This window comes from Pecten maximus, chromosome 5 (assembly GCF_902652985.1).
Source record: "Pecten maximus chromosome 5, xPecMax1.1, whole genome shotgun sequence".
Classification (NCBI taxonomy): domain Eukaryota; kingdom Metazoa; phylum Mollusca; class Bivalvia; order Pectinida; family Pectinidae; genus Pecten; species Pecten maximus.
Window position 1 is genome coordinate 51025487 of NC_047019.1, and position 288358 is coordinate 51313844.

The window sequence follows — 288358 nt, forward strand, 5'->3', positions numbered from 1 at the left end:
GTAATAACTCTCGGTAACACGACTGGTCGGTGACGTACACTGGTGGTAATAACTCTCGGTAACAGGACTGGTCGGTGACGTACACTGGTGGTGGTAATAACTCTCGGTAACACGACTGGTCGGTGACGTACACTGGTGGTGGTAATAACTCTCGGTAACACGACTGGTCGGTGACGTACACTGGTGGTGGTAATAACTCTCGGTAACACGACTGGTCGGTGACGTACACTGGTTGTAATAACTCTCGGTAACACGACTGGTCGGTGACGTACACTGGTGGTAATAACTCTCGGTAACACGACTGGTCGGTGACGTACACTGATAGTGGTAATAACTCTCGGTAACACGACTGGTCATTGACGTATACTGGTGGTGGTAATAACTCTCGGTAACACGACTGGTCGGTGATGTATACTGGTGGTGGTAATAACTCTCGGTAACACGACTGGTCGGTGACGTACACTGGTGGTAATAACTCTCGGTAACACGACTGGTCGTTGACGTATACTGGTGGTGGTAATAGCTCTCGGTAACACTTCTAGTCGGTGACGTATATTGTAGACCAACTAGAATCGTTACCTGACTAAGACTATTTGTCGACAGATTATAGGTTTTCATTAGGTAATAACTCTGGGGTTTTCACCCATAAACAACTCTGTCATAGCGTCGTAGGGTTTCTCTATAATCCGAATCAGAATTAACGACTGCAGAGTCCCACAGTAAATAGACACCTTTAGATTACCATCATCAACTCTAACGCAAACAAGTCAGTACCTTTACCGAAAAATGAAAAATATTACAAAAAAGATGAAATCCTCTGCGGTTTTCCTCCTTTTCGTCATCGTTTGGCACGTGAAGCAACGTCCAAACAAAGAGAAATACTCCACATTCAAATATCTTCACAAATGAATGTGTTTTGTATAAACAACATATATTGATCGAATGCTTTGGTTATTTATTTTAACGAATTAATAGTATTTCTAATAGCAAATTGCTCTTTGAGTACGTTTAAGTTACTGTAAACTTTATTTTACAACAAATGGGGACAGGTCAAGCTTGCTGACAAGGTATAAAGTGTGAAAATACCCCGAATAGGAAAACTGTAGAAACAAGTCAAGCTTGCAGACTGGGTATAAAGTGTGAAAATATCCCGAATAGAAACACTTTGTAGAAACAAGTCAAGCTTGCTGACTGGGTATAAAGTGTGAAAATATCCCGAATAGAAACACTTTGTAGAAACAAGTCAAGCTTGCTGACAGGGTACAAAGTGGAAAAATATCCCGAATAGAAACACTTTGTAGAAACAAGTCAAGCGTGCTGACAGGGTATCAAGTGGGAAAATACCCCGAATACAAACACTTTGTAGAAACAAGTCAAGCGTGCTGACAGGGTATCAAGTGGGAAAATACCCCGAATAGAAACACTTTGTAGAAACAAGTCAAGCTTGCTGACAGGGTATAATGCGGAAAAATATCCCGAATAGGAACACTTTGTAGAAACAAGTCAAGCTTGCTGACAGGGTACAAAGTGGAAAAATATCCCGAATAGAAACACTTTGTAGAAACAAGTCAAGCGTGCTGACAGGGTACAAAGTGTGAAAATACCCCGAATAGAAACACTTTGTAGAAACAAGTCAAGCTTGCTGACAGGGTACAAAGTGTGAAAATATCCCGAATAGAAACACTTTGTAGAAACAAGTCAAGCTTGCTGACAGGGTACAAAGTGGAAAAATATCCCGAATAGAAACACTTTGTAGAAACAAGTCAAGCGTGCTGACAGGGTATCAAGTGGGAAAATACCCCGAATACAAACACTTTGTAGAAACAAGTCAAGCGTGCTGACAGGGTATCAAGTGGGAAAATACCCCGAATAGAAACACTTTGTAGAAACAAGTCAAGCGTGCTGACAGGGTATCAAGTGGGAAAATTCCCCGAATAGAAACACTTTGTGGAAATGTAACCCGGGAAACTGTAGAAAATTGAGCCAGTGGCGGTCAAAAAATGACCGAGTTTCCAATTCATTTTTGTTTTAGTACATAGTCATACAATTTCTTAATTTGCAAAAGTGACATTAAATCGAGACGGTATACGCCGAGGCCTGACATCACTATTTAGGGGTGAGGAGTCACCTAATTGGCATCTTATTTTGTGTGGTTAGTGTAGGTTTTAATGTAGATATGACAGTGTACAAGTATGTACAGTATTCGTCTTGGTTAGCTAGTGATTTTATTCTGTGAGGTATTGGAATTATAATAATGCCCTTAAGATTTTTAATTATTCTATACAAATAGGGCTAGGAATATCGATGTACAATGTACCTTGGTAACAACACATCATACGCATTGTGTTCGCAAAAAAAAATCATTATCTGGCGATCTGTGTGGTTAATATGGTGGATACGGTGTATGTATATGTATTCTGCTATTTGTGTATAATACAATAAATGTATTTTCGTGTTATCGTGTTTTTGTTGTTATTGTGTTTTTGTGTTATCGTGTTTTTCGTGTAAACATGTTTTTCGTGTAAACGTGTTTTCTTGTACATTTGTATTGTTAGCCCTCTTTTATAATTATACACTTTAGTTTGCTACATTTGTGGTGGTAACATGGTCAATATTTCCATTTTATGGTTCGAAGTTTCCGTTTGACAAACTGTATCACTACACGAGGAGGCAATGACGTTACAAGTCCCTCAACAACTTCTGAAATGTGGATTAGTCGCAGATTTGATGGTCTCTAGTGTGTCCAGTCCTAGTCCTGTCCTCATTGATACAGTATTGATGGTCTCTAGTGTGTCCAGTCCTAGTCCTGTCCTCATTGATACAGTATTGATGGTCTATAGTGTGTCCAGTCCTAGTCCTGTCCTCATTGATACAGTATTGATGGTCTCTAGTGTGTCCAGTCCTCATTGATACAGTATTGATGGTCTCTAGTGTGTCCAGTCCTAGTCCTGTCCTCATTGATACAGTATTGATGGTATCTAGTGTGTCCAGTCCTAGTCCTGTCCTCATTGATACAGTATTGATGGTCTCTAGTGTGTCCAGTCCTAGTCCTGTCCTCATTGATACAGTATTGATGGTCTCTAGTGTGTCCAGTCCTAGTCCTGTCCTCATTGATACAGTATTGATGGTCTCTAGTGTGTCCAGTCCTAGTCCTGTCCTCATTGATACAGTATTGATGGTCTCTAGTGTGTCCAGTCCTAGTCCTGTCCTCATTGATACAGTATTGATGGTCTCTAGTGTGTCCAGTCCTAGTCCTGTCCTCATTGATACAGTATTGATGGTATCTAGTGTGTCCAGTCCTAGTCCTGTCCTCATTGATACAGTATTGATGGTCTCTAGTGTGTCCAGTCCTAGTCCTGTCCTCATTGATACAGTATTGATGGTCTCTAGTGTGTCCAGTCCTAGTCCTGTCCTCATTGATACAGTATTGATGGTCTCTAGTGTGTCCAGTCCTAGTCCTGTCCTCATTGATACAGTATTGATGGTCTCTAGTGTGTCCAGTCCTAGTCCTGTCCTCATTGATACAGTATTGATGGTCTCTAGTGTGTCCAGTCCTAGTCCTGTCCTCATTGATACACTATTGATGGTCTCTAGTGTGTCCAGTCCTAGTCCTGTCCTCATTGATACAGTATTGATGGTCTCTAGTGTGTCCAGTCCTAGTCCTGTCCTCATTGATACAGTATTGATGGTCTCTAGTGTGTCCAGTCCTAGTCCTGTCCTCATTGATACAGTATTGATGGTCTCTAGTGTGTCCAGTCCTAGTCCTGTCCTCATTGATACAGTATTGATGGTCTCTAGTGTGTCCAGTCCTAGTCCTGTCCTCATTGATACAGTATTGATGGTCTCTAGTGTGTCCAGTCCTAGTCCTGTCCTCATTGATACAGTATTGATGGTCTCTAGTGTGTCCAGTCCTAGTCCTGTCCTCATTGATACAGTATTGATGGTCTCTAGTGTGTCCAGTCCTAGTCCTGTCCTCATTGATACAGTATTGATGGTCTCTAGTGTGTCCAGTCCTAGTCCTGTCCTCATTGATACAGTATTGATGGTCTCTAGTGTGTCCAGTCCTAGTCCAGTCCTCATTGATACAGTATTGATGGTCTCTAGTGTGTCCAGTCCTCATTGATACAGTATTGATGGTCTCTAGTGTGTTCAGTCCTAGTCCTGTCCTCATTGATACATTATTGATGGTCTCTAGTGTGTCCAGTCCTAGTCCTGTCCTCATTGATACAGTATTGATGGTCTCTAGTGTGTCCAGTCCTCATTGATACAGTATTGATGGTCTCTAGTGTGTCCAGTCCTAGTCCTGTCCTCATTGATACAGTATTGATGGTATCTAGTGTGTCCAGTCCTAGTCCTGTCCTCATTGATACAGTATTGATGGTCTCTAGTGTGTCCAGTCCTAGTCCTGTCCTCATTGATACAGTATTGATGGTCTCTAGTGTGTCCAGTCCTAGTCCTGTCCTCATTGATACAGTATTGATGGTCTCTAGTGTGTCCAGTCCTAGTCCTGTCCTCATTGATACAGTATTGATGGTCTCCAGTGTGTCCAGTCCTAGTCCTGTCCTCATTGATACAGTATTGATGGTCTCCAGTGTGTCCAGTCCTAGTCATGTCCTCATTGATACAGTATTGATGGTCTCTAGTGTGTCCAGTCCTAGTCCTGTCCTCATTGATACAGTATTGATGGTCTCTAGTGTGTCGTGTCCTAGTCCTGTCCTCATTGATACAGTATTGATGGTCTCTAGTGTGTCCAGTCCTATACCTGTCCTCATTGATACAGTATTGACGGTATCTAGTGCGTCCAGTCCTAGTCCTGTCCTCATTGATACAGTAGTGATGGTCTCCAGTGTGTCCAGTCCTAGTCCTGTCCTCATTGATACAGTATTGATGGTCTCTAGTGTGTCCAGTCCTAGTCCTGTCCTCATTGATACAGTATTGATGGTCTCCAGTGTGTCCAGTCCTAGTCCTGTCCTCATTGATACAGTATTGATGGTCTCTAGTGTGTCCAGTCCTAGTCCTGTCCTCATTGATACAGTATTGATGATCTCTAGTGTGTCCAGTCCTAGTCCTGTCCTCATTGATACAGTATTGATGGTCTCTAGTGTGTCCAGTCCTAGTCCTGTCCTCATTGATACAGTATTGATGGTCTCTAGTGTGTCCAGTCCTAGTCCTGTCCTCATTGATACAGTATTGATGGTCTCTAGTGTGTCCAGTCCTAGTCCTGTCCTCATTGATACAGTATTGATGGTCTCTAGTGTGTCCAGTCCTAGTCCTGTCCTCATTGATACAGTATTGATGGTCTCTAGTGTGTCCAGTCCTAGTCCTGTCCTCATTGATACAGTATTGATGGTCTCTAGTGTGTCCTGTCCTCATTGATACAGTATTGATGGTCTCTAGTGTCCAGTCCTAGTCCTGTCCTCATTGATACAGTATTGATGGTCTCTAGTGTGTCCAGTCCTAGTCCTGTCCTCATTGATACAGTATTGATGGTCTATAGTGTGTCCAGTCCTAGTCCTGTCCTCATTGATACAGTATTGATGGTCTCTAGTGTGTCCAGTCCTAGTCCTGTCCTCATTGATACAGTATTGATGGTCTCTAGTGTGTCCAGTCCTAGTCCTGTCCTCATTGATACAGTATTGATGGTATCTAGTGTGTCCAGTCCTAGTCCTGTCCTCATTGGTACAGTATTGAGGGTCTCTAATGTCTCCAGTCCTAGTCCTGTCCTCATTGATACAGTATTGATGGTATCTAGTGTGTCCAGTCCTAGTCCTGTCCTCATTGATACAGTATTGATGGTCTCCAGTGTGTCCAGTCCTAGTCCTGTCCTCATTGATACAGTATTGATGGTCTCCAGTGTGTCCAGTCCTAGTCCTGTCCTCATTGATACAGTATTGATGGTCTCTAGTGTGTCCAGTCCTAGTCCTGTCCTCATTGATACAGTATTGATGGTCTCTAGTGTGTCCAGTCCTAGTCCTGTCCTCATTGATACAGTATTGATGGTCTCCAGTGTGTCCAGTCCTAGTCCTGTCCTCATTGGTACAGTATTGAGGGTCTCTAATGTCTCCAGTCCTAGTCCTGTCCTCATTGATACAGTATTGATGGTCTCCAGTGTGTCCAGTCCTAGTCCTGTCCTCATTGATACAGTATTGATGGTCTCTAGTGTGTCCAGTCCTAGTCCTGTCCTCATTGATACAGTATTGATGGTCTCTAGTGTGTCCAGTCCTAGTCATGTCCTCATTGATACAGTATTGATGGTATCTAGTGTGTCCAGTCCTAGTTCTGTCCTCATTGATACAGTATTGATGTCTCTAGTGTGTCCAGTCCTAGTCCTGTCCTCATTGATACGGTATTGATGGTCTCTAGTGTGTCCAGTCCTAGTCCTGTCCTCATTGATACAGTATTGATGTCTCTAGTGTGTCCAGTCCTAGTCATGTCCTCATTGATACAGTATTGATGGTCTCTAGTGTGTCCAGTCCTAGTCCTGTCCTCATTGATACAGTATTGATGGTCTCTAGTGTGTCCAGTCCTAGTCCTGTCCTCATTGATACGGTATTGATGATCTCTAGCGTGTCCAGTCCTAGTCCTGTCCTCATTGATACGGTATTGATGGTCTCTAGTGTGTCCAGTCCTAGTCCTGTCCTCATTGATACGGTATTGATGGTCTCTAGTGTGTCCAGTCCTAGTCCTGTCCTCATTGATACAGTATTGATGGTCTCTAGTGTGTCCAGTCCTAGTCCTGTCCTCATTGATGCAGTATTGATGGTCTCTAGTGTGTCCAGTCCTAGTCCTGTCCTCATTGATGCAGTATTGATGGTCTCTAGTGTTTCTGCTCTGTTAATCTTTTCGATAAATAGTATGACTCTGTTTAGTATTGCCTCGAGTTTATCAATATTTCACTTTAAGGTATGGGTTCCAGGTTGTGCCCTGTTTTCCAGGACGGATCTGATTAGGCGTGTATAATCGGTTTGTCTTCGTTGCTAAGGTTACGTCGTAAGTAGCTTAAGGCAATGGCTTTATTGCTAAAGTTGTCAATATGGATGCTCCATTTGAGATCATTGAGGTACATGTTGTTCAGCACCTCTCGGATTATATGGCTGTCTCGTTCATACATTTGGATGGGTTCAGGTTCATTGATATGATGCCGCATTTGTTAGCGCTGAATCTGATGCCCCTCCAATGTCCCCAGTTCTCTCACTACATTAATTGGTCGTCATTGTTGTTGATGTTTCTATACAACAGGCAGTCATTGGCATATGAGCCTACGGAAAAGTTTGCAGCATCCAGAAGGTCTTTTATAAGGCATAAGAATATTATTGGTCCAAGTGCGGTTCCTTGTGGAATCTCGGGATCGATTAATGATTATGTTGATTTCCAGGTTTTTTGCCATTGTATTCTATGCATTCCCATGTTTTACTGAGATTGGTTTGTAGCATTCTAATTTTTTTGAATCATCTTATTAGAGATAGCCATATCGGCGTCCCTCCAATCCTTTGGTACTTCCCTTGTGTCAACTGATCATTCAATAAAGGTTCTAGGTCTTCTGCAAATTCTTGGAGGAGTCTGTTTGGTATATCTCATCAAGACGTGATCACAACATATCTCACGTGAGGACAACATATCTCACGTGAGGACAACATATCTCACGTGATCACAACATATCTCACGTGATCACAACATATCTCACGTGAGGACAACATATCTCACCAAGACGTGATCACAACATATCTCACCAAGACGTGAGGACAACATATCTCACCAAGACGTGATCACAACATATCTCACGTGAGGACAACATATCTCACGTGAGGACAACATATCACACCAAGACGTGATCACAACATATCTCACGTGAGGACAACATATCTCACGTGAGGACAACATATCTCACCAAGACGTGAGGACAACATATCTCACCAGGACGTGAGGACAACATATCTCACCAGGACGTGAGGACAACATATCTCACTAGGACGTGACGACAACATATCTCACCAGGACTTGAGGACAACATATCTCACCAGGACGTGAGGACAACATATCTCACCTGGATGTGAGGACATCATATCTCACCAAGACGTAAGGACAACATATCTCACCAGGACGTGAGGAAAACATATCTCACCAGGACGTGAGGACATCATATCTCACAAGGACGTGAAGACAACATATCTCACCAGGACTTGAGGACAACATATCTCACCAGGTCATGAGGACAACATATCTCACCAGGACGTGACGATAACATATCTCACCAGGACGTGACGACAACATATCTCACCAGGACTTGACGACAACATAACTCACCAGGACTTGAGGACAACATATCTCACAAGGACGTGATCCCAATATATCTCACCAAGACGTGAGGACAACATATCTCACCAGGACGTGAGTACAACATATCTCACCAAGACGTGAGGACAACATATCTCACTAGGACGTGAGGACAACATATCTCACCAGGACTTGAGGACAACATATCTCACCAGGACGTGAGGACAACATATCTCACCTGGACGTGAGGACAACATATCTCACCAAGACGTGAGGACAACATATCTCACCAAGACGTAAGGACAACATATCTCACCAAGACGTGAGGACAACATATCTCACCTGGACGTGAGGACAACATATCTCACCAGGACTTGAGGACAACATATCTCACCAGGACGTGACGACAACATATCTCACCAGGACGTGACGACAACATATCTCACCAAGACGTAAGGACAACATATCTCACTAGAATGTGAGGACAACATATCTCACCAGGACGTGAGGACAACATATCTCACCAGGACGTGAGGACAACATATCTCACCAGGACGTGAGGACAACATATCTCACCAGAACGTGAGGACAACATATCTCACCAGGACGTAAGGACAACATATCTCACCAAGACGTGAGGACAACATATCTCACCAAGACGTAAGGACAACATATCTCACCAAGACGTAAGGACAACATATCTCACCAGGACTTGAGTACAACATATCTCACCAAGACGTAAGGACACCATATCTCACTAGAATGTGAGGACATCATATCTCACTAGAATGTGAGGACAACATATCTCACCAGGACATAAGGACAACATATCTCACCAGGTCATGAGGACAACATATCTCACTAGGACGTGAGGACAACATATCTCACCAGGACGTGAGGACAACATATCTCACCAGGACGTAAGGACAACATATCTCACCAGGACGTAAGGACAACATATCTCACCAGGACGTGAGGACAACATATCTCACCAGGACGTGAGGACAACATATCTCACCAGGACGTGAGGACATCATATCTCACCAGGACGTGACGACAACATATCTTACCAGGACGTGAGGACATCATATCTCACCAGGACGTAAGGACAACAAATGTCACCAGGACGTGAGGACAGACTGTACACACATAACGAGTATTAGTTCATCACATCAGTCATTGAAAGGTCATGCGGCGATTTCTACGCTTACATTAAGTTTTCTGTAATTTTATCGGAATTTCTGTAATCATCTTAATCTAAAGAAATACTTTTAAATGAAACAATTAATTTAATGATAAATTAATCATACTCTTTGCTAGCCATATTGTTAATAAGGCCTGGTATAATTCGAGCTGGTCATATTATACATTGGGGCACCATTTTAATTGCAGACAAAAGCAGGTGTTTGAATGTTTGAGTCTGATCTCAAGGGTGTATGGGCAAATCTCCATGGCTATTCATATCGCTAATGAGTTGATTTTAATACTCTCATTATAACAAGATCATTATTGCAATAGTGAGAACTACCAATCAGCCGCACTGGTACTCGTCACCCAGAGAGATAAAGTGATCGGGACAAATTCAGACCTGTGCGGCACGTGCGCGTCCTCTACTCTTTACGCAGTCAGGCGGGCTCCGAAGAGGGGACTGATTATATACCATTCTATGGAGGTGACGGATCAGAAGTCCCGATTCCTATGAAATTATTGTGATTTCCGTAGATTTTTATGTAACTGGTAACATAGTAAGGAGTTAATACAATAATCACAACATATTCGACAATACCGAGAGTCCCGCGACGAGAGTACAGTGACGAGAGTACCGTGACGAGAGTACCGGGACGAGAGTACCGCGACGAGAGTACCGTGACGACGAGAGTCCCGCGACGGGAGTACCGTGACGGGAGTACCGTGACGAGAGTCCCGCGACGAGAGTACCGTGACGACAAGAGTACCGCGACGGGAGTACCGTGACGAGAGAAACGTGACGAGAGTCCCTCAATGAGAGTACCGTGACGAGAGTACCGTGACGGGAGTACCGTGACGAGAGTACCGCGACGGGAGTACCGTGACGAGAGTACCGCGACGAGAGTACCGTGACGGGAGTACCGCGACGAGAGTACCGTGACGGGAGTACCGCGACGATAGTACCACGACTAGAGTACCGTGACGACGGAAGTCCCGCGACGAGAGAACCGCGACGGGAGTACCGTGACGGGAGTACCGCGACGAGAGTCCCGCGACGAGAGTACCGTGACGCGATTACCGTGACGACAAGAGTATCGCGACGGGAGTACCGTGACGAGAGTACCGCGACGGGAGTACCGTGCTAGAGTACCGCGACGTAAGTACCGTGACGAGAGTACCGTGACGGGAGTACCGCGACGACAGTAATGTGACGAGAGTACCGTGACGAGAGTACCGTGACGACGGGAGTCCCGCAATGAGAGTACCGTGCGAGAGTACCGCGACGAGAGTACCGTGACGAGAGTACCGCGACGGGAGTACCGCGACGAGAGTACCGTGACGAGAGAACCGTGACGGGTGTACCTTGACGGGAGTTACGCGACGAGAGTACCGTAACGAGAGTACCGTGACGGGAGTACCGCGACGGGAGTACCGTGACGAGAGTACCGCGACGAGAGTACCGTGACGGGAGTACCGCGACGAGAGTACCGTGACGGGAGTACCACGACGAGAGTACCGTGACGAGAGTCCCGCGACGAGAGTACCGTGACGAGATTACCGTGACGACAAGAGTACCGCGACGGGAGTACCGTGACGAGAGTACCGCGACGGGAGTACCGTGCGAGAGTACCGCGACGGGAGTACCGTGCGAGAGTACCGCGACGGGAGTACCGTGACAAGAGTACCGTGACGAGAGTACCGCGACGGGAGTACCGTGACGGGAGTACCGCGACGAGAGTCCCGCGACGAGAGTACCGTGACGAGATTACCGTGACGACAAGAGTATCGCGACGGGAGTACCGTGACGAGGGTACCGCGACGGGAGTACCGTGCTAGAGTACCGCGACGGGAGTACCGTGCTAGAGTACCGCGACGGAAGTACCGTGACGAGAGTACCGTGACGGGAGTACCGCGACGACAGTACCGTGACGAGAGTACCGTGACGACGGGAGTCCCGCAATGAGAGTACCGTGCGAGAGTACCGCGACGGGAGTACCGTGACGAGAGTACCGTAACGGGAGTACCGCGACGAGAGTACCGTGACGAGAGAACCGTGACGGGTGTACCGTGACGGGAGTACCACGACGAGAGTACTGTGACGAGAGTCCCGCGCCGAGAGTACCGTGACGAGATTACCGTGACGACAAGAGTACCGCGACGGGAGTACCGTGACGAGAGTACCGCGACGGGAGTACCGTGACGAGAGTACCGCGACAGGAGTACCGTGACGAGAGTACCGCGACGGGAGTACCGTGCGAGAGTACCGCTACGGGAGTACCGTGCGAGAGTACCGCGACAGGAGTACCGTGACGAGAGTACCGTGACGAGAGTACCGTGACGGGAGTACCGTGACGAGAGTACCGTGACGAGAGTAACGTGACGGGAGTACCGTGACAGGAGTACCGCGACGAGAGTACCGTGACGAGAGTACCGTGACGGGAGTACCGTGACGAGAGCACCGTGACGAGAGTACCGCGACGGGAGTACCGTGACGAGCGTACCGCGACGAGAGTACCGTGACGGGAGTACCGCGACGAGAGTACCGCGACGAGAGTACCGTGACGAGAGTACCGCGACGGGAGTACCGCAACGAGAGTACCGTGAAGGGAGTACCGTGACGAGCGTACCGCGACGGGAGTACCGTGACGAGAGTACCGCGACGGGAGTACCGTGCGAGAGTACCGCGACGGGAGTACCGTGCGAGAGTACCGCGACAGGAGTACCGTGACGAGAGTACCGTGACGAGAGTACCGTGACGGGAGTACCGTGACGAGAGTACCGTGACGAGAGTACCGTGACGAGAGTAACGTGACTACCGTGACGGGAGTACCGCGACGAGAGTACCGTGACGAGAGTACCGTGACGGGAGTACCGTGACGAGAGCACCGTGACGAGAGTACCGCGACGGGAGTACCGTGACGAGCGTACCGCGACGAGAGTACCGTGACGAGAGTACCGCGACGGGAGTACCGCAACGAGAGTACCGTGAAGGGAGTACCGCGACGAGAGTACCGTGACGGGAGTACCGCCACAAGTGTGCCTGTTGGGTCTCCAATGTGTGTTTGAGCTCGAGTAAGAATATTTAATACTGGGTCACCAGTATTAACCCTCGATCGATATTTTTTCTCATTATTTTCCATTCCTTTAAACAATAATCGCAATTTTGATTTCAGTGATGACCTTTAGCTTTTGTGCGAGGTTTAGTGTCATAGACGATACCTTTTAAAAAACATCTGGTAAAATCCAAGTGATCAAATCGGAAACAGAAGAGTTTGAATTTCAATTAAATTATCAGAAATAAATTATCAACGAGCAACTGACACACCGAGCCTCGTTTTGTAACAAGTCGTGTAGTTAGTGTAATACATCGTAACAGTCGTGTAGTTAGTGTAATACATCGTAACAGTCGTGTAGTTAGTGTAATACATCGTAACAGTCGTGTAGTTAGTGTAATACATCGTAACAGTCGTGTAGTTAGTGTAATACATCGTAACAGTCGTGTAGTTAGTGTAATACATCGTAACAGTCGTGTAGTTAGTGTAATACATCGTAACAGTCGTGTAGTTAGTGTCATACATCGTAACAGTCGTGTAGTTAGTGTAATACATCGTAACAGTCGTGTAGTTAGTGTAATACATCGTAACAGTCGTGTAGTTAGTGTAATACATCGTAACAGTCGTGTAGTTAGTGTAATACATCGTAACAGTCGTGTAGTTAGTGTAATACATCGTAACAGTCGTGTAGTTAGTGTAATACATCGTAACAGTCGTGTAGTTAGTGTAATACATCGTAACAGTCGTGTAGTTAGTGTAATACATCGTAACAGTCGTGTAGTTAGTGTTATACATCGTAACAGTCGTGTAGTTAGTGTAATACAATCGTAACAGTCGTGTAGTTAGTGTAATACATCGTAACAGTCGTGTAGTTAGTGTAATACATCGTAACAGTCGTGTAGTTAGTGTAATACATCGTAACAGTCGTGTAGTTAGTGTATACATCGTAACATTCGTGTAGTTAGTGTAATACATCGTAACAGTCGTGTAGTTAGTGTAATACATCGTAACAGTCGTGTAGTTAGTGTAATACATCTTAACAGTCGTGTAGTTAGTGTAATACATCGTAACAGTCGTGTAGTTAGTGTAATACATCGTAACAGTCGTGTAGTTAGTGTAATACATCGTAACAGTCGTGTAGTTAGTGTAATACATCGTACAGTCGTGTAGTTAGTGTAATACATCGTAACAGTCGTGTAGTTAGTGTAATACATCGTAACAGTCGTGTAGTTAGTGTAATACATCGTAACAGTCGTGTAGTTAGTGTAATACATCGTAACAGTCGTGTAGTTAGTGTCATACATCGTAACAGTCGTGTAGTTAGTGTAATACATCGTAACAGTCGTGTAGTTAGTGTAATACATCGTAACAAGTCGTGTAGTTAGTGTAATACATCGTAACAGTCGTGTAGTTAGTGTAATACATCGTAACAGTCGTGTAGTTAGTGTAATACATCGTAACAGTCGTGTAGTTAGTGTAATACATCGTAACAGTCGTGTAGTTAGTGTAATACATCGTAACAGTCGTGTAGTTAGTGTAATACATCGTAACAGTCGTGTAGTTAGTGTAATACATCGTAACAGTCGTGTAGTTAGTGTAATACATCGTAACAGTCGTGTAGTTAGTGTAATACATCGTAACAGTCGTGTAGTTAGTGTAATACATCGTAACAGTCGGTAGTTAACATCGTAACAGTCGTGTAGTTAGTGTAATACATCGTAACAGTCGTGTAGTTAGTGTAATACATCGTAACAGTCGTGTAGTTAGTGTAATACATCGTAACAGTCGTGTAGTTAGTGTAATACATCGTAACAGTCGTGTAGTTAGTGTAATACATCGTAACAGTCGTGTAGTTAGTGTAATACATCGTAACAGTCGTGTAGTTAGTGTAATACATCGTAACAGTCGTGTAGTTAGTGTAATACATCGTAACAGTCGTGTAGTTAGTGTAATACATCGTAACAGTCGTGTAGTTAGTGTAATACATCGTAACAGTCGTGTAGTTAGTGTAATACATCGTAACAGTCGTGTAGTTAGTGTATACATCGTAACAGTCGTGTAGTTAGTGTAATACATCGTAACAGTCGTGTAGTTAGTGTAATACATCGTAACAGTCGTGTAGTTAGTGTAATACATCGTAACAGTCGTGTAGTTAGTGTAATACATCGTAACAGTCGTGTAGTTAGTGTAATACATCGTAACAGTCGTGTAGTTAGTGTAATACATCGTAACAGTCGTGTAGTTAGTGTAATACATCGTAACAGTCGTGTAGTTAGTGTAATACATCGTAACAGTCGTGTAGTTAGTGTAATACATCGTAACAGTCGTGTAGTTAGTGTAATACATCGTAACAGTCGTGTAGTTAGTGTAATACATCGTAACAGTCGTGTAGTTAGTGTAATACATCGTAACAGTCGTGTAGTTAGTGTCATACATCGTAACAGTCGTGTAGTTAGTGTAATACATCGTAACAGTCGTGTAGTTAGTGTAATACATCGTAACAGTCGTGTAGTTAGTGTAATACATCGTAACAGTCGTGTAGTTAGTGTAATACATCGTAACAGTCGTGTAGTTAGTGTAATACATCGTAACAGTCGTGTAGTTAGTGTAATACATCGTAACAGTCGTGTAGTTAGTGTAATACATCGTAACAGTCGTGTAGTTAGTGTAATACATCGTAACAGTCGTGTAGTTAGTGTAATACATCGTAACAGTCGTGTAGTTAGTGTAATACATCGAAACAGTCGTGTAGTTAGTGTAATACATCGTAACAGTCGTGTAGTTAGTGTAATACATCGTAACAGTCGTGTAGTTAGTGTAATACATCGTAACAGTCGTGTAGTTAGTGTAATACATCGTAACAGTCGTGTAGTTAGTGTAATACATCGTAACAGTCGTGTAGTTAGTGTTATACATCCCACTCTCGTTTTGTTAATTATAATTTTAAAAAATCATAGAAAGACAAGTATAATACATTGTTTATTTTTAGATTTTTGACATTTTAAACAAAAACTTGCATGTGCCTCTAACAAAGGAAAATCCTTGGCCTACTACTTACATGCTATAGATATATGATATTTGGGACAGTTTTGCGTGCAAGTTATGAGTACACCTGCTCTGTTTCGTATGGATATTTATTTTTGTTATCTATCCCGCGGGACAGACCATTCCATGTTCCATACAAAATATATTGTTACCATGGGAAAGACGATTCCGTGTTCCCTATCGCAGGTATCTCACTCGCTTGTCTTTGTATCATATCGTGAAGATGCACTTTAAGATGGCAGCATTGTCATGATGATAACAACTCTCTTGGGCACAAATATCCGTCCCAGATTATGTACACACTTGTGGCAATTAGCTAACGAGGCTTGTTATTGTTGAAAAAAGGGACCCGTATAAGGTATTCAATTAGTAAATGATATGGATTGAGTAGAAACACAAACGTCCATTGCATTTTAAGATATGACATGTCAATACTGAAAACACTACAACAACAACGGGACAAGTTACACTGCAACAACAATGACAAGTTACACCACAACAACAATGACAAGTTACACTACAACAACAATGACAAGTTACACTACAACAACAATGACAAGTTACACTACAAAAACAATGACAAGTTACACTACAACAACAAAATCAAAAGTTACACTACAACAACAAAACGACAAATTACACTACAACAACAAAATCAAAAGTTACACTACAACAACAAAAATCAAAAGTTACACTACAACAACAAAAATCAAAAGTTACACTACAACAACAATCACAAGTTACACTACAACAAAAATCAAAAGTTACACTACAACAACAAAAATCAAAAGTTACACTACAACAACAAAAATCAAAAGTTACACTACAACAACAAGATGACAAGGAACACTACAACAACAACAGGACAAGGAACACTACAACAACAAAAGAACAAGGAACACTACAAAAACAAAAGGACAAAGAACACTACAACAACAATCACAAGTTACACTACAACAACAAGATGACAAGGAACACTACAACAACAAAAGGACAAGGAACACTACAAAAACAAAACGACAAGGATCACTACAACAACAAGATGACAAGAAACACTACAACAACAAGATGACAAGGAACACTACAACAACAACAGGACAAGGAACACTACAACAACAGGACAAGGAACACTACAACAACAAAAGGACAAGGAACACTACAACAACAAGTTGACAAGGAACACTACAACAACAAAAAGACAAGGAACACTACAACAACAAAAGGACAGAGAACAATACAACAACAAGATGACAAGGAACACTACAACAACAAAAAGGCCAAGGAACACTACAACAACAAGATAACAAGGAACACTACAACAACAAAAGGACCCGGAACACTACAACAACAAAACGACAAAGAACACTACAACAACAAGATGACAAGGAACACTACAACAACAAAAGGACAAGAAACACTACAACAACAAGATGTCAATGATCACTACAACAACAAGATGACAAGGAACACTACAACAACAACAGGACAAGGAACACTACAACAACAACAGGACAAGGAACACTACAACAGCAAAACGACAAGGAACACTACAACAACAAAACGACAAGGAACACTACAACAACAAGATGACAAGGAACACTACAACAACAACAGGACAAGGAACACTACAACAACAACAGGACAAGGAACACTACAACAACAACAGGACAAGGAACACTACAACAGCAAAACGACAAGGAACACTACAACAACAACAGGACAAGGAACACTACAACAACAACAACAACAGGACAAGGAACACTACAACAACAACAGGACAAGGAACACTACAACAACAAGATGACAAGGATCACTACAACAACAACAGGACAAGGAACACTACAACAACAGGACAAGGAACACTACAACAACAACAGGACAAGGAACACTACAACAACAAAAGGACAAGGAACACTACAACAACAAGTTGACAAGGAACACTACAACAACAAAACGACAAGGAACACTACAACAACAACAGGACAAAGAACACTACAACAACAAAACGACAAGGAACACTACAACAGCAAAACGGGAAGGAACACTACAACAACAACAGGACAAAGAACACTACAACAACAAGATCACAAGGAACACTACAACAACAAGATCACAAGGAACACTACAACAACAAGATCACAAGGAACACTACAAAAACAAAATGACAAGGAACAGTATAACAACAACAGGAACACTGTTCCTGCTTCCCTGCGCTATTACTGTTATAGAATTCGTCAACTATAACCAGTTATAAAACGAGAAATGAACTTTCGTGATGTCACACAGGGGAATAGAGATCAATAGGTTGACTATAAAACGTCCTATTGATCTTCATCTCGTAAATCCTTGTGTTATCAAGTTTCCGGAAATAGTTGGCATCTGTCACGGAAATCATGATATTGCAAACTCTTGGAAATCGAATCTACATGTAATGTCAATCTACATGTAATGTCAATCTACCTGTAATGTCAATCTACCTGTAATGTCAATCTACCTGTAATGTCAATCTACCTGTAATGTCAATATACCTGTAATGTCAATATACCTGTTGTCAATATACCTGTAATGTCAATCTACCTGTAATGTCAATCTACCTGTAATGTCAATCTACCTGTAATGTCAATATACCTGTTGTCAATCTACCTGTAATGTCAATCTACCTGTTATGTCAATCTACCTGTAATGTCAATCTACCTTTAATGTCAATCTACCTGTAATGTCAATATACCTGTAATGTCAATATACCTGTTGTCAATCTACCTGTAATGTCAATCTACCTGTTATGTCAATCTACCTGTAATGTCAATCTACCTTTAATGTCAATCTACCTGTAATGTCAATATACCTGTAATGTCAATATACCTGTTGTCAATCTACCTGTAATGTCAATCTACCTGTTATGTCAATCTACCTGTTATGTCAATATACCTGTTATGTCAATCCACCTGTTATGTCAACTGGTGTTTGGTTGGGAAGCACATTGCAGTATAAAAACATGTCAAAGATGGAAAAGGTAAACACTTTACGCTACAAAACGAGCTTCGGCCTATCGACTAAAAATATGTGATCAGGTGATCAATTTTACTACTTGTTTACTATGCGAAAATCACGTGTTGCATGCATAAATATGTTTTGTTTTTTGTTTTGTTGGGGGTTTTTTTCTGTGGATAATTCATTAATGTATTTTATTGTTCATTTTTTATCAGTAAATTTTACAAGAATGTAAAAAAAATTCGCCTTTGGAATAACAGGTGTTTATAAAAGACTGAGAAAATAAAGCACCGAAATCGTTACCATAATATATTGATATACAAGGTTTTTTTTTTTTTTTTAGTCCACATGTCAATCTCTATGCGTGTATCGTGCAAACATGAATTTTAATACCAGTTTGTGTATGTCTTTACATCTAAGTTACAAATAGGTAGAAATTTGAGTGTGTGTGTGTATTGTTTACATTTCGACAATTTATACCGGATGATCTTTTTTTTTCAACGTTATTGACAAACTATTATCTAATGAATGTGTAGTAAAACAGCCGGTGACAAAGATATTTGTTTATATCCTTATATAGCTATTGACTCGACCTGCTAAGTGTTCGTGCTATCTTGTTACTTCTATGAGTTAGCTCACTCCGCCACTAACAGAACATGTTTGTACCTATCTTGTTACTTCTATGTGTTAGCTCACCCCGCCACTAACAGAACATGTTTGTACCTATCTTGTTACCTCTATGAGTTAGCTCACCCCGCCACTAACAGAACATGATGTACCTATCTTGTTACTTCTATGTGTTAGCTCACCCCGCCACTAACAGAACATGTTTGTACCTATCTTGTTACCTCTATGAGTTAGCTCACCCCGCCACTAACAGAACATGTTTGTACCTATCTTGTTACTTCTATAAGTTAGCTCACCGCGCCACTAACAGAACATGTTTGTACCTATCTTGTTACTTCTATGAGTTAGCTCACCGCGCCACTAACAGAACATGTTTGTACCTATCTTGTTACCTCTATGAGTTAGCTCACCGCGCCACTAACAGAACATGTTTGTACCTATCTTGTTACTTCTATGAGTTAGCTCACCCCGTCACTAACAGAACATGTTTGTACCTATCTTGTTACCTCTATGAGTTAGCTCACCCCGCCACTAACAGAGCATGTTTGTACCTATCTTGTTACCTCTATGTGTTAGCTCACTCCGCCACTAACAGAACATGTTTGTACCTATCTTGTTACTTCTATGAGTTAGCTCACCCCGTCACTAACAGAACATGTTTGTACCTATCTTGTTACCTCTATGAGTTAGCTCACCCCGCCACTAACAGAGCATGTTTGTACCTATCTTGTTACCTCTATGTGTTAGCTCACTCCGCCACTAACAGAACATGTTTGTACCTATCTTGTTACTTCTATGAGTTAGCTCACCGCGCCACTAACAGAACATGTTTGTACCTATCTTGTTACTTCTATGAGTTAGCTCACCGCGCCACTAACAGAACATGTTTGTACCTATCTTGTTACCTCTATGAGTTAGCTCACCGCGCCACTAACAGAACATGTTTGTACCTATCTTGTTACTTCTATGTGTTAGCTCACTCCGCCACTAACAGAACATGTTTGTACCTATCTTGTTACTTCTATGAGTTAGCTCACCCCGTCACTAACAGAACATGTTTGTACCTATCTTGTTACCTCTATGAGTTAGCTCACCCCGCCACTAACAGAGCATGTTTGTACCTATCTTGTTACCTCTATGTGTTAGCTCACTCCGCCACTAACAGAACATGTTTGTACCTATCTTGTTACTTCTATGAGTTAGCTCACCCCGCCACTAACAGAACATGTTTGTACCTATCTTGTTACTTCTATGTGTTAGCTCACTCCGCCACTAACAGAACATGTTTGTACCTATCTTGTTACTTTGATAGAACATGAGTTAGCTCACTCCACCACTAACAGAGCATGTTTGTACCTATCTTGTTACTTCTATGTGTTAGCTCACTCCGCCACTAACAGAACATGTTTGTACCTATCTTGTTACTTTGATAGAACATGAGTTAGCTCACTCCGCCACTAACAGAGCATGTTTGTACCTATCTTGTTACTTCTATGTGTTAGCTCACTCTGCCACTAACAGAACATGTTTGTACCTATCTTGTTACTTCTATGAGTTAGCTCACCCCGTCACTAACAGAACATGTTTGTACCTATCTTGTTACCTCTATGAGTTAGCTCACCCCGCCACTAACAGAGCATGTTTGTACCTATCTTGTTACTTCTATGTGTTAGCTCACTCCGCCACTAACAGAACATGTTTGTACCTATCTTGTTACTTCTATGAGTTAGCTCACCCCGCCACTAACAGAACATGTTTGTACCTATCTTGTTACTTCTATGTGTTAGCTCACTCCGCCACTAACAGAACATGTTTGTACCTATCTTGTTACTTTGATAGAACATGAGTTAGCTCACTCCACCACTAACAGAACATGTTTGTACCTATCTTGTTACTTCTATGAGTTAGCTCACCCCGTCACTACCAGAACATGTTTGTACCTATCTTGTTACTTCTATGAGTTAGCTCACCCCGTCACTAACAGAACATGTTTGTACCTATCTTGTTACCTCTATGAGTTAGCTCACCCCGTCACTAACAGAACATGTTTGTACCTATCTTGTTACTTCTATGAGTTAGCTCACTCCACCACTAACAGAACATGTTTGTACCTATCTTGTTACTTCTATGAGTTAGCTCACCCCGCCACTAACAGAACATGTTTGTACCTATCTTGTTACTTCTATGAGTTAGCTCACTCCGCCACTAACAGAACATGTTTGTACCTATCTTGTTACTTCTATGAGTTAGCTCACTCCGCCACTAACAGAACATGTTTGTACCTATCTTGTTACTTCTATGAGTTAGCTCACCCCGTCACTAACATAACATGTTTGTACCTATCTTGTTCCTTCTATGAGTTAGCTAACTCCGTCACTAACAGAACATGTTTGTACCTATCTTGTTACTTCTATGAGTTAGCTCACTCCGCCACTAACAGAACATGTTTGTACCTATCTTGTTACTTCTATGAGTTAGCTCACTCCGCCACTAACATAACATGTTTGTACCTATCTTGTTACTTTGATAGAACATCAGTTAGCTCACCCCGCCACTAACAGAACATGTTTGTACCTATCTTGTTACTTCTATGAGTTAGCTCACCCCGCCACTAACAGAACATGTTTGTACCTATCTTGTTACTTCTATGAGTTAGCTCACCCCGTCACTGTCACTTAATATTAACATCCTCCAGTAACCTATGAGTTAGCTCACCCCGTCACTGTCACTTAATATTAACATCCTCCAGTAACCTATGAGTTAGCTCACCCCGTCACTGTCACTTAATATTAACATCCTCCAGTAACCTATGAGTTAGCTCACCCCGTCACTGTCACTTAATATTAACATCCTCCAGTAACCTATGAGTTAGCTCACCCCGTCACTGTCACTTTAATATTAACATCCTCCAGTAACCTATGAGTTAGCTCACCCCGTCACTGTCACGTAATATTAACATCCTCCAGTAACCTATGAGTTAGCTCACCCCGTCACTGTCACTTAATATTAACATCCTCCAGTAACCTATGAGTTAGCTCACCCCGCCACTAACAGACCATGTTTGTACCTATCGTGTTACTTCTATGAGTTAGATCACCCCGTCACTGTCACTTTAATATTAACATCCTCCAGTAACCTATGATGACCAAATATTCTCCTCGAAATTTGTGACACTTAAAGATGAGTTGCAAAATCGAAAAACAATTTTTCTGAATCAAAATAAAATAAAATTGATTTGTAGCATTGTGTAAACAAATTGATATTTACGACGTATTTCTGACCTTTATTCCTTTAGCGCGCGCACACGTGAGCATCCCAGTGCATGTCAAGTGGTACTTCTGAATGTCCTAGCTTGGCCCTGCCCGTAGTTAGTGATTGTTTCTATCTAACAGATCTCCCTCGCGACAGATACGGGCGCCTGGTATTGTCATGTGATCTCAAATTTTATTGGTAACCAGAATGCGTCAAAAATGCGTGCACCGACAATTGCGATTTCCTTTTTCATAAATCCAAGATTTTGATGACTTGGGTCATGCCTGAGGTATGTGACGATACGACTGACCTTAGTATGCGATGTTATCATGTAGACACAATCAAACTTCACTATTCTGTTCTAACAAGACTTTTCACTTGACTTCATACGTACTGAATATTACACCTAAGTAACGTACAACACATATTTAACGTGAGTCACGGGTACCGTACAGTACACGTCTGTCACAGGTAACGAAAATTACACCTGAGTAAAGGGACAACACATATTAAACGTGAGTCACATATACCGAATATAACACATGAGTTACGGGTACCGAAAGTAACACCTGAGTCATTGCTACCGAAAATACACATGAGTCACTCGTATGAAATCACACATAAGTAACGTATACCATATACAATGTATAAAAGAGAGTCACTGGTACCCAATATCACACATGTATAACGGACATCACCGGTTACACGTGAGTTACGGATACTAAATGTAACACGTGATTAACGGATACTAACTGTAACACGTAAGTCACGGATACTAAATGTATGACGTGAGTAACGGATACTAACTGTAACACGTGAGTAACGGATACTAAATGTAACACGTGAGTAACGGATACTAACTGTAACACGTGAGTAACGGATACTAAATGTAACACGGGAGTAACGGATACTAAATGTAACACGTGAGTCACGGGTACTAAATGTAACACGTGAGTCACGGATACTAAATGTAACACGTGAGTCACGGATACTAAATGTAACACGTGAGTAACAGGTACTAAATGTAACACGTGAGTCACGGGTTCTAAATGTAACACGTTAGTCACAGGTATTGGATGTTGCAAGTACCTGATTACCACACTATACCACTACCGTGTATGTGTCCATCTGATTACCACACTATACCACTACCGTGTATGTGTCCACGTGATTACCACACTATACCACTATCGTGTATGTGTCCACCTGATTACCACACTATACCACTACCGTGTATGTGTCCACGTGATTACCACAGTATACCACTACCGTGTATGTGTCCACCTGATTACCACACTATACCACTACCGTGTATGTGTCCACCTGATTACCACACTATACCACTACCGTGTATGTGTCCACGTGATTACCACACTATACCACTACCGTAATAACACCCCATCGTAACAGCGTCTATACTAGATAACAATATCGCGGGAGAACTAGATCATTAGTTTGATTCTATGTCGCACACGTAAATCTTGATTCAAGAACAATACTTCACATATTCGATGGTTTCTTTGTTAAAAGAACAAAGAAGAAATCGATTATCTACAGCAAGAAGACATGATTTTGCCATTTCCTCGCCCTTGTTGCTTTTCTCTACAATGGCGCCTTTTTGCAAGTGGGCATTAACCCTGAAATGGTAAACAAAGACTAGAAAGTCGGGCATGTTCTATAATCTGATACAACAGGCTTTGTGAAAAAAAAACGTAAGTGCGTCATAATTTCCCAATCATATTTGGTTGCATTGTGAATGTCTCTTTCCACGTGATTTCCGCCTGATCAACAGCTGTCCTGACCGAAATCTTTTTAGTCAATTTATCACTAATACCAGGCACAACAAGAATTCCACGGAAGTTGATGTGTCGCCTGCACAGCAAGCTAGGATTTGAATTTTAAAAATCAAACTGATCTGCTTTGCAAATCAAAACAAGTTTCATGCAAAATATAAGTGTTTTTCATACAGAAACCAGAAAGCACTATATGAAGTTTTAGGTTGATTGACCCAAAGGGAACTGGACAGATTTTCTATTTATTTACAGTGACCGTGACTTTCGAATCTGAAAAGCAATCCCAAGCAAGCACTTTTGATTAGGAAGTACTATACAAAGTTTGAGTTTAATTGGTCAAAGGAACTTGACTAATCAATGGAAACCAAGTTTCTATTAATAGCAACAGTGACCTTGACCTTTGACCTTTGAACATCGAAACTTAAAGCAATCCGAAGCAAGCACTTCCTATAAGAAAGTAATGCATCAAGTTTGAGTTTGATTGGCCCAAGAGATCTCAAGTTACCGCAAGCAAACCTATTTTCTATTTAAAGTAGTAAGGACCTTTGACCTTTCAACCTGAAAAGCAATCCTAAGCAAACACTTTTGGTAAGGAAGCACATGATGAAGTTTGAGTTTGATTGGCCAAAGGGAACTCAAGTTATTGGTCGGAAACCATTGTGCGGACGACGACGCCGCCGCCGACACCGTCATAGTAATAACTATATGTCACCTTTTCAAGGCGACACAAAAAAGATGTCGTCAACACTTCAATGACACAGCACTATTCCTGAAGTCGATCCGTCCCTATATGTATATATCTTCAGATATTTTACGTGTAAGTCACACACGATAGCTAGTCTGAAACGTCATACAACATAGCTAAACTGAAATGTCATACAGTTTGTACACTGAAATGTCACACAACATAGCTACACTTGAATGTCATACAGTTTGTACACTGAAATGTCATACAACATAGCTACACTGAAATGTCATACAACATAGCTACACTGAAAACTCTCACAACATAGCTACACTGAAATGTCACACAACATAGCTACACTGAAATGTCACACAACATAGCTACACTGAAATGTCACACAACATAGCTACACTGAAATGTCACACAACATAGCTACACTGAAATGTCACACAACATAGCTACACTGAAACGTCACATAAAATAGCTACACTGAAACGACATAGAAACACGGTATTTACATTGTCTAACATATAGAAACACGGTATTTACATTGTCTAACATATAGAAACACGGTATTTACATTGTCTAACATATAGAAACACGGTATTTACATTGTCTAACATATAGAAACACGGTATTTACATTGTCTTACATATAGAAACACGGTATTTACATTGTCTAACATATAGAAACACGGTATTTACATTGTCTAACATATAGAAACACGGTATTTACATTGTCTAACATATAATCACAGACAGCAAGGATATTAGTGACACTTTAATTTGCTAGAAAAAGACGTGCCAAGAAGGACAACTCGTATAACATTTAAATCTCAACTTGTTCGGGTACTTTTTAGGACAATAACAGATTATAGACAATAAGAGGTTATAGACAATAACATATTATAGACAGTAACAGGTTATGAACAATAACATATTATTGTTCACAGTAACACGTTACGGACAATAACATGTTATAGACAATAACAAGTTATAGACAATAAACGGTTATAGACAATAACAGGTTATAGACAATAACAACTTATAGACAAAAACAGGTTATAGATAATAACAAGTTATATACAATAACAAGTTATAGACAGTAACACGTTATAGACAATAACAGGTTATAGACAATAACAAGTTATATACAATAACAGGTTATAGACAATAACAAGTTATAGACAATAACAAGTTATAGACAATAACAGGTTATAGACAATAACAAGTTATAGACAATAACATGTTATATACAATAACAGGTTATATACAGAAACAGGTTATAAACAATAACAGGTTATAGACAATAACAAGTTATAGACAATAACAAGTTCTATACAGAAACAGGTTATAGACAATAACAGGTTATAGACAATAACAGGTTATAGACAATAACAAGTTATAGACAATAACAGGTTATAGACAATAACAAGTTATAGACAATAACAGGTTATATACAATAACAAGTTCTATACAGAAACAGGTTATAGACAATAACAGGTTATAGACAATAACAGGTTATAGACAATAACAAGTTATAGACAATAACAGGTTATAGACAATAACAAGTTATAGACAATAACAGGTTATAGACAATAACAGGTTATATACAGAAACAGGTTATAGACAATAACATGTTATAGACAATAACAAGTTATAGACAATAACAAGTTATAGACAGAAACAGGTTATAGACAATAACAGGTTATATACAATAACAAGTTATAGACAGTAACACGTTATAGACAATAACAAGTTATAGACAGCAACAAGTTATAGACAATTAAAAGGTTATATACAATAACAAATTATAGACAATAACAGGTTATAGACAATAACAAGTTATAGACAATAACTCGCTATATACAATAACACGTTATAGACAATAACAAATTATAGACAATAACAGGTTATAGACAAAAACAGGTTATAAACAATAACAAGTTATAGACAATAACAAGTTATAGACAATAACAGGTTATAGACAATAACACGTTATATACAATAACAAGTTATCGACAATAACTCGTTATATACAATAACAGGTTATAGACACCAACAAGTTATAGACAATAACAGGTTATAGACAATAACAAGTTATAGACAATAACAGGTTATAGACAATAACAAGTTATAGACAATAACAGGTTATAGACAATAACAAGTTATAGACAATAACAGGTTATATACAATAACAAGTTATAGACAATAACAGATTATAGACAATAACAGGTTATATACAATAACAAGTTATAGACAATAACAGGTTATAGACAATAACAGGTTATAGACAGTATCACGTTATAGACAATAACAAGTTATAGACAATAACAGGTTATAGACAGTAACAGGTTATAGACAATAACTGGTTATAGAAAATAACAGATTATAGACAATAACAAGTTATAGACAATAACAGGTTATAGACAGTAACAGGTTAAAAACAATAACAGGTTATAGACAATAGCAAGTTATAGACAGAAACAGGTTATAGACAATAGCAAGTTATAGACAGAAACAGGTTATAGACAATAACAGGTTATAGACAGTAACAGGTTATAGACAGTAACAGGTTATAGACAATAGCAAGTTATAGACAGAAACAGGTTATAGACAATAACAGGTTATAGACAGTAACACGTTATAGACAATAACAGGTTATAGACAATAACAAGTTATATACAATAACAGGTTATAGACAATAACAAGTTATAGACAATAACAAGTTATAGACAATAACAGGTTATAGACAATAACAAGTTATAGACAATAACATGTTATATACAATAACATGTTATAGACAATAACAAGTTATAGACAATAACAAGTTATAGACAGAAACAGGTTATAGACAATAACAGGTTATATACAATAACAAGTTATAGACAGTAACACGTTATAGACAATAACAAGTTATAGACAGCAACAAGTTATAGACAATTAAAAGGTTATATACAATAACAAATTATAGACAATAACAGGTTATAGACAATAACAAGTTATAGACAATAACTCGCTATATACAATAACACGTTATAGACAATAACAAATTATAGACAATAACAGGTTATAGACAAAAACAGGTTATAAACAATAACAAGTTATAGACAATAACAAGTTATAGACAATAACAGGTTATAGACAATAACACGTTATATACAATAACAAGTTATCGACAATAACTCGTTATATACAATAACAGGTTATAGACACCAACAAGTTATAGACAATAACAGGTTATAGACAATAACAAGTTATAGACAATAACAGGTTATAGACAATAACAAGTTATAGACAATAACAGGTTATATACAATAACAGATTATAGACAATAACAGGTTATATACAATAACAAGTTATAGACAATAACAGATTATAGACAATAACAGGTTATATACAATAACAAGTTATAGACAATAACAGGTTATAGACAATAACAGGTTATAGACAGTATCACGTTATAGACAATAACAAGTTATAGACAATAACAGGTTATAGACAGTAACAGGTTATAGACAATAACTGGTTATAGAAAATAACAGATTATAGACAATAACAAGTTATAGACAATAACAGGTTATAGACAGTAACAGGTTAAAAACAATAACAGGTTATAGACAATAGCAAGTTATAGACAGAAACAGGTTATAGACAATAGCAAGTTATAGACAGAAACAGGTTATAGACAATAACAGGTTATAGACAGTAACAGGTTATAGACAGTAACAGGTTATAGACAATAGCAAGTTATAGACAGAAACAGGTTATAGACAATAACAGGTTATAGACAGAAACAGGTTAAAAACAATAACAAGTTATAGACAGTAACAAGTTATAGACAATAACGGGTTATAGACAATAACGGGTTATAGACAATAACAGGTTATAGAAAATAACAGGTTATAAACAATAACAAGTTATAGACAATAACATGTTATATACAATAACAGATTATAGACAGTAACAGGTTATAGACAATAACTGGTTATAGAAAATAACATGTTATATACAATAACATGTTATTTACAATAACAGATTATAGACAATAACAAGTTATAGACAATAACAAGCTATAGACAATAACAGATTATAGACAATAACAAGTTATAGACAATAACAAGCTATAGACAATAACAAGTTATAGACAATAGCAAGTTATATACAATAACAGATTATAGACAATAACAAGTTATAGACAATAACAAGCTATAGACAATAACAAGTTATAGACAGTAACAAGTTATAGACAGTAACACGTTATAGACAATAACAAGTTATAGACAATAACAGACCTGGTGATTTTATATTGTTTTCAGACGAGCCTTGACAAAGACTTCCAATGCCTGTATTAACAGTTGCAGGTCCGTTATACATTTGAAACATTACATATAAAACTGACAAACCGGTTTGTCCGCATAAACGAACGGGGCGTGAGTAATAACACATATTCCGTATTTTGTCAGCACCGTGACCGGCTTCTTTTTTGTGCATCGGACATTGCTTCCGCTTCTTTGCCTTTTGTTGTCGGCATCGGCGTTTTCATATGCATTGTGATTTTTACTGAAAGGTTGCTATATTTTCAATTCTCTGTCTGATGACAAATTAGAAATGGAAGAGAAAGACAAAGAAAAGAAACGACAGGGAGGCGATGACGAGGGCGATGACAGTGAAGCAAGACGAACAAGCAGACGGAAACGGGCCAGGGTAAAAGCACGTTACAGCATTTTATTTACTTGACTGTTGTCGTGCATCGGTGTTGTCTTTGTTTATAAATAAATAATTAAATCAGCATATAAACAAATATCATAAATTCATCGCTTTGATGTTGCTTCTTATTACTAATTTCCATTGATTCTAAAAGAACTTATATTGACGCGTCTGCGTCAGTTAGCAGAAACCAAGGGAGATAATGTGTTGAATTCTGTCACTTTTTCGTATAACATACATGTACAGATGACATTAATTAAGAATAAAATAAATGTTTGGACGTTAAGAAAAATCTATATTGATCATTATTTCATGCAATGCAACAGAAAAGACTTTCAAAAAGTATTGTAATCTGAAATTATATAAATGTAAACAATAATGCAAGGTACTTATTCGAATTCAAGTAATAAGGGACATCCCATTGAGCAGGGTTGGAATTATCAGAGCTCCTTTTGAAAGTCGAGACATTCTCGATTTTGCAAGACTTCTTTGTGTTTTATGATTGAATGCATCCAGTATAAAACATCAACATTTCAGATTTTTGTATAATTCAATTGAAACTGCACTTTTGCTGACTGTATTATAAACAACTTTACATGTATTTATATATGTATATATATATTTATGGATACCATGCAATCTGGTACATTAGAAATTTCTTAACGTGACATGGAGGGAGAAATTTTTGAATTACATGAGATTTTTTGTCATGTGGGAGAAAGCTTTGTAAGTCTCCGAGCGAGGACGTCAGAGGTGGAATCCCTGACAGTCTGAAAAACTGTGAATTCAGATGCAAAAAAAAAAACGACTGAAAACTGTTCAAACAAAAGTTCTTTCAAATTCAAACCTAATCCCATCACATTCCTGTTACAATATTCTGCCCTCAAATCTTTAGAGTGTATTGGATACAAGATAAGAAATAAGTTGTTTTTTTCAAAATAGTTCCACAAAAATTATCAACATTAGGAATAATTTTATCAATTTACCTGTCATTTCATTTTTAGAAAAAATAAGTTCTTTCAGGGGACTAAGGTTGATGCTGAAAGCTAATACTTATTGTCCTGGAGGGCCATATGACTGCCATATATTTAACTTAAACACACACCGTCAGAGCTGAGTCTTACACTTTGTACAGAAGGTACCATAAAAACTATACAAAATTTTCTGCATTCTGGTTAATTCTAGAAATCTATTGAATACTTTATAACAAGTTTGTTTTGTACTATAACATACATGAGTGGAGGATCGCAAGCATTTTCAAGAGTGCTGCGAAAAAAATTCCATGCAATAGCTGCAACTACACATACATAGTTGAAACCAGTCAAAAATTTTGAACGTGTCAGAGAAACAGTGTAATAAATCAGCTATCACGGACCATGTCAACATGCACAACCATATCATAGACTGAAACAACTCAAAAGTGTTGGAAAGGGAGGAAAACTGGAAAATGAGAAAAATTAAGAATCCATATGGAAGAAAGGAGAATTAATGAACAGAGATGAGGGGGCCAATTGTTGAGTTATCTTTATGACCCTATTTTATCATCCAATAAGGGGCGGAATGGGTAAGCATCTTACCTGTCCCTTTTCCTACCAACAGTATTGGAATGCATGCGCATTTGGACGAAATGTCACACTACAAATTTGACAGCTGACTTCACTAACTCGGCCTATTTTGCGTACTGAGCTGATTTCAGCAATCAGAACACCAACATGCGGTTATTGTACTCTTTGCTTGATAAAGGAAACAGATGTGTATATATCATTCATACCAAACTGATGAATTTTATTCCTACTGTTGAATTTTTGTTGTGCCCGGTGGGCACAGCTGGATTATCCTCAAATAAGCCTCATCCCCTAGTGTAAATAAGCCTCCCCCTAGTGTAAATAAGCCTCCCCCTAGTGTAAATAAGCCTCCCCCCTAGTGTAAATAAGCCTCCCCCTAGTGTAAATAAGCCTCCCCCTAGTGTAAATAATTCTGCGAAAAAGAAGGAGGGGCTTATTTTGTGGACAGGGACTTATTTGCAGATAAACATGGTAATAGATTGAAGATCATCACTTTAATAAGAGTTAGATTAGCTTTGGAAAAATAAAACGAATAGAATAAAGACACAGACTTATAATGTTAGTTTGTTGAATTCAGGTTGAGTACAAGGAGATGGATGAACAGCTGGCCAACATTTCTGAGGATGAATACTACTCGGAGGAAGAAAAGAAAGACAAGCCAGACAAACCTGTGCCACCACCTTCAGCTCCAAAAGTTGAGGCTGACCCTGAACCCGCTGATGAAAGTGAAAATGATGACCCTACAGGTGAAATGAATCAATTGACTTTAAAAACATAGGACCTAAGATAAATTACATATACAAACTGACCTGAAACCTACATACCTGGTAAGGCAGGATATATGTCAACAAAAACCAGGAGGCCGTATTCATAGCAGGGTCAAACTATATTTGACAATTTTGTGGTTGACAAAACTCCTCTGTCAATTGCCTTTCTGATTTTCCTTTTTAATATAAACAACCTGTGAAGAGGATAATGTCTTTAAACCAACTGTATTTGTACAATAGGGATAAATCACAATTTCCGTAACATCTCGGTATCTTTCATTAAAAAAAATAACATACACTGCATCGTATGTATTTGTCAGTTTTAGATTTTAGCAGATAATTATTTGTTTCTAAACAGTCATAAGTCAAGTAAAAATGTCTTCCCATCATTTCACGACAAACATTAATACTGGTCATATTTGTATAAAGGACATGTTCGTGTAAATTACACTCGTGGTCTGCTCTCAATTTATGTTTGTTTAGCCATCAATTTTAGTTATTCAGCCTGAGAGTCTTATCCCCGAAAAGCTGGGCATCAGCTTGACCCATGAATAATAATATGAATATCAATATGAATATCAATATGAGTATCAATGACCCTATGATTTAAAGACAGACTATGCCTCTTATGAAATACCTCAAAAGTATTAAAAAAAGGCAATTTGTGTTTTTTGTCTTAAAATATTTTTGTACATAAGGATCTTTATAGAATTTTATTAAGAATAAAAATATCATGTAATCTCAGTACATACAAATACTGCCTAGCCAGCAATATAGACCTCAACAGGTGCTCAAGATGACCTTGTTTTTAAAGGAAGAAATTAAAAAATTGTTTTATTTTGTTTTCGTTTTGTCATCTGGAAAATTTATATTTAGAGTGTCTGTTACTAATTAAAGCAGCCTTATTCTGATGTTACAGTTGTTCATTTTGGTTTTTGGTTGTTTTTTTTTCATATAAAAACTTAGATTAAATGCTGTGGGCTAATCATACAATTAGCAATTTTGTTGTGCTAATGTGATCAAATTATCTAAAGAATAATAGAATGGGACATGGGCCTGTTCCGTGGACAGGGATATCTCAACCCGAGTGTAACAGTTTGGCCAGTCAGCATGAGGCTTGCCGAGTGCTGGCCAGACAAACTCTTACACGAGGGTTGAGATATCCTTGTTCGCAGAACAGACCCATGTTTGATTATTTTTCTCACATGTTTGCATACTTCCAAGCAAATGTAAGCTTTTATGAAAGTATTTCATCAAGCCATCTGTATACGTAATGCTCCTTGGAATGTGCATCAAAATTAATGACGTCATCATTTAAAATATGGTAACTCAACGTAAATGATGACGTTATGTTATTGTGTGCAACGTCATATAACGTGTGACTGCTGTCTTTACCCCCCACTGTGAGATTGCATTGATTTATCTTTTTCCTAGTAACCGCGGGATAACTCTGTGCAGTATGTGAGAACACAGGTCTTTGTCCTTGTCTATAAAGGAACTGATCACAAAGAATGATCATTCTAATTTCATGCAATATTTTGTGACATTTTGAAAATGAAGAGTCACTTCTACTGTTTGAATTTTTTTTTTTTTTTTTTTCAAATGACTGTATATAGGTCTTGAAGGAGCAGCCTTTCAGAGTCGCCTACCATTTGATAAAATGACCTCACAGGAAGCAGCATGTTTTCCAGACATAATTCAAGGTCCTCCTCAGTCACAGAAGGTGTTCCTATACCTGAGGAACAGACAGGTCAGTGTTGCAAGATATCATTTACAAAAAAAAATGTTCTTATACCTCGAACTATTAGGACAGCTGGTTAATGTGATGTGGGATAAACAATTAATGTAATTCTCTCCTGTATGTAACAAAGACAGGATAAACAATTAATGTAATTCTCTCCTGTATGTCACAAAGACAGGATAAACAATTAATGTAATTCTCTCCTGTATGTCACAAAGACAGGATAAACAATTAATGTAATTTTCTCCTGTATGTCACATGGACAGGATAAACAATTAATGTAATTCTCTCCTGTATGTCACAAAGACAGGATAAACAATTAATGTAATTCTCTCCTGTATGTCACAAAGACAGAATAAACAATTAATGCAATTCTCTCCTGTATGTCACAAAGACAGGACAAACAATTAATATAATTCTCTCCTGTATGTCACAAAGACAGGATAAACAATTAATGTAATTCTCTCCTGTATGTCACAAAGACAGGACAAACAATTAATGTAATTCTCTCCTGTATGTCACAAAGACAGGACAAACAATTAATGTAATTCTCTCCTGTATGTCACAAAGACCGGATAAACAATTAATGTAATTCTCTCCTGTATTAACTCAGACAGGATAAACAATTAATGTAATTCTCTCCTGTATGTCACAAAGACCGGATAAACAATTAATGTAATTCTCTCCTGTATTAACTCAGACAGGATAAACAATTAATGCAATTATCTCCTGTATGCCACAAGGACAGGATAAACAATTAATGTAATTCTCTCCTGTATGTCACAAGGACAGGATAAACAATTAATGTAATTCTCTCCTGTATTAACTCAGACAGGATAAACAATTAATGTAATTCTCTCCTGTATGTCACAAAGACAGTATAAACAATTAATGTATTTCTCTCCTGTATGTCACAAAGACAGTATAAATAATTAATGTAATTCTCTCCTGTATGTCACAAAGACAGGATAAACAGTTAATGTAATTCTCTCCTGTATGTCACAAAGACAGGATAAACAATTAATGTAATTCTCTCCTGTATTAACTCAGACAGGATAAACAATTAATGTAATTCTCTCCTGTATGTCACAAAGACAGGATAAACAATTAATATAATTCTCTCCTGTATTAACTCAGACAGGATAAACAATTAATGTAATTCTCTCCTGTATGTCACAAAGACAGGATAAACAATGTAATTCTCTCCTGTATGTAACAAAGACAGGATAAACAATTAATGTAATTCTCTCCTGTATGTCACAAAGACAGGATAAACAATTTATGTAATTCTCTCCTGTATGTCACAAGGACAGGATAAACAATTAATGTAATTCTCTCCTGTATGTCACAAAGATAGGATAAACAATGTAATTCTCTCCTGTATGTAACAAAGACAGGATAAACAATTAATGTAATTCTCTCCTGTATGTCACAAAGACAGGATAAACAATTAATATAATTCTCGCCTGTATGTTTGACAGATTCAACTTTGGTTGGAGAATCCTAAACAGCAGCTGACATTTGAGAATGCCTTACCCCAGATTGAGGCTCCATACAACAGTACGTATGTGACTGAAACACATTGATTGCTCTCTTTTGAATGAAGGGAAATTTGTACATGTTTTAGCACTATTTCCTCTTCTTGTTCCCTTAAGTTTATATATATTGTTGTTGTCATCCTAACAGAGTCTTGTCCCGGGTATAAATTTTGAACAGTTCATTTAACAGATATCTTGATGAAATATGAAACACATACAATATAATAAAGGTGCTGTGCAGTATACTATAATTAGGTCACTTCAATCTTTACTTAAGGTCAAAGGTCAATTGAGTACAAATATATTTCTATGCAGTATCATTCATGACATATACCTATCAACAGTTGAAGAAATTTTGATGAAACATGAAATATAAGCATCACTCAATGACATGTGGTGCAGTGTACAATAATAGATCACTGTGACATTCATTTCAAGGTATGCAGGGTTGACGTTACTAGTGGTGGTATACCAGGGCACTACTGTACAATCTTGTTCTGACCTTCACCTTTGAATAGTTATAGAGTTTACACAATGGATGGTGGTATACCAGGGCACTACTATTCAATCTTGTTCTGACCTTCACCTTTGAACAGTTATAGAGTTTACACAATGGATGGTGGTATACCAGGGCACTACTATTCAATCTTGTTCTGACCTTCACCTTTGAACAGTTATAGAGTTTACACAATGGATGGTGGTATACCAGGGCACTACTGTACAATCTTGTTCTGACCTTCACCTTTGAACAGTTATAGAGTTTACACAATGGATGGTGATATACCAGGGCACTACTGTACATTCTTGTTCTGACCTTCACCTTTGAACAGTTATAGAGTTTACACAATGGATGGTGGTATACTAGGGCACTACTGTACAATCTTGTTCTGACCTTAACCTTTGAACAGTTATAGAGTTTACACAATGGATGGTGGTATACCAAGGTACTACTGTACAATCTTGTTCTGACCTTCACCTTTGAACAGTTATAGAGGTTACACAACAGGTGGTGGTATACCTAGGGCACTACTGTACAATCTTGCTTCTGACCTTCACCTTTGAACAGTTAACGGAATGTTTAGTGATATTCAGACATTGGAAGAGGGGAAACATGTTCTCAAAACAATTATTTGATTATCTTGACAGGGCATGAGTCATTTCTTTATGATGTTTTTATATTTATTTTGATTTTAATATTGATGTGTAACAAGTAACCAACCAGTATTGTGTATTGTGCATATTAAATGGTATATGTTTCAACTTTGCTAATAAAGGATACCTGGCTGGATTTACGTTATGTTAAGGTTTTTACATGTTGATTTATCAACATTTCTGATCAGTAGTTTACTCATTCTGCTTTTAAATATAAGTCACCTTTTTAAAAAATAGGTATGCTTGTTCAATCAATATAGTATACATATCTATGTTGAAGTTCAATGTTTAACAAATTGATGCAAGTTTGCTTAGGATATTATGCTCAATATGCTGCGATTTGCTGAGAGTTTCCTTTACAATATCATCATACCAGTAGTTAAAACTATATTCTGATCACACTTTGTCAGTATTTTATAATTCATACTATAAAAACAAAGATCACACTTTGTCAGTATTTTATAATTCATACTATAAAAACAAAGATCACATTTTGTCAGTATTTTATAATTCATACTATAAAAACAAAGATCACACTTTGTCAGTATTTTATAATTCATACTATAAAAACAAAGATCACACTTTGTCAGTATTTTATAATTCATACTATAAAAACAAAGATCACACTTTGTCAGTATTTTATAATTCATACTATAAAAAACAAAGCTAGAGTTGTAAATTTAGTGAAAATCTGCAAATATAAAAAGTACACCAGACTTAGATTAGTCAAGAGTTTCCACCTTATGAATATAATATCTGATCAAGCAACCATGCTGAAACATACACAGTCCATATTATACTGTATAAAGGGCAGGAGCGTTTGGATTTTAGTGAAATTGGCATGTAAAATGAAAAAGGTCCTCGGAATTTCTTTGGTTGGTGTATAAGTAGAAAACAGCAGACAGTACATTTTCTATGCCTAAATGTTTCTTTTCTATGGTTTGTGATTTCTGGGTAAATCACGTCCTACACAAAATCTTTTCAATGTTTTTTGATGTTGTATCATACATATTCAAAGAGGTAAAAATGTTTCCTTTCATGGCAATGAAGCACAATTAAAGTTTCCTTAGAAACGTGATATTGTAGAATATTTTAAAGTACATGTACGTAGTTACATTGGGATTCCATCATTTCAAGCATGCAGGAAATGTTCTATTAGTAAGTCACTTTCCCATGAAACAGGTATATATATGTTGTTCCAAATCTGTGAGACAGTAAGAAATAATATTCCTAAGTCAATAAAAAATAAACAAATCATTTCTATTACATGGCTGACTTTTGTAGGTTGAGGAAGATAGTATGTGCCTCTAAAGGGTTTTACTTTTCCATTGCAGGTGATGGGCCTTTAGTGATGAGAGTACATGCCTATTTGGAACGATTTGGTTACATAAACTTCGGGGTATACAAACGTCTAAAGCCATTACCTGGTATGTATCTCTGCTGGTAAACTTACTTCTGAAAATGTTTTCAATATGTTCTTAGTAAAAAATTTAGAATAGTCTTGTAAACTTGTGATCTCAGACATGAGTACATTCTTGTAACTTGTGATCTCAGACATGAGTACAGTCTTGTAAACTTGTGATCTCAGACATGAGTACAGTCTTGTTAACTTGTGATCCCAGACACGAGTACAGTCTTGTTAACTTGTGATCCCAGACATGAGTACAGTCTTGTTAACTTGTGATCTCAGACATGAGTACAGTCTTGTAAACTTCTGATCTCAGACATGAGTACAGTCTTGTAAACTTGTGATCCCAGACATGAGTACAGTCTTGTTAACTTGTGATCCCAGACATGAGTACAGTCTTGTTAACTTGTGGTCCCAGACATGAGTACTGTCTTGTTAACTTGTGGTCCCAGACATGAGTACAGTCTTGTTAACTTGTGATCCCAGACATGAGTACAGTCTTGTTAACTTGTGATCCCAGACATGAGTACAGTCTTGTAAACTTGTGATCTCAGACATGAGTACAGTCTTGTTAACTTGTGGTCCCAGACATGAGTACTGTCTTGTTAACTTGTGATCTCAGACATGAGTACAGTCTTTTTAACTTGTGATCTCAGACATGAGTACTGTCTTGTTAACTTGTGATCCCAGACATGAGTACAGTATTGTTAACTTGTGATCCCAGACATGAGTACAGTCTTGTAAACTTGTGATCCCAGACATGAGTACAGTATTGTTAACTTGTGATCCCAGACATGAGTACAGTATTGTTAACTTGTGATCCCAGACATGAGTACTGTCTTGTAAACTTGTGATCTCAGACATGAGTACAGTCTTGTAAACTTGTGATCCCAGACATGAGTACAGTCTTGTTAACTTGTGGTCTCAGACATGAGTACAGTCTTGTTAACTTGTGATCCCAGACATGAGTACAGTCTTGTAAACTTGTGGTCCCAGACATGGGTACAGTCTTGTTAACTTGTGGTCCCAGACATGAGTACAGTCTTGTTAACTTGTAATCCCAGACATGAGTACAGTCTTGTTAACTTGTGGTCCCAGACATGAGTACAGTCTTGTTAACTTGTGGACCCAGACATGAGTACAGTCTTGTTAACTTGTGATCCCAGACATGAGTACAGTCTTGTAAACTTGTGATCCCAGACATGAGTACTGTCTTGTTAACTTGTGGTCCCAGACATGAGTACAGTCTTGTAAACTTGTGATCCCAGACATGAGTACAGTCTTGTAAACTTGTGGTCCCAGACATGAGTACAGTCTTGTTAACTTGTGATCCCAGACATGAGTACAGTCTTGTTAACTTGTGATCCCAGACATGAGTACAGTCTTGTAAACTTGTGGTCCCAGACATGAGTACAGTCTTGTTAACTTGTGATCCCAGACATGAGTACAGTCTTGTAAACTTGTGATCCCAGACATGAGTACTGTCTTGTAAACTTGTGGTCCCAGACATGAGTACTGTCTTGTTAACTTGTGATCCCAGACATGAGTACTGTCTTGTTAACTTGTGATCCCAGACATGAGTACAGTCTTGTAAACTTGTGATCTCAGACATGAGTACTGTCTTGTTAACTTGTGTTCTCAGACATGATTTCAGTCTTGTTAACTTGTGATCTCAGACATGAGTACAGTCTTGTAAATTTGTGATCTCAGACCTGAGTACAGTCTTGTTAACTTGTGATCTCAGACTTGAGTACAGTCTTGTAAACTTGTGATCCCAGACATGAGTACAGTCTTGTTAACTTGTGGTCCCAGACATGAGTACAGTCTTGTTAACTTGTGTTCTCAGACATGAGTACAGTCTTGTTAACTTGTGATCTCAGACATGAGTACAGTCTTGTTAACTTGTGATCTCAGACATGAGTACAGTCTTGTAAACTTGTGATCTCAGACATGAGTACAGTCTTGTTAACTTGTGATCTCAGACATGAGTACAGTCTTGTAAACTTGTGATCTCAGACATGAGTACAGTCTTGTAAACTTGTGATCCCAGACATGAGTACAGTCTTGTTAACTTGTGGTCCCAGACATGAGTACAGTCTTGTAAACTTGTGATCTCAGACATGAGTACAGTCTTGTAAACTTGTGATTACAGACACGAGTACAGTCTTGTTAACTTGTGATTACAGACATGAATACAGTCTTGTAAACTTGTACGTGATCTCAGACATGAGTACAGTCTTGTAAACTTGTGGTCCCAGACATGAGTACAGTCTTGTTAACTTGTGATCTCAGACATGAGTACAGTCTTGTTAACTTGTGGTCTCAGACATGAGTACTGTCTTGTTAACTTGTGATTACAGACACGAGTACAGTCTTGTTAACTTGTGATCTCAGAAATGAGTACAGTCTTGTTAACTTGTGGTCCCAGACATGAGTACAGACTTGTTTACTTGTGATCTCAGACACGAGTACTGTCTTGTTAACTTGTGATCCCAGACATGAGTACAGTCTTGTTAACTTGTGATCCCAGACATGAGTACTGTCTTGTAAACTTGTGATCCCAGACATGAGTACAGTCTTGTTAACTTGTGATCCCAGACATGAGTACAGTCTTGTTAACTTGCAATTGTGATCTCAGACATGAGTACTGTCTTGTAAACTTGTGATCCCAGACATGAGTACAGTCTTGTTAACTTGTGATCCCAGACATGAGTACTGTCTTGTAAACTTGTGATCCCAGACATGAGTACAGTCTTGTTAACTTGTAATCCCAGACATGAGTACAGTCTTGTAAACTTGTGGTCCCAGACATGAGTACAGTCTTGTTAACTTGTGTTCTCAGACATGAGTACAGTCTTGTTAACTTGTGATCTCAGACATGAGTACAGTCTTGTAAACTTGTGATCTCAGACATGAGTACAGTCTTGTTAACTTGTGATCTCAGACATGAGTACAGTCTTGTAAACTTGTGATCCCAGACATGAGTACAGTCTTGTTAACTTGTGGTCCCAGACATGAGTACAGTCTTGTTAACTTGTGTTCTCAGACATGAGTACAGTCTTGTTAACTTGTGATCTCAGACATGAGTACAGTCTTGTAAACTTGTGATCTCAGACATGAGTACAGTCTTGTTAACTTGTGATCTCAGACATGAGTACAGTCTTGTAAACTTGTGATCTCAGACATGAGTACAGTCTTGTAAACTTGTGATCCCAGACATGAGTACAGTCTTGTTAACTTGTGGACCCAGACATGAGTACAGTCTTGTAAACTTGTGATCTCAGACATGAGTACAGTCTTGTAAACTTGTGATTACAGACACGAGTACAGTCTTGTTAACTTGTGATTACAGACATGAATACAGTCTTGTAAACTTGTACGTGATCTCAGACATGAGTACAGTCTTGTAAACTTGTGGTCCCAGACATGAGTACAGTCTTGTTAACTTGTGATCTCAGACATGAGTACAGTCTTGTTAACTTGTGGTCTCAGACATGAGTACTGTCTTGTTAACTTGTGATTACAGACACGAGTACAGTCTTGTTAACTTGTGATCTCAGAAATGAGTACAGTCTTGTTAACTTGTGGTCCCAGACATGAGTACAGACTTGTTTACTTGTGATCTCAGACACGAGTACTGTCTTGTTAACTTGTGATCCCAGACACGAGTACAGTCTTGTTAACTTGTGATCTCAGACATGAGTACAGTCTTGTAAACTTGTGATCTCAGACATGAGTACAGTCTTGTAAACTTGTGATCCCAGACATGTGTACTGTCTTGTTAACTTGTACGTGATCTCAGACATGAGTACAGTCTTGTAAACTTGTAATCTCAGACATGAGTACAGTCTTGTAAACTTGTGATCTCAGACATGAGTACTGTCTTGTAAACTTGTGATCCCAGACATGAGTACAGTCTTGTTAACTTGTAATCCCAGACATGAGTACAGTCTTGTAAACTTGTGGTCCCAGACATGAGTACAGTCTTGTAAACTTGTAATCTCAGACATGAGTACAGTCTTGTTAACTTGTGGTCCCAGACATGAGTACAGTCTTATAAACTTGTGATCTCAGACATGAGTACAGTCTTGTAAACTTGTGATCCCAGACATGAGTACAGTCTTGTTAACTTGTGATCCCAGACATGAGTACAGTCTTGTTAACTTGTGATCCCAGACATGAGTACAGTCTTGTAAACTTGTGGTCCCAGACATGAGTACAGTCTTATAAACTTGTGATCTCAGACATGAGTACAGTCTTGTTAACTTGTGGTCCCAGACATGAGTACAGTCTTATAAACTTGTGATCTCAGACATGAGTACAGTCTTGTAAACTTGTGGTCCCAGACATGAGTACAGTCTTATAAACTTGTGATCTCAGACATGAGTACAGTCTTGTTAACTTGTGGTCCCAGACATGAGTACAGTCTTATAAACTTGTGATCTCAGACATGAGTACTGTCTTGTTAACTTGTGATCCCAGACATGGGTACAGTCTTGTTAACTTGTGATCCCAGACATGAGTACAGTCTTGTTAACTTGGTAGTATACTTCAGATTTATTGTGACTTATGCGAGTGTGTTGTGGTCTTTGATATTGTACATATTCAATTCAGTCATTCTTTAAGTATCTTAAGTTTGACTTCAAACATTAAGTTTTTTTTTACTCAATTTTTCTACAGTAAAGAAACACGGGAGAGTCATCATCATCGGGGCTGGTATAGCTGGACTCACTGCTGCTCGCCAGCTCATGTCTTTTGGCATGGAAGTCATTGTTCTTGAGGCTCGGGTATGTCTCGTTATCAATCACACTTTTGAATATTTTGTAGCCATAGTGGAAGTAGCTTACTATAGAATAGCAAAATTACATTTTCAGCTCACCTGCCTCCAAAGAGTCGCTGAGCTTATGGCATGGTGCAGCGTCCGTCCATTGTCCCAGTTAACATTTTCCTTAAAACCGTACTAGTCCTGAATGGATGAATGGATTTTGATGAAATTGGTCGGGAGCATCAATTGGCAAAGGAAATCTAATTATAACATTGTTTAAACAGAGGGTGCAATAGGGGAATATAGCAATAACAAAAAATTAGAATCCTTTTTTCTTTTCAAGAATGACATGATTTGGTCCTTCTGTATTTTGAACAATTGTTGGGAGAGGCAGTTCAAAAGAAGTATTAAGAGTATTTTGCCATAATTACTGAAATATCCAGGTAAGCAATGCAGGCCCTCTTGGCCTCCTGTTAGGTCACCTGAGATACTGTCTTAAGTGACCTATTCTAATTGCCTTTTGTCTGTCCTCATGCACTATGCACCATCTATCCATATGCAATTTGCATTTTGAACTTTTTCTCAATAACCAAGAGGCCCTGGATTATGACATTAAGCCAGTATCATGCTGGGATAAAGGCTGCTACACTGTAGGTATGTTCAAGTGAATGACTTTGACCTGCTTTTAAAGTAACAATCGTCAAATGTGTTAAAATCCTTCAATGACTGTTTCTCAATAACCAAGATATTCAGGGTCATGGTATTGGGTTAATAGCATGCTGGGATGAAGGGTTTGTTCAAATTGGTGAGCTTGACCTACTTTTAAGATAACATGGGTTTTACTGTGTGAAAAGCTTGAAATGACTTCTTTTCATTATGCAAGAGGCCCACTGTCATAATAATGGGTCAGTAGCATGTTGGAATGAAGTGCTACTAAGTTTGTTCAAAGGAATTACCTTGTCCTCGCTTCAAGGTCATGAATAAACAAGAGAGCTTGGGCCATGATATAGGGCCAGTAGTACAATTAATGAAAGTAACTTTAACTTCTCTTGTATTTGTAATTTATTATGTAGTACCACCAGTATTCTGATTTGTTTTCTACTTCCTGATCGGACGAAATGACTGCCATTGAGTAACTTCTGATTGGTTGAAATTTGATATTATGTTATTTAAACTGAATATATTATCTGTACAGGACCGGGTTGGAGGTAGGGTAGCCACCTTCCGTAAGGGTAACTATGTGGCAGATCTTGGGGCCATGGTGGTCACCGGTCTGGGTAAGTGTTAATTGACTTAAAGTTTATCTGTTATAGCTTAAACACAATACCTATAGTCATTTGATGGACTTAAACAAATCTGATTTTTACTGTTTTGAATACATTGTGTGTGAAGTTTAAAAAATTAGGGCAGAATCTTAATGACTGACTGAAAATATCCTTTGAATTTTGTATTAATTGCCAAAGCATCATTATAAATATTGCTTTTTAAAATTGTGTTATTCTGCAGCGAACCAATATATGTAGGTTGATTTCTTGTTTTTAGGTGGTAATCCTATCACTGTAATGAGCAGACAAATTAACATGGAACTGCACAAGATCAAACAGAAGTGTCCTCTGTACGAGACCAATGGTGGAACGGTCTGTAAACCTGATTCATTTCATTCTTATGTTTTCTACACTTTTCTTGTAATAATTAAAAGTTATCTTGAATCACACAGTGAATTACAATGTTTGCATCTGAGTTGGATACAACTGTTATTACTTTGAAAAATTAGTTTATTCCACCTTTTGCAATTCACTTTAACAAATTACAGTTGAATCCAGTTATATTGAAACCCTCGGGGAACGGCTTCCTGACTGTACTTACAGTTGAATCCAGTTATATTGAAACCCTTGGGGAATGGCAAATTAAATCCAGTTATATTGAAACCCTTGGGGAATGGCAAATTAAATCCAGTTATATTGAAACCCTTGGGGAACGGCTTCCTGACTGTACTTACAGTTGAATCCAGTTATATTGAAACCCTTGGGGAATGGCAAATTAAATCCAGTTATATTGAAACCCTTGGGGAATGGCAAATTAAATCCAGTTATATTGAAATCCTTGGGGAACGGCTTCCTGACTGTACTTACAGTTGAATCCAGTTATATTGAAACCCTTGGGGAATGGCAAATTAAATCCAGTTATATTGAAACCCTTGGGGAACGGCAAATTAACTGTATCTGTTATTTACAGGTACCAAAAGACAAGGATGAAATGGTTGAGCGAGAATTTAACAGATTGTTGGAGTCTACATCATATCTCTCTCACCAGCTGGATTTCAACTCTGTTAATGGCAAACCTGCATCCTTAGGTCAGGCTTTAGAGGCAGTCATCAAGTAAGTCTATATCTTAACCTACAGTCTTAGGTCAGACTTTAGAGACAGTCATCAAGGTAGTCCATATCTTAACCTACAGTCTTAGGCCAGACTTTAGAGACAGTCACCAAGGTAGTCCATATCTTAACCTACAGTCTTAGGTCAGACTTTAGAGACAGTCATCAAGGTAGTCCATATCTTAACCTACAGTCTTAGGCCAGACTTTAGAGACAGTCATCAAGGTAGTCCATATCTTAACCTACAGTCTTAGGCCAGACTTTAGAGACAGTCACCAAGGTAGTCCATATCTTAACCTACAGTCTTAGGTCAGACTTTAGAGACAGACACCAAGGTAGTCCATATCTTAACCTACAGTCTTAGGCCAGACTTTAGAGACAGTCACCAAGGTAGTCCATATCCTAACCTACAGTCTTAGGTCAGACTTTAGAGACAGTCATCTAGGTAGTCCATATCTTAACCTACAGTCTTAGGTCAGACTTTAGAGACAGTCATCAAGGTAGTCCATATCTTAACCTACAGTCTTAGGCCAGACTTTAGAGACAGTCATCAAGATAGTCCATATCTTAACCTACAGTCTTAGGTCAGACTTTAGACACAGTCATCAAGGTAGTCCATATCTTAACCTACAGTCTTAGGTCAGACTTTAGACACAGTCATCAAGTAAGTCCATATCTTAACCTACAGTCTTAGGTCAGACTTTAGACACAGTCACCAAGGTAGTCCATATCTTAACCTACAGTCTTAGGTCAGACTTTAGAGACAGTCATCAAGGTAGTCCATATCTTAACCTACAGTCTTAGGTCAGACTTTAGAGACAGTCATCAAGGTAGTCCATATCTTAACCTACAGTCTTAGGTCAGACTTTAGACACAGTCACCAAGGTAGTCCATATCTTAACCTACAGTCTTAGGTCAGACTTTAGAGACAGTCATAAAGGTAGTCCATATCTTAACCTACAGTCTTAGGTCAGACTTTAGACAGTCATCAAGTAAGTCCATATCTTAACCTACAGTCTTAGGCCAGACCTTAGAGACAGTCATCAAGGTAGTCCATATCTTAACCTACAGTCTTAGGTCAGACTTTAGAGACAGTCATCAAGTAAGTCCATATCTTAACCTACAGTCTTAGGTCAGACTTTAGAGACAGTCACCAAGGTAGTCCATATCTTAACCTACAGTCTTAGGTCAGACTTTAGAGACAGTCATCAAGGTAGTCCATATCTTAACCTACAGTCTTAGGTCAGACTTTAGAGACAGACATCAAGGTAGTCTATATCTTAACCTACAGTCTTAGGTCAGACTTTAGAGACAGTCACCAAGGTAGTCCATATCTTAACCTACAGTCTTAGGTCAGACTTTAGACACAGTCACCAAGGTAGTCCATATCTTAACCTACAGTCTTAGGTCAGACTTTAGAGACAGTCATCAAGGTAGTCTATATCTTAACCTACAGTCTTAGGTCAGACTTTAGACACAGACACCAAGGTAGTCCATATCTTAACCTACAGTCTTAGGTCAGACTTTAGACACAGACACCAAGGTAGTCCATATCTTAACCTACAGTCTTAGGTCAGACTTTAGAGACAGTCATTAAGGTAGTCCATATCTTAACCTACAGTCTTAGGTCAGACTTTAGAGACAGTCATCAAGGTAGTCCATATCTTAACCTACAGTCTTAGGTCAGACTTTAGAGACAGACACCAAGGTAGTCCATATCTTAACCTACAGTCTTAGGTCAGACTTTAGAGACAATCATCAAGGTAGTCCATATCTTAACCTACAGTCTTAGGTCAGACTTTAGAGACAGTCATCAAGTAAGTCCATATCCTAACCTACAGTCTTAGGTCAGACTTTAGAGACAGACATCAAGGTAGTCCATATCTTAACCTACAGTCTTAGGTCAGACTTTAGAGACAGTCATCAAGGTAGTCCATATCTTAACCTACAGTCTTAGGTCAGACTTTAGAGACAGACACCAAGGTAGTCCATATCTTAACCTACAGTCTTAGGTCAGACTTTAGAGACAGTCATCAAGTAAGTCCATATCTTAACCTACAGTCTTAGGTCAGACTTTAGAGACAGTCACCAAGGTAGTCCATATCTTAACCTACAGTCTTAGGTCAGACTTTAGAGACAGTCATCAAGTAAGTCCATATCTTAACCTACAGTCTTAGGTCAGACTTTAGAGACAGTCACCAAGGTAGTCCATATCTTAACCTACAGTCTTAGGTCAGACTAGAATCAGTCATCAAGGTAGTCCATATCTTAACCTACAGTCTTAGGTCAGACTTTAGAGACAGTCACCAAGGTAGTCCATATCTTAACCTACAGTCTTAGGTCAGACTTTAGAGACAGTCATCAAGGTAGTCCATATCTTAACCTACAGTCTTAGGTCAGACTTTAGAGACAGTCATCAAGTAAGTCCATATCTTAACCTACAGTCTTAGGTCAGACTTTAGAGACAGTCACCAAGGTAGTCCATATCTTAACCTACAGTCTTAGGTCAGACTTTAGAGACAGTCATCAAGGTAGTCCATATCTTAACCTACAGTCTTAGGTCAGACTTTAGAGACAGACACCAAGGTAGTCCATATCTTAACCTACAGTATTAGGTCAGACTTTAGAGACAGACACCAAGGTAGTCCATATCTTAACCTACAGTCTTAGGTCAGACTTTAGAGACAGTCATCAAGTAAGTCCATATCTTAACCTACAGTCTTAGGTCAGACTTTAGAGACAGTCATCAAGGTAGTCCATATCTTAACCTACAGTCTTAGGCCAGACTTTAGAGACAGTCATCAAGTAAGTCCATATCTTAACCTACAGTCTTAGGTCAGACTTTAGAGACAGACACCAAGGTAGTCCATATCTTAACCTACAGTCTTAGGTCAGACTTTAGAGACAGTCATCAAGTAAGTCCATATCTTAACCTACAGTCTTAGGTCAGACTTTAGAGACAGACACCAAGGTAGTCCATATCTTAACCTACAGTCTTAGGTCAGACTTTAGAGACAGACACCAAGGTAGTCCATATCTTAACCTACAGTCTTAGGTCAGACTTTAGAGACAGACACCAAGGTAGTCCATATCTTAACCTACAGTCTTAGGTCAGACTTTAGAGACAGTCATCAAGTAAGTCCATATCCTAACCTACAGTCTTAGGTCAGACTTTAGAGACAGTCATCAAGGTAGTCTATATCCTAACCTACAGTCTTAGGTCAGACTTTAGAGACAGTCATCAAGTAAGTCCATATCCTAACCTACAGTCTTAGGTCAGACTTTAGAGACAGACACCAAGGTAGTCCATATCCTAACCTACAGTCTTAGGTCAGACTTTAGAGACAGTCACCAAGTAAGTCCATATCTTAACCTACAGTCTTAGGTCAGACTTTAGAGACAGTCACCAAGTAAGTCCATATCTTAACCTACAGTCTTAGGTCAGACTTTAGAGACAGACACCAAGGTAGTCCATATCTTAACCTACAGTCTTAGGTCAGACTTTAGAGACAGTCATCAAGGTAGTCCATATCTTAACCTACAGTCTTAGGTCAGACTTTAGAGACAGACACCAAGGTAGTCCATATCTTAACCTACAGTCTTAGGTCAGACTTTAGAGACAGACACCAAGGTAGTCCATATCTTAACCTACAGTCTTAGGTCAGACTTTAGAGACAGTCATTAAGGTAGTCCATATCTTAACCTACAGTCTTAGGCCAGACTTTAGAGACAGTCATTAAGGTAGTCCATATCTTAACCTACAGTCTTAGGCCAGACTTTAGAGAGTCATCAAGGTAGTCCATATCTTAACCTACAGTCTTAGGTCAGACTTTAGAGACAGACACCAAGGTAGTCCATATCTTAACCTACAGTCTTAGGCCAGACTTTAGAGAGTCATCAAGGTAGTCCATATCTTAAATTACAGTCTTAGGTCAGACTTTAGAGACAGTCATCAAGTAAGTCCATATCTTAACCTACAGTCTTAGGTCAGACTTTAGAGACAGTCACCAAGGTAGTCCATATCTTAACCTACAGTCTTAGGCCAGACTTTAGAGACAGTCATCAAGGTAGTCCATATCCTAACCTACAGTCTTTGGTCAGACTTTAGAGACAGTCACCAAGGTAGTCGATATCTTAACCTACAGTCTTTGGTCAGACTTTAGAGACAGTCACCAAGGTAGTCCATATCTTAACCTACAGTCTTAGGTCAGACTTTAGAGACAGTCATCAAGGTAGTCCATATCTTAACCTACAGTCTTAGGTCAGACTTTAGAGACAGTCACCAAGGTAGTCCATATCTTAACCTACAGTCTTAGGTCAGACTTTAGAGACAGTCACCAAGGTAGTCCATATCTTAACCTACAGTCTTAGGTCAGACGTTAGAGACAGTCATCAAGGTAGTCCATATCTTAACCTACAGTCTTAGGTCAGACTTTAGAGACAGTCACCAAGGTAGTCCATATCTTAACCTACAGTCTTAGGCCAGACTTTAGAGACAGACACCAAGTAAGTCCATATCTTAACCTACAGTCTTAGGCCAGACTTTAGAGACAGTCATCAAGGTAGTCCATATCTTAACCTACAGTCTTAGGTCAGACTTTAGAGACAGACATCAAGGTAGTCTATATCTTAACCTACAGTCTTAGGTCAGACTTTAGAGACAGTCATCAAGGTAGTCTATATCTTAACCTACAGTCTTAGGTCAGACTTTAGAGACAGACATCAAGGTAGTCCATATCTTAACCTACAGTCTTAGGTCAGACTTTAGAGACAGTCATCAAGGTAGTCCATATCTTAACCTACAGTCTTAGGTCAGACTTTAGAGACAGTCATCAAGGTAGTCCATATCTTAACCTACAGTCTTAGGTCAGACTTTAGAGACAGTCATCAAGATAGTCCATATCTTAACCTACAGTCTTAGGTCAGACTTTAGAGACAGACACCAAGGTAGTCCATATCTTAACCTACAGTCTTAGGTCAGACTTTAGAGACAGTCATCAAGGTAGTCCATATCTTAACCTACAGTCTTAGGTCAGACTTTAGAGGCAGACACCAAGGTAGTCCATATCTTAACCTACAGTCTTAGGTCAGGATTTAGAGACAGTCATCAAGGTAGTCCATATCTTAACCTACAGTCTTAGGTCAGACTTTAGAGACGGACACCAAGGTAGTCCATATCTTAACCTACAGTCTTAGGTCAGACTTTAGAGACAGTCATCAAGGTAGTCCATATCTTAACCTACAGTCTTAGGTTAGGATTTAGAGACAGTCATCAAGTAAGTCTATATCTTAACCTACAGTCTTAGGTCAGACTTTAGAGACAGTCATCAAGGTAGTCCATATCTTATCCTACAGTCTTAGGTCAGACTTTAGAGGCAGACACCAAGGTAGTCCATATCTTAACCTACAGTCTTAGGTCAGACTTTAGGGACAGTCACCAAGTAAGTTTATATCTTAACCTACAGTCTTAGGTCAGACTTTAGAGACAGTCATCAAGGTAGTCTATATCTTAACCTACAGTCTTAGGTCAGGATTTAGAGGCAGTCATTAATTATATAAGTTTTGTACAAATTTCTTGCCAGTAATCATTTGTCTTGTGTTCAATAACTATTTGGATGGTTTTCCAGAATGCAGGAGAAGCATGTGAAGGAGAAGCAGTGTGAACAGCAGAGGACCATCATCAGCCTTCAGGAAAAACTCAAGAAAAATCAGACTATAGTAAGATAAATATCCTACAGAGTTTAGAGAAACTAAATAAAGATTAAGCTACAGCAATTATAAATTCAATATCCTTATACATTGTAGGGGTATCTCAAAAAAGTGGAATTAAGTTATCCTATATATATTATATATATATATATATAATAAAAAAAAAAAACGATTTACCTGGGTAACCACATTTAGTGATACAAAGGAGAAAAGTTGTTTGAAGCTAATTTTCTGTATTCCAGATGTTGTCTGTAAAGGACAGGGTTGAAGAGTTACACAGACAATGGAAGGAAGCGTCGGACGTCAAACCACCACGCGATATCACTGCAGAGTTTCTTGTCAAAAGTAAACTACGTGATCTTAACTCGGCTTGTAAAGTAAGACATTTTTTATTTTTGCATATTTTTACCAATTTCTTTGATAGGCTTGGTAGGCTTTAAATGTATAATTGATGTATAATAATTATTGCGTTTTTCTGAGTCATTTTGATTGAACAATTTACGCTAAAGTTATAGTATTGTCATTTGTTTGATTCTATCACTTAAATATTTTCTGAAGAGTTTTGTGTAATGAGTTGGTGACTTATCTCTGATTGTTTTTCTAAAACTGTTAAGGTAATTAAAGATTGACTCTATATAATTGATAGTGAATGGTGATAGTTACAGCGTGCCACCTAACCACTCTAATTAAAGATTGACTCTATAGTGAATGGTGATAGTTACAGTGTGCCACTTAACCACTCTAATTAAAGATTGACTCTATAGTGAATGGTGATAGTTACAGCGTGCTACCTAACCACTCTAATTAAAGATTGACTATATAGTGAATGGTGATAGTTACAGCGTGCCACCTAACCACTCTAATTAAAGATTGACTCTATAGTGAATGGTGATAGTTACAGTGTGCCACTTAACCACTCTAATTAAAGATTGACTCTATAGTGAATGGTGATAGTTACAGCGTGCTACCTAACCACTCTAATTAAAGATTGACTCTATAGTGAATGGTGATAGTTACAGCGTGCCACCTAACCACTCTAATTAAAGATTTACTCTATAGTGAATAGTGATAGTTACAGCATGCCACCTAACCACTCTAATTAAAGATTGACTCTATAGTGAATGGTGATAGTTACAGCGTGTCACCTAACCACTCTAATTAAAGATTTACTCTATAGTGAATGGTGATAGTTACAGCGTGCCACCTAACCACTCTAATTAAAGATTTACTCTATAGTGAATGGTGATAGTTACAGCGTGTCACCTAACCACTCTAATTAAAGATTGACTCTATAGTGAATGGTGATAGTTACAGCGTGCCACCTAACCACTCTAATTAAAGATTTACTCTATAGTGAATGGTGATAGTTACAGCATGCCACCTAACCACTCTAATTAAAGATTGACTCTATAGTGAATGGTGATAGTTACAGCGTGTCACCTAACCACTCTAATTAAAGATTGACTCTATAGTGAATGGTGATAGTTACAGCGTGCCACCTAACCACTCTAATTAAAGATTGACTCTATAGTGAATGGTGATAGTTACAGCGTGTCACCTAACCACTCTAATTAAAGATTGACTCTATAGTGAATGGTGATAGTTACAGCGTGCCACCTAACCACGTGCACTCTAATTAAAGATTGACTCTATAGTGAATGGTGATAGTTACAGCGTGCCACTTAACCACTCTAATTAAAGATTGACTCTATTAATAGTGAATGGTGATAGTTACAGCGTGCCACCTAACCACTCTAATTAAAGATTGACTCTATAGTGAATGGTGATAGTTACAGCGTGTCACCTAACCACTCTAATTAAAGATTGACTCTATAGTGAATGGTGATTGTTACAGCGTGCCACCTAACCACTCTAATTAAAGATTGACTCTATAGTGAATGGTGATAGTTACAGCGTGCCACCTAACCACTCTAATTAAAGATTTACTCTATAGTGAATAGTGATAGTTACAGCATGCCACCTAACCACTCTAATTAAAGATTGACTCTATAGTGAATGGTGATAGTTACAGCGTGCCACCTAACCACTCTAATTAAAGATTGACTCTATAGTGAATGGTGATAGTTACAGCGTGCCACCTAACCACTCTAATTAAAGATTGACTCTATTAATAGTGAATGGTGATAGTTACAGCGTGCCACCTAACCACTCTAATTAAAGATTGACTCTATAGTGAATGGTGATAGTTACAGCGTGCCACCTAACCACTCTAATTAAAGATTGACTCTATTAATAGTGAATGGTGATAGTTACAGCGTGCCACCTAACCACTCTAATTAAAGATTGACTCTATAGTGAATGGTGATAGTTACAGCGTGCCACCTAACCACTCTAATTAAAGATTGACTCTATTAATAGTGAATGGTGATAGTTACAGCGTGCCACCTAACTACTCTAAGGCTGACACAAATCCTATTGTTACATGTTGCTGTTGTAGTCAAATACATAATTATTATGAATTAATTTCAGAAAACACAATCCCATTGGAATGTAAAACAATGTTTATAGTGTATGTCTTTTTTGCCCACTCCTATCCGGATCACTTTGCTAAATAACGGACACATCAACATAAAATACTCCTGTAAAAGAAAGGACTTTACTCATTAAACATGCTAAATAACGGACACATCAACATAAAATACTCCTGTAAAAGAAAGGACATTACTCATTAAACATGCTAAATAACGGACACATCAACATAAAATACTCCTGTAAAAGAAAGGACGTTTCTCATTAAACAGCTGTACCATATTCAACATAATAAGCGCATGTACCCCTTTAAGCATATCAATATCCCACCTTTTTTTCAGGAAAAAAGGATGGGTGCACTAATTGAAACATATAAACAGTTCCATACCTTACTCAGACAATATATTCTTCATTCTTTTAATAAAAATCTCTGGATTATTTTTTGCTACAAAAGTATGTTTTTAATTCAAAACATTTACTTTTTCTGCTCAAACTTCACTTGAAAGCTTTTCCCTGTATATGGCTTTGTAAAGCACACCCTTTTAAGTGTTTGTAAGTTTAAGTGCACTTACTTTGTTGATTACGGCATTATTATTGATCTTTACAGGAATATGAACAATTACAAGTACAGCAGAAAGAGATGGAAGAAAAACTACAAGAAATAGAGAGTACTCCTCCTAGGTAATTCATACACACTGATTAGAGAGTATTATCATAGTAAAGATTATTTATCTTTAGAGTTAAATCTAATGAAATATATTATAAGGTTCCTGACATAAAGATAACATTAATCATATACAGGATCAGGAATTTAGTGTTTCCTAAGTCCCGCATTGCAATGTGTTGTAAACACAGGTTTGGTTAAGGTCACAGTATAATCTGTCAGCTAAAGAAGTAATAATTGACTCCATGATGGACAAAGTAGCAATATTTATTGAGGATGAAGATGAAATGTATTAAAGTGAAGATGCCCCCTGGGTCTTATTCCTACATGTACACAAGCTTGTATCCCCCCAAGCTCGCCATGTTTTGACCATCCACTAGGCTAGCACTACATAGTTAATGACTTTTGTTCTTGTAGTGATGTGTACCTATCATCTCGAGACAGACAAATTCTTGACTGGCATTTTGCCAACTTGGAGTTTGCCAATGCTACTCCCCTCTCCCTCTTATCACTGAAACACTGGGACCAAGATGATGACTTTGAGTTCTCAGGGAGTCATATCACAGGTAAGATAGCTCTCACACCTCCCCTTAATAGTCACATGGTTTGTACTGATGATAAAAAGTGCTGGTATCTGGGTTCAGTGTGCAGAAAAGTGCTGGTATCTGGGTTCAGTGTGCAGAAAAGTGCTGGAATCTAGGGTCAGTGTGGGAAAAAGTGCTGGAATATGGGGTCAGTGTGGGGAAAAGTGCTGGAATCTGGGGTCAGTGTGGGAAAAAGTGCTGGAATCTGGGATCGGTGTGGGAAAAAGTGCTGGAATCTGGGGTCAGTGTGGGGAAAAGTGCTGGAATCTGGGATCGGTGTGAGGAAAAGTGCTGGAATCTGGGGTCAATGTGGGGAAAAGTGCTGGAATCTGGGGTCAATGTGGGGAAAAGTGCTGGAATCTGGGGTCAGTGTGGGGAAAAGTGCTGGAATCTGGGGTCAGTGTGGGGAAAAGTGCTGGAATCTGGGATCGGTGTGGGGAAAAGTGCTGGTATCTGGGTTCAGTGTGCAGAAAAGTGCTGGAATCTGGGGTCAGTGTGGGGAAAAGTGCTGGAATCTGGGGTCAGTGTGGGGAAAAGTGCTGGAATCTGGGGTCAGTGTGGGGAAAAGTGCTCGAATCTGGGGTCAGTGTGGGGAAAAGTGCTGGAATCTGGGGTCAGTGTGGGGAAAAGCGCTGGAATCTGGGTTCAGTGTGCAGAAAAGTGCTGGAATCTGGGGTCAGTGTGGGGAAAAGTGCTGGAATCTGGGGTCAGTGTGGGGAAAAGTGCTGGAATCTGGGGTCAGTGTGGGGAAAAGTGCAGGAATCTGGGGTCAGTGTGGGGAAAAGTGCTGGAATCTGGGTTCAGTGTGCAGAAAAGTGCTGGAATCTGGGATCGGTGTGGGGAAAAGTGCTGGAATCTGGGATCGGTGTGGGGAAAAGTGCTGGAATCTGGGTTCAGTGTGGGAAAAAGTGCTGGAATCTGGGTTCAGTGTGGGAAAAAGTGCTGGAATCTGGGTTCAGTGTGGGAAAAAGTGCTGGAATCTGGGTTCAGTGTGGGAAAAAGTGCTGGAATCTGGGATCGGTGTGGGGAAAAGTGCTGGAATCTTGGGTCGGTGTGGGGAAAAGTGCTGGAATCTGGGGTCAGTGTGCAGAAAAGTATTGGAATCTGGGGTCTGTGCTGGAATATGCTCGTGAGGGCTTGAAAAGTACAAAAATTCATACTTACTTGACATGTTGTAAACATATTGTTTTTTCTCAGATTCCTTAAAAATGAAAAAAATTATTTATTTATGAAGTAATTCATCCCAATGAAAATAAAAATTGCCTAAATTTCCTACAAATTGTAGAAAAAATCCACCAGGAAAATTGAAATAAAAAGTACTTAAATGTACTTAAAAGTTTTTGCATGGAAAATCTGTAGGAAATGTGAATAAGAGACTTATGTCCCTTTGTAATAATATGTACGAACTATAAATGAGAGACTTATGTCCCTTGGTAATAATCTGTACGAACTATAAATGAGAGACTTATGTCCCTTGGTAATAATCTGTATTAACTATAAATGAGAGACTTATGTCCCTTGGTAATAATCTGTATTAACTATAAATGAGAGACTTATGTCCCTTGGTAATAATCTGTAGTAACCGTGAATGAGAGACTTATGTCCCTTGGTAATAATCTGTACGAACCATGAATGAGAGACTTATGTCCCTTGGTAATAATCTGTAGTAACCGTGAATGAGAGACTTATGTCCCTTGGTAATAATCTGTACGAACCATGAATGAGAGACTTATGTCCCTTGGTAATAATCTGTAGTAACCGTGAATGAGAGACTTATGTCCCTTGGTAATAATCTGTACGAACTATAAATGAGAGACTTATGTCCCTTAGTGATATGAAACAAATATCCTTCAATTGATGATTTGGTTTTTTTCATCCCTTCTCAAGTAACACGATCATGATTTGATTACAAACTTTGGTAATAATTTCATATATCTCCACAATAGAATACTCTTAATGATACAGATCGCATTACAAATAATTGAGTTATCAAGAGCTGACAATATTTATGATAATTTTCTGTTGCTTGACCAGTAAGAAATGGATACTCCTGTGTTCCTGTGGCTCTGTCTGAAGGTGTTGACATCAAACTTAACACTGCTGTTCGCAAAGTTACCTGTAACCCTAATGGTAAGTAATACCTGTAACTAATGGTAAGTAATACCTGTAACCTTCATGGTAAGTAATACCTGTAACCCTAATGGTAAGTAATACCTGTAACCCTAATGGTAAGTAATATCTGTAACCCTCATGGTAAGTAATACCTGTCACCCTAATGGTAAGTAATACCTGTAACCCTAATGGTAAGTAATACCTGTAACCCTAATGGTAAGTAATACCTGTAACATAATGGTAAGTAATACCTGTAACCCTAATGGTAAGTAATACCTGTAACCCTAATGGTAAGTAATACCTGTAACCCTAATGGTAAGTAATACATGTAACCCTCATGGTAAGTAATACCTGTAATCCTAATGGTAAGTTATACCTGTAACCCTAATGGTAAGTAATACCTGTAACCTAATGGTAAGTAATACCTGTAACCCTCATGGTAAGTAATACCTGTCACCCTAATGGTAAGTAATACCTGTAACCCTAATGGTAAGTAATACCTGTTACCCTAATGTTAAGTAATAACTGTAACCCTCATGGTAAGTAATACCTGTAACCCTAAAAGTAAGTAATACCTGTAAACCTAAAGGTAAGTAATACCTGTAACCCTAATGGTAAGTAATATCTGTAACCCTCATGGTAAGTAATACCTGTCACCCTAATGGTAAGTAATACCTGTAACCCTAATGGTAAGTAATACCTGTAACCCTAATGGTAAGTAATACCTGTAACATAATGGTAAGTAATACCTGTAACCCTAATGGTAAGTAATACCTGTAACCCTAATGGTAAGTAATACCTGTAACCCTAATGGTAAGTAATACATGTAACCCTCATGGTAAGTAATACCTGTAATCCTAATGGTAAGTTATACCTGTAACCCTAATGGTAAGTAATACCTGTAACCTAATGGTAAGTAATACCTGTAACCCTCATGGTAAGTAATACCTGTCACCCTAATGGTAAGTAATACCTGTAACCCTAATGGTAAGTAATACCTGTTACCCTAATGTTAAGTAATAACTGTAACCCTCATGGTAAGTAATACCTGTAACCCTAATGGTAAGTAATACCTGTAAACCTAAAGGTAAGTAATACCTGTAAAGCTAATGGTATGTAATACCTGTAACCCTCATGGTAAGTAATACCTGTAACCCTCATGGTAAGTAATACCTGTAACCCTAATGGTAGGTAATACCTGTAACCTAAATCGTAAGTAATACCTGTAACCCTAATGGTAGGTAATACCTGTAACCTAAATGGTAAGTAATACATGTAACCCTAATGGTAGGTAATACCTGTAACCCTAATGGTAAGTAATACCTGTAACCCTAATGGTAGGTAATACCTGTAACCTAAATGGTAAGTAATACCTGTAACCCTAATGGTAGGTAATACCTGTAACCCTAATGGTAAGTAATACCTGTAACCCTAATGGTAGGTAATACCTGTAACCCTAATGGTAAGTAATACCTGTAACCCTAATGGTAAATTATGCACATATTTAAAAGAAAACATACCGGTACATCCCTGAATAAAGGTCTTATGATTTCCTTTCTGTCATGTAATATGCATGTCGACATGCATGACTGTCTATAAATTGATCATAAGGTATAGCATGGTGATCAGGTGTTTTGGCACAGAGTTAGTTGTGCGTTTGAAATATCGAATATTACACAAGATGTAGGCCTTGTTCATCTGTATAAGCAACTAATAGTTATTTTTTGACCTGTAGATCTAGTCCAGTTCAGGATGATGAACAGGGTAAATGTTATAAACTGATTTTGAGTAATTTGAGTAAATTGAGAATAGTGCTGACAATTTCATTTACTATTATTGGTATCAGTGAGTGTATTTTATTGATGATTTTTTTCACATCAAGTAGGGACTAACTATAATCACATTTAGTAAGGACAGTCTGTAATTCTCTGTGTAGAATTGATTCCTACTAGAAACTATTATTATACCCCCCGCAACGAAGTTAGGGGGGGTATACTGGAATCAGGTTGTCCGTCTGTCTGTAGACACAACGATGTACCGGCTACATTTTTGTACTCCTCCTAAACTACTGATCCGATTTCAACGAAACTTCATGACAATAATCATTATACATTGTAGGTGTGCGTAATCTATATCACGTCGTAATTTTTTGGTTACCATGGTAACCAGGGCACAAAACTTAGTTTTTTGGGCGAGTTTGACGCAACGATGTACCGGCTACTTCTCCTAAACTCCTTATCTGATTTCAACGAAACTTCATGACAATAATCCTTATACATTGTAGATGTGCGTAATCTATATCACGTCGTAATTTTTTGAATAAATCCAATTCACACTTTACCTTTCTCATAACCTTTTTAATTTTTTCTTTGTTATAAATTGATCAATTGAAAAGATTTTCTCGTGTGAAATCATTTTATAATGTCATGTACAACAATTTATTCATAATATAGATAAGAAAAGAATTAGGGTAACCAAGAAAACTGAACACGACTAAGTGAGATTTAACTGTATATCTCGTTTATTGTATAAATGAACACATAGTAACGATGGGGGTTGCAGGAGCGGGGGGTATGAGTTGGCCCTCTGGACGACAGTTCTAGTTACATTTAGTAGGGACAGTCTGTATACATTCTCTGTGTAGAATTGATTCCTACTAGAAACTATTATCACATTAAGTAAAGACAGTCTGTAATTATCTGTGTAGAATTGGTTCCTACTAGAAACTATTATCACATAAAGTAAAGACAGTCTGTAATTCTCTGTGTAGAATTGGTTCCTACTAGAAACTATTATCACATTAAGTAAAGACAGTCTGTAATTCTCTGTGTAGAATTGGTTCCTACTAGAAACTATTATAACATTAAGTAAGGACAGTCTGTAATTCTCTGTGTAGAATTGGTTCCTACTAGAAACTATTATCACATTTAGTAAAGACAGTCTGTAATTCTCTGTGTAGAATTGGTTCCTACTAGAAACTATTATCACATTAAGTAAAGACAGTCTGTATACATCTGTGTAGAATTGGTTCCTACTAGAAACTATTATCACATTAAGTAAAGACAGTCTGTATACATTCTCTGTGTAGAATTGGTTCCTACTAGAAACTATTATCACATTAAGTAAAGACAGTCTGTATACATTCTCTGTGTAGAATTGGTTCCTACTAGAAACTATTATCACATTAAGTAAAGACAGTCTGTAATTCTGTGATAATATCAGGTCTATAGGCCTCTATAGGACAGAGCATGCTGTGATGATATCAGGTCTATAGGCCTCTATAGGACAGAGCATGCTGTGCCAATATCAGGTCTATAGGACAGAGCATGCTGTGATGATATCAGGTCTATAGGCCTCTATAGGACAGAACATGCTGTGCCAATATCAGGTCTATAGGACAGAGCATGCTGTGATAATATCAGGTCTATAGGCCTCTATAGGACAGAGCATGCTGTTATGATATCAGGTCTATAGGACAGAGCATGCTGTGATGATATCAGGTCTATAGGACAGAGCATGCTGTGATGATATCAGGTCTGTAGGACAGAGCATGCTGTGATAATATCAGGTCTATAGGACAGAGCATGCTGTGATAATATCAGGTCTATAGGCCTCTATAGGACAGAGCATGCTGTGATAATATCAGGTCTATAGGACAGAGCATGCTGTGATAATATCAGGTCTATAGGCCTCTATAGGACAGAGCATGCTGTGATGATATCAGGTCTATTGGCCTCTATAGAACAGAGCATGCTGTGATAATATCAGGTCTATAGGCCTCTATAGGACAGAGCATGCTGTGATAATATCAGGTCTATAGGCCTCTATAGGACAGAGCATGCTGTGATGATATCAGGTCTATAGGACAGAGCATGCTGTGATAATATCAGGTCTATAGGCCTCTATAGGACAGAGCATGCTGTGATAATATCAGGTCTATAGGCTCTATAGGACAGAGCATGCTGTGATAATATCAGGTGAATAGGACAGAGCATGCTGTGATGATATCAGGTCTATAGGACAGCATGCTGTGATGATATCAGGTCTATAGGACAGAGCTGGATGTGATAATATCAGGTCTATAGGACAGAGCATGCTGTGATAATATCAGGTCTATAGGACAGAGCTTGATGTGATAATATCAGGTCTATAGGCCTCTATAGGACAGAGCTTGATGTGATAATATCAGGTCTATAGGCTCTATAGGACAGAGCATGCTGTGATAATATCAGGTGAATAGGACAGAGCATGCTGTGATAATATCAGGTCTATAGGCCTCTATAGGACAGAGCATGCTGTGATGATATCAGGTCTATAGGCCTCTATAGGACAGAGCATGCTGTGCCAATATCAGGTCTATAGGACAGAGCATGCTGTGATGATATCAGGTCTATAGGCCTCTATAGGACAGAGCATGCTGTGACAATATCAGGTCTATAGGCCTCTATAGGACAGAGCATGCTGTGATGATATCAGGTCTATAGGCCTCTATAGGACAGAGCATGCTGTGATGAAGGCTACCAAGATCATACTTTGTATGTCACAGGGGTCAAATTTACATAAATCAGTGTCTTCCCCATTCTCTTAACTCATTAGAAGCAGGTGAGCAATTCAGGGCCATTGGGTCATTATTTTTCTGTAATTGTGAAACAAAATTTGATCTTCAATAATTATAATAATGCAATGTTCTTATTAACTTGAAGGCGTGGAAGTGGTGGTGAGTAATGCCAAAAACAACACGGGGCCCCAGACACTGAAGGGGGATGCTGTACTGTGTACACTGCCTTTAGGTGTAATGAAGGAGTGTATCCGTGGTAACGGTCTTAACAGTGTCCAGTTCGTCCCACCTCTCCCAGACTGGAAGTCTGCAGCAATACAGAGGATGGGTTTTGGCAATCTCAATAAGGTATATGCTTTGTTTATCAGTGAATTGGGATTCAGTTTACTATACAATGCAACATCAAAATGGGGCTTGTAATTCTTTACATTCATGTTCCTTACATTTCAAATTATTGAACAAATAATTTTATGTTCTTCTATAGATTGTATATTGAAATGATTTGAAGAGATGTTTATTGTTAGAAGTTTTCCCCCTATTTCCACAGGTTGTGCTCTGTTTTGACTGTGTATTCTGTTTTGACCGTGTATTCTGTTTAGACTGTGTATTCTGTTTTAACCGTGTATTCTGGTTTGACCATGTATTTTGTTTTGACTGTGTATTCTGTTTTGACCATGTATTCTGGTTTGACCATATATTCTGTTTTGACGGTGTATTCTGTTTTGACCGTGTATTCTGTTTTGATCGTGTATTCTGGTTTGACCGTGTATTCTGTTTTGACCGTGTATTCTGGTTTGACCATGTATTCTGTTTTGACCGTGTATTCTGGGTTTGACCGTGTATTCTGTTTTGACCGTGTATTCTGGTTTGACCGTGTATTCTGGTTTGACCGTGTATTCTGGTTTGACCATGTATTCTGGTTTGACCGTGTATTCTGTTTTGACCATGTATTTTGGTTTGACCATGTATTCTGGTTTGACCATGTATTCTGGTTTGACCATGTATTCTGTTTTGACCGTGTATTCTGGTTTCCCCCTATTTCCACAGGTTGTACTCTGTTTTGACCGTGTATTCTGTTTTGACCGTGTATTCTGGTTTGACCGTGTATTCTGTTTTGACAATGTATTCTGGTTTCCCCCTATTTCCACAGGTTGTACTCTGTTTTGACCGTTTATTCTGTTTTGACCGTGTATTCTGTTTTGACCCTGTATTCTGTTTTGATGGTGTATTCTGTTTTGACAGTGTATTCTGGTTTGACCGTGTATTCTGGTTTGACCGATGTATTCTGTTTTGACTGTGATTTCTGGTTTGACCGTGTATTCTGGTTTGACCATGTATTCTGGTTTGATCATGTATTCTGTTTTGACAGTGTATTCTGGTTTGATGGTATATTCTGTTTGATGGTGTATTCTGTTTTGACCCTGTATTCTGGTTTGATGGTGTACATGTATTCTGGTTTGATGGTGTATTCTGTTTTGACCATGTATTCTGGTTTTCCCATGTATTCTGGTTTGACCGTGTATTCTGTTTTGACCGTGTATTCTGGTTTGACCATGTATTCTGGTTTGACCGTGTATTCTGTTTTGACCATGTATTCTGTTTTGATTATGTATTCTGGTTTCCCCCTTTTTCCACAGGTTGTGTTCTGTTTTGACCGTGTATTCTGGTTTCCCCCTATTTCCACAGGTTGTGCTCTGTTTTGACCGTGTATTCTGTTTTGACCGTGTATTCTGTTTTGACCGTGTATTCTGGTTTGACTGTGTATTCTGTTTTGACCGTGTATTCTGGTTTCCCCCTTTTTCCACAGGTTGTACTCTGTTTTGACCGTGTATTCTGTTTTGACCGTGTATTCTGGTTTGACCATGTATTCTGTTTTGACCATGTATTCTGTTTTGATTATGTATTCTGGTTTCCCCCTTTTTCCACAGGTTGTGTTCTGTTTTGACCGTGTATTCTGGTTTCCCCCTTTTTCCACAGGTTGTACTCTGTTTTGACCGTGTATTCTGTTTTGACCGTGTATTCTGGTTTGACCATGTATTCTGTTTTGACCATGTATTCTGTTTTGATTATGTATTCTGGTTTCCCCCTTTTTCCACAGGTTGTGTTCTGTTTTGACCGTGTATTCTGGTTTCCCCCTATTTCCACAGGTTGTGCTCTGTTTTGACCGTGTATTCTGTTTTGACCGTGTATTCTGTTTTGACCGTGTATTCTGGTTTGACTGTGTATTCTGTTTTGACCGTGTATTCTGGTTTCCCCCTTTTTCCACAGGTTGTGCTCTGTTTTGACAGTGTATTCTGTTTTGACCGTGTATTCTGGTTTGACTCTGTATTCTGGTTTGACCGTGTATTCTGGTTTGATCATGTATTCTGTTTTGACCGTGTATTCTGGTTTGACTGTGTATTCTGTTTTGACCATGTATTCTGTTTTGACCGTGTATTCTGGTTTGATGGTGTATTCTGGTTTGACCATGTATTCTGGTTTCCCCCCTATTTCCACAGGTTGTGCTCTGTTTTGACCGTGTATTCTGTTTTGACCGTGTATTCTGGTTTGACCGTGTATTCTGTTTTGACCGTGTATTCTGGTTTCCCCCCATTTCCACAGGTTGTACTCTGTTTTGACCGTTTATTCTGTTTTGACCGTGTATTCTGGTTTTCCCCTATTTCCACAGGTTGTACTCTGTTTTGACCGTGTATTCTGGTTTGATGGTGTATTCTGGTTTGACCAATTATTCTGGTTTTCCCCTATTTCCACAGGTTGTACTCTGTTTTGACCGTGTATTCTGGGATCCCAATGCTAACTTGTTTGGTCATGTGGGAAGTACCACAGCCAGCAGGGGAGAGCTATTCCTGTTCTGGAATTTGTACAAGGCTCCTGTGCTCCTGGCCCTGGTGGCAGGGGAGGCTGCTGCCATTATGGAGAATGTCAGTGATGATGTCATCGTCGGGCGATCCATCGCTGTCCTCAAAGGAATTTTTGGCAACAATGCTGTACCACAGGTATTGTTCTTCCTTATACTCATTATTGTTCTCATTCCATGAAAATCACTGATTATTTCTGGAAACTGATTAATCAATTATGAAATAACCTAATTCCTGATCAGTTATTGTATCGAACAACTTTGCAGTATAATACTAAATCTACTTGCCATTCACATTAATCATAAACCAATCTACTTCTTGTATTTTGCCCGAAAAATATTTCTTTAACAATGAATTTAACATGAGGACAAGTTCACATTTGCCTCTCTTATTCTAGATAATTTTTTTTAAATATTAACAAAAATGTTAACATTAATTTAGCTCACAATACTGTACGAATACACTGCTTGTCACAAAGATATGAGGACTGATAGATATGTTGTGAGACTCACATTGAAGGATTTGAATTTTGCCTAACATATTGTATTATTTTTCAACATAATTCCCTTGAGTATATCTATACACTTCCCCATCGTTGTTTAGGGGCCTCAATGCCACTTTTGTAAAACTCCTTCATCGGACTAAAAGTGGGTGCCTAAAATAGCTGTTTTCAGTTTTGGATCTACATGAAAGTCTGATGGAGTGAGATCAGGTGAATAAGGCGTATGCTCAAACAAATTAAAGCCACAATCGTGAATGGCATCTATGGCAATGGCAGACTTGTGAACAGGAGCATTGTCCTGATGGAATAACACACCTTTAGTGAGCTTTCCCCTGCGCTTAAGTTTAATATTTTCCCGTAACTGCCTCAGAAGTGAAGCATAGTAAGTGCCATTGATTGTTTGTCCCTTCTGGAGATAATCTATCAGCAGATTACCATCTGCATCTTAAAAAACCGAAGCCACAACCTTCTTAGTTGATGGAACAATCTTTGCCTTATTTGGCGAGGGAGAGCCAGGGTGCTTCCATTGTTTCGATTGTTGTTTGGCCTCTGTGGTAAAATGATGGACCCATTTTTCATCCATATTGACCTTCCTCAAATAGGTTAAGATTAGCACTCGTTAATGTGCACCTGGTGTGCTTCTGATCAACTTGGTACCCATCAGGCAGAAAGCTTTCTCATTGCAAGATCCTCAGTCAGAATGGAATGTTCATCTTTCCTGTGAAATGCTAACTCTAATGGCTATGTACCTTTCTGTGACTCATCTGTCAGTCATAACAATATCTTGTATTTTATTGACCATTTCTGGGGTTTGCAACATTGGCATGCCTTCCAGGATGGGGGTCATCCTCAAGGCTCTTTCGGCCACGCTTAAATTCTGCCACCCACCTTTCCACTGTAGCATATGAAGGGGTATCTTTCCCTTGTGTTGCTACCATATCATTATGGATATCCTTAGGTGTTAAACCTTTTTTATGCAAATATTGGATCACTGTTCTTTCACAGACTTTGTCCGTTTTACAAAAGCCGCCTGTCTTGTTTACTTTAGAGTGCTACCTCTTTGATATAACTAACCACTAGGACCAGTCCTTGGGTACACGGCCCTATATCATCAGAGAATAGTAGGATTTAAAAAGAACATCCTTGAGTACCTCCTTCAATACAAGGCTCACAACATATCAATCAGCCCTCATACTACTGTGAAGATAGAGTATATACACTGTCAGTAACAAAGATGTTAATGGTAAGTCCACCCAAAGTTCCCTACACTAATGGTTAGTCCACCCAAAGTTTCCTACACTAATGGTAAGTCCACCCATAGTTCCCCTCACTAATGGTAAGTCCACCCAAAGTTCCCTACACTAATGGTTAGTCCACCCATAGTTTCCTACACTAATGGTAAGTCCACCCATAGTTCCCCTCACTAATGGTAAGTCTACCCAAAGTTCCCTACACTAATGATTAGTCCACCCATAGTTCCCCTCACTAATGGTAAGTCCACCCAAAGTTCCCTACACTAATGGTTAGTCCACCCAAAGTTCCCTACACTAATGGTTAGTCCACCCATAGTTCCCCTCACTAATGGTAAGTCCACTCAAAGTTCCCTACACTAATGATTAGTCCACCCAAAGTTCCCCTCACTAATGGGTAGTCCACCCAAAGTTTCCTACACTAATGGTAAGTCCACCCATAGTTCCCCTCACTAATGGTAAGTCCACCCAAAGTTCCCTACACTAATGGTTAGTCCACCCAAAGTTCCCTACACTAATGGTTAGTCCACCCATAGTTCCCTACACTAATGGGTAGTCCACCCAAAGTTTCCTACACTAATGGTAAGTCCACCCAAAGTTTCCTATACTAATGGTAAGTCCACCCAAAGTTCCCTACACTAATGGTAAGGCCACCCATAGTTCCCCTCACTAATGGTAAGTCCACCCATAGTTCCCCTCACTAATGGTAAGTCCACCCAAAGTTCCCTACACTAATGGTAAGTCCACCCAAAGTTCCCTACACTAATGGTAAGTCCACCCAAAGTTCCCCTCACTAATGGTAAGTCCACCCAAAGTTCCCTACACTAATGGTAAGTCCACCCAAAGTTCCCTATACTAATGGTAAGTCCACCCAAAGTTCCCCTCATTAATGGTTAGTCCACCCAAAGTTCCCTATACTAATGGTAAGTCCACCCAAAGTTCCCTACACTAATGGTAAGTCCACCCAAAGTTCCCTACACTAATGGTAAGGCCACCCAAAGTTCCCCTCACTAATGGTAAGTCCACCCAAAGTTCCCTTCACTAATGGTAAGTCCACTCATAGTTCCCTACACTAATGGTAAGTCCACCAAAAGTTCCCTACACTAATGGTTAGTCCACCCAAAGTTCCCTACACATATGGTAAGTCCACCCATAGTTCCCTACACTAATGGTAAGTCCACCCATAGTTCCCTACACTAATGGTAAGTCCACCCAAAGTTCCCTTTACTAATGGTAAGTCCACCCAAAGTTCCCTACACTAATGGTAAGTCCACCCAAAGTTCCCTTTACTAATGGTAAGTCCACCCAAAGTTCCCTTTACTAATGGTAAGTCCACCCAAAGTTCCCTACACTAATGGTAAGTCCACCCAAAGTTCCCTACACTAATGGTAAGTCCACCCAAAGTTCCCCTCACTAATGGTTAGTCCACCCAAAGTTCCCTATACTAATGGTAAGTCCACCCAAAGTTCCCTACACTAATGGTAAGGCCACCCAAAGTTCCCCTCACTAATGGTAAGTCCACCCAAAGTTCCCTTCACTAATGGTAAGTCCACCCATAGTTCCCTACACTAATGGTAAGTCCACCCAAAGATCCCTTCACTAATGGTAAGTCCACCAAAAGTTCCCTACACTAATGGTTAGTCCACCCAAAGTTCCCTACACATATGGTAAGTCCACCCATAGTTCCCTACACTAATGGTAAGTCCACCCATAGTTCCCTACACTAATGGTAAGTCCACCCAAAGTTCCCTTTACTAATGGTAAGTCCACCCAAAGTTCCCTACACTAATGGTAAGTCCACCCAAAGTTCCCTTTACTAATGGTAAGTCCACCCAAAGTTCCCTACACTAATGGTAAGTCCACCCAAAGTTCCCTACACTAATGGTAAGTCCACCCAAAGTTCCCTACACTAATGGTAAGTCCACCCAAAGTTCCCCTCACTAATGGTTAGTCCACCCAAAGTTCCCTACACTAATGGTAAGTCCACCCAAAGTTCCCTATACTAATGGTTAGTCCACCCAAAGTTCCCTACACTAATGGTTAGTCAACCCAAAGTTCCCTTCACTAATGGTAAGTCCACCCAAAGTTCCCTATACTAATGGTTAGTCCACCCAAAGTTCCCTACACTAATGGTTAGTCAACCCATAGTTCCCCTCACTAATGGTTAGTCTACCCAAAGTTCCCTACACTAATGGTTAGTCCACCCAAAGTTCCCTATACTAATGGTAAGTCCACCAAAAGTTCCCTATACTAATGGTTAGTCAACCCAAAGTTCCCTTCACTAATGGTAAGTCCACCCAAAGTTCCCTACATTGATATTGGTCTTCACCTGAAATCTGTTACAAGTAAGAAAATATTGAATTGGCTTCTTGCATTTACCTACTTTTGTCTGTCTGTACAGCCTAAGGAGACATTGGTGACACGGTGGAGAGCAGACCCCTGGGCGCGTGGATCTTACTCCTATGTGGCAGCTGGCTCATCAGGTAACATTTGATTTAGGAGGAATTGTAAAAGACCATCATATAATTGGGAAGTAAAATAATTAGGGTGAGATGTAGGTCACAAATACCTATCAAGATCACACTTCATCATGGGACATTGTTGGTCATTATATGCACATAATAAATACCCTACCTCAGGGAACATGTTAGACATAGAACATTAGGGAGACAAGTTAGACAAAGAAGTAATTTTTTTGCTTTAAATGTAATCTTTACAAATGTGGCCCTAATTCATCACAGGTTCTAAATTCATTTATAATTTTGTGCTCAATAGATTGTGGCCTTTGTATTTCTGTGACGACAAGAAGTTATCTCCCTTGCTGTAATAATTTTATAACATGCTGTGTGTATTGTACACAGGTAATGACTACGACCTGATGGCCACACCTGTATCCCTACAGCCAGGTTCTCAGCCTCGAATGTTTTTTGCTGGGGAACATACCATCCGAAACTACCCAGCCACTGTCCATGGTGCACTGTTGAGTGGCCTGAGAGAGGCAGAACGCATTGCTGACCAGTTCTTAGGAGCTCCCTATGCTCTGCCTACTCACACCAAAACGGAGACAAAGACATGACATACTCAACTACCTACTCACACCGTAACAGAAACCAAGACACGACAAACTCAACTACCTACTCACACCGTAACAGAAACCAAGACATGACAGACACAACTACCTACTCACACCGTACCAGAAACCAAGACACGACAAACTCAACTACCTACTCACACCGTAACAGAAACCAAGACACGACAGACACAACTACCTACTCACACCAAAACGGAGACCAAGACACGACAGACACAACTACCTACTCACACCGTAACAGAAACCAAGACACGACAGACACAACTACCTACTCACACCAAAACGGAGACCAAGACACGACAGACACAACTACCTACTCACACCGTAACAGAAACCAAGACACGACAGACTAAACTACCTACTCACACCGTAACAGAAACCAAGACATGACAGACACAACTACCTATTCACACCGTAACAGAAACCAAGACACGACAGACACAACTACCTATTCACACCGTAACAGAAACCAAGACATGACAGACACAACTACATACTCACATCGTAACAGAAACCAAGACACGACAGACTCAACTACCTACTCACACTGTACCAGAAACCAAGACACGACAGACACAACTACCTACTCACACCGTAACAGAAACCAAGACACGACAGACTCAACTACCTACTCACACCGTAACAGAAACCAAGACACGACAAACTCAACTACCTACTCACACCAAAACGGAGACCAAGACATGACAGACACAACTACATACTCACACCGTACCAGAAACCAAGACACGACAGACACAACTACCTACTCACACCGTAACAGAAACCAAGACATGACAGACTCAACTACCTACTCACACTGTACCAGAAACCAAGACACGACAGACTCAACTACCTACTCACACTGTACCAGAAACCAAGACACGACAGACACAACTACCTACTCACACCGTAACAGAAACCAAGACACGACAGACTCAACTACCTACTCACACCGTAACAAAAACCATGACACGACAAACTCAACTACCTACTCACACCAAAACGGAGACCAAGACATGACAGACACAACTACATACTCACACCGTACCAGAAACCAAGACACGACAGACACAACTACATACTCACACTGTACCAGAAACCAAGACACGACAAACTCAACTACCTACTCACACTGTAACAGAAACCAAGACACGACAGACACAACTACCTACTCACACCGTAACAGAAACAAAGACACGACAAACTCAACTACCTACTCACACCGTACCAGAAACCAAGACACGACAGACTCAACACCTACTCACACCGTACCAGAAACCAAGACACGACAAACTCAACTACCTACTCACACCGTAACAGAAACCAAGACACGACAGACACAACTACCTACTCACACCGTAACAGAAACCAAGACACGACAAACTCAACTACCTACTCACACCGTAACAGAAACCAAGACACGACAAACTCAACTACCTACTCACACCGTACCAGAAACCAAGACACGACAGACTCAACACCTACTCACACCGTACCAGAAACCAAGACATGACAGACTAAACTACCTACTCACACCGTACCAGAAACCAAGACACGACAAACTCAACTACCTACTCACAACGTAAAAGTTCAACAGATTGATAGTAACAGTACCAGATGGCTCTTACGTGGATGTCACAAACAAATGACCCTTTTCTCCACAGATAATTTGTCACAATAGGGTTGCATTTTTATAAAATCCAATTTGTTTCTACTACACATAATTATACTGATACTTGAAAGTGTTATAACATATTCCAGGACTGATAATCAATCGTGTGCCAGAAACATATGATTTAAGACTCGGCCATAGTTAAACATCATCAACGGCTACATGTTCATAATTACGTATATGGACATCGTTCATTGTGTGGCGTCGTCAGACACCCGCTGTTAGGCATTATGTGTCATTGTGTGGCGTCGTGAGACCCTCACTGTAGACAATGTGGGTCATTGTGTGACGTCGTCAGACACCCGCGATAGGTAACTTGGGTCATTGTGTGGCGTCGTGAGACCCTCCTGTAGGCAATGTGGGTCATTGTGTAGCGTCGTCAGACACCCGCGATAGGTAACTTGGGTCATTGTGTGGCGTCGTGAGACCCTCACTGTAGGCATTGTGGGTAATTGTGTGGCGTCGTCAGACACCCGCGATAGGTAACTTGGGTCATTGTGTGGCGTCATGAGACCCTCCTGTAGGCAATATGGGTCATTGTGTGGCGTCGTCAGATACCGACTGTAGGCATTGTGGGTCATTGTGTGGCGTCGTCAGACACCCGCTATAGGTAACTTGGGTCATTGTGTGGCGTCGTGAGACCCTCACTGTAGGCATTGTGGGTAATTGTGTGGCGTCGTCAGACACCCGCTGTAGGCATTGTGGGTCATTGTGTGGCGTCGTCAGAAACCCGCTATAGGTAACTTGGGTCATTGTGTGGCGTCGTGAGACCCTCACTGTAGACATTGTGGGTCATTGTGTGACGTCGTCAGACACCGACTGTAGGCATTGTGGGTCATTGTGTGGCGTCGTCATCTGTCCCTTTCTTGATTTTCATTTGATCATTGAAATAATAATAATTTCAACAATTCATCTGTTTAAAAAATACCACAACTGATTCAAATCAAAACATCAGAGAAATATGTAAGTTAATTGTTGAATGTAGTGTGTCGTACGTGAAATAAATCATCTTTTCTATAATCTGGCTTTCCTGTGTATTTTTTTATTCATTAATATTCTCAAATCGCCTTGCTCTGTTGTCTGTAGCCCGTCCTTTAATAATTCTTATATCTTTTTCTTGGGTGTACTGGATCGTGGATCTTTATCAAATTGTCTTTGGTTCCAACTTGTGCCTCTTTGATCTTGGAACCGATCAAAAAAACAAAATGGCAGACAGGCAGCCATCTTGGATTTTGATACTTGGAGTATGTTATCACTATCTCTAGAGATGCACTGGATGGGTATTTTCCATATGTTGGTTCTCTTTGATCCCGAGATGTGCCATCTAAATTTTAAGACCAATAAGTATAACAATATCGTAGACAAGTGGCCCTGGGTTTTGATGATGAAAGTTTGCTTTGGCTGTTTCTTGAGTAGTGCAGAATGGATCTTTCTCAGATTTCATATACATGTAAATTGCCCTTGGTTCCTGGTGGTGCCCTGATATTGGGACTTATCAGTAAATCAAAACACGGCACCATTTTGGATATTGATAACGAAAGTGTTTTATTGCTATGTCTGGAGAAGGATATTTCTAAAAATTGATGTGTAGGTTTCCACCTTCACTAGTTGTGCTCGTTCAATTTTGAAACTAACCAGGAAAACAAAATGCCCGATAGACAGCAGCCATCTTTTATTTTGACTGTTGAAGTTTGTTATTGCCATTTCTTGAGATGTACAGGAGAGATATTTCGGAATCTTCATGCTCAGATTCCCCTTGGACCGTAGTTGTTTCCGTGCAATTATGAGTCTGATCAAGAAAACAAAATGCAAGTTATCTGACTTTATATAAAGCTTCACCTTGATATCATATAACTGAAAGGAAGAGGGGAAAGTAGATAGAATAACCTGACATATCCCAATGACCTTGTAACTGGGAAAGGCTCCATTACGTCTAAGTGAACAGGTTCCATGGATGCACTTGCATGATAGGACGTTAGTTAAGCTCTAGCATTTCTGTTTGGCCTTTTGTTCCTGTTACATGTGGGACATGACGCAACATAGTTTCGAACATCCCGCGAAAAATTATGCCAATAAAACTATGCCTTACATCTCCCGATGGTTCTCTCCTGACCTTGATGTCCAGCAGATAGTAAATCATGAGTTAGAGCTAGAATCTCTTGCCTCAGGCTTTCGGGGCCAACCAGCAGTTTTCTGGTAAGGTAACTCGTATCCCTTTTCCATAAAACACGTCATCCAAGGAAAACAACTCCCTGTTAATCAAGTAATGCTTTACCTCGATCTGGGCTACTCAACATCAGAACATCTTCAGCAGAGTTTCATGCGTTCAAAGCCAAGAACATAAGATGTTTGACTTATATTCCTTCGCTGAGCCTGGAGGATCTCCTTCCAGGTAAAGCCATGTATCCAGGTGAGTCTATCAACAACCTGGGATACGGTTCTGATTACTCGTGACGACCGAGCTATGGGTACAGCATCATCGACAATGTCAATAAAGTGACTCCATTCCTGGTGCCTTTTTGTACAATAACCAGGTACCACACCCACCACACGGTAACTCATCCGACAACACTTTGTGTTTGTACTCCTGGCAGACATATCCTTCGGACGGTCGCGAGAGGGCGTCCGCGTTTACATGCTTCCCTCCCGCGCGGTGATGAATTTCCATCCAATATTGGCTCAATTCTTCTAACCAGCGTGCAAGTTGGCCATTTGGGTTTTTAAAGTTCATCAACCATTGAAGACTGCTGTGATTCGTCCTAACTTCAAAATGGCGTCCTAACAGGTAGTGACTGAAGTGTCGTGTAAACCGTACGACAGCTAGAAGTTCCTTCCTTGTAATACAGTACTTGCGCTGCTCGGGAGTTAACGCATAGCTACAGTAGTAAATGCATCACTCCTCTCCGTTTTGTACCTGTAACAGTTCAGCTCCAATTGTTACGTCGGAAGCGTCAGTATCCAGGATTAACTTACCATCCGACGTTGGTATTGTCAGTACAGGAGCGTTACACAGAGCTGTTTTGAGCTTGTTAAAGGCATCCTCTTGTTCGATTCCCCAACGGAATTTCTTCTTCTCGGTGAGAGCGTACAACGACACAGGTAGCTCAACACAGATTTTAATGAATCTTCTGTGATAGTTAGCAAACCCACAAAAACGTTCCACGTCCTTGGTAGACCCGGGTGTTTACCACTTACGCATTGTCTCAATCGACCCTTTGCTTACATTTTATCGCTATCCCGTTACGTTCCACAACTCTGCTGAGATACTCGACCATTGTCTGGAATAGATTCCATTTCTAAGCCTTGATCTTGATACCATATTCACGAAATCGTTGAAACACTTGGGCGAGGTTGTCCATATGACCTGTGAAATCATGATCAAAGATTAGCACATCGTCAAGAAAAGCCGAGTACTGTCTTCCTGTGTAGTCCTCTCAGTATCAAACTCATGACTAGAGAAAGTGTTAGATGTATTTGTTAGACATGAAGGCATCCGCTTAAACTGGTATAGACAGTATTTGGTGGTAAATGCAGTTTTACACTTGTCTTCTTGACTTTTATTTGCCAATAACCCCATGTTGCATCCAGTTTTGAAAACCTTCATGTTACCGGACACAGTGTCGATGCACTCCTCAGCCAAGGGTAAAGGAAACGCGCCCTTTTGGTCACATTGTTGATTGCCCTATAGTCAATATGCCATCTTACACTCCCGTCACGTTTCCGTGCCAACACAGGAGACGACGCCCACTATGACATTGAGGGTTCAATGACGGCGGCTTTGAGCATTTTCTCCAGGTGATTATCCTCTTCTCCAACAAAACAACTTGGCGTTCTATGAAACCGCTGTTTAATTGCCAAGCTCTATTGCTCGACAATTCCCTATACCGAACTCACTTGAAGAAAAAAACATCGACATTACTTATCAAGAGTTGTCTCAAGTCTGCACGTGGTTCTCCATCGAGTTTAGAACAGGGCCGATGAAACAAGTCCTGAAGATGTTCTGAAATTTCTGTATTGTCATTTTTTGAGATTTGACGGACACGGAATGCGGCATCAGATTCCTTGAATTCCTTCGGGCTGTATAAAGTAGCATTTTTCCTGGCCATCAAGTCTAACCCACTCAGCATGTCATCCTCGATAGGTCGACATACAAATTTTCCTTCAGCTTTAGGCCATCGAGCTCTAAGGTTGCTAAATCCAACAAGTATCCCTTCATGTCCATCTCTCTCCCGGCACCCCGCAAGGTAAATTCCTCGGTAATTACATGTTTATCCTGTAAGGACAGATATACTTTGTCGGAAGTTAGGTAACCTCTGATGCTGTATCAATTATTGCATTGATGTTCTTACCCTGGACCAATACCGGTATTGTGATCATAGACGGGGACTCTCTTACCCTGGACCTATACCCTCTCTTACCCTGGACCTATACCGGTATTGTGATCATAGACGGGGACTCTCTACGTTTTATGTAGGCCATATTCACCTTAGATCATACAATAGCCTTCTAGGCTGATCCCTCCGTTTAAAGAGAGAAGGACACATGCTTTTAGCTAGAACTAGCAGCTCTACTCCCGTTTCTCTTTTTTTATTTGGGTGGGGGGGGGGGGGGGGGGGGGGGGGGGGATCCCTGGCCATGTGACCGGGACCGTCACAATAAAAAGCAGCGGTCATTGTTTGATGTTTGTGATGGTGACCGTGTACTTGGGCGACCGGCAGACCTGGGTTCAGATTTTTGAGCCTCCAGGTGGTGCAGCAAAGATCGAATGTCGGCATGGACGCTTTCCATCGTCTCGTTCAGAGTGTCTATCTATGTTCGATTTTTTTTTTTGGCTTACCCAACTGATTCGAGCGGAGCCTCACACGGGACTCGTCCCCTCCCTCACTACCTGAGTCTGTGTCACGGGACTCGTCCCCTCCCTCACTACCTGAGTCTGTGTCACGGGACTCGTCCTGAGTCTGTGTCACGGGACTCGTCCTCTCCCTCACTACCTGAGTCTGTGTAACGGGACTCGTCCTCTCCCTCACTACCTGAGTCTGTGTCACGGGACTCGTCCCCTCCCTCACTACCTGAGTCTGTGTCACGGGACTCGTCCCCTCCCTCACTACCTGAGTCTGTGTCACGGGACTCGTCCTCTCCCTCACTACCGGAGTCTGTGTCACGGGACTCGTCCTCTCCCTCACTACCGGAGTCTGTGTCACGGGACTCGTCCCCTCCCTCACTACCGGAGTCTGTGTCACGGGACTTGTCCCCTCCCTCACTACCGGAGTCTGTGTCACGGGACTCGTCCCCTCCCTCACTACCGGAGTCTGTGTCACGGGGCTCGTCCCCTCCCTCACTACCGGAGTCTGTGTCACGGGACTCGTCCCCTCCCTCACTACCGGAGTCTGTGTCACGGGACTCGTCCCCTCCCTCACTACCGGAGTCTGTGTCACGGGACTCGTCCTCTCCCTCACTACCTGAGTCTGTGTCACGGGACTCGTCCCCTCCCTCACTACCTGAGTCTGTGTCACGGGACTCGTCCCCTCCCTCACTACCTGAGTCTGTGTCACGGGACTCGTCCCCTCCCTCACTACCTGAGTCTGTGTCACGGGACTCGTCCTCTACCTCACTACCTGAGTCTGTGTCACGGGACTCGTCCCCTCCCTCACTACCTGAGTCTGTGTCACGGGACTCGTCCTCTCCCTCACTACCGGAGTCTGTGTCACGGGACTCGTCCCCTCCCTCACTACCTGAGTCTGTGTCACGGGACTCGTCCTCTCCCTCACTACCTGAGTCTGTGTCACGGGACTCGTCCTCTCCCTCACTACCTGAGTCTGTGTCACGGGACTCGTCCTCTCCCTCACTACCGGAGTCTGTGTCACGGGACTCGTCCCCTCCCTCACTACCTGAGTCTGTGTCACGGGACTCGTCCTCTCCCTCACTACCGGAGTCTGTGTCACGGGACTCGTCCCCTCCCTCACTACCGGAGTCTGTGTCACGGGACTCGTCCCCTCCCTCACTACCGGAGTCTGTGTCACGGGACTCGTCCCCTCCCTCACTACCGGAGTCTGTGTCACGGGACTCGTCCCCTCCCTCACTACCGGAGTCTGTGTCACGGGACTCGTCCTCTCCCTCACTACCGGAGTCTGTGTCACGGGACTCGTCCCCTCCCTCACTACCTGAGTCTGTGTCACGGGACTCGTCCCCTCCCTCACTACCTGAGTCTGTGTCACGGGACTCGTCCTCTACCTCACTACCTGAGTCTGTGTCACGGGACTCGTCCTCTCCCTCACTACCTGAGTCTGTGTCACGGGACTCGTCCCCTCCCTCACTACCTGAGTCTGTGTCACGGGACTCGTCCCCTCCCTCACTACCTGAGTCTGTGTCACGGGACTCGTCCTCTCCCTCACTACCTGAGTCTGTGTCACGGGACATCAAATCGTCGCGACTTTCGCGCATGAACATTGGTTTATCGAACATCGTCTGATGATTAAACTTAAACTTTTTTGTTTTGTCCAACACCAGCTCGACCGATTCGACATTTAAATAGACTGCTTACTGCCCAGTTTCTTTGTCAATGCAGCCATGACAGATCCGTTTGATTGCCTGCCTCTGCAAGTAACCAGATTGTCAGACCTCAGACCAAGTAACCAGATTGTCAGACCTCACACCAAGTAACCAGATTGTCAGACCTTACACCAAGTAACCAGATTGTCAGACCACATACCAAGTAACCAGATTGTCAGACCTCACACCAAGTTACCAGATTGTCAGACCTCACACCAAGTAACCAGATTGTCAGACCTCACACAAAGTAACCAGATTGTCAGACCTCACACCAAGTAACCAGATTGTCAGACCTCACACAAAGTAACCAGATTGTCAGACCACATACCAAGTAACCAGATTGTCAGACCTCACACCAAATAACCAGATTGTCAGACCACATACCAAGTAACCAGATTGTCAGACCTCACACAAAGTAACCAGATTGTCAGACCTCACACAAAGTAACCAGATTGTCAGACCTCACACCAAGTAACCAGATTGTCAGACCTCACACCAAATAACAAGATTGTCAGACCACATACCAAGTAACCAGATTGTCAGACCTCACACCAAGTAACCAGATTGTCTGATAGAGTAACCAGATTGTCAGACCCCACACAAGTAACCAGATTGTCGGACCTCACACCAAGTAACCAGATTGTCAGACCTCACACCAAGTAACCAGATTGTCTGATAGAGTAACCAGATTGTCAGACCCCACACAAGTAACCAGATTGTCGGACCTCACACCAAGTAACCAGATTGTCAGACCTCACACCAAGTAACCAGATTGTCAGACCACATACCAAGTAACCAGATTGTCAGACCTCACACCAAGTAACCAGATTGTCAGACCTTACACCAAGTAACCAGATTGTCAGACCACATACCAAGTAACCAGATTGTCGGACCCCACACCAAGTAACCAGATTGTCAGACCACGTACAAAGTAACCAGATTGTCTGACCACATACAAAGTAACCAGATTATCAGACAAAGTAACCAGATTGTCAGACCCTGCACCAAGTAACCAGATTGTCAGACCTCACACCAAATAACCAGATTGTCAGACAGACCTCACACCAAGTAACCAGATTGTCAGACCTCACACCAAATAACCAGATTGTCAGACAGACCTCACACCAAGTAACCAGATTGTCAGACCACATACCAAGTAACCAGATTGTCAGACCTTACACCAAGTAACCAGATTGTCAGACCCCACACCAAGTAACCAGATTGTCAGACCTCACACCAAGTAACCAGATTGTCAGACCTCACACCAAGTAACCAGATTGTCAGACCTCACACCAAGTAACCAGATTGTCAGACCTCACACCAAGTAACCAGATTGTCAGACCACATACCAAGTAACCAGATTGTCAGACCTCACACCAAGTAACCAGATTGTCAGACCCCACACCAAGTAACCAGATTGTCAGACCTCACACCAAGTAACCAGATTGTCAGACCTTACACCAAGTAACCAGATTGTCAGACCTCACACCAAGTAACCAGATTGTCAGACCCTACACCAAATAACCAGATTGTCTGACTTTCTCAAACACTTCAATCAAGGAATCATTAGTTCTCTCTTGAATGAAAGTCCCTGATATGCCATGGAATCCTTGTGAAGTTCCGATTTTTACTTATAAATAACGATGTATTGACTTTAAACGTGGCGTACATGTTCGATTTGCGGGATTTTATTTGTAAATATATACGAGAAACCTCAATTGAACTTGGCGTTGATGGTGTTCTGTGTGAAGTATTTTTGTTGATAGATGTAGGTCGGTCGGCTGTACGGAAGCTGGTGTAATCAGAATCAGATGTGTAAAATACAAAATATAAAACGCAGGCATACATCTGTAGAGCAAGGTTTTGGTCATTCTTAAGGCGGCATATATCAGGGGTGATTGTAACTCCCAGGGGTGTTACATCAGGGGACGACTGTAGTAGGTACACTGTATGATTGTAACTCCCAGGGGTGTTATCTGGGGACGACTGTAGTAGATACACTGTATGATTGTAACTCCCAGGGGTGGTACATCAGGGGACGGCTGTAGTAGGTACACTGTATGATTGTAACTCCCAGGGGTGTTACATCAGGGGACGACTGTAGTAGGTACACCGTATGATTGTAACTCCCAGGGGTGTTACATCAGGGGACGACTGTAGTAGATACACTGTATGATTGTAACTCCCAGGGGTGTTACATCAGGGGACGACTGTAGTAGGTACACTGTATGATTGTAACTCCCAGGGGTGTTACATCAGGGGACGGCTGTAGTAGATACACTGTATGATTGTAACTCCCAGGGGTGTTACATCAGGGGACGGCTGTAGTAGGTACACCGTATGATTGTAACTCCCAGGGGTGTTACATCAGGGGACGGCTGTAGTAGGTACACTGTATGATTGTAACTCCCAGGGGTGTTACATCAGGGGACGGCTGTAGTAGGTACACTGTATGATTGTAACTCCCAGGGGTGTTACATCAGGGGACGGCTGTAGTAGGTACACGGTATGATTGTAACTCCCAGGGGTGTTACATCAGGGGACGACTGTAGTAGGTACACTGTATGATTGTAACTCCCAGGGGTGTTACATCAGGGGACGACTGTAGTAGGTACACTGTATGATTGTAACTCCCAGGGGTGTTACATCAGAGGACGGCTGTAGTAGGTACACTGTATGATTGTAACTCCCAGGGGTGTTACATCAGGGGACGACTGTAGCAGGCAACTGTATGATTGTAACTCCCAAGGGTGTTACATCAGGGGACGGCTGTAGTAGGTACACTGTATGATTGTAACTCCCAGGGGTGTTACATCAGAGGACGACTGTAGTAGATACACTGTATGATTGTAACTCCCGGGGGTGTTACATCAGGGGACGACTGTAGTAGGTACACTGTATGATTGTAACTCCCAGGGGTGTTACATCAGGGGACGACTGTAGTAGGTACACTGTATGATTGTAACTCCCAGGGGTGTTACATCAGAGGACGGCTGTAGTAGGTACACTGTATGATTGTAACTCCCAGGGGTGTTACATCAGGGGACGACTGTAGTAGGTACACTGTATGATTGTAACTCCCAAGGGTGTTACATCAGGGGACGACTGTAGTAGGTACACTGTATGATTGTAACTCCCAGGGGTGTTACATCAGAGGACGGCTGTAGTAGGTACACTGTATGATTGTAACTCCCAGGGGTGTTACATCAGGGGACGACTGTAGCAGGCAACTGTATGATTGTAACTCCCAAGGGTGTTACATCAGGGGACGGCTGTAGTAGGTACACTGTATGATTGTAACTCCCAGGGGTGTTACATCAGGGGACGACTGTAGCAGGCAACTGTATGATTGTAACTCCCAGGGGTGTTACATCAGGGGACGACTGTAGTAGGTACACTGTATGATTGTAACTCCCAGGGGTGTTACATCAGGGGACGACTGTAGCAGGCAACTGTATGATTGTAACTCCCAAGGGTGTTACATCAGGGGACGGCTGTAGTAGGTACACTGTATGATTGTAACTCCCAGGGGTGTTACATCAGGGGACGACTGTAGCAGGCAACTGTATGATTGTAACTCCCAGGGGTGTTACATCAGGGGACGACTGTAGTAGGTACACTGTATGATTGTAACTCCCAGGGGTGTTACATCAGGGGACGACTGTAGTAGGTACACTGTATGATTGTAACTCCCAGGGGTGTTACATCAGGGGACGTCTGTAGTAGGTACACTGTATGATTGTAACTCCCAGGGGTGTTACATCAGGGGACGACTGTAGCTGATACACTGTATGATTGTAACTCCCAGGGGTGTTACATTTTAACATAGAAAAAACCGTACCTTTTATTGAGAAAAACATATCTACCTAAAACATCGTTACAATAACTAAAGACAAGAAAAGTTATTTTGATCTCCAAGGAAAAAATCATGAGCTTCATTGCAAAGAACAGATCGTATAGACAAAAATAAGTACACTTTCTATAAGATTGTTTGCAAAGAAAATAACATTGATGCACTTTGAACTGGGAAAATATCTTTATAAAAAGCTACAATTTCTACTGGTGAAGACCACATGTCATTGTTATAAAAGAAAAAAAGCGACAACATCTTTAACAGAAAAAACAATGTTAGTCCGACTGTAATTAATCTGTGTGTTTACTCTATTTTGACAACCTTCAATGTTACTCCGACTGTAGTGAATCTGTGTGTTTACTCTATTTTGACAACCTTCAATGTTACTCCGACTGTAGTGAATCTGTGTGTTTACTCTATTTTGACAACCTTCAATGTTACTCCGACTGTAATTAATCTGTGTTCTCTCTATTTTGACAACCTTCAATGTTACTCCGAACTGTAGTGAATCTGTGTGGTCTCTCTATTTTGACAACCTTCAATGTTACTCCGACAGTAATAAATCTGTGTGTTCTCTCTATTTTGACAACCTTCAATGTTACTCCGACAGTAATAAATCTGTGTGTTCTCTATTTTAACAACCTTCAATGTTACTCCGACAGTAATAAATCTGTGTGTTCTCTATTTTGACAACCTTCAATGTTACTCCGACTGTGATTAATCTGTGTGTTCTCTCTATTTTGACAACATTCAATGTTACTCCGACAGTAATAAATCTGTGTGTTCTCTATTTTAACAACCTTCAATGTTACTCCGACTGTAGTGAATCTGTGTGTCCTCTCTATTTTGACAACCTTCAATGTTACTCCGACTGTAGTGAATCTGTGTGTTTACTCTGTTTTGACAACCTTCAATGTTACTCCGACTGTAGTTAATCTGTGTGTCCTCTCTATTTTGACAACCTTCAATGTTACTCCGACTGTAATTAATCTGTGTGTTTACTCTATTTTGACAACCTTCAATGTTACTCCGACAGTAATAAATCTGTGTGTTCTCTATTTTAACAACCTTCAATGTTACTCCGACAGTAATAAATCTGTGTGTTCTCTATTTTGACAACCTTCAATGTTACTCCGACTGTGATTAATCTGTGTGTTCTCTCTATTTTGACAACATTCAATGTTACTCCGACAGTAATAAATCTGTGTGTTCTCTATTTTAACAACCTTCAATGTTACTCCGACTGTAGTGAATCTGTGTGTCCTCTCTATTTTGACAACCTTCAATGTTACTCCGACTGTAGTGAATCTGTGTGTTTACTCTGTTTTGACAACCTTCAATGTTACTCCGACTGTAGTTAATCTGTGTGTCCTCTCTATTTTGACAACCTTCAATGTTACTCCGACAGTAATAAATCTGTGTGTTCTCTCTATTTTGACAACCTTCAATGTTACTCCGACAGTAATAAATCTGTTTGTTCTCTATTTTAACAACCTTCAATGTTACTCCGACAGTAATAAATCTGTGTGTTCTCTATTTTGACAACCTTCAATGTTACTCCGACTGTGATTAATCTGTGTGTTCTCTCTATTTTGACAACATTCAATGTTACTCCGACAGTAATAAATCTGTGTGTTCTCTATTTTGACAACCTTCAATGTTACTCCGACTGTAGTGAATCTGTGTGTCCTCTCTATTTTGACAACCTTCAATGTTACTCCGACTGTAGTGAATCTGTGTGTTTACTCTGTTTTGACAACCTTCAATGTTACTCCGACTGTAGTTAATCTGTGTGTCCTCTCTATTTTGACAACCTTCAATGTTACTCCGACTGTAATTAATCTGTGTGTTTACTCTATTTTGACAACCTTCAATGTTACTCCGACAGTAATAAATCTGTGTGTTCTCTATTTCAACAACCTTCAATGTTACTCCGACAGTAATAAATCTGTGTGTTCTCTATTTTGACAACCTTCAATGTTACTCCGACTGTGATTAATCTGTGTGTTCTCTCTATTTTGACAACATTCAATGTTACTCCGACAGTAATAAATCTGTGTGTTCTCTATTTTAACAACCTTCAATGTTACTCCGACTGTAGTGAATCTGTGTGTCCTCTCTATTTTGACAACCTTCAATGTTACTCCGACTGTAGTGAATCTGTGTGTTTACTCTGTTTTGACAACCTTCAATGTTACTCCGACTGTAGTTAATCTGTGTGTCCTCTCTATTTTGACAACCTTCAATGTTACTCCGACTGTAATTAATTTGTGTGTTTACTCTATTTTGACAACCTTCAATGTTACTCCAACTGTAATGAATCTGTGTGTTCTCTCTATTTTGACAACCTTCAATGTTACTCCGACTGTAATTAATCTGTGTTTACTCTATTTTGACAACCTTCAATGTTACTCCGACTGTAATTAATCTGTGTGTTCTCTCTATTTTGACAACCTTCAATGTTACTCCGACTGTAACTAATCTGTGTGTCCTCTCTATTTTGACAACCTTCAATGTTACTCCGACTGTAATGAATCTGTGTGTTCTCTATTTTAACAACCTTCAATGTTACTCCGACTGTAGTGAATCTGTGTGTCCTCTCTATTTTGACAACCTTCAATGTTACTCCGACTGTAGTGAATCTGTGTGTTTACTCTGTTTTGACAACCTTCAATGTTACTCCGACTGTAGTTAATCTGTGTGTCCTCTCTATTTTGACAACCTTCAATGTTACTCCGACAGTAATAAATCTGTGTGTTCTCTCTATTTTGACAACCTTCAATGTTACTCCGACAGTAATAAATCTGTTTGTTCTCTATTTTAACAACCTTCAATGTTACTCCGACAGTAATAAATCTGTGTGTTCTCTATTTTGACAACCTTCAATGTTACTCCGACTGTGATTAATCTGTGTGTTCTCTCTATTTTGACAACATTCAATGTTACTCCGACAGTAATAAATCTGTGTGTTCTCTATTTTAACAACCTTCAATGTTACTCCGACTGTAGTGAATCTGTGTGTCCTCTCTATTTTGACAACCTTCAATGTTACTCCGACTGTAGTGAATCTGTGTGTTTACTCTGTTTTGACAACCTTCAATGTTACTCCGACTGTAGTTAATCTGTGTGTCCTCTCTATTTTGACAACCTTCAATGTTACTCCGACTGTAATTAATCTGTGTGTTTACTCTATTTTGACAACCTTCAATGTTACTCCGACAGTAATAAATCTGTGTGTTCTCTATTTCAACAACCTTCAATGTTACTCCGACAGTAATAAATCTGTGTGTTCTCTATTTTGACAACCTTCAATGTTACTCCGACTGTGATTAATCTGTGTGTTCTCTCTATTTTGACAACATTCAATGTTACTCCGACAGTAATAAATCTGTGTGTTCTCTATTTTAACAACCTTCAATGTTACTCCGACTGTAGTGAATCTGTGTGTCCTCTCTATTTTGACAACCTTCAATGTTACTCCGACTGTAGTGAATCTGTGTGTTTACTCTATTTTGACAACCTTCAATGTTACTCCGACTGTAGTTAATCTGTGTGTCCTCTCTATTTTGACAACCTTCAATGTTACTCCGACTGTAATTAATTTGTGTGTTTACTCTATTTTGACAACCTTCAATGTTACTCCAACTGTAATGAATCTGTGTGTTCTCTCTATTTTGACAACCTTCAATGTTACTCCGACTGTAATTAATCTGTGTTTACTCTATTTTGACAACCTTCAATGTTACTCCGACTGTAATTAATCTGTGTGTTCTCTCTATTTTGACAACCTTCAATGTTACTCCGACTGTAACTAATCTGTGTGTCCTCTCTATTTTGACAACCTTCAATGTTACTCCGACTGTAATGAATCTGTGTGTTCTCTATTTTAACAACCTTCAATGTTACTCCAACTGTAATGAATCTGTGTGTTCTCTCTATTTTGACAACCTTCAATGTTACTCCGACTGTAATTAATCTGTGTTTACTCTATTTTGACAACCTTCAATGTTACTCCGCCTGTAATTAATCTGTTTGTTTTCTCTATTTTGACAACCTTCAATGTTACTCCGACTGTAGTGAATCTGTGTGTTTACTCTATTTTGACAACCTTCAATGTTACTCCGACTGTAATTAATCTGTGTGTTTACTCTGTTTTGACAACCTTCAATGTTACTCCGACTGTAATTAATCTGTGTGTCCTCTATTTTGACAACATTCAATGTTACTCCGACTGTAGTGAATCTGTGTGTTTACTCTATTTTGACAACCTTCAATGTTACTCCGACTGTGATAAATCTGTGTGTTCTCTCTGTTTTGACAACCTTCAATGTTACTCCGACTGTAGTGAATCTGTGTGGTCTCTCTATTTTGACAACCTTCAATGTTACTCCGACAGTAATAAATCTGTGCGTTCTCTATTTTAACAACCTTCAATGTTACTCCGACAGTAATAAATCTGTGTGTTCTCTATTTTGACAACCTTCAATGTTACTCCGACTGTAATTAGTCTGTGTGTTCTCTCTATTTTGACAACATTCAATGTTACTCCGACAGTAATAAATCTGTGTGTTCTCTATTTTAACAACCTTCAATGTTACTCCGACTGTAATAAATCTGTGTGTTCTCTATTTTAACAACCTTCAATGTTACTCCGACTGTAGTTAATCTGTGTGTCCTCTCTATTTTGACAACCTTCAATGTTACTCCGACAGTAATAAATCTGTGTGTTCTCTCTATTTTGACAACCTTCAATGTTACTCCGACAGTAATAAATCTGTGTGTTCTCTATTTTAACAACCTTCAATGTTACTCCGACAGTAATAAATCTGTGTGTTCTCTATTTTGACAACCTTCAATGTTACTCCGACTGTGATTAATCTGTGTGTTCTCTCTATTTTGACAACATTCAATGTTACTCCGACAGTAATAAATCTGTGTGTTCTCTATTTTAACAACCTTCAATGTTACTCCGACTGTAGTGAATATGTGTGTCCTCTCTATTTTGACAACCTTCAATGTTACTCCGACTGTAGTGAATCTGTGTGTTTACTCTGTTTTGACAACCTTCAATGTTACTCCGACTGTAGTGAATCTGTGTGTTTACTCTGTTTTGACAACCTTCAATGTTACTCCGACTGTAGTTAATCTGTGTGTCCTCTCTATTTTGACAACCTTCAATGTTACTCCGACTGTAATTAATCTGTGTGTTTACTCTATTTTGACAACCTTCAATGTTACTCCGACAGTAATAAATCTGTGTGTTCTCTATTTTAACAACCTTCAATGTTACTCCGACAGTAATAAATCTGTGTGTTCTCTATTTTGACAACCTTCAATGTTACTCCGACTGTGATTAATCTGTGTGTTCTCTCTATTTTGACAACATTCAATGTTACTCCGACAGTAATAAATCTGTGTGTTCTCTATTTTAACAACCTTCAATGTTACTCCGACTGTAGTGAATCTGTGTGTCCTCTCTATTTTGACAACCTTCAATGTTACTCCGACTGTAGTGAATCTGTGTGTTTACTCTATTTTGACAACCTTCAATGTTACTCCGACTGTAACTAATCTGTGTGTCCTCTCTATTTTGACAACCTTCAATGTTACTCCGACTGTAGTGAATCTGTGTGTTTACTCTATTTTGACAACCTTCAATGTTACTCCGACTGTAATTAATTTGTGTGTTTACTCTATTTTGACAACCTTCAATGTTACTCCAACTGCAATGAATCTGTGTGTTCTCTCTATTTTGACAACCTTCAATGTTACTCCGACTGTAATTAATCTGTGTTTACTCTATTTTGACAACCTTCAATGTTACTCCGACTGTAGTGAATCTGTGTGTTTACTCTATTTTGACAACCTTCAATGTTACTCCGACTGTAATGAATCTGTGTGTTCTCTATTTTAACAACCTTCAATGTTACTCCAACTGTAATGAATCTGTGTGTTCTCTCTATTTTGACAACCTTCAATGTTACTCCGACTGTAATTAATCTGTGTTTACTCTATTTTGACAACCTTCAATGTTACTCCGCCTGTAATTAATCTGTTTGTTTTCTCTATTTTGACAACCTTCAATGTTACTCCGACTGTAGTGAATCTGTGTGTTTACTCTATTTTGACAACCTTCAATGTTACTCCGACTGTAATTAATCTGTGTGTTTACTCTGTTTTGACAACCTTCAATGTTACTCCGACTGTAATTAATCTGTGTGTCCTCTATTTTGACAACATTCAATGTTACTCCGACTGTAGTGAATCTGTATGTTTACTCTATTTTGACAACCTTCAATGTTACTCCGACTGTGATAAATCTGTGTGTTCTCTCTGTTTTGACAACCTTCAATGTTACTCCGACTGTAGTGAATCTGTGTGGTCTCTCTATTTTGACAACCTTCAATGTTACTCCGACAGTAATAAATCTGTGCGTTCTCTATTTTAACAACCTTCAATGTTACTCCGACAGTAATAAATCTGTGTGTTCTCTCTATTTTGACAACCTTCAATGTTACTCCGACAGTAATAAATCTGTTTGTTCTCTATTTTAACAACCTTCAATGTTACTCCGACAGTAATAAATCTGTGTGTTCTCTATTTTGACAACCTTCAATGTTACTCCGACTGTGATTAATCTGTGTGTTCTCTCTATTTTGACAACATTCAATGTTACTCCGACAGTAATAAATCTGTGTGTTCTCTATTTTAACAACCTTCAATGTTACTCCGACTGTAGTGAATCTGTGTGTCCTCTCTATTTTGACAACATTCAATGTTACTCCGACAGTAATAAATCTGTGTGTTCTCTATTTTAACAACCTTCAATGTTACTCCGACTGTAGTGAATCTGTGTGTCCTCTCTATTTTGACAACCTTCAATGTTACTCCGACTGTAGTGAATCTGTGTGTTTACTCTGTTTTGACAACCTTCAATGTTACTCCGACTGTAGTTAATCTGTGTGTCCTCTCTATTTTGACAACCTTCAATGTTACTCCGACTGTAATTAATTTGTGTGTTTACTCTATTTTGACAACCTTCAATGTTACTCCAACTGTAATGAATCTGTGTGTTCTCTCTATTTTGACAACCTTCAATGTTACTCCGACTGTAATTAATCTGTGTTTACTCTATTTTGACAACCTTCAATGTTACTCCGACTGTAATTAATCTGTGTGTTCTCTCTATTTTGACAACCTTCAATGTTACTCCGACTGTAACTAATCTGTGTGTCCTCTCTATTTTGACAACCTTCAATGTTACTCCGACTGTAATGAATCTGTGTGTTCTCTATTTTAACAACCTTCAATGTTACTCCAACTGTAATGAATCTGTGTGTTCTCTCTATTTTGACAACCTTCAATGTTACTCCGACTGTAATTAATCTGTGTTTACTCTATTTTGACAACCTTCAATGTTACTCCGCCTGTAATTAATCTGTTTGTTTTCTCTATTTTGACAACCTTCAATGTTACTCCGACTGTAGTGAATCTGTGTGTTTACTCTATTTTGACAACCTTCAATGTTACTCCGACTGTAATTAATCTGTGTGTTTACTCTGTTTTGACAACCTTCAATGTTACTCCGACTGTAATTAATCTGTGTGTCCTCTATTTTGACAACATTCAATGTTACTCCGACTGTAGTGAATCTGTGTGTTTACTCTATTTTGACAACCTTCAATGTTACTCCGACTGTGATAAATCTGTGTGTTCTCTCTGTTTTGACAACCTTCAATGTTACTCCGACTGTAGTGAATCTGTGTGGTCTCTCTATTTTGACAACCTTCAATGTTACTCCGACAGTAATAAATCTGTGCGTTCTCTATTTTAACAACCTTCAATGTTACTCCGACTGTAATAAATCTGTGTGTTCTCTATTTTGACAACCTTCAATGTTACTCCGACTGTAATTAGTCTGTGTGTTCTCTCTATTTTGACAACATTCAATGTTACTCCGACAGTAATAAATCTGTGTGTTCTCTATTTTAACAACCTTCAATGTTACTCCGACTGTAATAAATCTGTGTGTTCTCTATTTTAACAACCTTCAATGTTACTCCGACTGTAGTTAATCTGTGTGTCCTCTCTATTTTGACAACCTTCAATGTTACTCCGACAGTAATAAATCTGTGTGTTCTCTCTATTTTGACAACCTTCAATGTTACTCCGACAGTAATAAATCTGTGTGTTCTCTATTTTAACAACCTTCAATGTTACTCCGACAGTAATAAATCTGTGTGTTCTCTATTTTGACAACCTTCAATGTTACTCCGACTGTGATTAATCTGTGTGTTCTCTCTATTTTGACAACATTCAATGTTACTCCGACAGTAATAAATCTGTGTGTTCTCTATTTTAACAACCTTCAATGTTACTCCGACTGTAGTGAATCTGTGTGTCCTCTCTATTTTGACAACCTTCAATGTTACTCCGACTGTAGTGAATCTGTGTGTTTACTCTGTTTTGACAACCTTCAATGTTACTCCGACTGTAGTGAATCTGTGTGTTTACTCTGTTTTGACAACCTTCAATGTTACTCCGACTGTAGTTAATCTGTGTGTCCTCTCTATTTTGACAACCTTCAATGTTACTCCGACTGTAATTAATCTGTGTGTTTACTCTATTTTGACAACCTTCAATGTTACTCCGACAGTAATAAATCTGTGTGTTCTCTATTTTAACAACCTTCAATGTTACTCCGACAGTAATAAATCTGTGTGTTCTCTATTTTGACAACCTTCAATGTTACTCCGACTGTGATTAATCTGTGTGTTCTCTCTATTTTGACAACATTCAATGTTACTCCGACAGTAATAAATCTGTGTGTTCTCTATTTTAACAACCTTCAATGTTACTCCGACTGTAGTGAATCTGTGTGTTCTCTCTATTTTGACAACCTTCAATGTTACTCCGACTGTAGTGAATCTGTGTGTTTACTCTATTTTGACAACCTTCAATGTTACTCCGACTGTAACTAATCTGTGTGTTCTCTCTATTTGACAACCTTCAATGTTACTCCGACTGTAGTGAATCTGTGTGTTTACTCTATTTTGACAACCTTCAATGTTACTCCGACTGTAATTAATTTGTGTGTTTACTCTATTTTGACAACCTTCAATGTTACTCCAACTGTAATGAATCTGTGTGTTCTCTCTATTTTGACAACCTTCAATGTTACTCCGACTGTAATTAATCTGTGTTTACTCTATTTTGACAACCTTCAATGTTACTCCGACTGTAATGAATCTGTGTGTTACTCTATTTTGACAACCTTCAATGTTACTCCGACTGTAATGAATCTGTGTGTTCTCTATTTTAACAACCTTCAATGTTACTCCAACTGTAATGAATCTGTGTGTTCTCTCTATTTTGACAACCTTCAATGTTACTCCGACTGTAATTAATCTGTGTTTACTCTATTTTGACAACCTTCAATGTTACTCCGCCTGTAATTAATCTGTGTGTTCTCTCTATTTTGACAACCTTCAATGTTACTCCGACTGTAGTGAATCTGTGTGTTTACTCTATTTTGACAACCTTCAATGTTACTCCGACTGTAATTAATCTGTGTGTGTTTACTCTATTTTGACAACCTTCAATGTTACTCCGACTGTAATTAATCTGTGTGTTCTCTCATTTTGAACAACATTCAATGTTACTCCGACTGTAACAACCTTCAATGTTACTCCGACTGTAAATAAAACTGTGTGTCTCTCTATTTTGACAACCTTCAATGTTACTCTCCGCTGTAATAAATCTGTGTTTTCTCTATTTTGACAACCTTCAATGTTATACTCCGACTGTGATAATCTGTGTGTTCTCTCTATTTGACAACCTTCAATTTACTCCGACTTTAGATAGATCTGTGTGTCTTCTCTATTTTGACAACCTTCAATGTTACTCGACTTATAATCTGTGTGTTCTCTATTTTAACAAACCTTCAATGTTCTCCGACTGTAATAATCTGTGTGTCTCTCTATTTTGACAACCTTCAATGTTACTCCGACTGTAGTTAATCTGTGTGTTTACTCTATTTTGACAACCTTCAATGTTACTCCGACTGTAGTGAATCTGTGTGTTTACTCTATTTTGACAACCTTCAATGTTACTCCGACGGTAGTGAATCTGTGTGTTCTCTCTATTTTGACAACCTTCAATGTTACTCCGACTGTAATGAATCTGTGTGTTCTCTATTTTAACAACCTTCAATGTTACTCCGACTGTAGTGAATCTGTGTGTTTACTTTATTTTGACAACCTTCAATGTTACTCCGACTGTAATTAATCTGTGTGTTTACTCTATTTTGACAACCTTCAATGTTACTCCGACTGTAATGAATCTGTGTGTTCTCTCTATTTTGACAACCTTCAATGTTACTCCGACTGTAACTAATCTGTGTGTTTACTCTATTTTGACAACCTTCAATGTTACTCCGACTGTAATTAATCTGTGTGTTCTCTCTATTTTGACAACCTTCAATGTTACTCCGACTGTAATGAATCTGTGTGTTTACTGTATTTTGACAACCTTCAATGTTAGTCCGACTGTAGTGAATCTGCGTGTTTGCTCTATTTTGACAACATTCAATGTTACTCCGACTGTAATGAATCTGTGTGTTTACTCTATTTTGACAACCTTCAATGTTACTCCGACTGTAATGAATCTGTATGTTCTCTCTATTTTGGCAACCTTCAATGTTACTCCGACTGTAATTAATCTGTGTGTCCTCTCTATTTTGACAACCTTCAATGTTACTCCGACTGTAATTAATCTGTGTGTTTACTCTATTTTGACAACATTCAATGTTACTCCGACTGTAATGAATCTGTGTGTTTACTCTGTTTTGACCACCTTAATCACATAGTAATCTCGTGGTCGTTTAGTAAAAGATGTTTTCAAAACAACACTTTTGTTACCATAAATACCCATAACAAATGACGCACCATCGCATATCTTTGTTTCAACACAATTGACTGCTAGGGAGTCCTACATACAGGTCCGGTAACTGTAATTAACCGTTAGCTTACTACAGCTAGATTGGGCTTCATTGAACAGTGTTAATAACTGAAACATGTAAGACAAACTTTCACCCGCTTTTTGGCATCGTCCATTTATTCTGGGTGTTGTATTGAAATTATCGCTCGAAATTTAATATTATATATTATACATTAGAGATTTTAATTAATGCGATAAAGCTAAACAGGGTATGCAATACTTGGCTGTAACATTTGGCCACAAATAGTCGACAGTAATTGCCTTAGTTAACTACAGTACGATAACTGTCGGTGGTTCCAGGGGGTCTATGATGTACAGGTGTAGTGTACTCATAAGATGTTAGCTTTAGACGTCAGACTGACTATCATAATACAGACCTAAGACATCATAGCTACTATAAATCGGAGTCTTTTAAAACACCAAACAGATTTCGCGATGTATTCTAACTGACAGTATCACTCGATTTCTCAGTAACACACACTTGTACGTGCTTCCTCGGAATAATACAGCACTATATGTTTCCTTACAACCATATCGTATCACGTGCTACATAAGCACCAAATAATACCACGAACTTCATCAGCACCATTAATACCACGAACTTCATCAGAACCATACAATATCACGTGCTACATACATCAGCATCATATACATGTAGTATCCTGTGATTCTTCAGAACCATGATGTAGTATCACGTGCTACATCAACACTATATAATCTCACGTCATACATCATCACTATAAAGTATCACTTTCTTCTTTAGAACCATGTAGCATCACGTGCTTCCTGAGACCATATAGTATCACTTGATTCTTCAACACCATATAGCATCACGTTCCTCCTTATCACCATATAACATCACGTGCTTCCTCGGCATCATATAGGATCACTTGGTTCTTCAGCACGTACCATATAGTATCAAATGCTGCTTCCTCAGCACCTTATAGTACCATGTGTATCATCAACACCATATAGTACCATGTGTATCATCAGCACCATATAGTATCATGTGTATCATCAGCACCATATAGTATCATGTGTATCATCAGCACCATATAGTATCACGTGCTTCATCAGCACCATATAGTGTCACGTGCTTCATCAGCACGTGATAGTATCATGTGTATCATCAGCACCATATATAGTGTAACGTGCTTCATCAGCACCATATAGTACCATGTGTATCATCAGCAACTTATAGTACCATGTGTATCATCAGCACCTTATAGTACCATGTGTATCATCAGCACCATAAAGTGTCACGTGCTTCATCAGCACCATATAGTATCACGTGCTTCTTCAGCACCATATAGTGTCACGTGCTTCATCAGCACCATATAGTGTCACGTGCTTCACTTGGTTCTTCAGCACGTACCATATAGTATCAAATGCTGCTTCCTCAGCACCTTATAGTACCATGTGTATCATCAACACCATATAGTATCATGTGTATCATCAGCACCATATAGTATCATGTGTATCATCAGCACCATATAGTAGCATGTGCTTCATCAGCACCATATAGTACCATGTGTATCATCAGCACCATATAGTACCATGTGTATCATCAGCACCATATAGTACCATGTGTATCATCAGCACCATATAGTATCATGTGTATCATCAGCACCATAAAGTGTCACGTGCTTCATCAGCACCATATAGTATCACGTGCTTCTTCAACACCATATAGTGTCACGTGCTTCATCAGCACCATATAGTGTCACGTGCTTCATCAGCACCATATAGTATCAGTTTTCCAAATTTTCACAGCTTGAGTGGGTTTTTTTTAAAGAAAACGAGAAAAAGTCATGATATTGATATTACCACCGCTCAGTAATGATGCGTTCAAGACGGAGCGGGAATGCTATAAAGATTGGGTATTAACGCCGAGCGGTACCTAATCCAGACGAACAATCTGGAGAGAATACCACCAGCCTCTTCCCGTCAATATTTACTCTAAATTTACACATTTCCGATCAATATTTACCTATTTTGTATGAGAGCATGTGTATCGCATTTCATTAGAAATCTTGAGAAAATTGTTTTATTTGAATACATCAACATCGGACAACTAAACCACTCTGAGACGTGATGTGTTTCCTTAAGTCGTGATATAAAAAATTGGCTGAACTTAGAGTAGTAAACACGTGCACGTACGTATCACGCGCGGTTCTTCATCACGTGCCAGTCTTCTCGTCGAGGACCTAGCACTGCTCGCAGAGGTCTTTGTGAACGATTAGTTTCATATTTGTAAGAAATGATAGAATTCTTCAGCGATTTACCAATGTTCTGTGAGAAAATCACCCGCGGTACATTACATAAAGACTCCGAACACCTCTGTAGTGTCTGCTTGGATACACGGCACGTACGCAGTTTTAGAATGTCTCTCCCGGATGTAATACACTAGTTGATTTGGAAAAAAAAACTTTTTTACCATTGCTTGTGGAAGTGAGGCGCTATTGTTTATAAAGGTGTATCGGTAAACTATTGTTATAGGCCGAAGTTCTACTGTTTGGAGTTTAGTATAATTGTATTATTTGTTACGGAAGAGACGCACTAGCTGTTACAGGATATATTCTTGTTTAGATGAACATGGAAATTCTTATTTCTGTATTTTTGGTTCCATTTTAGCATGGTACTTTGTTAATCTTGCCGAGTCCTTTATTACTAGCGCAATTCAGGACTAACAGAATAAAGTATGGAGTATCGGCTACACAGGGACGCTTAGTGTGGACTAAAGGAGGGGAAATGATACCCCAGCTACACAGGGACGCTTAGTGTGGACTAAAGGAGGGAAAATGATACCCCAGGTACACATGGATGCTGGATGTGGACTAAAGGAAGGAAAATGATACCCCAGCTACACATGGATGCTGGGTGTGGACTAAAGGAGGGGAAATGATACCCCAGGTACACATGGATGCTGGATGTGGACTAAAGGATGGAAAATGATACCCCATTTACACATGGATGCTGGGTGTGGACTAGAAGATGGAGAATGTACCCGTGTTTACCTTAAACTTATCACCAGTTTCAGATGGACGCTTGTATTCATTAAGTATTAGTAAACTTGCTGTGTATTCTTATTAGGGACTGACTATACAATTTAATAAAGCAACATCAACTGATACAGTTGGACCGTGATGACGCATGCGTATCATGCTATGCACAAAGACCCAAAGGTGACGGCCGACGATCGAACACATAATTATACTGGAAAGGATATCAACATTATCGTGGTTGGAAGTTCGGGGGTCGGGAAAACAGGTGAGTATACACGAGTTATCTGTTACTGACAGGGATAGTAAAAAAGAGTTATCTATTACTGACAGGTATTATAAACACGAGTTACCTATAACTGACAGGTATTGTAAACACGAGTTATCTATTACTGACAGGTATTGTAAACACGAGTTATCTATTACTGCCAGGTATTGTAAACACGAGTTACCTATTACTGACAGGTATTGTAAATACGAGATATCTATTACTGACAGGTATTATAAACACGAGATATCTATTACTGACAGGTATTGTAAACACGAGTTATCTATTACTGACAGGTATTATAAACACGAGATATCTATTACTGACAGGTATTGTAAACACGAGTTATCTATTACTGACAGGTATTATAAACAGGAGTTATCTATTACTGACAGGTATTGTAAACACGAGTTATCTATTACTGACAGGTATTATAAACACGAGTTATCTATTACTGACAGGTATTGTAAACACGAGTTATATATAACTGACAGGTATTGTAAACACGAGTTATCTATAACTGACAGGTATTGTAAACACGAGTTATCTATAACTGACAGGTATTGTAAACACGAGTTATCTATTACTGACAGGTATTGTAAACACGAGTTATCTATTACTGACAGGTATTGTAAACACGAGTTATATATAACTGACAGGTATTATAAACAGGAGTTATCTATAACTGACAGGTATTGTAAACACGAGTTATCTATTACTGACAGGTATTGTAAACACGAGTTATCTATTACTGACAGGTATTGTAAACACGAGTTATATATAACTGACAGGTATTGTAAACACGAGTTATCTATTACTGACAGGTATTGTAAACACGAGTTATATATAACTGACAGGTATTGTAAACACGAGTTATCTATTACTGACAGGTATTGTAAACACGAGTTATCTATTACTGACAGGTATTGTAAACACGAGTTACCTATAACTGACAGGTATTGTAAACACGAGTTATCTATAACTGACAGGTATTGTAAACACGAGTTATCTATTACCTTTCAGGTATTGTAAACACGAGTTATCTATTACTGACAGGTATTGTAAACACGAGTTATCTATTACTGACAGGTATTGTAAACACGAGTTATATATAACTGACAGGTATTATAAACAGGAGTTATCTATAACTGACAGGTATTGTAAACACGAGTTATCTATTACTGACAGGTATTGTAAACACGAGTTATCTATTACTGACAGGTATTGTAAACACGAGTTATATATAACTGACAGGTATTGTAAACACGAGTTATCTATTACTGACAGGTATTGTAAACACGAGTTATATATAACTGACAGGTATTGTAAACACGAGTTATCTATTACTGACAGGTATTGTAAACACGAGTTATCTATTACTGACAGGTATTGTAAACACGAGTTACCTATAACTGACAGGTATTGTAAACACGAGTTATCTATAACTGACAGGTATTGTAAACACGAGTTATCTATTACCTTTCAGGTATTGTAAACACGAGTTATCTATTACTGACAGGTATTGTAAACACGAGTTATCTATTACTGACAGGTATTATAAACACGAGTTATCTATAACTGACAGGGATTATAAACACGAGTTATCTATTACTGACAGGTATTATAAACACGAGTTATCTATAACTGACAGGTATTATAAACACGAGTTATCTATTACTGACAGGTATTGTAAACACGAGTTATCTATTAATGACAGGTATTATAAACACGAGTTATCTATTACTGACAGGTATTGTAAACACGAGTTACCTATAACTGAAGGTATTATAAACACGAGATACCTATTACTGACAGGTATTGTAAACACGAGTTATCTATTACTGACAGGTATTGTAAACACGAGTTATCTATTACTGACAGGTATTATAAACACGAGTTATCTATTACTGACAGGTATTGTAAACACGAGTTATCTATTACTGACAGGTATTGTAAACACGAGTTATCTATTACTGACAGGTATTGTAAACACGAGTTATATATAACTGACAGGTATTGTAAACACGAGTTATCTATTACTGACAGGTATTGTAAACACGAGTTATCTATTACTGACAGGTATTATAAACAGGAGTTATCTATAACTGACAGGTATTGTAAACACGAGTTATCTATTACTGACAGGTATTGTAAACACGAGTTATCTATTACTGACAGGTATTGTAAACACGAGTTATCTATTACTGACAGGTATTGTAAACACGAGTTATCTATTACTGACAGGTATTGTAAACACGAGTTATATATAACTGACAGGTATTGTAAACACGAGTTATCTATTACTGACAGGTATTGTAAACACGAGTTATCTATTACTGACAGGTATTGTAAACACGAGTTACCTATAACTGACAGGTATTGTAAACAGTCGATATCTATTACTGACAGGTATTGTAAACACGAGTTATCTATAACTGACAGGTATTGTAAACACGAGTTATCTATTACTGACAGGTATTGTAAACACGAGTTGTCTATAACTGACAGGTATTGTAAACACGAGTTATCTTTTACTGACAGGTATTGTAAACACGAGTCATCTATTACTGACAGGTATTATAAACACGAGTTACCTATAACTGACAGGTATTGTAAACACGAGTTATCTATTACTGACAGGTATTGCAAACACGAGTTACCTATTACTGACAGGTATTGTAAACACGAGTTATCTATTACTGACAGGTATTGTAAACACGAGTTATCTATTACTGACAGGTATTATAAACACGAGTTATCTATTACTGACAGGTATTATAAACACGAGTTATCTATTACTGACAGGTATTATAAACACGAGTTATCTATAACTGACAGGTATTGTAAACACGAGTTATATATTACTGACAGGTATTGTAAACACGAGTTATCTATTACTGAGAGGTATTGTAAACACGAGTTACCTATAACTGACAGGTATTGTAAACACGAGTTATATATTACTGACAGTTATTGCAAACACGAGTTATATATTACTGACAGGTATTGTAAACACGAGTTATCTATCACTGACAGGTATTGTAAACACGAGTTACCTATAACTGACAGGTATTGTAAACACGAGTTATCTATTACCGACAGGTATTATAAACACGAGTTATCTATTACTGACAGGTATTGTAAACCAGAGTTATCTATTACTGACAGGTATTGTACACACGAGTTACCTATAACTGACAGGTATTGTAAACACGAGTTATCTATTACTGACAGGTATTGTAAACACGAGTTATCTATAACTGACAGGTATTGTAAACACGAGTTATCTATTACTGACAGGTATTGTAAACACGAGTTACCTATAACTGAAGGTATTATAAACACGAGATACCTATTACTGACAGGTATTGTAAACACTAGTTATCTATTACTGACAGGTATTGTAAACACGAGTTATCTATTACTGACAGGTATTATAAACACGAGTTATCTATTACTGACAGGTATTGTAAACACGAGTTATCTATTACTGACAGGTATTGTAAACACGAGTTATCTATTACTGACAGGTATTGTAAACACGAGTTATATATAACTGACAGGTATTGTAAACACGAGTTATCTATTACTGACAGGTATTGTAAACACGAGTTATCTATTACTGACAGGTATTATAAACAGGAGTTATCTATAACTGACAGGTATTGTAAACACGAGTTATCTATTACTGACAGGTATTGTAAACACGAGTTATCTATTACTGACAGGTATTGTAAACACGAGTTATCTATTACTGACAGGTATTGTAAACACGAGTTATCTATTACTGACAGGTATTGTAAACACGAGTTATATATAACTGACAGGTATTGTAAACACGAGTTATCTATTACTGACAGGTATTGTAAACACGAGTTATCTATTACTGACAGGTATTGTAAACACGAGTTACCTATAACTGACAGGTATTGTAAACAGTCGATATCTATTACTGACAGGTATTGTAAACACGAGTTATCTATAACTGACAGGTATTGTAAACACGAGTTATCTATTACTGACAGGTATTGTAAACACGAGTTGTCTATAACTGACTGGTATTGTAAACACGAGTTATCTTTTACTGACAGGTATTGTAAACACGAGTCATCTATTACTGACAGGTATTATAAACACGAGTTACCTATAACTGACAGGTATTGTAAACACGAGTTATCTATTACTGACAGGTATTGCAAACACGAGTTACCTATTACTGACAGGTATTGTAAACACGAGTTATCTATTACTGACAGGTATTGTAAACACGAGTTATCTATTACTAACAGGTATTATAAACACGAGTTATCTATTACTGACAGGTATTATAAACACGAGTTATCTATTACTGACAGGTATTATAAACACGAGTTATCTATAACTGACAGGTATTGTAAACACGAGTTATATATTACTGACAGGTATTGTAAACACGAGTTATCTATTACTGAGAGGTATTGTAAACACGAGTTACCTATAACTGACAGGTATTGTAAACACGAGTTATATATTACTGACAGTTATTGCAAACACGAGTTATATATTACTGACAGGTATTGTAAACACGAGTTATCTATCACTGACAGGTATTGTAAACACGAGTTACCTATAACTGACAGGTATTGTAAACACGAGTTATCTATTACCGACAGGTATTATAAACACGAGTTATCTATTACTGACAGGTATTGTAAACCAGAGTTATCTATTACTGACAGGTATTGTACACACGAGTTACCTATAACTGACAGGTATTGTAAACACGAGTTATCTATTACTGACAGGTATTGTAAACACGAGTTATCTATAACTGACAGGTATTGTAAACACGAGTTATCTATTACTGACAGGTATTATAAACACGAGTTATCTATTACTGACAGGTATTGTAAACAGTCGATATCTATTACTGACAGGTATTGTAAACAGTCGATATCTATTACTGACAGGTATTGTAAACACGAGTTATCTATAACTGACAGGTATTGTAAACACGAGTTAAGTATAACTGACAGGTATTGTAAACACGAGTTATCTATTACTGACAGGTATTATAAACACGAGTTATCTATTACTGACAGGTATTGTAAACACGAGTTACCTATAACTGACAGGTATTATAAACACGAGTTATCTATTACTGACAGGTATTGTAAACCAGAGTTATCCGCGTTTAAGTTTGAGTAGTTTGGGAACTAAATTACAGGCCCGTCATAGTTGGATTAGTTTCGGAGACTTAATTAGCGGGCCTCGAGATAGTCAGAATAGTAAGCTTATGAAGCCTTCTGTAACGAGCCTTGTTACAACTAGATTAGCTGGGGGAACTTATGTTACGGGCCTCGTAAAGTTAGAGTAGTTAGGGGATTTTCTTAACGAGTCTCGTTATAGTTAGAGTAATTTGGTGGACTAATATAGCAGGCCGCGTTACAGTTAGAGTAGTGCTGTGAATGTACGTGACGAGCTGACTTCTCTAAGCGAAGGTGTTAATGTCATTTCGTCCTGAAGGCGATGTTCGGCCATGCGTCACTACAGTCGGCGCTGTCTACAACTGGTCAAGCTTTATGGACGTATTTACGTACCTCACAGCATGATCGTATAATAGTACTACACTTGCCATTGTCGGCATATTATAGTTTGTTGGATATTTGTCAATTATATTCGGTCATAATTCACAACTGTGGTGTGAGCATTAGAAGAGTATTTACAGAGTTAGTATCAATTCATATATAGTGTCCTTTGTGACAGCTATTTATAGCCACACGTCGCAGGGCTGAGCGTGGAAATTTCTCTCTGGGTACCTCCCCTACATCAGATAATTGTGTTCCTTATCGGAACTCTCCGCAGCAAATGTCCCTTTCCCTGGCACCTTTTGGTGATGTAATTCAGCATGCAGATCATGGTGGGGCTGACATTCCTTTTCCAATTCAGTTAGGCCGTGGTGAGGGGAGAAAGTTTCTGTCCTTGATGACCGAGGTTTAGCTACGAACTTTTCGGAGAGGGGTACCTGTTGTGAGGGAGTTCCTGTAATTGTTGACAACGTGCTATGTCGGATAACTCAAGGGCCCGGAGTTTTAACACGGGTGTCATTGTTTGTGGGATGGTTGATGTTGATCGGCTGATTGTTGGGTGCCGGCCTATGAGTATCATCCACAGAAAAACGTATGTGGGGAGGGAAGTTCATGTAGAGAGTGAAATGTTGATGAATCCAACACCCCCTTAGTTCGGGGGCAATGGACTTACTGATGGTACTAAGGAAGGAGGCTAGTTGGAGTAACCATGCGGAGGCTTTCGGGACTTTGATGCGCCCAACCATTTAGCGTTGTACAACCCGTTGCTGCCCTCTCGAGACGCTGTTGTTATGGTTGGTGTGTACCTGATATTGTTCACTAGGGAAGGTATGCACATGCTATTAACCGATATGGGGTTTATGAACAGTCCAGAGTGCATAGCTAGGTTTCCAACTGGGTTCCACGATGTGTTCTGTCCTGTTAACTACAATGTATGTCCAGTCTGATTCCCCTAGAGGAGCAATGGAATGGGGAGCTGTACCTCCTCACGTGTCTTTATTGATGTTCACGATGCAGCTCCATGTCGTAGTAGGATCGGAATGGTCAACAGGGGATTCCACGGGACAGCCTTTATCATTGAAGATGTTTTACGGTGTCCTAATTACGGATTGGTTTCACACCTGGTCGGATCACCGGAGAGTCACCGGATTCCTTATGGGATATGATTTCGATCACAGAGTTCGCAGGCCTGCTTGTGTCTATTGCGACTTTGTCATTGGGGGAACAAACTTTGCTCAATGATGATGGTTGACCTGTGGTCGTTGTTTTTTTGTGATGGACAGCTGTTGAATGGACTCGTATGCCGCCGCCAGTTCCCAATTTGATTAGGGGTCATCTGTGTGATGACGTTGTTCACTATAATGTATCCAATGAAAGGGCCTCGTTACCATCACTAGCGTTTTGTTATGTCAGAGACCGCGGAGGCGGTTAACATTCACCACGGTCGGTTGCTGAACTGCAAGCTCCCTGATGTCTTTGCGTTTGTCCGGCTCGTTGGAGGTAATGCCCGTCTTAGCGTCAATGTGCTGGATATGACAGAATTGAGGTACAGAGACGGCGGCGTTGGGCTTGGTTGATCTGTTGGCGTGGTGGCCTTTCTCTCAAGGCGGTCCGGGGTGTGCTGACCAACGGTTCCTCGCAGTTGGTTGTCGTCCACAAGAGGGAATCGTGCGGCATGTGTATACCGTGATTACTTGGGTCCACCGTTATTTGGCGATCGGAGTCCTGTCCGAAGACTCTGGGTCGAACGTCTGTTCTCTCTGCGGAAGATGGATCTTTGCTCCTCATGTTGTCCTGCCGAGAGGTCGGAGGTTGAGCTGAACATTCATACTTATGTTCAGTTGTAACCTTTTGCTAAGAACACATTCTAATATTAAAATGGATAGGAATGTTGTGAATGTACGTGACGAGCTTACTTCTCTAAGCGATGGTGTTTATATGTCACCTCGTCCCGAAGGTAATGCTCGGCCGTGCGTGACCACTATCGGCGTAGTCTACACCTGGTCAAGCTTGTATATGGACGTATTTACGTACCTCACTAGCATGATCGTAGACTACACTTGCCATTGTCGAAAATTTTTACTCTGTTGTATATTTGTATATTATATTCGGTCATTCTTCACAATAGTTGTTTGGGAGACTTATATAACGGGCCTCGGTATTGTTAGAGTAGTTTGGGAGACTTATATAACGGGCCTCGGTATTGTTATAGTAGTTTGGGAGACTTATATAACGGGCCTCGGTATTGTTAGAGTAGTTTGGGAGACTTATATAACGGGCCTCGGTATTGTTAGAGTAGTTTGGGGGACTTATATAACGGGCCTCGGTATTGTTAGAGTAGTTTGGGAGACTTATATAACGGGCCTCGGTATTGTTAGAGTAGTTTGGGAGACTTATATAACGGGCCTCGGTATTGTTAGAGTAGTTTGGGGGACTTATATAACGGGCCTCGGTATTGTTAGAGTAGTTTGGGAGACTTATATAACGGGCCTCGGTATTGTTAGAGTAGTTTGGGGGACTTATATAACGGGCCTCGGTATTGTTAGAGTAGTTTGGGAGACTTATATGACGTTTATTAGATAATACAGAAGCCCATCTTCTCGATATTGAGATTTCAGCAGGAATCGGGTCCATTTGCAAACAATGTTATTAGACAGCTATTCACCGAATCCTCTAGCCATGTTTTCTTATGTGGAAACAAGGATGATCCTCCGCGCAATGCGGATAAAAACACCCTGATATACGGCAGTTCGAGTACAGACCCCCGTAGTGTGTACAGAAATGAGGCAAGTCTAGCTAATGTCTCTCAACGATTTTATCTAGAATGGAATGTACTTGTTCACATCTAATCGGCAACACGTATATATGGCTAGCAGGGACGTCAGAGAGCACGTACGCACCACCCAATTAACATAGGACATATTTCAGGCCTAAAACTGTTTTTGGAGGTCTTTACAGGACTATAACTGTTTGTGGAGCCGATTCAGGGCTGTAACTGATTATGAGACCATTTCAGAGCTATAACTAATTTTGGGACCATTTCAGGTCTATAACTGTTTATGGGACCATTTCAGGGCTATAACTGATTTGGGAACATTTCAGGTCTATAACTGATTATAGGACCATTTCAGGACTATAACTGATCTAGGACCATTTCAGGACTATAACTGATCTAGGACCATTTCAGGGCAATAACTGATTATAGGAACATTTCAGGGCTATAACTGATTATAGGACCATCTCAGGACTATAACTGATTTAGGACCATTTCAGGTCTATAACTGATTATAGGACCATCTCAGGACTATAACTGATTTAGGACCATTTCAGGGCTATAACTGATTATAGGACCATTTCAGGACTATAACTGATTATGGGACCATTTCAGGACAATAACTGATTATAGGACCATTTCAGGTCTATAACTGATTATTGGACCATTTCAGGACTATAACTGATTATAGGACCATTTCAGGGCTATAACTGATTATAGGACCATTTCAGGACTATAACTGATTATAGGAACATTTCAGGGCTATAACTGATTATAGGACAATTTCAGGACTATAACTGATTATAGGACCATTTCAGGGCAATAACTGATTATAGGACCACATCAGGACTATAACTGATTATAGGACCATTTCAGGTCTATAACTGATTATAGGACCATCTCAGGACTATAACTGATTTAGGACCATTTCAGGACTATAACTGATTATAGAACCATTTCAGAGCTATAACTGATTATAGGACCATCTCAGGGTTATAACTGATTATAGGACCATCTCAGGTATATAACTGATTATAGGACCATTTCAGGTCTATAACTGTTTATGGGACCATTTCAGGTCTATAACTGATTATGGGAACATTTCAGGTCTATAACTGTTTATGGGACCATTTCAGGACTATAACTGATTATAGGACCATTTCAGGTCTATAACTGTTTATAGGAACATTTCAGAGCTATCACTGATTATAGGACCATTTCAGGGCAATAACTGAATATAGGACCATTTCAGGTCTATAACTGTTGATAGGACCATTTCAGGACAACTGTTTATGGGACCATTTCAGGTCTATAACTGTTTATGGGACCATTTCAGGTCTATAACTGATTATAGGACCATTTCAGAGCTATAACTGTTGATGGGACCATTTCAGGTCTATAACTGATTATAGGACCATTTCAGGTCTATAACTGATTATAGGACCATTTCAGGGCAATAACTGTTTATGGGACCATTTCAGGTCTATAACTGTTTATGGGACCATTTCAGGTCTATAACTGTTGATGGGACCATTTCAGGTCTATAACTGTTTATAGGACCATTTCAGGGCTATAACTGATTTATGGGACAATTTCAGGCCTATAACTGAATATAGGACCATTTCAGGTCTATAACTGTTGATAGGACCATTTCAGGACAACTGTTTATGGGACCATTTCAGGTCTATAACTGTTTATGGGACCATTTCAGGTCTATAACTGATTATAGGACCATTTCAGAGCTATAACTTTTGATGGGACCATTTCAGGTCTATAACTGATTATAGGACCATTTCAGGTCTATAACTGATTATAGGACCATTTCAGGGCAATAACTGTTTATGGGACCATTTCAGGTCTATAACTGTTTATGGGACCATTTCAGGTCTATAACTGATTATAGGACCATTTCAGGGCAATAACTGTTTATGGGACCATTTCAGGGCTATAACTGATTTAGGACCATTTCAGGTCTATAACTGTTGATGGGACCATTTCAGGTCTATAACTGATTATAGGACCATTTCAGGGCTATAACTGTTGATAGGACCATTTCAGGACAACTGTTTATGGGACCATTTCAGGTCTATAACTGTTTATGGGACCATTTCAGGTCTATAACTGATTATAGGACCATTTCAGAGCTATAACTTTTGATGGGACCATTTCAGGTCTATAACTGATTATAGGACCATTTCAGGTCTATAACTGATTATAGGACCATTTCAGGGCAATAACTGTTTATGGGACCATTTCAGGTCTATAACTGTTTATGGGACCATTTCAGGTCTATAACTGATTATAGGACCATTTCAGAGCTATAACTGTTTATGGGACCATTTCAGGTCTATAACTGTTTATGGGACCATTTCAGGTCTATAACTGTTTATGGGACCATTTCAGGTCTATAACTGATTATAGGACCATTTCAGAGCTATAACTGTTGATGGGACCATTTCAGGTCTATAACTGATTATAGGACCATTTCAGGTCTATAACTGATTATAGGACCATTTCAGGGCAATAACTGTTTATGGGACCATTTCAGGTCTATAACTGTTTATGGGACCATTTCAGGTCTATAACTGTTGATGGGACCATTTCAGGTCTATAACTGTTTATAGGACCATTTCAGGGCTATAACTGATTTATGGGACAATTTCAGGCCTATAACTGATTATAGGACCATTTCAGGTCTATAACTGAATATAGGACCATTTCAGGTCTATAACTGTTGATAGGACCATTTCAGGACAACTGTTTATGGGACCATTTCAGGTCTATAACTGTTTATGGGACCATATCAGGTCTATAACTGATTATAGGACCATTTCAGAGCTATAACTTTTGATGGGACCATTTCAGGTCTATAACTGATTATAGGACCATTTCAGGTCTATAACTGATAATAGGACCATTTCAGGGCAATAACTGTTTATGGGACCATTTCAGGTCTATAACTGTTTATGGGACCATTTCAGGTCTATAACTGATTATAGGACCATTTCAGGGCAATAACTGTTTATGGGACCATTTCAGGGCTATAACTGATTTAGGACCATTTCAGGTCTATAACTGTTGATGGGACCATTTCAGGTCTATAACTGATTATAGGACCATTTCAGGGCTATAACTGTTGATAGGACCATTTCAGGACAACTGTTTATGGGACCATTTCAGGTCTATAACTGTTTATGGGACCATTTCAGGTCTATAACTGATTATAGGACCATTTCAGAGCTATAACTTTTGATGGGACCATTTCAGGTCTATAACTGATTATAGGACCATTTCAGGTCTATAACTGATTATAGGACCATTTCAGGGCAATAACTGTTTATGGGACCATTTCAGGTCTATAACTGTTTATGGGACCATTTCAGGTCTATAACTGATTATAGGACCATTTCAGAGCTATAACTGTTGATGGGACCATTTCAGGTCTATAACTGTTTATGGGACCACATCAGGACTATAACTGATTATAGGACCATTTCAGGTCTATAACTGATAATAGGACCATTTCAGGACTATAACTGATTATAGGACCATTTCAGGTCTATAACTGATTATAGGACCATCTCAGGACTATAACTGATTATAGGACCATTTCAGGGCTATAACTGATTATAGGACCATTTCAGGACTATAACTGATTATAGGACCATTTCAGGGCTATAACTGTTGATGGGACCATTTCAGGTCTATAACTGATTATAGGACCATTTCAGAGCTATAACTGTTGATGGGACCATTTCAGGTCTATAACTGATTATAGGACCATTTCAGGTCTATAACTGATTATAGGACCATTTCAGGGCAATAACTGTTTATGGGACCATTTCAGGTCTATAACTGATTTAGGACCATTTCAGGGCAATAACTGTTTATGGGACCATTTCAGGGCTATAACTGTTTATGGGACCATTTCAGGTCTATAACTGATTATAGGACCATTTCAGGTCTATAACTGATTATAGGACCATTTCAGGGCTATAACTGTTGATGGGACCATTTCAGGTCTATAACTGTTTATGGGACCATTTCAGGGCTCTAACTGATTATAGGACCATTTCAGGTCTATAACTGATTATAGGACCATTTCAGGGCTATAACTGTTTATGGGACCATTTCAGGTCTATAACTGTTGATGGGACCATTTCAGGTCTATAACTGTTTATAGGACCATTTCAGGGCTATAACTGATTTATGGGACAATTTCAGGCCTATAACTGATTATAGGACCATTTCAGGTCTATAACTGTTTATAGGACCATTTCAGGGCTATAACTGATTTATGGGACAATTTCAGGCCTATAACTGATTATAGGACCATTTCAGGTCTATAACTGAATATAGGACCATTTCAGGTCTATAACTGTTTATAGGACCATTTCAGGACAACTGATTATAGGACCATTTCAGGGCTCTAACTGATTATAGGACCATTTCAGGTCTATAACTGATTATAGGACCATTTCAGGACTATAACTGATTATAGGACCATTTCAGGTCTATAACTGATTATAGGACCATTTCAGGGCTATAACTGATTATAGGACCATTTCAGGGCTCTAACAGATTATAGGACCATTTCAGGTCTATAACTGTTTATGGGACCATTTCAGGGCTATAACTGATTTATGGGACCATTTCAGGAATATAACTGATTATAGGACCATTTCAGGTATATAACTGATTTATAGGACCATCTCAGGTCTATAACTGATTATAGGACCATTTCAGGGCTCTAACTGTTTATGGGAACATTTCAGAGCTATCTATGTTTTTGGGGACCGTTGAAGGACTATTACTGTAATTACAATCTGTAGTCCCTAATGTTTTGTTTTCAATTCTTTATATCAATTACAATTTGTAGTCCATAATGATTTATTTTCTTTATATTAATTACAATTGGTAGTCCCTAATGATTTGTTCTCAGTTCTTGATATTAATTAGAATATTAAGTCCCTAAGGATTTCTTGTCTTTATATTAATTACAATCTGAAGACCCTAATGATTTGTTTTCAATTCTTTATACATGTTTATGTTCAATTTAATCACTTCTTTTCAGCAATCACTGTGCGCTACCTGACACGACGTTTTATTGGAGATTATGACTCTGGAGGTGGTAAGTTTTCAGATAAAATCAACTTGTTTATGGCATATTAAACACTGATCATGTTTTCAAAGAAGGGGTTGGGACATATCATAATACAGGAGTTATTTACTTAAAAAAATCGCAAGTCTGTCCTACTGTAGTCTGCTACCTAACGTCTGGTTAGGACATGAATATAACCTCTGGTTAGGACATGAATATAACCTCTGGTTAGGACATAGATATAACATCTGGTTAGGACATGAATACAACCTCTAGTTAGGACATGGATATAACATCTAGTTAGGACATGGATATAACATCTGGTTAGAGAGTTACAGGCATTTAGGGGAAAGCAGGTCTTCACTAGAGAATTACAGGCATTTAGGGGAAAGGAAGTCTTCAATAGAGAGTTACAGGCATTTAGGGGAAGGCAAGTCTTCACTAGAGAGTTACAGGCATTTAGGGGAAGGCAAATCTTCACTAGAGAGTTACAGGCATTTAGGGGAAGGCAAGTCTTCAATAGAGAGTTACAGGCATTTAGGGGAAGGCAAGTCTTCACTAGAGAGTTACAGGCATTTAGGGGAAAGGAAGTCTTCAATAGAGAGTTACAGGCATTTAGGGGAAGGCAAGTCTTCACTAGAGAGTTACAGGCATTTAGGGGAAGGCAAATCTTCACTAGAGAGTTAAAGGCATTGAGGGGAAGGGAAGTCTTCACTAGAGAGTTACAGGCATTGAGGGGAAGGCAAATCTTCACTAGAGAGTTACAGGCATTTAGGGGAAGGCATGTCTTCACTAGAGAGTTACAGGCATTTAGGGGAAGGCAAATCTTAACTAGAGAGTTATAGGCATTTAGGGGAAGGCAAATCTTAACTAGAGAGTTACAGGCATTTAGGGGAAGGCAAGTCTTCAATAGAGAGTTGCAGGCATTTAGGGGAAGGCAAGTTTTTAATATAGAATTATAGGCATTGAGGGGAAGGCAAGTCTTCAATAGAGAGTTACAGGCATTTAGGGGAAGTTTTTGATAAAGAGTGAAAGAAAAAGGAAGCTACATCAATAGAATTTACTGATAAGATAACAGAATATGAAATAAGTACAAACAGGGAAAAAGATATTAAATGCAGAAAAAAACTACCATAGAAATAAGACAAGAAACAAGAAGCTTTAAACGTGGATATAATACTAAATAAAATAAGGAAAATAAGTTGATAGGGAAATAAAGTTTTGAATAGGTAAAGGAAAATGGAAAAGTGGAAGATTTAAACATGGAAAATGAAACAAGGACATAAGTAGTAAATAAGGAAAAAAGAGGTCCAGAGGACATGCATTGCTCACCGGGATATCTCAATAAGTATGGCAAAATACTCTGAATTAAGTTAAATTTCAAATATTTTCCTTTTTTTTTTAAATGACTCTCCCAAAAATGGTTCAAACTACAGGTTGGCTAAATCCTGCCGTTCTTGAAAAAAAGTGATACATTTATAAAATATTTATTAAGTTACTGTTGAATAATTTCCAATTTCAGAGCCTCCAGAGGTATTGTCGGTATATGTCTGTATACAAAGTGTCATCAAATTTGGTTGATATTTACTTGAGTTATTGTGTTCACAAGGTCCCACAATAATATCATTACAAAGGGCAATAACTCTGTAAGTTATAGTCAAAAAATTTCCATTTTCGAAATCCTCCTAAATCTTGTCTATATATGGCTGCATACAAAGTTTCATCAAACTTGGTTGATATTTACTTGAGTTATCATGCTCACAAGGTAATTATTGACGGCCAGATGGACATCACTGTATGGCATAAGCTCACCATGGTCCTTTGGACCAGGTGAGCTAAAATGTCAGGTCTCTGGGCCACATAGTTATCAAGAAGGAGTTGTTTATACGTTTAAGCCTATTTAACCCCTTTGACATTGAATGTAGGTCAAGGTCACTCCTTTGAACAAACTTGGGTGCCAGTTATCCCAGCATGCTACAGGCCCTGATCAGGCCTCTGGACATCTTGGTTATTGAGGCGTTTGAAATAAGATTCATCAATTTGGTATGAATGATATAGAACAAGCGTTTTGTACACAAAAAGAGATTGAAAACTTGTTTTGTCATATATAATTGGCTTTCAATTTCTGTTTTTGTACAAGACAAACTTGAGAAATAATTCTTTAAATATTCTAGCCTATTTTACCCCAGTGACCATGAATGTAGGCCAAGATAATGGCTTTGAAAAACTTGGTAGCTCTTCACTTCAGCATGCTACAGACCGAATGCAGTTCTCTGGGTCTTTTGGTTATTGAGAAGTAGTTGTTGAAATCGTTTCATGATAATAGATTACAAGATCTTTAAGTATATCATCAGTATAAAGATATTTCTTTAATTTCAGAGGCCATGTATCATCACACAACAGTGGTAGATGGCAAGGCAGTCACATTACATATCCTAGATACCACCTGGCAGGTAAATCACATTACATATCCTAGATACCACCTGGCAGGTAAATCACATTACATATCCTAGATACCACCTGGCAGGTAAATCCCATTAAATCTCCTACATACCACCTGTCAGGTAAATCACATTACATATCCTAGATACCACCTGGCAGGTAAATCACATTACATATCCTAGATACTACCTGGCAGGTAAATCACATTACATATCCTAGATACCACCTGGCAGGTAAATCACACTACCTATCCTAGATACCACCTGGCAGGTAAATCACATTAAATCTCCTAGATACCACCTGGCAGGTAAATCCCATTAAATCTCCTAGATACCACCTGGCAGGTAAATCACATTACATATCCTAGATACCACCTGACAGGTAAATCACATTACATATCCTAGATACCACCTGACAGGTAAATCCCATTACATATCCTAGATACCACCTGGCAGGTAAATCACATTATAATCCTACCTGGCGGTATAGATACCACCTGGCAGGTAAATCACATTACATATCCTAGATACCACCTGGCAGGTAAATCCCATTACATATCCTACATACCACCTGGCAGGTAAATCACATTACATATCCTAGATACCACCTGGCAGGTAAATCCCATTACATATCCTAGATACCACCTGGCAGGTAAATCACATTACATATCCTAGATACTACCTGGCAGGTAAATCACATTACATATCCTAGATACCACCTGACAGGTAAATCTACATATAGATATCACCTGGCAGGTAAATCCCATTACATATCCTAGATACCACCTGACAGGTAAATCACATTAAATATCCTACATACCACCTGGCAGGTAAATCACATTAAATCTCCTACATACCACCTGTCAGGTAAATAACGTAACATTTCTTAGATATTAAGACAGCCTTTACCATATCTGTAATATAACACTGAGACAGTCCCTACCATCCCTGTAATATAACACACTGAGACAGTCCCTACCATCCCTGTAATATAACACTGAGACAGTCCCTACCATCCCTGTAATATAACACACTGAGACAGTCCCTACCATCCCTGTAATATAACACACTGAGACAGTCCCTACCATCCCTGTAATATAACACACTGAGACAGTCCCTACCATCCCTGTAATATAACACACTGAGACAGCCCCTACCATCCCTGTAATATAACACACTGAGACAGTCCCTACCATCCCTGTAATATAACACTGAGACAGTCCCTACCATCACTGTAATATAACACTGAGACAGTCCCTACCATCCCTGTAAAGAACACTGAGACAGCCCCTACCATCCCTGTAATATAACACACTGAGACAGTCCCTACCATCCCTGTAATATAACACTGAGACAGTCCCTACCATCCCTGTAATATAACACACTGAGACAGTCCCTACCATCCCTGTAATATAACACTGAGACAGTCCCTACCATCACTGTAATATAACACTGAGACAGTCCCTACCATCCCTGTAATATAACACACTGAGACAGTCCCTACCATCACTGTAATATAACACTGAGACAGTCCCTACCATCCCTGTAATATAACACACTGAGACAGTCCCTACCATCCCTGTAATATAACACTGAGACAGTCCCTACCATCCCTGTAATATAACACTGAGACAGTCCCTACCATCCCTGTAATATAACACTGAGACAGTCCCTACCATCCCTGTAATATAACATACTGAGACAGTCCCTACCATCCCTGTAATATAACACACTGAGACAGTCCCTACCATCCCTGTAATATAACACTGAGACAGTCCCTACCATCCCTGTAATATAACACACTGAGACAGTCCCTACCATCCCTGTAATATAACACACTGAGACAGTCCCTACCATCCCTGTAATATAACACTGAGACAGTCCCTACCATCCCTGTAATATAACACACTGAGACAGTCCCTACCATCCCTGTAATATAACACTGAGACAGTCCCTACCATCCCTGTAATATAACACTGAGACAGTCCCTACCATCCCTGTAATATAACACACTGAGACAGTCCCTACCATCCCTGTAATATAACACTGAGACAGTCCCTACCATCCCTGTAATATAACACACTGAGACAGTCCCTACCATCCCTGTAATATAACACTGAGACAGTCCCTACCATCCCTGTAATATAACACTGAGACAGTCCCTACCATCCCTGTAATATAACACTGAGACAGTCCCTACCATCCCTGTAATATAACACACTGAGACAGTCCCTACCATCCCTGTAATATAACACACTGAGACAGTCCCTACCATCCCTGTAATATAACACTGAGACAGTCCCTACCATCCCTGTAATATAACACACTGAGACAGCCCCTACCATCCCTGTAATATAACACTGAGACAGTCCCTACCATCCCTGTAATATAACACACTGAGACAGTCCCTACCATCCCTGTAATATAACACACTGAGACAGTCCCTACCATCCCTGTAATATAACACACTGAGACAGTCCCTACCATCCCTGTAATATAACACTGAGACAGTCCCTACCATCCCTGTAATATAACACTGAGACAGTCCCTACCATCCCTGTAATATAACACTGAGACAGTCCCTACCATCCCTGTAATATAACACTGAGACAGTCCCTACCATCCCTGTAATATAACACTGAGCCAGTCCCTACCCATCCCTGTAATATAACACTGAGACAGTCCCTACCATCCCTGTAATATAACACTGAGATAGCCCCTACCATCCCTGTAATATAACACACTGAGACAGTCCCTACCATCCCTGTAATATAACACACTGAGACAACCCCTACCATCCCTGTAATATAACACACTGAGACAGTCCCTACCATCCCTGTAATATAACACAGAGACAGTCCCTACCATCCCTGTAATATAACACACTGAGACAGTCCCTACCATCCCTGTAATATAACACACTGAGACAGTCCCTACCATCCCTGTAATATAACACACTGAGACAGTCCCTACCATCCCTGTAATATAACACACTGAGACAGTCCCTACCATACCTGTAATATAACACTGAGACAGTCCCTACCATCCCTGTAATATAACACTGAGACAGTCCCTACCATCCCTGTAATATAACACACTGAGACAGTCCCTACCATCCCTGTAATATAACACACTGAGACAGTCCCTACCATCCCTGTAATATAACACACTGAGACAGTCCCTACCATCCCTGTAATATAACACACTGAGACAGTCCCTACCATCCCTGTAATATAACACACTGAGACAGTCCCTACCATCCCTGTAATATAACACACTGAGACAGTCCCTACCATCCCTGTAATATAACACTGAGACAGTCCCTGTAATATAACACTGAGACAGTCCCTACCATACCTGTAATATAACACTGAGACAGTCCCTACCATCCCTGTAATATAACACACTGAGACAGTCCCTACCATACCTGTAATATAACACACTGAAACAGCCCCTAGCATCCCTGTCATATTACACATAAAGGCCGCCTGTACTATCCTAGTCATACAACATTTTCATTTGTCTACCAATATTAAGACCAAATGTTATCTGTCATTGCCAGGACTCCCTCGATAGTAAGAAGGACGAGATCCAATGGGCTGATGGTATGATGCTTGTCTACTCCATTACTGATTCAGGCAGCCTGGACAGACTTCGGACAATTGCTGAACATGTTCTGTCTGCTCGAGCAAATGACAAGTTGGTCCTCGCTCTTGTTGCCAACAAGTGTGACCTTCTCCACCAAAAGCGTGTGTCTGACACAAGTGCAGCACAGTTTTGCGCTGAGTTCAACTGTATCTTCTTTGAGACATCTGCTAGTGACAGTTTTATAGACATTGAATTTGCATTCTCCTCAGTGAGCAGACAGATTAAGACTTTGTATAAAAAGCGGGAAAAGTTGTCCAAGTTCTTACAGAACCCTGCAGTAGTTGCAAAGCTTCAAATACAAAATTCACTGAGAAATTTTGCTGAGAAAAAATTGAGAAGGCGAACTTCAACTATGTGATGAATTCTTATCTTGCAGCAACCTTCGAGTGACCATTTGGGCTCATCAGATGGAAATGGGTGTTATCAGGTGTGAGTGGGGATCATCAGGTGTGAATAGGGGTCATCAGGTGTGAGTGGGGGTCATCAGGTGTGAGTTTGTGTTATCAGGTGTGAGTGGGTGTTATCAGGTGTGGGTGGTGGTTATCAGGTGTGAGTGGTTTTATCAGGTGTGAGTGGGTGTTATCAGGTGTGAGTGGTGGTTATCAGGTGTGAGGGGTGTTATCAGGTGTGAGGGGTGTTATCAGGTGTGAGTGGGTGTTATCAGGTGTGAGGGGTGTTATCAGGTGTGAGTGGGTGTTATCAGGTGTGAGTGGTGGTTATCAGGTGTGAGGGGTGTTATCAGGTGTGAGTGGGTGTTATCAGGTGTGAGGGGTGTTATCAGGTGTGAGGGGTGTTATCAGGTGTGAGGGGTGTTATCAGGTGTGAGTGGGTGTTTTCAGGTGTTATCAGGTGTGAATGGGTGTTATCAGGTGTGAGTGGGTGTTATCAGGTGTGAGTGAGGATCATCAGGTGTGAGTGGGTGTTATCATGTGTGAGTGAGGATCATCAGGTGTGAGTGGGTGTTATCAGGTGTGAGTGAGGATCATCAGGTGTGAGTGGGTGTTATCAGGTGTGAGTGTGGGTCATCAGTTGTGAGTGGGTGTTATCAGGTAAGAGTGGGCGTTATCAGGTGTGAGGGGTGTTATCAGGTGTGAGTGGGCGTTATCAGGTGTGAGTGGGTGTTATCAGGTGTTAGTGGGCGTTATCAGGTGTGAGTGGGTGTTATCAGGTGTGAGTGGGTGTTATCAGGTGTAAGGGATGTTATCAGGTGTGAGGGGTGTTATCAGGTGTGACTGGGTGTTATCAGGTGTGAGTGTGGGTCATCAGGTGTGAGTGGGTGTTATCAGGTATGAGTGGGTGTTATCAGGTGTGAGGGGTGTTATCAGGTGTGAGGGGTGTTATCAGGTGTGAGTTGGTGTTATCAGGTGTGAGTGGGGTCATCAGGTGTGAGTGGGTGTTATCAGGTGTGAGTGGGGTCATCAGGTGTGAGTGGGGTCAACAGGTGCGAGTGATAATTTGGTAGACCTGTATATAACATTTGGTAGACCTGTATATAAAAAGACCTGTATATAAAACAAAACTACAATAATCTGTACAAAATAAATTTTATTGTAGAACATATTTGTGTCCTGGGTGTATTTTCTCTATAACATTCCACAGTACAGTGCCATGCATGTTCTGTATAATATAGTACAGTTGCATTAAAAAGCATGGGAACACACAAGTGGCTATTGTACACAATACCTGACCTTCGTGTTATCAGGTGTGGCCAGGTGTGTGTGGGGGGAGGGGGACATCCCAGTGGATAGGATCTAACTCTACACAGGAAATACCTAGCCATCCCAGTAGGGGTCCAACTCTTCACAGGAAATACCTAGCCATCCCAGTAGGGGTCCAAATCTACACAGGAAATACCTAGCCATCACAGTAGGAAGGGGTCCAACTCTACACAGGAAATACCTAGCCATCCCAGTAGGGGTCCAACTCTACACAGGATATACCTGGCCATCCCAGTAGGAAGGGGTCCAACTCTACACAGGAAATACCTAGCCATCCCAGTAGGGGTCCAACTCTACACAGGAAATACCTAGCCATCCCAGTAGGAAGGGGTCTAACTCTACACAGGAAATACCTAGCCATCCCAGTAGGAAGGGGTCCAACTCTACACAGGAAATACCTAGCCATCCCAGTAGGGGTCCAACTCTACACAGGAAATACCTAGCCATCCCAGTAGGAAGGGGTCTAACTCTACACAGGAAATACCTAGCCATCCCAGTAGGAAGGGGTCCAACTCTTCACAGGAAATACCTAGCCATCCCAGTAGGGGTCCAACACTACACAGGAAATACCTAGCCATCCCAGTAGGGGTCCAACTCTACACAGGAAATACCTAGCCATCCCAGTAGGAAGGGGTCCAACTCTACACAGGAAATACCTAGCCATCCCAGTAGGGGTCCAACTCTACACAGGAAATACCTAGCCATCCCAGTAGGGGTCCAACACTACACAGGAAATACCTAGCCATCCCAGTAGGGGTCCAACTCTACACAGGAAATACCTAGCCATCCCAGTAGGGGTCCAACTCTACACAGGAAATACCTAGCCATCCCAGTAGGGGTCCAACTCTACACAGGAAATACCTGGCCATCCCAGTAGGGGTCCAACACTACACAGGAAATACCTAGCCATCCCAGTAGGTCCAACACTACACATGAAATACCTAGCCATCCCAGTAGGGGTCCAACTCTACACAGGAAATACCTAGCCATCCCAGTAGGGGTCCAACTCTACACTGGAAATACCTAGCCATCCCAGTAGGAAGGGGTCCAACTCTTCACAGGAAATACCTAGCCATCCCAGTAGGGGTCCAACTCTACACAGGAAATATCTAGCCATCCCAGTAGGGGTCCAACTCTACACAGGAAATACCTAGCCATCCCAGTAGGGGTCCAACTCTACACAGGAATTACGTAGCCATCCCAGTAGGGGTCCAACTCTTCACAGGAAATACGTAGCCATCCCAGTAGGGGTCCAACACTACACAGGAAATACCTAGCCATCCCAGTAGGAAGGGGTCCAACTCTACACAGGAAATACCTAGCCATCCCAGTAGGGGTCCAACTCTTCACAGAAAATACCTAGCCATCCCAGTAGGGGTCCAACTCTACACAGGAAATACCTAGCCATCCCAGTAGGAGTCCAACTCTACACAGGAAATACCTGGCCATCCCAGTAGGGGTCCAACTCTACACAGGAAATACCTAGCCATCCCAGTAGGGGTCCAACTCTACACAGGAAATACCTAGCCATCCCAGTAGGAAGGGGTCCAACTCTTCACAGGAAATACCTAGCCATCCCAGTAGGAAGGGGTCTAACTCTACACAGGAAATACCTAACCATCCCAGTAGGGGTCCAACTCTACACAGGAAATACCTGGCCATCCCAGTAGGGGTCCAACTCTACACAGGAAATACCTAGCCATCCCAGTAGGAAGGGGTCCAACTCTACACAGGAAATACCTAGCCATCCCAGTAGGGGTCCAACTCTTCACAGGAAATACCTAGCCATCCCAGTAGGAAGGGGTCCAACTCTTCACAGGAAATACCTAGCCATCCCAGTAGGGGTCCAACTCTACACAGGAAATACCTAGCCATCCCAGTAGGGGTCCAACTCTACACAGGAATTACGTAGCCATCCCAGTAGGGGTCCAACTCTTCACAGGAAATACGTAGCCATCCCAGTAGGGGTCCAACACTACACAGGAAATACCTAGCCATCCCAGTAGGAAGGGGTCCAACTGTACACAGGAAATACCTAGCCATCCCAGTAGGGGTCCAACTCTTCACAGGAAATACCTAGCCATCCCAGTAGGGGTCCAACTCTTCACAGAAAATACCTAGCCATCCCAGAAGGGGTCCAACTCTACACAGGAAATACCTAGCCATCCCAGTAGGAGTCCAACTCTACACAGGAAATACCTGGCCATCCCAGTAGGGGTCCAACTCTACACAGGAAATACCTAGCCATCCCAGTAGGGGTCCAACTCTACACAGGAAATACCTAGCCATCCCAGTAGGAAGGGGTCCAACTCTTCACAGGAAATACCTAGCCATCCCAGTAGGGGTCCAACTCTACACAGGAAATACCTAGCCATCCCAGTAGGGGTCCAACTCTACACAGGAAATACCTAGCCATCCCAGTAGGAAGGGGTCCAACACTACACAGGAAATACCTAGCCATCCCAGTAGGGGTCCAACTCTACACAGGAAATACCTAGCCATCCCAGTAGGGGTCCAACACTACACAGGAAATACCTAGCCATCTCAGTAGGAAGGGGTCCAACTCTACACAGGAAATACCTGGCCATCCCAGTAGGGGTCCAACACTACACAGGAAATACCTAGCCATCCCAGTAGGAAGGGGTCCAACTCTTCACTTGAAATACCTAGCCATCCCAGTAGGGGTCCAACTCTTCACAGGAAATACCTAGCCATCCCAGTAGGAAGGGGTCCAACTCTTCACTTGAAATACCTAGCCATCCCAGTAGGAAGGGGTCCAACTCTACACAGGAAATACCTGGCCATCCCAGTAGGAAGGGGTCCAACTCTTCACAGAGTAGGGTAGGATCTAACTCTACACAGGACACATCCTGACCTCCCACTGAAGGAAACCCCTCAGATTGGTATTCGGGAAAGGGAAATAGACTGCACACTTTCCAGCAGACAGGTTCTCTAACAGTGTCCTTTTTATCTTAATTTTGATCAGTCGTACTGAAAAGATGTCATTTTTAATTTAGTTTACTAGGTAAAAAAAAATGTTATCAGAAGCAAAATCATTGTGTTTATCCAAGACACACAACCATTAATTTGTATCACTGTGAAGTATTAAAAGTTTTTTGTATAGGGACCGTAGAAACATGGATTTGTATCACTGTGAAGTATTAAAAGTTTTTTGTATAGGGACCGTAGAAACATGGATTTGTATCACTGTGAAGTATTAAATGTTTTTTGTATAGGGACCGTAGAAACATGGATTTGTATCACTGTGAAGGATTACAAGTATTTTGTATAGGGACCGTAGAAACATGGATTTCTATCACGGTGAAGTATTAAAAGTTTTTTGTATAGGGACCGTAGAAACATGGATTTGTATCACGGTGAAGGATTAAATGTTTTTTGTATAGGGACCGTAGAAACATGGATTTGTATCACTGTGAAGGATTAAATGTTTTTTGTATAGGGACCGTAGAAACATGGATTTGTATCACGGTGAAGGATTAAATGTTTTTTGTATAGGGACCGTAGAAACATGGATTTGTATCACTGTGAAGGATTAAATGTTTTTTGTATAGGGACCGTAGAAACATGGATTTGTATCACTGTGAAGGATTACAAGTATTTTGTATAGGGATCGGAGAAACATGGATTTGTATCACTGTGAAGGATTACAAGTATTTTGTATAGGGACCGTAGAAACATGGATTTGTATCACGGTGAAGTATTAAAAGTTTTTTGTATAGGGACCGTAGAAACATGGATTTTCATCACGGTGAAGGATTAAATGTTTTTTGTATAGGGACCGTAGAAACATGGATTTGTATCACGGTGAAGGATTAATGTTTTTTGTATAGGGACCGTAGAAACATGGATTAGTATCACTGTGAAGGATTAATGTTTTTTGTATAGGGACCGTAGAAACATAGATTTGTATCACGGTGAAGGATTACAAGCATTTTGTATAGGGACCGTAGAAACATGGATTTGTATCACGGTGAAGGATTAATGTTTTTTGTATAGGGACCGTAGAAACATGGATTTGTATCACTGTGAAGGATTACAAGTATTTTATATAGGGACCGTAGAAACATGGATTTGTATCACTGTGAAGGATTACAAGTTTTTTGTATAGGGACCGTAGAAACATGGTCTTTTGATTTTACCCTTCATGTTTAATTATAGTGCAAATATTAATGTTCAATTTGTGTCACAAACAGTCAGTGAAAGCAATATATTCCTCACATCTACTTGTCAGTGAAGGTCATACATTCCTCACATCTACTTTGTCAGTGAAGGTCAGACATTTTTGACATCTACTTTGTCAGTGAAGGTCAGACATTTCTCACATCTACTTTGTCAGTGAAGGTCAGACATTCCTCACATGTACTTTGTCAGTGAAGGTCAGACATTCCTCACATGTACTTTGTCAGTGAAGGTCAGACATTTCTGACATCTACTTTGTCAGTGAAAGCAATATATTCCTCACATCTACTTTGTCAGTGAAGGTCAGACATTTCTCACATTTACTTTGTCAGTGAAGGTCAGACATTTCTCACATCAGCTTGTTAGAGGAAGTCGGACATTCTCATGTGCAGTTTGTCAATGAAGGTCAAAGTCAGATATCATATTCAGTTTTTCAGTGAAGGTCAATGATAGACAGTTTTCACAAAAGTCAAGTCGTTAGCTAGTAAGTCCCGTTTTTTTTTAAAAGATCAATCTCGCCTTTTCTATAAAGGTCAGTTATACATGTCTCTTACACACAGTTATATATTCAGGTTATTGTTACCAGGATCATAAACACAACTATGCCTGTAGATCACTAAATAAACAAAATAACTTGGATGTAATAATGACCAAAGCTCATATTTTAATTTCTCTGTAATTTTTACATGAAATCTAAAAACATACACATGTATAGGAAAGAATGTGCAAGTCTAGATGTTGTAAAGGCACAGTTGTAAGAATGACTTTTCCTACTGATGTACAGTAATGCCTACAGGGTGAAGTGGTGATAGGAAGCTAACTTAGCAGGTAAAAGACCATTGCTGTACACTTGGTTCATTCATACACTATGCCTTATGGAGGTGTAAACTTTGTAAGGCAAATCGTCCAACATTCTTGGACGTACAAAAGTATTAAAGTTAAATGTCCCTACACTGGAGGTCTTAAGGAGGTGTACAAGTTAAATGTCCCTACACTGGAGGTCTTAAGGAGGTGTACAAGTTACAAGTCAAATATTCCTTTATCTTTTATAGGCATTAAGGAATACACATTGTTTGATGTTTTTCATATTGAGTTAATTCTTGAAAAAATTCCCCACGGAATATTTCTAGGTCTTCAGTAATCTATTGAGAAAATTCCCCACGGGAGATTCCTAGGTCTTCAGTAATCTATTGAGAAAATTCCCCACGGAAGATTCCCAGGTCTTCAGTAATCTATTGAGAAAATTCCCCACGGAGGATTTCTAGGTCTTCAGTAATCTATTGAGGTAATTCCCCACGGGAGATTCCCAGGTCTTCAGTAATCTATTGAGGAAATTCCCCACAGAAGATTCCTGGGTCTTCAGTAATCTATTGAGGTAATTCCCCACGGGAGATTCCCAGGTCTTCAGTAATCTATTGAGGAAATTCCCCACGGAAGATTCCCAGGTCTTCAGTAATCTATTGAGAAAATTCCCCACGGAAGATTCCTAGGTCTTCAGTAATCTATTGAGAAAATTCCCCACGGAAGATTTCACGGGAGATTCCCAGGTCTTCAGTAATCTATTGAGAAAATTCCCCACAGGAGATTCCCAGGTCTTCAGTAATCTATTGAGGAAATTCCCCACGGAAGATTCCTGGGTCTTCCTACCAGCAGATCTGGTATCATTACTGTGGACCATGAATATTACAAATAAGTTTTTAGCATACTAATTTTGAAACTTGTGATAGTGTCATTCATTTGATCAAACTTAAGAACCCTTTCACACACCTTTACAATCTGACTAGGTTTGGTTGTTTAAATGAATTGAAAAGTCTTGACAATGAGGGGTCACAGATCCTAAAATGATAAACATAATTTTATCTGTATCTTACATATGACATAATGCATGAAATAATTAAAATATACATATTAATGTTGTCTACAAATTTAAATCATAATTGCATACATAATGTACAATAATTAAAAGTATCAATTGTTCAAATAATTATGCAATATCATCAATGCATAAAAATACAGTCCATAAAGAGATTCTTATAAAAAATGAAGAGGCCCAGAGGGTCTCCATCACTCACCTAAATATTTAAGTAATTATTATAAAATATTTTTATCATTGATATTATTATTCAATATTGTAAACAAACAAGCCTTTTGGGGACAGGGGTACCATTGCAAGAATGAGTTCCACTTTTTAATAGAGTGTAATGGTCTTTTGTCATATGAAGCAGTTGTATCAATATGTGTGGTGATACAAACCTTGAAAACTTATAACTCAAGAAATCAGTTTTGGAAAAGAGCCAAAAGTCTGGTCCCAAACAGGTCAGCAAGGGCCCATGTTATGTATCAATATATCCCCTATAATCATCAAGAAGCCATTTTCCTATGTTCCAGTGACCTTGAAATTTATAGTCAGCTGATTTATATATTACCAACATTGCTTCATAGTGTCATGACAAAGTGTTTATCAATGAAAAGATACAAATTTGATCTTTAAATTTAATGACCTTGAACTTCCTGACTCAGAATGTATGTTTGTAAATTGGACATCTTGACCAATTAAGTGAGTGATTACTATTGGGCATCTGTATGTTGATATAAGGACCTAATTGTACCTCACACACAATTAAATAGTCAGTATTCATTCCTTATTTCTAAACGAGACAAGTTGGTGGACATAATTGGAATGATTTACCCTGTATCCTCAGTCAGGTGTAGTTGAGTATGGTTGGTTTCACTGCATTGAAAAGACGTTAAACAATTTAAAGTTTTTTCTTCACACCACTGGAGGACAGTCCCTTAATCTGTATGATTTTGAATCACTATTGTTCAGTAAATATGATCCCAGTCAAAATTGGAAAAAAATTGCTCTTAAATTAAAAGGAAAAGAGGTATAAATATTGACAGACAGATTGCAGGCACCATGATACAAAATATGTAAACTTTGGTTCAACACAATCGAGAAAAACAAAAATAAGAAAAATATAAATATGACTTGGTTGAAAGAATTCTTGAATGCATGCTGCTAAGTAAGCTTTTGAGGTAAATAAGGTAACTCTACTTCATTTCCACAGCACATGTCTGTAGAGGAGGGCTGTAATCAGTAGTGTAAGGGTGAGCTAGCTTACAGACTAAAATCAGGGGCTAATTCACTAGTCACTTCTCTAAAATAGCTTTAAAGTCCATGCATGACTTCATCCCGGACAACCCTTGTAGTGGACAATAAAAGTGTTTTTGAGGCTTGTTTTCTTACTAATCACCTGGGACTAGCCAGGTGATTGGAGGAATACTCCGGGTTACCACTGCTCATGGAGATGACTGTCTATTAAAAGTCCACAATCACAACAGGAAACAGGATTTTATACTGATAGGGTTTCCCCAGTCTATATTGATGATGAAATATGATATATTGGTCACACAGTTGGTTACTTTTGCATTTCATTCCAATGACCAGCCATGATCTGAACAAACACAATGTAACACACATCACTAACATCAGGAAGGGTCTTACAGACCAAGTCACATGACCACCTGCTCAGCATTACATGACCACATGGCTCCTAATCACAGGACTACGGGATATGTATCACAACATAACTCAGCATTGCTTAGCCATATAAATCAGCATCACATGACAGCCAGGAAGGAAAGACAAATTTCACAGGAGTGTAGGTGTATCCTATCTATACAAGCGAGCAAACTCCCTCAGAGCGTTAGACACCTGCTTCACATTCTCAGCGCTGAAAGATATCAAAATAAGGGATATATTATCACCCAAATACAGGACATTTCACAAAACATTCAATATTATCATGATACAATATAACAATAGGACATTTAACAAAACATTCATTATTATCGTGATACAGTATATCCTCGGTAAGTTAATTACTAGAAAACAACAGGACATTTAACAAAACATCAATTATTATCGTTATACAGTATATTACCTGTAAGTTAATTATATTTACCTGGTAACAGCTTTGTGGAAATCTGTGAGCTGTTTATTTATCGTAATACAGTATATCACCTGTAAGTTAATTATATTTACCTGGTAACAGCTTTGTGGAAATCTGTGAGCTGTTTATGAGTTGCTGTTACTGCCCCTCCACTACCCTCTGTTTGAAGTGACTTTAACATGACTTCCAGCCATTTACAGAAAACCTGAAAAAAAACACTTAAAACTACAAAAGAAGAAAAGAAAGAAGAGAAAAGATTAAGATTCCTAATTCAGTCGCCTCTTGCGATAATTTAATTAGGGCAGCAGGTACAATTCTCAAGTCCTACCTGCATGGCCACAATAAACAGGCTACATGTTACTTAATAGAAACGTAACAATTTGATTCATTGTTCATTGTTTTATTGACTATGATATAACAATGGTCAGTTTTTGTTGCTTTTGATGTCCAGCCAGACACAAACCATTGATGTCCAGCCAGACACAAACCATTGATGTCCAGCCAGACACAAACCATTGATGTCCAGCCAGACACAAACCATTGATGTCCAGCCAGACACAAACCATTGATGTCCAGCCAGACACAAACCATTGGTGTCCAGCCAGACACAAACCATTGATGTCCAGCCAGACACAAACCATTGATGTCCAGCCAGACACAAACCATTGATGTCCATGCAGCCAGACACAAACCATTGATGTCCAGCCAGACACAAACCATTGATGTCCAGCCAGACACAAACCATTGATGTCCAGCCAGACACAAACCATTGATGTCCAGCCAGACTCAAACCATTGATGTCCAGCCAGACTCAAACCATTGATGTCCAGCCAGACACAAACCATTGATGTCCAGCCAGACACAAACCATTGATGTCCAGCCAGACACAAACCATTGCTTTTCACTATCATACAATATCATTGTACAATCTCAGATTTTTGCTTTTAATTATACAACTGATACAAGTGGCCTATGGGCCTTAATGTCACATGAGTTCTAATATACTTATGTTTTATATTTCAGTCAATATGACCCCTTTTGAATGTAGATTAAGGTCATTCATTTGAACAAACTGGATAGCCCTCCATTCAGGCATACTACAGACCTGATATGAAGTCCCTGCACCTCTTGGTTATAGAGAAGTCTTCTAAAGAGTATAGCCTATTTGACCTCTGTGACCTTGAAAGTAGGTCAAGGTAATTCATTTCAACAAACTTAGTAGCACTTCATTCAAGCATGCTACAGGACCAGTATCATCTCTTTGGGCCTCTTGTTTATTAAGTAGAAGTAATTGAAAGATTTTAGCCTATATGACCAGTATCACCTTTCTGGGACTCTTCTTTATAAAGAACAAGTAATTTAAAGATTTTAGCCTATTTGACCCCTGTGATCTTGAATTTAGGTCAAGGTTATTAATTTAACAAAATTAGTGGCCCTTCAACACAGTATCCTAAAATCCCAATATCAACTCCCTGGGCTTGCTTATTAAAATGTCTTTTAAAGGAAAAAGTTGACCCTGTAAGGCCAGGCAGCAGGTGAGCTAATAAATGCAAACACAGTTCTATCTCTAATGTTCTGAGTAATTGTGGTACACACAGTTCTATATAGTTCTTGGTAATTGTGGTACACACAGTTCTATATAGTTCTGGGTAATTGTGGTACACACAGTTCTATCTCTAATGTTCTGGGTAATTGTGGTACACACAGTTCTATCTCTATAGTTCTGGGTAATTGTGGTACACACAGTTCTATATAGTTCTGGGTAATTGTGGTACACACAGTTCTATCTCTATAGTTCTGGGTAATTGTGGTACACACAGTTCTATGTAGTTCTGGGTAATTGTGGTACACACAGTTCTATATAGTTCTGAGTAATTGTGGTACACACAGTTCTATCTCTATAGTTCTGGGTAATTGTGGTACACACAGTTCTATCTATATAGTTCTGGGTAATTGTGGTACACACAGTTCTATATAGTTCTGAGTAATTGAGGTACACACAGTTCTATCTCTATAGTTCTGGGTAATTGTGGTACACACAGTTCTATCTATATAGATCTGGGTAATTGTGGTACACATAGTTATATCTCTAAAGTTCTAGGTAATTGTGGTACACACAGTTCTATCTATATAGTTCTGGGTAATTGTGGTACACACAGTTCTATATAGTTCTGGGTAATTGTGGTACACACAGTTCTATCTATATAGTTCTGGGTAATTGTGGTACACACAGTTCTATCTACATGTATATAGTTCTGGGTAATTGTGGTACACACAGTTCTATCTCTAATGTTCTCGGTAATTGTGGTACACACAGTTCTATCTATATAGATCTGGGTAATTGTGGTACACACAGTTCTATCTCTATAGTTCTTGGTAATTGTGGTACACAGTTCTCTATAGTTCTAGGTAATTGTGGTACACACAGTTCTATCTATATAGATCTGGGTAATTGTGGTACACATAGTTATATCTCTATAGTTCTGGGTAATTGTGGTACACACAGTTCTATCTCTATAGTTCTAGGTAATTGTGGTACACACAGTTCTATCTCTATAGTTCTGGGTAATTGTGGTACACACAGTTCTATCTATATAGTTCTGGGTAATTGTGGTACACACAGTTCTATATAGATCTGGGTAATTGTGGTACACACAGTTCTATCTCTATAGTTCTGGGTAATTGTGGTACACACAGTTCTATCTATATAGTTCTGGGTAATTGTGGTACACACAGTTCTATATAGATCTGGGTAATTGTGGTACACACAGTTCTATCTCTATAGTTCTGGGTAATTGTGGTACACACAGTTCTATCTCTATAGTTCTGGGTAATTGTGGTACACACAGTTCTATCTCTATAGTTCTAGGTAATTGTGGTACACACAGTTCTATATAGTTCTGGTAATTGTGGTACACAGTTCTCTATAGTTCTAGGTAATTGTGGTACACACAGTTCTATCTCTATAGTTCTGGGTAATTGTGGTACACACAGTTCTATGTAGTTCTGGGTAATTGTGGTACACACAGTTCTATATAGTTCTGAGTAATTGTGGTACACACAGTTCTATCTCTATAGTTCTGGGTAATTGTGGTACACACAGTTCTATCTATATAGTTCTGGGTAATTGTGGTACACACAGTTCTATATAGTTCTGAGTAATTGAGGTACACACAGTTCTATCTCTATAGTTCTGGGTAATTGTGGTACACACAGTTCTATCTATATAGATCTGGGTAATTGTGGTACACATAGTTATATCTCTAAAGTTCTAGGTAATTGTGGTACACACAGTTCTATCTATATAGTTCTGGGTAATTGTGGTACACACAGTTCTATATAGTTCTGGGTAATTGTGGTACACACAGTTCTATCTATATAGTTCTGGGTAATTGTGGTACACACAGTTCTATCTACATGTATATAGTTCTGGGTAATTGTGGTACACACAGTTCTATCTCTAATGTTCTCGGTAATTGTGGTACACACAGTTCTATCTATATAGATCTGGGTAATTGTGGTACACACAGTTCTATCTCTATAGTTCTTGGTAATTGTGGTACACAGTTCTCTATAGTTCTAGGTAATTGTGGTACACACAGTTCTATCTATATAGATCTGGGTAATTGTGGTACACATAGTTATATCTCTATAGTTCTGGGTAATTGTGGTACACACAGTTCTATATAGATCTGGGTAATTGTGGTACACACAGTTCTATCTCTATAGTTCTAGGTAATTGTGGTACACACAGTTCTATCTCTATAGTTCTGGGTAATTGTGGTACACACAGTTCTATCTATATAGTTCTGGGTAATTGTGGTACACACAGTTCTATATAGATCTGGGTAATTGTGGTACACACAGTTCTATCTCTATAGTTCTGGGTAATTGTGGTACACACAGTTCTATCTCTATAGTTCTAGGTAATTGTGGTACACACAGTTCTATAGTTCTGGGTAATTGTGGTACACAGTTCTCTATAGTTCTAGGTAATTGTGGTACACACAGTTCTATCTCTATAGTTCTGGGTATTTGTGGTACACACAGTTCTATCTCTATAGTTCTGGGTAATTGTGGTACACAGTTCTATATAGTTCTGGGTAATTGTGGTACACACAGTTCTATATAGTTATGGGTTATTGTGGTACACACAGTTCTATCTCTATAGTTCTGGGTATTTGTGGTACACACAGTTCTATATAGTTCTGGGTAATTGTGGTACACACAGTTCTATATAGTTCTGGGTAATTGTGGTACACACAGTTCTATATAGTTCTGGGTAATTGTGGTACACACAGTTCTATCTCTAATGTTCTCGGTAATTGTGGTACACACAGTTCTATCTATATAGATCTGGGTAATTGTGGTACACACAGTTCTATCTCTATAGTTCTTGGTAATTGTGGTACACAGTTCTCTATAGTTCTAGGTAATTGTGGTACACACAGTTCTATCTATATAGATCTGGGTAATTGTGGTACACATAGTTATATCTCTATAGTTCTGGGTAATTGTGGTACACACAGTTCTATATAGATCTGGGTAATTGTGGTACACACAGTTCTATCTCTATAGTTCTAGGTAATTGTGGTACACACAGTTCTATCTCTATAGTTCTGGGTAATTGTGGTACAAACAGTTCTATCTATATAGTTCTGGGTAATTGTGGTACACACAGTTCTATATAGATCTGGGTAATTGTGGTACACACAGTTCTATCTCTATAGTTCTGGGTAATTGTGGTACACACAGTTCTATCTCTATAGTTCTAGGTAATTGTGGTACACACAGTTCTATATAGTTCTGGGTAATTGTGGTACACAGTTCTCTATAGTTCTAGGTAATTGTGGTACACACAGTTCTATCTCTATAGTTCTGGGTATTTGTGGTACACACAGTTCTATCTCTATAGTTCTGGGTAATTGTGGTACACAGTTCTATATAGTTCTGGGTAATTGTGGTACACACAGTTCTATATAGTTATGGGTTATTGTGGTACACACAGTTCTATCTCTATAGTTCTGGGTATTTGTGGTACACACAGTTCTATATAGTTCTGGGTAATTGTGGTACACACAGTTCTATATAGTTCTGGGTAATTGTGGTACACACAGTTCTATATAGTTCTGGGTAATTGTGGTACACACAGTTCTATCTCTATAGTTCTGGGTAATTGTGGTACACACAGTTCTATCTCTATAGTTCTTGGTAATTGTGGTACACAGTTCTATCTCTATAGTTCTAGGTAATTGTGGTACACACAGTTCTATCTATATAGATCTTGGTAATTGTGGTACACATAGTTCTATCTCTATAGTTCTAGGTAATTGTGGTACACAGTTCTCTATAGTTCTGGGTAATTGTGGTACACACAGTTCTATCTCTATAGTTCTGGGTATTTGTGGTACACACAGTTCTATCTCTATAGTTCTGGGTAATTGTGGTACACACAGTTCCATCTCTAATGTTCTGGGTAATTGTGGTACACACAGTTCTATATAGTTCTGGGTAATTGTGGTACACACAGTTCTATATAGTTCTGGGTAATTGTGGTACACACAGTTCTATATAGTTCTGGGTAATTGTGGTACACAGTTCTATCTCTAATGTTCTGGGTAATTGTGGTACACACAGTTCTATCTCTATAGTTCTGGGTAATTGTGGTACACACAGTTTTATCTCTATAGTTCTGGGTAATTGTGGTACACACAGTTCTATATAGTTCTGGGTAATTGTGGTACACACAGTTCTATCTCTATAGGTCTGGGTAATTGTGGTACACACAGTTCTATCTCTATAGTTCTGGGTAATTGTGGTACACACAGTTTTATCTCTATAGTTCTGGGTAATTGTGGTACATACAGTTCTATCTCTATAGTTCTGGGTAATTGTGGTACACACAGTTCTATCTCTATAGTTCTGGGTAATTGTGGTACACACAGTTCTATATAGTTCTGGGTAATTGTGGTACACACAGTTCTATATAGTTCTGGGTAATTGTGGTACACACAGTTCTATCTCTATAGTCCTGGGTAATTGTGGTACACACAGTTCTATATAGTTCTGGGTAATTGTGGTACACACAGTTCTATATAGTTCTGGGTAATTGTGGTACACACAGTTCTATCTCTATAGTTCTGGGTAATTGTGGTACACACAGTTCTATATAGTTCTGGGTAATTGTGGTAAACACAGTTCTATCTCTATAGTTCTGGGTAATTGTGGTACACACAGTTCTATCTCTATAGTTCTGGGTAATTGGTACACACAGTTCTATCTCTAATGTTCTGGGTAATTGTGGTACACACAGTTCTATCTCTATAGTTCTGGATAATTGTGGTACACACAGTTCTATCTCTATAGCTCTGGGTAATTGTGGTACACACAGTTCTATCTCTATAGTTCTGGGTAATTGGTACACACAGTTCTATCTCTAATGTTCTGGGTAATTGTAGTACACACAGTTCCATCTCTAATGTTCTGGGTAATTGTGGTACATACAGTTCTATCTCTATAGTTCTGGGTAATTGTGGTACACACAGTTCTATGTAGTTCTGGGTAATTGTGGTACACACTTCTATATAGTTCTGGGTAATTGTGGTACACACAGTTCTATCTCTATAGTTCTAGGTAATTGAGGTACACACAGTTCTATCTCTATAGTTCTGGGTAATTGTGGTACACACAGTTCTATCTCTAATGTTCTCGGTAATTGTGGTACACACAGTTCTATCTATATAGATCTGGGTAATTGTGGTACACACAGTTCTATCTCTATAGTTCTTGGTAATTGTGGTACACAGTTCTCTATAGTTCTAGGTAATTGTGGTACACACAGTTCTATCTATATAGATCTGGGTAATTGTGGTACACATAGTTATATCTCTATAGTTCTGGGTAATTGTGGTACACACAGTTCTATCTCTATAGTTCTAGGTAATTGTGGTACACACAGTTCTATCTCTATAGTTCTGGGTAATTGTGGTACACACAGTTCTATCTATATAGTTCTGGGTAATTGTGGTACACACAGTTCTATATAGATCTGGGTAATTGTGGTACACACAGTTCTATCTCTATAGTTCTGGGTAATTGTGGTACACACAGTTCTATATAGTTCTGGGTAATTGTGGTACACACAGTTCTATCTCTATAGTTCTGGGTAATTGTGGTACACACAGTTCTATATAGTTCTGGGTAATTGTGGTACACACAGTTCTATCTCTATAGTTCTAGGTAATTGTGGTACACACAGTTCTATATAGTTCTGGGTAATTGTGGTACACAGTTCTCTATAGTTCTAGGTAATTGTGGTACACACAGTTCTATCTCTATAGTTCTGGGTATTTGTGGTACACACAGTTCTATCTCTATAGTTCTGGGTAATTGTGGTACACAGTTCTATATAGTTCTGGGTAATTGTGGTACACACAGTTCTATATAGTTATGGGTTATTGTGGTACACACAGTTCTATCTCTATAGTTCTGGGTATTTGTGGTACACACAGTTCTATATAGTTCTGGGTAATTGTGGTACACACAGTTCTATATAGTTCTGGGTAATTGTGGTACACACAGTTCTATATAGTTCTGGGTAATTGTGGTACACACAGTTCTATCTCTATAGTTCTGGGTAATTGTGGTACACACAGTTCTATCTCTATAGTTCTTGGTAATTGTGGTACACAGTTCTCTATAGTTCTAGGTAATTGTGGTACACACAGTTCTATCTATATAGATCTTGGTAATTGTGGTACACATAGTTCTATCTCTATAGTTCTAGGTAATTGTGGTACACAGTTCTCTATAGTTCTGGGTAATTGTGGTACACACAGTTCTATCTCTATAGTTCTGGGTATTTGTGGTACACACAGTTCTATCTCTATAGTTCTGGGTAATTGTGGTACACACAGTTCTATCTCTAATGTTCTGGGTAATTGTGGTACACACAGTTCTATATAGTTCTGGGTAATTGTGGTACACACAGTTCTATATAGTTCTGGGTAATTGTGGTACACACAGTTCTATATAGTTCTGGGTAATTGTGGTACACAGTTCTATCTCTAATGTTCTGGGTAATTGTGGTACACACAGTTCTATCTCTATAGTTCTGGGTAATTGTGGTACACACAGTTTTATCTCTATAGTTCTGGGTAATTGTGGTACACACAGTTCTATATAGTTCTGGGTAATTGTGGTACACACAGTTCTATCTCTATAGGTCTGGGTAATTGTGGTACACACAGTTCTATCTCTATAGGTCTGGGTAATTGTGGTACACACAGTTCTATCTCTATAGTTCTGGGTAATTGTGGTACACACAGTTCTATCTCTATAGTTCTGGGTAATTGGTACACACAGTTCTATCTCTAATGTTCTGGGTAATTGTGGTACACACAGTTCTATCTCTATAGTTCTGGGTAATTGTGGTACACACAGTTCTATCTCTATAGTTCTGGGTAATTGTGGTACACACAGTTCTATCTCTATAGTTCTGGGTAATTGGTACACACAGTTCTATCTCTAATGTTCTGGGTAATTGTAGTACACACAGTTCCATCTCTAATGTTCTGGGTAATTGTGGTACATACAGTTCTATCTCTATAGTTCTGGGTAATTGTGGTACACACAGTTCTATGTAGTTCTGGGTAATTGTGGTACACACAGTTCTATATAGTTCTGGGTAATTGTGGTACACACAGTTCTATCTCTATAGTTCTAGGTAATTGAGGTACATACAGTTCTATCTCTATAGTTCTGGGTAATTGTGGTACACACAGTTCTATCTCTAATGTTCTCGGTAATTGTGGTACACACAGTTCTATCTATATACATCTGGGTAATTGTGGTACACACAGTTCTATCTCTATAGTTCTTGGTAATTGTGGTACACAGTTCTCTATAGTTCTAGGTAATTGTGGTACACACAGTTCTATCTATATAGATCTGGGTAATTGTGGTACACATAGTTATATCTCTATAGTTCTGGGTAATTGTGGTACACACAGTTCTATCTCTATAGTTCTAGGTAATTGTGGTACACACAGTTCTATCTCTATAGTTCTGGGTAATTGTGGTACACACAGTTCTATATAGATCTGGGTAATTGTGGTACACACAGTTCTATCTCTATAGTTCTGGGTAATTGTGGTACACACAGTTCTATCTCTATAGTTCTAGGTAATTGTGGTACACACAGTTCTATATAGTTCTGGGTAATTGTGGTACACAGTTCTCTATAGTTCTAGGTAATTGTGGTACACACAGTTCTATCTCTATAGTTTTGGGTATTTGTGGTACACACAGTTCTATCTCTATAGTTCTGGGTAATTGTGGTACACAGTTCTATATAGTTCTGGGTAATTGTGGTACACACAGTTCTATATAGTTATGGGTTATTGTGGTACACACAGTTCTATCTCTATAGTTCTGGGTATTTGTGGTACACACAGTTCTATATAGTTGTGGGTAATTGTGGTACACACAGTTCTATATAGTTCTGGGAATTGTGGTACACACAGTTCTATATAGTTCTGGGTAATTGTGGTACACACAGTTCTATCTCTATAGTTCTGGGTAATTGTGGTACACACAGTTCTATCTCTATAGTTCTTGGTAATTGTGGTACACAGTTCTCTATAGTTCTAGGTAATTGTGGTACACACAGTTCTATCTATATAGATCTTGGTAATTGTGGTACACATAGTTCTATCTCTATAGTTCTAGGTAATTGTGGTTCACAGGTCTCTATAGTTCTGGGTAATTGTGGTACACACAGTTCTATCTCTATAGTTCTGGGTATTTGTGGTACACACAGTTCTATCTCTATAGTTCTGGGTAATTGTGGTACACACAGTTCCATCTCTAATGTTCTGGGTAATTGTGGTACACACAGTTCTATATAGTTCTGGGTAATTGTGGTACACACAGTTCTATATAGTTCTGGGTAATTGTGGTACACACAGTTCTATATAGTTCTGGGTAATTGTGGTACACAGTTCTATCTCTAATGTTCTGGGTAATTGTGGTACACACAGTTCTATCTCTATAGTTCTGGGTAATTGTGGTACACACAGTTTTATCTCTATAGTTCTGGGTAATTGTGGTACACACAGTTCTATCTCTATAGTTCTGGGTAATTGTTGTACACACAGTTCTATATAGTTCTGGGTAATTGTGGTACACACAGTTCTATATAGTTCTGGGTAATTGTGGTACACACAGTTCTATATAGTTCTGGGTAATTGTGGTACACACAGTTCTATCTCTATAGTTCTGGGTAATTGTGGTACACACAGTTCTATATAGTTCTGGGTAATTGTGGTACACACAGTTCTATCTCTATAGTTCTGGGTAATTGTGGTACACACAGTTCTATCTCTATAGTTCTGGGTAATTGGTACACACAGTTCTATCTCTAATGTTCTGGGTAATTGTGGTACACACAGTTCTATCTCTATAGTTCTGGGTAATTGTGGTACACACAGTTCTATCTCTATAGTTCTGGGTAATTGTGGTACACACAGTTCTATCTCTATAGTTCTGGGTAATTGGTACACACAGTTCTATCTCTAATGTTCTGGGTAATTGTAGTACACACAGTTCCATCTCTAATGTTCTGGGTAATTGTGGTACATACAGTTCTATCTCTATAGTTCTGGGTAATTGTGGTACACACAGTTTTATCTCTATAGTTCTGGGTAATTGTGGTACACACAGTTCTATCTCTATAGTTCTGGGTAATTGTGGTACACACAGTTCTATATAGTTCTGGGTAATTGTGGTACACACAGTTCTATATAGTTCTGGGTAATTGTGGTACACACAGTTCTATATAGTTCTGGGTAATTGTGGTACACACAGTTCTATCTCTATAGTTCTGGGTAATTGTGGTACACACAGTTCTATCTCTATAGTTCTGGGTAATTGTGGTACACACAGTTCCATCTCTAATGTTCTGGGTAATTGTGACACAGTTCCATCTCTAATGTTCTTGGTAATTGTGGTACACACAGTTCTATATAGTTCTGGGTAATTGTGGTACACACAGTTCTAAATAGTTATGGGTTATTGTGGTACACACAGTTCTATCTCTATAGTTCTGGGTAATTGTGGTACACACAGTTCTATATAGTTCTGGGTAATTGTGGTACACAAAGTTCTAAATAGTTATGGGTTATTGTGGTACACACAGTTCTATCTCTATAGTTCTGGGTAATTGTGGTACACACAGTTCTATGTAGTTCTGGGTAATTGTGGTACACACAGTTCTATATAGTTCTGGGTAATTGTGGTACACACAGTTCTATCTCTATAGTTCTAGGTAATTGAGGTACACACAGTTCTATCTCTATAGGTCTGGGTAATTGTGGTACACACAGTTCTATCTCTATAGTTCTTGGTAATTGTGGTACACAAAATTCTATCTCTTAATGCACTGGGTAAATGTTCATTTACTAAAATGTTCAAAGCTGAAACAACACTAGTTAATACATACGGGTCTATCGATGATCATGAGTTCATAGATGACTTCGCCAATATCTACAGTCATGAAGGTGGGCAGGGAGAAGATACAGCCATTTATTAGAGCATTAACCAGGGCCTGGCCATGTTCAGTGAGCAGTGTTTTAACCGACGTCTGTCTCACAGCAAAGTCTTCCTTATCCTGTAACATAATCAAAAAGACTACTGTGTTTGATGTAGGATTTATCAGTGAAATAAAATGAAGATAACTATTCAGGGTTAAGATTAAAGTCATTGACTAGAAACCTTAACCTGAGCATAACTATACTGGGTCAGAACAGGAGTCATTGACTACCAACCTTAACCTGAGGTTAACTATACTGGGTTAGAACAGGAGTCATTGACTAGAAACCTTAACCCGAGGATAACTATACAGGGTTAGAACAGGAGTCACTGACTAGAAACCTTAACCTGAGGATAACTTTACAGGGTTAGAACAGGAGTCATTGACTAGAAACCTTAACCTGAGGATAACTATACAGGGTTAGAACAGGAGTCATTGACTAGAAACCTTAACCTGAGGATAACTATACAGGGTTAGAACAGGAGTCATTGACTAGAAACCTTAACCCGAGGATAACTATACAGGGTTAGAACAGGAGTCATTGACTAGAAACCTTAACCCGAGGATAACTATACAGGGTTAGAACAGGAGTCATTGACTAGAAACCTTAACCCGAGGATAACTATACAGGGTTAGAACAGGAGTCGTTGACTAGAAACCTTAACCTGAGGATAACTATACAGGGTTAGAACAGGAGTCGTTGACTAGAAACCTTAACCTGAGGATAACTATACAGGATTAGAACAGGAGTCATTGACTAGAAACCTTAACCCGAGGATAACTATACAGGGTTAGAACTGGAGTCATTGACTACCAACCTTAACCTGAGGATAACTATACAGGGTTAGAACAGGAGTCGTTGACTAGAAACCTTAACCTGAGGATAACTATACAGGATTAGAACAGGAGTCATTGACCAGAAACCTTAACCTGAGGATAACTATACTGGGTTAGAACAGGAGTCATTGACTAGAAACCTTAACCCGAGGATAACTATACAGGGTTAGAACAGGAGTCATTTACTACAAACTTTAACCTGAGGATAACTATACAGGGTTAGAACTGGAATCATTGACTACCAACCTTAACCTGAGGATAACTATACAGGGTTAGAACAGGAGTCATTGACTACAAACCTTAACCTGAGGATAACTATACAGGGTTAGAACAGGAGTCATTGACTAGAAACCTTAACCTGAGGATAACTATACAGGGTTAGAACAGGAGTCATTGACCAGAAACCTTAACCTGAGGATAACTATACAGGGTTAGAACAGAAGTCGTTGTCTAGAAACCTTAACCTGAGGATAACTATACAGGGTTAGAACAGGAGTCATTGACTACCAACCTTAACCTGAGGATAACTATACTGGGTTAGAACAGGAGTCATTGACCAGAAACCTTAACCTGAGGATAACTATACTGGGTTAGAACAGGAGACATTGACCAGAAACCTTAACCTGAGGATAACTATACAGGGTTAGAACAGAAGTCATTGACTAGAAACCTTAACCTGAGGATAACTATATAGGGTTAGAACAGGAGTCATTGACTACAAACCTTAACCTGAGGATAACTATACTGGGTTAGAACTGGAGTCATTGACTAGAAACCTTAACCTGAGGATAATGTAATAATTTCCACTAACAATAGCAAGAGAATAGGTACATGTAGGTAGGAAAATCTTTTTATTTTAAAAATATTGTATTAAATGCTAAATTTCCTATTTTATCTAGTATGTTTTGAGCAAAGTAATATCTTACACTTGAGTGAATGTATTACCTTGTCACATACAACAACAAGAGGCCCATGGGGCCTGTATCGCTCACCTGGTTGGATTTGACCAAATGTCAAAATAATGTTCATGTTCAATTTGTTAATACATTATACAAAAATGTACTCTCTGAAAGACCATATGGATTATTTTTTACAACATAATGGTGTTTAAAGAAACTAAGTCCCTTAGGGTGGGGAAAACCCTTTGGCCTATGTTTACATAAGAATTGTGTTTATCCCTTAATGCCCAGTGTTACTATACATAGTTATGGGATTGAGGGTCACAGTAACCATTTATGCAAAATCTGTTCCCCCATCACCACGGATGTTTCTGACCAAACTGGGTTCAAATCCATTTAAAACTCAAATCTCTATTTCCCCTATTTGGCCCCTCCCTTCAGGCCCCTTGGTGGTCAGAGTCAATATTTATATAAACTCTCTTTCCCCCTTCCCCTAAGAATTTTCCAGACCAAATTTGGTTCAAATCCATTAATAACTTTATGAATAATAGCGATTTAAAGGATAAACCCCTATTTCCCTATTTGGCCCCGCCCCTCAGGTCCCTTGGGGTTCAGAGTAAAAATTTATACAAAGTATGTTCCCCTTCTACCAAGGATGTTCCTGACCAAATTTGGTTCAAATTCATTCATAACTTTATGACTAGTAGCGATTTAAAGGAGTAACCCTATTTCCCCTATTTGGCCCCGCCCCTCAGGCCCCTGGGGGTTCAGTGTAAAAATTTATACAAACTCTGTTCCCCTTCTGCCAAGGATGTTACTGACCGAATTTGGTTAAAATTCATTCATAACTTTATGACTAGTAGCGATTTAAAGGAGTAACCTTATTTCCCCTATTTGGCCCCGCCCCTCAGGCCCCTTGGGGTTCAGAGTAAAAATTTAAACAAACTCTGTTCACCTTCTGCCAAGAATGTTCCTGACCAAATTTGGTTCAAATTCATTAATAACTTTATGACTAGTAGCGATTTAAAGGAGTAACCCTATTTCCCCTATTTGGCCCCGCCTCTCAGGTCCCTAGGGGTTCAGAGTAAAAATTTATACAAACTCTGTTCCCCTTCTGCCAAGGATGTTCCTGACCAAATTTGGTTCAAATTCATTCATAACTTTATGACTAGTAGCGATTTAAAGGAGTAACCCTATTTCCCTATTTGGCCCCGCCCCTCAGGCCCCTGGGGGTTCAGAGTAAAAATTTATACAAACTCTGTTCCCTTTCTGCCAAGGATGTCACTGACCAAATTTGGTTCAAATTCATTCATAACTTTATGACTAGTAGCGATTTAAAGGAGTAACCCTATTTCCCCTATTTGGCCCCGCCCCTCAGGTCCCTAGGGGTTCAGAGTAAAAATTTATACAAACTCTGTTCCCCTTCTGCCAAGGATGTTCCTGGCCAAATTTGGTTCAAATTCATTCATAACTTTATGACTAGTAGCGATTTAAAGGAGTAACCCTATTTCCCCTATTTGGCCCCGCCCCTCAGGCCCCTGGGGGTTCAGAGTAAAAATTTATACAAACTCTGTTCACCTTCTGCCAAGGATGTTCCTGACCAAATTTGGTTCAAATTCATTCATAACTTTATGACAAGTAGCGATTTAAAGGATTAACCCTATTTCCCCTATTTCCCCTATTTGGCCCCGCCCCTCAGGCCCCTGGGGGTTCAGAGTAAAACTGTATACAAACTCTGTTCCCCTTCCCCCAAGGATGTTCCTGACCAAATTTGGTGAAAATCCATTCAATACTTTATGACTAGTAGCGATTTAAAGAAAAAGTTGACGGACGACGGACGACGGACGCTGCACCATGGCATAAGCTCACCGGCCCTTCGGGCCAGGTGAGCTAAAAAAGGAAAAAAAAATCACTCGCTCCAATTTTAAAATTCCAAAATCCAAAGAACAATAATTCAGATTGGAATGGCCTTAAACCTGAGCAAATCTGTTTGAGGTTAAAATTGGAGTCACTAATTGGAAGGACTGTAAACGTAGGTGACTTTTGACACATTCAAACTTTAGGGCCTAATTGAATTAGATTTAAGTGCAATGATGAAATGTTGATGAGGACAATCTTAGCACAGCAATTAATTGTGAATGATTTCAGGTGATTTGATCAATTACCAAATGATACAAACCTCTTTGCGTGTAGCACAGCCGAGGAAATCTGTGAGATATTTCATGACAGAGGCATTAGCATCACGATGATCCAGTGAACAGGCAGCAATAGCACAACACAGAATAGGTTTGGCCATGGCACACTCCAAATAGGGCAAAGTGGCCCGCTGTATAAACCTGACAAATATAGAATCTTGTCTGTTGATAGAGGTTAATGGTCTATGTGGGTAACCTTAATGACAATTACAATCATTTGGTGAGTATTGTTTTACTCCTAAAGTATATTATCCCTTCATTATTAGACCTTTGACCTTACATCACCATAAACCTTCACCCTGAAGTTGAAGGACAAGAAGGACCAGTATTACTTCTATGTGCCTCCCTTCATTCTATGAGGAAACACTAACTTTCAATGGAACTTTCCCATAAACAACATAATTTGTAGTTGACCTAGTATAACCATATGACTGAATATAAAATTTCCCCAAACTCCTATTAAGGTGTTATATTTTATGGTCGAATATAAAACAGTATATGACATATAATTATAACAGGAGCCTTAATTATAGGTCTGTATTCAACCAGATAATGAAATCTACCTTAGACAAAGTCTGAACAAGTCGTCCACTGTGTCTGGATGGTTTCTCAATCCATTGTGTTCCTCTAAGATTTTGAATGTTGGCACACAAAAAGCCTGTAAAGTGGAAGGGAAAGTGGCTATACAAAATGTCTTCAGTCTGAAAAGTGGCTACACAAAATGTCAACAAAGTCTGAAAAGTGGCTACACAAAACGTCTACAAAGTCTGAAATGTGGCTACACAAAATGTCTACAAAGTCTAAAACGTGGCTACACAAAATGTCAACAAAGTCTGAAAGTGGCTACACAAAATGTCTACAAAGTCCTTTGGCTTCACAAATGTCTTCAGAGTCTGAAATGTAGCTACGCAAATGTCTATAATGTCTAAAATGTGGCTACACAAAATGTCTTCAGAGTCTGAAATGTAGCTACACAAAATGTCTACATAGTCTAAAATGTGGTTACAAAAATGTCAACAAAGTCTAAAATGTGGTTACAAAAATGTCTACAAAGTCTAAAACGTGGTTACAAAAATGTCTACAAAGTCCTTTGGCTTCACAAATGTCTTCAGAGTCTGAAATGTAGCTACGCAAACGTCTATAATGTCTAAAATGTGGCTACACAAAATGTCTACAAAGACTGAAATGTGGCTACACAAAATGTCTATAAAGTCTGAAATGTGGCTACACAAGTTTCTATAAGTCCAAAATGTGGCTTCACAAAATGTCTTCAGAGTCTGAAATGTAGCTACACAAATGTTTTCAGAGTCTGAAAGTGGCTACACAAAATGTCTACAAAGTCTAAATTGTGGTTACAAAAATGTCAACAAAGACTGAAATATGGGTACACAAAATGTCTTCAATGTCTAAAATGTGGCTACACAAAATGTCTACAAAGTCTGAAATGTGGCTACACAAATGTTTTCAGAGTCTGAAAGTGGCTACACAAAATGTCTACAAAGTCTGAAATGTGGCTACACAAAACGTCTACAAAGTCTGAAATGTGGCTACACAAAATGTCTACAAAGTCTAAAATGTGGCTACACAAAATGTCTACAAAGTCTGAAATGTGGCTACACAAATGTTTTCAGAGTCTGAAAGTGGCTACACAAAATGTCTACAAAGTCTGAAATGTGGCTACACAAAACGTCTACAAAGTCTAAAATGTGGCTACACAAAACGTCTACAAAGTCTGAAATGTGGCTACACAAAACGTCTACAAAGTCTGAAATGTGGCTACACAAAATGTCTACAAAGTCTAAAATGTGGCTACACAAAATGTCTACAAAGTCTGAAATGTGGCTACACAAAATGTCTACAAAGACTGAAATGTGGCTACACAAATGTTTTCAGAGTCTGAAATGTGGCTACACAAGTTTCTATAAAGTCCAAAATGTGGCTTCACAAAATGTCTTCAGAGTCTGAAATGTAGCTAAACAAATGTTTTCAGAGTCTGAAAGTGGCTACACAAAATGTCTACAAAGTCTGAAATGTGGCTACACAAAACGTCTACAAAGTCTGAAAGTGGCTACACAAAATGTCTACAAAGTCTGAAATGCGGCTACACAAAATGTCTACAAAGTCTGAAATGTAGCTACACAAATGTCTTCAGAGTCTAAAATGTGGCTACACAAAATGTCTACAAAGTCTAAAATGTGGCTACACAAATGTTTTCAGAGTCTGAAAGTGGCTACACAAAATGTCAACAAAGACTGAAATTGTGGTTACAAAAATGTCAACAAAGACTGAAATATGGGTACACAAAATGTCTAAAATGTGGTTACAAAAATGTCAACAAAGACTGAAATATGGCTACAGAAATGATTACAGTGCCAGAAATGTGACATCAAAGCCAGCCAATGGGAGGTAAAACTTCGGTAATCTACACGTGTTACCTGTAACATGTTGAGAAGTCCGGGCTGACATGCCCCCTCTACACGTGTTACCTGTAACATGTTGAGAAGTCCTGACTGACACGCCCCCTCTACAAGTGTTACCTGTAACATGTTGAGAAGTCCGGGCTGACACGCCCCCTCTACAAGTGTTACCTGTAACATGTTTAGAAGTCCTGGCTGACACGCCCCCTCTACAAGTGTTACCTGTAACATGTTGAGAAGTCCGGGCTGACACGCCCCCTCTACAAGTGTTACCTGTAACATGTTGAGAAGTCCGGGCTGACACGCCCCCTCTACAAGTGTTACCTGTAACATGTTTAGAAGTCCGGGCTCACATGCCCCTCTACACGTGTTACATGTACCTGTAACATGTTTAGAAGTCTGGGCTGACACGCCCCCTCTACAAGTGTTACCTGTAACATGTTGAGAAGTCAGGGCTGACACGCCCCCTCTACAAGTGTTACCTGTAACATGTTGAGAAGTCCTGACTGACACGCCCCCTCTACAAGTGTTACCTGTAACATGTTGAGAAGTCCTGACTGACACGCCCCCTCTACACGTGTTACCTGTAACATGTTGAGAAGTCCGGGCTGACACGCCACCTCTACAAGGGTTACCTGTAACATGTTGAGAAGTCCGGGCTGACACGCCCCCTCCATACCATACTCGTCCACAAGTATACTGCCTAAGTAAAGGAAACAGGAGTGCTGGTGGACCTGGTACAGTGTTATCATCTGTAAATACAAACATCTTAATATTACATGTAATGTATATGTAATATACTCATACAGACATATATCCTCGACAATAATTACACATGTGATATACTCATACAGACATATATCCTCGACAATAATTACACATGTGATATACTCATACAACATATATCCTCGACAATAATTACACATGTGATATACTCATACAACATATATCCTCAACTATATCTGTAATTTACTCGTACAATATTTTAATAAAACAACTGTGAAACAAGTTATTTTAGCTTTGAAGAATACTATAGTTTTACTTTGAGAGGAAACTGAGTTTTCTGGAGAAAAGTCATCAAGTAGATAACCCCAAAACATTTTGGCAGAATCAAAACTCAGCCTGTTAATCTACGTTTAAGCACAAGGTGAGTGTGTCATCACAACACCACATAACCACCCTTAGTAGTACACCATGCTTGAAGAGCGTCCTATCTCAATACAACTTCCTGTTTAAGAAAATTGGGAATAACACAATGTTTAAGCTGGTGATCACTGCTGATATCTTGAATGCCACATGGGTCCAAATTTTATTTTGGACCAGTTGTTGAGATACCCTACGCACAAGTCCTGTATCTATAGTATTATCAGGAGAAGGAGCAATATTGAGATACATGGATATATGTTGTTTACAAAGAGGATGGACAACACCATGGCAAATGCAGCTCTCCTGTACATCTACCAGATGTTTTAAAGGTGATTCTGATCTTTAGGAAATATCTGTGACAGATTAAAATGTATCAAGCAATGTTTACCTGAGATACTAGAGGGCTGAGCAGAGATGCAGAGCTTTTTCCTAGGCATCTGATGGCAAAGCGTATGCAGCGACAACATCGCTCTACAATGCGAATATCAGCCTGGTACTTTTCACAAGCCTGTGACAGAACTGGCCAAACCTGTCAACAGAAACATTAGAAGCTGCTTTATCTTACAAAGAGTCACACCTGGGAAAGGTATCACAGGGAGGTATTATTTATTAAGAAACAACAGGTATCTGATAAAGAAACAACAGAAACAAGAGGTATAATACAGAGGGAGGCATTAGTGATAAGGAAACAACAGGTATAATATAGAGGGAGGTATTACTGATAAACAAACAACAGGTATAATACACAACAGGTATAATATACAGGGAGTCATTACTGATAAACAAACAACAGGTATAATATAGAGGGAGGTATTACTGATAAATAAACAACAGGTATAATACAGAGGGAGGCATTACTGATAAATAAACAACAGGTATAATAAACAACAGGTATAATACAGAGGGAGGCATTAGTGATAAGGAAACAACAGGTATAATATACAGGGAGGTATTACTGATAAATAAACAACAGGTATAATACAGAGGGAGGCATTACTGATAAATAAACAACAAGTATAATATACAGGGAGGCATTACTGATAAACAAACAACAGGTATAATATACAGGAAGGTATTACTGATGAACAAACAACAGGTATAATATAGAGGGAAGTATATAACTGATAAACAAACAACAGGTATAATATACAGGGAGGCATTACTGATAAATAAACAACAGGTATAATATACAGGGAGGCATTACTGATAAATAAACAACAGGTATAGTATACAGGGAGGTATTACTGATAAACATACAACAGGTATAATAAACAACAGGTATAATACAGAGGGAGGCATTACTGATAAATAAACAACAGGTATAATACAGAGGGAGGCATTACTGATAAATAAACAACAGGTATAATATACAGGGAGGCATTACTGATAAACAAACAACAGGTATAATAAACAACAGGTATAATACAAAGGGAGGTATAACTGATAAATAAACAACAGGTATAATACAGAGGGAGGCAAAAGTAACAAGATAACATTGATTTACATGTACCGTCTCCAACACAATAAACCCAATCACATCCTACAATCCCCCATACCACACCCAATCACACCCTTTACTCCCCCATACCACACCCAATCACATCCTACACTCCCCCATACCACACCCTATACTCCCCCATACCACACCCAATCTCACCCTACACTCCCCCATACCACACCCAATCTCACCCTAAACTCCTCCATACCAAACCCAATCACACCATTTACTCCCCCATACCACACCCAATCACATCCTACACTCCCCCATACCACACCCTATACTCCCCCAATCTCACCCTACACTCCTCCATACCAAACCCAATCACACCCTACACTCCCCCATACCACACCCAATCTCACCCTAAACTCCTCCATACCAAACCCAATCACACCCTACACTCCCCAATACCACACCCAATCACACCCTACACTCCCCCATACCACACCCAATCACACCCTACACTCCTCCATACCAAACCCAATCACACCCTACACTCCCCCATACCACACCCCAATCACCACCCACCCACTCCCCATCAACCCAACCACCCAACACACCCCCAATACCACACCCAATCACACCCTACACTCCCCCATACCACACCCAATCACACCCTACACTCCCCCATACCACACCCAATCACACCCTACACTCCCCCATACCACACCCAATCACACCCTACACTCCCCCATACCACACCAATCACACCCTACACTCCCCCACCCTCACCCATCCCCCAACCACCCAATCAACACCCTACACTCCCCCCCATACCACACCATCACACCCTACCTCCCCCATACCACACCCCAATCACCCCTACACTCCCCCATACCACACCCAATCCCCACACTACCTTCCCCCATCCCACACCACCCCACACCCTACACTCCCCCATACCCACACCAATCACTCCCCCCACACCTCCCCCACTACACCCCACACCACACACCCACCACGACACTCCCCCCTTACCCCCACACCACACCCTCCGACACCCACCCTACACCTCCCCATCCCCACCCCACTACCCCCACCCACGTCCCCCCAACCACCCACCACACCCCACACCCACACCCACGACACCATTTTTCCCACCCTACACTCCCACATCACACTTTACTCCCCACACCACACTTTTTCCCACCCTACAATCCCCACACCACACTTTACTCCCCACACCACACTTTTTCCCACCCTACACCCCCACATCACACTTTACTCCCCACACCACACTTTTTCCAACCCTACACTCCCCCACACCACCACTTTACTCCCCACACCACACTTTTTCCCACCCTACACTCCCCACACCACACTTTACTCCCCACACCACACTTTACTCACCACACCACACTTTTCCCCACCCTACATCTCCCTGAATTAAATTAAAGTCTCACCTCTTGGATCGGTAACAGACACGGGTGTGTTGTCCCATTTGTCACTGTTGGGTTTGTGTGTCTAAAAGGGAAACACAGACATGGTAAAAAATACCTCCACTCGATAGTATGGAAGCACATTAAAGATGCTTTGCAGAACAAATATCAAATTTCGCAAATCACTACATAATTCCTCAAAATTCACTTAAATTCAGACTAGCCTAGTTGAGGGTTATTTGACAGACACCTTAAATGTTTGCACTCTGATCATGTCAGTGTATGAAAAATAGCAAATCTATCCAACAATGATATTTACTCCTGAAACAATTTATTTCATGCTACTTTCTGTATTCGTGCTACTTTAAGTTGTGCCCTTTTAAATAGGGCCTTAATCAGGAGTTATGCGAGTGTCACTTTAATTTGAAATCAGCAATATCTCCATTGATGTCTTGGATTGTAAGACTTGTTTGTTTGAAAATTCACCTACTCAATCGCTCTTGTTGGCTCGGATGGAAGCACCTGAGGGGTCTTACTGTGTGAGGCAACTGGAGTACCAGGAGAAAACACACGTGGTCGGGCAGGTGACCCCGTATCTTTTCACAGCCAATTGGGAAATCAAACCCAGGCTACCATTCAACAATATACTGCATCAAATATATTGTACAGATGTATAGGTTATTGATGTTTTAGTGGAAAGAGTACTTTAGTATGTAATGTTTCAGTGGAAAGAGTACTTTAGTATGTAATGTTTCAGCCAAAAGAGTACTTTAGTATGTAATGTTTCAGTGGAAAGAGTGGTAGAATGCTTCCAGTTTCCAAAATACATACTATTCTGGAAGTGTTTCTAATAAATCAACATTTTTTTCTTACTATTAGGCCAACAATGTGTATAACTAGATTTTTGTCCCGAGGGCTAACTAATACCCCGGTGGGTTCCCGAGGGCTAACTAATACCCGGTGGGTTCCCGAGGGCTAACTAATATCCCGGTGGGTTCCCGAGTGCTAACTAATACCCCGTTGGGTTCCCGAGAGCTAACTAATACCCCGGTGGGTTTCCGAGGGCTAACTAATACCCCGGTGGGTTCCCGAGGGCTAACTAATACCCCTATGGGTTCCCAAGGGCTAACTAATACCCCTATGGGTTCCCAAGGGCTAACTAATACCCCGATGGGTTCCCGAGGGCTAACTGATACCCCAGTGGGTTCCCGAGGGCTAACTAATACCCTGGTGGATTCCCGAGGGCTAACTAATACCCTGGTGGATTCCCGAGGGCTAACCAATACCCTGGTGGGTTCCTGAGGGCTAACTAATACCCTGGTGGGTTCCCGAGGGCTAACTAATATAATATCCCGGTGGGTAGGCTATAGGTGAGTGTAATCATATCTAATCCAGTCAGTCGTTACATTGTTAACATAAGGTAGCAATAACCATTACGGTTAGAATTAGAAAAATACTTATAAGGAGTTGTGGATTGTATCTATCATTCAGAAGCCGGCGACCATTTTGGATTATGCATCATGGTAAATTTTTTGTTCTTAGGCACAACTACATGGCAATACAAATCATAATTACCATGTTTGGTTAAAATCCGATTAGAATACTGCATCATGGTCATTTTTGCTGCAGGTCGGACATGCCAGATGATGGGGTCCTCTGAACTTACCTAAATATGGCTGCCAGACGATCGAGCCAGATGGTGGGGTCCTCTGAACTTATCTAAATATGGTTGCCAGACGATCGAGCCAGATGGTGGGTTCCTCTGAACTTACCTAAATATGGCTGCCAGATGATCGAGCCAGATTGCGGGGATCCTCTCAACTTACCTAAATATAACTGCAGACGATCGAGCCAGATTGCGGAATCCTCTGAACTTACCTAAATATGACTGCAGACGATCGAGCCAGATTGCGGAATCCTCTGAACTTACCTAAATATGACTGCAGACAATTGAACCAGATTGCGGGATTCTCTGAATTTACCTAAATATGGTTATCAGACGACTGAGCCAAATGGTAAGGTCCTCAGAACTTACCTAAATATGGCTGCCAAACGATCAAGCCAGATGGTGGGGTCCTCTGAACTTACCTAAATATGACTGCAGACAATTGAACCAGATTGCGGGATTCTCTGAACTTACCTAAATATGGTTATCAGACGACTGAGCCAAATGGTAAGGTCCTCAGAACTTACCTAAATATGGCTGCCAAACGATCAAGCCAGATGGTGGGGTCCTCTGACCTTACCTAAATATGGCTGCCAGACGATCAAGCCAGATGGTGGGGTCCTAAGAACTTACCTAAATATGGCTGCCAGACGATCGAGCCAGATGGTGGGGTCCTCTGAACTGACCTAAATATGGCTGCCAAACGATCAACCCAGATGGTGGGGTCCTCTGAACTTACCTAAATATGGCTGCCAGACGATCGAGCCAGATGGTGGGGTCCTCAGAACTGCCTTGTTTAGGTTTGTTGTTGTCTGTGGCTATGATCTTAAACAAAGATCGCATTAGGAAATTGGTAAAACAGGAAATAATAACTATATCATTAGTAAATAATGATATCAAATAATCTATTATTTAGTTAAAATTAATCATTCCTGATGTGAAGTGATCGGTACAAACCCCACACCTTGTGTAGTGATCAGGACAAACCCCACACCTTGTGTAGTGATCGGTACAAACCCCACACCTTGTGTAGTGATCGGGACAAACCCCACACCTTGTGTAGTGATCGGTACAAACCCCACACCTTGTGTAGTGATCGGTACAAACCCCACACCTTGTGTAGTGATCGGTACAAACCCCACACCTTGTGTAGTGATCAGTACAAACCCCACACCTTGTATAGTGATACATACAAACCCCACACCTTGTGTAGTGATCGGTACAAATCCCACACCTTGTGTAGTGATCGGTACAAACCCACACCTTGTATAGTGATCGGTACAAAACCCCACACCTTGTGTAGTAATCGGTACAAACCCCACACCTTGTGTAGTGATCGGTACAAACCCCACACCTTGTGTAGTGATCGGTACAAACCCCACACCTTGTATAGTGATCGGTACAAACCCCACAACTTGTGTAGTGATTGGTACTAACTCCACACCTTGTGTAGTGATCGGGACAAACCCCACACCTTATATAGTGATCGGTACAAACCCCACACCTTGTGTAGTGATCGGTACAAACCCCACACCTTGTGTAGTGATCGGTACAAACCCCACAACTTGTGTAGTGATTGGTACTAACTCCACACCTTGTGTAGTGATCGGTACAAACCCCACACCTTGTGTCGTGATCGGTACAAACCCCACACCTCGTGTAGTGATCGATACAAACCCCACACCTCGTGTAGTGATCGGTACAAACCCCACACCTTGTGTAGTGATCGGTACAAACCCCACACCTTGTGTAGTGATCGGTACAAACTCCACACCTTGTGTAGTGATCGGTACAAACCCCACACCTTGTGTAGTGATCGGTACAAACTCCACACCTTGTATAGTGATCGGTACAAACCACACACCTTGTGTAGTGATCGGTCCAAACCCCACACCTTGTGAAGTGATCGGTCCAAACCCCACAAAATCAAAACAGATAAATCTTTAGTCTCATCCAGTTGATGTTATATCAATGAAAATTGTTGAAATGAAATAAGATCCATACCTTGTTTAATGGTGTGAGTTGATATGAACACAGCTGAGAGAGACCATCCCCGACTTTATCGTATGGTAAACGTCCTAATATAGTAGCTGTTCCTACAAACAGAAAACAAGTCTAATATAGCAAGGTAGGTTATTATCAAGAAATATCAAACTAGGAACAACAATACTGAACAATATACACACATCAAATACCAAAGTCTGTTTGATTCTGGTATCAAAATGCATAAAATATTAAGTAACTAACAGATTGCAGTACACATACACAATTATAAATGTACACATACACAATTATAAATGTACACATACACAATTATAAATGTACACATACACAATTATAAATGTACACATACACAATTATAAATGTACACATACAGTTATAAATGTACACATACACAATTATAAATGTACACATACACAAATTATAAATGTACACATAAACAATTATAAATGTACACATACACAGTTATAAATGTACACATACAGTTATAAATGTACACATACACAATTATAAATGTACACATACACAGTTATAAATGTACACATACACAGTTATAAATGTACACATACAAAATTATAAATGTACACATACAGTTATAAATGTACACATACACAGTTATAAATGTACACATACACAATTATAAATGTACACATACAGTTATAAATGTACACATACACAGTTATAAATGTACACATACACAATTATAAATGTACACATACAGTTATAAATGTACACATACACAATTATAAATGTACACATATACAGTTATAAATGTACACATACACAGTTATAAATGTACACATACACAGTATACTTCTGACCAACACAGAAAATAACAGCATTTGGTCAGAATCATCTCAGAATCATCTCAGAATCATTTCAGGCAAGTTTCGGCTGAGTCCATTTGTTTGAACTAAATCAAAACCTGTAAGTTTAATATAAAAAAAAGTTTGAAAAATGTTTTTTAACACATGTTTTTTAATGTGGTGGCCATCTTGGAATTCTGACCAACCCGGGTCAGGACCCTTTTCGTAAATTTTGGGCTGCATCCCACTGCAGGTGGAACTTGAAAAAAAATTTGAAAGGTGTTTTTCAGGTGTTTGTGTGTTTGTCTGTGAATTGACTTTGGAACCCTGAAAACAAGGATGTTAGAGGTTTACCCAAATTTGACCTTTAGATAAAAATTGACCAAAATACATAAAAGAATGAAGTAGCTCTTATTTTAAATTGAGCTGGTCGATGAATTTCTATTTCAATGAAACACAATGATATCTTAAGTATACTCATACTTGACCTTTTTTATAAAGTTTGATCAAAATATGTCAGGGAAGGAAGGTGCTGAGTGCATACATTCAATCCGACACAACACAACAAAAGGTGATGGGACGGACATGACACAACACAACAGAAGACGATGGGAGAGACATGACACAACAGAAGGTGATGGGACGGACATGACACAACACAACAGAAGGTGATGGGACGGACATAACACAACACAACACAAGGTGATGGGACGGACATGACACAACACAACAGAAGGTGATGGGACGGACATGACACAACAGAAGGTGATGGGACAGACATGACAACACAACAGAAGGTGATGGGACAGACATGACACAACACAACACAAGGTGATGGGACAGACATGACACAACACAACAGAAGGTGATGGGACGGACATGACACAACACAACAGAAGGTGATGGGACGGACATGACACAACACAACAGAAGGTGATGGGACAGACATGACACAACACAACAGAAGGCGATGGGACCGACATGACACAACAAAACAGAAGGCGATGGGACAGACATGACACAACACAACAGAAGGTGATGGGACGGACATGACACAACACAACAGAAGGTGATGGGACGGACATGACACAACACAACAGAAGGTGATGGGACGGACATGACACAACACAACAGAAGGTGATGGGACGGACATGACACAACACAACAGAAGGTGATGGGACGGACATGACACAACACAACAGAAGGTGATGGGACGGACATGACACAACACAACAGAAGGTGATGGGACGGACATGACACAACACAACAGAAAGCGATAGGACGGACATGACACAACACAACAGAAGGTGATGGGGCGGACATGACACAACACAACAGAAGGCGATGGGACGGACATGACACAACACAACAGAAGGTGATCGGACGGGCATGACACAACACAACAGAAGGTGATAGGACGGACATGACACAACACAACACAACAGAAGGTGATTGGACGGACATGACACAACACAACAGAAGGTGATGGGACGGACATGACACAACACAACAGAAGGTGATGGGACGGACATGACACAACACAACACAACAGAAGGTGATGGGACGGACACAACACAACACAACAGAAGGTGATGGGACGGACATGACACAACACAACAGAAGGTGATGGGACGGACATATTTTGTTTGTTTTTGTTTAACGTCCTATTAACAGCCAGGGTCATTTAAGGACGTGCCAGGTTTTGGAGGTGGAGGAAAGCCGGAGTACCCGGAGAAAAACCACCGGCCTACGGTCAGTACCTGGCAACTGCCCCATGTAGGTTTCGAACTCGCAACCCAGAGGTGGAGGGCTAGTGATAAAGTGTCGGGACACCTTAACCACTCGGCCACCACGGCCCCCTGGGACGGACATAACACAACACAACATAAGGTGATGTGACGGACACAACACAACACAACAGAAGGTGATGGGACGGACATGACACAACACAACAGAAGGCGATGGGACAGACATGACACAACACAACAGAAGGTGATGGGACAGACATGACACAACACAACACAACAGAAGGTGATGGGACGGACATGACACAACACAACAGAAGGTGATGGGAAGGACATGACACAATACAACACAAGGTGATGGGACGGACATGACACAACACAAGGCGATGGGACAGACATGACACAACACAACACAAGGTGATGGGACGGACATGACACAACACAACAGAAGGTGATGGGACAGACATGACACAACACAACAAAAGGTGATGGGACGGACATGACACAACACAACAGAAAGCGATAGGACAGACATGACACAACACAACAGAAGGTGATGGGACGGACATGACACAACACAACAGAAGGTGATGGGACAGACATGACACAACACAACAGAAGGTGATGGGACGGACATGACACAACACAACAGAAGGTGATGGGACGGACATGACACAACACAACAGAAGGTGATGGGACGGACATGACACAACACAACAGAAGGTGATGGGATAGACATGACACAACACAACAGAAGGCGATGGGACAGACATGACACAACACAACAGAAGGTGATGGGACAGACATGACACAACAGAAGGCGATGGGACAGACATGACACAACACAACAGAAGGTGATGGGACGGACATGACACAACACAACAGAAGGTGATGGGACAGACATGACACAACACAACAGAAGACGATGGGAGAGACATGACACAACAGAAGGTGATGGGACGGACATGACACAACACAACAGAAGGTGATGGGACGGACATGACACAACACAACAGAAGGTGATGGGACAGACATGACACAACACAACAGAAGGTGATGGGACGGACATGACACAACACCAGGTGATGGGACAGACATGACACAACACAACAGAAGGTGATGGGACGGACATGACACAACACAACAGAAGGCGATGGGACAGACATGACACAACAGAAGGTGATGGGATGGACATGACAAAACACAACAGAAGGTGATGGGACAGACATGACACAACACAACAGAAGGCGATGGGACAGACATGACACAACAGAAGGTGATGGGACGGACATGACACAACACAACAGAAGGTGATGGGAAGGACATGACACAACACAACAGAAGGTGATGGGACAGACATGACACAACACAACAGAAGGTGATGGGACGGACATGACACAACACAAGGTGATGGGACAGACATGACACAACACAACAGAAGGTGATGGGACGGACATGACACAACACAACACAAGGCGATGGGACGGACATGACACAACACAACAGAAGGTGATGGGACAGACATGCCACAACACAACAGAAGGTGATGGGCCGGACATGACACAACACAACAAAAGGTGATCATGATGGGACGGACATGACACAACACAACAAAAGGTGATCATGATGGGACGGACATGACACAACACAACAAAAGGTGATCATGATGGGACGGACATGACACAACACAACAGAAGGTGATGGGACGGACATAACACAACACAACAGAAGGTGATGGGACGGACATGACACAACACAACAGAAGGTGATGGGACAGACATGACACAACACAACAGAAGGTGATGGGACAGACATGACACAACACAACAGAAGGTGATGGGACAGACATGACACAACACAACAGAAAGCGATAGGACGGACATGACACAACACAACAGAAGGTGATGGGACGGACATGACACAACACAACAGAAGGTGATGGGACGGACATAACACAACACAACAGAAGGTGATGGGACAGACATGACACAACACAACAGAAGGTGATGGGACAGACATGACACAACACAACAGAAGGCGATGGGACAGACATGACACAACACAACAGAAGGTGATCATGATGGGACAGACATGACACAACACAACAGAAGGTGATGGGACAGACATGACACAACACAACAGAAGGTGATGGGACAGACATGACACAACACAACAGAAGGTGATGGGACAGACATGACACAACACAACAGAAGGTGATGGGACAGACATGACACAACACAGAAGGTGATGGGACGGACATGACACAACACAACAGAAGGTGATGGGACGGACATGACACAACACAACAGAAGGTGATGGGACAGACATGACACAACACAACAGAAGGTGATGGGACAGACATGACACAACACAACAGAAGGTTGATGTGACGGCATAAACAACACAAACCGAAGGTGATTGGGACGGACTGACACAAACAAACAGAAGGTGCTGGGACAGACATGAAACAAACACAACAGAAGGTGCTGGGACGGACAATGACCATACACACAGAAGGTGATGGTTGGACCGACATACACACCACCACAGAAGGGGATGGGACATGACATGACACAACACAACAGAAGGGGATGGGACCGACATGACACAACACAAACTAGCAGAAGGTGATGGGACGGACATACACACCCAACAGAAGGTGATGGGAAAGGACAATGAACACACACAACAGAAGGCTGATGGGACAGGACATGACACAACAACAACAGAAGGCTGATGGGACGGATACATGACAACTACAACAGAAGGTGATGACGGACATGACCAACACAAACAGAAGGTGATGGGACCGACATGACACAACACACAGAAGGTGATGGACGGACATGGACCCACAACACAACAAAGGTGATGGGACGGACATGACACAACCAACAGAAGGTGATGGGACGGACATGACACAACAACAACAGAAGGTGATGGGACGGACATGCACAACACAACAAAGGCTGATAGGGACAGACATGACACAACACAACAGAAGGTGATGGGAACGGACATGACACAACACAACAGAAGGTGATGGGACAGACATGACAACACACAAACAGAAGGTGATGGGACGACATGACACATACACACAGAAGGTGATGGGACGGACATGACACAACACAACAGGAAGGTGATGGGACGGACATGACACAACACAACAGAAGGTGATGGGACAGACATGCACACAACAACAGAAGGTGATGGGACAGGACATGACACAACACAACAGAAGGTGATGGGACGGACATGACACAACACAACAGAAGGTGATGGGACGACATGACATGCACACAACAGAAGGCGATGTGGACAGGACATGACACAACACAACAGAAGGTGATGGGACGGACATGACACAACACAACAGAAGGTGATGGGACAGACATGACACAACACAACAGAAGGTGATGGGACGGACATGACACAACACAACAGAAGGTGATGGGACAGGACATGACACAACACAACAGAAGGTGATGGGACAGGACATGACCACAACACAACAGAAGGTGATGGGACGACATGACACACACAACAGAAGGCGATGGGACAGACATGACAACACACAGAAGGTGATGGACGGAAGACACAACACACAGAAGGTGATGGACAGGACATGACACAACACAACAGAAGGGATGGGACGAGACATGACACAACACACAGAAGGTGATGGGACGGACATGACACAACACAGAAGGTGATGGGACGGACATGACACAAACACAACAGAAGGTGATGGGACCGACATGACACAACACAACAACAGAAGGTGATGGGCTGAACGGGACATGACACAAACACAACAACAGAAGGTGATGGGACAGGACATTACACAACACAACAGAGTGATGGACCGGACATGACACAACACACAAAGGTGATATGGGAAGGACATGACACAACACAACAAGGTGATCATGATGGGACGGACATGACACAACACAACAAAAGGTGATGGGACGGACATGACACAACACAACAGAAGGTGATGGGACGGACATGACACAACACAACAGAAGGTGATGGGACGGACATGACACAACACAACAGAAGGTGATGGGACAGACATGACACAACACAACAGAAGGTGATCATGATGGGACAGACATGACACAACACAACAGAAGGTGATGGGACAGACATGACACAACACAACAGAAAGCGATAGGGACGGACATGACACAACACAACAGAAGGTGATGGGACGGACATGACACAACACAACAGAAGGTGATGGGACGGACATGACACAACACAACAGAAGGTGATGGGACAGACACAACACAACAGAAGGTGATGGGACAGACATGACACAACACAACAGAAGGTGATGGGACAGACATGACACAACACAACAGAAGGTGATGGGACAGACATGACACAACACAACAGAAGGTGATCATGATGGGACAGACATGACACAACACAACAGAAGGTGATGGGACAGACATGACACAACACAACAGAAGGTGATGGGACGGACATGACACAACACAACAGAAGGTGATGGGGTGGACATGACACAACACAACAGAAGGTGATGGGACAGACATGACACAACACAACAGAAGGTGATGGGACAGACATGACACAACACAACAGAAGGTGATGGGACAGACATGACACAACACAACAGAAGGTGATGGGACGGACATGACACAACACAACAGAAGGTGATGTGACGGACACAACACAACACAACAGAAGGTGATGGGACAGACATGACACAACACAACAGAAGGTGATGGGACGGACATGACACAACACAACAGAAGGTGATGTGACGGACACAACACAACACAACAGAAGGTGATGGGACGGACATGACACAACACAACAGAAGGTGATGGGACAGACATGACACAACACAACAGAAGGTGATGGGACGGACATGACACAACACAACAGAAGGTGATGGGACAGACATGACACAACACAACAGAAGGCGATGGGACAGACATGACACAACACAACAGAAGGCGATGGGACAGACATGACACAACAGAAGGTGATGGGACGGACACAACACAACAGAAGGTGATGGGACGGACATAACACAACACAACAGAAGGTGATGGGACGGACATGACACAACACAACAGAAGGTGATGGGACGGACATAACACAATACAACAGAAGGTGATGGGACGGACATGACACAACACAACAGAAGGTGATGGGACCGACATGACACAACACAACAGAAGGTGATGGGATGGACATGACACAACACAACAAAAGGTGATGGGACAGACATGACACAACACAAGGTGATGGGACAGACATGACACAACACAACAGAAGGTGATGGGACGGACATAACACAATACAACAGAAGGTGATGGGACGGACATGACACAACACAACAGAAGGTGATGGGACAGACATGACACAACACAACAGAAGGTGATGGGACGGACATAACACAACACAACAGAAGGTGATGGGACGGACATAACACAACACAACAGAAGGTGATGGGACCGACATGACACAACACAACAGAAGGTGATGGGATGGACATGACACAACACAACAAAAGGTGATGGGCCGGACATGACACAACACAACAAAAGGTGATCATGATGGGACGGACATGACACAACACAACAGAAGGTGATGGGACGGACATGACACAACACAACAGAAGGTGATGGGATGGACATGACACAACACATCAGAAGGTGATGGGACGGACATGACACAACACAACAGAAGGTGATGGGACGGACATGACACAACACAACAGAAGGTGATGGGACGGACATGACACAACACAACAGAAGGTGATGGGACAGACATGACACAACACAACAGAAGGTGATGGGACAGACACAACACAACAGAAGGTGATGGGACAGAAATGACACAACACAACACAAGGTGATGGGACAGACACAACACAACAGAAGGTGATGGGACGGACATGACACAACACAACAGAAGGTGATGGGACGGACATGACACAACACAACAGAAGGTGATGGGACGGACATGACACAACACAACAGAAGGTGATGGGACGGACATGACACAACACAACAGAAGGTGATGGGACAGACATGACACAACACAACAGAAGGTGATGGGACAGACACAACACAACAGAAGGTGATGGGACAGAAATGACACAACACAACACAAGGTGATGGGACAGACACAACACAACAGAAGGTGATGGGACGGACATGACACAACACAACAGAAGGTGATGGGATGGACATGACACAACACAACAGAAGGTGATGGGATGGACATGACACAACACAACAGAAGGTGATGGGACGGACATGACACAACACAACAGAAGGTGATGGGATGGACATGACACAACACAACAGAAGGTGATGGGACAGACATGACACAACACAACAGAAGGTGATGGGACGGACATAACACAACACAACAGAAGGTGATGGGACAGACACAACACAACAGAAGGTGATGGGACAGACATGACACAACACAACAGAAGGTGATGGGATGGACATGACACAACACAACAGAAGGTGATGGGACGGACATGACACAACACAACAGAAGGTGATGGGACAGACATGACACAACAGAAGGTGATGGGACGGACATGACACAACACAACAGAAGGTGATGGGACAGACACAACACAACAGAAGGTGATGGGACGGACATGACACAACACAACAGAAGGTGATGGGATGGACATGACACAACACAACAGAAGGTGATGGGACAGACACAACACAACACAACAGAAGGTGATGGGACGGACATGACACAACACAACAGAAGGTGATGGGACAGACATGACACAACACAACAGAAGGTGATGGGATGGACATGACACAACACAACAGAAGGTGATGGGACAGACACAACACAACACAACAGAAGGTGATGGGACGGACATGACACAACACAACAGAAGGTGATGGGACGGACATGACACAACACAACAGAAGGTGATGGGACGGACATGACACAACACAACAGAAGGTGATGGGACGGACATGACACTATACAACAGAAGGTGATGGGACAGACATGACACAACACAACAGAAGGTGATGGGACAGACATGACACAACACAACAGAAGGTGATGGGACGGACATGACACAACACAACAGAAGGTGATTGGACGGACATGACACAACACAACAGAAGGTGATGGGATGGACATGACACAACACAACAGAAGGTGATGGGACAGACATGACACAACACAACAGAAGGTGATGGGACGGACATGACACAACAACAGAAAGTGATGGGACGGACATGACACAACACAACAGAAGGTGATGGGACAGACATGACACAACACAACAGAAGGTGATCATGATGGGACAGACATGACACAACACAACAAAAGGTGATGGGACGGACATGACAACACTATAGGCTCCCACCTTTTTCATGGTAGGGGCATAACATTCGCTAAACAGGTGAAAAATATGTTGCAATTGTTTACAGCTAGGCACAAACTTCTTTGTGAAGGAAAATTAAACTATAAACAGTGAAGAACTTTATTTATTTTAAGTCAAGTTGACGTACCTTTGAGAAGGCCAATAGCAGCCTCGGATGACAGGTTGAAAGTATCTATTGCCTGTACAATTTGTAAAAGTCCCTGAAAGTGGTCGATCATTTTCTCTCGACATGTTGTTGATATTAACTGGAGAGAATTAGCTGCGACAGTCGCCAACTTAGGGTCCTGTAATCCTCGCAGTAGGAACTGCAGCACTGGATCTGTTTGTGAGTTTCATAAAGAAATGATTTTTTTTTTACAAAATTTAAAAGCTACCAATGACATTTTCTTCGAAATAGTAGGTTAACAATGATCAAGCAGTTATCCTTAACATGATGCTATACAATATATCATAGTTCTCCATATATTCATATTGACAACTTATATACCTAAAAATTCTGGATGTTTCTCTATCCACTCGCACAGCTCTCCAAACAGACGTACACTGGTGTGTCTTACAGACACATGGGCTGTGTCTGGGATAGACAGGATGGCCTTAACAACTTCTGGCACAATCTCGTTCTCCTCCCTGAAAAACAACCGCCAGTCAGTGTCAACAAACAAATTTGTGGAATTTATATCGCCCGCTTTCCTGACATATTGTAGGTAAAAAATGTTGAGGTTAGGAGTAAACATGACATTATATCTTGACAGAATAATAAGATCTGATGAGCCATAATGTGTTACTTAAATCTCAAAGAAAAAAGTAAAACCTTAATATACAGAAGTTAGATCTTTTATAATCGAACATGTGTTATGGGATAAAGTAATGTGATTCTGCAAGATTCCTCTTCTCATCTGCCAAAACATGTTACAGTATAGATTGCAAAATAGATCACTTCTCTAAACCAAGTCCTCTCTAAACTAGCCAAATATCCATGTACTGTGCAAGTCCTCTCTAAACTGGCCAAATATCCATGTACTGTGCACAATCAAGTCCTCTCTAAACTGGCCAAATATCCATGTACTGTGCACAATCAAGTCCTCTCTAAACTGGCCAAATATCCATGTACTGTACAAGTCCTCTCTAAACTGGCCAAATATCCATGTACTGTGCACAATAAAGTCCTCTCTAAACTGGCCAAATATCCATGCACTGTGCAAGTCCTCTCTAAACTGACCAAATATCCATGTACTGTGCACAATAAAGTCCTCTCTAAACTGGCCAAATATCCATGTACTGTGCACAATAAAGTCCTCTCTAAACTGGCCAAATATCCATGTACTGTGCACAATCAAGTCCTCTCTAAACTGGCCAAATATCCATGTACTGTGCAAGTCCTCTCTAAACTGGCCACATATCCATGTACTGTGCACAATCAAGTCCTCTCTAAACTGGCCAAATATCCATGTACTGTGCAAGTCCTCTCTAAACTGGCCAAATATCCATGTACTGTGCACAATAAAGTCCTCTCTAAACTGGCCAAATATCCATGTACTGTGCAAGTCCTCTCTAAACTGGCCAAATATCCATGTACTTTGCAAGTCCTCTCTAAACTGGCCAAATATCCATGTACTGTGCACAATAAAGTCCTCTCTAAACTGGCCAAATATCCATGTACTGTGCAAGTCCTCTCTAAACTGGCCAAATATCCATGTACTGTGCACAATCAAGTCCTCTCTAAACTGGCCACATATCCATGTACTGTGCACAATCAAGTCCTCTCTAAACTGGCCAAATATCCATGTACTGTGCACAATCAAGTCCTCTCTAAACTGGCCAAATATCCATGAACTGTGCACAATCAAGTCCTCTCTAAACTGGCCAAATATCCATGTACTGTGCACAATCAAGTCCTCTCTAAACTGGCCAAATATCCATGTACTGTGCACAATCAGGTAAGAGAAGTTCCACAGTATTTAAGACACTTTAAATTCATTGCACAACATTTGTATGAGACATGGTTTACTTACAGTAAGTATGAGACATGGTTTACTTACGGTAAGTATGAGTCACGGTTTACTTACGGTAAGTATGAGACACGGTTTACTTACGGTGAGTATGAGACACGGTTTACTTACGGTGAGTATGAGACACGGTTTACTTACGGTAAGTATGAGACACGGTTTACTTACGGTAAGTATGAGACACGGTTTACTTACGGTAAGTATGAGACACGGTTTACTTACGGTAAGTATGAGACACGGTTTACTTACGGTAAGTATGAGACACGGTTTACTTACGGTAGGTATGAGTCACGGTTTACTTACGGTAAGTATGAGACACGGTTTACTTACGGTAAGTATGAGACACGGTTTACTTACGGTAGGTATGAGACATGGTTTACTTACGGTACGTATGAGACACGGTTTACTTACGGTACGTATGAGACACGGTTTACTTACGGTAAGTATGAGACACGGTTTACTTACGGTAAGTATGAGACACGGTTTACTTACGGTACGTATGAGACATGGTTTACTTACGGTAAGTATGAGACACGGTTTACTTACGTTAATTAAGTATGGGTCACGGTTTACTTACGTTAATTAAGTATGGGTCATGGTTTACTTACGGTAACAAGTTTTTGGCTACAGCAGTCATAACAAACAAAGAGGCCTCAGTTACCTCCCATGATGTAGATGTTGTCTGGGACTTCAAGTTTTCAAACATCTGTAAAAGAGAATCCCTCCTCAGTTTTGATAACGCCACACAGATTATTATTGAATTTTCAAATAAATTTAGATTTCTGATTTTTCAATTCTGCTGCAAAAAGTGACATCAAGAAGGATATCTAATATCTTAATCTAGATATTCTATTTGTCAACTGTGTCACTCACTTCAGGTCACCACGACAACTCACCTGATTAAAACATCGGGATGATCCCACAACAAATATCACATCTTTAATTAACTCTGACACACGTATCCTGAACTCTCCAAAGTCATCCGATTCATCAGGCACGCCTTCCTGTAATGGAGAGATCAGCATAATGGCTCATTAATCATCAGTCAGTATCGAGACCTGCCTAACTTCATCTAAATGATTGCTTTATGTTTTATAGGTTCAAACTCATTTCCTTTCTTTTTTACGTTACAGGAAACGAAAGCAGATATAAACATTTATCACCTATTTCTTTCTCTGTCTTACTTACATGGTCAGTGTCCATCTGACAGTGATAACATCAGGCTATGACAGGTCACGACCTCTCTGTCTTACATGGTCAGTGTCCATCTGACAGTGATAACATCAGGCTATGACAGGTCATAACCTCTCTGTCTTACTTACATGGTCAGTGTCCATCTGACAGTGATAACATCAGGCTATGACAGGTCACGACCTCTCTGTCTTACTTACATGGTCAGTGTCCATCTGACAGTGATAACATCAGGCTATGACAGGTCACGACCTCTCTGTCTTACTTACATGGTCAGTGTCCATCTGACAGTGATAACATCAGGCTATGACGGGTCACGACCTCTCTGTCTTACTTACATGGTCAGTGTCCATCTGACATGGATAACATCAGGCTATGACAGGTCACGACCTCTCTGTCTTACTTACATGGTCAGTGTCCATCTGACAGTGATAACATCAAGCTATGACAGGTCACAACCTCTGTCTTACTTACATGGTCAGTGTCCATCTGACAGTGATAACATCAGGCTATGACAGGTCACGACCTCTGTCTTACTTACATGGTCAGTGTCCATCTGACAGTGATAACATCAGGCTATGACAGGTCACGACCTCTCTGTCTTACTTACATGGTCAGTGTCCATCTGACAGTGATAACATCAGGCTATGACAGGTCACGACCTCTGTCTTACTTACATGGTCAGTGTCCATCTGACAGTGATAACACCAGGCTATGACAGGTCACGACCTCTCTGTCTTACTTACGACCTCTCTGTCTTACTTACATGGTCAGTGTCCATCTGACAGTGATAACATCAGGCTATGACAGGTCACGACCTCTCTGTCTTACTTACATGGTCAGTGTCCATCTGACAGTGATAACACCAGGCTATGACAGGTCACGACCTCTGTCTTACTTACATGGTCAGTGTCCATCTGACAGTGATAACACCAGGCTATGACAGGTCACAACCTCTGTCTTACTTACATGGTCAGTGTCCATCTGACAGTGATAACATCAGGCTATGACAGGTCACGACCTCTGTCTTACTTAAATGGTCAGTGTCCATCTGACTGTGATAACACCAGGCTATGACGGGTCACGACCTCTCTGTCTTACTTACATGATCAGTGTCCATCTGACGGTGATAACATCAGGCTATGACAGGTCACGACCTCTCTGTCTTACTTACATGGTCAGTGTCCATCTGACAGTGATAACATCAGGCTATGACGGGTCACGACCTCTCTGTCTTACTTACATGGTCAGTGTCCATCTGACAGTGATAACACCAGGCTATGACGGGTCACGACCTCTCTGTCTTACTTACATGGTCAGTGTCCATCTGACAGTGATAACACCAGGCTATGACGGGTCACGACCTCTCTGTCTTACTTACATGGTCAGTGTCCATCTGACAGTGATAACACCAGGCTATGACGGGTCACGACCTCTCTGTCTTACTTACATGATCAGTGTCCATCTGACAGTGATAACATCAGGCTATGACAGGTCACGACCTCTCTGTCTTACTTACATGGTCAGTGTCCATCTGACAGTGATAACACCAGGCTATGACGGGTCACGACCTCTCTGTCTTACTTACATGATCAGTGTCCATCTGACGGTGATAACATCAGGCTATGACAGGTCACGACCTCTCTGTCTTACTTACATGGTCAGTGTCCATCTGACAGTGATAACACCTGGCTATGACAGGTCACGACCTCTCTGTCTTACTTACATGATCAGTGTCCATCTGACAGTGATAACATCAGGCTATGACAGGTCACGACCTCTGTCTTACTTACATGGTCAGTGTCCATCTGACAGTGATAACACCAGGCTATGACAGGTCACGACCTCTCTGTCTTACTTACGACCTCTCTGTCTTACTTACATGGTCAGTGTCCATCTGACAGTGATAACACCAGGCTATGACAGGTCACGACCTCTCTGTCTTACTTACATGGTCAGTGTCCATCTGACAGTGATAACATCAGGCTATGACAGGTCACGACCTCTCTGTCTTACATGTACTTACATGGTCAGTGTCCATCTGACAGTGATAACACCAGGCTATGACAGGTCACGACCTCTCTGTCTTACTTACATGGTCAGTGTCCATCTGACAGTGATAACATCAGGCTATGACAGGTCACGACCTCTGTCTTACTTACATGGTCAGTGTCCATCTGACAGTGATAACACCAGGCTATGACAGGTCACGACCTCTGTCTTACTTACATGGTCAGTGTCCATCTGACAGTGATAACACCAGGCTATGACAGGTCACGACCTCTCTGTCTTACTTTCATGATTTGTGTCCATCTGACAGTGATAACATCAGGCTATGACAGGTCACGACCTCTGTCTTACTTACATGGTCAGTGTCCATCTGACAGTGATAACACCAGGCTATGACGGGTCACGACCTCTCTGTCTTACTTACATGGTCAGTGTCCATCTGACAGTGATAACATCAGGCTATGACAGGTCACGACCTCTGTCTTACTTACATGGTCAGTGTCCATCTGACAGTGATAACACCAGGCTATGACGGGTCACGACCTCTCTGTCTTACTTACATGGTCAGTGTCCATCTGACAGTGATAACATCAGGCTATGACGGGTCACGACCTCTCTGTCTTACTTACATGGTCAGTGTCCATCTGACAGTGATAACACCAGGCTATGACAGGTCACGACCTCTCTGTCTTACTTACATGGTCAGTGTCCATCTGACAGTGATAACACCAGGCTATGACAGGTCACAACCTCTGTCTTACTTACATGGTCAGTGTCCATCTGACAGTGATAACATCAGGCTATGACAGGTCACGACCTCTCTGTCTTACTTACATGGTCAGTGTCCATCTGACAGTGATAACACCAGGCTATGACAGGTCACGACCTCTGTCTTACTTACATGGTCAGTGTCCATCTGACAATGATAACACCTGGCTATCACAGGTCACGACCTCTGTCTTACTTACATGGTCAGTGTCCATCTGACAGTGGTGACATAAAGCTATAATCAATCTCTGTATGTATGGTTTGAATACATCAGTTAACATGTCCTGACTTCGCTGGTACAGGTCTTCTGAGAGGCGGTACCAAAAATTAAATGTAATTTCTGTCACCTGGAAGTAGTGAAAGATGAGTATATACACCTGATAATACATTGTAAGGAATAAAGCAATAAAATAAAGGCAGTACTTCCTTAGAAATGGCCATTTAACTAGTTGCTGAAGAGGACAAGATGGGTGTATTGTCTGAATTTTAACAAATTTATCGCTGCAAATATATTGCTATTCTGTATTTAAGAGTTTGATACCTCTGCAATGTCTTATAATAAGTTTTTTTGGAAGAAGTAAGCATCCTGTGGCCATTTTAAGCTGTTTTTAGTTGATAATATAATAAAATTAGAGATCCAATAGGGATTTTGGTGCTCACCACTGAATGATCTTTATTGGTCCTATGTCAGACTGATCTAATTTCTAAATTTCCCTTCTTTCTTCTTTCTTAATTCTCTGATTACAAGAACAAAGTTTGAGAATCATCCCTCCAGCACTTTTCAAGAAATAGCGATAACAAACTTCAATTCTCAAAATCCAAGATGGTTGCCTCAGCCATTTTGCTTTTCTGAGAAAAAATTTAAATTCAATTGGCACAACTAGGGACCAAAGAAACCTACACATGAAGTTTGAGGAATATCCCTGCAGTACTTTTCAAAACACAGCAAAAACAAGCTTCAATTCCCAAAATCCAAGATGGCTGCCTTACGGCCATTTTGTTTTTCTGATCAAAAATCCTAACTGAAAGGGCATGAATATGGAAATGAAGTTTTAGAAATATTTCTCCTGCACTTTTCAACAAATAGCAATAACAAGGATTGTTTACAGACGGCTGGGTGACAGATGTATGACAGATGGATGCACAGCTATGTGAATAGCCCACCATCTGATGTTGATGGGCTTGTTTTGCTGATTTAAGGTTGATCTGAACATAACTCACCTCATATAAATGATGACCCACACATGTTAGCAGTATTTCCAATATCCTCAGGTCTCCAAGGCCCTAAAAAGGAGCAATGCATCATAAAGGATATAAAAGTACTCTTTATAAAATTAATGCAGTAATTCTTCATAGTAAGTACAAATATTTTACTGGTGAGTACAAGTGTAATATCACAATGTTTGTGTACTAGGGTGGAGTACATTTGTACTAGTGAGGATATCTATAATGACTATATTGTACTACGGTGGAGTACATTTGTACTAGTGGTGATATCTATAATGATTATATTGTACTATGGTGGAGTACATTTGTACTAGTGGGGATATCTATAATGATTATATTGTACTACGGTGGAGTACATTTGTACTAGTGGTGATATCTATCATGACTATAATGTACTATGGTGGAGTACATTTGTACTAGTGGTGATATCTATAATGACTATAATGTACTATGGTGGAGTACATTTGTACTAGTGGGGATATCTATAATGATTATATTGTACTATGGTGGAGTACATTTGTACTAGTGGGGATATCTATAATGATTATATTGTACTATGGTGGAGTACATTTGTACTAGTGGTGATATCTATAATGACTATAATGTACTATGGTGGAGTACACTTGTACTAGTAGTGATATCTATAATGATTATATTGTACTATGGTGGAGTACATTTGTACTAGTGGTGATATCTATAATGATTATATTGTACTATGGTGGAGTACATTTGTACTAGAGGTGATATCTATAATGATTATATTGTACTATGGTGGAGTACATTTGTACTAGTGGGGATATCTATAATGATTATATTGTACTATGGTGGAGTACATTTGTACTAGTGGTGATATATATAATGACTATAATGTACTATGGTGGAGTACACTTGTACTAGTAGTGATATCTATAATGATTATATTGTACTATGGTGGAGTACATTTGTACTAGTGGTGATATCTATAATGATTATATTGTACTATGGTGGAGTACATTTGTACTAGAGGTGATATCTATAATGATTATATTGTACTATGGTGGAGTACATTTGTACTAGTGGGGATATCTATAATGATTATATTGTACTATGGTGGAGTACATTTGTACTAGTGGTGATATCTATAATGATTATATTGTACTACGGTGGAGTACATTTGTACTAGTGGTGATATCTATCATGACTATAATGTACTATGGTGGAGTACATTTGTACTAGTGGTGATATCTATAATGACTATAATGTACTATGGTGGAGTACATTTGTACTAGTGGGGATATCTATAATGATTATATTGTACTATGGTGGAGTACATTTGTACTAGTGGGGATATCTATAATGATTATATTGTACTATGGTGGAGTACATTTGTACTAGTGGTGATATCTATAATGACTATAATGTACTATGGTGGAGTACACTTGTACTAGTAGTGATATCTATAATGATTATATTGTACTATGGTGGAATACATTTGTACTAGTGGTTATATCTATAATGATTATATTGTACTATGGTGGAGTACATTTGTACTAGAGGTGATATCTATAATGATTATATTGTACTATGGTGGAGTACATTTGTACTAGTGGGGATATCTATAATGATTATATTGTACTATGGTGGAGTACATTTGTACTAGTGGTGATATCTATAATGATTATATTGTACTACGGTGGAGTACATTTGTACTAGTGGTGATATCTATAATGACTATAATGTACTATGGTGGAGTACACTTGTACTAGTAGTGATATCTATAATGATTATATTGTACTATGGTGGAGTACATTTGTACTAGTGGTGATATCTATAATGATTATATTGTACTATGGTGGAGTACATTTGTACTAGAGGTGATATCTATAATGATTATATTGTACTATGGTGGAGTACATTTGTACTAGTGGTGATATCTATAATGATTATATTGTACTACGGTGGAGTACATTTGTACTAGTGGTGATAGCTATAATGACTATAATGTACTATGGTGGAGTACACTTGTACTAGTAGTGATATCTATAATGATTATATTGTACTATGGTGGAGTACATTTGTACTAGAGGTGATATCTATAATGATTATATTGTACTATGGTGGAGTACACTTGTACTAGACAGTGAGGATATCTATCATGATTATATTGTACTATGGTGGAGTACATTTGTACTAGTGGTGATATCTATAATGATTATATTGTACTATGGTGGAGTACATTTGTACTAGTGGTGATATCTATAATGACTATAATGTACTACGGTGGAGTACACTTGTACTAGACAGTGAGGATATATATAATGACTATAATGTACTATGGTGGAGTACATTTGTACTAGTGGTGATATATATAATGACTATTACGTACTATGGTGGAGTACATTTGTACTAGTGGTGATATCTATAATGACTATAATGTACTACGGTGGAGTACACTTGTACTAGACAGTGAGGATATCTATCATGACTATATTGTACTATGGTGGTGGAGTACACTTGTACTAGACAGTGAGGATATCTATCATGACTATATTGTACTATGGTGGTGGAGTACACTTGTACTAGACAGTGAGGATATCTATCATGACTATATTGTACTATGGTGGAGTACATTTGTACTAGACAGTGAGGATATCTGTCATGACTATATTGTACTATAATGGTGGAGTACACTTGTACTAGACAGTGAGGATATATATAATGACTATAATGTACTACGGTGGAGTACATTTGTACTAGTGGTGATATCTATCATGACTATATTGTACTATGGTGGAGTACACTTGTACTAGACAGTGAGGATATCTATCATGACTATATTGTACTATGGTGGAGTACATTTGTACTAGACAGTGAGGATATCTGTCAGGACTATATTGTACTATAATGGTGGAGTACACTTGTACTAGACAGTGAGGATATATATAATGACTATAATGTACTACGGTGGAGTACATTTGTACTAGTGGTGATATCTATCATGACTATATTGTACTATGGTGGAGTACACTTGTACTAGACAGTGAGGATATCTATCATGATTACATTGTACTACGGTGGAGTACATTTGTACTAGTGATGATATCTATAATGATTATATTGTACTATGGTGGAGTACATTAGTGGTGATATCTATAATGACTATATTGTACTATAATGGTGGAGTACATTTGTACTAGACAGTGAGGATATCTATCATGACTATATTGTACTATAATGGTGGAGTACACTTGTACTAGACAGTGAGGATATCTATCATGACTATATTGTACTATAATGGTGGAGTACACTTGTACTAGACAGTGATATCTATAATGATTATATTGTACTATGGTGGAGTACACTTGTACTAGTGGTGATATCAATAATGATTATATTGTACTATGGTGGAGTACATTTGTACTAGTGGGGATATCTATCATGAATATATTGTACTACGGTGGAGTACACTTGTACTAGACAGTGAGGATATCTATCATGACTATATTGTACTATAATGGTGGAGTACACTTGTACTAGACAGTGGGGATATCTATCATGATTATATTGTACTACGGTGGAGTACACTTGTACTAGACAGTGGGGATATCTATCATGACTATATTGTACTATGGTGGAGTACACTTGTACTAGACAGTGGGGATATCTATCATGACTATATTGTACTATGGTGGAGTACACTTGTACTAGACAGTGAGGATATCTATCATGACTATATTGTACTATGGTGGTGGAGTACACTTGTACTAGACAGTGGGGATATCTATCATGACTATATTGTACTATGGTGGAGTACACTTGTACTAGACAGTGAGGATATCTATCATGACTATATTGTACTATGGTGGAGTACACTTGTACTAGTGGGGATATCTATCATGACTATATTGTACTATGGTGGAGTACACTTGTACTAGACAGTGGGGATATCTATCATGATTATATTGTACTACGGTGGAGTACACTTGTACTAGACAGTGGGGATATCTATCATGACTATATTGTACTATAATGGTCGAGTACATTAAGTACCTCAAATGTACAACGACAGCTGGTTTAAAGATTACTTCATAAAAAAACTCTGCTGCTTTCTTGGGAAAAAAAGCATTTTACAGTTTCTCATATGACTTGGTAAAAGATTCCATGTATGAGCTCCTTGATACATGTCAGAGATGAAGGATTTAAGCAAGTGCAATCAATGATTGTAAAAGCTCACCAGCAGCAGCAATCACACTATGCACTCTTATACACGTATAAGCATGTCATATTAAAATGGTACATCACACAACATCACTCCTAGACCTCTGATGGATATATAAACCAAATTAGAAGGGTGTGAGGTGAAAACTTTTGGATTTACAAGCTTTCCAAAAACTTATCCCAAAAAGTGGGCTTTAGTGCTAAAAATAGATTGCTACAGACAAAGTTTCATCAAACATGGTTGATATTTACCTCAGTTATCATCCTCACAAGGTCCAGAGATATCATAAAATGGCCAATAACTATGTGAGTTACTGTGGAATAATTCCAATTTTCGAAATTGTCTGAGATCTTGTTGATGTATGACTGCATACAAAATTTTATCAAACTTATTGGTTGATATTTATTTATAAGTTATCATGAGCACAAGGTATTGTTGAAGGACAGACGGACGCCTGACAATATGGTATACATGGCATAAGCTCTCCTTAGTCCATTGGACCAGGTGAGTTAGTAATCAAGTGATCTCGGGCCATAAATATTTTCCAAGAACTTCTTATTGCTTACAAACACTGTTAAGAATATCCTGGTCTGATGTAGAGTATGTATGATATCAATGGTAAATGTGTTTAAAATTACTTAATGTAGATAATTACCTGGTTTAGTGTAGAGTATGTATGATATATTTGACAATGGTAAATGTGTTTAAAATTACTTAATGTAGATAATTACCTGGTTTGGTGTAGAGTATGTATGATATATTTGACAATGGTAAATGTGTTTAAAATTACTTAATGTAGATAATTACCTGGTTTGGTGTAGAGTATGTATGATATATTTGACAATGGTAAATGTGTTTAAAATTACTTAATGTAGATAATTACCTGGTTTGGTGTAGAGTATGTATGATATATTTAACAATGGTAAATGTGTTTAAAATTATGGTTTTACTTCATGTAGATAATTACCTGGTTTGGTGTGTCGACAATGGCTTCTAAAAGAGACTCTGCCAGTTCAGTAAATATTCTACAAAAATTGATAGATCTGAAACACAGACAAAACACTGGTTTAAGAATTTTCCTTTCTCCAAATTCTTGATGTCAAGTACTAAACACTGGACAGGTAAATAGTTCATTATAAGTACAGAAAAGGCCCAATGGACCTGTTCTCAATTAGCAAAATTTTGCATTCCTTCAATCTGATTCAATTTAATCATATGGAGACATTGTCTATGATGTGTATGAATTCAGATACAGAAAAAAGAGACACATCGCAAAAAAAAAAAGGAGGCAACTTGGAATCAATATTGAAAACGATTACATCACTTTGAAGATAAGTTTCTTACATGACCTTAGTTAACAATCATCTGATTGAAAGAATCAAGCAAAAGGTTCACATATATATATTCAACAATACTATTCTAGTATGTCTGTACTAAGTATCACCTTTTACGGTCTATACAGGTGTGATGTCTGTACTAAGTATCACCTGTGATGGTCTATACAGTTGTGATGTCTGTACTAAGTATCACATGTGATGGCCTATACTGGTGTGATATCTGTACTTAGTATCACCTGTTACGGTCTATACAGGTGTGATGTCTGTACTAAGTATCACCTTTTACGGTCTATACAGGTGTGATGTCTGTACTAAGTATCACCTGTGATGGTCTATACAGGTGTGATGTCTGTACTAAGTATCATCTGTGATGGCCCGGTCTATACAGGTGTGATGTCTGTACTAAGTATCACCTGTTACGGTCTATACAGGTGTGATGTCTGTACTAAGTATCACCTGTTCGGTCTATACAGGTGTGATTTTTGTACAAAGTATCACCTGTGACAGTCTATACAGGTGTGATGTCTGTACTAAGTATCACATGTGATGGTCTATACAGGTGTGATGTCTGTACTAAGTATCACCTGTGATGGTCTATGCAGGTGTGATGTCTGTACTAAGTATCACCTGTTACTGTCTATACAGGTGTGATGTCTGTACTAAGTATCACCTGTTACGGTCTATACAGGTGTGATGTATGTACTAAGTATCACCTGTGATGGTCTATACAGGTGTGATGTCTGTACTAAGTATCACCTGTTACGGTCTATACAGGTGTTACTTAGTACAGACATAACACCTGTATAACACCTGTATAACACCGGTATAACACCGGTATAACACCTGTATCTAACACCTGTATCTAACACCTGTATCTAACACCTGTATAACACCTGTATAACACCTGTATCTAACACCTGTATAACACCGGTATAACACCTGTATAACACCGGTATAACACCTGTATAACATCTGTATTTAACACCTGTATAACACCGGTATAACACCTGTATAACACCTGTGTTACTATAACACCTGTGTTACTATAACACCGGTATCTAACACCGGTATAACACCTGTATCTAACAACTGTATAACACCTGTATAACACCGGTATAACACCTGTATTTAACACCTGTATAACACAAGTATAACACCTGTATAACACCTGTATAACACCTGTGTTTAACACCTGTATAACACCTGTATAACACCGGTATAACACCGGTATAACACCTGTATTTAACACCTGTATAACACAAGTATAACACCTGTATAAACTAACACATACTTATCAGTGTCCTCCAGGGCAACAGTCATATGGTAGGCTTCCTGAAGTGTAAGACTCCCATGGTACAAGGCTTCTGCTAGCTGTAAATGTTTCCGTAGATCCTTCACAAAACAGATATACATTCAATGGTTACTGCAATGCAAACAATTTTATCTGGCTGAGATGGTATGTACAAAAAATGTATATAGAATCAAAGTGCCCAGGACACTCATAGGTGCTTTGCATGAGGGTTCAAAATAAAGGAGAAATTTTAAAGCATTTGTAGTATTTAAATTGAAATGGCAGAAAATAAGAAGAAGGAATTTTATTTACTTTAAAAAAGCTTATGTGGTTGCATAAACATTCTACTTAAATCTCACTTGGCAAACTATGATTAAGTTTAATTCTTAGATAGATTAATCTTGTGATGTTGTCATCTTTCTTGATATACCACATTGTGATTGCCTACACATATACCACATTGTGATTGCCTACACATATACTAAGATTCCTGTGAATTACACTACTGTCCCGGTATATTTTGGTTCCTATGTTTTTAAATTGTACTCAATTTACCACCTTTTTTTCTTCATATATCAAATGACCTGTATATGATTAGATATTTGATAACTTTTGTTAGAAAAACTTGCCTCTGAAGTTTATTGTTTGTTATTGATTGTGAATGGGCCTACCTTTTCTGTTTCGGTGATTTTTTAAAATTACACGTTCATGTTATATACATTGTACAAGCATTTTATTATCGACTTCTTTAAACAATACATCCTCCTTATTGCTATCAGAATGTCGCAAAAACAAGCAAACATTAGGTTTCGCCTAAGCCCTCATAATCACTTCAACCAGCTCAACCATCCCTGCCATTTTTGGAGGCATATTCTTTTGAAATGACAGTAGAACCAATCAGAAGTATTCTACAAGTCCATGGCAAATGCCACATGTCTGTAGCACATGTCCGAAAACATTTCCTTCAGTTCAGTAAAGTTTAAAAATAAATCCGGACCAAATGTCCGATACGTTAAAAAAACTTTAGAATGACCCTCAATTCTCTATCAAACAAGCGTCTGCCTAGAATAAGTGAATGGTATATCCTATTCAAGCCCAATGTTGATCGTGACATGCTAAACACTTGATTTAATATGTTGCAGTTTATTGAGGGAGCAATTCCCGGTAAACCAATAACAAGAGATCTTGGTACCCACCATTGTATGATCTATATCAGTCAAATAAAAGACTGATCTTTTCCCTTCTTTCACTCTTCTTTCAAAACATTTAATAACTTGATATAGTACAATATAGCAGGATCAACCTGCAATAGTCAAAATCCAAGATGGCCACTTGTCAGCCATGTTGTTTCAGATTGGTCCCAAAATGCAAAATACACAACTAGAGACCAAGGGGAACCTACATATGAAATTTGAGAAAGATCCATTCAAGACTTTCTGAGAAATAGTGATAACAAACTTTCATTGTCAAAATCCAAGATGGCTGCCAGTCGGCCATATTGTTTTCCGATTTGTCCCAAAATGCAATATGCATAACAAGGGACCAAGGGGAACCTACATATGAATTTTGAGATAGATCCCTTCAACACTTTCTGAGAAATAGTGATAACACGAATTGTTTACATAGGGATTGAGTTAATAGTTTTAACACTTCAACTGAGGAAATGGCCTTGATCTGTCATGTTTGAATTTTTAACACTTGTACAAAAGTTGGATGATGATATTTTATATACTTACATCTGCACAGTACAAAGCTGAACATATACAGTCAGTGGCAGCCTCATGTAAAAGAGATGGACAGTCTTGTGCTACCTAAAAGTATATACAGTGGAACATAAACACGATGTCTCAAACCAAACATGCTGAGGAATGCGACAATGTAGAGGGTCTAAAAAAATAAAGCTTAAACACCTTAGATATAAATTATAGGTAATTGATTTATAAAACATATTAGAGAGAAATTCACTTAATTGCATTTGTATAATCTGCTTATTTACATAAAATTCTCAGGTCCCTTATCCTTCTTTATTTTTACACTGAACTGTGCATAAGAAAATTCTGAAAAAAAATTGGAGTAATTCAGGAAATCAACTGATCTTTGTTTCTAAAACTAGAAAATGTCTTTAAGACATAAATGCCCCATTGTTCCCAGTGGAGTCACACCCTCTGTTTATACAACTTTTATCTCCTTTGCCTAATAATGCTCCAGACCAAATTTCATCAAAAACCATGGAGGCCTTCAGGACAAGTATGGATTTAAAGGAAAAGTTAACAAAAGGACTTAAGAGGGACGAAAGACATTGAATGCCGTGCCATGGCATAAGCTCACTGGCCCTTCGGAAAAATACTTTTAATTCTTGGTAAATAATTCTTTTAATTAACTGATACATGTATCTAGCGCACATTACTGAATGATGTATATAGGGTGAAGCCAAACCCTAACGATGTATAAAGGATGAAGCCAAACCCTAACGATGTATATAGGGTGAAGCCAAACCCTAATGTTGTATACAGGGTGAAGCCAAACCCTAACGATGTATATAGGGTGAAGCCAAACCCTAACAATGTATATAGGGTGAAGCCAAACCCTAACGATGTATATAGGGTGAAGTCAAACCCTAACGATGTAGATAGGGTGAAGCCAAACCCTAACAATGTATATAGGGTGAAGTCAAACCCTAACGATGTATATAGGATGAAGCCAAACCCTAACGATGTAGATAGGGTGAAGTCAAACCCTAACGATGTAGATAGGGTGAAGCCAAACCCTAACGATGTATATAGGGTGAAGCCAAACCCTAATGTTGTATACAGGGTGAAGCCAAACCCTAACGTTGTATACAGGGTGAAGCCAAACCCTAACTGATGTAGATAAGGTGAAGCCAAACCCTAACGATGTATATAGGGTGAAGCCAAACCCTAATGTTGTATACAGGATGAAGCCAAACCCTAACGTTGTATACAGGGTGAAGCCAAACCCTAACGATGTATATAGGGTGAAGCCAAACCCTAACAATGTATATAGGGTGAAGCCAAACCCTAACGATGTAGATAAGGTGAAGCCAAACCCTAACAATGTATAAAGGGTGAAGCCAAACCCTAACGATGTATATAGGGTGAAGCCAAACCCTAACGATGTATATAGGGTGAAGCCAAACCCTAATGTTGTATACAGGGTGAAGCCAAACCATAACGTTGTATACAGGGTGAAGCCAAACCCTAACGATGTATATAGGGTAAAGCCAAACCCTAACAATGTATACACAGGGTGAAGCCAAACCCTAATGTTGTATACAGGATGAAGCCAAACCCTAACGATGTATATAGGGTGAAGCCAAACCCTAATGTTGTATACAGGGTGAAGCCAAACCCTAACAATGTATATAGGGTGAAGCCAAACCCTAACGATGTATATAGGGTGAAGCCAAACCCTAACGATGTATATAGGGTGAAGCCAAACCCTAACGATGTATATAGGGTGAAGCCAAACCCTAATGATGTATATAGGGTGAAGCCAAACCCTAACAATGTATATAGGGTGAAGCCAAACCCTAACGATGTATATAGGGTGAAGCCAAACCCTAATAATGTATAGAGGGTGAAGCCAAACCCTAACGATGTATATAGGGTGAAGCCAAACCCTAATGTTGTATACAGGGTGAAGCCAAACCCTAACGTTGTATACAGGGTGAAGCCAAACCCTAACGATGTAGATAAGGTGAAGCCAAACCCTAACGATGTATATAGGGTGAAGCCAAACCCTAATGTTGTATACAGGATGAAGCCAAACCCTAACGTTGTATACAGGGTGAGGCCAAACCCTAACGATGTAGATAAGGTGAAGCCAAACCCTAACAATGTATAAAGGGTGAAGCCAAACCCTAACGATGTATATAGGGTGAAGCCAAACCCTAACAATGTATATAGGGTGAAGCCAAACCCTAACGATGTATATAGGGTGAAGCCAAACCCTAATGTTGTATACAGGGTGAAGCCAAACCATAACGTTGTATACAGGGTGAAGCCAAACCCTAACGATGTATATAGGGTGAAGCCAAACCCTAACAATGTATACACAGGGTGAAGCCAAACCCTAATGTTGTATATAGGATGAAGCGAAACCCTAACGATGTATATAGGGTGAAGCCAAACCCTAATGTTGTATACAGGGTGAAGCCAAACCCTAACAATGTATATAGGGTGAAGCCAAACCCTAATGATGTATATAGGGTGAAGCCAAACCCTAACGATGTATATAGGGTGAAGCCAAACCCTAACAATGTATATAGGGTGAAGCCAAACCCTAACGATGTATATAGGGTGAAGCCAAACCCTAACAATGTATATAGGGTGAAGCCAAACCATAACGATGTAGATAAGGTGAAGCCAAACCCTAACAATGTATATAGGGTGAAGCCAAACCATAACGATGTATATAGGGTGAAGCCAAACCATAACGATGTAGATAAGGTGAAGCCAAACCCTAACGATGTATATAGGGTGAAGCCAAACCCTAACAATGTATATAGGGTGAAGCCAAACCCTAACGATGTAGATAAGGTGAAGCCAAACCCTAACGATGTAGATAGGGTGAAGCCAAACCCTAACAATGTATATAGGGTGAAGCCAAACCATAACGATGTAGATAGGGTGAAGCCAAACCCTAACGATGTAGATAAGGTGAAGCCAAACCCTAACGATGTATATAGGGTGAAGCCAAACCCTAACTCTGCCGAGCTATTTGCATTGTCACCTGGAAAAAAGTATATATGCAAATAAGCCGATTCCTGTATAGTCATAAAAATGCACAAACATAACAAACAATAGAGTTTTGTGTGAATAATCAATAACACAGAAGATAACTCACCAGGACCTGAAAGGGAGCCATCAAAAGTTTGTTGTGTGTGATACAGTCGTCCTGCACCACTCCAAGGGCAAACCAGCTGCCCATGCAACGGAACACTTTGGCCTGGGCTCGAGGGTCATTGGCACATGTCTCTAGACAGGCTGTCTATAATACACAACAAACTTATTATACCACATCACATAATACACAACAAACATAACATACAAGTTTATTATACCACATCACACACTAATACTGACAATCTCTCTGTAAGAGGAAGTCTACATCACAGACTAATACTGACAATCTCTCTGTAAGAGGAAGTCTACATCACAGACTAATACCGACAATCTCTCTGTAAGAGGAGGTCTACATCACACACTAATACTGACAGGTCTACATCACACACTAATACTGACAATCTCTCTGTAAGAGGAGGTCTACATCACAGACTAATACTGACAATCTCTCTGTAAGAGGAGGTCTACATCACAGACTAATACTGACAATCTCTCTGTAAGAGGAGGTCTACATCACACACTAATACTGACAATCTCTCTGTAAGAGGAGGTCTACATCACACACTAATACTGACAATATCTCTGTAAGAGGAGGTCTACATCACAGACTAATACTGACAATCTCTCTGTAAGAGGAAGTCTACATCACACACTAATACTGACAATCTCTCTGTAAGAGGAGGTCTACATCACAGACTAATACTGACAATCTCTCTGTAAGAGGAGGTCTACATCACACACTAATGCCGACAATCTCTCTGTAAGAGGAAGTCTACATCACACACTAATACCGACAATCTCTCTGTAAGAGGAAGTCTACATCACAGACTAATACTGACAATCTTTCTGTAAGAGGAGGTCTACATCACACACTAATACTGACAATCTCTCTGTAAGAGGAGGTCTACATCACACACTAATACCGACAATCTCTCTGTAAGAGGAAGTCTACATCACACACTAATACTGACAATCTCTCTGTAAGAGGAAGTCTACATCACACACTAATACTGACAATCTCTCTGTAAGAGGAGGTCTAAGTCACACACTAATACTGACAATCTCTCTGTAAGAGGAGGTCTAAGTCACACACTAATACTGACAATCTCTCTGTAAGAGGAAGTCTACATCACACACTAATACTGACAATCTCTCTGTAAGAGGAAGTCTACATCACACACTAATACTGACAATCTCTCTGTAAGAGGAAGTCTACATCACACACTAATACAGACAATCTCTCTGTAAGAGGAGGTCTACATCACACACTAATACTGACAATCTCTCTGTAAGAGGAAGTCTACATCACACACTAATACTGACAATCTCTCTGTAAGAGGAAGTCTACATCACACACTAATACTGACAATCTCTCTGTAAGAGGAGGTCTACATCACAGACTAATACTGACAATCTCTCTGTAAGAGCAAGTCTACATCACACACTAATACTGACAATCTCTCTGTAAGAGGAAGTCTACATCACACACTAATACTGACAATCTTTCTGTAAGAGGAAGTCTACATCACACACTAATACTGACAATCTCTCTGTAAGAGGTCTACATCACAGACTAATGCTGACAATCTCTCTGTAAGAGGAAGTCTACATCACACACTAATACTGACAATCTCTCTGTAAGAGGAGGTCTACATCACAGACTAATACTGACAATCTCTCTGTAAGAGGAAGTCTACATCACAGACTAATGCTGACAATCTCTCTGTAAGAGGAGGTCTACATCACACACTAATACTGACAATCTCTCTGTAAGAGGAAGTCTACATCACACACTAATACTGACAATCTCTCTGTAAGAGGAAGTCTACATCACACACTAATACTGACAATCTCTCTGTAAGAGGAAGTCTACATCACACACTAATACAGACAATCTCTCTGTAAGAGGAAGTCTACATCACACACTAATACTGACAATCTCTCTGTAAGAGGAGGTCTACATCACACACTAATATGACAATCTCTCTGTAAGAGGAGGTCTACATCACACACTAATACTGACAATCTCTCTGTAAGAGGAGGTCTACATCACACACTAATACTGACAATCTCTCTGTAAGAGGAGGTCTACATCACACACTAATACCGACAATCTCTCTGTAAGAGGAAGTCTACATCACACACTAATACTGACAATCTCTCTGTAAGAGGAAGTCTACATCACACACTAATACTGACAATCTCTCTGTAAGAGGAGGTCTAAGTCACACACTAATACTGACAATCTCTCTGTAAGAGGAGGTCTAAGTCACACACTAATACTGACAATCTCTCTGTAAGAGGAAGTCTACATCACACACTAATACTGACAATCTCTCTGTAAGAGGAGGTCTAAGTCACACACTAATACTGACAATCTCTCTGTAAGAGGAGGTCTAAGTCACACACTAATACTGACAATCTCTCTGTAAGAGGAAGTCTACATCACACACTAATACTGACAATCTCTCTGTAAGAGGAAGTCTACATCACACACTAATACTGACAATCTCTCTGTAAGAGGAAGTCTACATCACACACTAATACAGAAATCTCTCTGTAAGAGGAGGTCTACATCACACACTAATACTGACAATCTCTCTGTAAGAGGAAGTCTACATCACACACTAATACTGACAATCTCTCTGTAAGAGGAAGTCTACATCACACACTAATACTGACAATCTCTCTGTAAGAGGAGGTCTACATCACAGACTAATACTGACAATCTCTCTGTAAGAGCAAGTCTACATCACACACTAATACTGACAATCTCTCTGTAAGAGGAAGTCTACATCACACACTAATACTGACAATCTTTCTGTAAGAGGAAGTCTACATCACACACTAATACTGACAATCTCTCTGTAAGAGGTCTACATCACAGACTAATGCTGACAATCTCTCTGTAAGAGGAAGTCTACATCACACACTAATACTGACAATCTCTCTGTAAGAGGAGGTCTACATCACAGACTAATACTGACAATCTCTCTGTAAGAGGAAGTCTACATCACAGACTAATGCTGACAATCTCTCTGTAAGAGGAGGTCTACATCACACACTAATACTGACAATCTCTCTGTAAGAGGAAGTCTACATCACACACTAATACTGACAATCTCTCTGTAAGAGGAAGTCTACATCACACACTAATACTGACAATCTCTCTGTAAGAGGAAGTCTACATCACACACTAATACAGACAATCTCTCTGTAAGAGGAAGTCTACATCACACACTAATACTGACAATCTCTCTGTAAGAGGAGGTCTACATCACACACTAATATGACAATCTCTCTGTAAGAGGAGGTCTACATCACACACTAATACTGACAATCTCTCTGTAAGAGGAGGTCTACATCACACACTAATACTGACAATCTCTCTGTAAGAGGAAGTCTACATCACACACTAATACTGACAATCTCTCTGTAAGAGGAAGTCTACATCACACACTAATACTGACAATCTCTCTGTAAGAGGAGGTCTACATCACACACTAATACTGACAATCTCTCTGTAAGAGGAAGTCTACATCACACACTAATACTGACAATCTCTCTGTAAGAGGAAGTCTACATCACACACTAATACTGACAATCTCTCTGTAAGAGGAAGTCTACATCACACACTAATATGACAATCTCTCTGTAAGAGGAGGTCTACATCACACACTAATACTGACAATCTCTCTGTAAGAGGAAGTCTACATCACACACTAATACTGACAATCTCTCTGTAAGAGGAGGTCTACATCACACACTAATATGACAATCTCTCTGTAAGAGGAAGTCTACATCACACACTAATACTGACAATCTCTCTGTAAGAGGAAGTCTACATCACACACTAATACTGACAATCTCTCTGTAAGAGGAAGTCTACATCACACACTAATACTGACAATCTCTCTGTAAGAGGAAGTCTACATCACACACTAATACTGACAATCTCTCTGTAAGAGGAAGTCTACAAGTTTCAGTTGTTTTAACTGTGCCATATACTACACCTACATACCAAATTTCGTCAAGAACAACACTTAATTAGCAACATCTCGGGACCATTCCTGGTCAATATCATCACACTAACCTAACTTGTCAATGAAAGTTTTGAGGTGTTTTCTGTTGAGGAATTCCCTAGAAGTGTACATACCAGTAACTGTAATACAACAGGGGAGGCTTTTGTGAGCTCTTCCAAAACATCAGTTCGTCTGTTGGATCCGAGGCGCAGTGACCGGCTGTTCACCTGTTTGATAGACGGCTCACTGTTTTAATTCACTATTATACTAAAAAGAGACTGTTCTTTATATAACTGATCATAAATAATGATATATTGATGATAGTTGACTTGTGATGTTTCGGAAATAGTCTTTTGTCCTGCGATAGCCATGTGATAACTTGTCTACCTCCTTTTAAAACAGCAAATCACGACACAGTACATACACAATATCAAGGGTCAATCGGTGAAAGTTTGAAGCTTAATTACAATCTTTGTTAATTTTTCACATAAAGTGGTATAATTTCGTAAACAGTCTCATTACAAGTATTCTAATGCTTGCCTGAAAGCAAATGCCCAGAGACAAATGACGAACTCTGACCTCTAGGTCCATGTACAGGTAATTAGACTACAAACACTACAAGAGCTGTCGTAGAACAACATAGCTTGTCTTGCAAATGTTTGTCAATAAATAATTACAATACATGTACATAAATCTGCATTGTTTTGCATATTGGATAAATAAAATACATATTGTGTACTTGACAGAATTGATTTGTGATACTCAACCTTAACTGACATCATTGAAATTCATAAACAGCTGAAAATCTCTAATATCTTCAAAAATGCAAATAATGTCAAAGTCAAAATATGTCATAAAGCAGGTTTACCTTTTCCTAAAATCTCTTAGTTTGACTCTGGGAGTGAATAGTCTAACCCCACAGGGACCCTATTGTCAAATACCAGTACCATAGTACAATTATAAAGTGATGTGTTGACGCCTTTCAACACTTGCATCGAAAAACTTTAAGTTTAAGTTCAAAATATGCCAAAAAGCAGGTTTATGCCCCCAAAAATATCTTGGTTTCATTCCTGGAAAGGATAGTAAAACCCAACAGGAAGGCTAAAGTCAAACATCAGTACCTTAATACCACGACAAATGATAACACACACTTGTATCAGTGAAAACATCGACTTACCTCCTCAGGTATAACATCGACTTACCTCCTCAGGTATAACATACACTTAACTCCTCAGGTATAATATACACTAACCTCCTCAGGTATGACATACACTTACCTCCTCAGGTATAATATACACTTACCTCCTCAGGTACATGTATAACATACACTTACCTCCTCAGGTATAACATACACTTACCTCCTCAGGTATAACATACACTTACCTCCTCAGGTATGACATACACTTACCTCCTCAGGTATGACATACACTTACCTCCTCAGGTATGACATACACTTACCTCCTCAGGTATGACATACACTTAACTCCTCAGGTATGACATACACTTACCTCCTCAGGTATGACATACACTTACCTCCTCAGGTATAACATACACTTACCTCCTCAGGTATAACATACACTTACCTCCTCAGGTATAACATACACTTACCTCCTCAGGTATAACATACACTTACCTCCTCAGGTATAATATACACTTACCTCCTCAGGTATAACATACACTTACCTCCTCAGGTATAACATACACTTACCTCCTCAGGTATAACAGTCAACACTTCCAGCAGGAAAGGTAGCTGGTGTACATTGCTTCCAAACCTACAGAAATAAAAACAGCAATATGTCGGATTCAGCAGTATAAAAATGACAACCTTAAGTCAATTCTCCAAGACATAGTCAAGTTCAATAATTATACAAACTAACCAGGTACTGTTCAGCAAACAGTGTAGTCCAATCAAAATTTATAAATATTAACAGACGTTAGTACACGGACGTGTAAACTTTGATCTAAATCATACCAAATTCAATCTTTTATCAATTAGATATTATGTAAAGAGGCATTGTAAAAACAAGTTTTCCCAAAACTTTGAGGATATATATACTACACTATCTGTTGATAATACATCTCAGTCACACATTGAATACACTGACTCCAATTAGCAAAGAAATCTGACAGTTATAAGTTGATTGTCAGTACTGTTGTAACAAGCTGACACAGTGAAAGTTTATTGTCTCTTAATTTGTAAAAGCTAAGACTATTGTAGTTGATTGTCCCTACCCTTGTGAAAGCTAAGACTATTGTAGTTGATTGTCCCTACCCTTGTAAAAGCTAAGACTATTGTTTCAGTAGTTGATTGTCCCTACCTTTGTACAAGCTAAGACCATTGTAGTTGATTGTCCCTACCCTTGTAAAAGTTAAGACTACTGTTTCAGTAGTTGATTGTCCCTACCCTTGTAAAAGCTAAGACTATTGTTTCAGTAGTTGATTGTCCCTACCTTTGTAAAAGCTAAGACCATTGTTACAGTAGCTGACAGTCCCTACCCTTGTAAAAGCTAAGACTATTGTTACAGTAGTTGATTGTCCCTACCCTTGTACAAGCTAAGACCATTGTAGTTGATTGTCCCTACCCTTGTAAAAGCTAAGACTATTGTAGTTGATAGTCCCTACCTTTGTACAAGCTAAGACTATTGTTTCAGTAGTTGATTGTCCCTACCCTTGTAACAGCTAAGACTACTGTTACAGTAGCTGATAGTCCCTACCTTTGTACAAGCTAAGACTATTGTTTCAGTAGTTGATTGTCCCTACCCTTGTAACAGCTAAGACTACTGTTACAGTAGCTGACAGTCCCTACCTTTGTACAAGCTAAGACCATTGTAGCTGATAGTCCCTACCTTTGTACAAGCTAAGACTACTGTTACAGTAGCTGATAGTCCCTACCTTTGTACAAGCTAAGACCATTGTAGTTGATTGTCCCTACCCTTGTAAAAGCTAAGACCATTGTTACAGTAGCTGATAGTCCCTACCTTTGTACAAGCTAAGACCATTGTAGTTGATTGTCCCTACCCTTGTAAAAGCTAAGACTACTGTTACAGTAGCTGATTGTCCCTAGCTTTGTACAAGCTAAGACTACTGTTACAGTAGCTGATTGTCCCTACCCTTGTAAAAGCTAAGACTATTGTTTCAGTAGTTGATTGTCCCTACCCTTGTAAAAGCTAAGACTACTGTTACAGTAGCTGATAGTCCCTACCCTTGTACAAACTAAGACTACTGTTACAGTAGTTGATAGTCCCTACCTTTGTACAAGCTAAGACTATTGTAGTTGATAGTCCCTACCCTTGTAAAAGCTAAGACTTTTGTTTCAGTAGTTGATAGTCCCTACCTTTGTACAAGCTAAGACTTTTGTTTCAGTAGTTGATAGTCCCTACCTTTGTACAAGCTAAGACTATTGTTACAGTAGCGGATAGTCCCTACCTTTGTACAAGCTAAGACCATTGTTACAGTAGTTGATTGTCCCTACCTTTGTACAAGCTAAGACTATTGTAGTTGATTGTCCCTACCTTTGTACAAGCTAAGACCATTGTAGCTGATAGTCCCTACCCTTGTAAAAGCTAAGACTACTGTTACAGTAGCTGATAGTCCCTACCTTTGTACAAGCTAAGACTATTGTAGTTGATTGTCCCTACCCTTGTACAAGCTAAGACTACTGTTACAGTAGTTGATAGTCCCTACCTTTGTACAAGCTTAGACTATTGTAGTTGATTGTCCCTTCCTTTGTACAAGCTAAGACTATTGTTTCAGTAGTTGATTGTCCCTACCCTTGTAAAAGCTAAGACTATTGTTACAGTAGCTGACAGTCCCTACCTTTGTACAAGCTAAGACTACTGTTACAGTAGCTGACAGTCCCTACCTTTGTACAAGCTAAGACCATTGTTACAGTAGCTGATTGTCCCTACCTTTGTACAAGCTAAGACCATTGTTACAGTAGCTGATTGTCCCTACCCTTGTACAAGCTAAGACCATTGTAGTCCCTACCTTTGTACAAGCTCCAGTGGGGCATCTTTCCATGCTGCCATTTGTAGTGCAAGGTCAGCCAAGGCAAGACTAAGCTGAAGGAGAAATCAACATCAAGTGGATAATATAAACAGCTTCAAGGAGATCCTAGCTTAATTAGTCTGACACGAACATGTGATAGTACGTAAGTAATGTTTGGGGATATATTGTCATGGGATACATACATTACACATACAATGCCACGTCGTCTCTGTCACCCCTGCATAAACTATGCACACACAAGAACGATACAGTATCTTGCAAACAACTGCACAATAAGATTGCACATTCTGTGTGATTTTTTGCAGGTTGGTTTAACAATATTACAGTAGCAAATTGAATATTAAATGATCACTCTGGTACTATGTTGACTAAATATACCTATACATACAGCTATATACAGATACAATTTAAGTGGCAGGTGACGTGTAACAGTCTTGGTAATAATAGAAAAAATACCTGTACATAGGGATATATAATTACATGATGTATTATCAATTCATGAGTAGCATTATCAACAGTTGGTGAGACCACAACTGCCAATGCACATGTGAAACCAAGATATATGTGGATTGCAAATCCTAAAATTTGACTAAAATGTGTTACAGTTATTATGTGGGAACTAATCTCTCATGAACATTAACAGTATCTTCCTATAAGCCAGCATATTGCACAAAGAAATTACAGATTTTCAAAATATTCCAACTATATATACATTCACAAGAGAACCTAATTCAGTTCAAAGGGAAACATTAAGGAAAACTACCTGATACAAATATTAACCTAAATATAGCATACATCAGATGTTTATAACCTCCGTATCAGGTCCCTTTAATAAGTATGATAACACCTATATGTTAACAATACATTAGATCCCAGAGGGATTTTGGCACACACCATTGAATGATCCTTATTGATTCTACAAGAACAAACTTCAATTCTCAAAATCCCAGATGGCCACCTGTTGGCCATTTTGTATTCCTGATCAAAGATCAAAATTGATTCTGCACAACCAGGGACCAAGGGGAACCTACAAATGAAGTTTGAGGAATATCCCTGCAGTATTTTTCAAGAAATAGTGGTAACAAACTTCAATTCTCAAAATCCATGATGACCATGATCACCTGTTGGCCAATTTGTTTTTCTGACCAAAAATCGAAATTGAAACCCTAACCCTAACCCGGCACAACTAGGGATCGAGGGGAAGCTACAAATTGTGTAAACATCACCTGATGGTGTAACGTTGTGTGATCCCAGTTACTGTATAACTTTAATTGATTTGGGAGCACACTGTCAGATGTTTGAGAAACAAACTCCTTTTTGGACTCCCCAAAATCTTCTTTAAATATACAATTATTATTATCATATTTTTTAGTAACTTAGGGTGCTTCATAGGCAGCTATGATTGCTATTCATTGTGCTGTCAGTAAAATGCTGACATGAGTGCTCTCCCTTATAACATGGGTTCAAGACACAGTGGCAACATCTGAAACAACCTGTTTCCTTAGCAATGTTAGCAATAAAAGATATAAAGAGCTTATAAGTTGATTGTTGACCTTGTAAGTAATGGAAAGGCTATTTTCAATTTTAATTTTGGAAACAAGGTTCCCCCCTATTATAAGCAAAATTAAAAAATCCTACCAAAATAAATATGTGTTCAACTCACCTGTGTATCAAAAATCCTACCAAAATAAATATGTGTTCAACTCACCTGTGTAACAAAAATCCTACCAAAATAAATGTGTGTTCAACTCACCTGTGTAACAAAAATCTTACCAAAATAACTACTCACCTGTGTAACAAAAATCCTACCAAAATAAATGTGTGTTCAACTCACCTGTGTAACAAAAACCTTACAAAATAACTACTCACCTGTGTAACAAAAATCCTACCAAAATAAAGATGTGTTCAACTCACCTGCGTAACAATAATTGCCTGTGTGTCTCCTGATATCTTCCCAGCATGCTCCAGTAGAGAATCCTTCAAATACTATAATACAAAAAAAAAAAATGTCTGCTTTACTTTTGGGATGCTCACCAAATGTATAAATTCACAACATTGATTATATAATGTCACTGTATCCAAACCTTATACAATACCACATTGTATTAATTATGGAATCATAACAGATTTGTAGAAATCAAATCACTTTTAAAAACTTTGTATCTGGTGGTTAATGTTTTTTGTCTCCTTCGATTGGCCTATTAAATCTGATTGAAATATGTCATTATTATACACATGATGAAGATCCGACTTTGGTAAGTATATATATATATATGGAGTCATTTCTGTACCTAAGAGTTACAAACTTTCCCTATCGACAGACAGGTATGAGAATTCTGTACGTCACAGTTACATACTTTCCCTATCGACAGACAGGTATGAGAATTCTGTACGTCAGACGTCACATACTTTCCCTATCGACAGACAGGTATGAGAATTCTGTACGTCAGACGTCACATACTTTCCCTATCGACAGACAGGTATGAGAATTCTGTACGTCACAGTTACATACTTTCCCTATCGACAGACAGGTATGAGAATTCTGTACGTCACAGTTACATACTTTCCCTATTGACAGACAGGTATGAGAATTCTGTACGTCACAGTTACATACTTTCCCTATCGACAGACAGGTATGAGAATTCTGTACGTCACAGTTACATACTTTCCCTATCGACAGACAGGTATGAGAATTCTGTACGTCACAGTTACATACTTTCCCTATCGACAGACAGGTATGAGAATTCTGTACGTCACAGTTACATACTTTCCCTATCGACAGACAGGTATGAGAATTCTGTACGTCACAGTTACATACTTTCCCTATCGACAGACAGGTATGAGAATTCTGTACATTACAGTTACATACTTTCCCTATCGACAGACAGGTATCAGAATTCTGTACGCCACAGTTACATACTTTCCCTATCGACAGACAGGTATCAGAATTCTGTACGTCACAGTTACATACTTTCCCTATCGACAGTATGAGAATTCTGTACGTTACAGTTACATACTTTCCCTATCGACAGACAGGTGTCAGAATTCTGTACGTCACAGTTACATACTTTCCCTATCGACAGACAGGTATGAGAATTCTGTACGTCACAGTTACATACTTTCCCTATCGACAGACAGGTATGAGAATTCTGTATGTCACAGTTACATACTTTCCCTATCGACAGACAGGTATGAGAATTCTGTACGTCACAGTTACATACTTTCCCTATCGACAGACAGGTATGAGAATTCTGTACGTCACAGTTACATACTTTCCCTATCGACAGACAGGTATGAGAATTCTGTACGTCACAGTTACATACTTTCCCTATCGACAGACAGGTATGAGAATTCTGTACGTTACAGTTACATACTTTCCCTATCGACAGACAGGTATGAGAATTCTGTACGTTACAGTTACATACTTTCCCTATCGACAGACAGGTATGAGAATTCTGTACGTCAGTCACATACTTTCCCTATTGACAGACAGGTATGAGAATTCTGTACGTCACAGTTACATACTTTCCCTATTGACAGACAGGTATGAGAATTCTGTACGTCACAGTTACATACTTTCCCTATCGACAGACAGATATGAGAATTCTGTACCTCACAGTTACATACTTTCTATGTGAGAATTTGTAAGCAGATCATGCATATATTCTGAATGTGAATGCTATACTTACCCCATGGGAATCAACCGGCAGCTCATGGAAAGAATACTGTATCTGAAAGTTATACGCAAATGAAACTAATCACATATTCAAAACAGTACAACACCATACTCATTACAACCCATGTCATTATCACAACACCTTCTTAAATCTCGACTTTTGACATTTTCATTTGCATCTGTGGTATAATAAACACACAAAACTATGTATGATCCATATATCTGTGAGTGTCAAATGAAAAATCTATTTTTTCTCTTCTTTTCCCTTCTTTCACTCTTCCTTCAAAACATTTAATAACTTTGTATAACATTATATAGCAGGAGCCAATTACAATGGTCAAAATCCAAGATGGCCATACTCTTTGTCATCCATTTAGTTCATTCAATCAGACTTGCATGCACAACTGGAGACAAAGAGGAACTTGTACATTCTTTAAAATGGACCCATAATGGCGATTATGTCATTTAAGAAATTGTTATTACAATGCAGTTTCAACTGTCAAAATTCAATATGGCTGTCTGTTGACCATGTTGTTGTCAGGTTGGTCCTATACAGGAATATGCAAAACTAGGGATCAAGGGGAACATACATAAGAAATTTCAGAAAGATCCCTTCAGTACTTTCTGAGAAATAGTGATAACAAACTTCAATTGTCAAAATCCAACATTGCCGCCCATCAGCCATGTTGTTTTCTGATCAGTCCCAAAATGCAATATGCATATATCTAAGGATGAAGGGGAACCTACATATGAAAATTAGGCAAGATTACTTCAGTACTTTCTGAGAAATGGTGATATCAAGAATTGCTTACAGAGGGACCACAGATGCAGGACAATTTGAATAGACCATCATCTGATGATGGACTAAAAAAAGACAAAACTTGTAACACAGTGTTGATATAGGAGGTACATGGGTATGTATTGTATACAGGTTCATGTATAGATTTGTACTAAAGTGCGAAGATTCAAGGTACCTCTGTATCTCAATAGTACAGGTCTATGTATAGATTTGTACTACAGCGTGGAGATTCAAGGTACCTCTGTATCTCAATAGTACAGGTCTATGTATAGATTTGTACTACAGCGTGGAGATTCAAGGTACCTCTGTATCTCAATAGTACAGGTTTATGTATAGATTTGTACTACAGTGTGGAGATTCAAGGTACCTCTGTATCTCAATAGTACAGGTCTATGTATACCTAGTTTTGTACGACTTACTTTGGTCCTCATTGTTTGTGCAGCAAAGTAGCAAGACTCCAGCGTATGTTGCTGTCTCAGTAACTGGTCTGAAATCTGCCAAGCGCATACCTGTAACAGTAGTGTATCATAAATGTATTTATGATGCAATAAAACTGGTCTCAACCAAGGTCTCAACTTCTTATACATCTGCAGGGCAGGTCTCAACTTCTTATACATCTGCAGGGCCATCCTCGCTAGTCAAGGTCTCAACTTCTTATTCATCCTTGTCAGATTAAGCCTGGTTTTCTGAGCATTCAAATCATCCAGTCCTGAATTTCCAGGTCACCCAATGGAAGTGTGTCTTACGTGCTGGTTGACATAATAGGCCAAGGGTAAAAACAAAGAGGTCTTGGCTAGCAAAGATGCTGCAGAACAGGCTATTCATTTATAATCAGTCCACACAGATTTTCACAATCACTAATTTCACAGCTTTTTCACTTAAAGAACCGAAGTACAAACTGTTTACCTTAAAGAGACATCACAATAAAAATATGATACTTTTTTATTTGTTGTATGAGTTATATTCACTTCCATTTACTTTTCTATGCTATATCCCAATATTTACACTGACTTCCAATTACCAGTTTGGAAAACCCCTCTCAAATTTGGATTGATAACATCATGACAGTTTTGAAAATGAAGCCAGTTCATTTGCATACATGTACACAAATTCAAGATAGAAGAGACAAATATCACAGGCTTTCCTAATGCCAAAACTTGTAAATAACACTAAAATAAACAATTAATATACAGACGAATCACCATGTTGGACTCACTCCTTAGATACCACACCAGTTAGATCTATACCATGTCTAGAATATGGTATATACTTTGGATCAGGTCCTAGAGAACACCCAGAAGAGCTAGAGCTTCAATTCCAATTTTCCAGTATGTTTGCAATCCACACAGATCTTGATCATGAGAGTATGACTGAGTCACCAACATGATCAATCTTTAAACACTAACTGAAGCGCATATATATATAGCTAGTCCATCGAAAACAAAAGCCAGACTCACAATGTTTTCTAAAATCACATTATCAAGTAACTATTTAGTATACAAATTAAAGCCACCATCAAACATAACATTAGGTGACAGATTGAGAAGAATCGGAGGTGCACTTAAAATAAACCAAATTTATACAAATATTCATTCTTTCACAGAAGTATCAATTCAAACTCAATACCATCTAGTTCTATGATATAAGACTTCAAATGTTCATATCATGATTTTTTTTACGTATTTCATCAGATATTTTACATTTTTGTTATTTCTCAAACCTCGAAGTATAATCGATACTTGCAAAAAACGCGGATCAAATCTAAATACTATATGTGCACCACCTCCCCGAGTCAATTAAATTGCATTCAAGACATCACTGCATTAAGCTTGAGTTTGTCCCTTGTCTGCAAATTATATATTTCTATCATCTTCAAATTTCATAATAATCACAGTTGGTCGGTAGCAATGTTTGGTAAGGTAAACATAAGGCGAGGAGTTTTAAACAGGGTAGTGCAACAGATTTTGGACTAGGCCTACTGTACTAGCAGACACATTGCAAAAACCCACATGATAATTTGCCTGCTTAAGTTTCAAACTTACCGATCGTTGAAGTTCCCCAAGCCATACTGAAGCCTGCTCTTTCCCAGCTTTATCTGGGTTGTTATAGAGAGCCTGTAATGCTTGTAATACGGTTTCAATAGGTGGTTCGTTTTCCATTTTGTATTTAATTTATCACTTTAGTAGATCTAATTCACACAGCTTCGCCAACCGGGATGTACCGGAAGTGCTCTAAATGTTCGTCTTCAAGTCCGCAGTAAATAAATAAGTTTTATTGAGATTTTTAAGTGAAAATGCGACTGTAGTATAATTTTTAATATTCTGTTCAAATACAATGGGGATTTAAAATAAGTTTTATCGTATTAGTAATACACGTTCCTTTTAATTATCAAAAACTAAGGCGCGTTCGTATACAGCCATAATAACACAAAAGGTATACGCCCCTGAATACATAAAGGGGGGGGGGGGGTGTCATTCATTTCTTGTATCCCGAGCCGAGCCCGAGCTTTGGATATTTTCGCTTTTCTCTTTAACGGATGGACTGATTAAACCCATTTTCTCTACATTTGTTTGTGTTGATATTTGCCACTTAACCGTGCCAGCAAAATTTCATGAAAATAAATGTTACTCTTGAAATCGCCGATTTTCATTTTTCAGTGGTGGTGGTGGTGGTGGGGGGGGGGGGGGGGGGGGGGGGGGGGGGGGTCATTTCTTGTATCCCGCACTCAAGCGTGACTATTCATAAAGGCAGCGGAGTGAGGACAAAACCCGGAATGCACTCAAGCGTGAAGAGATTTTGGTGATTTATTGTGTTTATTAGGTCATATCTCCAATATTACTGAATAGATTTTTGTCGGACACCAGCAGCAAAAAGGTCGATTTATCAAAAGTGGTGGCCGAAATGAATTGAGGTGGTGTGAAAAATTAGCAAAATCATCAAAGTTACATGTCAATTAATTTCGATCTTTATTGGTCCATAGCTCTTTTATTACTGAACCGATTTTTGTTCAGGTTTTACTCTAGGCAAGATAATTTTATGGGCTTTAAGCTGATATAACTTTTATTAATATTCATTACAAATTCGGTGCAAAAGTGGTGGCCGGAATGAACCTTGGTGGTATTCCTGGGCGCCATTTTACGAGTATGTACAATGTATGCCCAAGCCGATACCACACTACGTACATTTGTACGTCTATACTAAAACAACATATATAGGCCTACACGGGTAATGTTTGGATCATTTGCGACACGCTTGGCCAATGCATTGTCACTATTGGACATTGAAATCATGCGTTGGGTCATTTTTGTGTCACGCTGCTCTTGAAGAGGATCGTGACTATATATTGGTCCTCTAAAAGCATTTAGGCATGTAGTTGCAATGCGAACAAGTTTGCCAATAACTGACACGATAACATTTGAAGGAAGTTTTTCTTTAAAGAATGTCATTTTCTTCAAACGACCATGGTATGCCTCGACAACCCAACGAGTTTTGGTACACGTTCTGTCTTCATTTGCCTGGAATAAATCAACTTTAGATTTTCCAGCAGGCAGAAAGGTTGGCATCTTTGCATCATACTCTATCTCAGCAAGAACACCAAGGACATCCCTGAACCCACGATCAACTGTGACATTGTCATGATTGGCAAGCCAAGCCTTTCGAAATTCAACATTGTCAATGATGAGTTTGGTGATTGACGCATCATTGACACTCCCGAAGTATGGTCCAATAGTGTCCAGTACATAGCCATCTGGTAAAATAATGGAATGGTTCGAACTTGAGATAAATTTGAATTCCATCTAGGATTACGCTAACTTGTACATGTTTTTGTAAACACTGTGTTATGGTCCATTGCTTCCTCGCTTGTTATATGATTTATACCACGGTATTTTGGCACAAGGGAGATGTTCAGAGCCTCGATGACCTTGTGGAAATACCTGGAAAGCGATGATTTGGATTTTGCGGTCAGATATGACAATTGCCTCCATGACAGGCCAGTTTTTAATATTGCCCAGAAGAAACGAAGCAAGTCTTCAGAGCTCAAATCATCCAAGACACTTGGTATGTCAGGTTTGCAAAGAGCAATCATTTCCCTGAATTGCTCTAAATTCCATCCTGTCCATGAAAGGCAGTCAGAATCAGAGAGCGTGGCCAACCTTAATTTTGAGGCACTTCCTTCTTTGGATATGTCGTGAATTATCTCAAGCAGGTCATTTACGACTGCAGAGCCAGCATCCTCGTCAATCGTATATTTTCTCTTCTTTCTTAACAACATTCTTCTTCCTAATGTCTCCCTTGAAAATGCCTCACTTTCGACCTTTAGTTGAGCGTTCGCCCCTGTGAGGAAGGCTTTGGGTTCTGTCCCCTAGCCGAGACATACCAGAGTCTTTAAAAATGGGAGTTGCTGCTCCTGCTTAGCGCTCAGCATATTAGGAGTGGGACGACTGGTTCGCCCGTTGTCAGTATAATGTGACCGGGTGGGGTGTCCTGCTGGGTGTCTTCGGCATTATGCTTCAGTGAGATAGCACTATAAATCGGCAAAAGTTCCGGCCTATCACAAGGAGACTTAACACGAACATATGGCAGCCTCCCAGGATACACATACGCACTCACCACACGCATGCATGTCGCACGCACGGGAGGCCGTCCTTCAATGACCTTAGCTGTTAATAGGACGTTAAACAAAGTAAACCAAACCAAATCAAACCATAGATATTTAACATAATGGTCCAAATAATTGCCAAATATTTTGGGTGAACATGGCTTAAAATTGGCTTAAAAATATAGGCATTTTTTGGGTTTAAGATTGTGTAATTTTTTAAATAGATATGTTTTTGTTGCATATATGCATCAATAATTTGCAGTAAATATCACTCTAAAGAAAATGATAACGTTTTGAAGCAAACAAAAGTAGTATGCGTTATTTTGACTAAAAATGGAACCCTGTTACACTCCCATGTAGGGTGACATTAAAATGGTCTTAGAAAATGCCTCTGGGACATTTTGATTTTTTTAAGCATATTTAATGGGTTGTCTCATATAGTACTACAAATATCTCCCGGTAATCATTAAATTGGCTCGTGGGCAAAAATCAATGTAACCTGTAACAGGTCCTCTGCACAATTATGCAAAACTGTAAGGTTTGTCATCATTCTATTAATTTATTTTGCAATAGAAATAAAGTAAAAAGATGAATTTTGAAAGAAAAGAAAACTAATGTTAGACTGAATAGCCTATTTATATAATATCCATGAGCAGAAGTGTGGAGGCCGCGGTTCAACTTCTGCCGGTAGTTTTTGATATATTAACATCCAAGCACCATTGTTTGCATAATTCTTCCAGTTTTAATAATCTTTTCTGTAGGCTTTCACAGGTATTGGATAGGATAACTATGTCATCTGCGTACATTAAACAGTCAATTCGGCGGTCATTGATACTTACATGGTCAGGGGTATTTGATAATAAATCAGGTATGTCATTAATAAACAATTTGAATAAGTTTGAACTAAGGACATCACCTTGTCTTACATCTATGTTAGAGTGGAATGGTTTTGTTATACGACCGTTTACTTTAACACAAACATTTTTTCTAGTACATGCTCTTTATAATATCGTAAAATTTACCATTGATATCAAGACTTAGGAGTCTATGTTTTATGCCAGAATGGATAACCCTGTCAAAGGCCTTCTTGAAATCAACGAAACAGGCACAGAGTTTGCCTTTTGGTATGTTTGTATATTTGTCAATGAGGGTTTTCAGGACAAAGATGTGGTCTGATGTCATTTACTTCTGTGAGAATCCAATTTGAGATGGATGAATGGTTTTATTGGATTTATAGAAATTGTTAAGTCTGTTGTTTAGGATGGTATTAAACAGTTTCCAAGCGTTCGGCTTATAGCAATTCCCCTGTAATTTTCTGGTTTTTCTGGGTCTTGGGACTTGATTATTGGGGTTATGTATGAAGATGACCATTTAGTCGGATAGTACCCTGATGAAAGAACCAGATTAAATAGTTTTTTTTATATGGCTGGGTTCAGGTGGCTAATCCCTGCTTTTATCATTTCATTGGGGATTCCATCCAGACCAGGGGATTTGTTAATTTTCAAATTACATACAGCTTTTGATATTTCATCTGTAGTGATTCTGAAGTCGAGTTCTCCAAAGGATCTGCTCCGTTCCATCGACTTCACCTGATCATTTATCATTTTTTCTCTTGCCAGGTGAGCCTGAGGTATAGTGTTTAAATTTGTAAAATATTCAGTCCACTTCTCTGGTGGGATTTTATTGGCGCCAGAAGTGTTCTCATTATCTTCTTTTAAGGATTTTACCATGAACCAATATTTTTTCGGATCATTTTCCCGCAAGTTATCAAGCTTACTTAGGATCTCTTGTTTAAATGTTCTAAATTTGTATTTGTGTAGCTTATTGTATACTCGGTAAAATGTATAGTATCGTCCTCGGATTATTGGGTCATTGGGGGATTTCGAAAGTAGAGCACCCTTGTTTACAAGTTCCTTGCGTTTATTTTGAAGGTCCTGGTCAAACCATTTTTTATTTCTGTGCGTTGAGATTGTCCGCAATTGAGATTTCTTTTTTAATTTCACTGATTTAGATGCGGCGGGTTTCATAATGTCGCTGAAGTTCCTAACTGCTGAATCAATACCAGAGTTATTGAGTTCAAATGTTCCTTACACATGCGCAATAATAAATCGAAGTAGCGTAGGCGCTTAACTTATAAAGCAGGAGCAAAAGAGTTCCCACGCAGGTCAGCGAGTACTCAGCCAGAGTAATAGCAGGATAAAACTTATCTTATCTTATCTTATTATATTTGAGAGGTTCATCATTGATTACAAACCATTTTATTTTGGTTATTTCTCAAATCTTTATCGGCACAAGTACTGAAGGACCTTAAAAATTGATTTGAAATTTATGACACGGATAAAGAGGATTTAAGTTTTTCCTGAATGCTTTAAGTTCGCGATTAGGCTTTTTCTTTCATACCAGAATCAGAAACATATATATAACATACTAGATTCTACATGTTTCTGCCAGCATGTAACTAAGAAATATTCCTATTAGACCTATCAATATTTCTAAAATGATCCTGAATAATGTCGTCGTAATGAAAGTTAGAAGTACTCGAACGCACCCCAATGTCCTCCCACCACGGTAGGATCACAATCCCATGATCATGATGAGGATGCTTCGTTGTTAGAGAAGACAGACAAGCCATGGATGCGGACGGGCTGCCTCTCGTAGGTCCCGGGGTGGATTACACCAAGGTAGATATTTAATTAGACCACTTCCACATAACAAAACAGTTTATTACCGCAGATAAAACCTACTAGTCTCGTCTCTCAAAACTGGTGTTTATATCCAGTGTACTCATGATTGGGACAGTTAAGTATCGCACTGTTAAAGGGAAAACACTGGCTTTTATTCCAAAGCGGGACTGTTGACAGTGTTGTTCTGCAAAGCACAGACGGTAGTCAAAAGTAGCGACAGATCTGTAACGTGCACTGGGGGTACAACGGAGCGGTCATCCATCCAAGAGCTGACCACGACTCGTACTCCAATAATATTAGAGGTTTACACGACAGGAAACTTTTGACAGGCTGTCATGTAACATATCTAACAATGTAATCAGGTGGAATAAGACCTCATATACGTATAGGAGTAGACTCGACGTTGCTTAACTTTCGATAAACGCTAAACAGACACGACACTCAACCGCACAGCCACAAAAGCTAGCTATTGGACTATGCAGCTGAAATGCCCATATCCATGAACCATCAATATCAGATTCACATGACCTTCTTCGCCGATAATCTTCTTCCCAAAGCTTCCATGGGTTCAACCTGGCATCCTCAGCAAAAACAACTGTCCCTCTTGTTATAGCGGTACCGCCTCATGACCAAACACCCTAGTCACCAACAAGTCTTCAGGAACATTGTGCTTCCCATGCTGTCCCAGGGCACCCTACAGGATACCAGGCCCGTTCGCTGCTACAAAATTATACTTGCACTGGGGGTACAACAGAGCGGTCACCCATCCAATAGCTGAAAGCACTTGACATTGCTTAACTTTCGATAAACAGACATGACACTTAACCGGACAGTCACAAAAGCTACCTATTGGACTATGCAGTTGAAATGCCCATGACCCATCACAGATCTAAAGAAATGTGAAAGTTAGTCACATATGGTGGTTTGCACATTTCTGAATGTTTTATGACATCACAAATAGTCACACGGAATGTTGGATGAACTTATTAACACTTGACCAATGATTTACATGTAGATGCCTACAATAAAACCCAATATAGGTTGCTGGGAACGGCGGACGGAATTACAAATTGGACCTTTCTACTAATGTTGACTCGCTCACGAAACAGCCACAAGGGTGCCGCTTGTTCTATGGACACTTGTACACAGGATAAACACATTAGTGGTTCTAATTACCGTGGCATTAATTAGTGGTCAGTAATTTTATGGCAACAGGCTGGAGTGTTATTCATTTCCAAAGCACATATCAGTATTTATAAGACAAGTCACCCAAACAAAGACACATAATGTACACACTGTATCCGTCAGACATAACAGTATTTATAAGACAAGTCACCCAAACAAAGACACATATTGTATACACTGTATCTGTCGGACATATCAGTATTTATAAGACAAGTCAACCAAACAAAGACACATAATGTATACACTGTATCCGTCAGACATATCAGTATTTATAAGACAAGTCACCCAAACAAAGACACATTAATGTATACGCTGTATCTGTCAGACATATCAGTATTTATAAGACAAGTCACCCAAACAAAGACACATAATGTATACACTGTATCTGTGACACATTTCAGGTAGAGGCTATACACCAGAAGCGAACCCTAGCTTTCCTGAACCACTTTGTGAGCCACACTGCCAGTTTCCTGAACCGTTTTTCATGTGTATGTGAAGAGAAACTGGATCACATGTCCAGCCGACTACAGCAGCTGGAGATCACAATGAATATTCTAGAAGCCAAGGTAAACACTGCAGGTCGATAAATCTGCATGTGCATTTGATATTTATAATTACACTTTAATCATTGGGATGCATACATATGAGATGTCTGATTGAATCACCTAATTGTGCGATTACACTTCACAAATGCTTAGTATGACTGCATCGCTGATCCATATTGCAAAATTACACAATTATTGAATGTGTCATATCATGGACTAATATATAAAGTAAAACCCCACTTACTTAATCCCGCATTATTTGAATATCCCTTAAATTATTCGTCAACTTGTTCACTTGGTCCCAACCACGTCTTTATATATTCTTTATAAATTAAGTTCGGATAACTAACTGCTATTTGTTGAATACCCTGCATTCCTCGAACCTTTGTTTATCCCCTACCTTCATATTCATAGTAATACTCCTACCTATTCATCAAACAGGGGCCACACTAAAAATTTATAGCTCAGCTTATTGGTCCAAAGGACCAAGGTGAGTTTATATTATAGTCTATAGTTATCACTCAGTTTGTCCATCCATCCATTGTTTTTTTGGAGATCTCCTCTCTGAACTTAGTATACATTACGATCATGATATTCTTGTGTTTCCCTGAAGAGAATTTTGATTCAGGTGTTTTTGCGAAAGTTATTGCCGTTTATTTTATAATTCTATATTTTGTTAAGCGAGCGCTCCTCTTACATTTTTCAAACTTGGAATGTTTAGATCCCTACCCCATTACCATATTATAGAATTACTGGGCATCAAGATACATCTCCACCCCATTATCATATTATAGAGTTACTGGGCATCAAGATAGATCTCCACCCCATTAATTACCATATTATAGAATTGCTGGGCATCAATATAGATCCCCACCCCATTACCATATTATAGAATTACTGGGCATCAAGATAGATTCCCACCCCATTACCATATTATAGAATTACTGGGCATCAATATAGATCCCCACCCCATTACCATATTATAGAATTACTGGGCATCAAGATAGATTCCCACCCCATTACCATATTATAGAATTACTGGGCATCAAGATAGATCTCCACCCCATTACCATATTATAGAGTTACTGGATATCAAGATACATCTCCACCCCATTACCATATTATAGAATTACTGGGCATCAAGATAAATCTCCACCCCATCACCATATTATAGAATTACTGGGCATCAAGATACATTTCCACCCCATCACCATATTATAGAATTACTGGGCATCAAGATACATTTCCACCCCATCACCATATTATAGAGTTACTGGGCATCAAGATAGATCTCCACCCCATTACCATATTATAGAATTACTGGGCATCAAGATACGTCCCCACCCCATTACCATATTATAGAATTACTGGGCATCAAGATAAATCTCCACCCCATCACCATATTATAGAATTGCTGGGCATCAAGATAGAACTCCACCTCATTACCATATTATAGAATTACTGGGCATCAAGATAGATCTCCACCCCATTACCATATTATAGAATTACTTGGCATTAAGATAGATCTCCACCCCATTACCATATTATAGAATTACTGGGCATCAAGATAGATCTCCACCCCATTACCATATTATAGAATTACTGGGCATCAAGATACGTCCCCACCCCATTACCATATTATAGAATTGCTGGGCATCAAGATAGATCTCCACCCCATCACCATATTATAGAATCACTGGGCATCAATATAGATCTCCACCCCATTACCATATTATAGAACTGCTGGGCATCAAGATAGATCTCCACCCCATTACCATATTATAGAATTACTGGGCATCAAGATACGTCTCCACCCCATTACCATATTTTAGAATTACTGAGCATCAAGATAGATCTCCACCCCATCACCATATTATAGAGTTACTGGGCATCAAGATACATCTCCACCCTATTACCATATTATAGAATTACTGGGCATCAAGATACGTCCCCACCCCATTACCATATTATAGAATTACTGGGCATCAAGATAAATCTCCACCCCATTACCATATTATAGAATTACTGGGCATCAAGATACGTCCCCACCCCATTACCATATTATAGAATCACTGGGCATCAAGATAGATCTCCACCCCATTACCATATTATAGAATCACTGGGCATCAAGATAGATCTCCACCCCATTACCATATTATAGAATTACTGGGCATCAAGATAGATCTCCACCCCATTACCATATTATAGAATTACTGGGCATCAAGATACGTCCCCACCCCATTACCATATTATAGAATTACTGGGCATCAAGATAGATCCCCACCCCATCACCATATTATAGAATTACTGGGCATCAAGATAGATCTCCACCCCATTACCATATTATAGAATCACTGGGCATCAAGATAGATCTCCACCCCATTACCATATTATAGAATTACTTGGCACCAAGATAGATCTCCACCCCATTACCATATTATAGAATTACTGGGCATCAAGATAGATCTCCACCCCATTACCATATTATAGAATCACTGGGCATCAAGATAGATCTCCACCCCATTACCATATTATAGAATCACTGGGCATCAAGTTAGATCTCCACCCCATCACCATATTATAGAATTGCTGGGCATCAATACAGATCTCCACCCCATCACCATATTATAGAATTACTGGGCATCAAGATAGATCTCCACCCCATTACCATATTATAGAATTACTGGGCATCAAGATACGTCCCCACCCCATTACCATATTATAGAATTGCTGGGCATCAATATAGATCTCCACCCCATTACCATATTATAGAATTACTGGGCATCAAGATAGATCTCCACCCCATCACCATATTATAGAATTGCTGGGCATCAATACAGATCTCCACCCCATCACCATATTATAGAATTGCTTGGCATCAAGATAGATCTCCACCCATTACCATATTATAGAATTACTGGGCATCAAGATAGATCTCCACCCCATTACCATATTATAGAATTACTGGGCATCAAGATACATCTCCACCCATTACCGTATTATAGAGTTGCTGGGCATCAAGATAGATCTCCACCCCATTACCATATTATAGAATTACTGGGCATCAAGATAGATCTCCACCCCATTACCATATTATAGAATTACTGGGCATCAATATAGATCTCCACCCCATTACCATATTATAGAATTACTGGGCATCAATATAGATCTCCACCCCATTACCATATTATAGAATTACTGGGCATCAAGATAGATCTCCACCCCATTACCATATTATAGAATTACTGGGCATCAAGATACGTCTCCACCCCATTACCATATTATAGAATTACTGAGCATCAAGATAGATCTCCACCCCATTACCATATTATAGAGTTACTGGGCATCAAGATACATCTCCACCCCATTACCATATTATAGAATTACTGGGCATCAAGATACGTCCCCACCCCATTACCATATTATAGAATTACTTGGCATCAAGATAGATCTCCACCCCATTACCATATTATAGAATTACTGGGCATCAAGATACGTCCCCACCCCATTACCATATTATAGAGTTACTGGGCATCAAGATAGATCCCCACCCCATCACCATATTATAGAATTACTGGGCATGAATATAGATCTCCACCCCATTACCATATTATAGAATTACTGGGCATCAAGATAGATCTCCACCCCATCACCATATTATAGAATCACTGGGCATCAATATAGATCCCCACCCCATTACCATATTATAGAATTGCTGGGCATCAAAAGATAAACGTCATCTTGTTATAAAAACTAGGCCCTAGGGTCTTTCCTCACCCCTAAAGAAGCAGTTCCTTTGTTATATCTTTGAAACCATTGAGATCCCAACCCCATATCTGTTCATACATGTAGCATTTAGTTGTTGGGCATCAAATGATATATTGCAATAATGTTGTAAAAAAAGGGCCTGGGGTCTTTCTCCACCCTAAAGGACTTACCAGTATTTACAGGTATTTACCAGTATTTTCTTGGTTATATTATTAGCTCACCTGGTCCGAAGGACCAAAGTGACCTTATGCCATATACCGTTGCGTCCGTCGTCCGTCCGTCTGTCAACAATTGACTTCTTCTTCATAACCACACATCAGAATTTGACCAAATTTGGTCAGAGGCATCCCTATGGGGTGGGGCTGACTCCCAAGGGTCTGGGGGGCGGGGCCAAAAGGGGTCAATTTGGCTCTCTTAATATAAACGACTTCTTCTCTGAAACCAAGCAATGGATATCGCTCATATTTGCCTGGTAGTATCACTATGGGGTGGGGATTAAAAATTGTACAAATGATGGAGCTGACCCGCCAGGGGCCTGAGGGGCGGAGCCAAATGTGGTCAATTGGGCTATATTGATATTAGCGACTTCTTCTCTGAAACCAAGCAATGGATATTGCTCATATTTGCCTGGTAGCATCACTATTGGGTGGGGATTCAAAATTGTACAAATGGTGAGGCTGACCCCCCCGGGGGCCTGAGGGGCTGGGCCAAGAGGGGTCAATTTGGCTGAATTGATATGAACAACTTCTTCTCTGAAACTAAGCAAGGGATATCGCTCATATTTGCCTGGTAGCATCCTTTTGGGTAGGGATTCAAAATTTTATAAAGGAAGGAACTAGCCCCCACTCCCCCCGGGGTGCAGAGGGCGGGGTCAAAAGGGGTCAATTGGTTTAAACAACTTCTTTTATGAAACTAAGCAATGGATATCACTCACATTTGTGTTGTAGCATCCCTATGGGGTTGTGCCAAAAGTCAATTTTATTTCATGGATTAATGCATTTTTTGGCATAAAAACCTCATGTACCCATATAAAATGCCTATGATAAATTGACATAGCAATACCAGTGACAAATATACTTAATCATCATTCTTGTTTCATATCTCATGAAATCCGGGTGAGCGATACAGGCCCTCTGGGCCTCTTGTTGAAACCATTGTGATCCCCATCGCATAACACTGTACTGTAAACATACTCTATTTGACACAATAAAATTTTAGAGCCTTTCTGAATTTTAACAGATTAGTGCATTGATGAATTTGCGTACCAAAACTATTTTATATAGCAAGAGTATATAGAAAATACAATAAGCGTAGTCATAGTTTAGCGTAATACTTTCAGCGCGAAAAAAAGTTTGTATAAGACTACCACTAAAATATGTATGATTAATTGTTTACAGTATAGCATTGGGAGGCATCAAAGGATAAAGGTTATCCTGATATAAAACTAAGCCCAGGGGTCTGATGTAAAACTAAGCCCTGCAGGGGTCTGATGTAAAACTAAGCCCTGCAGGAGTCTGATGTAAAACTAAGCCCTGCAGGGGTCTGATGCTAAACTAAGCCCTGCAGGGGTCTGATGTAAAACTAAGCCCAGGGGTCTGATGCTAAACTAAGCCCTGCAGGGGTCTGATGTAAAACTAAACTAAGCCCAGGGGTCTGATGTAAAACCAAGCCCTGCAGGGGTCTGATGTAAAACTAAGCCCAGGAGTCCGATGTAAAACTAAGCCCTGCAGGGGTCTGATGTAAAAGTAAGCCCTGCAGGGTTCTGATGTAAAACTTAGCCCTGCAGGGGTCTGATGTAAAACTAAACCCTGCAGGGGTCTGATGTAAAACTAAGCCCAGGGGTCCAATGTAAAACTAAGCCCTTGCAGGGGTCTGATGTAAATGGAAGCCCAGGGGTCTGATGTAAAACTAAGCCCTGCAGGGGTCTGATGTAAAACTAAGCCCTGCAGGGGTCTGATGCTAAACTAAGCCCTGCAGGGGTCCGATGTAAAGTTAAGCCCTGCAGGGTTCTGATGTAAAAGTAAACCCTGCAGGGGTCTGATGAAAAACTAAGCCCAGGGTTCTGATGTAAAACTAAAAGGCCCTGCAGGGGTCTGATGTAAAACTAAGCCCTGCAGGGGTCTGATGTAAAACTAAGCCCTGCAGGGGTCTGATGCTAAACTAAGCCCTGCAGGGGTCTGATGTAAAACTAAACTAAGCCCAGGGGTCTGATGTAAAACTAAGCCCAGGAGTCCGATGTAAAACTAAGCCCTGCAGGGGTCTGATGTAAAGTTAAGCCCTGCAGGGGTCTGATGTAAAACCAAGCCCAGGGGTCTGATGTAAAACTAAGCCCTGCAGGGGTCTGATGTAAAACTAAGCCCAGGGGTCTGATGTAAAACGAAGCCCAGGGGTCTGATGTAAAACTAAGCCCTGCAGGGGTCTGATGTAAAAGTAAGTCCAGGGGTCTGATGTAAAACCAAGCCCTGGGGTCTGATGTAAAACTAAGCCCAGGGGTCTGATGTAAAACTAAGCCCAGGGGTCTGATGTAAAACCAAGCCCAGGGGTCTGATGTAAAACCAAGCCCAGGGATCTGATGTAAAACTAAGCCCAGGGGTCTTTCCCCATCCCAACAGACTTTGTTCCTTTTAACACAATCATGTTACAAAAACAATCACAGGGGTCTTTTCACACCTCTAGGGAGTCTGGACTTTGTTAATGGGTTATATTTTTGAAGCAGTTGAGACACCCACATGCACCTCTTAACCATATACAGAATTGTTTGATATCAACAAACAAATCACTTTCCTTGCAAGAATTTGCTTTGGCCAATTTAACTCAAACTGCTTTCAGCTCTTCCATACTTAAACTTAAAAGTGTTTGCTTAGAATAGATTTACAGTTTGAAAGGTCATTCAAAGTTCAAGGTCACTGTTACTATCAATAAAAAATAAGTTTCCTTGCAATAACATTAGCTTCCTTTGGGCAAATCAAACTCAAACTTCATTTAGTGTATCTTACTGAAAGTGCTTGCTTGTGATCGCTTTTCTGTGTCAAAGGTCAAGATCACTGTTCTGAAATAAAGACAATTTGTTTCCATGCAATAACTTTACTTTGCTTTTGCCAATCAAACTTATACTTCATACAAGGTTTCTTTCTTAAGTGCTTACTTGCAATTGCTTTTCTTCTGTGAAGGTTAAAGGTGAAGGTCACACTTACTTTACATAGAAATCAAGTGTTCATGGGTATAAGCTCTTTATTTTACTATCAAAAATGTATTAGTTAGTATACGTGTTTTGTTGGCTTTTATGGCAGAGTACTTGGGGTTTGTCAGTACTTTGTCCGTCTGCCTAGCTGGCCATCCAGACTTTTGACTAAAATGTTGTTTGTGCTGTTTTTCAATGAAACTTAATATGGTGTTACACTGTGATTTGCAGATGTGCAATAAGGAAAAAAACATAAGGTCAAGGTTACTAAAAATACAACACAAAAATACTGCCAAAAAGTATCGTCTAACCCCCTGTACAGAAGTTCAGACTTTTCAGATAATACAATGTGAAATGCTGATGCACATTATGGGTATAAATACTTCCTTAAGGTCAAGATCAAGGTCGCTAAAGATCTAACCTGGAATATACGTCATATAAGGCCCATTGAAATGGCAAAATGTCCTGAAGTATCACATGCATGATAATACTCTGTGAAATACAGATATATGTGCAATAGGAATTTAAGATATTGCTAATGTTAAGGTTATGGTCATAGTGTAATTTGTATATTTGCAGCATATAAGTAGTAATTTTATGTCAGTGTATGACTTAGATTATGTCCAGGTATGGACACATTGAGGCCCCCACTGATGTGTCAGTAATCTAGTTTTTCCCTATCCTGAAAGGGAATAAAACCCCAGCATCTTAGAGATATGGGATCGTGCTATCCACTGTATCTGATCTGTACATTTACCTTACCATCATTTAATTACTATTTCATATCCAGCTTACATCAATACCTGGGTTAGAGAACATCACAGCTCCAACAAGTGGATCTACAGCAGCACCAGATGTCCCAACAAGTGCCCCACAATCCACCAATTCTGCTGGCCAACAGGCAGGAGACAACCAACAAGGTGTTCCTCCAGTAAGTAGGACTTGTCAGACAAGCAAACAGGTGTTCTCCCAACTAAGTAGGGCCTGTCAGACAAGCAACCAGATATTCTCCCTAGTAATAAATACCTGTCAGACAAGCAACCAGGTATTCTCCCTAGTAAGTAGGACCTGTCAGACAAGCAACCAGGTATTCTCCCTAGTAATAAATACCTGTCAGACAAGCAACCAGGTATTCTCCCTAGTTAGTAGGACCTGTCAGACAAGCAAACAGGTGTTCTCCCAACTAAGTAGGGCCTGTCAGACAAGCAACCAGATATTCTCCCTAGTAATAAATACCTGTCAGACAAGCAACCAGGTATTCTCCCTAGTAAGTAGGACCTGTCAGACAAGCAACCAGGTATTCTCCCTAGTAATAAATACCTGTCAGACAAGCAACCAGGTATTCTCCCTAGTTAGTAGGACCTGTCAGACAAGCAACCAGGTATTCTCCCCAGTAAGTAGGACCTGTCAGACAAGCAACCAGGTATTCTCCCCAGTACAAGTAGGACCTGTCAGACAAGCAACCAGGTATTCTCCCTAGTAAGTAGGACCTGTCAGACAAACAACCAGATATTCTCCCTAGTTAGTAGGACCTGTCAGACAACCAACCAGGTATTCTCCCCAGTACAAGTAGGACCTGTCAGACAAGCAACTAGGTATTCTCCCTAGTTAGTAGGACCTGTCAGACAAGCAACCAGATATTCTCCCTAGTAAGTAGGGCCTGTCAGACAAGCAACCAGGTATTCTCCCTAGTAAGTAGGGCCTGTCAGACAAGCAACCAGGTATTCTCCCTAGTTAGTAGGACCTGTCAGACAAGCAACCAGATATTCTCCCTAGTAAGTAGGGCCTGTCAGACAAGCAACCAGGTATTCTCCCTAGTAAGTAGAACCTGTCAGACAAGCAACCAGGTATTCTCCCTAGTAAGTAGGACCTGTCAGACAAGCAACCAGATATTCTCCCTTGTAAGTAGGGCCTGTCAGACAAGCAACCAGGTATTCTCCCTAGTAAGTAGGACCTGTCAGACAAGCAACCAGGTGTTCACCCTAGTAAGTAGGACCTGTCAGACAAGCAACCAGGTGTTCACCCTTGTAAGAAATACCTGTCAGACAAAGTGTTTGTATTTCCTTGGATACACTGAAGTGTTGTTCTTTCTTAGTTACACTGAAGTGTTTGTTCCCTTGGTTACACTGAAGTGTTTGTGTTTCCTTGGTTACACTGAAGTGTTTGTGTTTCTGGGTTACACTGAAGTGTTTGTGTTTCCTTTGTTACACTGAAGTGTTTGCATTTCCTTGGATACACTGTAGGGTTGTGCTTTCTTAGTTACACTGAAGTGTTTGTGTTTCCTTGGTTACACTGTAGTGTTGTGCTTTCTTAGTTACACTGGAGTGTTTGTGTTTCCTTGGTTACACTGAAGTGCTTGTATTTCCTTAGTTACACTGAAGTGTTTGTGTTCCCTTGGTTTCACTGAAATGTTTGTGTTTCCTTGGTTACACTGAAGTGTTTGTGTTTCCTTGGATACACTGTAGTGTTGTGCTTTCTTAGTTACACTGAAGTGTTTGTGTTTCCTTGGTTACACTGAAGTTTTGTGTTTCCTTTGTTACACTGAAGTGTTTGTGTTTCTTTGGTTACACTGAAGTGTTGTTCTTTCTTAGTTACACTGAAGTGTTTGTTCCCTTGGTTACACTGAAGTGTTTGTGTTTCCTTGGTTACACTGAAGTGTTTGTGTTTCTGGGTTACACTGAAGTGTTTGTGTTTCCTTTGTTACACTGAAGTGTTTGTGTTTCCTTGGTTACACTGTAGTGTTGTGCTTTCTTAGTTACACTGAAGTGTTTCCATTTCCTTGGATACACTGTAGTGTTGTGCTTTCTTAGTTACACTGAAGTGTTTGTGTTTCCTTGGTTACACTGTAGTGTTGTGCTTTCTTAGTTACACTGGAGTGTTTGTGTTTCCTTGGTTACACTGAAGTGCTTGTATTTCCTTAGTTACACTGAAGTGTTTGTGTTCCCTTGGTTTCACTGAAATGTTTGTGTTTCCTTGGTTACACTGGAGTGTTTGTGTTTCCTTGGTTACATTGAGGTGTTTGTTTCCTTAGTAACACTGAAGTGTTTGTGTTTCCTTAGTTACACTGAAGTGTTTGTGTTTCCTTAGTTACACTGAAGTGTTTATTTCCTAGTTACACTGAAGTATTTGTGTTTCCTCTGTTACACTAAATTGTTTGTTCCCTTGGTTACACTAAAGTGTTTGTTCCCTTGGTTACACTAAAGTGTTTGTTCCCTTGATTACACTGAAGTGCTTGTTTTTATGGTTACACTTCTTCAATACCAAAAAATCAGGGGGTCACGATGGCTGAGTGGTTAAAGGTGTTCGGACACTTTATCACTAGCCCTCCACCTCTGGGTTGCGAGTTCGAAACCTACATGGGGCAGTTGCCAGGTACTGATTGTAAGCCGGTGGTTTGTCTCCAGGTACTCCAGCTTTCCTCCACCTCCAAATCAATGCACGTCCTGAAATGCCCCTAACTGTTAATAGGATGTTAAACCAAAACCAAAAAATCTCAGAATGAAGAAATTTGTCTGGTAGGGTTCCTGGGATATAGCCAAACAAAGTTTGCAAAAGCAAATGACTTAATGATATATTCAAGGCCACAGGTTATTTTAAAAGGTTACACTGCAATAGTTTTGTTTACAGCCTCCAGATGTCCCAGAAGTTGCTCCAGTTCCAGTGGAGGAAGAGAAACCAGATAATCCTGTTTCTAAAGATCCTCGCTATGCGAAATACTTCAAGATGCTTCAAGTGGTGAGAAAATTGCGAAATGAAGTGAATGTAATAAGTCGAGCAATTTCGTGGAAGAGATGATAATATCACAGTTTTCATTTTTTGTTTGTTTTTGATAGATGGAAATTTTGATTTAGTTTGATTTTAAATTAAATGAGATTTGTTATGTAGGTATATTGTGTATCCTCAGTTTTGTAACCTCAGATTCACATTTCAACAAAATGGCTGCAATTTTCTGGCCTCTGATTGGTTGGAATTTAAATTGGTTGTATATTAAGATATTGTCTGATCTTGATGAAATTTACTAAGTAGGTTTATCATGAGACAAATGTCACTTTTATAACCTTACTTTCACGATTCAACAAAATGGCTATCATTTTCTGCCCTCTGATTAGGTCAAAGTTAAAAAAGTGTCTGATCTTTATGAAATTTGTTGTGAAAGTAAAACTAAAACTGCCTAAAACAAATGTTTTTATGGCCATATTTACAGGGGGTACCTGAAGCAGCAATCAGGCCTAAAATGAAAATGGATGGACTCAATCCAGACTTACTTAGGTGAGTTTCTTTAAAATGCAAGGACATTTTTATGTACTGAATAATCATATCACTTCACATCATCAAATAGTATTAATATGGAGTATATTAAAAATATGATTAACCATTTAAAAGGACACAATGTTTAGATTTTTTTTTTTTTTTTTTTCGCCGGGCATTCGCTTTCCTACAAAAATGTCGAAATGCTTGATATTAGACTATAACAGAATGTTACCACTTCCTGTGAAAAGTTGACAAAGATCATTATAAGCTTCAAATTTTCAAAATCAACAATCAATGACATGTTGTTAACGTTTGCTGTTACAGTTTCGATCTGAGGTAGCTAAGTGATCATGTGACTGTAATGTGAATATTTATGATAAAAATCTAGGTCTGTAGCTAGTATGTACTGTGTAGTACTATGAATTGTAACATTGTTTTCATCAAGACTGTTTGAGACAGAGATCCACCATCTTTGTATTATATACATGTACCATTGATGTGGTAGATACAATTTAATTGGTGTATGTAATTGGGACAGTTGGTCCAAACTGTTCACAGGACACATAATTGTTTTGTAAATGTACCTAGATTGACTGTATAGTTGTTTTGTAAATGTGCCTAGATTGACTGTATAATTGTTTTGTAAATGTGCCTAGATTGACTGTATAATTGTTTTGTAAATGTGCCTAGATTGACTGTATAATTGTTTTGTAAATGTGCCTAGATTGACTGTATAATTGTTTTGTAAATGTGCCTAGATTGACTGTATAATTGTTTTGTAAATGTGCCTAGATTGACTGTATAGTTGTTTTGTAAATGTGCCTAGATTGACTGTATAATTGTTTTGTAAATGTGCCTAGATTGACTGTATAATTGTTTTGTAAATGTGCCTAGATTGACTGTATAATTGTTTTGTAAATGTGCCTAGATTGACTGTATAATTGTTTTGTAAATGTGCCTAGATTGACTGTATAATTGTTTTGTAAATGTGCCTAGATTGACTGTATAATTGTTTTGTAAATGTGCCTAGATTGACTGTATAGTTGTTTTGTAAATGTGCCTAGATTGACTGTATAATTGTTTTGTAAATGTGCCTAGATTGACTGTATAATTGTTTTGTAAATTGACTGTATAATTGTTTTGTAAATGTGCCTAGATTGACTGTATAATTGTTTTGTAAATGTGCCTAGATTGACTGTATAATTGTTTTGTAAATGTGCCTAGATTGACTGTATAATTGTTTTGTAAATGTGCCTAGATTGACTGTATAAGTTTGTGTTTGCCAAAGGCTATACTGTAGATAAGTATGTAGCATGTGATAGAGTCCACGCCTGAAGTAACTTAAACATCGTTTATTTTCTATAGCACACCAGATGCCCCAGCTCCTCCTGCCAAAAAGAGTGATGACAGTGATGATGACTTCAGTGATGAAAGTGATAGTTTCAGTGACTAAACATAATCAATGTATATTGTGATAATTCATTCCAAGGTTTCAATGACACTGGAGACTACTGTTTATTTGGTGATAACCTGCAGCATTCTCATTCAGCAGAGTACAATAAATTATTACCTGGTAGTATATTGACTCATCATAATCATCAGATACAACAGTGATAATCAATTGAGCTGGACGTTGTCCCATAGTAGACTATATCTACTCAATGTCTAATTACCCATGAACTAAGATGTTGTCAGATTATGACGAGTCACTGGTTAAAAGCTGTAGCGAGAAAGACCTTAAGTTTGCATGTTTGGTCAATTCAGTGGATGCTATATGTATTAATTATTTATTTATACAATTTCAAATAAAATAATATTTTACATGCTATTGTTACCTTCTGAGACTATCAGTGTCTGGTAAAATGATGTCTGGTGAAGTAGACATGATCATTTGATGAGTACCTTTCATCTCACAAAAAATTGCCAATTGTGAATTAGCGTTGTGTAATTTTATTTACTCCTGCATATTTTCTTACAAACTCACACGCCTGATTAACACCACAGACATAAGGACAGTACTTAGGCGAGATATTTTTGTCAGAGGAACATTATTATTGGGGTAAAATTACCTCTTACACATTGAATGTCAACTGGAACTAATTTAGGCACCACACAATTAGCAGGAGCACATCATTTAGTTAATGGTCTGTCCTATAATAAGTGTAGTTTTAGGTTCCTGGTCCATTTAGTTAATGGTCTGTCCTATAATAAGTGTAGTTTTAGGTTCCTGGTCCATTAAGTTAATGATCTGTCCTGTAATAGGTGTAGTTTTAGGTTCCTCGTCCATTTAGTTAATGTTCTGTCCTATAATAGGTGTAGTTTTAGGTTCCTGGTCCATTTAGTTAATGGTCTGTCCTATAATAAGTGTAGTTTTAAGTTACTGATCCATTAAGTTAATGGTCTGTCCTGTAATAGGTGTAGTTTTAGGTTCCTGGTCCATTAAGTTAATGGTCTGTCCTGTAATAGGTGTAGTTTTCGGTTCCTGGTCCATTAAGTTAATGGTCTGTCCTATAATAAGTGTAGTTTTAGGTTCCTGGTCCATTTAGTTAATGGTCTGTCCTATAATAAGTGTAGTTTTAAGTTCCTGGTCCATTAAGTTAATGGTCTGTCCTGTAATAGGTGTAGTTTTAGGTTCCTCGTCCATTTAGTTAATGTTCTGTCCTATAATAAGTGTAGTTTTAGGTTCCTGGTCCATTTAGTTAATGGTCTGTCCTATAATAAGTGTAGTTTTAAGTTCCTGGTCCATTAAGTTAATGGTCTGTCCTGTAATAGGTGTAGTTTTAGGTTCCTGGTCCATTTAGTTAATGGTCTGTCCTGTAATAGGTGTAGTTTTAGGTTCCTGGTCCATTTAGTTAATGGTCTGTCCTATAATAAGTGTAGTTTTAAGTTCCTGATCCATTAAGTTAATGGTCTGTCCTGTAATAGGTGTAGTTTTCGGTTCCTGGTCCATTAAGTTAATGGTCTGTCCTATAATAAGTGTAGTTTTAAGTTCCTGGTCCATTAAGTTAATGGTCTGTCCTGTAATAGGTGTAGTTTTCGGTTCCTGGTCCATTAAGTTAATGGTCTGTCCTATAATAAGTGTAGTTTTAAGTTCCTGGTCCATTAAGTTAATGGTCTGTCCTGTAATAGGTGTAGTTTTAGGTTCCTGGTCCATTTAGTTAATGGTCTGTCCTATAATAAGTGTAGTTTTAGGTTCCTGGTCCATTTAGTTAATGGTCTGTCCTGTAATAGGTGTAGTTTTAGGTTCCTGGTCCATTAAGTTAATGGTCTGTCCTATAATAAGTGTAGTTTTAAGTTCCTGGTCCATTAAGTTAATGGTCTGTCCTGTAATAGGTGTAGTTTTAGGTTCCTGGTCCATTTAGTTAATGGTCTGTCCTGTAATAGGTGTAGTTTTAGGTTCCTGGTCCATTAAGTTAATGGTCTGTCCTGTAATAGGTGTAGTTTTAGGTTCCTGGTCCATTTAGTTAATGGTCTGTCCTGTAATAGGTTTAGTTTTAGGTTCCTGGTCCATTAAGTTAATGGTCTGTCCTATAATAAGTGTAGTTTTAGGTTCCTGGTCCTTTTAGTTAATGGTCTGTCCTGTAATAGGTGTAGTTTTAAGTTCCTGGTCCATTTAGTTAATGGTCTGTCCTGTAATAGGTGTAGTTTTAGGTTCCTGGTCCATTAAGTTAATGGTCTGTCCTGTAATAGGTGTAGTTTTAGGTTCCTGGTCCATTTAGTTAATGGTCTGTCCTATAATAAGTGTAGTTTTAAGTTCCTGGTCCATTAAGTTAATGGTCTGTCCTGTAATAGGTGTAGTTTTCGGTTCCTGGTCCATTAAGTTAATGGTCTGTCCTATAATAAGTGTAGTTTTAAGTTCCTGGTCCATTAAGTTAATGGTCTGTCCTGTAATAGGTGTAGTTTTAGGTTCCTGGTCCATTTAGTTAATGGTCTGTCCTATAATAAGTGTAGTTTTAGGTTCCTGGTCCATTTAGTTAATGGTCTGTCCTGTAATAGGTGTAGTTTTAGGTTCCTGGTCCATTAAGTTAATGGTCTGTCCTGTAATAGGTGTAGTTTTAGGTTCCTGGTCCATTTAGTTAATGGTCTGTCCTATAATAAGTGTAGTTTTAAGTTCCTGGTCCATTAAGTTAATGGTCTGTCCTGTAATAGGTGTAGTTTTAGGTTCCTGGTCCATTTAGTTAATGGTCTGTCCTATAATAAGTGTAGTTTTAAGTTCCTGGTCCATTAAGTTCCTGGTCTGTCCTGTAATACGTGTAGTTTTAAGTTCTCTACCAAAATACTCCTCCTCAGACATAAGGTTCATTATTGAATACTGATGTATTAAAGACTAAAGGCGCACTATAAAGGGGAGTAGACTTACAAGAGCGAGGTGTCCCATTACCTATGGAACCCTTAATAGATACAGCAGGTTATTCCCGTCAGAGAATTCGATTTGAGCAATCGAATACTGTAGCCTATCGGATATTTTCAAATCAAATTTGAACAAACAAATAAACAGACCGATCGAAACTAGAAATTGTCATGGACAATTTGACGGGCTTTTCACACCCTTGGCAAACTTTAGGCAGAAATGACCCTAATGACCTTAAATGAATGTCATCAATATCAAAGACCGTTGTAGCCCTAAATCCCTGCTTGCTACGCGCCAGTATTAGAACAGTAACGTTTAGTGCAGTCCGGATCTATTTGTGGATCCCTTGTTTATAGGACTCGCACAACTAAATCAGCCAATCAGCTGGTGTTTCGCCTGAACCAAGTCCCTGAGGAAATGTTGTTTCTTAGGTTTGTAGCTGTTTTCCTGAGTAAATAACATATGAAATGGGTACTTCCTATATACGAGAATAAAGTGTAGGGTCTTGAGGTTCGGAAAATCAAAAATATACACTCCTACTGAAAATAGAATGGCGTAGGATTCCCCAGGTGGGGGTTCCCCAGTGTACTGTTAATGTCGGGGTTACTGTCTTTCGAGTACCCGTGTGCTCTAATATGAAATTAAAGCTATACAATAACAACATTTATCCGATAGAAAAAACTTCAATCTTTAATTTGATATAAATTTCACATAATTTGAACTTCAAACGAGCGAATAAAGGGATGGGGTCACTAGTAATAACATATAGTAAATTATTTAGTTGTGTGAGTCCTTATACTTCCTCCTCATGTTCCGGTTCATTATTTAAAAGTTCCTCTCGCACTACGAGCTGTGATTGTGATCCTTCTAAATAGTGGTGACGGGCCAATGTTATGTACCATACTGACCCGTAATTATGCCGATCTTCACCTGGAACTCGCTGTAGTCACGCTATTGATGCTGGGGTTACTTCCCCTTATACACAAAACGATGAAGGAGACAGAAAGATTCTAAAGCTGTGATGAAGTGATCAATGGATACCAGTCACAGCAACCTATTAACTGATCAGTGATTCAAAACAGATCAATTTTTTAAAATGTTTAAAATTAGATCAGTTCATGTATCTATTACACAAACATATCGACTCAAAATATGTTAGTACTTTTCGGTGGCGTAGGGAGTCGTCAAAAAGAGGGGCCCACTAAACAAATCGTATGCCATCTCCGCAAAATAAGCCAATAATTATCATTTCAACATCCCATGATAATTTATGTAGTACAAAATATGTTATTTACGCAAATACGCAAATCAGGATATATTATTTTCGAAAGAGGGAGGGGGGGTCCAGTAATTTAGTGATAATACCAGCGCCGTAGGCGCAAGCCGATTTTTTTTATTTTTGTTTTTGTTGCGAGGGGTCTGGGGGCCGCCCAGCCCTGGTAGGGGGTTCCAGGGGGGGCAAAGCCCCCCGGCGGAAAATGAATATAGCAAATTTGCAATAATTTGGGATCAGGCGCGGATGTATAATTTTCGAAAGGGGTGGTCCAGTAATTTAATGATAATGAGAGCGCCGTAGGCGCGAGGCGATTTTTTTCCTTTTTTTTCTTTTTGCGAGGGGTCTGGGGACCGCCATGCCCTGGGTGAAGCCCCCCCCCCCTCCCCAGTGGAAAATAAGGTAGCAATTTAATTTCTCCATTTTTAAGGCTATAAAAAATTTCCTCCTCCGAAAAAAAGGGAAAATTTACCTAGAATAGGTATTCATTTAAAAAACTTCTAATATTTACTTAATAATTGACAGGTTTTTAACTTTTCGAATCTGATAGAATGTGTATCTAAAGCGAACCGTATATGCTGCTTATTTGTCGACCTCAGATGCAAGTGCCGTTTCATGTTATACGGTGTTTCCCACTCGTACCTGTCGGTAATTGTATCACTCTATTCACGTTAAAACCGCGCATTCTTATCCATGTTGTGTTTCTGTCTTGTTCTCATGATTATGAAATCAATCAACTTCACAAATTATGGGGGGGGGGGGGGGGGGGGGGGGGGGGGGAATTGCCCCTGCAAAATTAATTCTGCCTAGGCAAAAATATTTAATTATGACATCCTTCCCACGCCATATATATTGGGTGTATCGATAGACGAGGCGATTACCTGTTTGTGACTCAAATTAAGTCAGTGACTCAAAATAGATCAGTGACTCAAGCTAGATCAGTAACTCAAAATAAATCAGGACTCACAATAGATCAGTAACTCAAGCTAGATCGGTGACTCAAAAAAGATCAGGACTCACAATTGATCAGTAAGTCAAGCTAAATCAGCGACTCAAAATAGATCAGTGTCTCAAAATAGATCAGTGTCTCAAAATAGATCAGGACTCACAATAGATCAGTAAGTCAAGCTAGATATGTGACTCAAAACAGATCAGTGACTCAAATAAGATCTGTGACTCAAACTAGATCCTCAACTCAAATAGATATGAAGCTCAATTAAGCATTTATTTGCTTGTCAATTTTTCTTAAAATACAGAAATATTCAATATTGACGAACATTATAACAAATTAACACAATTAGCCAAATTTGATGCTTACTGGGTTTTTTTTTTTTTTTTTTTTTTTTACATATTATTTACCATACATTTTATGCAAATTGAATTACATGCTTTTAGCAGTTAAATACAAACTCCTATTTGTGTGTTTGGTATTAGTTCCAATGTAATGATATTTCTGCATTTAAAAAGAAAAGCAATAAAGCAAAAAGCAAAATAGAATAAACTATTAACCGTAAAGTGTAAGCAATATTGATAGTATTTTTTTCAATGTAATACCTCAGTTGAACATTTTTAACACACAGGTGCTGTTTATGTTTTTAGATTGTCGTACTACTGTTTATGTTTTTAGATTGTCGTACTACTGTTTATGTTTTTAGATTGTCGTACTACTGTTTATGTTTTTAGATTGTCGTACTGCTGTTTATGTTTTTAGATTGTCGTACTACTGTTTATGTTTTTAGATTGTCGTACTGCTGTTTATGTTTTTAGATTGTCGTACTGCTGTTTATGTTTTTAGATTGTCGTACTGCTGTTTATGTTTTTAGATTGTCGTACTACTGGTTATGTTTTTAGATTGTCGTACTACTGTTTATGTTTTTAGATTGTCGTACTGCTGTTTATGTTTTTAGATTGTCGTACTGCTGTTTATGTTTTTAGATTGTCGTACTACACTTTATGTTTTTAGATTGTCGTACTGCTGTTTATGTTTTTAGATTGTCGTACTGCTGTTTATGTTTTTAGATTGTCGTACTGCTGTTTATGTTTTTAGATTGTCGTACTACTGTTTATGTTTTTAGATTGTCGTACTACTGTTTATGTTTTTAGATTGTCGTACTGCTGTTTATGTTTTTAGATTGTCGTACTACACTTTATGTTTTTAGATTGTCGTACTGCTGTTTATGTTTTTAGATTGTCGTACTGCTGTTTATGTTTTTAGATTGTCGTACTACACTTTATGTTTTTAGATTGTCGTACTGCTGTTTATGTTTTTAGATTGTCGTACTACTGTTTATGTTTTTAGATTGTCGTACTACTGTTTATGTTTTTAGATTGTCGTACTGCTGTTTATGTTTTTAGATTGTCGTACTGCTGTTTATGTTTTTAGATTGTCGTACTGCTGTTTATGTTTTTAGATTGTCGTACTGCTGTTTATGTTTTTAGATTGTCGTACTGCTGTTTATGTTTTTAGATTGTCGTACTGCTGTTTATGTTTTTAGATTGTCGTACTGCTGTTTATGTTTTTAGATTGTCGTACTGCTGTTTATGTTTTTAGATTGTCGTACTGCTGTTTATGTTTTTAGATTGTCGTACTGCTGTTTATGTTTTTAGATTGTCGTACTGCTGTTTATGTTTTTAGATTGTCGTACTGCTGTTTATGCTTTTAGATTGTCGTACTACACTTTTGATTTTTCCATATCCAATATAGCACAAGAGGTAGATATAACATGTCAAAGAAGGTTAAAAACGTGATTTTCTCATATTTCTTGATTGAACACCTATAGAAAGCCGGAAAGACATTGTCCAATAGTTCGATATTGGAATATATTTTTCCTTGTTACAAAGAAAACATTCTGTTCCAAAAATGTCTCGCTTTAATGTTTATTATGAGTGACTTTAATTACTTGGACAAAATAAGCCACTCCTCGCACCCCTTCCCGGACCCCAACAAAAAGCGAACAGCAAACGCCATACATATTGAGGTTTAATCAGGTTTGCTCCTCTCGAGACCTGGTGTATTATGTCGGAGGGACAAGAAGGAAGGCCATTAGTCATGCCTGTACGTCAGCTGAGAAGGTGCTGACCGCTAAGTAAGACTATCGGGATGAGGCCGTGATTTATCGGTAAACCTATTTACATCTCAGTAATTTCATTACTAGTCTGTGCGTGTCCTGGCAAGAGTGCGAGGAAACAGAGGTCGCCTGTTATCAGTATTGACAGATTTGTTTTCCAGGAACAAGTTGCTTCTAATTGAATAACGATGTTTGATCAAGTTCTATTAGTGTATACGTAACTATAGCCTTACTACATGTTATGTCTCTGTTTTATCACTAATAAACCCCGTCACAGGTCTAAAGTCTAATACAGCCTTACTACATGTATCACTAATAAACCCCGTCAAAGGTCTAAAGTCTAATACAGCCTTACTACATGTTCTGTCTCTGTTTTATCACTAATAAACCCCGTCACAGGTCTTAAGTGTAATACAGCCTATTACTACATGTTATGTCTGTTTTATCACTAATAAACCCCGTCACAGGTCTAAAGTCTAATACAGCCTATTACTACATGTTATGTCTGTTTTATCACTAATAAACCCCGTCACAGGTCTTACTACATGTTCTGTCTCTGTTTTATCACTAATAAACCCCGTCACAGGTCTAAAGTCTAATACAGCCTTACTACATGTTCTGTCTCTGTTTTATCACTAATAAACCCCGTCACAGGTCTAAAGTCTAATACAGCCTTACTACATGTTATGTCTGTTTTATCACTAATAAACCCCGTCACAGGTCTAAAGTCTAATACAGCCTTACTACATGTTCTGTCTCTGTTTTATCACTAATAAACCCCGTCACAGGTCTAAAGTCTAATACAGCCTTACTACATGTTCTGTCTCTGTTTTATCACTAATAAACCCCGTCACAGGTCTAAAGTCTAATACAGCCTTACTACATGTTATGTCTCTGTTTTATCACTAATAAACCCCGTCACAGGTCTAAAGTCTAATACAGCCTTACTACATGTTATGTCTGTTTTATCACTAATCAACCCCGTCACAGGTCTAAAGTCTAATACAGCCTTACTACATGTTCTGTGTCTAGTTTATCACTAATAAACCCCGTCACAGGTCTAAAGTCTAATACAGCCTTACTACATGTTCTGTCTCTGTTTTATCACTAATAAACCCCGTCACAGGTCTAAAGTCTAATACAGCCTTACTACATGTTCTGTCTCTGTTTTATCACTAATAAACCCCGTCACAGGTCTAAAGTCTAATACAGCCTAACTACATGTTATGTCTGTTTTATCACTAATAAACCCCGTCACAGGTCTAAAGTCTAATACAGCCTTACTACATGTTATGTCTGTTTTATCACTAATAAACCCCGTCACAGGTCTAAAGTCTAATACAGCCTTACTACATGTTCTGTCTCTGTTTTATCACTAATAAACCCCGTCACAGGTCTAAAGTCTAATACAGCCTTACTACATGTTCTGTCTCTGTTTTATCACTAATAAACCCCGTCACAGGTCTAAAGTCTTAATACAGCCTTACTACATGTTATGTGTCTGTTTTATCACTAATAAACCCCGTCACAGGTCTAAAGTCCTAATACAGCCTTACTACATGTTCTGTCTCTGTTTTATCACTAATAAACCCCGTCACAGGTCTAAAGTCCTAATACAGCCTTACTACATGTTATGTCTCTGTTTTATCACTAATAAACCCCGTCACAGGTCTAAAGTCTAATACAGCCTTACTACATGTTCTGTCTCTGTTTTATCACTAATAAACCCCGTCACAGGTCTAAAGTCTAATACAGCCTTACTACATGTTATGTCTCTGTTTTATCACTAATAAACCCCGTCACAGGTCTAAAGTCTAATACAGCCTTACTACATGATATGTCTCTGTTTTATCACTAATAAACCCCGTCACAGGTCTAAAGTCTAATACAGCCTTACTACATGTTCTGTGTCTAGTTTATCACTAATAAACCCCGTCACAGGTCTAAAGTCTAATACAGCCTTACTACATGTTCTGTGTCTGTTTTATCACTAATAAACCCCGTCACAGGTCTAAAGTCTAATACAGCCTTACTACATGTTCTGTGTCTAGTTTATCACTAATAAACCCCGTCACAGGTCTAAAGTCTAATACAGCCTTACTACATGTTCTGTGTCTGTTTTATCACTAATAAACCCCGTCACAGGTCTAAAGTCTAATACAGCCTTACTACATGTTCTGTCTCTGTTTTATCACTAATAAACCCCGTCACAGGTCTAAAGTCTAATACAGCCTTACTACATGTTCTGTGTCTAGTTTATCACTAATAAACCCCGTCACAGGTCTAAAGTCTAATACAGCCTTACTACATGTTATGTCTGTTTTATCACTAATAAACCCCGTCACAGGTCTAAAGTCTAATACAGCCTTACTACATGTTCTGTCTCTGTTTTATCACTAATAAACCCCGTCACAGGTCTAAAGTCTAATACAGCCTTACTACATGTTCTGTCTCTGTTTTATCACTAATAAACCCCGTCACAGGTCTAAAGTCTAATACAGCCTTACTACATGTTCTGTCTCTGTTTTATCACTAATAAACCCCGTCACAGGTCTAAAGTCTAATACAGCCTTACTACATGTTATGTCTCTGTTTTATCACTAATAAACCCCGTCACAGGTCTAAAGTCTAATACAGCCTTACTACATGTTCTGTGTCTGTTTTATCACTAATAAACCCCCGTCACAGGTCTAAAGTCTAATACAGCCTTACTACATGTTCTGTCTCTGTTTTATCACTAATAAACCCCGTCACAGGTCTAAAGTCTAATACAGCCTTACTACATGTTATGTGTCTGTTTTATCACTAATAAACCCCGTCACAGGTCTAAAGTCTAATACAGCCTTACTACATGTTCTGTGTCTGTTTTATCACTAATAAACCCCGTCACAGGTCTAAAGTCTAATACAGCCTTACTACATGTTCTGTGTCTGTTTTATCACTAATAAACCCCGTCACAGGTCTAAAGTCTAATACAGCCTTACTACATGTTCTGTCTCTGTTTATCACTAATAAACCCCGTCACAGGTCTAAAGTCTAATACAGCCTTATTACATGTTCTGTCTCTGTTTTATCACTAGTAAGCCCGTCACAGGTCTAAAGTCTAATACAGCCTTACTACATGTTCTGTCTCTGTTTTATCACTAATAAACCCCGTCACAGGTCTAAAGTCTAATACAGCCTTACTACATGTTCTGTCTCTGTTTTATCACTAATAAACCCCGTCACAGGTCTAAAGTCTAATACAGCCTTACTACATGTTCTGTGTCTGTTTTATCACTAATAAACCCCGTCACAGGTCTAAAGTCTAATACAGCCTTACTACATGTTCTGTCTCTGTTTTATCACTAATAAACCCCGTCACAGGTCTAAAGTCTAATACAGCCTTACTACATGTTCTGTCTCTGTTTTATCACTAATAAACCCCGTCACAGGTCTAAAGTCTAATACAGCCTTACTACATGTTATGTCTCTGTTTTATCACTAATAAACCCCGTCACAGGTCTAAAGTCTAATACAGCCTTACTACATGTTCTGTCTCTGTTTTATCACTAATAAACCCCGTCACAGGTCTAAAGTCTAATACAGCCTTACTACATGTTCTGTCTCTGTTTTATCACTAATAAACCCCGTCACAGGTCTAAAGTCTAATACAGCCTTACTACATGTTCTGTCTCTGTTTTATCACTAATAAACCCCGTCACAGGTCTAAAGTCTAATACAGCCTTACTACATGTTCTGTCTCTGTTTTATCACTAATAAACCCCGTCACAGGTCTAAAGTCTAATACAGCCTTACTACATGTTCTGTCTCTGTTTTATCACTAATAAACCCCGTCACAGGTCTAAAGTCTAATACAGCCTTACTACATGTTCTGTGTCTGTTTTATCACTAATAAACCCCGTCACAGGTCTAAAGTCTAATACAGCCTTACTACATGTTCTGTCTCTGTTTTATCACTAATAAACCCCGTCACAGGTCTAAAGTCTAATACAGCCTTACTACATGTTCTGTCTCTGTTTTATCACTAATAAACCCCGTCACAGGTCTAAAGTCTAATACAGCCTTACTACATGTTCTGTGTCTAGTTTATCACTAATAAACCCCGTCACAGGTCTAAAGTCTAATACAGCCTTACTACATGTTCTGTGTCTGTTTTATCACTAATAAACCCCGTCACAGGTCTAAAGTCTAATACAGCCTTACTACATGTTCTGTGTCTGTTTTATCACTAATAAACCCCGTCACAGGTCTAAAGTCTAATACAGCCTTTAACTACATGTCTGTGTCTGTGTTATCACTAATACACCCCGTCATCAGGTCTAAAGTCTATACCTTACATGTTGTCCTGTCTCTGTTTTATCACTAATAAAGCCCCGTCACAGGTCTAAGTCTACTAAGACTACTAAATGATCTGTGTCTGTTGTTATCCACTAATAAACCCCGTCACAGGTCTAAAGTCTAATACAGCCTTACTACATGGTTCTGTGTCTGTTTATCACTAATAAACCCCGTCACAGGTCTAAAGATCTAATACAGTCCTTTACTACATGTTCTGTCTCTGTTTTATCACTAATAACCCCCCGTCACAGGTCTAAAGTCTAATACAGTCTTACTACATGTTATGTGTCTGTTTTATCACTAATAAACCCCGTCACAGGTCTAAAGTCTAATAAGCTCTACTACATTGTTCTGTCTCTGTTTTATCACTAATAAACCCCGTCACAGGTCTGAAGTCTAATACAGCCTTACTACATGTTCTGTCTCTGTTTTATCACTAGTAAACCCCGTCACAGGTCTAAAGTCTAATACAGCCTTATTACATGTTCTGTCTCTGTTTTATCACTAGTAAGCCCGTCACAGGTCTAAAGTCTAATACAGCCTTACTACATGTTATGTCTCTGTTTTATCACTAATAAACCCCGTCACAGGTCCTAAAGTCTAATACAGCCTTACTACATGTTCTGTGTCTGTTTTATCACTAATAAACCCGTCACAGGTCTGAAGTCTAATACAGCCTTACTACATGTTCTGTCTCTGTTTTATCACTAGTAACCCCGTCACAGGTCTAAAGTCTAATACAGCCTTACTACATGTTCTGTCTCTGTTTTATCACTAATAAACCCCGTCACAGGTCTAAAGTCTTAATACAGCCTTACTACATGTTCTGTCTCTGTTTTATCACTAATAAACCCCGTCACAGGTCTAAAGTCTAATACAGCCTTACTACATGTTCTGTCTCTGTTTTATCACTTAAAAAACCCCCCACAGGTCTAAAACAAAACGCCTTACGTTCTGTTTGTTTTTTTACTAAAACCCCGTCACAGGGCTAAAGCTAATACAGCCTTTCTCATGTTTTGTCTCGTTTTATCCCAAAAACCCGTCACAGGCTAAAGTCTAAAACACCTTTTCTACATGTTTTTCTGTTTTATCACTAATAAACCCCCGTCACAGGTCTAAAGTCAAAAAGCCTTATACATGTTCTTGTCGTTTTTCATAATAAACCCCGTCACCGGTCTAAGTTAAAAAAACCTTACTACATGTTTTGTTTTTTTACTAAAACCCCTCACAGGTCTAAATTAAAAAGCCTTTCTACTGTTTTGTCAGTTTATAAATAACCCCCTCACAGGTTTTTAAAATCTAATAGCCTTCTCTGTTCTGTGTTGTTTTTCCCTATAAAACCCCCCCAGGCAAAAGTTTAGAAAAAAGGTCGCCGAACAAAAAAAAGGCCCCAAAGTTAAAAGGGAAATACTACATGTTCTGTCTCTGTTTTATCACTAATAAACCCCGTCACAGGTCTAAAGTCTAATACAGCCTTACTACATGTTCTGTCTCTGTTTTATCACTAATAAACCCCGTCACAGGTCTAAAGTCTAATACAGCCTTACTACATGTTCTGTCTCTGTTTATCACTAATAAACCCCGTCACAGGTCTAAAGTCTAATACAGCCTTACTACATGTTCTGTCTCTGTTTTATCACTAATAAACCCCGTCACAGGTCTAAAGTCTAATACAGCCTTACTACATGTTATGTCTCTGTTTTATCACTAATAAACCCCGTCACAGGTCTAAAGTCTAATACAGCCTTACTACATGTTCTGTGTCTGTTTTATCACTAATAAACCCCGTCACAGGTCTTACTACATGTTCTTTCTGTTTTATCACTAATAAACCCCGTCACAGGTCTAAAGTCTAATACAGCCTTACTACATGTTCTGTGTCTGTTTTATCACTAATAAACCCCGTCACAGGTCTAAAGTCTAATACAGCCTTACTACATGTTCTGTGTCTGTTTTATCACTAATAAACCCCGTCACAGGTCTGAAGTCTAATACAGCCTTACTACATGTTCTGTCTCTGTTTTATCACTAATAAACCCCGTCACAGGTCTAAAGTCTAATACAGCCTTACTACATGTTCTGTCTCTGTTTTATCACTAATAAACCCCGTCACAGGTCTAAAGTCTAATACAGCCTTACTACATGTTCTGTCTCTGTTTTATCACTAATAAACCCCGTCACAGGTCTAAAGTCTAATACAGCCTTACTACATGTTCTGTCTCTGTTTTATCACTAATAAACCCCGTCACAGGTCTAAAGTCTAATACAGCCTTACTACATGTTCTGTGTCTAGTTTATCACTAATAAACCCCGTCACAGGTCTTACTACATGTTCTGTCTCTGTTTTATCACTAATAAACCCCGTCACAGGTCTAAAGTCTAATACAGCCTTACTACATGTTCTGTCTGTTTTATCACTAATAAACCCCGTCACAGGTCTAATGTCTAATACAGCCTTACTACATGTTCTGTCTCTGTTTTATCACTAATAAACCCCGTCACAGGTCTAAAGTCTAATACAGCCTTACTACATGTTCTGTGTCTGTTTTATCACTAATAAACCCCGTCACAGGTCTAAAGTCTAATACAGCCTTACTACATGTTCTGTGTCTGTTTATCACTAATAAACCCCGTCACAGGTCTAAAGTCTAATACAGCCTTACTACATGTTCTGTGTCTGTTTTATCACTAATAAACCCCGTCACAGGTCTAAAGTCTAATACAGCCTTACTACATGTTCTGTCTCTGTTTTATCACTAATAAACCCCGTCACAGGTCTAAAGTCTAATACAGCCTTACTACATGTTCTGTCTCTGTTTTATCACTAATAAACCCCGTCACAGGTCTAAAGTCTAATACAGCCTTACTACATGTTCTGTGTCTGTTTTATCACTAATAAACCCCGTCACAGGTCTAAAGTCTAATACAGCCTTACTACATGTTCTGTCTCTGTTTTATCACTAATAAACCCCGTCACAGGTCTAAAGCCCCAATAAGCCTTCACATGTTCGTTTTGTTTTATCACAATAAAACCCTCCCGGTCTAATCTAATACACCTTACTACATTTCTGTTCCCCGTTTTATCACTAAAAAACCCCCTCACAGGTTTTAATCCTTCTCTTTTTTGGTTTACACAATAAAAACCCCCCACAGGTCTAAATCTAATACGCCTTATACATGTTTCGTTTTTCTTAATAAAAACCCCTCCAGGGCTAAAGTAATACCCTCTACTGTCTGTCTTGTTTTCACTAATAAACCCGTCACAGGTCTAAAGTCTAAACAGCCAAAATACATGTTCTGTTCTGTTTTTTCCTAATAAACCCCCCTCCCCTTATAAACATGTTTGTCTGTTTTTTTCATAAAAAACCCCGTCACAGGGTTAAGTCTAATAAGCTTACACATGTTCTGCCCGTTTTTTCACTAAAAAACCCCGCCAGGTCAAAGGGGCGAAAAAAACCCCCCCATTTAACTACATTCCTTTTTGTTTTTTATCCAAAACCCCGCACGGGTTTCCCCTTTCTACAGTTCTTCTGTTTTTCACTAAAAAACCCCCTCACAGGTTAAGTTTAAAAATCAGCGGGAGACACAATAAACCCCGTAAAGGCCAAAGAAAAGCCTTCAAGTTTTCTCGTTTTCACTAAAAACCCCCCGGTTCAAAAAGCCCTTTCTACATTTTCGGTCTAGTTTATCCTAAAAACCCCCTCCAGGGCTAAATCTAATACGCCTCTACTGCTGTCTGTTTTATCACTAATAAACCCGTCACGGTCTTACTAATGTTCTGTTCTGTTTTTTTTCACAAAAACCCCGTCACAGGTCTTAATTTAATACAGCCCTTTCCATGTTTTGTGTCTGTTATCATAATAAAACCCCTCACAGGTCTAAAGTCATACGCCACAGTTCTTTGTTTTATCACTAATAAACCCGTCACGGTTGAAAACTAAAAACGCCACACATGTTCTGTTTCTGTTTTTCACTAAAAAACCCCCCTCACAGGTCTAAAGTCAAAACAGCCTTACTACAGTTTTTCTGTTTATCATAATAAAATCCCGGGGCAAAAAGTCTTACTCAGTTTTGTGTAGTTTTCACTAAAACCCGTCACAGTTTACTACATGTTTTTTTCTGTTTTATCCAAAAACCCCGCACAGGGCTAAAATCCCAATAAGCCCACTACGTTTGTTCTGTTTTATCACTAATAACCCCGTAAAGTCTAATCCCAATCAGCTTACACAGTTCGTCTGTTTTTTCACTAAAAAACATCACAGGTCTTTAAGTTAAAACGCCCTTTCACATGTTTGTTGTTTATCACTAATAAAACCCGTCACAGGTCTAAAATCTAATACCCCTTACTACATTTTCGGGGTTTTTTTATCACTAAAAACCCCCGTCACAGGGGTCTTACCCCACCTGTTTTTCTCTGTTTTATCATATAAAACCCCGTCACAGGGGCTAAGTTAATAAGCCTATTTTGTTTGTCCTGTTTTACACTAATAACCCCCACAGGTCTAAGTCCAATACAGCCTGTACTACATCTTCTGTGTCTGTTATAAATAAACAACACCTTCCTAGGATAATACGCCACACATGTTCTGTCACATTATCACTAATGAACCCCGACAGGTCTAAAGTCTAATACAGCCTTACTACATGACTGTGTCTGTTTATTCACTAATAAACCACGTCACAGGGTATACGTCTAATCAGCCTTCATCAGGTCTCCTGTATCACATAAACCCCGTCACGGTTAGTCTAATACAGCCTTATTACATGTTCTGTCTCTGTTTTATCACTAGTAAGCCCGTCACAGGTCTAAAGTCCCACACATAGACCTGGTCATCTGGAGACATACTGTACCACACATAGACCTGGTCATCATGTTACATACTGTACCACACATACACCTGGTCATCAGGGAGACATACTGTACCACACATAGACCTGGTCATCAGGAGACATACTGTACTACACATAGACCTGGACATTAGATTACATACTGTACCACACATAGACCTGGTCATCAGAAGACATATTGGACCACACATATACCTGGTCATCAGGAGACATACTGTACCACACATAGACCTGGTCATCAGGAGACATACTGTACCACACATAGACCTGGTCATCAGGTTACATACTGTACCACACATAGACCTGGTCATCAGGAGACATACTGTACCACACATAGACCTGGTCATCATGAGACATACTGTACCACACATAGACCTGGTCATCAGGAGACATACTGTACCACACATAGACCTGGTCATCAGGAGACATACTGTACCACACATAGACCTGGTCATCAGGAGACATACTGTACCACACATAGACCTGGTCATCAGGGGACATACTGTACCACACATAGACCTGGTCATCAGGTTACATACTGTACCACACATAGACCTGGTCATCAGGAGACATACTGTACCACACATATACCTGGTCATCAGGAGACATACTGTACCACACATAGACCTGGTCATCATGAGACATACTGTACCACACATAGACCTGGTCATCAGGAGACATACTGTACCACACATAGACCTGGTCATCAGGAGACATACTGTACCACACATAGACCTGGTCATCATGTTACATACTGTACCACACATAGACCTGGTCATCAGGAGACATACTGTACCACACATAGACCTGGTCATCAGGAGACATACTGTACCACACATAGACCTGGTCATCAGGTTACATACTGTACCACACATAGACCTGGTCATCAGGAGACATACTGTACCACACATAGACCTGGTCATCAGGAGACATACTGTACCACACATAGACCTGGTCATCAGGAGACATACTGTACCACACATAGACCTGGTCATCAGGAGACATACTGTACCACACATAGACCTGGTCATCATGTTACATACTGTACCACACATAGACCTGGTCATCAGGAGACATACTGTACCACACATAGACCTGGTCATCAGGGTACATACTGTACCACACATAGACCTGGTCATCAGGAGACATACTGTACCACACATAGACCTGGTCATCAGGAGACATACTGTACCACACATAGACCTGGTCATCAGGAGACATACTGTACCACACATAGACCTGGTCATCATGAGACATACTGTACCACACATAGACCTGGTCATCGTACCACACATAGACCTGGTCATCAGGAGACATACTGTACCACACATAGACCTGGTCATCAGGTTACATACTGTACCACACATAGACCTGGTCATCAGGAGACATACTGTACCACACATAGACCTGGTCATCAGGTTACATACTGTACCACACATAGACCTGGTCATCATGTTACATACTGTACCACACATAGACCTGGTCATCAGGAGACATACTGTACCACACATAGACCTGGTCATCAGGAGACATACTGTACCACACATAGACCTGGTCATCATGTTACATACTGTACCACACATAGACCTGGACATCAGATTACATACTGTACCACACATAGACCTGGTCATCAGGAGACATACTGTACCACACATAGACCTGGTCATCAGGAGACATACTGTACCACACATAGACCTGGTCATCAGGTTACATACTGTACCACACATAGACCTGGTCATCAGGAGACATACTGTACCACACATAGACCTGGTCATCAGGAGACATACTGTACCACACATAGACCTGGTCATCAGGAGACATACTGTACCACACATAGACCTGGTCATCAGGTTACATACTGTACCACACATAGACCTGGTCATCAGGATACATACTGTACCACACATAGACCTGGTCATCAGGATACATACTGTACCACACATAGACCTGGTCATCAGGAGACATACTGTACCACACATAGACCTGGTCATCAGGAGACATACTGTACCACACATAGACCTGGTCATCAGGTTACATACTGTACCACACATAGACCTGGTCATCAGGAGACATACTGTACCACACATAGACCTGGTCATCAGGAGACATACTGTACCACACATAGACCTGGTCATCAGGAGACATACTGTACCACACATAGACCTGGTCATCAGGTTACATACTGTACCACACATAGACCTGGTCATCAGGGGACATACTGTACCACACATAGACCTGGTCATCATGAGACATACTGTACCACACATAGACCTGGTCATCAGGAGACATACTGTACCACACATAGACCTGGTCATCAGGAGACATACTGTACCACATAGACCTGGTCATCAGGTGACATACTGTACCACACATAGACCTGGTCATCAGGTGACATACTGTACCACACATAGACCTGGACATCAGGTTACATACTGTACCACACATAGACCTGGTTATCAGGTTACATATCGTTCTACATAGAGAATAAGAAGCAGTTATCAATGTATGTATGGTGTTTAAAGTGATCGTTTTCCAGAGAGAAAGCTTGGCTGATAGCACTAGCTTTTGAAATGTAAAATGGTTGGTGTGATATTGGTCGATATTACAGAACGAACCTACGTCTCAGATATCCCTTAGGCCAAATCTCCTTGGATGAATATACAAAACAGTTTAAGAAGAGAGAAATACACACATGGCTAAGGTCGATGCGACGTCAGAAGATCCATATATCATTGGGGACAATATCATCAGAGTAAATTTCCATGTTTAGCTGTCTGCGAGGCGTATGTTGGGCAAAACAATCTTCTCTTGTTTGGGAATTCGTCTGCACAATTTGACATCCGCCATCCACATCATGTGTATATGCTCGTGTGATTATCAAACTTTCCGTTTGAGACTTAACGTAAAAAATTATTAAGAAACAAGAAACATCTACGCTAAATTAAATTAAGCGCTAACAGGCTACTGGAGTCTGAGTAAAAAAGGCCAATTAGACTGTTAGAGCTGATTGATGCAAAGTTCAAGGAAATCTATCGATTGAGAGCAACCGTCTCAATACAAGGCAACCTTTGTATCAGCTATATTTGGATTTCGTCAAATTCAAATCCGAATTTTACCAAGATCGAAAGAGAGAGTTTCCGTTCACGTACATTGTTTCGATAAATATCATGTGTCCTTTGTTCAATATATGTCGTCATTAAAAGTACAGTCCCGCCACCCTCCCCTACAAAAAAAAAGATGAGACAATTATCACACAGCCTAGATTTCAGTAAAATCGGCGGATAGCGTGATAGATCGATAGAAGCAACCATATCCAAACTATCAATAAAAAGTTGGAGGTTGACATGCCCATAGGTGCCTGAAGAAAAGTGGCAACAGACTGAGTGGTTTTGAGTTCAGAGGCCTGGTAAACTGAATAATGATCATTGAAAAGACACCGGACTTGGTAGAAAGTACAATATCAAATTTCGATTTTATCAATGAAATAAAACGCCACCGGGTTCAGAAATATTTTTGCCATATAAATGATGGGTTTAGTGGAGGGACGGGTAACTACTTTCAGGTCATACAGATGGGTGGGTTTAGTGGAAGGACGGGTAACTACTGTCATACAGATGGGTGGGTTTAGTGGAGGGACGGGTAACTACTGTCATACAGATGGGTGGGTTTATTGGAGGGACGGGTAACTACTGTCATACAGATGAGTGGGTTTAGTGGAGGGACGGGTAACTACTGTCATACAGATGAGTGGGTTTAGTGGAGGGACGGGTAACTACTGTCATACAGATGAGTGGGTTTAGTGGAGGGACGGGTAACTACTGTCATACAGATGGGTGGGTTAAGTGGAGGGACGGGTAACTGCTGTCATACAGATGGGTAACTACTGTAATACAGATGGGTGGGTTTATTGGAGGGACGGGTAACTACTGTCATACAGATGGGTGGGTTTAATGGAGGGACGGGTAACTACTGTCATACAGATGGGTGGGTTTATTGGAGGGACGGGTAACTACTGTCATACAGATGAGTGGGTTTAGTGGAGGGACGGGTAACTACTGTCATACAGATGAGTGGGTTTAGTGGAGGGACGGGTAACTACTGTCATACAGATGAGTGGGTTTAGTGGAGGGACGGGTAACTACTGTCAAACAGACGGGTGGGTTAAGTGGAGGGACGGGTAACTACTGTCATACAGATGGTGGGTTTAGTGGAGGGACGGGTAACTACTGTCAAACAGATGAGTGGGTTTAGTGGAGGGACGGGTAACTACTGTCATACAGATGAGTGGGTTTAGTGGAGGGACGGGTAACTACTGTCAAACAGACGGGTGGGTTAAGTGGAGGGACGGGTAACTACTGTCATACAGATGGGTGGGTTTAGTGGAGGGACGGGTAACTACTGTCAAACAGACGGGTGGGTTAAGTGGAGGGACGGGTAACTACTGTCATACAGATGGGTGGGTTTAGTGGAGGGACGGGTAACTACTGTCAAACAGACGGGTGGGTTAAGTGGAGGGACGGGTAACTACTGTCATACAGATGGGTGGGTTTAGTGGAGGGACTGGTAACTACTGTCATACAGATGGGTGGGTTTAGTGGAGGGACGGGCAACTACTGTCATACAGATGGGTGGGTTTATTGGAGGGACGGGTAACTAATGTCATACATATGGGTGGGTTTAGTGGAGGGACGGGTAACTACTGTCATACAGATGGGTAGGTTTAGTGTAGGGACGGGTAACTACTGTCATACAGATGGGTAGGTTTAGTGGAGGGACGGGTAACTACTGTCAAACATATGGGTGGGTTTAGTGGAGGGACGGGTAAACACTTTCATACAAATGGGTAGGTTTAGTGGAGGGACGGGTAACTACTGTCAAACAGATGGGTGGGTTTAGTGGAGGGACGGGTAAACACTTTCATACAAATGGGTAGGTTTAGTGGAGGGACGGGTAACTACTGTCAAACAGACGGGTGGGTTTAGTGGGGTAACTACTGTCATACAGATGGGTGGGTTTAGTGGAGGGACGGGTAACTACTGTCATACAGATGGGTGGGTTTAGTGGAGGGACGGGTAACTACTGTCATACAGATGGGTGGGTTTAGTTGAGGGACGGGTAACTACTTTCATACAGATGGGTGGGTTTATTGGAGGGACGGGTAACTACTGTCATACAGATGGGTGGGTTTAGTTGAGGGACGGGTAACTACTGTCATACAGATGGGTGGGTTAAGTGGAGGGACGGGTAACTACTGGCATACAGATGGGTGGGTTTAGTAGAGGGACGAGTAACTACTGTCAAACAGACGGGTGGGTTTAGTGGAGGGACGGGTAACTAATGTCAAACAGACGGGTGGGTTAAATGGAGGGACGGGTATCTACTGTCATACAGATGGTGTGTTTAGTTGAGGGACGGGTAACTACTTTCATACAGATAGGTGTGTTTAGTGGAGGGACGGGTAACTACAGTCACACAGATGGATGGGTTAAGTGGAGGGACGGGTATCTACTGTTATACAGATGGTTGGATTTAGTGGAGGGACGGGTAAATACTGTCAAACAGACGGGTGGGTTTAGTTGAGGGACGGGTAACTACTGTCATACAGATTGGTAACTACGGTCATACAGATGGGTGGGTTTAGTTGAAGGACGGGTAACTACTGTCATACAGATGGGTGGGTTTAGTTGAGGGACGGGTAGCTACTGTCATGCAGATGGGTAACTACTGTCATACAGATGGGTGGGTTTAGTGGAGAGACGGGTAACTACTGTCATACAGATGGTCGGGTTTGTTTGGGGAAATATGGTGTTCTGTTTCTCAAAGTTTCTCAAAAAATTCTATTAAAACCTATCTACAATATAATTCAATTTTAAATTGAACCATCGTATTTGTACTTGTTTGCATTGTTTTTGGTGAAAGGCTTAGTAATTTTGAGAAATTAATATACAAAGTGATATTTTATTGAAATTCGAAGTTTCCCTAAAATTTATTACACTTACAAAGCGACGGATCACCCAAACGAGACATATACATACATGTACAGTATTACGTATGTATACTATGGTATGTACTCTTGTGTTTACTGATTGGCACGCGGGAACTGTTTGGTCCGTGGCCAGTTGTTGAAATGGTAATGCAGGGATTGTAATTCATAACTTTATTTCAATTGATTAATGTTAATAAGATAGATGGCACGCCTTGATATTTTTTGGTCCTCATTCATTTTTACGATAGATATCATATCAAGACAGTTTGAAGAGATAATGTTTTAGAGCCTATCAGCGTCATCGTCCGCTGCCGCGTCCATATCGAGAGAACTGATGTTACCAACGAATTGTGTTCGATGAGAGCTGTCTCTACTCCCAATCTTACTCCAATCCTCTAATTCTATGATATGCTGATTGCTACAGTATATATCTGAAGCTCAGGTTTGTTCATAACCCTGTAGGTCTCTTCTATGTCTAAATATATAGATTATTACCAGGATTCGGTGGTATTGGGGACTTGGCTAGAAGGACGTATAACTAAGAGTTAACGTCAAATACGACAGGCTTATGCTCGCCTATAAGTATTCAGCAGCAAATTTCTGATAAATAAGGCCAGCTTTTAAGATCAAATGTAATCCTTTGAAGCCGAACAAATACTTTAGAGTATTAGAGAATGACTGCTTTTTTTGTAAGACTAAATTATCAGATTCAAACAGGAAGATATCTATCAGGAATCCACCATAGATAACGTAAACCCTAAATATAGCTTTGATATTTGAACAATATATCTCAGTAGTTAACAATATATCTCAGTAGTTAACAATATATCTCAGTACTTAACAATATATCTCAGTATTTAACAATATATCTCAGTATTTAACAATATATCTCAGTAGTTAACTGTATATTGTATTTCTAGTTAAGAGTAGAGTGTTTTGATATCTGTACAGTATGTATCAGTGGTTAACAGTAGATGGTGTTGATACCTGTATAGTATATCTCAGTTGTTAACAGTAGAGGGTGTTGATATCTGTATAGTATATCTCTAGTTAACAGTAGAGGGTTTTGATATCTGTATAGTATATCTCTAGTTAAGAGTAGAGGGTTTTGATATCTGTATAGTATATCTCAGTTGTTAACAGTAGAGGGTGTTGATATCTGTACAGTGTATCTCTAGTTAAGAGTAGAGGGTTTTGATATCTGTATAGTATATCTCAGTTGTTAACAGTAGAGGGTTTTGATATCTGTATAGTATATCTCAGTTGTTAACAGTAGAGGGTGTTGATATCTGTAGAGTATATATCTAGTTAACAGTAGAGGGTGTTGATATCTTTATAGTATATCTCTAGTTAACAGTAGAAGGTGTTGATATCTGTATAGTATATCTCTAGTTAACAGTAGAGGGTGTTGATATCTGTATAGTATATCTCTAGTTAACAGTAGAGGGTGTTGATATCTGTATAATATATCTCTAGTTAACAGTAGAGGGTGTTGATATCTGTACAGTATATCTCTAGTTAACAGTAGAGGGTGTTGATATCTGTACAGTGTATCTCTAGTTAAGAGTAGAGGGTGTTGATATCTGTATAGTATATCTCAGTTGTTAACAGTAGAGGGTTTTGATATCTGTATAGTATATCTCTAGTTAACAGTAGAGGGTTTTGATATCTGTAGAGTATATCTCTAGTTAACAGTAGAGGGTGTTGATATCTGTATAGTATATCTCTAGTTAAGAGTAGAGGGTGTTGATATATGTATAGTATATCTCTAGTTAAGAGTAGAGGGTTTTGATATCTGTATAGTATATCTCAGTTGTTAACAGTAGAGGGTTTTGATATCTGTATAGTATATCTCTAGTTAACAGTAGAGGGTGTTGATATCTGTATAGTATATCTCAGTTGTTAACAGTAGAGGGTTTTGATATCTGTATAGTATATCTCTAGTTAACAGTAGAGGGTGTTGATATCTGTATAGTATATCTCTAGTTAACAGTAGAGGGTGTTGATATCTGTATATTATATCTCTAGTTAAGAGTAGAGGGTGTTGATATCTGTATAGTGTATGTCTAGTTAACAGAGGGTTTTGATATCTGTATAGTATATCTCTAGTTAACAGTAGAGGGTTTTGATATCTGTATAGTATATCTCAGTTGTTAACAGTAGAGGGTTTTGATATCTGTAAGTATATCTCTAGTTAACAGTAGAGGGTGTTGATATCTGTAGAGTATATCTCTAGTTAACAGTAGAGAGTGTTGATATCTGTACAGTATATCTCTAGTTAACAGTAGAGGGTGTTGATATCTGTATAGTATGTATCAGTTGTTAACAGTAGAGGGTTTTGATATCTGTACAGTGTATCTCTAGTTAAGAGTAGAGGGTGTTGATATCTGTATAGTATATCTCTAGTTAACAGTAGAGGGTGTTGATATCTGTATGGTATATCTCAGTTGTTAACAGTAGAGTGTGTTGATATCTGTACAGTATATCTCTAGTTAACAGTAGAGGGTGTTGATATCTGTATGGTATATCTCAGTTGTTAACAGTAGAGGGTTTTGATATCTGTATAGTATATCTCTAGTTAAGAGTAGAGGGTGTTGATATCTGTACAGTGTATCTCTAGTTAAGAGTAGAGGGTTTTGATATCTGTATAGTATATCTCAGTTGTTAACAGTAGAGGGTTTTGATATCTGTATAGTATATCTCAGTTGTTAACAGTAGAGGGTGTTGATATCTGTAGAGTATATATCTAGTTAACAGTAGAGGGTGTTGATATCTGTATAGTATATCTCTAGTTAACAGTAGAAGGTGTTGATATCTGTATAGTATATCTCTAGTTAACAGTAGAGGGTGTTGATATCTGTATAGTATATCTCTAGTTAACAGTAGAGGGTGTTGATATCTGTATAATATATCTCTAGTTAACAGTAGAGGGTGTTGATATCTGTACAGTATATCTCTAGTTAACAGTAGAGGGTGTTGATATCTGTACAGTGTATCTCTAGTTAAGAGTAGAGGGTGTTGATATCTGTATAGTATATCTCAGTTGTTAACAGTAGAGGGTTTTGATATCTGTATAGTATATCTCTAGTTAACAGTAGAGGGTTTTGATATCTGTAGAGTATATCTCTAGTTAACAGTAGAGGGTGTTGATATCTGTATAGTATATCTCTAGTTAAGAGTAGAGGGTGTTGATATATGTATAGTATATCTCTAGTTAAGAGTAGAGGGTTTTGATATCTGTATAGTATATCTCAGTTGTTAACAGTAGAGGGTTTTGATATCTGTATAGTATATCTCTAGTTAACAGTAGAGGGTGTTGATATCTGTATAGTATATCTCAGTTGTTAACAGTAGAGGGTTTTGATATCTGTATAGTATATCTCTAGTTAACAGTAGAGGGTGTTGATATCTGTATAGTATATCTCTAGTTAACAGTAGAGGGTGTTGATATCTGTATATTATATCTCTAGTTAAGAGTAGAGGGTGTGATATCTGTATAGTGTATGTCTAGTTAACAGAGGGTTTTGATATCTGTATAGTATATCTCTAGTTAACAGTAGAGGGTTTTTGATATCTGTATAGTATATCTCAGTTGTTAACAGTAGAGGGGTTTTGATATCTGTAAGTATATCTCTAGTTAACAGTAGAGGGTGTTGATATCTGTAGAGTATATCTCTAGTTAACAGTAGAGAGTGTTGATATCTGTACAGTATATCTCTAGTTAACAGTAGAGGGTGTTGATATCTGTATAGTATGTATCAGTTGTTAACAGTAGAGGGTTTTGATATCTGTACAGTGTATCTCTAGTTAAGAGTAGAGGGTGTTGATATCTGTATAGTATATCTCTAGTTAACAGTAGAGGGTGTTGATATCTGTATGGTATATCTCAGTTGTTAACAGTAGAGTGTGTTGATATCTGTACAGTATATCTCTAGTTAACAGTAGAGGGTGTTGATATCTGTATGGTATATCTCAGTTGTTAACAGTAGAGGGTTTTGATATCTGTATAGTATATCTCTAGTTAAGAGTAGAGGGTGTTGATATCTGTATAGTATATCTCTAGTTAACAGTAGAGGGTTTTGATATCTGTATAGTATATCTCTAGTTAAGAGTAGAGGGTTTTGATATCTGTATAGTATATCTCTAGTTAACAGTAGAGGGTGTTGATATCTGTATAGTATATCTCAGTTGTTAACAGTAGAGTGTGTTGATATCTGTACAGTATATCTCAGTTGTTAACAGTAGAGAGTGTTGATATCTGTACAGTATATTTCTAGTTAACAGTAGAGGGTTTTGATATCTGTATAGTATATCTCAGTTGTTAACAGTAGAGGGTGTTGATATCTGTATAGTATATCTCTAGTTAACAGTAGAGGGTGTTGATATCTGTATAGTATATCTCTGTTAAGAAGGGGGGGTTTTTATACTTATAGTATATTATTGTTAACAGTAGAGGGGTGTTGAATCGTACAGTGTACTCTGTTAAAAGTAGAGGGTTTTGAACTGTATAGTTATCTCAGTTGTTACGTAGAGGGTTTTTTATTCTTAAGTATATCTCAGTTTTAACTAAAGGGTGTTGATCTTTGATAATATCTAGTTAAAATAAAAGGGGGGTTTTTATATCTTGTATATTCTTTAACCCTAAAGGTGTTGAAATTGTATATAAAATCTCTATTTTTCAGTAAGGGGTTGATATCTGTTTGTAATCTTGTTAACATAAGGGTGTTGATATCTGTATAAAATACTCTAGTTAACGTAAGGGTGTTGATATCTGTCAGTATTCTCAGTTAAAATAAAAGGGGGTTGATATCCCGTACAGTGTACCTATTAAGAGTAGGGGTGTTTGATATCTGTATAGTATATCTCAGTTGTTAACAGTAGAGGGTTTTGATATCTGTATAGTATATCTCTAGTTAACAGTAGAGGGTTTTGATATCTGTAGAGTATATCTCTAGTTAACAGTAGAGGGTGTTGATATCTGTATAGTATATCTCTAGTTAAGAGTAGAGGGTGTTGATATATGTATAGTATATCTCTAGTTAAGAGTAGAGGGTTTTGATATCTGTATAGTATATCTCAGTTGTTAACAGTAGAGGGTTTTGATATCTGTATAGTATATCTCTAGTTAACATTAGAGGGTGTTGATATCTGTATAGTATATCTCTAGTTAACAGTAGAGGGTTTTGATATCTGTATAGTATATCTCTAGTTAACAGTAGAAGGTGTTGATATCTGTATAGTATATCTCTAGTTAACAGTAGAGGGTGTTGATATCTGTATAGTATATCTCTAGTTAACAGTAGAGGGTGTTGATATCTGTATATTATATCTCTAGTTAAGATTAGAGGGTGTTGATATCGGTATAGTGTATGTCTAGTTAACAGAGGGTTTTGATATCTGTAAGTATATCTCATTAACGAGAGGGTTTTTAACTGTATGTAACTCATTGTTAACATAGGGGGTTTGATACTGTAAGTATATCTCTGTTCAGAAGGGTGTTATCTGTGGGAATCCATTTTAACAGTAGAGAGTGTTATTCGTACAGTATATCTTAGTTAAAAGTAAGGGTGTTTATTCTGTATAGTATTTCAGTTGTTTAAAATAGAGGGTTTGATATCTGTAAGTGTATCTCTGTTAAGATAGAGGGGGGTTTATATCTGTAATATATTAGTTAACAATTTTGGGTGTTGATATCTGTATGGTAATCTCAGTTGTTAACATAGAGGGGTTTGATATCGTAAGTATTCTCAGTTTAAAATAAGGGGGTTATATCTGTATGGTATATCTCGTTGTTAACAGAAGGTTTTTGATATCTTATAGTATATCTCTAGTTAAGGTGAGGGTGTTGTATCTGTATAGTAATTCATTTCAGTAGAGGGGTTTTTATACGTATGTATACTCTAGTTAAGAGTAGAGGGTTTTGATATCTGTATAGTATATCTCTAGTTAACAGTAGAGGGTGTTGATATCTGTATAGTATATCTCAGTTGTTAACAGTAGAGTGTGTTGATATCTGTACAGTATATTTCTAGTTAACAGTAGAGGGTGTTGATATCTGTATGGTATATCTCAGTTGTTAACAGTAGAGAGTGTTGATATCTGTACAGTATATTTCTAGTTAACAGTAGAGGGTTTTGATATCTGTATAGTATATCTCAGTTGTTAACAGTAGAGGTTGTTGATATCTGTATAGTATATCTCTAGTTAACAGTAGAGGGTGTTGATATCTGTATAGTATATCTCTAGTTAACAGTAGAGGGTTTTGATATCTGTATAGTATATCTCAGTTGTTAACAGTAGAGGGTTTTGATATCTGTATAGTATATCTCTAGTTAACAGTATAAGGTGTTGATATCTGTATAGTATATCTCTAGTTAACAGTAGAGGGTGTTGATATCTGTATAATATATCTCTAGTTAACAGTAGAGGGTGTTGATATCTGTACAGTATATCTCTAGTTAACAGTAGAGGGTGTTGATATCTGTATAGTGTATGTCTAGTTAACAGTAGAGGGTGTTGATATCTGTATAATATATCTCTAGTTAACAGTAGAGGGTGTTGATATCTATATAGTATATCTCTAGTTAACAGTAGAGGGTTTTGATATCTGTATAGTATATCTCTAGTTAACAGTAGAGGGTGTTGATATCTGTATAATATATCTCTAGTTAACAGTAGAGGGTGTTGATATCTGTACAGTATATCTCTAGTTAAGAGTAGAGGGTGTTGATATCTGTATAGTGTATGTCTAGTTAACAGTAGAGGGTTTTGATATCTGTATAATATATCTCTAGTTAACAGTAGAGGGTTTTGATATCTGTATAGTATATCTCTAGTTAACAGTAGAGGGTGTTGATATCTGTATAATATATCTCTAGTTAACAGTAGAGGGTGTTGATATCTGTACAGTATATCTCTAGTTAAGAGTAGAGGGTGTTGATATCTGTATAGTGTATGTCTAGTTAACAGTAGAGGGTTTTGATATCTGTATAGTATATCTCAGTTGTTAACAGTAGAGGGTGTTGATATCTGTATAGTATATTTCTAGTTAACAGTAGAGGGTTTTGATATCTGTATAGTATATCTCTAGTTAACAGTAGAGGGTGTTGATATCTGTATAGTATATCTCAGTTGTTAACAGTAGAGGGTGTTGATATCTGTACAGTATATCTCAGTTGTTAACAGTAGAGAGTGTTGATATCTGTACAGTATATCTCAGTTGTTAACAGTAGAGAATGTTGATATCTGTACAGTATATTTCTAGTTAACAGTAGAGGGTTTTGATATCTGTATAGTATATCTCAGTTGTTAACAGTAGAGGGTGTTGATATCTGTACAGTATATCTCAGTAGTTAACAGTAGAGGGTGTTGATATCTGTATAGTATATCTCTAGTTAACAGTAGAGGGTGTTGATATCTGTATAGTATATCTCTAGTTAACAGTAGAGGGTGTTGATATCTGTATAATATATCTCTAGTTAACAGTAGAGGGTGTTGATATCTGTACAGTATATCTCTAGTTAACAGTAGAGGGTGTTGATATCTGTACAGTGTATCTCTAGTTAAGAGTAGAGGGTTATGATATCTGTAGAGTATATCTCTAGTTAACAGTAGAGGGTGTTGATATCTGTATAATATATCTCTAGTTAACAGTAGAGGGTGTTGATATCTGTACAGTATATCTCTAGTTAAGAGTAGAGGGTTTTGATATCTGTATAGTATATCTCAGTTGTTAACAGTAGAGGGTTTTGATATCTGTATAGTATATCTCTAGTTAACAGTAGAGGGTGTTGATATCTGTATAGTATATCTCAGTTGTTAACAGTAGAGGGTTTTGATATCTGTATAGTATATCTCTAGTTAACAGTAGAGGGTGTTGATATCTGTATAGTATATCTCTAGTTAACAGTAGAGGGTGTTGATATCTGTATATTATATCTCTAGTTAAGAGTAGAGGGTGTTGATATCTGTATAGTGTATGTCTAGTTAACAGAGGGTTTTGATATCTGTATAGTATATCTCTAGTTAACAGTAGAGGGTTTTGATATCTGTATAGTATATCTCAGTTGTTAACAGTAGAGGGTTTTGATATCTGTAAGTATATCTCTAGTTAACAGTAGAGGGTGTTGATATCTGTAGAGTATATCTCTAGTTAACAGTAGAGAGTGTTGATATCTGTACAGTATATCTCTAGTTAACAGTAGAGGGTGTTGATATCTGTATAGTATACCTCAGTTGTTAACAGTAGAGGGTGTTGATATCTGTACAGTATATCTCAGTAGTTAACAGTAGAGGGTGTTGATATCTGTATAGTATATCTCTAGTTAACAGTAGAGGGTTTTGATATCTGTATAGTATATCTCTAGTTAACAGTAGAGGGTTTTGATATCTGTATAGTATATCTCTAGTTAACAGTAGAGGGTTTTGATATCTGTATAATATATCTCTAGTTAACAGTAGAGGGTTTTGATATCTGTATAGTGTATCTCTAGTTAACAGTAGAGGGTGTTGATATCTGTATAATATATCTCTAGTTAACAGTAGAGGGTTTTGATATCTGTATAGTATATCTCTAGTTAACAGTAGAGGGTGTTGATATCTGTATAGTATATCTCTAGTTAACAGTAGAGGGTTTTGATATCTGTATAATATATCTCTAGTTAACAGTAGAGGGTTTTGATATCTCTATAGTATATCTCTAGTTAACAGTAGAGGGTGTTGATATCTGTATAATATATCTCTAGTTAACAGTAGAGGGTTTTGATATCTGTATAGTATATCTCTAGTTAACAGTAGAGGGTTTTGATATCTGCATAGTATATCTCTAGTTAACAGTAGAGGGTGTTGATATCTGTATAGTATATCTCTAGTTAACAGTAGAGGGTGTTGATATCTATATAGTATATCTCTAGTTAACAGTAGAGGGTGTTGATATCTGTATAGTATATCTCTAGTTAAGAGTAGAGGGTTTTGATATCTGTATAGTATATTTCTAGTTAACAGTAGAGGGTGTTGATATCTGTATAGTATATCTCTAGTTAACAGTAGAGGGTTTTGATATCTGTATAGTATATCTCTAGTTAACAGTAGAGTGTGTTGATATCTGTATAGTGTATCTCTAGTTAACAGTAGAGGGTGTTGATATCTGTATAGTATATTTCTAGTTAACAGTAGAGGGTTTTGATATCTGTATAGTATATCTCAGTTGTTAACAGTAGAAAGTGTTGATATCTGTACAGTATATTTCTAGTTAACAGTAGAGGGTGTTGATATCTGTATAGTATGTATCAGTAGTTAACAGTAGAGGGTGTTGATATCAGTATGGTGTATTTTATCGTTAACAATAGAGGGTGTTGATATCTGTATAGTATATCTCAGTTGTTAACAGTAGAGGGTGTTGATATCTGTATAGTACATTTCTAGTTAACAGTAGAGGGTGTTGCTATCTGTAGAGTATATCTCAGTTGTTAACAGTAAGGGTGTTGATATATGCCCAGTATATCTCTAGTTATGAGTAGAGGGTTTTGCTATCTGTATAGTATATCTGTAGTTAACAGTAGAGGGTGTTGATATCTGTATAGTATATATCTCGTTAAGAGTAGAGGGTTTTGATATCGGTACAGTATATCTCTAGTTAAGAGTAGAGGGTGTTGATATATGCGCAGTATATCTCTAGTTAAGAGTAGAGGGTGTTGATATCTGTACTGTATCTATGAGTGGTTAACAGAAGAGGGTGTTGATATCTGTATAGTATATCTCTAGTTAACAGTAGAGGGTGTTGGTATCTGTATAGTATATCTCTAGTTAACAGTAGAGGGTGTTGATATCTGTATAGTATACCTCTTGTTAACAGTAGAGGGTGTTGATATCTGTAGAGTATATTTCTAGTTAACAGTAGAGGGTGTTGATATCTGTATAGTATATTTCTAGTTAACAGTAGAGGGTTTTGATATCTGTATAGTATATCTCTAGTTAACAGTAGAGGGTGTTGATATCTGTATAGTATATCTCTAGTTAACAGTAGAGGGTGTTGATATCTGTATAGTATATCTCTAGTTAACAGTAGAGGGTTTTGATATCTGTATAGTATATCTCTAGTTAAGAGTAGAGGATATTGATATCTGTATAGTGTTTTTCTAGTTAACAGCAGAGGGTTTTGATATTTGTATAGTATATCTCTAGTTAACAGTAGAGGGTGTTGATATCTATATAGTATATCTCTAGTTAACAGTAGAGGGTTTTGATATCTGTATAGTATATCTCTAGTTAACAGTAGAGGGTGTTGATATCTGTATAGTATGTATCAGAGTTTAACAGTTGAGGGTTTTGGTATCTATATGGTACGTCTCTGTAATGGATAGTGGATACTGATATCTGTACAGTGTGGTGATATCTTCATAAATAGCTATGATTATCCATATATTACGTATCAGCAATTAATGATAGATAACAAATTATGCAGCTGAACACTGGCAAACCCCACTCTGAGTTATATAGTTTTATCAACCTGGTTTTATTAAACGCACCCCGAGAATACTTTTAGACAATTGTCGTTTACGTGTGTGACGAAAGCTACGGCTCGTTACAATCTGAAGGCTATATTAATAAACACACGAATCATCAAAGCATATTATAATAAGATTGCCGGTGTTCAATTTTGATTCAACTCGACCAAAAGTTCCTGCATCAATTTGGATGGGCGCCTTTGACATGGGTCCAGGACGTGTTGATGGAATATTGACGATTTCTATATAAGTGGCTGACTGTTGTGTTTGGGTAGCCTGGTTCACTGCTACAAAAGCATCACACAGATGCAATTCTCAGTTCCATCTTTTATTGGACGAGAACAACAGAAGAAGACCCTGTTATAACATAAACAAAACATAATAACACTACGATACATGATAAAACACTACGATAAATGATCGACACTATACATTACACTGGACATGAACTTACATAAAATGTACCACCCGTAACGGTTATAAGTAACATTACGAACTTGATTACATTATAAACGAGTTAATATGACAAATTACAGAATTCATCTATATCACACAAATAAAATACATAAATATTTTAGAATGAAAAAATAACGTAATTATTAAAATACAATTGTACCTACCCTATCACTATGACAGGGGTCTTTAGACACATACAGCGGCAAATTAAATTTTTCTGCTACATACTATGGTTCTGTTGAAAAATGAAACAACAAAACTAAAGAAAATATTCAACAAATGACTTGTAAAATGATTTATGAATAACAGTTTCCGTAATAGCAAAACGGGAACCACGCCCAAAAATACGTTTACCAAATTAAAGACTTTAACTTATTTAAATATTCCAATAAATCCTAATCCATAAAGGTTACTTTGAATAAAGGTAAGATACAATAAGAAATAGTGCCAAAACTAATAACGTTCCAGACACTTACTTTTCAACAAGTCCTGTTTCCGTCGTTAACCTCGTAATTACAATCTGTATCGGTGGTCTGTATCGTTCGCTGTCCAGTGCGTGAGTGACCGTGCGAGATACGTACAGGTACACGTACGAACATGCAATCACGTAACAAGGACAACTCATAACACAGGTAACAAATAGTTAAGACACCTACGTGGACAAGACAAACCGGCTGGACGGGTATATAAAAATAACAACAAACGTTGTACATACGTTGTGCATATAATATAATGATATATAATATATGCCAATGAAACATAATAAAAAAACAACAACTGCCGCATACTCCCCCGCAAAATAAATGACGTCCTCGTCAGTTTTCCTTCCTAGTTAAAAGGGATACGACCGCATCAGCTATCTGTGGTGACAGGTCTAAACCTTGATCTACCTAGCGCTGTGATATACCTGACCTTACGCTGCCAATCGGGCTCCTGGCCTGACATTACAAAGTCCTCAGAGGCAAGCCACTGAGGTGGCCGTCTAACACGCTGCGACCTCCTCGACGTCAACTCTGCCTCGGGTTCTGAGGTTGCTCACCCTCCAAGTTTGGGGGCGGATTGTCATCCACAATAGATGGTCGGATTCGTCTGTGACGTTGCTTGAAAGGCGTTTCATTCTCCAGCTCTATCCGGTGTTGGGCCATAGTAGAATGACCAATATCCTCGTCATGTTTAGAGAAAATATCCTCATTTAATAAGCTCAGTCCCCTCGCTGAGTTGATACGATGACAATGGTGTATCCTTTGAGGAAGTAAAGTATAAAATATCCAAGATACTAGGTTTTTCCCTGGATCTCCAATGAAGGTGGTGGTTTCTCCATGATAGCAGGTTGAAGTTCACATATCACCGCCTTTGGATGGACTGTCAATGTCCTGCTGGTGACATTAGACAGCTGCACCAAAACTGACCTGTAGTTATCATCGAAGTCAATGACCCCTGGTGTCAAATCCAACAATGTCGATAAAGTGGCCAACTTGGATGGTTGTAGCATAGCACAAGCCCGATAATAGCTGATCCATTTATCGATGTAACCTTTTAGTGTGACAAAGCTGTTCGGTCGCATTATGATGCTGTTAGTTTCTGCAGACCTAACCAAACCTAGTCTGTTGTCATTCCTCGCCAATTCCCGTTCCCTTAATGGCAAGCATCTAAACGTGAGGTACCAGGGAGAATGAAGATCGGCCTGCTGTAGGAATCCTGCCCCATACTTACCTCTACAAGCAAATATCAAAGAGAAATGAACGTTGGTACCAAGCAGCAAAGGAACTTTATAGTTATAACCACTGTCTGGTACGACCAATAATAAACAGGCTAGTGTCTCGCCTCAAACTGTGGAGTAGTATCTGTTTTGTATTCTGTGATTATTTTTGCAAATATTATGCTACCAATATACTTCTTCTGGTATATAAGCTGAAGTAGCGAACTTCTGACTTTGTCCTGATACTGATAATATTAACTATGACGGATACTACTTTGATAACCGAGAGTCACGACAATACCGATATATCAGTAAGTGAAACTGATGGCGATGAAACCCCCCATTATATAACTCTTACTAAGGTGGTATCCGACACACTAATTAGCCCCTGGCAAAACGGACAATGCGAAAATGCCGTCCGCGATGCTGATGATTTTGACGGGGATTTTACCCAAACTGGCACCCGGAACAGTGTTAACGCCCAGAGTACTAGTGCAATGGAATATTATTTCACTGAAATTGAAAGTATCAGAAACCAGCCAAGAACAAACGTAATTGACTATATCCGAAAATTAACCAGAGACAACGTCACGGATTTAGAAATGATTAGAAATGAACTTTATCAGAAAGCCGTGTTGCGTGAGATGATTTTTTGTGAAAGGTGGTTATCTGAGACGTCGAATTGAAACACGGAAATGGGGTCAAATTGTACCTGCATCTTTACAGAAAAAGCTGGCAAAAGACTGCTTTACTCTGCTACTTGCATGTGACGGGGAATTTTCTGATGATATCACGGAAGTCGTACCCACAAAGAAACAACGAGTCGGTAGCGTGAATGTTCCCTTTCAAAAAACACCGACACAATCAGACGATGTAGCTGGTGTACATGTGTTGACAGAAACAGTGGCTGTGATACAGCGTGGGATCCACGAAATGAAGACAAACTATAAAGAACAGATAGATGAATTCAATAAACAAACTTTTGAAAGAAAAAGAGGGCGCCCAAAGCAGAGCTAAACAAAATCCAGGCGGAAATAAAGACGATGAAATATCAACTGGAAAATTGTGAGAAGGACAATGAAATTATTACACGTAAATTAGAACAAAGAGAAAACGATAAGCAGCAGCAAATTGAAATCATAAGACAAGAAAACAATAAGCTGGAGACAAATATTAACAGCAATAAGGAAGACATAAATGAACAAGACAATGTAATACAAAAACTCAGTGTAAATATCAAAAAGAAACTGAACATTGTGAAATCAGATATTTTTGAAACCAAGGGGAAAATATCAGACTGTCTAAATATTGCACAAAGATACGATGACGAACAACATCTAACGGTGTTGCAAGTCTTAAATACCAAATAAGGCTAACAAACCAGAAAGTAAAGCAACGCGATACGGAATACAAGGATCTATATGACGCTATAGAACAACTAAAACTAACCACATCTACTCTACAGAAAAAACACAATGACCTGAAAAAGATGATTTCCAAAGACCAGAAAGACTCCAAACGTAGATCCACAACACAAGACGATAAATCAAGGGACACCCCGCCAACAAAGAACACACTTAATCTATCAAATAGATATAAAGCATTAGACAACACCAAAAATAATGAGCAAAATAAAAGTGATACTGTTGATAAATCGTCAAGTGATGGTACGACAAACAAACAGACAAATGAGGAGCCAAGCCATATACCAGTTCAATGTTCTTCATATGCTCCAAATAAACATCCCCCAGGAAAATCTACAACCAAAAAAAACAAAACTAAACAGTTAGACCAGGAACCGAAACCCATACTAGTCCACTGTCCATCATCAGTGTGTAACACACTACGTGAACAATTCATTGGATTCAAACCTGTGAATCGTCGCAAAATCCAAAGATTCTATGTGCATGGTATCAATAAGGCAACATCGTCAGAGGAACTGATGCGAAAATACCTCGAACGGAAAAATGTTACAGTAACTTTTCATAGATATTTCGAACGAGACTACAAACGAACAGCCTCGGCACAACTAAATGTGATAGACGATGCTAACTGTCTAGTAGGAAAATGGGTCCTTCTGGCCAGATGGTATATATGTACGTGCATGGTTCGCGAAGTGTTCCTTACTGAGAATAGGCGCGGCTGAAAAATTGAACATTATGTTTTGGAACATCGAGGGGATTATGGCCAGTACGCCATATCTTCTTAATCGTTTCGATACATATAATATTGATATATGTGGTGTCTCCGAACACTGGTTGAGAGAATATAATATGTCATTTTTTGACACTTTCAAAAGTAGTGGGTACTCATACATAGCAAAACCAGTATATGAAATTGATCTACTTCGTTATAAATGTAGTATTAGATGTGGTGTTGGTATTCTGTACAAAGACAAATCACTAATTGTTCAAGAAATCCCTGTGGATAGCCCGAGAGTTATTGGAAGTGAAATTCATACTCACAGTGGGGAGCATATTTACTGTTTTTTGGCTTACATGCCAGGCTCTCCGAGACCAATTGAAATGTTCGCTAACCATGTAGAGCTATTAGAATAGCCTGTGTCTGTTTATTCGGAACGAGGACCAGTAATAATTATAGGTGATTTGAACGTTAAGATTAAGGGGTCCTCGCTACCAATTTAAAGATGACGAGAGATCTAGAATTTTTCAGTTATTTTTAGACAGAACGAACTTACTGTCTACCAATGTACAGTCAAATTGTAAGGGACCTGTTTATATATATTGGCCCCAGACCGGTAAATGCACGTGTATTAACCATGTTCTCGTCCAATCAAATACGGTTGACCTTGTTGATTCATGTGAAGTATTAGATGACGAAGCTAAGAATGTGTCTGAGCACAGACCGATTGTATGTTCTATAAAAGTTTCACAGTTGTCATCTCATTGTAACACATCTAACTTTGTAAAATATAACTGGAAAAAGGCTCTTAATAACGGTGATATTAGCAATTATAAGCTGGAGTTGGAAAACAATCTCAAATTAATAAAATTACCTGAAGAACAAGTGTCTTACGAAGATATAGATCAGTTTAGCAGATATATTGTTTTTGCTATTTTACCATCATCGAAATATACTTTACCTGTAACAAGATACAAAAGTTATCTAAAACCATATTGGTCCAATGAACTAGCAGAAATGCACAATATAGTGAAAATTAAATTAAAAGACAAATATGAATAAGTGAAGGTAAACCTAGAAAATCCAACAGTTTTTTCATTTATAAAGAAAGTAAAACTTCTTTCAGAAGAAAACTCCGCGATGCATTCAATAAGTATATGTCTGACTAATTTAATGAAATAGAAAACTGTAGTGAACTTGACCATAATTTATTCTGGCAATTATATAAAGGAAAAGCATGTAAAAGTAAAACATGTCAAACCGAAATGAAATACAATAATGTAATTTTACGAGACCCCAAAGACATTGTCGAAGCTTGGGCGTCACATTTTGAAAATCTGTTTCAGGATAAACATGATGGAAATTTTGATAATACATTCCAGAGAGAAATCATAAACTATGTTAATGAAACTGGAAATAAAGTTCATAATGAGGTAGACGCATACCTAAATATTTCATTTTCTACTCAAGTTTGACTCAATGAAACTACCAAACTTAATCTGTTTCATTTGCTCATGAATTTGACCAGATTAGCACTGATCAGTGCGTATGAATACATGGTTAAAATCCTTCCGCGGAACGATTTCACTTTTCCTACATTGCTGTTATAAGCATCGAATAATTATTAAAATTATCAAATTTATAATGTATTCTTGTATTTTATGAAAGACCAGATATGCTAAATACTTTTATTTTGACAAAGTAATACTGTTTTTCAATCCTTAAATAGCGGACTATTTTATTTTTTACCGACTAGACATGCACAATCCGGAACTCCTCGGGCTTTTCCGCATTTAGACTTGCACAAGCTACAAGATATTAATATCTAGACCGACTTTTTTATTCGAAAAAAAAAACCAATTGAAATATAAGGATTGCATCTAGATTTGGTCGATTTCATGGGGTCATGAATTGAGTTGCTCTTCAGACAAATTCAACATCAACTGCTTTGCAGTTCATTAAATTTGTCTCAAGAGCAACTCAATTCATGACCCCATGAAATCGACCAAATCAAGATTCAATCCTTAAATGAATGCATCACCACCTCGGAGATTTTCATGGTGTCTAGCGGTCTAAAATCTAAGAAAGCAGGAGGATGGGACGGAATAGTATATGAACACATTAAACATGGTAGAACACTTTGTCACCTTATTTAAAGATGTTATAAAAAATGAATATATTCCAAAAGACTGGAAGAAAGGTATAATTATAAATTTATATAAAGGTCAAGGTAAAAAGAGAGAAGACCTCAATAGCTATCGGATAATTTCATTGTTACCTGTTTTATTTAAAATGTTTGAAATGGTTTAATCACAAAGAATACAACATTTTTTTAAAATTCCCATCTGTTTCCAAATAGACAACAGACTGCTTATCAAAATAATCAGGGTAGTTTATGCACATCATTTAGTCTTCGGAATGTATTAGTCATAATATTGAATACGGTTCCAAAGTACATGTTGCTTTTTTAGACAGTAACAAAGCGTTTGACACTGTGTGGCACGCTGGATTATTGTATAAAATATATGAATTGGGACTAAACGCCAAGACGTGGATTTTACTAAAATGTATGTACACAAATGTTGAAAGTTGTGTTTTAGTTAGTGGATTACATTCCTCCATGCTTAAAATGGAACGTGGAATACTACAAGGAGTGGCGTTGTCTGCCAAGATGTATTAAGTATACATTAATGAATCATTAAATGAAATAGAAAGATGTGGCTTAGGTGCAGCAATAGTTGATTTAAATGTTAATGTTCCTACACAGGCAGACGATATTTGTCTGGTGAGTACGGGTCTTAAAAGTCTTCAGAAAATGATATCAATATGTGAGAATTATAGCAAAAAATGGCGGTTTTCATTCTCTGCTGTAAAAAGCAAAATTGTAACTTTCATAAATCCAAATAGTAGAACTTGTATTTTGTATAATGAGCTTCATCTCTATAATTGTAAAATGCCACAGACTGACAGCATTACACATGTTGGTATTGTTTTAAACTCTCAACGGAACTCTTTCGAGAAAACAGCACTAGCTTGTAATAAGTTACGATCGGGTACAATGTCCCTTGTCCGTTCTGGTGCACATCCTTGTGCCCTCAATCCTCTAACAGTAGCGAAGCTTATTAAAATTAAAGTGTTTCCACCCGCCTTATACGGGTGTGAGCTTTGGCAATTGACAAAAAACGAAATACTAATGCTAGAAAGAACACAGCATTTTATTGTTAAATCTATTAACAGACATGCGTACATCTTTACTCGGCTGGACCTCTATCGAGGGATATATAGACATTAGACGATTATTATTCTTAGGTAGATTGTGTAGAATGACTCCAATGACTCCTGTTTATGAAGCTTTTATTACCAGACTCTTTTGTTTAGACTAGGTAGACCGTACCAAAATGGATTCTTTCCTGACATAGTTAGAATATTAAAAAAGTATTCACTCCATCAAAATCTAGATAATTTTGTTGAAACAGGAATCTTTCGAAAGAAACGTGACGTGAGAATTATAGTATACAATGCTGTGATGAAATATGAGGAACACAATCTAAATGAACGTATGGGAGTTGATAATGATTTTACAAGGTTTCGATATATACAAAATAAACTAGAACCTAATGTTTGATGGAAGTTAGCGCTACGATTTCCTCAATACTGAGAATATGTACAATATATAATGAAAATAGTTTTTACCATTCGTAGCTTGACTACGATGGAATTATGTCATAAATGTGGATTTTGACCCAATGACACATCTAGTGCCACAGTGTATTTATACGTCCGAGTTGAGGGACCGGCTCTGGTGCTGTATAATTAACATCAATGCTTTTCTGTTTAGTGTCTATTTACACTCGCTTCCAGATTTTGAAATGTTACATATAATGATTGGAGAAAATATTACCTTCGAAATTAGTGAAGACGAGATGAATGAGTTGAGAACAAAATCAGTCATTTTTGTGTAAAAGGTGTGTAAACTATACTTTGCCTGAAGTATACAATAGTTCTGTTTGAAAAATACTTATATACATTTATAATGTATAATTTTGTATAAGCTATGCGCATGTAGTAAGATATACTGATATAACATGATATACCAGTATCAGCTATACTAGAGATTCAATGTATAGGAGTATACGCGTGTGGGAAGATAACACATCGCAAGTGGGAATCTCCCCAACCCTTGTGTGACCCAGACCCACAAATGTATTCTCCGCAGCTGCGGTCTGTATATTTGATTATATTATATATTGACACCTTTATTGAATGTATTTACAAATGCGTCGATACATTGATTGTCTATATACATGTAGTTATGTATTAGTATTATGCATCACGTATCAATATATTATAATTAAATGTAATCTCTATTTATTTTACACTTTATATGCAAATTCATACATATAAAGTGTACATATGTAATGTTTATTATGTTATTGTACTGAATGCTTTGTATATATGTTCTATATTCCTTTGTTATCTTCATCTTTGGAGGCAATAAAGAGAATAATAATAAAAATAATACTTCCGTCTCTATATAGCCAGTGTACTGCAAGAGGTTTCCGTCCGCACACTCTACATTTAAGAAATCTGTCACAGGCATGACTTCACATGTATCTGATAAGAATCTTCGGTAATATTGTTCTGAAATTGTCGAAACAGTGGATTCTGTGTTTAGAAGGGCCTGAATGTTACTCTTTGCAAGAAATACCGATGCCTCATTTGGTGAACCCACCAACTCTCCAGGTACCTGTCTTCTGTTCTGAGCTTGAAAGCTCTGGGCTCTCGTCTCATAGCCTACGAACTGCCCTTCTTCATAGGCTTCTGTGCGTTTAAATGATCTATCCTGACACGACATCCAAGCTTGATATGACCTCTCTGTCCACAGCGCCAAAACAGCGGGCCATCTTCATGGGACTGAGTTCATTCAGACTGGTGACTGTTAAACTGCTGTCGCTGTTGAGGATGTTGTTCCTGTTGGCTCGACCAAGACATAGTAGCTCCAGACTTTAGGTTGAACTTCTGAAACTGTTTCGTAGTCTTCTTCATCTTAGCCATGTCAGTAGTCAGCTGTTTGACCATACCTTTCATCTCCTTGATATCATCTGATGCTTCACCACTGGCAGTTACCATGCAAGATATATTGGGCTTTTTCAATGCTTCTGGGTTTCCTCTTCTCTTTTCTTGAGGCCTTGCTCTACCTGGTGTACTGCTATCACCAGCTGATCAAAGTCTTGTATGGCATCATACTTGTGTCCGGTTATGTCCTTCAAATCCCTCCTCAAACCCGCCCAGAACATGGTCGGCAGCATATCTCCTGTATGTGCTACTTCTCTCCTCTTCACAGCCTTGTTCAAAATATCTTCCATTCTGCAACTCCAGGATGCAACGTCCTCACCCTCCTTCTTGCGTGCACTATAAAATTGGACCAACAGTGCCTCTCCCTTCTCAATGGTGCCGAGTAAGAATATCCCTAACAGAAACTGTCAACCCAAGATGCATTACCACTGTTCCAGCTCCTCCCTTCAGTGATCTTCTAAGTGTGTGGGCCACAACATCTTCCCCGTGAGAAAGTAGAAAGGACTCAACTTCGTGTTTCCACAAATCGTAGGACGTGTCTTTTTCCTCCCCAGAGAAGGTAGAAATCCTAACGGATGGAGTGACTGTAACCATGGGAATTGGCATAGAACAAGCTCTGTCTTCTTGTTCATGCTTCATATCAGAGTTGGTACCATCCCCTTTGGACTTTATCCATGAACGGAGTTCTTCAGACTTCAGATGACCCTCCTGTGGCTTATAACCCATGGCTAACAGAGTGCTTGTAATGATCTCAATATCATGGTCTACAAACGACTTACCCGGAAACGCTTTTTCCAGTGACATGTTGAACAAGCCAATTAATAAAAGACAAACTAAAGGTATGATTGCAAACAGCAAACCTGGAAATAAACACGATCTTATAAACATATGGGTCAAGTTACCAATGTATCAGTACATTTGTACTAAATTGGACATCAGCTGTAAATAAACAATATGCAATACCCAAAATAACTGATTTGCACATATATATAGAACACTGTTTTTTTTACCTGATTCAATCTCCAAGTATATCCAAGTTATCAAATGTACTGATAAGTTGGTAACTTGACCCATATGTTTATAATATAGGGTTATTAATCAGCCAATTACATATTGGCCCTGTTATTAGGCCAAGGTCTGTCATATTGGCCCGAGGCCGCAGGTCCAGGGCCAATTTGACAGATCGAGGCCTAATAACAGGGCCATATGGAATTGGCTGATTAATGACTCTTTTATTAATTAACATATTGGTAAAAATATGAAAAAATGCATATTTTTGCCAAATAACATTAAATGACAACAATACATGTAATAATCAGTTCAACAAATTTAATGACAATTAATTCAATAAAAACATTATAACAAGAATCATTATAATGAGTCAGTTCAATTAATTTAATTTATTCTTCTAGACTGATGGGAATATTTCATTTGTTTCTGTGGCGGCATAAGAGTGATGGTAATGTTACCTCCTGATATGTTTGCACCATGTCATGTAATAATACGGCAAGCATGTCCTCTCCGTTTTTCGCAGACCTGTCAGACGCTCTTTCCATTGTTGTTGTTGTCGTCTGACGTCGCTGAAGCGGAACAGACCATAAGGTGAAGGTCGTTATCGGCCTCGGAACTGTAGATAGTCGTCGGCGATAACCCGAGAGGTGTTCCGAACAAAGTTGCGTGCGATCGATTGGCGCGTTATCCATATTGGCCTAGTTTTCTCGTATTGGCTCAGTTTCTCGATATTGGCTCAGTTTTGCCCATATTGGCCAAGTTTTCCAGTGATATTGATTGGGCCGTTTTTTCATATTTTAACCAATATGCAAGGAGTTAATTGATAATATCGTGTTTATTTCCAGGTTTACTGTTTGCAATCATTATTATAATCAGAATTCGGTATGTAATTCTAGACTTATCAAAGCACGAGCACACATCCTCTGGTTTACTGGTAATTGAAGGGCCGCTGCTGCATGTATAGGTTACTGCGCAGGAATACAAGATACAAAAAACTTTATTTAACGTCGCATACATATAAACAAAGAACATTAGCTCGTGCGAGCTATTATTGCGACAAACATAAGTATGATAGCAAAATTACACACAACAAATAATGCTTTAAGATATACCACTGGTAAATAAACAGAATAATAAAGTTCGTCATAAATTACATGATTTAAAATATACACTTAAATATATCACAGCTATCATTTCAGACTAGGGTTTATACAGTATAAGTAAGAGCATTAAAATAAAATAATATCAATTTTCCAAATAAAAGGCATTAGAGGTTATCAAGAAAGCTGTTAAAACACTTAATTTATATTATAAATTAAAATTGTCGAATCAATAACACAGAGAGCAAGCAATTGGGAATCTATCAAACTCACTGGCCTTTACAAACATTAACTAGAATTAAAAGAGTAATAATTAAACAATCAACACATGTACTAATTATAAGTTCAGATAAAATAAATGATAGCACAGAGAGCAGGTGATTGTGGGAATCCCCTACCTACTAAACTCACTGTCCTCTACACACTTTATGTTAAACATAATGAATAGCTTAGAGAGTAGGTGATTGGGAATCCCCTACCTATACCGTACTCTCTGGCCTAATAGATAAATAATTACATGATTAAATGAATTATAAATAGAAAGTTTTCTGAAATGAAGTTACATGTAGGAAGTAAAAGGTAAAAATGTTAGAAAATAAAATGCCTATAGACATGGCCAGAGCAAACAACCGGAACAAACAGATGGGACCATCCCAGGAATGGACCAGTCTCCTGAATAACCTGGAGTTTTCTACTGTTCGAAAGCCACTGGGGAGACTGCTCCACACCCGAACGGCCTCAAAAGCAAATGACTTTTGACCATACATCACTATGTTTACCCTGGACACCTCAGCCATATACTCATTCCTGAGGTCATAGTGGGATTGCTTAATGTTATTAAGGTTTTGAATATATACAGGTAATATCTGTTTGTCTATTTTAAAATCTTCACAATCCATCTCTTTCACGCGAATGAGCCACCCCAGCATTCCAGAGGTCCTGCACTGCTGGTTCTAGTATAGAGGCACATTGTCGTAATCTGGAACGGGGTTTTGGCTCTTCTTTTCTCGCTCAAAGATTCCTAGAAAGTCTTGACAAACTCTCCGAGAGCGAGATATTTAAATAGACGTGTGTCTGTTTGGAGCGGGACAGTACGCCCCCCCCCCCCCCCCCCCCCCCAACTTCAGTTAATCGATTGTAACGTGTGCTATCGTAGTCATACGATAGCAGTAATAGTAGCGAGAAGTTGACGTCCTTACCTTCTATCATCTACTGGCGTATGGCTGGAGGGACGACTTCTATTGATGGCAGAGATTCTGATGAAATTCCTGTCTGTCATAGAAGGACATCAGGCTGAGGCACATACTTGTTTGTTATGCCTCCTGCTACAGCTGGGGGCTCTGAGGTTGTTGAGGTCTTTGAGGTCGCAGTCAGGACATGACCTGGTACAGCTGGGGCCTGCCCCACTGCTTCTGTATTTCGGCACAGTATAAATTGCTCCAGCCAGGTTACATGAGCTTGTAGAGCCTTCAATGCCTCATATGTGGAAGCCAGGATGTGTAGGGTTATTCTCTATAGGTGGGGCAATATCAATGTTACCATCGCTATCACTGATACTATTTTCTTTGTACAGTTTGATGATAAAGGTTTTGGTAAAACCACTTGGTGGTCTGATATTCTGCTCAAACAGCCGTGTCCTTATTTCACTTCTAGTGCAGTTTTCTGACTCATTAGAGTCCCAATTGCTGACATTACCACCTGTCGTACTGACATCAGAATTGAGAGTGTCGTTACTGTCTTCAAGCGCCCTTCGTTTGCGCCCATGATGTTGACCTTTTCCACGTCCTAACTTATCTTTAAATGATAAGTCTTAGAAAAACTTCTTGCTGAGGATGTGTATGTGAAATTGTGACAATTTCGGTGAGTGGATGAAAATGTAGCAGTCTCTGATGAGGCAAACAAAACACGGAGAGTTTTGGAATATGACTGTTTGTTCTGGCAGTTAGAACAATAATGGCATTTGGATAGAATTTCTGAGGAGAAATTGACATTTGTTATGTGATGGGATCCAGCATGGTCATAGATAAATGTCAGGTCAGGGAAGTCATAGCTAGTGTCAGACTGGTCGAGACTGAATGATAAGGGTAATTAGATTCCCCCAAGATAATATCTGCATGCAAGTCTTATCTGTGCCCATTACATTTAGACCGGGGAAGTTGCTTTGACAAGGTTTATTTAGCTGAGAGACATAGAACATTAAAACCAGCAGGTGCTTTGAGTATATATTTGCACATGTGTGCAGTTGACAAGCAGACATGATGTGTCATTTGATACAACTTTTAGCCTTGGCATGACTTGTACTGGCTAGCAAGGAGGAGCCTAAATCTCCGATATGGGGCCTGCCTGTCATCCCAACACAGTCAATTTAACACACGTGCAGGGATTCACTCGAATCGTTTGGTGTTGTTTAAACCTGCCTAATATCATGTAGAGTTAGTTGGTAAGGGGCATCTAAAGAGCAAATCCAGTCAAAACTGTGATATTTTACACGCTTATAAATTCCTACTATGGTGTAATTTTACAGATATAACATGATGAACCTTAAGTATGTATTTTCATTTCAGAATATTCTAGTAGGCAGATCTTTGTTACAATGGGAATTAGGCAACAGGCATAGCTTATACAGGCCCTCTCCCTACAATGATAATTACAGTACATACACACCAATGCAATATTTTATAAAATTATTATGATTTTTTTTTTAAATTTTTTTTTCTTTTTTTTTCTATTTTTAAAGACATTTTTAATACATAAATACATAAGAATCACACACACAAACACACATCGATTCCAATATGTATGGTTTGCTATCATCATAATCATAATATCGTCTTCACTGTCATCATAACCTATATTTTTCATCATCATAATCTCATCATCCTACTTAAACATTAAAATCATCATCATAAAAATAATCATCCTTATAATACCATCATCATACTAATCATCATCATACTAATCATAATCATCCTCATCATCATAGTCATCATCATCATAATCTCATCATCATCATCATCATCATAGTCATACTAATCATTATCATCATAATCATCATACTCATAACCATCAGAATCTTATCATCATTAGTCATCATCATAATAAACTTCATCATCATCATAATCTCATCATGATATCATCATCATCATCATCATAATCTTATCATCATCATCATCCTCCTCATCATCTTCATCATCATCATCATCATCATCATCATCATCATAATCTTATCATAATATAATCATCATCATAGTCATCATCATCATCATCATCATATAATAATAATCATCATCATATACTCATCATCATCATCAATTTAACTACAAGGATAAATACATAAAAACCATACATACTCCTATACCTGAGAGAGAGAGAGAGAGTATGTAATTATTAAATTTATCTGAATGGTGAGTTAAATTTAAAAAAAGATTTTTTTTTTTTTTTTTTTTTGAAAATAGAAGCATCAAATGGCATTTGTCAGGGACTGGTGAAAGACTCTGAGATTAACTCAATTTACTCAAGACTGTTCAATGATATAATTGTTGTTATAATAATAATATATACATGTAAATAGTAAAGCAAATACCAATATTAGAATAAAGTTACACAGACGAAAATTAACATTTTCATGTACTTTTTGATGTCATATATTATGATTATATGAAAGTGATATATTGTTATAAAAAGCAGACTGAACCATATCAAATAAATCATCATGACATAGAAGTAAGTCTTATATTCATATCATTATGTATAAATTACAGTTATAAACTATTCAGGTAAAGCGATTTGTATCTCTGACGTAACAACGAAATTACGCAATAAAACAATTTCAGTATGTATCACGGCAAACCGTTAGACTTGCTGTTGACACGTAATTTGTTAAGCTGTTTACAAACTTCAACAAGTTCAACGAGCTCATTTGCATTGCATATATTACACAAACTTGCCATGTCATTTTGCTCACTTGTGTCTAAAGTAAAAGATCGGAACATTGGTTTGACCAGATTTTATTTTCTTATATGTATAAACACTGTTTTAATTTTGACTTTAAAATGCAAATGGCGGCCGTGAATTATATCACACAAATATGGCATATAAGGAGGTATTTCAAACATCAAAAATGCTCTAATTAGACAATATATAGAATTCTAGTGATGACAATAAGATTGCCTTAGAAAGAATATTCAACCGTTGAGTTTGGGGTAAAATATGCCTATTTCTGAAAAAGGACACAAACTCACAAGTTTAACAATTTGACTTAAACATGTCCTTTTTTACTATGATCAGATGTCTTAAAAGTATGAAATAGGAACATTTTTGTTGATTGAAAAGTATCCTGATAAATGTCATATTTGTGTAATATTATTCACAGCCGCCATTTTCATTTCAAGGTCAAAACAAAAAAAAAAGGGTTTATTCCGGTCAAACAAATGCTCCTACCCTGTACTATAGAAACTTGTGAGCATACCAGCTTGGCTATTTCTCAGGTTTGGCCATGCTACATCCCACCACAAAGCTACTCTATAGAAGAAACAAATAGCATCTACAAAATGATTGGTGATTGTAAGAAGCTATATGTCAAAACAAACATTTTGGAATATTACTATTTTTTAACATTATATAGATGTCCGGAACCTGCGTTATGTTTCTATCACAGAAGTCGTGCCTTTTACAAAGCTAAGAGACTGTAATTTTCTGTTAGCATATATAGACTGATCATCAATTGTGTATTTTAATATAACCGTCGAGAAAACAGCACCCGAATATTAACTAATTTCATTCTAGTGTTATCTACATCTCAACAGAAAAATGAAGACAATATATATATAGATAATACCGGTCTGACATGTTAATGCAGCAGGCGAAATACTCATCAATATATATTTCTATATATATATAAATGTTATGCTAAACACAAATTATGGGTGAGGTTCTTCTTGAATCTCAACCCGTGAGTTATCAGAGATTTCTATAGATCCGGAAGCAATTCATTTAGAAAAGGATTCAAAATTAATCTTAAGGATAGCTATGAAGATTAAATGCAAACAGGTCGACTGTATCACATCTTAATAATGAGTATGTGTGTATCACATCTTAATACTGAGTGTGTGTATCACGTCTTAATACTGAGTATGTGTGTATCACATCTTAATACTGAGTATGTGTGTATCACATCTTAATACTGAGTATGTGTGTATCACGTCTTAATACTGAGTATGTGTGTATCACATCTTAATACTGATTATGTGTGTATCACCTCTTAATACTGCGTATGTGTGTATCATGTCTAAATACTGAGTATGTGTGTATCACGTCTTAATACTGAGTATGTGTGTATCACATCTTAATACTGAGTATGTGTGTATCACCTCTTAATACTGAGTATGTGTGTATCACGTCTTATTACTGAGTATGTGTGGATCACGTCTTAATACTGAGTATGTGTGTATCACGTCGTAATACTGAGTATGTGTGTATCACATCCTAATACTGAGTATGTGTGTGTCACGTCTTAATAATGAGCATGTGTGTATCACATCTTAATACTGAGTATGTGTGTATCACGTCTTAATACTGAGTGTGTGTGTATCACATCTTAATACTGAGTATGTGTGTATGACATCTTAATACTGAGTATGTGTGTATCACCTCTTAATACTGAGTATGTGTGTATCACATCTTAATACTGAGTATGTGTGTATCACGTCCTAATACGGAGTATGTGTGTATCATGTCTTAATACTGAGTATGTGTATATCACCTATTAATACTGAGTATGTGTGTATCACATCTTAATATTGAGTATGTGTGTATCACATCTTAATATTGAGTATGTGTGTATCACATCTTAATATTGAGTATGTGTGTATCACATCTTAATACTGAGTATGTGTGTATCACCTTTTAATACTGAGTATGTGTTTATCACATCTTAATACTGAGTATGTGTTTATCACGTCGTAATAATGAGTATGTGTGTATCACGTCTTAATAATGAGTATGTGTGTATCACGTCTTAATACTGAGTATGTGTGTATCACCTCTTAATCCTGAGTATGTGTGTATCACATCTTGATACTGAGTATGTGTGTATCACATCTTAATACTGAGTATATGTTTATCACATCTTAATACTGAGTATGTGTGTATCACGTCTCAATGCTGAGTATGTGTGTATCACGTCTTAATACTGAGTATGTGTGTATCACATCTTAATACTGAATATGTGTGTATCGCATCTTAATACTGAATATGTGTGTATCACATCTTAATACTGAGTATGTGTGTATCACATCTTAATACTGAATATGTGTGTATCACATCTTAATACTGAGTATGTGTGCATCACATCTTAATACTGAGTATGTGTGTATCACATCTTAATACTGAGTATGTGTGTATCACCTCTTAATACTGAGTATGTGTGTATCACATCTTAATACTGATTGTGTGTGTATTACGTCGTATTACGGAGTATTTGTGTATCACATCTTAATACTGAGTATGTGTGTATCACATCTGAATACTGAGTATGTGTGTATTACGTCTTAATAATGAGTATGGGCAGATGCAGAAGAAATCGATGTGATCACAGAAGTATATAAAAGCAGATATGAGAACGAAATGAAACGATACCAACTCAAGCGATACACACAGGCACCATTGATTAAATTTAAAGCTGAGATCAGCATTTATCACTAATTAAGATCATCAACTGTTTACAAATGTTTGTCAGCCCTTGTAACGTTTGGAAATTGAATATCCTAGTAATAAAGAATGCATGCAACTGTGTAGGAATATTAATGATCTGATAACACCACCATGTAGTCATACTGATGATCTGATAACACCACCATGTCGTCATATTGATGATCTGATAACACCACCGTTTAGTCATACTGATGATCCGATAACACCACCATGTGGTCATACTGATGATCTGATAACACCACCATGTAGTCATACTGATGATCTGATAACACCACCGTGTAGTCATACTGATGATCTGATAACACCACCGTGTAGTCATATTGATGATCTGATAACACCACCGTGTAGTCATATTGATGATCTGATAACACCACCGTGTAGTCATAATGATGATCTGATAACACCACCGTGTAGTCATACTGATGATCTGATAACACCACCGTGTAGTCATACTGATGATCTGATAACACCACCGTGTAGTCATACTGATGATATGATAACACCACCATGTAGTAATACTGGCAATCTGATAACACCACCATGTAGTCATACTGGCAATCTGATAACACCACCATGTAGTCATATTGATGATCTGATAACACCACCGTGTAGTCATACTGATGATATGATGACACCACCATGTAGTCATACTGATGATCTGATAACACCACCATGTAGTCATACTGATGATCTGATAACACCACTATGTAGTCATACTGATGATCTGATAACACCACCGTGTAGTCATACTGATGATATGATGACACCACCATGTAGTCATACTGATGATCTGATAACACCACCGTGTAGTCATACTGATGATCTGATAACACCACCATGTCGTCATACTGATGATCTGATAACGCCACCGTGTCGTCATACTGATGATCTGATAACACCACCGTGTAGTCATACTGATGATCTGATAACACCACCGTGTAGTCATACTGATGATCTGATAACACCACCGTGTAGTCATACTGATGATCTGATAACACCACCGTGTAGTCATACTGATGATCTGATGACACCACCGTGTAGTCATAATGATGATCTGATAACACCACCGTGTAGTCATACTGATGATCTGATAACACCACCAGTGTAGTCATACTGATGATCTGATAACACCACCGTGTAGTCATACTGATGATCTGATAACACCACCATGTAGTCATACTGATGATCTGATAACACCACCATGTAGTCATATTGATGATCTGATAACACCACCGTGTAGTCATACTGATGATCTGATAACACCACCATGTAGTCATACTGATGATCTGATAACACCACCGTGTAGTCATACTGATGATCTGATAACACCACCGTGTAGTCATACTGATGATCTGATAACACCACCGTGTAGTCATACTGATGATCTGATAACACCACCGTGTAGTCATACTGATGATCTGATAACACCACCATGTAGTCATACTGATGATCTGATAACACCACCGTGTAGTCATACTGATGATCTGATAACACCACCATGTAGTCATACTGATGATCTGATAACACCACCGTGTAGTCATACTGATGATCTGATAACACCACCGTGTAGTCATACTGATGATCTGATAACACCACCGTGTAGTCATACTGATGATCTGATAACACCACCGTGTAGTCATACTGATGATCTGATAACACCACCGTGTAGTCATACTGATGATCTGATAACACCACCGTGTAGTCATACTGATGATCTGATAACACCACCAGTAGTCATACTGATGATCTGATAACACCACCGTGTAGTCATACTGATGATCTGATAACACCACCGTGTAGTCATATTGATGATCTGATAACACCACCGTGTAGTCATACTGATAACACCACCGTGTAGTCATACTGATGATCTGATAACACCACCGTGTCGTCATACTGATGATCTGATAACACCACCGTGTAGTCATACTGATGATCTGATAACACCACCGTGTAGTCATACTGATGATATGATAACACCACCGTGTAGTCATACTGATGATCTGATAACACCACCATGTCGTCATATTGATGATCTGATAACACCACCGTTTAGTCATACTGATGATCCGATAACACCACCATGTGGTCATACTGATGATCTGAAAACACCACCATGTAGTCATACTGATGATCTGATAACACCACCGTGTAGTCATACTGATGATCTGATAACACCACCGTGTAGTCATATTGATGATCTGATAACACCACCGTGTAGTCATATTGATGATCTGATAACACCACCGTGTAGTCATAATGATGATCTGATAACACCACCGTGTAGTCATACTGATGATCTGATAACACCACCGTGTAGTCATACTGATGATCTGATAACACCGCCGTGTAGTCATACTGATGATCTGATAACACCACCGTGTAGTCATACTGATGATCTGATAACACCACCATGTAGTCATATTGATGATCTAATAACACCACCGTGTAGTCATAATGATGATCTGATGACACCACCGTGTAGTCATAATGATGATCTGATGACACCACCGTGTAGTCATAATGATGATCTGATAACACCACCATGTAGTCATACTGGCAATCTGATAACACCACCATGTAGTCATACTGATGATCTGATAACACCACCGTGTAATCATACTGATGATCTGATAACACCACCATGTAGTCATACTGATGATCTGATAACACCGCCGTGTAGTCATACTGATGATCTGATAACACCACCATGTAGTCATATTGATGATCTGATAACACCACCGTGTAGTCATACTGATGATCTGATAACACCGCCGTGTAGTCATACTGATGTTCTGATAACACCACCGTGTAGTCATACTGATGATGTGATAACACCATCGTGTAGTCATACTGATGATCTGATAACACCACCATGTCGTCATACTGATGATCTGATAACGCCACCGTGTAGTCATACTGATGATCTGATAACACCACCGTGTAGTCATACTGATGATCTGATAACACCACCGTGTAGTCATACTGATGATCTGATAACACCACCGTGTAGTCATACTGATGATCTGATGACACCACCGTGTAGTCATAATGATGATCTGATAACACCACCGTGTAGTCATACTGATGATCTGATAACACCACCGTGTAGTCATACTGATGATCTGATAACACCACCGTGTAGTCATAATGATGATCTGATAACACCACCGTGTAGTCATACTGATGATCTGATAACACCACCGTGTAGTCATACTGATGATCTGATAACACCACCGTGTAGTCATACTGATGATCTGATAACACCACCGTGTCGTCATACTGATGATCTGATAACACCACCATGTAGTCATACTGATGATCTGATAACACCACCGTGTAGTCATACTGATGATCTGATAACACCACCGTGTAGTCATATTGATGATCTGATAACACCACCGTGTAGTCATACTGATAACACCACCGTGTAGTCATACTGATGATCTGATAACACCACCGTGTCGTCATACTGATGATCTGATAACACCACCGTGTAGTCATACTGATGATCTGATAACACCACCGTGTAGTCATACTGATGATATGATAACACCACCGTGTAGTCATACTGATGATATGATAACCTGGTCATCACCGCCGTGTTTGTTTACATGCATGGAGGTCATCACAACCATGTTTTAAAGCTCGTTTATATGAATGGAAGTCATCAACACCATGTTTCAAAGCTCATTTATATTTCTGGAGGGGTCATCACCACCCGCGCCCAATGCTCATTGACACCTTGTTTGACTTCGGGTAACCACTACCATGTTTCAGAGCTCGTTAATATGTCTGGGGGTCTTTTCCCCTATGGCTCAAATCTCGTGAATACATTGTATACCTTGGGGACACCACCACCATGGTTTAAAGCTCATATAAATGCCAGCGGGTCATCATCACCAGAGTTCAAAGCTTCTTGATATTCCTAGAGGTCATTACCACCACGACTCAAAGCTCATTTGTATGCCTATGGGTCTTCACAACGGCTCAAAGCTCATTTGTATGCCTATAGGTCATCACCATCAAGGCCCCATGCTCATATGTATGGCTAGGGGTCATCACCACCACGACTCAAAGCTCATTTGCATGCCTAGGGAGCATCACCACCACGACTCAAAACTAATTTGTATGGCTAGGGGTCTTCACCACCACGGCTCAAAACTCATTTGTATGCCTAGGGGTCATCATCACCAAGACTCAAAGCTCATTTGTATTCCTAGGGGTCATCACCACCATAGTTCCAAGCTGATTGATATTTATGGAGGTCATCACCACCAATGTACAAAGCTCGTTAATATGACTATGGTTAATCCCCACCATGGTTCAAAGCTTGTTCATATACCTTGAGGTCATCACAAACATGGGCCAAAGGTATTTGGTTCATCATCATCACGTATTAAAGCTCGTTAATACCTTGTATGACTTGTGGAACTCGTAAATAGGACTAGGGGATATCACCACCTTAGTGGTGTTTATCGTCCTATATCACCGTGTTTATCGTCCTATATCACCGTGTTTACCGTCCGATATCACCGTGTTTACTGTCCTATATCGCCGTGTTTACCGTCCTATATCACCGTGTGTACCGTCCTGTATCACCGTGTGTACCGTCCTGTATCGCCGTGTTTACCATCCTATATCACCGTGTTTACCGTCCTATATCAACGTGTTTACCGTCCTATATCACCGTGTGTACCGTCCTATATCATCGTGTTTACCGTCTTTTTCATCGTGTTTACCGTCCTATATCACCGTGTTTACCGTCCTATATCACCGTGTGTACCGTCCTGTATCACCGTGTTTACTGTCCTATATCGCCGTGTTTACCGTCCGATATCACCGTGTTTACCTTCCTATATCAACGTGTTTACCGTCCTATATCACCGTGTGTACCGTCCTATATCGCTGTGTTTACCGTCCTATATCGCTGTGTTTACCGTCCTATATCGCTTTGTTTACCGTCCTATATCGCCGTGTTACCGTAGGTACACAAGGCTGGCCCCATCCGTTTTATGATCTCTAGACGGGATATCTCCGTCGTTTCATCGGCACTCTGTTGTTTTTTCATCGTGTGTCGAACACCTTCATTTCAGCATATTTACCATATTGTTCGAAGCGGTTGTAGTTGACCTGTTTCATGACAATAATGACATTTTCTTTCGTCTGCGGCAAAACAGTCACGAATCATATGTGTAATAGGGTCATATTGTAACAAATTAATTATTTTACCGTCCCATGTATAACTTTAAGTGCAATTAGTCACCTGTGTTAACTAATGAGTTAATTTATGTTGGTTTGTATGTGATATAAACTGTCGACTGCTACAGCACTGCATTGTCATTCTGATGACTGGTTCACCTGTGTCATGCTTGACTGCCTAACCGGGGTCAAGCATGTGCATCAGGGGTCAGGCACCCAATGTGGACAGGCAGAGCGATAGCAGACCTCAGTTAGTGACACTACAGCTAGTGGAGCAGACAACATGCCGTAGGCTCAATTAGGGTAAGTTTACCAACAGTCTAGGGGGAAGTCCACCCCAGAACTTGGTAACTTCTACCCAGGGTGATAATCCCCTGGTGGGAGTGTGGTAGAATCTGCGGTTGACTTCACCGACACAACTATTATTGTACCTATAAACAATGTGTAAAGTGTAAGAATAAACCTTGTATTATTTTTTTACCTCTGCTGGCATTCTTTAAGGAGCACAGTAAAGCGGAAAAGTCATCAACTGGTATGAGATACACACTGAATTATCATTACTCAGACAGACTAATGTCACTTTCCATAAAAGGGCTGGGGTGCATTAGGGCTGAAGTTAATGATTTGAGAGGTCAAACTACTGATCCTAAAAATGAAGTAGCCAACTTTGGAGTGCAGGAGTCAAGGTCATACAGCAGGGAACTTTTTGACACTCTGTCCACCTTATATCCACCTTTGGGTGTGGATCAGAGTGATCCAATGTCAAAATCTAGTAGTTAAAACACTGAAAAAGGTATTACTTTTGATCCTGACATCCAGGTTGCACAAATTAACAAACAAATTTCACAGACTGATCAGGGATCAGAACCATCAGCTGCAAAAAAAACCACTATTCTGTAGGGATATACAGGAAAACACAGCTAGCACCCCTCTCCCTTCAGGTCGAGTGTCAAATACATTAAAGTCTGGACAGAAACATGTTTCAATGCGTCCTGCCATCATGATGGGTCTGATGACTGGGACGAGTACGTCTCCCAATTTGAAATCTACTCTGACATAAATAGTTGGACAGATAATCAGAAGGGGCTGTAGCAGGTTGTCTCTCTGGTGGTTCCAGGGCTATTCTCAGTGAACTTGATACAGATAAAAGGAGGGATTTTGAAACTTTGAAAAAGAGGCTGGAGAGGCATTTTGGAAGTGCTGCCAAGTCTGAAATGTACAAAGCTAAACTCCAAACTCGCATGAAGCAGAAGGATGAGACAATTTCTGATCTTGCAAGATCTAATAAAGAAACTAACTCGTCAGGCATACCCCAGAACCACTGCAGTCATGCTGGAAACTCTCTCATTAGACTATTTTATTGATGCGTTGACGGATGTCGACATCAAATGGCAATTACGTGAAACACAACCAGAGAACATCACGCAGCCAGAAACTCTGGCAGTAAGGTTAGAGACTCACAAGATGGCGGACAAGTTTAAGAGTAGGCCTGTGATATCTGTCTAGGGTAACGATGATGGATCTAAAGTTACAGACACACCTCAAGATGAGGTGCAATCTCTGACAAAGGACATAGATTGTCTTAGGAGATTATTTGAGAACTTGTCTCAGTTGACAATTTCTACAAATCCTGGAGAAAAAAAAGAGTAAAAGTAATGATGGGAAAAAGCGTGATCAAACAACAAACAGTCAGCAGAGTGATAAATCATGTCAACCAAGAAAGTAATAATCCCAACAACGAAACTAGGTAAGACAGAGCTGGCATGGGTAGCATGAGAAGGTCCAAAGACATAATGGTTTGTAATTCACCGCCCTTTGATGAAGGTGAATTTGTAAGAGCTAAAATAGAAGGCCTTCCCATTACTATGCTAGTTGATACCGGGGCAACATTTACCATACTACAGGAAAGTGTCTTTAGACGCTTACCCAAAGCTCTACAGGCAAAACTGGGACACGATAAAAAGGTTATGTTCACCGCAACCGGTTAATCTACCCCGGTGCTAGGTTTCCTTCGGGATGATGTTCTTGATATCAGTGGTGCTAGGGTACCATTACTACCAGTTTCACAGGAATTGGAGATGACTTGTAGGGTGGTTTTTAAAGAAACATTGACTATCCCTCTAAATAGTGAAATGCTTGTAACTGGGGTCCCTATAGCTTCATTGAAAATAGATGCAGATTATCTGGTTGAACCTTTCCTGAGGTTTCTTTCTCAACACCGGATTTTTTGTTGCTAAGACTGTGGCTAAACCATCTAAACGTGAAATACCTCTGCGTGTTATGAATGCTTCGGAGAGGCATATTACTGTCTCCAAGGGTACAGTGGCTGACTTTTGTGAGCTAGCGGATGTTAGGTCGAGTCAATCTAGCTCTAATAATGCCTTGGACAACATAGCTTTACCAGAACACATGAAAGATTTACTTAGCCGTTCCACGGAAAAGCTAACAGAATGTCAAACCTTGCAATTAAAGAAGTTTTTGTCACAGTTTACTGATATATTTTCTGCTTCATCAACCGATATAGGTAACACGAAGCTAGTAACACATACAATTGACACAGGTGATTCCAAGTCTTTCAAGCAGGCTCCTCGGCGGATACCACTTGCCAGAAAAGCAGAGAAGGAGTTTGAGAACATGTTGGCTAGCGACATCATTGAGCCTGCCAGCGGACCATCTGCTTCGCCTATAGTTTAGGTTAGTTTTTGGTCTACACTGGAAGCTATGCATGGTGAATTACGATGATATCCTGGTGTTCACCCAAACATTTGCACAGGAATTAGGAAATCTAAAGATATTTTTTGACAGAATCAGGTCTGCTAACCTCAAACTGAATCCCAAGAAATGCTTCCTTTTCCAACGCGAGGTTAAGTATCTAGGGCATGTCATATCAGGAGACGGTGTTTCCACAGATCCGGAGAAGGTATCTGCCATACAAGGTTGGCCTTTGCCCAAGAACCTGTAGGAATTGCAGAGCTTTCTTGGAATATGTACGCACTATAGAAGGTTTGTATATGGTTTTTCCAAACTAGCTAAACCTTTGAACAGATTAACTGAAAAAGCCAATCCCTTTCATTAGACCAGTGATTGCGATGCTGCATTCATTGCACTTAAACATCAGCTCAAACGCCGCCCCGATTTTGAGTTTTCCTCAGCAGAATGGCCTCTTTATACTTGACACAGATGCAAGTAATTATGCCCTTGGTACTGTACTGTCCCAAGTCCAAAATGGGCTAGAGAAGGTGATCAGCTAGTACAGCAAATCATTCAGTAAACCAGAAAGGTCATACTACGTCACTAGACGTGAGCTGCTGGCTGTATTTGTTACTGTGAAGCAATTCCACTGTTACCTTTATGGGCATCACTTTCTGCTCCGTACTGACCATGGGTCCCTTAAATGGCTCCAAAACTTTCGGAATCCAGAAGGTCGGTTAGCCAGGTGGCTTGAAAGATTGTCAGAGTATGATTTCCAGATTCAACATAGAGCAGGAAAGCTTCATTCCAATGCAGATGGTCTATCAAGGCGGCATTGTTTGAACACTCCTTGTTCACACTGCGACACAGTAGAAAGTAAAGATCCAGATCATCCGAAAAAGAGTGAATTTTGTGTCGACACAATCACTGATCCTGACGAAGACATAACTTCAGTTCCACAGGTTGACCAACTTTCTGATCAAGGACCTATTACACTTGAAAGTCTGAAGAACCTCCAGTTAGAGGATAGTGTGATAAAGATAATCTATCGTTGGATAGAAAACAACACAAAACCTCCGTGGGCAGAAATTAGTCATCTGTCACCTAAAATAAAACACTAGGTTTGAGACCCTTGTCATAAAATCTGGTGTCCTTTGTCGGAGATGGAAAAGTACATACGGACGGAAAAAAGAGTGGCACATTATATTCCCAGAGGAGCTGCGGTCATGGGCCATGGGAGAATTGCACAGTAGTAGGACAGCAGGGCACCTGGGGATGGCGTAAACACTTGCCCATGTCCTGCTACGGTTCTACTGGCAAGTAGTGCGTAGGGATGTTGAACACTTTTGTCGAGTGTGTGATGACTGTGCGTCCCGTAAGAGACCAACACGAGCGCCGCGAGCTTCTTTACAGCAGTACAATGTTGGTGCGCCGTTAGAGAGAGTTACTATCGACATTTAAGGGCCGTTAGCTCCGAGTTATGATGCTAACAAATACATCCTAGTGGTTGTGGACTATTTCACAAAGTGGAGTGAGTCATATCCACTACCGGACATGGAAGCACCTACTGTAGCCAATGTCCTTGTAGAAAGATTTGTCTCCCATTTTGGAGTTCCAAAACAGCTCCATTCCGACCAAGATCGGAACTTTGAGAGTGGTGTTTTTGCTGAAATGTGTCAGGTCTTTGGTACAGAAAAAACCCAGGACGATTCCATTGCGCATCCACAATCAAGCGGCATGTAACCAAACTATGGAAAACATGCTTGCTCTGTTTGTAAGTGAGAATCAGAGAAATTGGGATCAACTCCTTCCAGTTTTGATGATGGCATATAGGTCCTCGGTTCACGAGTCGTCATGGTACTCGCAAGCTCAAATGCTGTTTGGACGATATATTTCTCTTCTAATCGACCTTATGTACAGTCATCCAGATCAGGAAACATCTCAGAATCGAACAGATTAGGCACATTCCCTGTCACAGAAGCTCGATCGAGTGGGTTCATGAGTTTGCCCTCGAAAACTTGCAGTTTTCAAGTGCTTCTATGAAAAAGAGATGCAGGCGAACATTTTAAGCGGTAGCAGGAGGGAGACAGTTTGTGGTTGGATAACTATGTCAGGAAAGTGGGAGTGTGCCCTAATTTCCAAAAAACAATGGAAAGGACCATTTGTAGTCCCCAAAAAGCTCAGTGATGTTACATATAGAATCCAAGAAAGATTAAGGTCAAGAACAAAGGTCGTCCAATATAATCGATTGAAACCCTATCTTGGTGACAATCCTCCCACTTGGTTTAGTGCATCCTCCAGAATACATGATAGGCATGAGGATCCAAATACAGAGATACATCTTATTGACACTACCATAGACAATCTGGCGATAGACGATGGTTTGGGTAACCTTCCGTCTTCTCCACACCAGTAACCATGAGCCGGTTTTGCCCAATAGTGATACAGATAATCTGGTGGCATCAGCATTAGATTTAACGCATGACGATAGTCAGGGAGACCAGAATACTACTGGGGCGTGGTTACATCTACTCCTATAATTTATAACCGTCGGGGTCGACGCATACGTCCAGCAAAACGCTATGCCCATATGCAGAATAGTTCCATATCACAATTTGTTCTTAGACCACGTTAATTATTGTTATTTCAGGATGTTCGTGCTAGACTGGGGTGGCAGTGTAAGATCTGTACCGAGAAGGAAGAGTTTGGGACAATTTCCGCTGCAGAGCGTCACGTAATGGAGCAACATATCTCTTTTCGTTGGAAGTGTACCTACTGTGGATACATCTGTTCAAGAGCAGATGGGCGACATAGTCGCTGCACAAGAGGTGACCAGCCTGTATCCACCAGGTGTTACAACAGGTTGGATGGCTGTGAAGGGAATGAGGCTTTGCGAGAATACGAACGTTTTCGCAAGGAGGAAGCCTGGTCACGTCTAACACGTTTGTCAGGACAGTCAACTTTTAAATCAAGGACAGGACAGTCAAAGGAGCGTAGAGGCTCGTCTGCGGTAAGAGGGTCAGTGTGAAGATCCAGAACCTGGAACAAGGAAGTGGATAAGGGCCCGTGTCCATCTCTAAAAAGTCAACCTCCAGACTAACTGAGAAGGAAGCTCGGTTCAAATCGAGGTCGAGGTCACGGTCGCGGTCGAGGTTACGGTCAAAATCAATTCAAGGTCTAGATCTCCTATTCTCTCTCAGATGATTAAGGAAACATCCAGAGCACCTGCATCACATGATGGCATATAATGCCAGTCTACCTATAGTCATTTGTCCCTACCTAAAGAACCTGTGGTGGAGGGTTTTCTGAAAAAGGGAATGAAGCAGCGGATTGCCACTCCTGACGGCCATCGGAAGAGAGCCATTATTGATCGCTTCCGCACAATTGAGAAGTCTGTTATTACTCTTGATGTGGAAGTGACAGTTTTCCGAACATCCCTCCCAAGCCTCCATGCTGATCCGGAGAGTGTGTTTGCCCTCATGACAGACGATAGGCTTGAATATATGGTCGAGAAACAGTTTTTCATCGACAGAGACCCAATCTATTTTGATTTTATTCTTAATTACCTGAGGAACAGATGTACAACGGATGCAGAAACCTTGCCACGTGAGAGGAGTGTTATCAAAAAGATCATCCTGGAAGCCAGAGAGTACAACTTGTTGGGGTTGGGGAAAATTCTGGAATCACACCTTGAAAAAGTGACATTTTCCTGATGTCAAAGGAATACAACATCTGTGGGAACAATTTGTGCGGTGATCGGATTCGCGGGAAAAATGTGAACAATTCAGACTACATTAGTACTCATTTGTGCTGAACTTTGATTCGCAAACATGATCTACTGTGAACAATAATCAGAGAAACTGTTTTGCTAATATTTCATTGGAGTATTACATGTAATTCAACAATTGGTTGATGTTTTATTTTGTTGATAGCACAGAATGTTTCTATTTACTACTGTTTATCAGTTCTCACAGCCAATATACAAATAACTGGTAAATGTCATCATTTTTCTCATCATAGTTCTTTTCCCCCCATTTAATTCATTAGGAGAACAATAAACAGTGATAATTATATTTGTCAGGAATTGATTAATAAGACAGAGGTTAATTAATTCCTAATTTGTGCATAACATCGTTATGTTTGTTCGATTTTCCATGTATTTCAATTCATTGTTCTTCTTTTGCGTAATCTTTCAATGTTCGTTATAATTTTGTACATAATTTGTTATAAATGCCATGATCTTTTGCTTCATGGACAAATAATTTAGATTTGAACTTGTTAAATTAAAGGTAGCTCTAGGTAAATTTACTATGTAAGACTATATCTGTTAATACATGTAGTGCATTTGCTTTAATGTTGCTTTAATGACATTGTACATACGAAACGTTTTCAGTTAACATACTGAGACAAATGCCTAATCTTAGAGAGGGTATGTAACAAATTAATTATTTTAGGGTCACATACATAACTTTAAGTGCAATTAGTCACCTGTGTTAACTAATGAGTTAATTTATGTTGGTTTGTATGTGATGTAAACTGTCGTCTGCTACAGCATTGCATTGTCATTCTGGTGACTGGTTCACCTGTGTCATGCTTGACTGCCTAACCGGGGTCAAGCATGTACATCTCGGGTGAGAATCCCCTGGTGGGAGTGTGGTAGAATCTGCGGTTGACTTCACCGACACAACTATTATTGTACCTATAAGCAATGTGTAAAATATAAGAATAAACCTTGTATTATTTTGTACCTCTGTGTTGTGTGGTGTTTTCTGTAGGGCCCACCGTGGTGACACCCAGGTTGAAAAGTCATCACAATATATTCAATGATACCTAATAGTATGTATTGGTAATAAATGTTTTTGTTTATAATATTTAAATTATTGTATACTATTATAATTACTGTGTCTTTTATGGACTTGATCTCCGTCAGATTAAACAAAAGTTTTACACGCGCTCGAGTACCATACCGACGTGCGCGTTTCTTTGTATTCGTAATGTACATGCATGTGTGTGTGTGCCTAAGTAGTGGTCACCGACAGACTGGACATGTGACAGTTCTGACGGAATTTGACGAAGGTGTTTGATTGGTTTGACGTTATTTTCGTATGTTTTAGTGAAGGCTTCTTTGTGTTTGAGTAGTTTTGAATTTGCCGTGGTAGACGGTGGCTTACTGGTTTGTCCTGGTTTGTCCGGGTTTGTCTGTTATAATAGTTGATCACTGGTAAGTTTGTTTTATTCGAAATCATTTGCTTTTTAAGCATTTACCCGTGTGGTTGATTAGCATGAGTAATCAAATGATGAATTAGTGTTTTAATGATCCATTGAATACTGTGTATCTTATCATATACGGGTATGCGTGTATACTATTCTGACTTGATTGTTATGTCGGAATAAAATCAAATAATATTCTTATCAGTAAAGTATAAAAAGAGTCAAACCAGAATGACCTGTCGCGTTGACCTTTTCGTCGAATATTCAAAGTGGGTAGTTCCATTCGTGCACAGGTGTGTTAACAAAACATATTTATTAGGAATACTACTGTGTCCAGCAGGGTGCTGTTTTGGACAATTCGTTTTTTTTACAATTTCATATTGACAACACAGGGATTGTCTCATTCATTTTTGATGCATGGTTTACACATATTCAAGTAACTATGTGTAACAGAAGAGGAGAAAATGTAGCGGCCAGACCGGGGTTCAAACCCGGGACCTCCGAACACTAGCCGGATGCTCTACCAATTGAGCTACCTGGTCACCGATGATCGACCCAGTCTAGTCCCGCTACACACCTCCCTCCTTTTTTCCAAGTCTTTGACCTCAAAGACACACGAGACCCTTATACCACCACCATGGGTATTTCAGTTGGGCGCCAATTTTGTAACAGGAGAGGAGAAAATGTAGCGGCCAGACCGGGGTTCGAACCCGGGACCTCCGAACACTAGCCGAATGCTCTACCAATTGAGCTACCTGGTCACCGATGCTCGACCCAGTCCAGTCCCGCTTCATATGTGATAGATTATTCACATGTTAACAGTTTTGTCGCTAAATCAAGACCAGTATAAATACAAATGATGCAGGTAATAATAAAGTTTGTTACATTATAAACAACTAGCAGATATACATGTATATATACAAAGCACTATTTTCCCAAAATGACTATAGACTCGTCTGTTATCAATATGCTAATCAAAGTTCAACACGACAGGTCATTCTGGTCGGACTATAACCATCACCTACTTGATGTGATCTATTTAAGCATTGAACTGTTACCAAATGGTAGTATACAGTCGATATGAGTACAATTTGGGTGACAGATAAATAGAATGTGACGTACGAGGTGTGTCTAGATCTGTGACGTACAAGGTGTGACTATATCTGTGACGTACAAGGTGTGTGTGCCTTTGCGCAAATCAACACTGATACACGATGCGTGCTGTAAGTGTAATGTTATTTTTACTGAACATATGATATAAATTTGATGTTCTGATTTAATATTAATCCATGTATATATAAATGTTAAGTAAATGAAATTATATTATTCGCTTGTATTGAATGTAATTTGTCTAATGATTGTGAGTTTCGTGCATGCGGTGGGAGAGTAAAAATTATATAATCTTTTATCTTATTTATGTTTCAGAATGTTTTATCTATTTATTGTAATCAACTTCAATGTGAGAAATCAACAACGAACCCTGTGGTGTTGTCTTTTGTGTGACATCTACATCCGCTACATATGATCAGGACTACCGCCCCTATGACCTTTTCTGATGAATTCGCCTCTCTTCGGACACTGATAGAAAGGATGACTGATTTCTCCACATCGATAACATGGCATTCGGTTGTTGTCGCCAAACAATCGAACCGTGCATCTTACAAAGTTATGTTGTTACTGGCAATGACGACACACAATTCACTAACGCTATGTACTTCGTACCTTTTTCAATATCAGTTCCTTTGATTTCGTCATAAACTCATTCACTAACTCCCAAATTTTGTCATTTGTGTATTCATGAAATCATCCGACATATCAACTGGTACATCTTGTATTGTGATATTAACAATGTTTTCTCCACATTCTCCGATATGTAGTGAAGGAAGAAGGACGAAGCGGTAGCTGTTTCTTTTTAATCTTCTGTAATCGTATAGTTGTTCTCTCTCTCTCTGCTGATGTCCTCTGTGATAACCCTGGACCTCTTCGACTAACGGTCTACTAGACTGGCAGCCTATCTAGTTTGATGGTTCTGACCGAAGTGCTGGGTGTTGTAGCCCTTCGGTATTTATCCACAATGCTCACGTGATGGCGGAATTCCAGAGAATTTGATGGATTACCCGAAATGACTAGAGCTGTCACACAATTACTAATTGTGAATCCGATCCCAGACATTCTGGAATCGAGCTAGTCGAAACGAAGACAGAAAGGCTTACATAACGCCCTAGTTTGTGACAGATGAACTGGTACCGTCAAACCATCGTAAACAAACGACTTTCAAAATTTGGTAAAAATAAAATTTGACCAACATGTGTGCTTCTTGAAGCTTCTAGCACTAAATTAAGCTACAGTAAAATGCAGTTACCGAATAATTAAACTAAGTACTGACCTACATATACATATATAATAATGTATGTACTGTTTCAACACAATCGTGCTTATATTCCGGGTCATCCTAGTTATAACATCACCATTTAAAAGTTCTCCAGGGTCTTCGTTAAACAACAACACTGTTTAAAATCCTCCAAAATTCGTCGTAGCTGTGGTAATGTTCTCTTCTCCATGATAAAGTACACCGTACTATAAGATCCACAGTTTGCTGTCCCCAATTTCCATCTTGTACAATTTCACAAGTTAAATCATTCATAAATTTTCACAGTTCAGGGTTCAACATACTTCACAGTTATTTTCTTCATTCATATCTCCATTGTTCAACGTTCAGCATAGTTACGCTTTCAATAACTCTTTGCATGTTCATATCAAATTGTTAAAGCTTAAGTTAATTCATGATTCACTTAGTTCCTTCCGTATGTTTGGATAAACCCATCTATAGTGTTTTCACTGTCGGTTTCTATTCGTTATACCATCCTTCGCCAGTCAAAGTAACCTGGTCAAATTCGTCGTCCTCGGGAGATTCTCCTGGCACTCCTTGTTACCTTGTGGTTCTAAAAATCTTAACTCGGTCAGAAGTTGTTCTGACTTTTCGTCAAAGTCGGGAGTACTCAGTCTGTATTGTCGTTAGTCACGAGAGAGCAGGGTATGTCTTGGTGCTTCTTAAAATTCTTCTTTAGGTGCTGTAGAGGCTCGCAAGGATCTCACCTCCTAAGTTCCCCTTTTCACTGACCATTTCTTACACCTAACTTGCTTACAATAAGTTTTAATTACCCTGTAATTAACATATACATATGTATATCTGGGGAGTTATCTTTTCATTAATTGATTCTAGGTCAGATAATCGATCAAGTTATATATATCAAGATATCAAGTTTGGGAATCTCTTCAATAACGTGTAAAAGTTGAGGAAATTTATAAACTTTATTGAATAGATTATATGGTGACTGTCTACTTACAAGTTACGACTGTATTGTTCGATATACTATTCGGAATTTCTTAGTCATTTGACAGTGGAAGTGTTCCGAGTACAGGTAATTTGGGCGAATATTGCACGTGCGGTTGCCGCGGTTGTCTATATAAGCCGGTACACCTGTGTAGTTCGCCAGTCAGATGGAAAGTCTTTATAGGACTGCCTGGCTCAGCTCTCCCCGACTCACGTAGTCGGAATGAAAGTCTTTATCAGACTGTTATGGTAACACTCACTGTCAGTAGTTTTGTGTACTATCGTTATAGTATGGCCATGTAGCCGCTAGTTTATTAAACTACTGTCATGTTGTCCTATAGTATTGTGTGTGTTGAGTGTGTGACAGAATTGTATAATTTGTCCCTGTGTCTCTGCATATTTTTACATAGTGTTTAGTGGTACCCTAATAAAACTACCTGAACTTTATATATCTTGCGTTTGTGTTTATTTGCCAAACTTCACGTACAAATTATGACCCAGAATGTAAGACCCTGACGGACCCAAGCTCACCGAACCTGGGTATAAATATTTTAAAGGTGTCGGTTTGAGGTGAAAAGCCGATCCTTTTACATTGGTGCCGTGACCAGGATCTTGGCAACCCGTTTTGGGCATTTTTGAAATGTTGGTGCGATAAGATTTGTAAAACTGAAGTGAAGTAATGGCAAATAGACTTTATTCGTGTGTGTTTATTTGGAGTGAGTGGCAGTTTTAAAAATATACTTGGTATTTCCGAAAAAAATCCTGATGTATACCGGAAGTATGTCGAACACAGGGACCCGTCTTTAATCTGTCGTTGGAAAAGTTGTTATAATTGGCTTGGTTGAATAATATAGTCAGAGTTTTCCTTTGTTAATGCTACAGGGTATGGTGAAGGTTTCTGGTATCTTGTGGAGTGTTAGTTTAAGTTTAAATTATACCAAAGGCTAGGAGGCCAGAGTTGAAAAGCAGAAGTGATAATGCTGTACTCAGCCTCAGGTGACAGGTTAGCAGTGTTTGTGGTTTATATTAAACTTTATAAGGATACTTTTGTTGCTTGGTTGAACTACTTGTGTAGTTAGTAGTGTGGAATTCTTGGAGTGATAAGATTTCCTGTCTAAATATGGAAGAGGAATCCATTTTAGAATATGACTCTGAAGGAAAGGAGTCGGGTCAACCTAGAGCTAACTATGGGTGTGTGAGATTGTCTCAGTGCTAGCTGACTAGTAACGTCACTTAGAGGTTGTAGAGGTATGTCTATCTCATAAGACAGTACAGTGGATATAGTGGAACCAACTATTGGAGTAGCAACGCATGGATTGTAAATGACTTTGTGTTTTGCCGGAAGCTGTGTTTTTGTGCGAGTTGCTTTCATTGTGTGTACAGCTTAAAATACTTTATGATTTGGATACTTAAAAGTTACTGGAACTGGATACTTAGTGTATCTTGCCATTATGTAGTGATTCTGTACATATTGTCTGTGGTTATGTACAAAATGAATCTGATGTGGCAGAGCTCGAGATAATCAAGTGCTTGTTTTGTTATGCATTTTGTCTTATATTTTATTGTATTGTTATTTTGTTATACAGGAAATTGTTTTTATTGTGTTTGTGCTTCTGAAGAGTGAGCAACCATGTAGGTAGTTTTGGTAAAACGCAATGGTTGACCATGTTACCCTGGCATGGTAAGCATATTCATGGAAAAAAAGTTTACTGGGCACTTTGAATTATGCTCTTGAAGCTATTAACACAGAGATGAGTGTGCTGTGTAGTTCTGTGATTGAAGTTCCATTTTTATATTGATGTTGTAACATACATGAAGTAACACTATCATTACATTTTGCAATATAGGTTTCTAGGGGAGTGGATATAATGATTCAAGTCATGTTTGTGATTGTTGTGTGTGCTCAATCTGATTGTTTAGTGTGTACTTTATACGAGTGTTGTGCAGTGTATGGAATTTAGGTGTAAATTGCTGGTTGAATATGTTGTATGAATTCATGAATTATTTTTAGTAATGAATTTCATCCCAAATCTACTGTCAAATTGTAATTAACAGACAGGGTTCATGAATTATTTTGTAGTAATGGATTCTATGCTAAATTATGTGATTATTTTTGTAACACATATAATGTTTGTTTACATGTTTTAAGAAGAGTTCGTGAGAGGGACGAATCCCTATTTATGTTAAATGTTTTTGAAGATTGAATCATGTGTTGTATCAAGTATATATGTATCATTATTGTCTATAGGTACATGTAGTAAGTTGATATCTCCATTAGAACGTATTGGAGCCTTATTTGTGTACAAAACTTTGTGAAAGTATGTTTTGTAGTGACATTGTACTTTGCAACTACAATTGCATGTTAAAGCTGATGTTGTGCAGACCTGTGTAGTTTTTATACGATCTGTTGAGATATATTTCTTTGTCATCAAAGTTTACAAATGATGTACATTTTGACAAAAAGTTGAAACTTTTGTCTTAAGGGAGGAGGAGTGTAAAAGTTGAGGAAATTTATAAACTTTATTGAATAGATTATATGGTGACTGTCTACTTACAAGTTACGACTGTATTGTTCGATATACTATTCGGAATTCCTTAGTCATTTGAGGGTGTTAGTGTTCCGAGTACTTCGGTATTTATCCACAATGCTCACGTGATGGCGGAATTCCAGAGAATTTGATGGATTACCCGAAATGACTAGAGCTGTCACACAATTACTAATTGTGAATCCGATCCCAGACATTCTGGAATCGAGCTAGTCGAAACGAAGACAGAAAGGCTTACATAACGCCCTAGTTTGTGACAGATGAACTGGTACCGTCAAACCATCGTAAACAAACGACTTTCAAAATTTGGTAAAAATAAAATTTGACCAACATGTGTGCTTCTTGAAGCTTCTAGCACTAAATTAAGCTACAGTAAAATGCAGTTACCGAATAATTAAACTAAGTACTGACCTACATATACATATATAATAATGTATGTACATCAATTTACATGTACACAATATACTCAGTGACTATAAACCTATATACACATTACATAACAATTAAACATAATAACCTATCCTATATAATTATATATACACATCAATAATAGTTAATAATTAATAGCTATAACTCGATTAATAGTCCTTATATATGTTTACCCAACACATCTACCCCAAGCATATATTTAATATACATGTATATAATATGTATAAACCAGCATATTTAACTTCATTACAATCCTACATGGTATATAATTATATAAGCATACCTCACATAAACATTCAAGGGTCGATAATCCTTCATGTGGTTACAAACGTCCCTTTCTTCAAAAAAGACATTATGGTAGGTATTCAGAATACCTAACATATTTCTTTACGTATATACGAACATGTTAAACCATGAGCATCAAAAGAACTATGGCTAGGCTAACTACTTAAGATAAAGTTATCGCGGAAACTAAGGATAATACATACGCTCATCTTCCAAACTCTTACGATCGCATGTTGCATGCATTATATAAGTATCATAGCCAATACACATTTTGCATCTATAATTCTTAATCATTAAACATCTACGGCATGTACCATTGACATTATGTCTATTATTATTTCTTTAAACTATAAATATTCCTTAAGGTACAACATGCAATCGATGCTTCATGCAAAAGTTCATTTAGTCAGCTCCTTGGATCCATGCATACAGTTATCAGACTGTTATGGTAACACTCACTGTCAGTAGTTTTGTGTACTATCGTTATAGTATGGCCAAGTAGCCGCTAGTTTACTAAACTACTGTCATGTTGTCCTATAGTATTGTGTGTGTTGAGTGTGTGACAGAATTGTATAATTTGTCCCTGTGTCTCTGTATATTTTTACATAGTGTTTAGTGGTACCCTAATAAAACTACCTGAACTTTATATATCTTGAGTTTGTGCTTATTTGCCAGACTTCACGTACAAATTATGACCCAGAATGTAAGACCCTGACGGACCCAAGATCACCGAACCTGGGTATAAATATTTTAAAGGTGTCGGTTTGAGGTGAAAAGCCGATCCTTTTACAAACGTTTAGATAAGTAGGGACTTGTATCATGTTCACGTCAGGAAATCTCTGGTTGAAGGGTTTCCAAAGGTTAATAGAACCTACATAATAATTCCTTAATAATTTCTGGAAGGGTTCTGTAAGATTATAACTACCTTTAAAATGATGGAAGGCGGGAAATGTCAAATATTCATTAGAAGCAACGCAACCTTCATTAAGGGTCAAACTATCAATCGGACGTTTTGCTATTAAACTTCCAGATGGGGTTTCATAAGGCTATTTAAGTGTACAGGTTAGAGGTGTTACATAAGCTAAAACCCAATGACCATATCTCCAATGTTGGGTTTGAGGAATTGATTTTCGGTTAAATACTAATGTAGTATAATGCTTTGACAGGTCACCTAACCAACCCCATAAAGGATACTAAACACAGCGTATTTAACATTATAGTATAAATAGGGGAAATGAAATATAAAACATTTTTTCACCTGCATTCCTAAACTTCAAGTAATAATAACATATCCTATATAATTAATTATACACATCAATAATACTTACAGTAGTAGCTAATCTAATTGATAGCTATAACTTGATAAATATTCCTTATTATATGTTCATCTAACACATCTATCCCAAGCATATATTTAATATACATGTATACAATATGTATAACCAGCATATCTAACTTCATTATAATCCTATATCGTATATAATTATAAAAGCATACCATACATAAACATGCAAGGGCCGATAACCCTTCATGGGGTTACAATTCATTACGAAAGGAAAAATACAATAAAATGTCTCAAAATCCGAAATCGGATCCATCTGAATAGAAATTATCAGGGTTGAGTTAAAGGACCAATATGAATAGAAATTATCAGGGTTAAATTAAAGGATCAATCTGAATAGAAATTATCAGGGTTGAATTAAAGGCAAAAACCTTGTTGGAATATCCTCCGGTAAAATCGGGACGAATATAAGTGATAAATAAAATGTCCAAGGGGAAATATTGGTGAGCCGATGAAGTCCGTCTACTCCAATCAGAGGACGTAATTCTCTCAAGTACGGGGTTCGTTTCCGAGAGTATTCCCAACAGCGTGACTATTGGACATCTGTGCTAATAACTTTGGTAGAGGAACCAATTTTCCTCCCCATTGGAATCTTCATCGATACTTTTTCACCGTATTAAACACTGATATAAAATTGTTTCAGTGTTTTATAGATAATGTTTAATATTTCATGTTTAATTGTAGCACATACCTGAAATTTTATCTTATAAGTAAGGCAGATGATTCGAATACATCTGTTATAATGATGCGCAAGCGTTTTAATCCATTGATCTGGCATAATAGATACACTAGTAATTTTCCTTGGAGATAGCATTGCTGTGTGTCGAGATAACAACGAACAAGATATTATATTATCTATTCATACCAGTGTTTTGTGCTGCTTGCCTTGGGGTTACTTGGTACTATGTCAGAGTCGAGAACACTTACAGAGGTTCTAACGTAGTAATTATCTTTAAAGACCTGGCACGTAACAATTTGTTTATCTCTTGTAGCAGGCTACATAATACCCACTTGTACAGTACTTGCACGTCAATATGTCAATACAATAGATAAAAACTTCTCCAGTCGGAAATGCCACGTCTTTATCTCACTGGCAGAAATATTCTCCTCACAAACAGAACTGAGGAAGGAATTAAATGTGCCATAAATCGATAATGAAATTGTCTAGGGATGGCTCTGTATTTCGGAGGATGCTACAACGGCCTCCATTACATCTAAATACACTCAATATTCAATGGCAATGACTCTTCAATAAATACTTTATATCTTGCTGACGGACATGGCAAATGCAAGGAAGGCAAAATTAGAATAGAGACGTTATTAAGAGAGAGAGAGAGAGAGAGAGAGAGAGAGAGAGAGAGAGAGAGAGAGAGAGAGAGAGAGGATGACTATTAAGTCACAATACAACGGTGACACGGACACAACTCTTGTAACGATGACTATTATGACTATTAAGTAACAATACAACTGTGACACGGACACAACTCTTGTAACGATGACTATTAAGCAACAATACAACTGTGACACTGACTTCACTTCTGTAACGATGACTATTTAGTCACAATACAACTGTGACACGGACATAACTCCCGTAACGATGACTATTTAGTCACAATACAACTGTGACACTGACACAACTTCCCTATTGATGACTACTAAGTCACAATACAACTGTGACACTGACACAACTCCCGTAACGATGACTATTAAGTCACAATGCAACTGTGATACTGACAGAACTCCCGTAACGATGACTATTTAATCACAATACAACTGTGACACGGACACAACTCCCGTAATGATCTATTAAACTTTTTTGAAGTACAACGTGGGTGCCGACAGTGGGACCCCATCTCATCATACATTTTTATCCTTTGTGCTGAAATTCTATCAATAATTTTAAGAAATAATAATAACATTAAATGTATATCGATAAGGGGATAAGACATATTGCTTTCACAATTTGAAGACGACACTACAGTTAATTTAGATGGAACCAAAAAATCTCTAAATGAAACTCTTAACGACCTTACATATTTTGCGAGCATTTCGGGACTTAAAATGAATTTCTCCAAGACCCAGGTTATTTGGATTGGCAGTAAAAAATACAGTGAGGATACTTACTCTACTGACTTCAATCTAAATTGGGGTTGCACTAGGTTTACTTTATTAGGAATGGACTATGACGTTGACCTTCATAGAATTACTAAATTAATTGTTGACAAGAAACTAGCTAAGCTAAAGTCTCTAATATCTGCATGGAAAAGAAGAATACTTACACCAATTGGAAAAATAACAGGAATCAAAACTTTAATAATATCTCAGTTCAATCACTTGTTTCTTGCTCTTCCTAATCCTGACGATTTATATGTTAAAAAATATACTTTTTAACAATTTATGGAACGACATAATTATTAAGAAGTACATAGATGGAGGACTCAAAATGATACACTTGAAACACTACATAACTGACTTAAAAATAACAAATTAGGAAATTGGGGAATTGTAATGGAAACATATTTTGATAAAGAAATGCTTTCAAATGTAGGATCAGAAAAATAATGGTCAAATAACTGCCCCAACACTTTTTGGAAGGAAGTGCTAGAAGCCTGGTTTAAAATCATTAATGCAAGCAACACTTATAAAACTAATATTTCAGAAAATCCTTTGTGGTGCAAGAGTGAAATAAATATTAATCAAAAAGTCATATTTTACAAATCTTGGTATGATAATGGTGATCAATATATATACAATATTATAAAGAACGATAAATCTTTTTACAGTTCTGATGAAGTTAAGGACAAGTATAATATCCAAACCAACTTTTTAAACTATCAAGGTTTGAAAAATTCTGTTCAGGAATTTATTAGAAAATATCAACAAACATTTAATCACGAACAAACTATTTTATTACCAGCTATACCCCTAAATCTTAAACATATTTTCATAAACAAAAAAGGAGCAAAAGAATTTTACAGAACCCTTTGCAAAAATAATTCAAAACCCACAGCTCAAAGAAAATTGAACCAAAATTTTAATTTTAATGAAG

At 39.1% G+C, this 288358-nt stretch overlaps 6 protein-coding genes and 1 long non-coding RNA gene across 8 annotated transcripts; 4 read left to right on the top strand and 3 right to left on the bottom strand.

Annotated features, from left to right (window-relative positions):
* The first annotated feature begins 29406 nt into the window (after nucleotides 1-29406).
* Nucleotides 29407-71437, top strand: LOC117328302 (lysine-specific histone demethylase 1A-like). Of its 2 annotated transcripts, none has more exons than XM_033885825.1 (18): nucleotides 29407-29620; nucleotides 31760-31928; nucleotides 33566-33699; nucleotides 35172-35250; nucleotides 37715-37807; nucleotides 42469-42575; nucleotides 43749-43830; nucleotides 44096-44190; nucleotides 44789-44931; nucleotides 50555-50645; nucleotides 50879-51013; nucleotides 53734-53807; nucleotides 54208-54356; nucleotides 56409-56504; nucleotides 61190-61392; nucleotides 63798-64040; nucleotides 68056-68137; nucleotides 68516-71437. In XM_033885825.1, the coding sequence occupies exons 1-18, from the start codon at nucleotides 29519-29521 to the stop codon at nucleotides 68728-68730; spliced, it is 2292 nt and encodes a 763-aa protein (XP_033741716.1). In that variant the 5' UTR covers nucleotides 29407-29518; the 3' UTR covers nucleotides 68731-71437. The 2 variants fall into 2 exon arrangements, with proteins under 2 accessions (XP_033741716.1, XP_033741717.1); XM_033885826.1 differs by having other exon boundaries at nucleotides 29407-29614.
* LOC117328525 (dentin sialophosphoprotein-like) lies at nucleotides 69132-70331 on the top strand. The gene has a single exon (XM_033886061.1). It carries the CDS (start codon nucleotides 69132-69134, stop codon nucleotides 70329-70331), a length of 1200 nt encoding a protein of 399 aa, XP_033741952.1.
* A 3918-nt stretch (nucleotides 71438-75355) lies between the features above and the next one.
* Nucleotides 75356-76879, bottom strand: LOC117328526 (spore wall protein 2-like). Its single transcript, XM_033886062.1, has one exon. The coding sequence runs from the start codon at nucleotides 76877-76879 to the stop codon at nucleotides 75356-75358; it is 1524 nt and encodes a 507-aa protein (XP_033741953.1).
* Nucleotides 76880-94199: 17320 nt separating this feature from the next.
* Nucleotides 94200-115531, top strand: LOC117328304 (ras-related and estrogen-regulated growth inhibitor-like). Its single transcript, XM_033885828.1, has 4 exons — nucleotides 94200-95087; nucleotides 108502-108558; nucleotides 110908-110981; nucleotides 114532-115531. The coding sequence occupies exons 1-4, from the start codon at nucleotides 94964-94966 to the stop codon at nucleotides 114973-114975; spliced, it is 699 nt and encodes a 232-aa protein (XP_033741719.1). The 5' UTR covers nucleotides 94200-94963; the 3' UTR covers nucleotides 114976-115531.
* A 613-nt stretch (nucleotides 115532-116144) lies between these two features.
* Nucleotides 116145-119035, bottom strand: LOC117328305. The gene is made up of 4 exons (XR_004532970.1): nucleotides 119002-119035; nucleotides 118371-118870; nucleotides 117359-118325; nucleotides 116145-117196 (listed from the first exon to the last, which is right to left on the bottom strand). It is a non-coding gene; the product is annotated as an uncharacterized LOC117328305 (long non-coding RNA).
* A 2141-nt stretch (nucleotides 119036-121176) lies between these two features.
* LOC117328303 (transportin-3-like) lies at nucleotides 121177-193699 on the bottom strand. Its single transcript, XM_033885827.1, has 27 exons — nucleotides 193531-193699; nucleotides 191908-191997; nucleotides 190703-190744; nucleotides 188928-188999; nucleotides 186993-187066; nucleotides 184714-184777; nucleotides 183140-183232; nucleotides 178985-179128; nucleotides 175855-175929; nucleotides 174119-174219; nucleotides 172458-172533; nucleotides 167287-167349; nucleotides 166266-166412; nucleotides 162993-163100; nucleotides 162705-162802; nucleotides 160578-160717; nucleotides 160218-160409; nucleotides 150120-150211; nucleotides 148855-148940; nucleotides 146474-146534; nucleotides 143961-144101; nucleotides 143062-143178; nucleotides 140573-140667; nucleotides 139994-140150; nucleotides 135989-136156; nucleotides 124581-124693; nucleotides 121177-124269 (listed from the first exon to the last, which is right to left on the bottom strand). Exons 1-27 carry the CDS (start codon nucleotides 193645-193647, stop codon nucleotides 124209-124211), a joined length of 2787 nt encoding a protein of 928 aa, XP_033741718.1. The 5' UTR covers nucleotides 193648-193699; the 3' UTR covers nucleotides 121177-124208.
* Nucleotides 193700-198616: 4917 nt separating this feature from the next.
* On the top strand, nucleotides 198617-213526 carry LOC117328306 (WASH complex subunit 3-like). Its single transcript, XM_033885829.1, has 6 exons — nucleotides 198617-198769; nucleotides 200359-200523; nucleotides 208242-208382; nucleotides 211079-211186; nucleotides 211656-211720; nucleotides 213068-213526. Exons 1-6 carry the CDS (start codon nucleotides 198719-198721, stop codon nucleotides 213153-213155), a joined length of 618 nt encoding a protein of 205 aa, XP_033741720.1. The 5' UTR covers nucleotides 198617-198718; the 3' UTR covers nucleotides 213156-213526.
* Nucleotides 213527-288358: the final 74832 nt, after the last annotated feature.

Bases quoted from the DNA above. Each gene is read 5' to 3' on its own strand.
- LOC117328302 (XM_033885825.1), top strand. From the start codon at position 29,519: ATGGAAGAGAAAGACAAAGAAAAGAAACGACAGGGAGGCGATGACGAG. The intron at 54,357-56,408 runs GTAAGATAGCTC...TTGCTTGACCAG, and splicing joins CTCAGGGAGTCATATCACAG to TAAGAAATGGATACTCCTGT. The intron at 64,041-68,055 runs GTATTGTTCTTC...CTGTCTGTACAG, and splicing joins GCAACAATGCTGTACCACAG to CCTAAGGAGACATTGGTGAC.
- LOC117328525 (XM_033886061.1), top strand. From the start codon at position 69,132: ATGACAGACACAACTACCTATTCACACCGTAACAGAAACCAAGACACG.
- LOC117328526 (XM_033886062.1), bottom strand. From the start codon at position 76,879: ATGTTCGATAAACCAATGTTCATGCGCGAAAGTCGCGACGATTTGATG.
- LOC117328304 (XM_033885828.1), top strand. From the start codon at position 94,964: ATGACGCATGCGTATCATGCTATGCACAAAGACCCAAAGGTGACGGCC. The intron at 108,559-110,907 runs GTAAGTTTTCAG...CTTTAATTTCAG, and splicing joins AGATTATGACTCTGGAGGTG to AGGCCATGTATCATCACACA. The intron at 110,982-114,531 runs GTAAATCACATT...TGTCATTGCCAG, and splicing joins TCCTAGATACCACCTGGCAG to GACTCCCTCGATAGTAAGAA.
- LOC117328303 (XM_033885827.1), bottom strand. From the start codon at position 193,647: ATGGAAAACGAACCACCTATTGAAACCGTATTACAAGCATTACAGGCT. The intron at 187,067-188,927 runs GTGAGTTGAACA...TTTCTCCTTCAG, and splicing joins AGGCAATTATTGTTACGCAG to CTTAGTCTTGCCTTGGCTGA. The intron at 163,101-166,265 runs GTAAGTAAGACA...TCTCCATTACAG, and splicing joins GTCAGATGGACACTGACCAT to GAAGGCGTGCCTGATGAATC.
- LOC117328306 (XM_033885829.1), top strand. From the start codon at position 198,719: ATGGATGCGGACGGGCTGCCTCTCGTAGGTCCCGGGGTGGATTACACC. The intron at 200,524-208,241 runs GTAAACACTGCA...TTTCATATCCAG, and splicing joins TGAATATTCTAGAAGCCAAG to CTTACATCAATACCTGGGTT. The intron at 208,383-211,078 runs GTAAGTAGGACT...TTTTGTTTACAG, and splicing joins ACCAACAAGGTGTTCCTCCA to CCTCCAGATGTCCCAGAAGT.